Source organism: Homo sapiens, chromosome 12 (genome assembly GCF_000001405.40).
Source record: "Homo sapiens chromosome 12, GRCh38.p14 Primary Assembly".
NCBI classification, from domain to species: Eukaryota; Metazoa; Chordata; class Mammalia; order Primates; family Hominidae; genus Homo; species Homo sapiens.
The window spans coordinates 59,566,702-59,855,059 of NC_000012.12; the positions used below are offsets into that span (position 1 = coordinate 59,566,702).

At 36.1% G+C, this 288,358-nt stretch overlaps 2 protein-coding genes and 1 pseudogene across 15 annotated transcripts, besides 3 other annotated features; 2 read left to right on the plus strand and 1 right to left on the minus strand.

Annotated features, from left to right (window-relative positions):
* RNU4-20P (RNA, U4 small nuclear 20, pseudogene) lies at positions 20,092-20,242 on the minus strand (annotated as a pseudogene).
* Positions 29,257-29,326: a silencer, noted in NCBI's record as "silent region_4603". NCBI's record gives its function as "represses an Ori minimal core promoter by ATAC-STARR-seq in GM12878 lymphoblastoid cells {active_cell/tissue: GM12878}" and the evidence as "EXISTENCE:reporter gene assay evidence [ECO:0000049][PMID:35858748]".
* SLC16A7 (solute carrier family 16 member 7) lies at positions 29,328-223,140 on the plus strand. Of its 14 annotated transcripts, XM_017020226.3 has the most exons (9): positions 138,263-138,317; positions 167,044-167,486; positions 169,229-169,287; positions 194,424-194,501; positions 197,254-197,579; positions 201,418-201,622; positions 204,518-204,661; positions 207,956-208,774; positions 212,722-223,140. In XM_017020226.3, exons 7-9 carry the CDS (start codon positions 204,598-204,600, stop codon positions 212,976-212,978), a joined length of 1,140 nt encoding a protein of 379 aa, XP_016875715.1. In that variant the 5' UTR covers positions 138,263-138,317; positions 167,044-167,486; positions 169,229-169,287; positions 194,424-194,501; positions 197,254-197,579; positions 201,418-201,622; positions 204,518-204,597; the 3' UTR covers positions 212,979-223,140. The 14 variants fall into 14 exon arrangements, 12 of the variants coding, with proteins under 12 accessions (XP_011537291.1, NP_001257552.1, NP_001257551.1 ...); XM_011538995.3 differs by lacking the exon at positions 138,263-138,317 and having other exon boundaries at positions 167,039-167,486; XM_011538989.3 differs by lacking the exons at positions 167,044-167,486; positions 169,229-169,287; positions 197,254-197,579; positions 201,418-201,622 and adding exons at positions 29,328-29,535; positions 88,451-88,549 and having other exon boundaries at positions 138,071-138,317.
* Positions 29,797-29,936: an enhancer, noted in NCBI's record as "active region_6574". NCBI's record gives its function as "activates an Ori minimal core promoter by ATAC-STARR-seq in GM12878 lymphoblastoid cells {active_cell/tissue: GM12878}" and the evidence as "EXISTENCE:reporter gene assay evidence [ECO:0000049][PMID:35858748]".
* Positions 29,987-30,136: an enhancer, noted in NCBI's record as "active region_6575". NCBI's record gives its function as "activates an Ori minimal core promoter by ATAC-STARR-seq in GM12878 lymphoblastoid cells {active_cell/tissue: GM12878}" and the evidence as "EXISTENCE:reporter gene assay evidence [ECO:0000049][PMID:35858748]".
* A 22,252-nt stretch (positions 223,141-245,392) lies between the features above and the next one.
* Positions 245,393-245,917, plus strand: LOC100996696 (polyadenylate-binding protein 4-like). The gene has a single exon (XM_047429976.1). It carries the CDS (start codon positions 245,393-245,395, stop codon positions 245,873-245,875), a length of 483 nt encoding a protein of 160 aa, XP_047285932.1. The 3' UTR covers positions 245,876-245,917.
* Positions 245,918-288,358: the final 42,441 nt, after the last annotated feature.

Consider the following 288,358-nt stretch of genomic DNA (forward strand, 5'->3'; position numbering starts at 1 on the left):
ATATGGCTTTGCATAACAGTGCAACAATAAATGGTCTTGGGGCAATTGAGTATTCATTCATGTGGAAAACTAAAATTGGATGCTACTTCACACTACTAATATTTATAGAATTAAATGTGAAAGGGAAAATAGTAGACAGTAGAGCTTTTAGAAGATAATAAAAAATATTTTCATGATCTCAGGGCAAGGAAATGTTTAGTAAACAAGACATAAAAATAAATATTTATAATAGAAATGTGTATTAATTGAGTTACATTAAAATTAAGATCTTCCTTTTATCAAAAGCACCATTTGGGGTATAAAAATGCAAATAACATAATAGGAGACTATTATTACAGTATATGAAATTAACAAAGGGCTTATATCCAGGACATATAAAGAGTACCAGAAATCAATAGGAAAAGTCAATCCAATGGAAAAATAGAAAAAATGAGGAACTATAACTTCACAAAAGGGAATATGTAATTGGCCAATGTGCACATGAAAAGGAACAACCTCATTTATATCAGAAAAATTTAAATTAAATCTATAATGAAATAGCACTATGAAGGTAACAAAATATATTTTTTAAATGTCTGATAATATCAGATATTAGAAAAAATATGGAGCAACAGAAATTACTCCAATGCTCCTAGGAATGCAAACTTGTACAACTACATTGGAAAAAAATCCAGAAATTATCTAATAAAGCCATCAACGTGCAAAACTTCAAACAGCAAATTTATTCCTTGTGTTTAGCCATGGAAATTGTGGGCGTATAGTGTATATGTGCGCTAGGAAATAAGCTCACAAATCTAATAACAATATTGTGGAAGTAAATTTAAAGTCCATCAAGAATACAATAAGTTAACACATTTTGATTCATTCTAGAATGGTATAAAATAACTTGAGAAAACTAAATGGACCTGGACCATTATTGGAGAAATGGTTAAAGCAATGCTGGGCAAGAGAAATAGAACAGAGAAGAAATACAGACTGCATGATTTAATTTATACACAATTTTTAAATAGCAATAGTTAAATTATATTGCTTAGGTATACATTTTTGGGGTGTAGAAATATAAGGCAAAACAAGGGGAAAATTACATAAAAGTTGAAAAAGGTGGGTGAAGAACGGAAAGCGGCAAATAGGAAACTCCTGTGTAGTCACAATGTTCTCCTGACCTGGGTAGTTTAATTACTGTTCACTTTCTAATAATGTGATATTGTATACATTTATGTTGTATGTACTTTTCTGAATATGCAACTTTATCACATTTAAAGAAGTAAAAATTTTAATGTAAATGGCTAAGCTCTGGAAGTCATATGGTTAAACAAGCAGTTGAAGGCTGGTATAACAATTAAGAAAATAAGAAATCAAGATATTATATGCAAAATATTTCAAACAAGAGATTGATAGATTTGAAAAGATGAATTAATATTTTATCTAAATATAACATTTAAAATATTCTTAATATAACATAAGAAAATTTTAAAAGTCCCAACAAGGCTGGAAAATGGATTCATTGTTTTGTTTTTCAAATCTCAATCTGATTTATGCCAATATTAACCTCCCTGTAATAAGAAGCATGTGAGAAGACCCTGCAACACCTATTTCTGAATGTACCAAAGAAAATTAATTTGTCTTCCATTATGAAAAAGAATTACTGAGAAGCAGAATGAGAGGGGAAAATATAAACAATAACTAGAAAAAAAGTTTATGACACTAATTATTTTTAAAGATGAATGCAATTGAGGAGTAAGAAAGAATCATGATTTGGTGATTAAATAGCATCTGGAAGGGAAATCCTTAGATCATAACTGGAAAAGCTAGCCATCCAAACCGACCAGAGAAGGTAAAACACATTGGCAAAAAGATGGTGCTATAAAAGAACAATGAATATCTGCATGTCATATCTTCAAGAGACGGAAATATGGAATTAATACAGTGTGTGGAATCTTTGTCAGTTTCTTCAAAAATGAGAAATTAACTGTAAATGTACACAATATTAAATCTTATTTTACAATGAAAAATGTGAACACTGCATGAGAATGAAAGAGATGACATAGTGGAATGAACAGTAAAAGACTAAGTTAACATTTTTCTTATCTTCCAAGGCATCAATCTCTATTTCCTCCTACTTTCATGAGAGTTACTTATTTAAGGGGTCTCTGCTCCTCTGCTACCCTTAAATGTTAATCTATTCCATGGTTCCATCCTCGACTCTTCTATTTTCTCTGTTTCCCTTGGTAACTTCATCCTTTCTAGTGATTAAAACCACCTACATATCACAGGTTCCCATAAGCAGTTTTTACTTTCTTCTGTTGTTTCAGTTGCCTGCTGGACATTTCCATCTAATGTCTCAACTTTACGTTTACAAAAAACAAAAAAAAGAAAAAGTGCAACATTTTTATTAAACCAAAATTTCTTGCAAGCCTGATTTTGACAAACAGCATCATTATCCATGAAGTAATCCAAGTAGAAATCTTGAAAATATCCTTACTTCTTTATTTTTTAGCAACACCTTCAACCTCCCTCTTCTATATATGCATACATTATCATCATCATCATTACCATTATGATTATCAAGATACGTTTTCAAATAATTTTTTTCTTTATACAATGCTGCCAAAAATCCTGTTTTAAAAGCAATCCTGGATGTATAATATAGATGGTTATTTAACATTCTCTACTACTCCATAATTTTTCCACTTCTCATTTACAGAATTTTTTTATAATTATAGCATATAACAACCTAGTTTGAATATCTAGTTTATACTTTGTTTACATGTCATATTAGTCAGGGTTCTCTAGAAGGGCAGAACTAATGGAATACATTCATACATATATAGAGAGAGAGTTTATTAAGTGTTAACTCACATGATCACAAGGTCCCACAGTAGGCTGTCTAAAGACTGAGGAGCAAGGAGAGACAGTCCAAGTTCCAAAACGGAAGAACTTGAAGTTCCGTGTTCGAAGGCAGGAAGTATCCAGCATGGGAGAAAGATGTAGGCTGGGCGGCTAGGTCAGTCTCTCTTTTCACATTTTTCTGCCTGCTTATATTCTAGCTGAGCTAGAAGCTGATTAGATTGTGCCCAACCAGACTAAGGGTGGATCTGCCTTTCCCAGCCCATTGACTCAAATGTTAATCTCCTTTGGCAACACCCTCACAGACACACCCAGGATCAAAACTTTGTATCCCTCAATCCAATCAAGTTGAAGCTCAGTATTAACCACCACAAGTCCACGCCTTGTCAACTTGAGCCCATACACATCTGGGGAGATCATATACAATATTCAAATAAAGAAAATAATAAGGTAATAGTTACACCTAACAAAATACAATTATCCTTCATACAACCAGAAATTCACCAATTCCCAACCCAAATACTATTACATAAAGTTAACAATACTTAAATGCTGATGTGAAGTCAATAAATCTTATGTCACATGATAAAGGAGAAAGGAAATAAAATGAAGATATTTTCTTAGTACAAGCGTATACCTACACAAATATGTTTTTAACAAAAGAAGGAGGAAATACTCATAGCAATTATAGTCCTTGTTTCTGCAGCCAGTCACGTGGTCATAGCTGGTACTGATGACTACCTTCTTCTACTACTCATACTGTATTCCCTTTGCCTTCAGCAAGCACCTCAGCAGGTTGTGTTTTTTTTCCTCGTGGAGTGACGCAAACCTTCATTCCTGAATGGTCTGAGTCATTCGTAGTCCTGCCTGGATTGGGCTGCTGTACTTTCCCATTGACCTTAATCACAGGGCATGGTAATAGTAAGAGACACCCTCATGGATCTCCTGTATTCTATGCATACTCTTCCTTATCTCCATTGTGGAGCAGTAGACTGATTTCATCTTGATAGTCCAGGTCAATCACGCCAGCCAACACTGTAATTCCCTTATTAGCAGGTTGACTTAAAGGCAGGAGAAGCCCAAAGTATCCAGGTGGCAATCTTAACTCCAAGTTTAATGGAACCATTGTTGTCTCCCGGTGGCAGTGTTCCTCCCTCTGGAACTAAGACCTCTAGGCCAGCAGAACATAATGTCGCAGTAACAGGAAGTAAAAATTTTGCTAGTGGATCATTAGGGTTGATGGTGAGTGGTGCCACTTCCACTTCCACCCCTTGATTCCTGGACCCGTGAATCCTGGCTATGGAAGAAACAGTACCATATACTGGATGCTGAATCAGAGCACACACGGCCATCTGGAGAACTTTGCCCCAGCCCTAGCCAAGCATTGTCAGCTAGTTGGCATTGTAATTGTGACTTCAAAAGGCCATGCCACCATTCTATCAATCCAGCTGCTTCAGGATGATGGGAACGTGGTAAGACCCATGAATTCCATGAGCATGAGCCCACTGCCGCACTTCTTTAGACATAAAGTGAGTGTCTTGGTCAGAGGCAATGCTGTGTGGAATACCATGACGGTGCATAAGGCATTCCGTGAGCCCACAGATGGTAGTGTTGGCAGAAGCATTGCATGCAGGATAGGCAAACCCATATCCGGAGTAAGTGTTTATTCCAGTGAGGACAAACCTCTGCCCTTCCCATGATGGAAGAGGTTCAATATAATCAACCTGCCACCAGGTAGCTGGCTGATCACCCCGAGGAATGGTGCCATATCAAGGGTTCAGTGTTGGTCTCTGCGAAATTAGGCAGAGCAGCAGCTGTAGCCAGGTCGGCCTTGGTGAGTGGAAGTCCATGTTGCTGAGCCCATGCATAACTTCCACCCCCACCACCATGGCTGCTTTGTTCATGGGCCCACTGGGCAATGACAGGGGTGGCTGGGGAAAGAGGCTGAGTGGTGTCCACAGAACGGGTCATCCTGTCCACTTGATTATTAAACTACTTTTCTGCTGAGGTCACCCATTGGTGAGCACTCACATGGGATACAAATTCTTCAGTTTTTGACCACTCAGAGAGGTTCTTCCACATAGCTCTTCCTCAACTTTCTTTGTCACCAATTTTCCAATCATATTTCTTGCAAGTCCCTGACCATCCAGCCAAACCCTTGGCTACAGTCCATGAATCAGTATATAATCACACATCTGGACATTTCTCCTTCCATGCAAAGTGCACAACCAGGTGCACTGCTTGAAATTCTGCCCACTGGGAAGGATTCCCTTCACCACTGTCCTCCAGGGATGTCCTAGAAAGGGGCTGTAGTGCTGTAGCTGTCCACTTTCAGGTGGTGCCTACATGTCGTGTAGAGCCATCTATAAACCAGACCCTTGTCTTCTGTTCCTCTGGCAACTGGTCATAGGGGACTCCCCATGAGGCCATCAGTGCAGGCTAGGGGAGTGTAGGAAGGGTGGCAGGAGTGGGGAGCATGGGCATTTGAGTCACTTCCTCATGTAACTTATATGTGCCTTCAGGACCTGCTTGAGCCCGATCACGTATACAACACTTCCACTTGATGATGGAATGCTGCTGTGCATGACCCACTTTATGGCTAGATGGGTCAGAAAGCACCCAGTTCATGACAGGCAGTTCAGGTCACATGGTGACTTGATGACCTACAGTCAAACATTCAGTTTCCACCAAAGCCCAGTAACAGGCCAAGAGCTGTCTCTCAAAAGGAGGGTAGTTATCTGCAGAAGATGGCAGGGCCTTGCTCAAAATCCTAGAGGCCCCCACTATGATTCACCTATGGGGGCCTGCCAAAGGCTCCAAACAGCATCCCTATCTGCCACTGACTCCTCAAGCACCATTGGATCTTCTAGGTCACATGGCCCAAGTGGCAGAGCAGCTTGCACAGCAGCCTGGACCTGTTGCAGAGCTTCTCCTGTTCTGGATCCCACTCAAAACTGGCAGCCTTTCAGGTCACTTGATAAATGGGCCTAGACTCATCTGTGGCAATTTCCCGAGTGCCAGAATGCATGATTGGCATAGACATACCTAGCAGCTGGCATAACCCCCGCATTGCCTCCCTGACTGGTAGGGGGAGGGCTACCATATAGCGGAATCTATATTTATATATCTCATATATGTATGAGTATGGGAGTTTATATATATTATATATATATGAGTATATACTCATATATACTCATATATATTCATATATACTCATATATATTCATATATATACTCATATGTATTTGTATATATACTCATATATGTATTCGTATATATACTCATATATATTCGTATATATACTCATATATATTCATATATACTCATATTCATATATATACTCATATATATATTCATATATACTCATATATTCATATATATACTCATATATATATTCATATATATACTCATATATATATTCATATATATACTCATATATATATTCATATATATACTCATATATATATTCATATATATACTCATATATATATTCATATATATACTCATATATATATTCATATATATACTCATATATATTCATATATACTCATATATTCATATATATACTCATATATTCATATATATACTCATATATATATGAGTATGGGAGTTTAAGTATTAACTTTACACGATCACAGTGTCCCACAATAGACTGTCTGTAGGCTGGGGAGAAAGGAGAGCCAGTTTGAATTCCAAATCTGAAGAACTTGGAGTCCGAAGCCGAAGTTTGAGGGCAGGAAGCATCCAGCACGGGAGAAAGATGTAGGCTGGGAGGCTAGGCCAGTCTCTCTTTTCACATTTTTCTGCTTGCTTATATTCTAGCTACACTGGCGGCTGATTAGATTGTGCCCACCCAAATTAGGTTGGATCTGCTTTTCCCAGCCCACTGACTCAAATGTTAATCTCCTTTGGCAACACACTGACAGACACACCCAGGATCAATACTTTGTATCCTTCAATCCAATCAAGTTGACAGTCAGTATTAGCCTTCACACATGTCTATATCCACCAGAATATAAATTCCTCAAGGACAAATTGTAGGCTTCAATCCTTAGAACAGTATGAAGTACACTAAATTTTTATGGAATGAATGCATTCTTTGCATGGCTGTTTGCTGTAGATTGATCATGTTTAAAAGTAGGAACTATTAACCTGGGATCCGTGGATAGAATTCATAGGTCAGTAATAAAAAGAAATTATCTTACTTTTCACTAACCTCTGACTAAAGTTAGCATTGTTTTTAAGCCAATAAATGACAATAGTACCTATAACTTTGTCACTAAGAAAATCACAAATTTGCTCATATTAAGTTTGAGTTATTGTAGATATATGAAATATTTTTAAGCCCATAACTGTTTGGAATATGGTAATTATTAGATACACTGCTAGACCATTCTATGCAACATGTAATTAAAGACACATTTATGGCTGGGTGCAGTGGCTTATGCCTGTAATCCCAGCACTTTGGGAGGCTGAGTTGGGTGGATCGTTTGAGGTCAGGAATTTGAGATCAGCCTATCCAAAATAGTGAAACCTCATCTCTACTACAAATACAAAATTAGCCAGGTGTGGCGGCACATGCCTGTAATCCCAGCTACTTGGGAGGCTGAGGCAGGACAATCGCTTGAACCAGGGAGGCGGAGGTTGCAATGAGTCGAGATCATGCCACTGCACTCCAGCCTGGGAAACAGAGCAAGACTCTGTCTCGAAAAAAAAAAAAGTATATATACACACACACACACACACACACACACACATATATGTATACACATACATATATATATAATTGTTTTCCTTGATAATCCTATGCCTTTCATAGTATTCATTTAAATCTGAGAAGGAAGCTTCAACAGGTGGCTAAATGATCCATGACAAACACATTTTAGAAGCTCCTTTCCTATGAAATGAACACAACACACCATTAAGAGAATTACTGTGATTTTTGTGTTAGATAAGCAGATCTTCCTGCTTTGCAAGAAATCAGTGAAGATGAATCAGCTAAGAGAATATGAAAGCTGTCAGTACAATTAGAAAGGGATTTAGTGTCAGTGATTGAACAAGGAGATAAACAGAGGCATAAGTAGAAATAAAGGTCAAACATAGAAGTAAAGTTAAAATATGAGAATGTACAGCAAGGGCTGAAAACCCTTGTGTAGTAGAAATGAGATAACATTGAGCCATTTGATAAGAATCTCTTAGTCTCCTTGAAAATACACAGTGAAAGACAGAAGTATCACCAAAGATAATGACTTGCTCAGATGGATAAAGAAAATTTCTGGCACTTAAGAGTACAAGCAAAGACCAAAAAACAAACAAAATTAAAAAAATAAACACGTATATAACTTATAATTTAGTAAACTATTATAAATTCCTCATGGAAGATAAATTAGTTGCCAAAAACAAGTCGTAATTATACATAGTTTCCTGAAATAAAACTGTTTTAAAAAGCCCACATTTTGAAGATCTACTTGGCTTTTATTAGCAATTCATGAAATATGAAATCATTCTGTCTAAAAATAGAAGGAGCTCCATTGGGTATCACAAAACAGTTGGTTTTGACCAGGAACAAGGAAATAGAATAACACAAAAAGCAGATTGGTTAACATTAGGTTACCTCAGTTTATTTTTCTTGTAAAGTTTAAAATGAAGGTGACTTCCTTATTATGCCAGCTCAGGTTGACTGAGCCCTTTCTGATTGGTTGCTGTGAATCTCCTCTTTTTAGGAAAAACCTATCTGTTCCGCTTCCTTACAGTTTCAGTTGGATTATATGCTATTTGGGGTGAGTGACTCCATTTTGGTTTGGTGTATTGGGGCCTAGTGCAGGATCTCAGTTTAAAACAATGGACTACAAAACTGTTACTAGTTTTATACATTTAACCAATCTGCTTAGTAAACTCAACATCAATGTTATTGTATACATGCTATAGAGTTATATACAAATTTCCTGTTTTAATCTTTATCAGGTTCTACTTACATTTAAACGTTAGATCAATTTCACTAAGTATTTGGTATCTACCTTGTTAATCAGAGTCCAATGCTGAGATGTTTCTTGAATATTTTTACCTGCACCTGTTACTACAAAGTAGAACAGAGAATGGAGAATGGAGAAGAAAGGGAAACATGAGGCTGGGTGCAGTGGCTCACGTCTGTAATCCCAGCACTTTGGGAAGCCGAGGCGGGCAGATCACAAGGTCAAGAGTTCGAGACCAGCCTGACCAACATGGTGAAACCTCATCTCTACTAAAAATACAAAAAGTAGCCTGGCGTGGTGGCACGTGCCTGTAATCCCAGCTACTCAGGAAGCTGAGGCAGCAGAATCACTTGAACCCAGGAGGCAGAGGTTGCATTGAGCAGAGATTGCACCACTGCATTGCACTCCAGCCTGGGCGACAGATAGAGACTCAATCTCAAAAAAAAAAAAAAAAAAAAAAAAAAGGGAAACATGAACTTACATAATAAAACACAGGCTATTTTCAAAAACATTGAGAAAAATTTAAGAAACTGTGCAAAGTTATTATGCAAATAGAATGATGCCACATCCAATTCTTTAAATATCATTTATTCATGCATGCAAGATGTAAGTATTACTGTGTCAGGCCCTGTGTTAGTTACTGATGATTTTTTTAAAAAGCAGACACCATCAGTGCCTTCATGAATGTACCGTCTAGGTAGAAGGCAGATTTTAATCAAATCAACACAAAATTATAATTAAATATAGCAAGCGTCAAACATTAAAAAAGCAAAGATACTTAGCATATAACAGAGATAACTATCTTAGTCTGGATTCCTAAGGAAATGATAATTAAGCTGAGATCCAAATGATGACTTGTGTAGGGGATGAGGGAAGAAAACTAGAGGAAGGGGAAACACAGGGTCAAGAAGGGAGAGAACTTGATATGGTCTAGGAAATGAAAGGTAATCAATTATGTGTACTGAGCATGAGGGAGGAGGCAAGAGGTAAAGCAGATAGATTGCAAAGGGCTTTATAGGGAGGGTGACCACACATCCCAATTCCTTAGGGCAGTTAGGGTTTAAGATAAGTAATAATCAATAATAATTAATATTGCCATTTGCACTCTCAGAAGCTTCCCAGGTTGGTGACATATTATTATTCTAATTCTATAAATAAATAAGGGGAGATCATAGTATCAATTAGGAATTGCCCTTGGCTATTAATATCATATGTCAGAAGTAAGAAGAGCTTTAAAAAGATAGAAGATTAATTTTCTCTCAGGGAAAAAAAAAGTTACAGAGGTAGAAAGTCCTGGCCTGATCTGACAGCTCCATAGATATAGTCTAACTTGGTTTCTCAACATTCCCAGTGTAGGGGTAAAAAGGTAGTACACTTTCCTCACCCATCACAAGGGTAATGGCTGATGTGCCTATACAAAAAGACAGGTTAGGGAGAAAGCATTAAAAATATGTTTAACCAAAGTTTTACTTGGCACGGAAGCCTTCAGAAGTAATGACCTAAAGACCCAGGGAAAACTGTGTGTTTTTACATAAAGTCTGATAAGACACATGGATAGTTGTGGAGATATAAGATTAGACAAAAAGAGCGTCATCTAATGGTAATAAACTGAGGCGGGAACTCGGCAAAGTCTGTTTGTTCAGACTATTCTAGGCCTCTGTGTGTAGCATTCCTTCCCCCATATGTGGTAGGACACTCTGGAAGGGGGTCTTAATATTTACTTCCAGAGAAGGTAGGTCAGAGAATAAACTTTCTAGGTTTTATAGCTTGTTTTGACGGAGAGGAATTCTGGTTTCTATGACTCACTTTGGAGGAGAAAGAGGTATGAGAAAAAGGAGGGTGGGAGAATATCAGAGAGACCTTGTTTCTGAGGCTCTCCCAGTTGTCTCCGGTTCAAAGTACTCAGCCTGCCAAGGGCATACTTTGGTGTATAATTTTCTGAGGCCCAGCACTAGGTATGGCTTATCCTCATGGTTATCTCATGGCTCCAGATTTCTGAAGCTCCAGTCATCATGTCCACATTCTAGGCAAGAACAAGGAAGAGTGAGGAAAGAACAAAAAAGGCCTATACCTATTAAGTATCCTTCACCTAAGACTCAGTCTAAAAACCTTCCATTTACATTTCACTGGCAGAAATTTAGGCATATGGTATCACTTAGTTGCAAAAAAGTTAGATATTATAGTTTTTAGACAAGTATATTGATATTGCACCAAATAAAATAGGGGTTCTATTAACAAGAAAAACAGAATAGATATTAGGTGGGAAATTAGCAATCTGTGCAAAAGGCATTAATATGTTCTTTATTCTAAGTGAAATGGAAGCCATGAAGAGATTTATGCAGGGTAGTGCCTAATCTGATTACAGTTTGGGTGAGTGTGTTTTTTTAATTTTTTGACTGCCATATAAACAATAGATTACAGAGGGCAAGTGTAAAAGCAGAGAGATCAGTCAGGGGGCTCAAGTTGCAATAGTGCAGGAGAAATATGAAGCAGGGCAAATTCTACTGGACATTAAGAAATCGTGTAGACAAAAGAGATATTTAAGAACAAACATCCACTGGATATGATGATTTAATAAATATGGAGGTTGAAGGAGAGGCAAATGGCAGGGAAGGCTTAAATATTGTGACTTTTAGGACTAGATGAATAAATAGCATTGTTATTTGAAGAACTATGGAATATTGGAAGAAATCTAGATTAGAGGCTCAGAAGCTTAGGATCAGTTCAAGACATATTGAGTTGCAAATGCATTTAAGATATTTAATGGACGTATCAAGTAGGTTGTTAAATAGGTGGTCATAAAATAAATTGGGCAATCATCAGCATATAGAAGATAACTAAAGTTGCAGACATAAGTAAGATTACTGAAGAAAAGCATATAAAATAAGATGAAAAGATAGTCTAGAACCAAGCCACAAAAAACTTCAACATTTAGTTTCCTGTAGAAGAGGATGTGGTTGCAAGAAGATTGAAAATGCCTGAGTAAAAAAGTAGGAGGGAAAACAGAAGAATGCAGCATCATGGGAGCCAAGAAAAGAGAGAGTTTCAAGAAGAGAGAGTCTTTAAGTGTCACATACTTGTGAGATATCAAGTAAAACATAACTGAACAGTATCCATTGGATTTAGAAAATGAAGAGTTGCTTCAGTAAAGGGAAGATTGGATAAGTCGGTATGCAATAAACTGAGAGACAATGGGCAGTAAGGTGATGGAGGTAGTGGAGATGGATTGTACAAATCCTACCACTTCAAAAACTTATGCTGTAAGCTGGTATGGTGGTTCACACCTGTAATCCCAACACTTCAGGAGCCCAAGGCAGGAGGATTGCTTGAGCTCAGGAGTTTGAGACCAGCCTGGGCTATATAGGGAGACCCTACTTGTACAAAAAAATTTAAAAAGTATTCAGGCATGATGGCTTGTGCCTGTAATCCCAGGTGCTCAGGGGACTGAAGCTGGAGGGTGCTTGAGTCTAGGAGGTTGAGGCTGCAGTAAGCAATGATTGTGCTACTGCACTCTAGTCTGGGTGACAGAGGAAGACCTTGTCTCAACAATTTTTTTAAAAAAGGTATATTGCAAAGAGATAATGAAGATAGTGAAGTATGTAGAGAAAAGTGCAGGCTCTAAGGAAAATTTTCTTTTTAATTGGTTCTTTTACTTATGCTTTTTTTAAATGGTAGAGATTTAATGAAGTTTAGATACTGCTAAGAAGGATTCTGTATACAAATAGTTTCTTAAATGAGAAACTGTGATGAGATGAATAAGAAATTGTTATATATGTTTTTTATTTCTGCCTTCAAATATACCATTTCAGATCTACCTTCAAAATTAAGTACCTCTCAGGAAGATCCCACAACCTCAATATCAATCTTATGAATTAAGAAGTCTGGCTCTGTCTTCCATTAAACATCCATCTCATACAAGTTAAAGTTTCTTCTCTTTTTCCAATTTAAGCCTTCTTTTGTTCCTAGAAATCTGCTCTGGCAAATAAGTAATTGGTTTGATCTTCCTTCGCTTATTCCTCTCTCTGCTGTTTGCACTGCAAGAAACAGAGTAGGGACTGGAGGAAAGTAGGCAAGGGTCTTATTTTTAGTGCTATTTAATCCAGTCCTGAATTAACTTTCTTGAATTCCTGATATGAGCAAATGTACAGGCTGACTTCTTGCTACCTTTCTTCAGCTCTTGCCTCCTGGAGGTACATCATAGATTATCCTGAGTGGGTCTCTGCGAGACAGCTCAAGCCTAGGTACATTCCCTGGCATCTGATTGCCTTGTGGGGAAATTATGCAACTTTGCTTTGCCAAGCGGTAGATGTGTGGCTTCTGAAATTAACACTCTCTCTCTTCCCTTCTGTTGTAAGTATCTTAGCCAGCTCCCTCCATCAGACTCCTGAAGACAAGAAGGATGCATGTATTTCTATGTTTCCATGGTAATATATATTCCCAAATATTTGAGAACTCATGTCAAGTCCTCCCAAGGGTACTTTCAAAAATTCTTACAGTGTTTGATTGAAAAGTTAGAAAGGGGCAAACAAAGGTGTCCTTTATTTTTACAAATTCCCTTTAAGGACCTTCCTATATTAACTTTCTAGTCTTCTTTTATCTAGGTTGTGGTCACTCTGTTCTTTTGGCAATTTTGTAGTAGGTGCTGCATGAATGTATCCAGTCTTTTTGCCAGAATTCTGAGACTACTGGAAAGATCCATTACATCATATTATAAAAATAGTCAAGAGAAGAGGTTGATCAGACAACAAAGAGAAAGCACAACGAATAAATTCGGGAAGCCAAGAATGTGCAAAGTGGAAAGATCTGCTTCAGAGAGCCAGTGTCATTCTGTGAGAAATTAGAAACAGGTGTTTTTTTGTTTTTGTTTTGTTTTTTATGTAAAGGATATTCTGGTATTGTGAGGCTTTCAAATATATTATCTGTCAAGTGACAGACTCAAATCTGTCCTTTAAAGTAAAAACAAGAGGGGAAGGCAGAGAGCAAGTATGTTGGAAGGTTATGGGAATAATTTAAAGGGAGTAGAGAGTAGCATTCCTTAATAAGGAAGAAGCAGCTGAAGTGGGAGAAGATAGATTCAAGAAAGATTATGGAGGTACAAATGGCAGACTATAATGACTGGTCAGATATGAAAAAATAAATAGGCTCAATCAAAGATAATGCTAGGTATGGGAAACTTCAGAGTTAGTTATGTTGATCCTATGTTGTATTTTACAACTAATTTTGTTACATATGTGCTATACATTTTGGTGCAATTATTACTTCTCAGAGTCCTAGAATCTTTACTTTACAATTTATATCATAATAACAATTCCATAGTGACTTGGAGGATCTAATATATCCCCAAGAAATGCTAACCCCTCCCTCTTCTAATTTAGTTTTTCTCCATGGAAAAAGCAATTTTTACTCTTGTCTTGTAAGATCCTGTTTTATTTATTTATTTATTTATTTATTTTTATTATACTTTAAGTTCTAGGGTACATGTGCACAATGTGCAGATTTGTTACATATGTATACATGTGCCATGTTGGTGTGCTGCATGCATTAGCTCGTCATTTACTTTTTTTTTAATGGATAGATAGTCAGTAGTATGTGCCAGGCATGAGTCTACCTACTTTTTAAATATTGGATCTTTGAATTTTCACAATAGCCCTATTAAGCAATTACTATTATTATTATCATCATCCACATTTCACAGATAAAGAAATTGAGACTCTAAAAGAGGCCCAAGGTTATGTAGCTATTAAGTAGCAGAACAGGGGTTTAAATTCAAGTAGCCCAAGCTTTTAATCATTGCACTCTGCTAGCTTTCTGTCCTATAAAAAGCCGTTCATGATCCCTTCAACAACAAGAAATTGCTCCATTCACCCTAGCTTGATCTGAATTCATATGTTGGCTATTTCTTTCCATCTTGAGTTATCATTATTTTTATATATGTTTTAACTAGATTATCTGCTAGCTGGTAAAGTTCTTTCAGGCAAGGACCATTTCTCATTCATCTTTGTGCCTATAACTAAAAAGGCATAGCCCTAAAGTGTAGCTAAGATAGTAAAAACCCTGGAATCAGAGAGGCTTGAGTAGACTGGATGTTTCTGACTTGCTGTGTGACATGAGCATAGAGCTTAAGATTTATGTGCTTCAGACTCCTCACCTGCAAAATGTACTAATCTTTCTTGTGCTTGTGATGAAGTTAAAGGACATAATGCACATCAAAATTTGGACATAGATCCTAATACATCGTGAGTACTCACGAAATACCTATTGTTTCCATTTTTGCTGCACGGAATAAAAAGTCCTCAATAAACATTTGCTAATTCATTGATTCCATTTTTGAGATTACATGTAGTTGTGGCTGGTATCAAGCATGAAAGAGGCCATACATAAAGTTACAGGAGAAATGTCTTCTAATGTAATTGCAATCAAATATTTCTACTTCCATGTATATTGACTATCCATTTCAAGTTTTAACTTGTAAGAAACAGCTAATTATTAACTAGTATTTTATTCTTGTGCATATAAAATTAATATTCATTAGATAATTTTCAAATAATATCAGATATGGAAAACATGAGGACAACTTAAGTGGAAAATTCTTCCAGAATATTGCAATGTTTTCAACTGTAAAATGAATAATAAATCAGAAGTCCTGATTAAGGCTGGTTATATTTATAAGGAAATATAAGAAATATTAAGAATAATCATTTTAATTACAACAATTTGGAATGGGAACTAATGGGTTTGTTTGTTGTTCTAAATAGTAATAAAAATGCCCAGATTTTTTTTCTAAGAAACAGGTAGCAGATTCATTCATTCAATCTTGAATTATAGATTTTATATAGATTTACCCTTCTTGGATTCTCATAAGGAAATGTTTAATAAAGGATTTTATGACTCAATAAGGCAAATAGTATTGCAAACTTGAATCTCTTCTCAGACTACAAAAAGGTACAAGAACATAGGGCTCCCCTAATCTCCAAATTGCTTTCTCCTATTACAACATGAAATTCAGGCTTGGTCAAAAAATGTTATATGAATTACACAGTGTTGCTATAGCGGAAAAGCAAATATTATATATCTATATTTCTTTCTCGAAAGTGCTTTCTAGAAGAACAGTCATTGTATTACATTGGATAGGGAACAGAGGCATTATTTTAAATATATCTGCACATCACCTTAAATGTTACATCAGCTTCTCATGTGATTTCTTTTTAGTCTTCACTTTTTAATCTTTCACTTTCATTAGAAGGGTTAGTAGGGAGAAGGATAATACAGATGTCCTTACAAAGGATAAAATGCTGAAGGTGGAATAAAATTAGCGGTAGGGAAATCATTTAGAAGAACATTTTAATAATCTATTTGAACCTTAATGAGGGCTTGAATTAAGATTCGTTTCCATTACCTAAAATAAACTTTTTTATTCTTCATAATATTTTTCCTGCAACTTCTAGTAGTAAAGGTGTTTCTCATTAAATGGGCTTACAACTTAATGAAGCAGTAAGTCATTTAAACCTAAGACTTATAGGGACAAAGTAGGTGACAGAATTACTAGAGTTGAAGCATAAATTCATTTCATTTCATGAGTCTTGGAGGCTGTGTGTGATTACTCAGTTCAAGCAGAGAATCTTTGAGAACCTTAAAGCAATGAACTCTGAGATAGAAGGAGCTAGCTTGACTGATTAGAAAAGGCAGAAGGTAAAGCCCCAGAGCTAGGCAATGTGGAAAGTGGATTAACACATCATGTCATGCAGCAGTGGTAACTCTCCCCAGGTGGATATAAGATGTTCCAGAACATGCAGGAAAAAAAAAAAAGAAATTCCTGAGGGCTGTCCTGATATCACTAAATTGGAGTCATTCTAAAATACCAGGCATGATCGTGAAGGGTGATAAACTGTCAAAAAGAAACAATGTTGCAGAATTTTTTTAAAAAGAGAAAGAAAAGCATTTACAAAGTATTTACAAACCAAAACCAAAAACCTCAATCAGTGGTTTCCATGGGCTGGTGGTAGAGTTAGTGAATTGACCACTTAATTATAGTAGTGGTTACACTGATGTATACTTTTGTCAAAATTCATAAGACTATATACCTACAAAATGTAAATTTTCCTTGGAGTAAATTATACTTCATAAAGCCTGAGTAAAAAGTATTAAAAGTAAATATGATTCACTTAGAAAGGTGAGCTTGCTAATAAAATAAAAAATAAAAATACAGTTATGTGTATGATGTAATCTACATACTCAAAATTAAATTACTGCATGTGATTACCAGAGATAACCAGAGTTTAGAAAGAAGGGGCTTAAAATTGCATATTGAACTCTTTTTAAACTACTGGCTTAATGATGATATGTATTCTTTATGTGTAGAAATTTCACATAGTTCTGTGTCTTGAATGTGAATTTCAAGGGCAAAGATGAGAGAAATTGTGCCTGATCTGCAGTTCCTTACTCACTTCTAAACTGAGGAAATATTTATAACGTCACAGATAGGTTTCTCAAGAAGCATACAATGACACTGAATTTAGTGGGCAAGGTGTTCATTAGAGAAGAGAAGGGGTAGTAAGCAAGGTTGTGCCATCAATTTAATGCATACACTGAACTCTGGAGAATGGTACCCCATTTTTGCAGACTGGTGGCTCTGGGCTGACACTCCAGCTGTGCCCTCAGAGTCCACTGTAATGCTCTATCAGGCCAGATACCTCTGAATCCAGTTGGTGTAATGACCAGTAGATAACATGGATAAGGTCCTCTCCAGCATCTCCTTTGCTGAAAAGTGCATCCCCTGATCTGATCTGATGTTATGTGAGATAACAAGACAGTGGGTCAAATAAGCTCAGATAATAGTGCTGGCTGAGGTTCTATATGCAGAAAAGGCAAACTCATATGTGAAATACATCTATTCCTATGAGAATGAAATGCTGGCTCTTTCACGATTGAAGGACCCCAATGTAGACAACTTGCTACAAGGTGGTCTATTGGCCTCCTGGAGGAATGGTCCCATATCTGGCCTCGACATTGGTCTCCATTGCAGCAGATTGAATACTTGGCAGAAGGAGTGCCTAGATAAGCCTTGGTAAAAGTCAGGGTCCATGCTTTTGGGTCTATGCATAGCCTCCATTTTTTTTTCCCTCATAGCTGCTTTATATGTGTCCATCATAACTGCGCTGGCATGGCCAATGGAGAAGCTGGCTGACATCAACCTAGTGGTCACTTTGAGTGCTTGCTTGTTTAGCAACTATTCTGTGGTGAATGCTCTCTGGTGGGCACCAACATGTGATATAAACATCTTCACACTTTATGACCACTCACCTACGTTCATCCATATACCTATATTCCAGACATCTTTGTCCCCATTCTCCCTATCCTTTACACTCCAGGCCTCTGACCAGCAGCCAGATCATTTGTTACTGCCTATGAGTTTGTTCATATCCTAACCTGAGACCACATCTTTTTTCACGCAATGTGCATTACAAGGTACACCATCTGAAGCTCTTCCCCTTAGCAAGATCTTTCTTCACCTCTGTTTTTTAAGGCTACCCGTGGATAAGGCTGCAGTGCAGCTGTTTATGCTGAACTGATCCATACATAAAACAAATTTTGCCTTTTTATCTCCTCCTTGATGGCTGTATGGGATCCCTCATATAGCTGTATATGTGGCTAGGGGAGGTGTGCTGGTGCAGTAGTTGTGGGTGCCATGGGAGTCTGAGCTAAATGCTCATGTTACTTTCTTGTACCCGCTGGTGCTACTCATGCTTGATCCCACATGCACCATTGCCATTTTATAATGGATCATTGCTGGATCTGCCTGTGATTTGGTGGGGTTGACAGGATCCAGCTGATAACTGGCAATAACCTGGCCATGCTCATTTGATATCAGACACTCATTCTTTCCCAGGGCCCAGTAGCCAGTAGTTTTTCAAAAGGTATGAGACACTATGTTGCAAATGGCATGGTCTTGAAGCCCAGGGAGGTTTTAATGTGATTGTCTCACTAGTAATCACATTAATGCTCCCTCAGGTTCAGGAACATGCCATTTAAATAATTTCCATTATCTAAAAATAAACTTTTTTATTCTTCAGAGTATTTTTAGTTCAAGTTCTAGTAGTAAAGGTGTTTCTCGTTAAATGGGCCTCTGACCAGCAGCCTGGTCATTTACTACTGCCTATAAGTTAGTATATATCACTGAGTATTTCCACAAAGCCCACGTGATACAATTTATATATATATATACACACACACACACAATCCAACAGACCCTATGTTGTTGGTGGTAATCAGTGGTATATAAGTATAATTACCACTGCAAAATGTACTAATTATCTAATAATAAACTCTCTCTCTCTATATATAGTTACCACTGATTACCACCGACAACATAGGGCCTGTTGGATTGTGTTTCTCAGCAGGCAAGGGTGCTTACATTATAAGGACTTTTCTTCCTCTGAACAACACTGAAAGATGGCAGCTTTTCACCTAACTTAGTGTATGAGCTAGGGCAGTATTTGTAGGTTTGAAATATGCTACCAATAAATGCAAAGAGGTTAATAGACAATATACTTCCTTTTACAAGGTAGGAGGTGCAAAGTGTAATAATGTATCTTTACTTTGGAGGGGCTATTCTGACACACCCTGCACTATTGAATCCCTAAAAATTGTACAGAAGTGGAAGATTTCTAAGCTTCACTATTTTACCTCCCACCCACAGGAGTGATGTGTCTTTCTAAGAACTCCAGTGTGTTAGGCACCTCTCTCTCAATGGGTCTAGTAAATATCGTGCTACCAGTGTAATGGGTCACTGTGATGTTCTGTGAGAGGTCCATATAGTCAGATCTCTTCATACTATATCATGTGAGAGAAAAGGAAAATTAGGAAATCCTTGAAGAAAAACTCTAAATGTATTGTTATTATTTTTGGTTGATTCCATATGAAAGCAAACTGGCTCTCATCTTTCCTTTCTCATTGGTATAGAAAGGAATGCATTCACCCAATTAATGACTCCATGATACGTACTTGAGGGTATGTTTATATTTATCTGCTTAAACAAAGATACCATTTCTGGCATGGCAGTGGCAATCAGAGCTACTACTTGGTTGAGTTTGTGGTAGTTTACAATTGTCTTTCAGAAATTATTTATTTTCTATAGAAGCCAGTTTGTGAATTAAAATATCATCAGACTACCACTCCTGCTTCCTTTAAGGGTGGCACTAATCTCCTGAGAGTCCCCCTTTTCCCTAATATGTGACTTTGTTTTTTTGTTTTGTTTTGTTTTGTTTTTGTTCAGTCTCCTTAAAGACTGTCAATAATTACCAATACTTGAAATATATGACTATATTTCAAGTCATCATGGCAGGATATTGTGAAAAGACTTCAATTAGCAATAATTGTGCCTCGGATAAACCTCATTGACTATGATACTACTACTGTGCAGGGTGACTTAAGTTCAGAGGCTTGGCTTTTGTACTATAATATCTTTTACCACAGAGACCAAGAATTCTGTATGGGGGTTGCTCCAACTTTACAGTTGCCAACAACCGAATGTTTGTGTCCCCTCAAAATTCACATGTTGAAACTCTAACTTATGATGTGATGGTATTTTGAGATGGGGCCTTTGGATGGTAATTAGGTTTAGATGAGGTCATGAGGGTGGAATCCTCCTGATGGAATTCCTTTTATAAAAGTAAATAAGAGAGCTAGAAAGCTATCTCCCTGACATGTGAGGACACAGCAAGATGGTCACCTGTAAACCAGGCAGAGGCTGTTGCCAAGAACCTGCTCATGCTGGCTCCTTGATCTTTGACTTCCAGTTTCCAGAACTGTGAAAAATAAATGTTGTTTAAGCCACCCAGTGTATCGTATTCTGTTATGGCAGAAGAAGAGATGCAGCTGAAGAAAAAGTCAGAGAAGTTTGAAATATGAGAAGATGCCAGGCTCTGTTGCTTTTTGAAGATGAAGGGGCAATGTGACAAGGAACTCCGGTGACCTTAAGGAGCTGAAAGTTTCCCAGCTGACATCTGCCAAGGACATGGGGACCTCAGCCCTACAATTGCAAGGGCCTGAGTACTGCCGGCAACCTGAAAGAACTTGGAAGATTTTCCCCCAGATTGTGAGACCCAGAGCAAAGGAACCACCAAGTCATTCAGAATTTTGACTTACAAAACAGTGAATTCATACATTTGTGTTATTTTGAGCCTCAAGTAACTTCTGAGTCTAGGTTAACTTCTACCTCATTCTTACAAGGCTGTCTTTCAGTATGCTACATTTTGGAACACAGCCATCATGCTCTAAGAATCCCAAGCCACATAGAGAAGCCATGTTTAGGTGCCCCAATCAGGAGGCTCAAGTGAACCTGGCCTTACAGTCATTCCTGCCCAAGTATCAGACATATGATTGAAGAAGCCTCTAGGTGACATTAGAGGCTTGTGTTTTTGTGTTCCAGTCTTGCCAGCTGGGGCTTCAGACATTGTGGATCAGAGACAAGCAACACCCGTTCAGGAAACAAAATCTATGAGCATAACATTATTGCTGATTTATACTCCTTTTTAAAACAAACAAATAGTAAGCAGAGCAGAAAGGAAGGAAAAAAAATCTCTTTCAAATAAAAATAGGGATAATCTATTAATTTTTTTAGAGACAGTATTTCACTCTGTCATCCATGCTGGGGTGCAGTGGCATAATCATAGCTCACTGCAGCTTCTAACTCCTGGGTTCCAGTGATCATCCTCCCTCAGCCTTCCAAGTAGCTGGGACTACAGGTGCACACCACCACATGAAACTAATGTTTTTTATTTTTGTAGAGATGGGGTCTTGCTAGGTTGCCCAGGCTGATTCCAAACTGCTGGGTGCAAGGGATCCACCTGCTTTAGCCTCCCAAAATATGGGATTATAGGTGTGAGCCACCACACTCAGCCAAAAGAGGATAATTTTCAAAGATCCCATATCTAGATTGGAAATAAAGATAAAATTCTCTCTAGAATAGTTATGGGGAAGAATTTCAGTCTCAGAGTATAATTGGATTGAATTGCAGAGGAAAATAAATCTTTTTTTAGTGCACTATTTTATAACTGGGTCTGTAGCTGCTATGTGATAAATGCTGCTTCATATAGTTAACCAAAGATAAACATCTAATATTAACGGAATAAGGAATTTATTTAGAGTAATACACCAGTGAAGTGATTAATTTTTCTATAGAAAACTATTTCTGGATTTTGCAATTGTCCAATTTTTCTTTTAAAAAACTATTGAGATGAACTTTTACTATCTTATTTCTGAAGGACTATTTATTTTAGAAATATGTGTATATGTTATATATAATAATATCATCTTTATTTCCTATTAAGCTTTACAATTTACAACTCCATTTACATGGAAAATTTAAATGGAAATGTGCCCACTGTTGGGACCTACTTCTCAGAAAAAAAAGATGCCTTTCAAAATATTACTGCTTATTTACAATGCATCTGGTCACCTGAGAGCTCTGATAGAGATGTAAAGGAGATGAATGTTGTTTTCATAATTGCTAACACACTGTCCATTCTACAGACCATGGATCAAGGAGTCATTTCAACTTTCAAGTCCTATCAATTAAGACATATATTTCATAGGGCTATAGCTGTCACAGATAGTGGCTTCTCTGATGAATATGGGCTAACTAAATTGAAAACCTGGAAAAAATTCACCATTCTAGGTGCCATTAAGAACATAAATGATTCATAGGTAGAGGTCAAAATAGCAACATTAACAGTAGTTTTGAAGAAGTTGATTCTTACCCTCATGGATGACGTTGAGGGGTTCAAGACTTCAGTGGAGGAAGTAACTGCACATGTAGTGGAAACAGCAAGATAACTAGAATTAAAAGTGTAGACTGAAGTTGTGACTGAATTTGCTCATTTTATCATAAGAATCTCATGATAAAACTTGCCAACAGATGAAGAGTTGCTTCTTATGGATAAGTAAAGAAAGTGGTTTCTTGAAATAGAATCTACTCCTGGTGCAGATGCTGTCATCATTGGTGAAATGACAATAAAGGATTTAGAATATTACATAATCTTGGTTGACAAAGCTGCATTAGGGTTTGAGAGGGTTGACTCCAATTTTGAAAGAAGGTCTATTGATCAAATGCCATCAAACAACATCACATGCTATAGAGAAATCTTTCTTGAAAGGAAGACTCAATCAATGCGGCAAAATTCATTTTCAGAAATTGCCACAGCCACCCGAAACTTCAGCAACCACCACCCTGATCAGTCAGCAGCTATCAACCTCAAGCAAGACCTTCCACCAGCAAAAAGATGATGACTCTCTGAAGACTTATATGATGGTTAGCATTTTTTAGAAATACGATAGTTTTTTTTTTATTATACTTTAAGTTTTAGGGTACATGTGCACATTGTGCAGGTTAGTTACATATGTATACATGTGCCATGCTGGTGCGCTGCACCCACTAACTCGTCATCTAGCATTAGGTATATCTCCCAATGCTATCCCTCCCCCCTCCCCCCACCCCACCACAGTCCCCAGAGTGTGATATTCCCCTTCCTGCTGGAGAGGATGTGGAGAAATAGGAACACTTTTACACTGTTGGTGGGACTGTAAACTAGTTCAACCATTGTGGAAGTCAGTGTGGCGATTCCTCAGGGATCTAGAACTAGAAATACCATTTGACCCAGCCATCCCATTACCGGGTATATACCCAAATGACTATAAATCATGCTGCTATAAAGACACATGCACATGTATGTTTATTGCGGCATTATTCACAATAGCAAAGACTTGGAACCAACCCAAATGTCCAACAATGATAGACTGGATTAAGAAAATGTGGCACATATACACCATGGAATACTATGCAGCCATAAAAAATGATGAGTTCATGTCCTTTGTAGGGACATGGATGAAATTGGAAACCATCATTCTCAGTAAACTATTGCAAGAACAAAAAACCAAACACCGCATATTCTCACTCATAGGTGGGAATTGAACAATGAAATATGATAGTTTTAATTAAGGTACATATACTGTTTTCTCAGACATAGGCTATTCCACACTGAATAGACTATGATATAGTGTAAACATAACTATTATATACACTGGAAAACCAAACAATTCATGTGATTCACTTTATGGCTATATTTGCTTTATTCAGGTAGTTTGGAAATGAAAATGCATTATCTCTGAGGTATGCCTGTATAGCAAAACAGCACAAAAATTCCTGCCGGATGGAAAGCAGAAGAAAAGTTCCTGAATGGAAAACAGAATGGCAACATGGCCTTAACTTTGAGCAATGAAACAAAGCAACAGCAGCTGAAAACCCAGTTTACTGAGAAACCTTCCTGCAGTTGAGAATGTTTTGTATGAAACTCTCTTGTGACCTATGAGGTATTATGTTGATGCAAACGATGACTAACCCTTCAAGGACATTCCAGGCACATGGCAAGTAATACAAATATTAAAAATTAAGCGGGTAAATTTATGGTCACATTTTATAAAGCATCCTGATTAACACTGTTCTCCAAAATCTGAGAAGTAAACATTTATTTTTAGTTTAATAGAAAAACACTACATAAATATTTTCTTCATTAGTTATGATTATGCATAAATTCTGTGGATCTTTGCACCCTTGAAGTGCTCGCAAGTATCATTGAATTGTAGAAAGTGAAGCTATTAATAATTATTAAGATCTTAAAGTAAAAACATATGACTCAGAGAGGTTAAGGAACCCAGCAAAGATCAACTGTACAGAAAAAGGCACTAAAGCCTTAGCTTCTTGATAACACATTCAGTCATCATTGATTCATTTCATAAAATATATTAATACTCATTAGCCACCGTTTACAAGATTTCTGCCTGAAAAGTTTACAGTCTATGATGATAACTTTTAATTTAAGTTTCTAATCTTATATGCATTCAAAATAATCAGAATATTTACGTGGTAAAGCATCTATAAAACACCCAGAATCCATTAAGTTTAGTTTACAGATAATAATTGATAAAATGTAAATTTAGAAAAATACCCCAACAAACAAGTTTTTTAATACATAATCCGTTAAGAGATTTTTGGAGCCAAAAAACCCATTTTGTTTTAAACCAAAGATTCTTGTGTGCTATTATTTAAAGGCATACCATACAGCAATGCCAATGCAATTGATTCCCCTTTTATATGCTTTGTTGAATCGGACTAGATTGTCATTCCCCAAAATCCTATGGGAGTTTTTCATAGAAGATATTTCCAAAGTAGCCTATATAGATATACGCAAGATTTAAATCTAGAAGTAGTGGAGATATATTTCTATAGTTTGTATAATCTGTGAAACCAGGTCACAGCAATCATATTCACAGCTGCTAGCCAGCTACAATCTCAACCATAGTATGTTGCCACTTGAAGGCAGGTGTACATTTGTTTTCACCCAAGTTGAGGGGAGCATTGGGACATCTGGTCTTTTGTACTTAGCTATAACAAATCTATTGTGTGTAGTTTATAAACACACACACCCTTAATTTAATCTCACAGTCTTACTCTGAAAAGGCTATTATATGAATTTTGGGGTCATGAGACTATATTTTTAGTTTTGACTTAAGGACACATTAGTGCACTTTCAAAAGTTCAATGTTTCATTGGGGATTTTATGCCTTTATGATTTACAATTTCTTTTTTCGAGACGGAATTTTGCTCTTGCTGCCCAGGCTGGAGTGCAGTGTTGCGATCTTGGCTCACTGCAACCTCTGCCTCCCGGATTCAAGCGATTCTTCTGCCTCAGCCTCCCGAAGTACCTGGGATTACAGGTGCCCACCACCTCACCTGGCTAATTTTTTTTTTTTTTTTTTGTATTTTTAGTTGAGATGGGTTTTCACCATGTTGGCTAGGCTAGTCTTGAACTTCTGACCTCAGGTGATCTACCTGCCTTGGCCTCCCAAAGTGCTGGGATTACAAGCATGAGCCACCACGCCTGGCTGACTTATTGTCTTTTTCAGTAATATCTTATATTGGTCAGAATAGGCTAGGTTTTGTTCCCATGACAAATAGAGCCTGAAATTTCCAAGGCTTAAAACAATGGTCTCTTGCTCACACAAAGTACAGTGCAATTCAAGCAGTCTTTCTTTCTTTTTCAGAGATTCCATTTTGTAGCTAGTTCATCAGAAACATGGTACTATGGCAGGGAAAGGGAGTGATGAAGGAGGTACACTGGGTCTTAACTCCCTTTACCAGAAATTACACATGTCACTTCCATTCATACTGTTTTAGAACTACATAGTTGCATGGTCCCAATATAACTGTAAGGAAAGCCAGGAAGTGTGGAGCCAGGCAGATCATAGATATTGTGAGCACCAATAGCTTCTACCACATATCTGTTGCCTACAGCCACACTGTCATCTCTTTTCTTCATTTGGCAAACGTTACTATTTTCTATCTGCAACGATTTGTGCTGCATGATAGATGATTCTGTTACCCGAAAGGGGTACTGATTCAGACCCCAAGAGAGGGTTCTTGGATTTCATGCAAGAAATAATTTGGGATGAGTCTATAAATGAAAGCAGGAGTACTAGGAAAGTAAAGGAACAAAAAAATGGCTACACCATAGGCAGAGTAGCAGCATGGGCTGCTCCGCTGCTTATACTTATTATTACCTCTTGATTATATGTTAACAAGAGATGGATTATTCATGAGTTTTCTGGGAAAGGGGTGGGAAATTCTGGGAACTGAGGGTTTCTCCCCATTTTAGACCATATGGGGTAACTTCCTGACCTTACCATGGCATTTGTAAACTGTCATGGCACTGGTGGGAATGTCTTTTAGCATGCTAATGCATTGTAATTAGCACATAATGAGGAGTGAGGAGGACCAGAGGTCACTTTCGTCTCCATTTTGGTTTTGGTGGGTTTTAGCTGGCTTCTTTACTGCCGCCTGTTTTATCAGCATGGTCTTTATGACCTGTATCTTGTGCCAACCTCCTATCTTATTCTGTGACTAAGAATGCCTTAATCTCCTGGGAATGCAGCCCAATAAGTCTCAGCCTCATTTTACCCAGGCCTTACTCAAGATGGAGTCACTCTGGTTCAAATGCCTGTGACAATCCCAGAGATGAATAAAATGTCATCTCTACTTTCAAATAGCCTAATATATTGGGGCTACAGAAACAAAAATCATATTATAATATAGTCATATGTGAAGCTGAAACAAAATGCCCCAGATAGAGGCCTAAATCATTTTCTATGGGCAGGATCACAGAGAAAGATGAACTTAACCCTTATTTGTTAACAAAGAATCCTTAAAATGCTATAGAAGTGATGATATATTTGCTGGGCATTAAAGGAGGAAAAAAGGTTTAGACAAGTTTGATATGGAAAAGAGGGCAGTGAATGATAAAAGACAGAAAAATGTGAGAAGATTGTGTATGACTGAGGAATGAAGAAGGGAGAAAGAACCTAAACCACAAGGATGTGGGTATATAGTAAAAGACATGTGGACTTCATGAGTATATATGTGATGTACGTATTCACAGTTTGCTCATCTGTGGAATATGAGTTGCTAGAATGCTAAGTGTATTGCTATTTGTTTTTCCCACTGTTATTTCAGCTTATGAATATAAATCAAGGCAAACATTTTACCAGAGCATTCCAAGTTCTAATCATATGGCTTATTTTTTCCCTAAATTGTATTTTTTTCTCAATTTCTTAACAATATTAAACTGTAAGTCATAGGATAAACTGGCTGAATTTATTCTTAGCTGATTCTCCCTCCTTTCAGATACCTTTCTAGTCCAATCAAATTTTACATAACATACCTAGCTATCACAACAAAGCAATTTAGAAATGAGTTCCCAAATACTAACTCTGTGACAGTAGGTAAATTAGATCCAGAGTTTTAATTGTTGAAAAAACAAGACTTAAAAAGAAGGTTACGATATCATGCTATAAGTAGTGATGTTTGGCATTCAGCAATAGGTTAAACAGGTCAAGAACATGGGACTATAAGAAAAAAACAACAAAAAAGAAAAATCAAAGAGAAGGAAAAGGGAGAATAGGATCAAAATTCAGAAAGCATATGGTCTTTCTTCTTCCTCTTCTTTGACAGGAAATAAAAGTGATGAATGAGCAGGAAAAATATCAATAGCAAACACTCAAGACTATGACCTTGAAATGTGCCTTTATGTTGTTTCTTTTAAATGTTTAACTTTTTTTAATTAAATGAAGTGTTTATAGTCACTGCTAGACATTTCATCATTATCAAAGGCCTATTATGTCTTATACAAATGTCTATTTAAGCATTTTTAGCTTAAAAATATAAAATCCTTTCTGTAATTTTCTGCCTTTTTTTCATTTTCAAATATCATTCTTTCAATAAAATTATCTTCCAGTAATTTTGATGTTATTAATCACGATTATTTTTTCATCTTGTATTATGCCTACCAGCCACTTCATGTATATTATTTCACTTAAATCTTATGAAATCAACACGATTGATATTACTTTTATTTCATAGCTACAGAAATTGAAATTCAAATTTCGTCCATTACAACAGACTAGCTGTGGCAAAGACAATGTGAATTTACCCAAATGACTTAACTCTTTTTATAAATTCGTAAAATGTGAAGAATCATAGAACACACCTTAAAATGATTGTGAAATCAAGGAGGAGAAAGCTAGCTAAACTGGTAGACAAACTGCAATAGGACTTGTCAAGCCAAAACCTACAATTATTCTTTTGGATAGTTTCTTTTTCTCTAAAGTGGCAATTTAACTTAAAGATATTAAAGAAACCCAATCTATGGGGTTACTTAAATGTTCTCTTCCAGCCCTTCCTCTTTCCAGTTTTACCAAGAAGCACATTTTAGACAGGGGAAGAGACCAAACCAATGACAGCAGAATTACCATTATCTCTAGCACTATTCGTTGTCAAATAACTAAATGCTGGTTTGAAGAACTAAGTAATTTGAGAAATTAAAAATGAAAGGAATTATAAATGATTTGAAAAAAAATCCTTCTTATTTTTAATGTTTTTTGGTGCTGTTTTCTATGTCCTTCCTCCTATGGTGTCAATTATATTTTTTTCCGTGAAGTGATTTGGTTGGTGAGTCTAATCTCCAACAGTGCCCTACCTCTTTCTCCCAAAAAGGCCTCAGTTGAAAAATGGCTCAACACTTTCCCTGCAAGCTCACAATGAGGATCTCCTATTCTCCCTGCATTCGGCCAGACTCTTCTTTTTTTGCATGCTTTCCTCTCCCATGCTTGGGTTGCACAGAGCTACCGCACATCTGTCTTCTAGGTCAGGCTACAGAGTACTTCGGATACAGCAAGTTACGACCCATCTGGAAAGACAGATCTACCTGCCTTTTGGCTTTCTTCCTTGGTCAAAACTAAAATCCGAAGTGGAGTGCCCCGAGCGATAGAGAAAGTGCCTATAGCTTTGACAGCCGCTTGGAGCATGCTCAGTCGGTCTCCAGGCACCGGGAGGCGGCTCCCCCCCACCACCCCCCGGGCCGGCCTCCACCGCAGCCTGTCCGGCCCCCACCCCTGGCGCGCGCTCCTCCGCACCCACAAGGGCGTTCAGCAGCCGCGCCTCCCCTTCCCGCCACCGCCTCCTTCTCCGCTGGCTGTGGCGGGCGAGGACACGTCAGGGGCCATAAATAAATAAATAATTCCATTCACCCGTTGACAGCGAGGCGAATCGGCTGCGGTTTGCTGGGAACGGAGGGCTGCAGCGCCCACCCTGCGCCAGAGACCAGATAAAGTAAGTACAGCTGGGGAGGGAGGGGAGAGGAGGAGGAGGAGGAGGAGGTGCCGGCTAAGAGGAGGGCGAGCCTGCGTCTGCGACCCGAGCTGCCCGCGGAGCCGCACGCGTGTGTGCAAATAATGGCCAGCCTGTGACAAACGTGCCAACGCAGAGTTGGCCAGCGAGCCCTTATATAGACAAAAAAATCCCGAAGCGGCCGCGGGAGCAGAGCTCGCGTCAGCCAGTGCGCGCCGACAGCTGCCCGGGAACTGAGGGGGCGCGCGGGGTCCTGGGCAAGGAGCGCCTCGCGTGCTTTCGGCCAGGAGGTGCTCACGCTCTCGGCTTTTACACCGAGACTCAGCGTGGCGCGGTGCACCCCAGTCTCCCTGGCTCACGGGACTCCGAGGGCTGCTTCCAGTGCGGCGTGTCTCTAGTGCGCGCCCCGCCAGCATCCGGCCCCCGAGCCCCCTAGGGTGGCGTGGCTTCATTGCCGCAGAAGGTGGAGGCGGGGGTGGAGTGTGTGGAGAGAACGTCTTCTCTTTGAGCAGATGATCAGGACAGGAAGAGGCTGTGAGGGGAAGACGAAATACCGGGGGATGGGGGGGTTGTCTTTCTTCATTTTTGGTCCCCAGGAAGGATGGCAGGGGTGGAAGCAGATGGAAAACTATATGCGGGCGAGGCCTGAGCCCAGGCAGAAAGGGACCTCTGACTTGGCAAGGGTTCAGGAGGGCCTGAGCCTTCTGGTCTTGCTGGGCCACTGCACCACATTGGGGGCGCCAGGCCCGGTCAGGTGGCGCCACAGGCTGCGAGCCCGCTCACGTGCGAACTGCCTGTTTTCTCAGCGGATGCTGCATCGCGGCGCCCTTCTCCACCCCCTTTTCTCCTCTACTTCCGCGAAAAGGATTGCAGACTGCCTTGGAAAGGGCGGTCGTGCCCAGTGCCACTTTCCCGGTAGGGCTGAGGAGGGACTTCTGTAGTTCCAATTCCAGGGAAATTAAAATTTTACACACACACACACACACACACACACACACACACACACACACACACACGAGACATAGAAGAGGAAACGAGGAGTGGTTTCTCTACAATTGTTTTTTGATTTCCTTTCCTGTATTATTTCGTGTCCTCCTTCCCTCTTGGGTCCCAAAGGAGATGCGGCAGAGGAATAAAATAGCGGACAATGATGAAAGTGATGGGAAAAAGACTGGACCCAGAGGAAAGAGTGACTACTGGATGCCATTTCCTGTCACCCCATGCTTCATGGCTAACCCCAGTCTGAACTCAGAGGGTTGCAAACTTTCCACAGACAGGTTAGCTTGAATGTGTTGTGTTACTGGAACCACAAGCACTAAGTATGCATTTGGTGGAGTGTGGCTGAAAAATGAGAGTTGGGTGGGGACAGCAGAGGGCAAATGAGGGTTGAGCAAAGTGACTAATATTTAGCTCTGGTGAAGCAATCCTAACTCCAGGTTCTACTTCTGACTGAGCAGATTACATTTAAAGCAATCCAAGTGAGGGACTGAATGATCTCAGTGGAAAGGAAAGATTACAACCGTAAGAAACTCAGTGTATTGTGTAACAACTTACAAACTCAGAAACTATTTTTTGCAAATACAACAACAGTTTGCAGTTACATATTACTTTTTTCCCCCCAAGGCATGTTTGAATAATAAGTGATCTGAAATTTTAACATCTGTTTCCCGATGTTCAAATTAGTGTATCCTTCTATAAATGCTCAGTTTATTTCTAGACATTCATTTGCTCTTTGATAATGTCTGGCTTATATTTTTGGCTTTGAGCTCTTTTAAAGGGAAGGAGAGCAACATTACCTAAATAAACCTCCCTTGTCTGGAGTCATATTCCTGGATCACGGATCTGAAATAAAAGGCATCTCCAGAATTTGCTTTTAATTCTGTATTCATCCACCAAACATTTTTGAGACATTCACATGGAAAAAGGGAATTAACTTTAGAACAGATTGGTTCTGCACTTTTGTAAGGTTGAGTAATTGTTTAACAATCTGGGCTTTACCTTTTTCTTGTCTATAAAATGAGATTGGTGGTACCCACTCTGAAGTGATATTGGGAAGAATGAAGTGTGTGGTAAGTACCTAGAATACAGACGGGCTATATTTGAGCCCCTATAATCAGTCTAGACACCCTACCAGGGTTGCCAAGATGAATGAGGCTGTAATTCTGCTTTCAAGAAGTTCTCATATAGTCAGTCATTCAGGTTAATCTTTCTTGTATCCCATTTGCCTTTTAGTCCATTTTTTTTCTCCTCTTGATGGAAGAAACATATATCCAAGTAACTTGAAAGGAACTCCACAGTTGTAAGAAATGTTGGTAAGATCTGCTAAAAGGCAAATTTGAGAAGAATGTCTTTTCTCAGGAACCTGTATTCAGCCCATTTTTTGTCCATTAATAGTGATCCTTAATGAATAAAAACAGGTAATGAAGGATTTTTCTTCATGTTATGAGGGCAGGATGATCCTTCTCTGAAGATTATCTTTGTCAATGAATTGATTTCCATTATTTGAGAGAAGAGTTTGAGTTGCAGTTTCTACTACACCTTGGGCAAACCAATCCACTCACTCCTAAGAGTATAAAGTAACTGTAGTATATAATAACTATAATGACAACTCTGTAATGCTCACCATATTCCAGGCACTGTGCTACTACTGTCTGATAGCATGTAGCAACCATTTGAGGTGGATCTGTCCATATCCATATTTACAGAAAAAAGAATTTATGCCCAGAAAGTTTCATAGCTTATTCAGCTGGTACAGTTAGTAAGTGGTTGAGCTGGGGCAAGCACCGATGCGATCTGTTTGGCTTTAACCACTGTGTCATATAGCTTCTGCCTTGCATGAAGCTAAATAAGAGCAAAGACCTTACCTGTTGTTTTCTCCATAGCCCAGTACAGTGTCTGGCATGTCATGGTTCAGAACAACTGATTATAGAAAGAAGGAAAGAGGGAGGGAAGCAGAACTAGAGGGAAGGAGGAAGAGGAGGAAATAAAAATTAGCAAGTCCAAGTGTCTCCCGCCTTCAACACTGAATCTGGCAGGAAATCCAGCATGAACTCTGCCCTGAGAACACAATAGTTGAGGCTCTTTTGAGGATTCCTTTTCCTTGTCTTGCATCTAATCATCTAGTTTATGATGCTCATTTATGCAGAATAGGAAAATATTCTCTTTGGTTTGACAAATTAGCAAAAGGTGCCCATGAAGTGCAAACATCAAAGAGTGACCTACTCAAGGTGGACCAGGAAAAAAAAAGAAGGAAGAAATTAAAAGGGCAGACCATAATGCAGGGGCACTGGATTTAAATTTTAGTTAAGCCACTGGCTGGCTTTGTCTTATGCAATGTTGTGGTAGTACTTGTATTGTTGTTCTGAACACCAAAGACGATAACAAATATAAGCTGTTTTATACTGTGCCTGATAAATAGAATGGCATGCGGCAAAGAATAATTACATTCTGTTATTGCCCTTTGTTCCCCTCCTCCCTTCAACTCATCCCAAATAAAAAGTACCCTCCTGTTTTCCACATCTTGAAGTAATCTGTGTTCATCTGAACTACTTCGTAACTTGATCTGGGCTTCTCTTAGGCTGATTCTTATATTTTACCTTGAATTACAATTATTTGGGAAGGCATCCTATCTCTCTTCCTGGGCTACATGGTCTTTGAGAGTAGATGGTATATCTGATTCATCTTGGAACCTCTGTGGAGCTGCTGCTTGGGACAGGACAGGGCAGACGAGGGGCTCTGAAGTCCAGCCTGTCTGGGTTTTGATTTTAGCTTTGCCACTTATCAACAAAGACAAGTTGCTAGACCTCTTTAAGTCTCGGTTTCTTCATGTGTAAAAATAGAATAGTAACCAATTTTGTATATTGGTTGTAAACATTAAATGAGATAATATCTGTGAAATAGCACTGTGCTGAGCACATACATAGAAATAACTCAATAACTACTTTTAGGTATTAAATATTTGGCTTTATGTTTTTTAGTTTATCATAAGCATCACTGGCTTATTTTTAACAGATTTTTGGGAACTCTGAAATGCCAAACTTGCCATTAGATGGCACAACAAAGTTGAATTGCATAATAAACCATTAAGTGGACTCCCTTTGAGAAGTCATCCTGGTTTGTCACAGGCTTTCTCAAAACTGTTTGGATCAAAGTGATTAAGAAATATCTTGGGAAACATCTGCACACTAGCTCTCAGTGAATAATGGAACTTTTTTTTTTTTTTAACTTGTGAGAAAGCTTCATTTTCTCAGTTGCTGCTATAAATGGTGAATCCAGGGGCTGAGTCTACCTATGTGAGAGATCCAGCTGTTTAAAATCATAATATGAGAGACTAGCCTAAAATGGACCATTGTCGAGAGGAATAAATAACACTTATCACACGTATTTGGTAATTAGTAAATAAGTGGAGGGTCTTTATATATCAACTGTAATCATTAAAAATGTGGGAGAAAATTAAACAAATTGGAGCTGACTATAATAAAACTAGTCCAGCTGGAGCTGGACTAACTGGGACTTGGGTGCACCATAGACAATTTCAACATATTCACAAATATCAGTGTTGATAAATGAAGCAAGTATTTTTGGAAATAATTTTTCTGACCTAATACTAAAACTCCCGCAAATGTTTTCATTAATACTCATTGAAGTCTCAAAGGACCTCATGAAAATCCTATGGGACAACTGAACGACAGCTACAAGATACTGGCCTAAAGGTACTTTCGTTAAGTTCCACAAAAATGTCTGTATGGTTCAATTATAGAGCCTGGTGATTAGTTTTATGTAATAGTTGGCATTAAAATAGCAACTTTCAATAGAAAATATTTTGTGTAAGTGGTGAACACAAATGAAATATTTGTTTAGATAAATAAAGATCCATATACAGTGTTGGTATTTTGTAGAAAGCATTTTATTATAAGCATTTGCTGTTTCTCCACCTCATAATACAATATGTATCATTATTAATTAGTCAATACCTCTAATCAGATTTCTATTGAAGCTAATATGTAAAAGAATGGTACTTTTTACAAAGCAGCTGCCCTACTAAGTAATTAACTTGAATATCTATATCTTTTTTAACTAGATTAGATAAGAATAAAAAATAAAACTACAAAGCATGCATTTGATAAGTTTCTAAGGGATATTAACATTTATCTTATTTTAAAAATGATTTTCAAAATTTCTAGGATTTGAAGTTCCATCAGTTCTTCTCAAATATGTGAAAGGCAAATTCAGTGATAAATGGCAGTCGGTGACAGTATTTTTCAACAGGTGGGATTATTGGCATTTGGGGTGGGACACTTTTTCATTGTGTAGGACTGTCTCTTTCATTGCAGAGCATTGGGTGTCTGTGACCTTTCTGAGTAAATTTGGGCTGCGATAACAAACTATAGACAGATTAGGTAGCTTATGAACAACAGAAATTTATTTCTCACAGTTCTAGAGGCTGGAAATCTGAGATCAGGGTGCTGGCATGGTCCAGGTGTTGGTGAAGGCCTCTTCTGGGTTGTAGACTGCTGGTTTCTTATATCTTCACATGGTGGGATGAGAGTGAGAGCTCTCTTTTATAAGGGTGCTAATCCCATTCATGAGAGTTCCTTCCTTATGACCTACTTAACTCCCAAAGTCCCCATGTCTTAATACCACTCCTTTGGGGATTAGGACTTCAACATGAATTTTGGAGGCACACATTAAGTCCGTAACAATGATCTATCTCTGTTTTCTATAAGTCAGTGGCTTTCCCTTAGTCATTGTAACAATCAAAAATGCCTCTCTACATTTTAATATACCTGTGGTGGAATGGTGATCCATATGGTTGAAAACTGTCAGCCAATAAGATCAAATTGAGATTGTTTAAACAATTTATTTGGGATCAGAGTACTTTCAGAGTACTTTCAAAATTATTTTGCCTTTCATTAAAGGATGAAAATAATACTCTTGTATAAAAATATTTTGTTTTGAAACAATGAGTTCTTTATTAGTAAGGCATAACAACTGTTAACTTTAATAATCAGAGCATCATTGACCTCCTAGCCTCCAAATTATTTGCTTTGGACTGTTAATAACCTTTGGCAGTATTCATCCCTAATGCTTCTTGAACTCCTGTTTTGGCTTTCATGTGCTCTTTATTTTGTTACTTCTCTCACCGCTCATTTACTGCTTCTTCTCCAGCTCGCCTTTCACCTCGTATTCAATATAAGTATGTCTTCCCCAGTTTGTGTTTTGGGCTTTTTTTTTTTTTTTTTTTTTTGAGACAGGGTTTCACTGCAACACCCAGGCTTGGGTGCAATGACATGAACTTGGCTCACTGCAACCACCACCTCCTGAGTTCAAGTGATTCTCCTGCCCCAGCCTCCTGAGTAGCTGGGACTATAGGCGCCCACCATCACGTCTGGCTAATTTTTTGTATTTTTAGTAGAAATAGGGTTTCACCATATTGGCCAGGCTGGTCTCGAACTCCTGACCTCAAGTGATCTGCCCACCTTGGCCCCCAAAAGTGCTGGAATTACAGACATGAGCCACTGAGCCTGGCCAGACTTTTCTTTAGCCTGCATTCTGTTGATTGACAAAGCTCATCTGCTCTGGACCTCCGCTTTCACCTCAGTAGGAATAACTCCCAAGCCATTTGCTGTAGTCCTGACCTTCCCTCAACTTTTAGGCATTTCCAGACATTTCTAGATGTTTGCAGGACAGCTTCTCTTTACTGTGCTTTTGATACTTCCAGTATCCTGTGGTCTCTTCCTTCCTTTTTGTCTTCTTTCTTTCTGTCACCCCCATTCTTCATATTGATATCAGCAGTATTCTAGCCTAGAAGCTTTTGAGACCACCCTTTCTCTGGACTTGTGTACATCCAAAATAATTTTTTAATTATTTATTTCTATTCTGTTGTTGCCAGAAGTTTCAGGTGCTTTTGACATACTACCTACAGTCATGTAATAGTCTCTTAGTGGGTATTCCCACCTCTGGTCTCTCACCCTACCAGTTAATTCTGTACATGGTATCAGATACTCTCATGGAAGCACACCTTTGTTAAGTAACACTCCCATCACCTAGGTCCAAGGACTGACATTTCAGTCCCTGCATGATGTAAGTCCAAACAGCTGTTCCATGTTCATCTCCCACTACCATCATACTCAACTCAAATGGAACTGTCCTCATGCCTCGTTCATTCTCATTCTACTTCCTACCGCCAAATCTTTGGCCATGCTGTTCTTTTATCTTGAAATGAATCTAACGTCCTACGATTTCTAGCTCTAACCTCACCTTCTAAGAAGTTGAGCTTAAACACCACATACAAATTTTCCTCTGACACCTCTGGATAGGTAGAATAATTTTTCTAAAATTTCAGGAACATTATGTTTATAATGTCTTATTTGACATTGTATAATAGAATGTCTTGACATTCTATTATATTTGATTTTATATAATTATTCAGTTTCTTAATATACTATAAAGTTGTAGATGTCAGGAATAATAATGTATTCATATTTATGTCATCTTTAGCATTTTGGTGGATTATAGAGTTGCAAGAAACTTGGAGGACATCTGTTTCCACTTTTATGTGTTGTTTTCATTATGTTCAATAAACCACCATCTATTATTTAAGTGTACACACTGAGGCAGACTGTTCTTTTAAAGGCAGTTCTACTTGTGACTCAAATTTTCTTGTTTCTACCTAGGGTCTTTGTTCAGCTTCCTGGGGCCACATGAAATGAATCCCTTTCTCATTTGAATGACATACTCTACCAATGTGGTGACAGCTCACATGTCTTTTGTTTTCTCTATCAATTTAACATATTCAGTTTTTCTTCCTGTTTTTTGCATGTGACCTGGTTACATTCTTTATTTAAGGCTGCTGTATTGTGGAGTAATTCAACTTTAGGAAAGTCCACAAATGCATAGAATACTTCAAGGATAACAATGGTTTTGAATGTAAATATTGGAATTGTTTTTCATGATGTAACTTGTCAATATCTCTTCAGGTGTCAGGGTGGGAAATCAAGGTATATATAGCGATCTACCTCTGGGAGAATCCCATAGTTATCTCAGGGCTGAACTTTCCTTTCTGTGCCAACAGTTTAATAAATAAATAAATGAATAAACCACTGGAGGATGATAGGAAAGCTCACTTTAACTTTTGATTGTAATTGGAAATTAGCCACTCAGTAAAATTATACTCTTTTATAGATTAATGCCCTAAGTAGTAAAACAACAAACATGTCTTGTGTGTGTGTGTGTATAATAAGTGAATTTAAGGACATTGGACCAAATAAGTGGCTATTAAGTAAAGTTATAAAGATAAGCTTTAAGTAAGAATAGCTTACATTTGTTGAACACTTCTATATTTAATACCTTACATGTTTTAACTAATTTAATCCTCAAAACCTTATGAGGAAGCATTTTTGTTATCCTCATTTTACAGATGGGCAGAGTAGAGCACAGAGGTGAAGTATTTTGCCCAAGGTTACACATCTTGTCATTGGAAGGGTCTGGATTTTAATCTGTTGAACAAAATGTACCTTTTCAATAGTATTAATTTCAAGTATTTCATGCTGCAGTAAATTTTAAGACATTCTTGGGAAAAGTCCGATAATTTTATTTTTTTTCTTTTTTGAGACGGAGTCTCACTCTGTCACCCAGGCTGGAGTGCAGTGGCACAATCTTGGCTCACTGCCAGCTCTGCGTCCTAGGTTCATGCCATTCTCTCGCCTCAGCCTCCCAAGTAGCTGGGACTACAGGCGCCCGCCACCACGCCCGGCTAATTTTTGTTTTTGTATTCTTAGTAGAGATGGGGTTTCACCATGTTAGCCAGGATGGTATTGATCTCCTGACCTTTTGATCCTCCCACCTCAGCCTCCCAAAGTGCTGGGATTACAGGCAAAGTCTGATAAATATTTTTTCAAACAGAGACTAGTAGTCAGGTATAATGAGTTTGGGTCTGTTACAACATAAAGTCAACAGGAATGATAAGGCTTCCTTACTATTTGAAGGAGTTACCTGGAACCAAGCTAGAAAGCTTAGAGAAAGTAACAACCCCTTGTGGATTCAAGGAGGCTGGAGAACCAGTAGGGACCGAAGGAACAGTAAGTCCAGGATGTCATTCCTATAACTCAGTTTGCAAGGTGGTAGGGATAGAATACGTGGGAGGTGGCAAGACTCCCATGGAAGCCCTGTGCTGTGGGTATCAGTGAGTGCATGAACAGAGTAGGGTCTGGAGAATTCTCATAGATGGGTATATATCAAATTTACAGTGAAGAGGGATTTTGAATAAAGCCTCTGACATATTTTAAGGCATAGAATGCAGTACTTTAACAACTATTTATTCCCCTGCTGTGTTCCAGACACTGTTTTGGATGTTAGAGAGATGGCTGTAAATAGAACAGGTAAGTCCTTTTTAGTCTTGAGTTACACAGATATCAAATATATTCTCAAAGCAAGGTTAAGCAATTTATGTCCTTGAGCCAATTTTTTTTGTAGACCTCTCATGCCATCTTCTCTATGTAGCCAGTCTTATTCTGTAGTTATCTCTTTATTCTCTTTTCCTTTTTTCTCAATCTGTGTCACATGTCAGATCAGAGACTTTGAAGACAGATAGATATAGCCCAATGAAATTTCGACTAAGCTACTTCTAAGCTGTTTGACCACAGTCAAGGTATGTAACTTTTAGAGCCCCAGTTTTCTCATTTTGGAAATAATAAAATTTATTTTATGAGTTGTTGTTGGAGAAATAATGTAGGTAGTCAATAAATGATAATCATCATCATGTCATTTTTATCTCTACCTTTATTTTTGGCATATATTGAGGCAGAACTTCTTTACTCCTGAGGCATTCCATTCTGTACAAAAGTATTTATGAGTTATAATATTGGTACTCCCAGCATGACCCAAGTAGGAAGGTCAGAAAATAAACAAATATTAAAATAATGTGGATCTTTTCAAGATGGATAAAATTCTAGTTTCTGGCACATATATGAGGAGATTCAAGTGCTGATATTGATGCTGCAAAAATGTTTAAGTGGTGAAATTTTCACTTAGTTATAAAGTTAGTAATACCAGTTGGGAATACAACCTAAGGGAATTTTAAGAGGGAAATTCCCTTTAGATGTGATAGCGCACATAAACACACGTAAAAACTACCACAAAGAGCAAGACAATAATCATTCTGTTATAATGACTTAGAGATATTTGTTCCAATTAAAACACATGCCAACATAATTATTGATGTCATTTAAGTGTCTTCTGTGTGTTTGCTGTTTTATACATATTTTGAATCCTCATATTGTCATGTAAGATAGATTATATTCATTTACAGATAGGGAGAATAGGGACTCAGCAAGGTGAGGCTGGCCATTATAGCACCCCAAGAGTCAGTGCCTCAGCCGATGTTTCAGTGCAGGTAAGATGCTAATGACAACTAGATCTTGGCTCCCATACCTTAAATCAATTCAAATCAGTAAATAATTAAGCATTGCTATATGAAGTACTCTGCAAAAATACCTGGACAAATATGTATAAGACATCTTTTCTGTCTGTCATCCTCCAAAGGAGACTGAAATTTTAGAGATATTGTGTGTGTGTGTACGTGTGTGTATGTGTGAATATATATATATGTGTGTGTGTGATTATATATATACACACACCCACTAATTAAAGGCACAACCCAGAGTAGGATTAGTGTCAAAATTAATGATAGAGAACATGATTTTCTAGGATAGAGGTTGACAAAGTATAGCCCCTTGGGCCAAATCCAGACCACTGCCTGATTTTGTAAATAAAGTGTTTTTGGAATATATCCACACCTGTTTGTTTTCCTGTTTTCTGTGGCTGCCTTCCTGCTGCAGGGCAAAGTTGAGTAGTTGTGACTTAGCCTGCAAAACCTGACAGTTTTACTATCGCACTTTAGAGAAAAAAAAAATTATTAAATCCTGCTCTAGAATTTCAGAAGATACTTTGCTTTCTGATGGAGGAATCAAAGAAGACATTAATGAAACAAGTGAAATTTATTTTGGAGCTGAGAGATGGATAGTCTTTAGTTAAGAGAGGAGCTAGTCGTAGTAAGTGCCACAGAACTCAAAATCAAAAGTACACCAATAGATAAATTAAAAGTCTGCTGAAGAATAAGGATCATATTACTCTATATAATTTATATAATGCTATAACCATTTGTCTATGAATATTTTTTGTAAGCATCTGGGACGCTGATTCTTAAACTTGATGAAACATTTGAATCAACTAATTAACTACTTAAAAGTTATATTTTACTCAGTAATCTGTGAGGCTAAAATATAATCCATGTGGAAAATCACTGATCTAGGATATTTATTCACTGGATAAAACTGAGTATTTTGCATTGATGGCAGAGACTGTTTTCTCCCCCATGTCTCTATTTTCATAACATGAGGGAATGCTGGATATAACTCTAATATTTTTTTCTAATCACTGTTTATAATAAATACTAGATACTGAGCATACAACTAAGTACCAAGAGTGTCCCCAGAGCTTTTCATACCTTATCTCATTAAAAACTTGCAGTAGCCAAATGAAGTAGATGTTATTATTTCCATTTTTGTAACAGCATTAGGAAACAGATGTATCAAATAATTGACATAAGTCTACAAAACTAGTAAGTAGATCCTCTTTATCCAATAATATCCAGAAATGGACTCTTAAAATGAAAAACTTTTTGAGCTAGAACATAGATAGGAATATACTTTCAGAAGTTTATAAAAGTGAACATCCCAATTTGTTCTATCATGTGGCTTAATTCTTTTCTATTCAAAGCATTGTGCCATGTTTTTAAAAAGTTGAGTTAGCTCTTAGTACAAATGGTTCTGCAAATTTTTATTGAATATACTGATTTTTTATGGAACTATAACTTTCTGCATCCTCTCTCTGTTTCTTTGTCACTTTCTGCCCACAACTCTTTTTCTCTTTACCTTGCCTCTTAATATTCAGTCATTTGTAATTTTCTCTGTTTCCTGTAGTATCAGTTCTTAATATCCATATAGGTCCTCATTACCCATTACTTGTTGCAGTGTCTTTGATGTAACAATAAAGTGCTTGAAAGCATTTTCATAAAGCAGTGACAGCTTCCAGAAGAAAAAGAAAGAATCAATGCAACTTCATACCAGCTTCTTGTTCTGAAGTGAAAAAGGGGCAGAAACTGCAGAATTGTTTGAGTATCACTAAGGGATATGACAAACTAATAAGTAGATAGGAAAAGGTGAATGATTCAGAGGAAGCCACAGATAATCTAAGAAAATGTAAGTCTGTGTTCCCTGTAGGCCGCATTAGCATCTGTGTGAATGTAACCTGGCCTCTTGTGCCATGGGGAGAGCATTAATTAAACACAGTAATGTCCTGGTACAGGAGGATTTATAGACATCAGATCTAAGGCTTATAAAAAATTGTTTCCCTTTTACCATTAAATTTCTAAGTAATATATGCTGTTAATTTAAGAAAAAAATACTTGTATGAGGAAATGTGTATTTTTATTTGTTTTCATTTTATTTTTGTTAATAACACAAATTTGTTACTCTACCTCATTAAGATACCTGAATCCGTTATCTACATTTATTTTCAAATGTTCCAAATAAAGGTGGGGAAGAAACACTTCTAAAAAAAGTGTCACCAACAAATATTTTAAATGCCTAGAAACCTAATTATGACTGTTCATTGGGATACTTCAGTATTTATGATCAAAATTATTATGCATATTTGGTCAGTTACTTTAAGTGTGAATATTATGTAGGGGCCAAGGGAAGCTTCCCCTTTACCCTCTGAAGGTTTGCTGAAAAATCAATTCACAAAAGACAGATTAGTTGGAGAAAAGGCATACAATTTATTGTCATGCCCAGGGAAGAATCACCGAGTGAGTTCCCGGTATCCCTATGTGGTACAGATGCTTATATAACCTACTTCCTAGGGGAATGGAAGATGGCAAAGGATGGATGCTTTTAGGGAGATACTAAATGATTTTTAGGGAATTCAATAGGCTTGAAGAACATACAGTGTCCTGGGACAAAGTCCGTTTGTACCAAAGAACCGATAATGGTTGTTGACAAAAATCCGTCCTGGTTTGTTGACAGACTTCAGTCTTCCTTTCTGCAATATGAGTTCAGTTAATGAAAACTCAGGGAAGGGACCTGCAGTAGTTGTTTTATTCTTTGGCATATCTGGACTTTAGGCAGATAAGCGACTTAGAGAACAACTTCATTCTGTGCTTTGGGAGACATAGAAGATTGAGAGATGTGGGTCGGGGGGCATAGGTAGATAGGGGGTTGGAGGGTTGAGGATGGTGGAGGGTGGAGAAAGTGAGAGAGACCTTGTGGATCCTTCTGAATGTCAAAGTGCCATATTTAGGGTGTTGGTTTCTGAGCCAATTTTGTAACATTTCCATCCAACTTTTAAAAATCTATGAGCTATTTTAAATTGTTCTACATTTTATTAGGCCTCTTATTCTATTAGCTCTTGTCTTGAAGCAGTAATACTTAATGCTTGCTCAGTTATGCATTCAGATAACCGCTTGTGGTCTATAAAACCTAAATTTAAATATATGATTTTTTGGTACTCTCTTGGTGTCTGAAGGATTTGCAAAATCCAGTTTATACACTCAGATTTTTGGAATGAGAAAGGAGAGAAGGCAGGTAACAAACTTGGTGCTAAGTGTGTGCCAAACATACAGTTACAGAGTTTTTACAGCATCACCTCATGCAATCCTTAATCATTCCCTGACAACCTCAGCATCTCTATTACCTGGGCATTGCTATCTCCAATTTAGAATGGCTCTGGCTGGTTAGGAAACAAAGGTTTATTTCCAAAATCCATATTTTCCCTTATATTACATGTTTTCTTCCGAGGTAGAGTGGAATCCTCCCTCTTTGCACACACAATTTATAGAAGAGAGAAATTACAGGGCAGCAAGAGAAATATTTAGGATTCTGTTCTTTTAAAATGTGGTAGCTAAAAATAAAAATCATCATATTTTTAAATGTCAGAATTACACCTGGAAATCTTTTTCAAAAAACAAAAGGCAAACTTAAAAGAATGAGAAAAATGTTGGCAATACTTTACTTTGTGACTCTTCCACATGTACAATTCCTCTTTCAAAAGTGTTAACCTTATAAATTGTATGTTGGGATTGATGCTAGTATCAAGAAATCAAATAGACACAGATAATTATTGAATTAGGGTTACATTTAAATAATTGGGATTTGAATATTGTTTTCTTCTTTTTTGAGTGCTTGATTATACCTTATTAAAGAGGTGTATTCAGCTCCAATTATACTTTAATGAGAATGACTACTCAAAAAAAACCTTAATAATTTGTTCATTAGAATACCAGAACTTCATTATAACTTGAAATTCAATGTAAGGGTTCATCTTAAACCTATTCCAGAAGAGTTAGGAAGTCCCTCATTATAGACAGTTTAGCTCTTAACTCTAGCCCTCTGATAGGAAACATAAAGATAGTGCTGTAATGATGTTCCAGCATACATGTTTAAAAACGTGTTTCTTTAATAGTAATACACTGTTCTGAAATACATAATTGAGATAATATATGTTTCTAACTGTGAGGCAGTTGAGCTGAATGACAGTATGTCTTGTTTATGTTTTGTCCTAGCTTGGGCTGCTATAACAAAGTACCATAGACTGAGTGCTTATAAACAACACAATTTTTTTTTCACAGTTCTGGAGGCTGGCAAGTCCAAGATCAAGCTGGTGGCAGATTCAGTGTCTGGTGGCCTGCTTTCTGATTCACAGATAGCAGTGTTATACCTGTGTGCTTACATAGCAGAAGTGGTGAGAGAGCTCTCTTAGGTCTCATTTATAAGGTCACTAATTCCATTCATGAGGTATCTACCATTAGGACTCAATCATCTCCTGTATTAATCTGTTCTCATGCTGCTATAAGGACATATCTGAGACTGGGTAATTTATAAAGGAAAGATGTTTAATTGACTCACAGTTCTGCATGGCTGGAGAGGACTCAGCAAACTTAACAGTCATGGTAGAAGGGGGAAGCAAACATGTCCTTCTTCACATGGCAGCAGGAGAGAGAAATGAGTGCTCAGCGAAGGGGGAAGCCACTTATGCAATCATCAGACCTTGTGAGAACTCGATCACTATCATGAGAACAGCATGAGGGTAACTGCTTCATGATTTAATTATTTATCACTAGGTCCCTAACATGACATGTGGGGGATTCTAGGAACTACAGTTCAAGAGAAGATTTGGATGGGGACACAGACAAACCATATCATTCTGCCTCTGGCCCATCTCAAAACTTATATCCTCACATTTTATAACAAAATCATGCCCTTCTAACAGTCCCCCAAAGTGTTAAGTCATTTCAACCTTAACTCAAAAGTCCAAGTCCAAAGTTTCAACTGAGACAAGGCAATCCTTTCTGTCTATGAGCCTGTAAAATCAAAAGCAAGTTAGTTACTTTCTATTAATAGATACAATAGGGTAAACACACCCATTCCAAATGGGAGAAATTGGCTAAAACAGAGGGGCTCTGGGCCCCATGCAAGTCTGGAATCCAATAGTTCATTCATTTAACCTTAAAGTTCCAAAATGATTTCCTTTGACTCCATGTCTCACATAGAGGTCATGCTGATGCAAAACATGGTCACATATGGCCTTGGGCAGCTCCTCACCTGTGGCTTTGCAGGATACAGCTCCTGTCACAGGTGCTTTCACTGGCTGGCATTAAGTGTCTGCAGCTTTTCCAGGCACATGGTGCAAGCTGTCAGTGGATCTACAATTCTAGGGTCTGGAGGATGGTGGCCTTCTCCTCACAGTTCCACCAGGCGGTGCCCCGATGGAGACTCTGTGTGGAGGTTCCATCCCCACATTTCCCTTCCTCACTGTCCTCAGCAGAGTTTCTCCATGAGGGCCTTGCCCCTGCAGCAAACTTCTGCCTCGACATCTCGGCATTTCCATACATCCTTTGAAATCTAGGCAGAGGTTCCCAAACTTCAATTCTTGACTTCTGTGCAGTTACAGGTGCAAAACCACGTGTAAGACGCCAAGGCTTGGGGCTCGCCCTATCTAAAGCAGTGGCTTGAGCTGTAACTTGACCCCTTTTAGCGATGGCTGGAGCTGAAGCAACTGACACACAGGGTACCACATTCTGAGGCTGCATAGAGTGGGGGACCCTGGGCCCAGACCACAGAACCATTTTTCCCTCCTGGACCTGGCCTGTGATAGGAGGGGCAGCGATGAAAGTCTGTGGCATGCTGTGGAGACATTTTCCCCATTGTCTTGGTGATTAACATTTGGCTTCTTGTTACTTATGCAAATTTCTACAGCCTGCCTGAATTTCTCCCCAGAAAATGGAGTTTTCTTTTCTATCACATCATCAGGCTGCATATTTTCCAAACTTTTATGCTGTGCTTCCTCTTGAATGCTTTGCTGCTTAGACATTTCTTCCACCAGATACCCTAAATCATCTCTCTCAAGTTCAAAGTTCCACAGATCTTTAGGGCAGGGGCAAATGCTACCAGTCTGTTTGCATAGCAAGAGTGACCTTTACTCCAGTTCCCAAAAAGTTCCTCATCTCCATCTGAGACTACATCAGCCCAGACTTCATTGTACATATTACTATCAGTATTTTGGTCAAGGCCATTCAACAAGTCTTTATGAAGTTCCAAACTTTCCTACATCTCCCTGTCTTCTTCTGAGCCCTCCAAACTGTTCCAACCTCTGCCTATTACCCAGTTCCAAAGTCGCTTCCACATATTTGGGGATCTTTACAGCAGCACCCCACTCCTGGTACCAATTTACTGTATTAATATGTTCTCGTGCTGCTATAAGGACAGATTCTGGACTGGGTAATTTATAAAGGAAAGAGGTTTAATTGACTAACAGTTCCACATGGCTGCGAGGCCGCAGAAAACTTACAACTATGGTGGAAGGGGAAGCAAACACTTCCTTCTTCACATGATGGCAGGAAAGAGAAGTGCTGAGCAAAAGGGGAAATGCCCCTTATAAAACCATCAGATCTTGTGAGAACTCACTCACTATCATGAGAAAAGCATGAGGGAAACCACCCCATGGTTAAATTCCACCCACCAGGTCCCTTCCATGACATGTGAGGATTATGGTAACTGCAATTCAAGATGAGATTTGGGTGGGGACACAACCAAATTATATCACCTCCCAAGGGCTCCATCTCCAAATACCATCACTTTGGGAGTTAGGTTACAATATATTAGTTTTGGGGACATATATATTCAGTGTACAGCAAAGTTTTATAGTGTCTAATAGTATTACAGTATGAGTGGAACTTTTCTTTGCAGTTGACAAGAGAATCTGATCCATGCATTGGCAACAAAATATCTCTTTCTTGACTCTGAAAAGATACACAATCAAGGAAGTGTGGGAAGACTATCAGGTAGAAGATACATACTACCCACTCAATGGTATTTTATAGGAGAGAGATGATGAAGAAAAAATGAAATACTTCATTGTTAATTGAGAACTTTTATGGTCTGGTCAAGAGCATGGAACATCTGTGTTTTAGACAATCAATATTTAAGTTGTAATTTACCAAAGCTAAGAGTCTATGACCAACAATTCAAACAAAAAGTTATGTAAATGAGGTATTTCTGTATGAATATGGTCTCTTTCATAAAAGCAGAACTAGAGATACAAGATGATGAAGAACATGCTAAGATTATGAACAGTAACACTGTTAAAACCCTTACCGAATGAAACAAATTTGATATACAAATGACAGGTCCATTCTGATCCTGATGCAGCATGTGCTCCCAGATAGTCTATTGGAATGAGAGCCTTTTTTTTTTTTTTTTGACAGAGTCTCACTCTGTCACCCAAGCTGGAGTGCAGTGGTGCGATCTCGACTCACTGCAGCCTTCGCCTCCTGGGTTCAAGCTATTCGTGTGCCTCAGCCTCCTGAGTAACTGTGGCTACATGTGCTATTAATTTTTGTATTTTTAGTAGAGATGGAGTTTCGCCATGTTGGCCAGGCTGGTCTCTAACTCCTGACCTCAGATGATCCACCTGCCTCAGCCACCCAAAGTGCTGGGATTACAGGCATGAGCCACTGTGCCTGGCCAAGAAACATTTTTACATGCACTGTATTGGCTCCAGAAAATGACCATCTCTTGTAATCAAATCATTAATGATTCAAACGAAGTGTTTTGTATGTGTTCTTTATGCTATTAAAGGCATCAGAATAATATAATATGGTTGAAGTGCCATGATTCTTTATTTCATTACATAATCAAACTTTATTTTGAAAAATTATATATTCTTTGCCTGTATAGCTGCCGTAATTTGAATGTGTCTTTTTCAAAATCTACATGTTGATGATTAATGGCCATTGTGATAGCAATATGAGTCGGGACCAGTAAGAGGTGATTAGTTTGTGAGGGTTCCTGCCTTATGAATAGGAGTCAGGCCCTTATATAAATGAGGATCCAGCCGGGCATGGTGGCTCAAGGCTGTAATCCCACCCAGCACTTTGGGAGGCCGAAGCGGGTGGATCACGAGGTCAGGAGATCGAGACCATCCTGGCTAACATGGTCAAACCCCATTCCTACTAAAAAAAAAAAAAAAAAAAAAAAAAAAAATTAGCCAGGCGTGGTGGTGGGCACCTGTAGTCCCAGCTACTTGGGAGGCTGAGGCAGGAGAATCACTTGAGCCCGGGAGGTGGAGTTTGCAGTGAGCCGAGATCGCACCACTGCACTCCAGCCTGGTCGACAGAGCAAGGATCCATCTCAAAAAATAAATAAATAAAAATAAATAAATAAATAAATAAAAGAGGCTCCGTGCAGCATTTGGGCCTCTTGCTCTTCTGTCTTCAGCCATTTCAGGACGCAATGTTTCCTCTCAGTAGGACGCAGCAACAAAGTACTATCCTGGAAGGAGAGACAGGGCCTCTCACCAGATTCTGAACCTGCCTGCACCTTGATCTTGGACTTCCCAGCCTCTATAAATATAAGAAATAAATTTGCATTCTTTATAAATTACTCATTCTGTGGTATTGTTTTTATAGCAGCACAAACAGACTAAGAGAACAGGTCTCTCCTTTTCACATCCGTGAGAAGTCTCTCAAATTCCTAGAAATCTGAAAATGAAAAAAAAACCACACATCGTTCACCAATTTTTCAGTATAATTTTATTTCAGTTATGGCAGTGATTACTATTAAAAACTTGCTCTTCATTTGACATTGACTTTTACCTTTTGTTTTTTTTACAATCTCTTGTAAGAGGAATTTTCTGATAAGATTAAAAAGAGGCACATGGAGAGGCCTATGTGTCAAGACTGGCAAACACTCAGATGCTAAGTGTTTCCTGCATCTGTGAAACTATCACACTGTATAGCAACACACCTGCATCAATAATAATACCAGCAAAGTTACCAGGCATTCTTCCCTTTGGTGACTGTTCATACTCTTGGAGTATTTGGATATTGTTGCCATTGCCTCAGAAATCTGTTATTGGCCTGTTGCTGAAATAGTGTCCTAAACAGCATAAAGATGCTTGTGTAGCTGACAGTGTTTTCTGGACTTCACTTTATTCATGAGAGATGTGAATTTATCCTTACTAACTCCAAAGTGCCAGGAAATTGAAAAGAGAGTCTGCTGGAACCTGTTTGTTACCTATCTTGCACCCTGGCCTGGTTCCTGCTCCATCACTTGACTCTGTTGGATCTTGGCATCAACTCTGGCCAGGACCTGGTGACTGTTCCCTGTAATGCCCTTCAATTTCACTGGAAGGGGAAACTACAGATAATAGTCATGGGAACCTAACAGTTCCCAGAAGCCAGCCTGACAAAGAAAAGCATAAAGGACACACAAACAGCATGATGCCTGAGGTAACTGGCTTGTTGCTTTACCACCTTGGGCCTGTAACCTTTAGTTATAAATACATGGAGTAGGTGTTTTATTGTACAGCATTTTTCTTGGCATATAACAGAAAAATTGAAGGCATTTATTAAAGTATTTACTGAAGGTGGGAAGCACCCTGACAGTACCTAAATAACATCATTTTGTGGAAACATTTTCTTTTACTTCTTACCCAAGCATTTTGTCATTGACTTTGAGCAAAAGTAAAGAGAATTAAAGAATGATAACAATTAAAAAATCATTTGTCATGCAATATTCTGGGTAGGCCATTAAACATACCTAAATTTGCATTTATTTTCTGTAAGTTCTTATGTTTTTCTGCATTTATTTTAAATTTGATAAATATTTTAGCTTTTTTAATAAAAAAAGAATTAGTTTTTAAAATACAAAAAAGAAATATGTGCAGTTGATTTTTAAGTTATCTTATTTGCCTTCAGTTGTGCAAAAATAGGCCCATCGCCTTAGGATTTTGCTTGACTCAATTCCTTAGTTATTCAAGTGTCTCAAGTCAGCTGTTTGTGAGGGTAAAAATAGGGAATGTTCAACAGAATGACACAAGAGAACTGGGTAACTTTTATTCTGGAAAAAAGTATAGGTCATGGAAATTAAAGGAATTTTATTTCCAGAGTGAGCCTATTATATGAGGAGAACTATGATACATGTAATTTATTTTCACATTTTTCCCAACATTCATTATTTAAAAGGTTACTAGAACTTATTTCTATTATGGCAGTTAATAGCATATTTTTTAGCATCATTACCCCATTAAAAATCATATTCTGCCTGAGAATTTACTTAAGATAAGTGAGGTTTTATAGGTTTTGTTATATGTTATAGCGTAAATGCATTATTTGGATAGGTGGCTGGCTAACAGTATAACATAATCTAGATTTTTCCAGTGAATAATATTTTGAGTTAATATTGTGGTGTATGAATAAAATCACTTCTGTATTTTAGTATTATTTTTAGCCTCATTTCTTTGCAAAATAGGGAATAAAAAATTTAATCTGCTTGTATTCCTGCTCTATTCTGTGAGTCTTTAGTCATGGGAATATATCACCTAAATTAGAGTACATTTGTAAAAATTATAAAGGCAAAATGATTCCTTCTTATTAAATATATGCACCCTTCTCATCCGTTTTATTAATATACTCATAAAATCCTACTTGATATTGGACAGGCACTAGGCTCCAATCTATAGTCTATATTCAGACAATTGCTAGGTTTAGAAATTTTCAAGCTTATGTGATTATTGATGCCATTTTTGTAGAAGATTTTAGGACATTGGTATTTTATGGAAGACTATTTAGGAAACATTGCCTTAAGGAAAGATCTTTGTCTTTATAGACAAACTAGAATTTTGAAAATATTATTTATAATGCCCTGTACATACCTGAAGAGTACTTAAACTTGGATTTTATTCTCACAGTTCTAAACATGTGACCTGATCTCAGGTGATTTACAATGCATGTCGAAGTAGGCTCTGCGCTTGTTTTCATAATAAAAATCACAAATATCAGAATTATATGGTTTATTAAAATTTTAATATGGATATAATAATAGCAAAATAATAACTGAAATTATTGAGGTCTGAATTAATTGTTGAGACCTAAGGTCTGGCCTAATCGACTCAAATAATTTAAATTGAACATCATTAGGCAGTAAATGTGAAATCACTATTGTTGTTTTATTATTGATAGAATCACTCTTTCTTCCCAAACTTTGGAGTTTTAATAATTAGAAAAAGCATTTGTTTTACTGACATCTTGATTTTCCTTATTTCTGTGCATTGCCACATCATAGAGGCAATTTAAATTTTTGAACTCATTTCCTGGTAAAAGCTTTTAATTACTGAAATATAGCTATATTTTACTATTGTTAACTGTGACTCAATTTTTTTGTATCCTTGAGTTTTTTTTTCCTCATAAGGGGCAAAGACATTTAGATTATATTGCAGGAATAGTGAATATTGAAATCATTTCCTGATATCTTTATCCCAAATTATCTTTCTTTTTAGAGCCATAGTATTATAGCTTATATTGCTACACTGCTTATCAGTACCATTTATATGCTTATCAGCTACACAACTCAGCATCCCTAAATCATTTTTCTCACCTTGTTCTAAAGCTTTATCCCACATACCACGTACTTAAACATTTGTTAAACCACATGGCTAGCATAAATTGCTATACTATTATAAATGTAATACTTTTTCTATCTATGTTTCCATATAATCTCATTTCATTCTTTCTAGCATGAGAGACCTGTGAAATTACAAATAACGTTCTATTCAATAATGGGGCAAAAAAGATGAGTAAAAGTCACCTGTATTCAAGAAGCATAGGAGTAAGTTTCCTAAATTTTGGCTAATGTTTGCCAATCTGCTGAAATAGCTGGAATTTTCCTTCCACAGTTTTTGCACTCACCACTGTAATTAAAATAAATATTATGGGAAACTAATTCTTGTAAAGTAGAATGCTCCCTTCCAAGTCCAAAATACATCATAGTTTGTAGTCTTAATTGTTTGTTAATCACACTCTTAAGGTGTGTGATCTTCCGTTTCCAATAGTTGTTCTGGTAATAAAGTACACATAGATATTATGATCAAGAACTTTCAAAGAGAAATGGTATCACTAGCACTATCATCCTCTTCTCCCTGCCTGAAAATCACTTTTTTTCTGAATTTTGTGGAAATCACCTATTTTCCGTAAAATATTGGCATAATAAATGATATCTTTGATAATAGAAATTATGTTTTACTTGGCAATTGGCTGCGTTTTCTATATAAAGTTTAATGCTGATATAATTTTGTGATTTTTCTGCTCCTGTATTTTCCCATTTGCAACACCTGATTATAAAGAAAATTTCCATGACTCTATTTTATTTCTCAACTATTTTAATAGCCCTAAATGTTAAATGTATCTAATGTGAGCATTTAACCTTTTAGAGTGACTTCACACTTTAACATGAACATTTTACCAAATAGTTTTTATTCGAATGAACATTTAGCCTTTACCTAATCTGATTTACAAGATTCCTTTTTGGATTTGTAGGAGTCAAACAAAGGGAAATTTACATTCCTGATTTGCAATAAAGACTTCATTTCAATTTAATATCATGCATTGTATTACACAATCTCTGTGTAAAATTGAATCGTGCAATCAAAGAATCTTGGAGGTTATTTAGCCCATTATTTTACCCAGTGAATTAATCTTACTGAATCCATGAAAAGTGATTATCCGGTTTCAATTAAAAGGTTTGCAGGCATACAGTGACCTCATCACCTTAGAAGCAGAACATTTTTCCTCATCTGGCTTCATTTGTTCATAATGTTATTTTAATATTATCTTGAGAGGGAAAATACATGTAATGTGAATTCTTTGTGTCATTTACATGTTTATAAATCTATAAATTAGAAACATTCACACCAGAAAGGCAGGTCTTTGACTTCCTGCTGACAGATTTTAAGATAATCTGTTCCTACCCACAGACCAGGTGAAGGTGGTCATGTGTACCTCACATGACATGGACTGAGTATGCCAGAGGTTATGGGCACTACAGTTGTGAGATACTGTTAACTCTGAACTGGTGGCTCTGTTGGCATGTGCAAGTGGAATAAATTGCTAGGCAAGGAGAAGAATGGGACATATGTTCTAAATAAGCAATTATAATAATGATTTACATTGATTATCTACTGTCCCAGGCACTATCTTAAACACTTTACATGTGTCACCTTTTTTAATCCATACACCTGAGATAGGGACCATTATTACTTCAGTTTTTACAGAAAACAATCCAAGGCACTGAGGCTTTAAGTGACTCACTAAAATTCACAAAGTTAGTAAATAATAGAGATGGTGTTTGAGACTAGACATTCTAACCCCAGATTCCACACGTTAGCACTTAGATGATGCTAATAGCAACTGAATTGTTCCTTATAGAGACAGAGAGGGCAGCTGCCTAACAACACTCTGCAGCTGAGTTCTGTGTTGATACTGTGTGGTTTTTTTTTTCTCCTCTTTTTCTTAAAAACTGCACTGTGTGGATTTTGCTTTTTGCAACCATTGTTCCCTGCCTATGAAAAAGGTTTGGATATTCATGTTATTCTGTTTTGCCATAGTGAAGAACTCTGAGTATTGTAGATTCATTGTTGAGATTCTAGATGCAAAGCAAAACTGATTGACTTGGGAATTACCTACTGCTTCATATAAAAACCCTTTCCTCTGAAAAAAAAATTTACAGTGAGGTATGTTTACAAAAGAGGAAGACAGCAAAAAAATTAGAATTAATTTTAAGGAAGTAGGTATCAACCAATTGACCTTGCTTGTGTGTTCAGGGCATGCAGTGGTATTTGGAAGTCATAGTATTTATTTTTGCATTTCTGTCAGCCTGGAAAGTTGATGACTAAGGCCTTTCTAGTCACTCCTGTTCTTGGTTTCGTGAAAAGAATGGTGCCTGTATTTTCATCCTCGAGACAGCAGGATAGCGTAGACATTGTGTGTCTCCACTGGAAGGAACAGAAAATAGGAAATTGGCAAAAGAAATGATTGAGAGCCTGTGTAGCAGAGGAGGAAGTAGGAGGCAAGCATTTGTGAGGAAGAGAAATCAAATGTACGATAAGAACATGGCTCAAAAGGGAAGCATATGGGAGTATTAATCAGAAACCAATAAAATTAGGCACATGAGTTCACCCACTCCAAACTGGGAGAAATATTTATAGTTTTTATTAATCACAGTAGTACTTAAAAAAATTATCCTTCACACCAATGTCCGAGCTTATGGCCTTCTATTTTCCTTAGCTATGCAAAGTTGGCCCATCAATTGTATTTTCAAGCCCAAATACAATCTTTTTTTGAGGCAGAATATATAATTAAACAGCCCACTGGACAGTTGCATTTTTAGCAGTGTTTTTAAATAACAAGTCTAAGGCAAGACTTGGTGCACTATGGTTTATCCATGGGTCTCCACCACTGTTCTCTAGACTGCTATTTTTTTGGTAAGTTAAATGCCTGCATTCATGAGCTTGAATTTCATGTTCCTCTGTTATTAGGGTTAACTCATGACTGCTCCTCACACTGATTATTGATTGTAGAAATCTGTCTCCCAATCCCTGTGAGTATTGTAGCACTGCCATGTTGTTTATAGTCTTCTTTCCTGGATAGAGCAGTCCTTGAACCCCATCCGAAAGCTGAAGTCTGACTACTGTAAAGTGATCATGGCTGTGATGATTTCTGGATTCCCTGGACTATAGGCTACCACCCATCATTCACTCTCCATCCATTGAGCAAGGATCCTTGTTTATGGTGTGGATTCTTCCTAATTATTAGTAGTCATTGTCATATGTTTCCTAATATTTAATCTGATTTGAATGCCTTACTTCTCTGTGCACCATTTAATGCCCTTCAATTTGTACCAGAATTGCCAGGCTACTAATTGTTTTCCTGTCATTCTTAGATTACAAGGAACTTCAGAGGCAAAACACTTAGATTATGTGGTATGAACATAGTTTTGTTTTGAATTTTAAGGCATACAAACATTATTTTTTAACATTTAACAATTATTAAAATATAAAGTCTTTATAAACACTTCAAGGACTTCAAATTTTATATGCTAAGAAAGTATGATTTTAAAAAATCATGTCTACGGTTTTATTTAGGTAGGGGGGTTGGGGTGGGGATGTGGGATGGTGCTGAGTAATACTTATTCATGAATTCCAGTGATGGAAATCTATCTTTGTTTTGAGGAAATTATGCATTTTAGTTATATTTACAGTATTTCCTCATATGTTTATAATTCTGTCTACTTTTTCCATTCCACCCTCCAATCACGCACACTTTTGTGGTCTCTGATTCTTCTAATTGAAGTAAATATAAAATTAATGCCTTAGTTACTGTCAACTTCTACACTCAGAGTGAAACGTGGTGTGAATGCACTGTGGGCCTCCCAAGTATTCTGCTGTGTGCTCAAAATAAGGTAAAGGTAAATTATTAAGTGAGCTAGAAAAACTATCTTTTAATGAAGGATAAGCTAACATTAGAAGTATCTATTTAATAACATGTTCAAACATTATTCTCAACCTACTTATATGTTGCTGGGCTTCTGTGTAAGCCACTGTAGTCTTTCTTCCAGGCTGAAAAAACGTAGGTTGTTGTTCCCCGAGTACTCTTGGTAATTTAAAATAGAACACAGAACTTGGTCAAACATTTCAGTCCTACATATATTGATAAAATGTTTGACTTCAATTATCTTTTATTTCATCAACGAGAATGAAGCACCTCATGAATCTTTTGTCTATTTTTCTGTGATTGTTTTATCTTCTAATTGTTTTATATGTGTTATATATTCTGTATATTCTGCATGTATTTCAGAAACCTTTCAGATTAAAGCCTTCGTTTTCATTTTCTACACAGTCTTTTTTGATATGTGATTATGAATTAGCTAAACTTATTAGCTATATTTCCATTGTGATTTTTTGTTTGTTTACTTTGTGGTTTTTTGTTTAGTACATGCTTCCCAACATCAAGGTCATAAAGATTCTATCCTAAATATCTCCCAGCACTGTTCGAAACATTTTTCTGCACTGGTAGAAATATTTTATATTTGACAATATCCAAAACAATAACTGCTAGCTATATGTAGCCATTGAACACTGGAATTATGGATAGTGTGACTGAGTAGCCGAATTTTTAAATTTAATTTTAATTAACGTAGGTTTTAATTTGCATCATGTCGCTATGGACTACTGAATTGGATAATTCAGCTCCAGCTTTGTTTTTTCATCTATGGTGATCCATCTGGTGTTCTTTTTTGTTTTTGTTTTTTCTGCATGGTGGGAGGGGAAAAGGTAGTGTCATATTTTCCCCTGTGGATGACCAGTTAGCCTAGAGCAATAAATAGCATTTCCCTACTGAATGCTGTGTGTGTGTGTGTGTGTGTGTGTGTGTGTGTGTGTGTGTGTGTGTCTGTATGTGCATATGTATATATTTTGGGACTTTTTATTCTGTTCCTTGTTAAATTCATCTGTCATGGCATTAGCATCTCTCATGGTCGAAATCACCAAAGCTTTTTAATAAGCTTTCATCATTGTGCAAATCCCCCATATCCTCACCTTTATTCTACTTTAGAAATGACTTTGTCATTCTTGGCCATTTGATCTTTCATATAAATTATAGATTAGGGCTTTCAAATAGAAAATCATAATAATAGGAGTTTTCTCTGCATTTAAATCAATACATCAATTTCAAATTTGGGGAGAATTGGCATTTTTATGGTATTGAAGCTTTCAATTCATGAGAATGGCCTATCTCCCTATTCTGGTCTTTTATGTCTTATGTTTTTAAAAGTTATTTTATCTATATAAATTTGATATATTTTGTTATATTTTTAAGGAAAACCTATATATTGAGATACCATATATGTTGTCTTTTAAAAATTACATGTTCTGTATTTTGTGGCTAAATGCAATTTATTTTCATGTGATGATGTTTTATCTATCAAACTTGCTAGACTATCTAATTAATTCTGTTTTATTTGTAGATTTTCCACCCTATTCTGATAGTTTATCTGTAATGTATGCAAAGAGAATTTTGTTTCTAACCTCTTACATTCCATTTCTATTGTTTTGTCTTACTATTTTGCGAAGGATGTTTAAGAAAATAACAGAGTCTTGTTTTGATCTCTTAAAGGGATAGCACTAAGTATGATGTTACAGATTTTGGTTGTTTTTTGTTTTTATTTGTGATTTATTATAGATTTCATTCATCAGATTAAGGAATTTTTCTTCTATTTTTAGGTTGGTAGGGTTTTGAGATTATTTTATAGTTTTTTTCTGTATTATATAAATGTAGTAAATTACAGTAATAGAGTTTAAAATATTTATTTATTTATTGTTTTTTGACCCTCAAGTATTCAGAACTGGATTAGACTAATCATCATCTTTAGGTTGTGATATATTCCTGTCATAGATATCTCTGTCTTAATTAATTATTAATATAGTGAAAATCATTGAACCTACCAGCCAACTCAATAATTAAAATATTAACAAAACTCTAAACTTACCTACATGAATCTCCATAGTCTCATTTTTTTTACTCATATCTCTTTTTTTGAGATAATCACCATTGTTAATTTTGTATTTGTCATTCATTTGCTCTCGTTTTTTTCTTTTAATAATAACTTACATATGAGCAGTTTTTAAAATAGTTCTCATACAATTCTTCATGTTCTCTAATTTATGTCTTCTTTTTGATAATCTTGCTACTTAATGGTGTTATGAGCCTGATTCTGTATCTGTTTTCTCCTGGTTTTGTTCATAGTGCTATATAAATGAGCATGACTTTGATCTTTATCATGTGGGAATTATTTGAAACTTGGATTAAGCTGAATTCCTAGTTGAGAAAGTTTGCTTTTCTCTTTGCTGGGGTCTGGGGCATCACACAACATTGTAAACTCCCAAACATTGTCAACATGTTTTGAATCACCTTTGTAATATAAAATTGGTAATATGAAATTGGAATAACTATTGGTCATTAATCTGCAGGTGATATTTTTTGTTCCCCACTATTAGCACCAAATTTAGAGGCAGACTTGTTTCTTTGCATTGTTAGTTGTGTGTGTGTGTGTGTGTGTGTGTGTGTGTGTGTCTATCTATATGTGTGTGTACTACTGCAAGCATATTTCTGGTATAGTGACAATGCAGTTTTATTGAGTGACAGCAGGGCATATCACCTTTTACACTTTCTACCTCCGTCTGGCCCTGGGCTTTGTGGCTTGTTACATGTACCCTTTTGGGTTGTAAAACCCCAAGTTCAAGTCCACCAGTGCATCAAATGTCCCAAGAGGATATCTGGAGCAAGTACTAGTCTTAGCCATCTGGTTTCCCCTTTCAGTTAGTTTTATTCTCTGGATATATTGTACTTTCTTGCTATTTGTTTTTCCTACTGTATGTACACTTTTTAGATGCTTTCAATGGAAGGATTTTTATATTACAAAGGACAGAGACTTGCACAAATTAACTCCAATAATGAACTCAGAAATTTGAAATATGGAGGAGTTTTCTGAAGCCTGATTTTATGAGGCCTTACAGGAATGATAATGCAGTGCTGATTTTCTTCATGGACTACCAATTTTCCATTCTGTTGCAATGCAAAATGACCTCACACTTCTAGTGCCCAGCACAATTCAACTGATGCAGTCTCTCTGTGTATTAGTTCACATTCTTAACACAGAAAATAAAATTAAATTGGCTTAGCCTCAATTATAGATGGTAACAAGGGATACTATTTAAGAATAGTATATATTACAATGGTTAAAGCTCAAGCTCTATAGCCAGACTGGCTGGGTTTGAATCTCAGATTCAAATCTTCCTAGCTCTGTAATTTTGGGAAACTTCCTTAATGATTGTGTGACTCAATTTCTTCATCTGTGAATGAGAATGCTGGGTAATACTACCTACCACATAGTTGTAGTGAGGAATAAATGAGTTACTACATGGGAAAAGTTGAAAATAAGAGTAACAATTTGGATATGGTAGCAACTCAAGAAATATTAGTTATTTTTCCCTTTCACTTTATTTGACCTGTGGTCTACTTAGCTGTGGCCTTGGGTAAGGATCGTGTGGTATAAGCATGTCTACCTAGGTATGTGCATTCAGCACCATTGAGAAGCAAATTGAGGGAAAGGAAGACAATAGCAAATATGCCTAATACACATGGAGGAAATAAAAACAGAACAACTTGTCAGTTTGGGGAAAAAATTACCATATAATTCCCTTTATATAAAAATACTTAAATGATAGAATTGTTACTTAAAGGAGCAGATTTTTTCCAAAAAGTTACATTGACTGAGTTATATTGTGTGTAACATCTAAAATTTTTGCTTTTCCAATATGTTCTATAGTTATTGCAAATTCATTGTCTATGAAACGCCATATTATGTGGGCAGAGCATAAAGGCAAAAAAGAATATATCAGTAGGTACAATTACAGATTATAAAAGTAAAATCATCATATTATAGAAAATAATCTTAATTTTTTTATGTAAATAATTCTAAGAAAATGTTAAGCATTTTAAGGGATAATTTTTTATGTCCTCCTTTTAAGTCCCTGAGGTTTTTTTGTTTGCTTTTGTTTTTTAAAGAGAAGAACTTATGACTTAAAAGCAGTTATCTGGACCCACCTTAATTCTCCACAAATGAGTATATCTAGTTATGTTCTGGGTTATTTCTAGGCCTCTGATAACTCAAAAATGTATAAATAAAACGACTAATTATTTACAAATTTGTATGGTCCTTTACAATGAACCAGTGCTTTCATTGATTCATCTCATTAATCCAGTGAGGTGGACTAATGCTATAATTCTCTCCATTTGACAGATGAGTACAACTGAGCCTCAGGCACTTTAAGTGACTCACTTGAAGTCACATAGTAAATACAGTAGATCCTGACTCAAACACAGGAGTGCTGATCTAAGCTCAAAATTCTTCCCACATTTGCCAGCCACCCATCCTGGCACAGAAATGAACATATGACTATCATCATATTAAAATACAGGCCTGAGCTCAGAGTAACTCTAAGATGCAGATTTCTACTCATTTTTCCTTTGATTATTTAGCTTTTGGACTGTCAGGCTCACAGCAGATGACAAATTGGTCAGATTGTGTAAGAGGGAAAGCAAGTCTGGTAAAAACATATAGATTGTGACCAGGACAGTTTTAATTTTTTGCCACTGAGTAAAATAGATGTAAACTTTTCAACAGAATATATTGCATGTGGGAGTTCAAAATTTAGCAACAAGAGACATTTGTAAATATTTGTGAATATTATTTGACATAGTTTTTTTCCTAGTCTCCAGAACATGGAGAGAGGTTGTTAAAAGTACTCGACCTTTAAATGCAGTGTGTTTAAATTAATTCTTGTTATTACTTCAGTTTCACAGTTGAGTTGTCTTGTAAATAAAACTTTTCCCTCATTAGAAATGAAGCCAATCTTGCAGTTCCCCACAGGACTCATATCACTTACAATGTGCTACGCTTTATACATTGACCTGGAACCCAAGAGAGTTTATGCACAATTGGTGAATTAAGCCAGAAATAATTTCCTGTGGCATTATGTCACATCCTCAATGATGAAAAAAATCCATTAATTTTTTTGCACTTATTTAGAAAAAGTAAATGAATTATTTCATAAGTACATAAAGTTTGATAGACCAGTATTTGCATTTCTTGTGCTGTATAAAGTATACATCAATTTCTTATGTAAATAAGGTTATCATACGGTTATCTATATATGTGTGTGTATGTACTTGTCTTTTGATTTTTATTTATTAGTCTTTTCCTGTCTGCTATTTGTTATTAATTTTGCTAAAAACAGGCTTTAGCCTGCTGAGGAAAGATTTTTTACTGTTAAATAATGACATCCTTTTGCCCACAAAGCTTCAGAGGAAGACAAATGAAATGTGGAAATTTTCTCTGGATAAATCCATCATATTTACTCAGTTCCCATTCTTTTTTATACATTTGACTATCTATCTTTCTCCTTTGTCTCCTTCACAGATTCATGTTTTTCTTTCTATTACCCAACACTATTATTGAAACCCCTTCTTTTTCCCTTTCTTACTCATTTTTTTCAGTGACAAGTCTCTTCAGTTTCAGCTCAGGCCTTCTAAGCTGATGATTTCTAGGCCTACAACTTGTTGCCCTAACTCATCTCTTTACCAGCAGTCCTGTGTGACCATTGTCTATACTATACTATATATAGACTATATAAATATATATATATATTTTATTCAGTGTACCAGTTTTACAAACTTATTAATTAATATCCACCCAATCTTCCATGTTGGAAACACTAGGGTCATTCTTGACATTTCTTACTATCACATGTAAATTTTCACTAAACCCTTAAGACTCTGGGTATCTCCTTGAATCCAACATCTTTCCACTGTTGTTGCCACTACTTTAGGTGAGATCTTTAATATTGTCCACCTGAACTATTCCATAGCTCCTCTCTTTACTTTTTTATAATTCTTCACATTGACCTCAAAGCAGTTTTACTAAAAGACAAATTTAATCTTATTCCTCCCATGCTTAAAACCCCATATTGACCTCTATTTGTTGTTTTCATCCTTAGCTCTTTTAAAGTCTTAAATTATCTTGCATCTTACACTATCATATATTTTTAGTGTAAATTTTTGTCCCTTCTGAACACTCACTCAGTTCCTTAGGGCAATCATGTACTAGCCTCCATCAAGAATTATGTCTTTGAATACTCTGTTCTTTATATCTGAAATGATTTATCCAATCTTCTTCTCTAAGTTCTTGACTTTCATGACTCAATTCAATTGTCCCTTTCTGTAGGAAATTACGCCGGAGTCCCATAGGAATAATTCATTGCTTTCATAGAGCCGTAAACAAACCCTCTGGTAGCTTTTAGCACATTTGAATACAATTATATACTTATATGTCTGCCTCCCCTGCTATGTGGTGAGGGAAAAAACACATCATATTCTTTGTGTGTGTGTAAGTGTGCGTGTGTGTGTGCATGTGCGTGTGTGTGTGCGCGTATTTTGTCCAGTACCTAGTTCAGGGCCTGGCATATGAAAGGTTCTTAATTACTGACTAAATAAGTGAATCAATTAATTAATGGCCCATCTAGCCTTTGAATTGAATTTTCCAATCCTTAGGATATAGCTAGAAATAATCCCTTAAGACTACATTAGATTCTCAAAAGACTTTTTAAAATCTTCATTTACATTGCTTGGAGGTCAGTTTGTCTGTCCATTTATCTGGTCGGCGTGGGCTGCTATAATGAAATAATGTAAACTGGGGAGGTTACACAAGAGACAGTTACTGCTAACAATTCTGGGATTGGAAAGTTCAAGATCAAGGTGCTAGCCAATTCAGTTCCTGGTGAGGGCCCTTTTGTTCTGACGTAGAGATGGCCATCTTCTTGCTGTCCTCACATCATAGGCCTGGGAGAAGCCAGCAAGTTCTCTGATCTCTTCTTATAAGGACATTAATCTCATTATGAAGACCCCTCTCATCACAACCTCATCTAAACCTAATCCCCTTCCAAAGGCCCCACCTTCTAATACAATCACATTGGGAATTAGGCCTTAAAAATATGAATTTTGGGGGAACACACACATTCAGTCCATAAAATTATTCATCCAACTGTATCTATCTGTCTCAATTTCTGCCATATACAGTGGTAGAACAGTACTTGGAGAATCCAGGAATCATTCAATGTTTTCTCAAATAATTATAATAAAATCTTCTATTCAGAAGCTATGTGCCTATTAAAATGATACTGTCTTCTCATATTTGTTTAGCTATTATGTTATAACCAGTATCCATATATACATGTTGTACATTAAACTATTAAAATTATCTACTAATAAGTAATAAAATGAACGAAAATAAACTCTTTTACAAGCAGCATTTAAATGGAAGTGGTAGACTCTATTATAAGCCATTGCTATAAAAGCCTTCCACTATAAAGCACTTAAGAGGATGTGCCTAATAGGAATTCTTATCCTTCAGATTTTATTGTCATTGCCACATATGCTGTATGACTTTCTGTGTCTAAACATTTGATTTCCCAATTTAGTATACTTTTTTTTTCACTGTGGGTACCTATTGATATTTAGCCTGTCCTTGAAGAAGGACAACTCAGAGTCCACCCTTTCTAATGATGCTATCATGATGACTCCAGCTGGAAGAATCTGTTTTCTCTTTTGAATTTTTTCTCACTGATAGAAACATGCTTCTGGAACTCATTGTGTATTATCTTGCCCTTTAAATTTTGTATTCATTGCATGTAAACTTTTTGAAGAAAGACACCATTTTTAAATCTTTGTATTCTATGCAGTAGGTACAAATTGTCTTATACATAGTAGTCACAAGTCAACAATTATTGAAACGAAGAACAAAGGAGTGAGAACTGGATTGGCATTGTGGTAATTGCGATACACCCTGACTCTCCTTCTTTCTTTCTGAATACACCACTGAAAATTCGGCAGAATGATGGCTCTCTGTTGTGGTCACTTTCCTTGGTGTGGTATGTTTTCTCTTTGGGAAGTTTATAGTCTCATCTTGAGCATTATTACAGCTTAACATTAAGTTGCATATATTGGTTCACTTGTGGAATACTCTTAAAATATGAACAGATTTCCTGTCTTTCATGGGACAAAATGTAATCCAGTACATTTTGCAAATGGTAGTAGTTAGACACAGTTGGAAGATCATGCTTTAGAAGCACTGGCTATTTACCAGTGGTGTGAAAATTGACAGCTTAATAAACCTCTTTGAGGCTGTTTCCTCATCAGTAAAATGTGTCTGGTGAAATATCTTTCATCAGGGTTGTTACAAGTATTGAATGAAACACATACAGAAATTACTTGGCTCATCCTCAGAGTGCTCAAAACAAGTCAGCTTTCTTCTTCCAACTAATGGCTATGAACTAAACAAGATGATTTGTATTTAGCACAGAGTCAAATTGCACTATGAGAAAACCTATCGTAGTAGCTCTGAGACTTCAAATTTTGAAAATTATTATGTCAATGGAATATATATGCATCAAATTTCTAATAGAGTTTTTTTACACAATAACTATTTCATAATAAGTTTGTAGAGTTTAATCTTTCCAGGTGCTAAGGTGTAAGCTAATTCCTTGATAAGATTAAATGATTAAAATCAGTGGTTTCATGGTATTCACAAGGAGAAGGCCTTCAATTTGCTTTTTGTCAAATTGCATATTTAGAAACATAAAATACATTAGATTTGTTTCAAGGACAAGTAACTGAAAAATTTGCTGCATATGTATTGTATTCTTTTTCAAAGGGGATATTTATAGCTACATATTAACCTCTTAGGTAGTCTTAGCTTATTTTTGGCTAAAATTCAAAATTAGAAATGTTTTAGAATAGTTACGGTGGCAAGGGTGAGGTAGAGATTGATGGAAATGTGCTTTCAAGCTGCATCAATTTGGTATCCTGAAGAGTTTTACATATACTACAAGGTTCTTTCTCCAACTGTTACTAATAAATGGATTTATTTTCTTTCTGAATTGGAGCTCATAGCTCAGGCAAAGACATTGGGTCTTCTGCTGCTAGAATAGGCCTTTGGGAAGAAAATAGTTTCCCTTCTGTACTTTCGCTTGTAGCAGAATTCAAGTCAGTTATCTACAGAAGACAAACCTCAAACATTCTGGGACATCAAACTTGGAACAGATGGAGATATCTGCTAGGAAAAGAGCATTGGTACTGGACTCAACAAGGCCTAGTAATGCACTATTATGTTTATATAGCCTCCAGGAAATATTATGGTTCATGTTGTCTGTTAGCTATTATTATATATACTTGCCTCATCAGTCCATTTATAACGCATTGAGTATACAACTTGGTTTTGTAAATTTTTATTTCATTTTAAGTTCCAGGGTACATGTGCAGGATGTGCAAATTTGTTACATAGGTAAACATGTGCCATGGTGGTTTGCTGCACAGATGAACCCATTACCAATAGTCCAGCATGTATTGGATATTTTTCCTGATGTTCTTTCCCACCCTGGCCCCAGTGTGTATTGTTCCCCTCCTTATGTCCATGTGTTCTCATTGTTCAGCTCCCACTTGTAAGTGAGAACATGCAGTCTTTGGTTTTCTGTTCCTGCGTTAGTTTGAGAGCCCTACTTGTTTAAAGCACCGTTCCATGTAGAGATGGTTGGGAAAGTAAATATAAAAGCATGGTTCATGCCCATAAGTAGCTTAAATTAGTGTGTGTGTATTTGTGTGTATGTTTGTTTGTGTGTGGGAAGTGGGGTGGGAAGAAATAAATAAGCAAATAAATTACTATAAGACAGAGTATAAAAACCCTAAGACAGTAGAATCAAAGATGAGAATTTGTTTGTCCTGAGAAGTGAGAGGTCACATTTTTATGGGAAGATGTCAATTAGAAGACATCTTTACATCTATAGCTTAAAAGTAGACGGAATGAGTAAAAGACATGCTAGCAGAGGGAAGATGGAACAGAAAGGAAAGGGTAGAATTAATTTAACTTCATTGTATACAATGTAAATAGGAATAAAGAAGATTAAACTTAAATGCTAGAATTTCATCTGCTTTGACTTTTATGCACTTTTAACAAAGTATGATTTTAGATTTGTTACTTAAAGTGGTGGAAAAGAAAGGGAATTGAAAGTTTCTAACCTTGATTTTCTTTAGATTTTTAAAACTTGTCTGTGTTTCTCAACCTCAGCACTATTAATATTTCAGATGGGATAATTCCTTTTATGGGGGAGGTTTAGCCCCATCCCTGGCATCTACCCAGTTCTGGGACTAGGGTTGGGTAAGGGAGGCAGCTGGGGCACAATATTTAAGGAGGCATTCATTCTTTGGGGCTCATAAATTTTAATCCTGTACTTGCACAACCCTGAATTCCTCCTTAAATCTTGAGCCCTGGGCACCTTCTGTGCCTTGCCCTAGTCCTGACACTACCTCTGTCCTCTAGAAGCCAGTGGCACACTCCCAGTTGTGAAAGCCACATGTTTCCAAGCATTGCCAAATATCCTCTGAGGAACAGTATCACCCCCGGTTAAGGTGAAATGCAATCCAACTGGAATAACTTAGCATATTTTTTTATTTGTAAAATGCCAAAAGGAGCAGCCAGCAGTGTGGCCTTTTTTGTATTCAAAGTAGCAATTAAATACAGGTGTACTTTGGGCAGTGTATGAGTGGCTGAGACACACTTGGGGAAGAAGGGATTGAAGAGAGCTATGGAAAGAAACTGTTGTGAATTAATGGGCTGATGAGTGTTGCGTTAGGGAGAATTGAGGATTGTGTGAAAGTTACCAAAAGGTGAGGTATCTATTCTGCTCTTAATAATATACCCGACTTCCAGGCCTTGGTTGCATTGAAGAATAATAATTCTGATGTTCATCCGGGGGTGGATATGACAAGATTTTGAGTTACATTTTTCTGATCCTTGTAAAAATTCTTCAAAAATCTGCCATGTGCTTGTACTTTATTTTCTTTACATTATACAAAGTTAGGCAGTCTTTTTGGTTAAGGTTCCTTTGTACTATTTGTATTTGCTAATATCAGTTCTACCCAACCCTACTCTATTCTATTTTCTTGGGTTTTGAGGGAAGCTATGATACTTCAGAAACTGCAATTTGTGCATTATGGCTGCCAAAGTAACAGATACATCAGATACTAATGGACTACTAATCATATCAGTTCATATGAGATCACAAAGCCACATTGTATTGTATGTAGTCTACAGTTTAAATAAGAGAGATATTGTTACTTAACATTTAGCAGTAGAGTTCAATCCCTACAGTTCCAGGTGTTTCACATTCGGTGATGTGACACCTAGTGTGGTGCTTCATTTTTTTGCCACACTTACTACAAAAGTTGATAAATAATAATAATGACAAATTAAATCATTCAGCTTCATAGCTCACTGTATTAGTCCATTTTTACACTGCTATAAGTAACTACCAGAGACTGGGGTAATTTATGAAAAAAAAAAAAGAGATTTAATTGACTCACAGTTTTGCATGGATGGGGAGGCCCCAGGAAACTTACGGTCATGGTGGAAGGTGAAGGGGAAGCAAAGCACATATTCCATGTCAACAGGAGAGAGAGTCAGGGGAGGTGCTACACTTTAAAACCATCAGATCTCCTGAAAAGTCACTTACTATCACGAGAATGGCATGGGGCCAACCACCCCATGATCCATCAAATCACCTCCCACCAGCTCCCTCCTTCAACACAAGGATTACAACTGGAGATGAGATTTGGGTGGGGACACAGAGCCAAACCATATCACTCACTAACTTCTGCCAGGCAGGCATTGTGCTGTATATTGTATTTGCATTTAATGCTTAGTAACCCTTACTGATGATTACTAACATTATCCCTATTTTATGGATATGGAAACTGAAACAGCCGGGTTCATTATCTTGTCCGTAGTCACATGGTTAGGATCACTTGATTCCAAATCTGCCAACTCTGGAATCCGTTCTTACATACTACATCAGGTCTGCCTGTAGATGGCCTTGTAGATTGTGCAGAGTACCTCCAGGTGGTAGCAGCATGCACACTGTGTGCATTATGAGCACACTGAGATTATACTGGGAGGTACATGATAAGTGCCAGATGAATTCCAGTGCTTTTAAATGTTGTTTATTTTGTTAAAGAAAAAAAATTATTCAATATTACTTGTTAAAGCTTGGTAAGAAAGACTTTATTTAATATCATCACCATAGGTATGGGAAACCACTGCAACTGCATGTTATAGTTGGTGAGAGAGATTGAGCAAGTGAGAATTCATAGCCAAGGAGCAGGGTAGGGGTTAGTAGGTGGAAAATTACTAAGAGGAAACTTTGGGGATAAGGGGGATTCCAGCCAAACCAACCTTAACGAGATTCTTACTGAAGATAGGCCAGGGTGGTCAGATATCACCTGAGGGATGGTGGAGGATGAAGAGCCTGAGTAGATATCCAGGGCAATGCTATATCAAAGGTGTAAGGTTTTTGCTAAAGCAACATAGCAGGGCTCTTTGCTAAAACTGGATTTTATAAGAAAGTGCACAGATGGGCCTTGAAGAAGGCTTAAGAGTCTGAATAAAGTTTGACCAAGTAGAGAATTTTTGTAAATTAAAACAATTTTATCTTGAATGCTCTACAGTGGGTGATAGGAAAGAGGGAAATGATTTATTTCTTTTGTTTTCCCTGCAAGGATATTCCTAGATATAAATTATATTGAAAAAAGGATGGAAGGGTAGAATGCAAGGAAATGTTGTTTCTTGCCTGTTATGGTTTCCACATTCTAGTTCAGCTGATGCACTTGAGAATGCAACTACCCCTTTAGAACTATTCTTTCATCTAGTGTTAGTGAAAATTGTATAATGCCACCACAGTTCTTTTTCTGAGGCCTAAGGCTAGAATATTCTCTCCCCATTATTTATTATTGTCATGCAGCCATTAGCTTTTGCCATTAGAAACTATGCTTATACTAAAGGTGTTACAGCTGGATGTATGTGCTCTAAATTCTCATTACATGCTGCTGACCTCTCCCTATAAATCTCAGCTTGGAGTTATCAGCTTTCTACTTGTTGGCCCTAATTGGAAAGTTCTCTGCTATATACAGGTACAAAATGTACTATTGGAGCTTGAATTTCTGCCCCTTATTAACATTGATTGCCTGGTTGACTTATTTCCTCAATTCTCTTTCCATTGGAAATCTGGCTGAAACAAATTCCTCAGTTTTATATACAAAGTGAGCTTATGATAGAACACATTACAAATCATGCAATGCAATAAATGACACAATCCAATGCTTTTGCCATTAAAGAATATTAAAATATCCTTTACTTTACTAATTACTTGAACACCATTTCTTCCACTTAATAATCTAGAAACAAATTCATGAATTTTCCAGCAGTTTGAAACTTATTTTTATCTGTTTGAAAATCCATGTATCAGTTATACAATAGTATTTTCCATGAAGGTTTTGTAAGGAGTTATGTTATAATTTCCTAAAACCTATCTATACTTCAGATGGATTCTATTTTGACAAGACTCCTGTGTAGCCCAGAGGTGGCAGAGGGGATATTTCTGACTTGATTTATCTGTCCATCAGAAAAAAATATTCCTTCTTCTTCAGAGGAAGGTAGACTGTATACTGCACTTAAAACTCTTAAACACTCAAAAATCCCTGTTCTCGGTTCTTTATGTATGTTAATAATGACATGCTAGAAATCAGTAGTATTCAGAAAGATTCATCTTAAGTGCATACTTAGAAGTATCAATGTTTTAGTACATATTTAAATATTTAAACAGTTATTTCACCAATTTCTATTAAATGCACTTCTGTAAAAAAAAAAAAAAAAACTGTGTAGGGTATGCTGAATGTGAATTTTGTTTTCCTTACATTTTTATTTATTTTTTTCTATTAGAAACTGACTAACCAATCTTCAAATAAAGCAAACTTAGGCTTCATGAACTCGTGAGATAAAATGATCAAAACTGTGTAGGTTCTAAATTAATACCTGTTTACACTTACGATATTTGAAGAAATTAAATAAGAACACTTTCTGTTTCCCTCAGATGAACTTATTTTTCCCAGCATTAATGTCAAGAAACAATCAAAGAGGAAAACATTAATGTAGAAAATTTTCATCATTGAAAATTGAAGTTAAATTATTATTCTCTTTTTTTCTAATGTATGGAACAAAAGTATTTTAGGCCTTTTCTGATTAAGTTATTCTACAGAATGTTCAGGCAACATACTTTTTTTTACATCTGGTGACAAAAATAGATGCACAAAATAGGAATTTATTTATTTATTTATTTTGGGACAAATTCTCACTGTGTTGCCCAGGTTGTAGTGCAATGGCACAATCACAGCTCACTGCAACCTTGACTATTCAGGCTCAAGCAGTCCTCTGCCTCTGTCTCCCAAGTAGCTGGGACTACAGGTGTGCACCACCACACCTAGCTAATATGTTTTAAAGTAGGAATTTATTATCAGATATTGCAATTTGCAGAATTATAAGGGTGGTGGACAAATTCAGCTGGAGAGACAATAAGTAGTACATACATTTGGAGATATATGATGAATTTGATTACATGAATTTAAGATTAGAAATTCCAATGTTATACTAGTTTTATGTAGTGCTGGGCACACTGTGATAATCCAGATGCTAATCCTTAAGCACATCTACTTGATATGTTGTTACTTTTCATGTAGTATGTAGATTATGAGAAAATAATTCCTGATTTCCCATAACTTAGAAAATTTTGTTTTTATTTCCATTATGGGCCTGTAGAAGTCAAGTACCTCTGACCTTTCAGCTCATTTCTTTGAACAGAAAATAGTTAAGAATAATCAGCTTCTACCCTTTGAGTATTAAAAAAGAAACTGTCACCATGTCACATGATTCAAATGTAAATCTAGCTTTCTGCTCTGGCTTAGTAGAAAGATTATCTTTGCTTTAGCCTCTGACTGCTTTTAGTAAAAGAAGCAGTCCCTTCACTGCCCCTTTTGTGTGCACATTGAAAGGGAAAGAAACCAACATGTCACACATATTTAAATTTTTAAAAAGTACCTAAATTTAAGATACCACAAAGTGTTATTCTCAAATCTGTCGTGTGCTGCCTACATGCCCAGAGCTCAAAAGAAACTGGTAAAATGCATTTTGGGACAAAAGGATTTTTTCTGCTAAATATTTTAAATCTAATAATCTGATATTTTAGAGTGACTAGTTATTTTCACCTCGGTCTCGTTGAGGCTTTCCTGCTCATTTATCATTCTCTTTCTGTTTTTTTTTTTCTCTTCTTTCTGTTTTAGCATTCACCTTTGTAGGGTTAGAAAGGTGTGAGACCTTTTCTCATACATCAGTCAGAGGCATTAGACTTACATAATAGGTTGACACTCCTATAGCAAAAGACAGGTTAATGAAAAAAGCATGGCAAATTTATTTAATCAAAGTTTTATGTGATATGGGAGCCTTCAGAAATGAAGACCAAAGACCCAGGGAAAACCGTCTGTTTTATGTTTACGTTCTCTTGTGATTTGACTGTGTTCTCCAAAGTTCATGTGTTGGAAAGTTAGTTCCCAATGCAACACTGTTAAGAGGTGGGGCCTAATGAGGTGATTAGGTCATAAGGGCTCTGCCTTCATAAGTGGATTAATGCCTTTATCATGTGAGTTGATAAGTTCCTGTGAAAGTTGGCTTGCTATAAAAGCAAGTTTGGTTCCCTCTTGCTCTTTCATGCTCTTTTGCTTTTCTGCCTTCTGCCATGAAATGATGCAGCAGGAAGGCCTTGTCCAGATGCCAGCACCATGCTCTTGGGCTCCCCATTTCCAGAACTGTGAGCCAGATAAACTTCTATTGCTTAGAAATTACCCACCCTGTGGTTTTCTGTTATAGCAGTACAAAATGAGCTAAGATTCATTTTGTAAGCTGTCTATTCGATAAAGAATAGACAGCTGTGTTGAAATGTAACTGGATAAAAGTATGGGTAAAATGAAATGGTAATAGGCTGAAGGAGGAAAACCCAGCAAAACCTGTCTGTTCAGATGCTTTTTGGACTCTTTGTGTAGCATTCTTTTCTCCCAGGAAGGGGCAAGATCTTTCTGGAATGAGAATCTTCAAGAAAGAAGGGACAGGGGAGGGAGTGACTTTCTAGATTTTATGGCTTGCTTTAGAGAAGAGGGGTTCTAGATTCTGTGATTCACTTTGGGAAAGTAGTATATCATTTTCATTCTTTCACTGACCTAGGAGATAATCCTATTTTAGAAATGAAGAAAATTTGATTTTTAGAGCTTAACTAAATTTTCCCAATTCACTCAGTTCATTAGTGGTTGACCCAAGAAGACAGACCTGACTTTTAACATCTTAAATATTCTACAAGTAATTCTTATATCTCTGAAAATTTAAACATTTTCAAAATACTTTCTCCAGTCTATTTGGTGTAATTTTTAAAATGTCTTTCATGATAATTTTCTAGGAAAAGGTTTGTGTAAGTTTCTATCAGAGGAGACTAGAATCTCTGTTAGCTGTTTTGGCCTACAATTAACACAGGAAACATGATACTAAGTACTTATATGAATATCAAATTACGAGAAGAGTTTATGTATTTTTATGTATCCTGATGGGTTATTACATCTTTACTATTAACATGTGAGTTGCATTGTATGTTGGTAGTTGAAACTGATTTGAGCCAGAATAGTTAATTCTTAAACATTAAGTTTTAATTTAATAGCTTACAATCCTATTCAGTTTTAATCTTTCATTGGGAAATATAAACTGAGTAATACATACATGAGCAAACTGTATAATACTTTTGGGTGATGGGCTTTAGACTTGAATAATTCTTTAAAAGTGCATTGGTTATATTTTTTCAAAGTTTTTTCAGCAATTTTCAACACCTGTTTCAGGAGTTGAGAGCTAATTTTTCATAACACTCTTGTAATTGTTACCATCATTCTTTGGCTTTATCCTTCTGTATTCTGAAAATCATTTTTTAGTTTACTCCATCAATTTTGTTTGAGACAAAACAGCGCATTGTTTGGCTCCTTTCTTATTTCTCTCCTTACAATGTTTTTACAGATATTACTGTTTATAAGCAATAAAACAAACACAAAAGCAACCTAAAACTACGATATCAAACTCTTTGTAACAATGAGGGGGTTGAAGTCATGCTGTATAACCAAAGTGATTAAAAGGAAAAAAGAAAACTACTGCTTCTTTTTTGTCATTCTGGTTTTTGAGACCAGATCTCACTCGGTTGCCCAGGTTAGAGTAGAGTGGTACAATCAAAGCTCACTGCAGCCCCTGACTCCGGGCTCAAGCTATCCTCCTGCCTCAGCTTCCCAAGTAGCTGGGACGAGAGATGCAAGCCACCATGCCTGGCTAATTTTTTTGTATCTTTTGTAGGGACAGGGGTCTCCCGATATTGCCCAAGTTAGTCTCAACTCCTGGGCTCAAGAGATTCTCCCATCTTGGCCTCCCAAAGTGCCAGGATTATAGGCATGAGCCAGCATACCTGGCCAACTACTGTTTATCTACACATGCACACAACCCTTCCGACACCAAATATATGATAATTTTTCCCTTGCCAACCATTCTCCAATTTTGTCTCATACTAAATGAGTGTCTTACAATTTAACTCAATTCTTATGCTAATGGCCCAGAGTTAGTGCAGACTCCACAGGTTAAGGGCTCAATCTCACAATACGTTTCCATACTTCAGATGCCAATCACATGTAGTATGTCCCCAGATCTCCCACAACTTCTGTCCAACATGGCCACAAATTGGGGATTCCAGCTCCTTACTCAGGTTCAATAATTTGTTAGAACAGCTCGCAGAACTCAAGGGAACATTTTCTTATAGTTACCAGTTTATTATAAAGGATATAACTCAGAAATAGTCACACGGAATTGGTGCACAGGACATGGTGTGGGTGGGGGTACACAGCTTTCATGTTCCCTCTAGGCATGCCACCTTCCCAGTACTTGGAGCAGCATTAACAGTTGTAACTATTTCTCAGCCACATGCCAAATTTAAATGGTTGTAAGGAAACTCAGGAATGTTGCTAGAAACAAAGAAGACATTAGGCTCAACACAATTAGTAAGCAGAACGAAAGGGAATTTGCAATTTACTCTAATGTTTTTAATATTTGACTTTTGGGGGACATTTCATGATTAGAACTTTTGTGTCCTATTTAAATTTTGGTGAATGTCCCTGTTTTATAATTTGAAATTAAATCTTGGGTTAACTTGAACTTTATGCCCCCCCAGAGAAAAAATAATTTAGAATTTCACTTTTCCAAGCATTAGGATTGTTATTTTTGCTTGTTATGAGAAATTAAATACGTGACATTCTGAAAAAGAAAGTAGTGCTTTTCCTAAAATAGTCTCGAATTCTGTCTATCCAGATAACAAGAGGATCCATGCCACCGTTTACTACTAAAACTGTTTATCATCCCATGTGTTTGCAATTGTGTAGGATTTTTTTTCAATGATTTTTTCCTTTTTTACCATTTGATTGACAGATACAATGAAAGTTTTTCACAGCCCCTATCCAAAACAAGTTCTGCCATGTATTAAAAACTGAAAATACCCATCCTTCATCTTGGAAGCCTCATAAAGAGTCTGATATTCTAAATGTATTTTCTAAAACATTAAAAAAAGAAAATATTTTGGTGTTTTGCCAAAGTTCCCTTAAGAATTTTAAAACTAATATTGTGTAGGTTTTTTAAAGAGGAACTGCATGTATGAAAAAATGACTTATGTGGTCAAATTGCATGCTTAGAAAGGTTTCTAGTTGAACAAAACACTGAAGGCAACATTTGTATAGAAAATTAAAAATATATATATTTATATGTCTATACATACATATTGTTTGAAAAATCTTATTTAACTGTTTAAGCTTTATCTATAAATTGGAGATGTGATAGCTGCCAGGAAATGATGTAGGGAGAAATGGATGAAATAGCACATACAAAGTAGTTACCTGGGTAAATCTCTATCTTATCACTAACTCTTCCATCCCAGAGGCCTCCTTTATCACACAAGCTAAAGAACCAATTTCCACCATGTCTTATTCTTATAATCCTTTTTAAATTTAATTGATACAAAGCAGTCTTTTTAATGTATTTGTATTCCCTACTAGGGCAGAGACATTGTGTGTTCATTTGCTGCCAAATTCTCCAGAGTCTATTCTTATACATGGTATGCATTCATTTATTCATTCATTCAAAAACAATTCTTACAGCCTACTTTGCTTTTGATGGGGTTACCATGCTGAATGAAAAATGAAGTTTCTGCTTTGATAGGATATAAAAATAGTTTATTTATAAGCCAATACTTTTTTGATGAGTCCAAATATATATGATAATTGTGCAATAGTTTCTAGGGCTATTTTTTTTTAGCAGGTATCAGCATAGGAAACAAAATTAGTCCGTTGTACAAAATATTGCCTTTGTAACTTTTCTAATATTTACATTGAAGGGAGCCATTTTACATGGATATTTCTAATTTGAGGAGAGTTGCTTAACATTATTGGATGTCACTGTTTCTTACATTTTCCGTTAGTGAAAGAAGGGAGCCAATTCTGATGCTCTTCTACAATCCAGGGCTTAAAGAACCATTATTCATTGTACTTTTCAATGTATGTCACTTTCTTTTTATAGAATGTCTTTGTGGCCCTTTCCTAGATGTCATTAATAAGGCAGTGTAGAGTTTGTCCTTGGTGGGAAGATGTATAATAGTGGTAATACTTCACCATTTTGGATTATCAAAACTGTATCTATGTGCCCTAAAACACTGAGTAGCATCTAGCAAACCATATGTTTTCTAATATTGCTTTATATAGTGTTACAAAAAAAGTATCAATTTAAAAAATTATAATGCTAATTCATTTCAATTTAAACACAATCTAAATTAAGTCCTTTCTTATACATTTACATTCTGGAGACAAAGTTTTTGAACTGCATAGATGATCTAACAAGTATTTCAAAATGAATTTGCTCTGTTAGCATTTCCTGTACAGATTCATTATCCTTTGTTTCCGTGCTTCATTTTGACCCTCAGGCTTGGAATTCCTTACCTATAGTCCTGTTAGCCCATTGATTCCTCCTTATCCTTTAAGAATTATTCTAACCATTCTTTTTTTCTGGAACCTATTTCTGCCCTTCATTCACCCCAGGGTGGTTAGATATCCGTTCTTAGTGTTCCCATAAAATCATGCACATATTTATTTCGCTTACCATATTTTTCATAATTATGTTTCTTCATTTGCATCTCCTACTAGATTGTGACCTTTTTGATACTCAGGATTTTATGTGTTAATCTTTGTAACTCTAAAGCTTAATGCAGTACCTGTCTTATAGATGGTGCACAGTAAATGTACATTGCATTAGTGGATGAATAAAAGTTAAGAATGAAGATGGATCTGATTCTTCATGCAGAAGATAGAGCCTCAAGGAAGGTATAGTCCAGAAGACAAAGCACAATTCAGTGATGATGACTTTTCCCACTGTGATAGTAGTCAAAGTTATAGAATGAATGGGCAATAATGAAATAAAAATTGATTGAGGAAGAACATGCAATCTAGACTAGAGAATTGACTAACCATCAATTAAGATTGTCTTTATAGAGTTCAGTTGAGATAGATTCCATAATTGTTGTGAAGAATTTGGAAATTGTACACAGAGTAAAGAATTCTGAAACTTAGTTGAAAGTAACTTGTTGAAAAACCTTATAATAATTGGGAATACAGGCACAAAGGATGTTGGAAAGTTTATTGTAGAGCCATAGATTATTGATGAGTTATCACTGCCAGCATATCCTCAGAATACATTTATGTTGTCAATTTTTAAAAGCACTTGGATAATTAATTTAGATTAATATAATTCACTTAGATTCTGTATAAAATATTGGTAAATGATATTACTTCCTTGATTTAGACTTTACTTTCTGCCACAGACTATGCTGCATACTTTCATATGCATTAACTTTAATATTTACTCCAATGTAATTATTCACATTTTACAGATGAGGAAACAGAGGGTAAGAAAGCTCAATCCAATTGTCTTGGATCATAGAACTAATAACATTTCTGACATTAAATCCATTCCATTTGAATTGAAAGTCTGTACTTACACTACTCTGCACTATGACCCCAAGAGTCTCTAATATACATATAAGTTTTCGGCACAAGTTGAAAGTGGTAAGCATATATGTCTATAAATCTAGTTGTCTCTTACATAGTTATTCATTTGTTCATTTAGTCATCAAACATTTATTGGCCCTCTAGGCACTGCTAGGTACTGCATATGTAACATATCCATATATCATCATGGAAGTTACAGTGGAAGAGACTGGCATTAGAAATATAAACAACTGTATAATGACAATTTTTGATAAATGCTATGAAGAAAACTGGAGTGCCTTTTATTAAGCAGATTACAGAGCAGGCTTCTTATGTACTTACTTCCCTGTGGGCAAATATAATTAGATTTACAATATAGCTTACTGTAATTCAAGAAGATGCTTAAAATAGCTGTAGATAAATGGGACCACACCAGTGTAATCAAGCTGAACAGTCTGAAAACGTTGGTCTTCTAGCAGTCTTTTCACAGCACAGAGGGAATTTTGGCAAACTATGTGGTATTCTTGAAGAAAATCGTGGTGTTACACTTCAATAGGTTCTGAAAATTTACCAAATGTCACATCGGTATTTCAGTTTTGGAGAGTGACTTTGAAACTATTTCATCAATGACCTACATCAGTTCACAAAAGAACATAATTATCCATGGAGATAACTCTTAGGTTACCCTTTAAAAAAGCATTATCTGTCCTGCTGCAACTCTGAGCATATGGCAGATTTTGAATCGGAAATATGGATACAGCATTTGATAAGTTTGAATATTTGGCTTAAAATATTGATAACATTTGGCATAAAATCAAAATAGTAATATAACAGGAGAATTTATTTCATTTAGAACTTAGTAAAGGTGGGTGGTCAAAATAAATAAAAAAACAAAAAAATACAAACAAAGCAAAGCAAAACTATGTGAAACTTTGCCGGATGTTAACGACAACCTAGACCCTGGCTTTAGTGCGCATCAAAAGTTATAAAGTCTTGTCCGGGCACGGTAGCTCATGACTGTAATCCCAGCAGTTTGGGAGGCTGAGGTGGGTGGATTACTTGATGTCAGGAGTTCGAGACCAGCCTTGTCAACATGATGAAATCCCATCTCTACTAAAAATACAAAAATGAGCCGAACATGTTGGCGCATGCCTGTAATCCCAGCTACTTGGGAGGCTGAGGCACGAGAATTGCTTGAGCCTTGGAGGTGGAAACTGCAGTAAGCCAAGAAAATGCACTCCAGCCTGGGCAACAGAGTGAGACTCTTTCTCAAAAACAAAAAACAAAAATGAAAACAGTTATAAAGTCTTACGTTTTAGTTTTAGAAGTTACCTTGGACCTGTAATATAATATCATAAATAACTGGTACTTAACTAATTTCTGATTGCAAAAAAATTTCTAAGTTAATGATCTGTTTATTTGATTTTTATTTTCTCACCAACAAATGTGTGTTGTAACTTTACTTCTCGTTCCTCCCTCCCCTTTCAAAATTTCTTTATAACGGATAGAAAACATAATTTCCTGACAGTTGGAGACATTTTTGTAATTATCTGCAAACCTGCGAGGTTTAAGACTCTTATTTGTTAATGCCATTAGAAAGTGGTTGAAATGATTTTCATGAAGTAAGTAAAAATGTATGTGAAAGATAGAAGTTAAGCATGAAATCCAATATCATAATTGAAACCCATTATCATTTATCAACTTTAAACATTATGAGCCTTCCCTATTATTGTTTTTCCTGGAGTTTCCTTATCCTGTTAGTACTCTTCATTATCTCTTATGTCTTTCTTGTGTACCACTCTCACAGGGGAGAAACCTTTAAATTGGGTCTTGAGGAATAAATAGGAGCTTGCTCAACAGAAAGGTGACTAAGAGGATTTCTTAATAGGCACTGACATCTATTCAGGCTAGAAAGTTAAATTAGTTCAGTTTTATTATTGGATGTAGTGCAAGAGAAGACATGATGCTAAAAGAGAATAAAGCAGTGGTATAGGGTCAGATCAGATAGCAAAACCATTTGATATGGTTGGGCTGTGTCCCCACCCAAATCTCATCTTGAATTGTAGTTCCCATAGTCACCACATGCTGTGGGAGAGACCCACATGCTGCTCTTATGATAGTAAATGAGTTCTCACAAGATTTGATGGTTTTATAAGGGGCTTTCCCCTTTGCTTGTGTCACATTCTTCTTCTTCCTGCTGCCAAGTGAAGAAGGATGTGTTTGCTTCCCCTTCTACCATGATTGTAAGCTTCTTGAGGCCCTCCCAGCCCTGTGCAATGGTGAGTCAATTAAGCCTCTTTCCTTTATATATTACCGAGTCTTGGGTGTGTTCTCATACCAGCATGAGAACAGATTAATACAGTAAATTAGAACCACAGAGAGTGGGGTGCTGCTATAAGGATACCCAAAAATGTGGAAGCAACTTTGGAACTGGGTAACAGGCTGAGGTTGGAACAGTTTGGTGGGCTCAGAAAAAGACAGGAAAATGTGGGGAAGTTTGGAACTTCATAGAGACTTGTTGAATGGCTTTGACCAAAATGCTGATAGTAATAGGGACAATGAAGTCCAGGCTTAGGTGGTCTCAGATGGAGATGAGGAACTTGTTGGGAACTGCAGTAAAAGTCACTCTTGCTATGCAAAGAGACCAGCAGCATTTTGCCCCTGCTGTAGAGATTTGTGGAATTTGACCTTGAGGGAGAGGATTTAGGGTATCTGGTGGTAGTAATTTCTAAGCAGCAAAATGTTCAAAAGTAAGTAGAGCATAAAAGTTTGGAAAATTTTCAGCCTAACAATACGATAGAAAAGAAAAACCCATTTTCTGGGGAGAAATTCAAGCTTGCTACAGAAATTTGCATAGGTAATGAGGAACCAAATGTTAATCACCAAGACTGTGGGGAAAATGTCTCCAGGGCATGTCAGAGACCGTCACAGCAGCCCCTTCCGTCACAGGCTTGGAGGCCTAGGAGGGAAAAATCATTTCCTGGGCTGGGCCCAGGGCCCCCCTGCTGTGTGCAGCCTCAAGACTGGATGCTTTGTGTCTCAGCCACTCTAGCCATGGCTAAAACGGGCCAAGGTACAGCTCAAGCCATTGCTTCAGAGGGTGCAAGCCCTTAGGCTTGGAAGCTTCCACATGGTGTTGGTCCTGCAGGTGCATAGAAGGTAAGATTTCAGGTTTGGAGACCTCCACCTAGATTTCAGAGGATGTATGGAAATGCCTTGATGTCCAGGCACAAGTCTGCTGCAGGGTGGAGCTCTTATGGAGAATCTCTGCTAGGGCTAGGGCAGTGCAGAAGGTGAATGTGTGGTTGGAAGCTCCCCACAGAGACCCCACAGGGGCATTGCCTAGTGAAGTTGTAAGAAGAGGGCCACCATCCCCTGGAACCCAGAATGGTAGATCCACCAACAGCTTGCATTGTGCACCTGGAAAAGCTGCAGGCACTCAATTCCAGCCCATGAAAGCAGCCAGGAGGGGGGCTGTACCATGCAAAGTCACAGGGGCAGAGCTGTTTAAGGCCATGGGAGCTCACTTCTTGCATCATTGTGACCCAAATGTGAGACATGGAGTGAGTCAGCTTTTGGAACTTTAAAGTTTAATGACTGTCCTACTGGATTTCAGACTTGCATGGGCCTGTAGCCCCTTTGTTTTGGCCAATTTCTTCCATTTGGAATGGGTGTATATACCCAATTCCTGTACCCCCATTGTATCTAGGAAGTAATTAACATGCTTTTGATTTTACAGGTTCACAGACAGAAGGGACTTCCCTTGTCTCAGATAAGACTATGGACTTGGACTTTTAGGTTAATGCTGAAATGAGTTAAGACTTTGGAGAATCGTTGGGAAGGGCATGATTGTATTTTGAAATGTGAGGACATAAGATTTGGGAGGGGCTGGGGGTGGAATGATATGGTTGGCTGTGTCCCTACCCAAATCTCACCTTGAATTGTAGTTCCCATAATCCCCATGTATCATGGGAGGGGACCTGATGGGAGGTAATGTAATCATGGAGGCTCTTACCCCTGTGCTGTTCCTGTGATAGTAAGTTCTTATGAGATCTGATGGTTTTATAAGGGGCTTCCCTCTTCGTTCAGCTCTCATTCTTCTCCTTTCTGCTGCCATGTGAAGAAGGATGTGTTTGCTTCCCCTTCCACCATGATTGTAAGTTTCCCAAGGCCTCCCTAGCCCTGTGGAACTGTGAGTCAATTAAACCTCTTTCCTTTATAAATTATCCTGTCTCAGGTATGTCCTTATAGCAACTTGAGAATGTACTAATACACTGTAAGTTTCATGAAGAAATGATCACATCAGGTAAAGTTGTGTTTGGTGACCAGAAGGGGCCCACCTTCACTGCAGAAGCAGAAGAAAATGAATGAAGGACTAATAGAGATACATAAATGTGCACAGGTAATCAAGATGTTGTGGGAGTTCATGCCTGATCTGATGGCATTAATTTTTAATTTAAATAAGCCAGGTTAGTTGGGAGTGTGGCTCATTCCTGTAAGCCCAGCACTTTGGGAGGTCTAGTTGGGAGGATCGCTTGATGCCGGGAGTTTGAGATCAGCCTGGGCAACATGGTGACCACAAAACATGGTCACTACAAAAAAAAAATACAAAAATTAGCCAGATGTGGTGGAACATGCCTGTAGTCCCTGCTATTTGGGAGGCTGAGGTGGGAGGATCACCTGAACTTGGCGAGGTAAAAGCTGCAGTGAGCCATTATTGTGCCACTGCACTCCAACCTGGGTGACAGAGTGAGACCTTGTCTCAACAACAACAAGAACAACAACAATAAGAAGCCAGGTCAACTGCAGGGGGTGATTGAGGATATTTAGGGAACTTAAGGTTAAGGGATGATGTTAGAACTGTAATGGAGGAGAGGAAGATACCAAGATATGTGTGAAGAGCTTACTGGACAGGCCTTGGGGTCCTGCTGAAATTGAAACATATAAATATGTAGTGGTATCAATCTGTACAATTAATCCATGTCCCTTAGCTCTATTTAATGCAATAATTGCATAGTCCATTCCAAGTTTGGAATTTTCAGACTTCTTGTTGCAAGAAGACATAGGCATGAGGGACTTGAGATTGTTAGTGATTGATTATAGATGATATTAATATTTATTGAGTACATATGATATGTTAGTAATTGTACTTAGTACGTTATATACGTTGCCACATTTAAACCTTTTTTTTCTATGAGGAATAAATATTGTTGCCACTTTCTAAAAACCAACTGAAGATTCAGGTATGTAATTTTCTCAAAATAGATTTACCATGATGTAGTGTAACTGGGATTTGAGTGAAGAAACATTGCAGCTGAACAGAGAAAAAAAGTGAGGCTAAAAAGGGCTCATAGTTTAGGAGAAGATGTATCAAGAGACTAACCAGTCTCAAGAGGATTCCAGGACAGGATTGATTGAAATAAAATATTTTAGATTGCGTGAAATACAGGGAACTAATTGGTAAGTAGAACATCAATGTTTAAGCCTCTAGTGATAGAGGCATTCAGAGTGGCCATGAGATCCAAGTTGGAAATGGTTTTCTGAAATGAGAGTTGAAGTAGAGATCATGAATTCTATGGATAGATTATTGATTGTGGTGCATAGGTATTGATTATCAATATTGATTTTGGTGGGATTTTGGAATCAGGAGAAATGGATTTTGAAGGAATAACCTAAAAGTTGATGAGTCCTAGTATTCAGAGTGATACAGATTAGTGAAGTGAATGTAAGTGAAAAAGAAGAATTTTTTGCATGAAAGTGGAAAAGTAATGACACAAAAGCCACAAAATGGAAGTAGGATTATTCTGAGCCTCTATCTTGATCTGAATGCATGAAGACGATGACTTATATAAATCAGGCTTTTAAGGAGAAAACAATTTGGAGACAAACTAATGTCTCAGGAATAAGGAAGTTTGCTTATTAAAAAATGGGAGTCATAGAGTGTACAATGGACAAGGTTGAGAAGGACATCAAAAGGAGTGTGGTAGGGTGGAGAGCATGAACCAAAAGGGAAAAAGTGCATAGCTGTGTAAGCGAGGGATTGCGAAAGAGGATTAGTGATTAGAGGAAACAGTTTATTTGGGGCTTGAGAGTGAGAGACAAGAGGCATCAGTGGAATTTAGTGGCTTTAAATTTGTAAACAGAGCTTTGGTTTAAAGGTGTTTTGCTATTTCATTTCCAAATACTGCCATGACCTGACTTTCAACCACATTATTATTTGAGCTAAGTGAGGATGACAATGTTCAAAGTTCAGTGGTGCTTGGGGCTGATACAGGAGTCTTGTTGGTCAGATCAGTGGAAGATTTGGATGATATTAACTGGATCTATACCTCTGGTTTTGTGGCCTTACTTAATAGTATTTTACTTTAAAAGTTCTAGGCCAGACAAGGTGGCTCACACCTGTAATACCAGCACTTGGGGATGCTGAGACAGGTGGATCACCTGAGGTGAGGAGTTCAAGACCAGCCTGGCCAACATGGCGAAACCCCGTCTCTACTAAAAATACAAAAATTAGCCAGGTGTGGTGGCGGGCACCTGTAATCCCAGCAACTTGGGAAGCTGAGACTGGAGAATCACTTGAACCTTGGAGGTGGAGGTTGCAGTGAGCTGAGATCATGCCATTGCACTCCAGTCTGGCCTATAAGAGTGGAACTCCATCCCCCCTCCCCACCAAAAAAAAAGTTCTAAAAATATTAGTAAAAATTTTATAGATATTTGTCTAATATTTCACTTTTTCAAGGCATTGCATTGTATTAATTTAATATTTAGTGTTTAGGATTTATATATATCATCTTTTTTTTTGCTTATTAGAACAGATACCCCCTTGATGATATTAATTTCCATTGTTAAATTTTAAAAGGGTATAGTCTTACCTGAGCACTTAAATAACTGTAACGAAAATTTAAATTGGGTCTGTAGATTTACTTGTTTCACAAGACATGAAAAAGAGTGTGTGTCTTATTCAAAATAAAGGAGATATGGTATTATGAAGTGAATTCTAAGCATACAATTCATCAAAGTTTAGCACTAGAAGTGTTTTTATACACCACATAGTCCAGACACCTATTTATGGCTGATGCATATCCATTTGGTGTCTTTTCATGAAAGATATTTCTTCTAACTGGTATTGTGGAAACAGTGAGCAAGATCAAAGTTGGAATATTGTCTCTACCCTTAAAGCTGTATACCCCTGAGAACTTGACTTCTCCAAGCAGAGTATTTCCTCTTTTGTAAAATGGAGATGTTACCATTATCAAAGAGTGATTGAGAGGACTAGAGTGCCCATTTTACTTTTAGATATCTTTGACTATGAGGTCATACTTATACTGAACAAAAATCTATCTCTCTGTAGTTCAGTGAATATATCTATTCACATATAGTTATGTCCCAGGAATGGATCTGCTTTGGTATCCCTGCTGTGCTCAGGCGTGGGTTGGGAGGTGCCTGTGGGAAGGGTGGACTCCATGCAAATTCAGCAATGGATTTCAGAGCTCAGAAGCTTGAGCCCTTGGTCAGTTATACTCCCTCTAGTTGTAGGTCTTTGAGGCACATGCTTAAAAGCACCACATCATATTTGTCTATCTTAATTGTATGTAAAAATAAAATTGCTAAAAGCTCTAGTGTACTATTTGCTTTATAGAGTGAAAGATAAATGTAAATTTTGCTATGGGGAGATGGTAGCTAAAAGAAGCTACTATTTTTGCTTCTCTCTTACTCCCATGCAGAGCCCTTCTCAAAACCACCCATGCTTCCCTCAGAGTAAGGTGATAAACTGAGCATGGCAACATTCCAAGACAAGCTCGGTACAATTTGCCTTTGCAGTGTGTCTTGGCTTTGCTCCTCTTCGTGGTTAATTTTCAATACACCACTAAACAAATTATATTTTTTCAATGTTTATTGATTTTTCTTTCATCTTTGACTTCCTCAATTAGGAAAAGGGTAGGCTATGAATGTCTCTATAACAAAGAAGTGAGAACAAGATTAGTGAACTCAATAATTTTGTTAAAGTTTTGAGATCAAAGCTTATTGTCCTAGTGTTTTTCTTACTCATTTTCAGTATATGATGATGTAGGCCATTTCCTTAGATTCCATTCATGTAACTGTATTACCCTTGCTTAGAGATTTTAAGTTATGCTACTTATTAAGGAGTACCATAGAATTTCTTATGTCAGCCATGAAAACAGCTGTATACTGTAGCTGTAAATAGTGTTTACAGTTATATACATGTAGCTGTTTGTAACATGGCTTTTTAGAATCTGTCTCCAGTGACTTTCAAACATCACCTTTGCTGGTTATGTAAACTTAAAACAATGGATTTGCTTTTGGACATCTAAGAGTATGATGTGGTGTCTCATGCCTGTCATTTACCAGCAAAAGAAATGTTACTCTTCAGCTTTGCCACAATGCCCTCACATTCTTCAACCTTGAGTTAGTCAGCCACTTATCAGCTGATGTGATTTTACATTTTTGCCTTGATCATTAATCATTCACTCTAAGTTCTCCATTTATAGCGTTTGCTAGTTGTTTCCAAACAAACATGCTTTCTGGGCTTGAGGAAGGGAAAAGCAAAAAAGATTTAAAAGAAGATAGTAGATGGTTTCACAGTTATTTTGGCTTTATTACTAATGCTAACTACTGTCATAAGGTATAGAACTAAGCTTGAGGTATTAATAAATATTTTATTCAAGGAACTTTTTTTTCAGCCCTAATGAGAATTTATAAACATGATTGGATGGTGCTGTTGAGTTAAAGGGAGAAACTCTCCTTATAGAGTAGATTGTTTGCTGATTTTCTGAAAATTTGACCTTGGATTTACATAGTTTTAAATATTCCTTTTAGATTTACTGTGGTTTCTAAAACAGTCTCTTATTTTTGGAGGACATTTATTTATTTTGTGAAATAAGTTAATAAAATTACATATGTCAGCTGACATAATTTTTCACTTTTATTATTCTGTAGATAATAATCAACCAGGTGTAAACATGAGTAACATATTTCCCCTATTATATCATACATTCCTAGCCCTTTGAATGAGCACCTTTGCAAAAATATATTTCATTTCTGTTTTGATTAAAATTTGTTTCATGAGTTGGAAGAGATCATGAACCCTGGGTAATGCATTTCGTTGTAACTAAAATTCTTAAGTCAATTAATTATGAGTTACACCAGACATGGAACTTTATGACACCCAGAGTATTCTATTAAAATAGCAGTATTGAAATAGCTGCTGGCCCTTTCTAAAAAGTATGACCATTTAAATCACCTAAATAATGATCTCTGAAATTATAGAATTAAAAATACCATACTATTTCCTACCTGATAATTGGATGAGAAATTAGACATTAACCTAGCCTTCCAAAGGCCTAGAGATTCCTTTTTTTTTCTTTCCTGTTCCTTCTTATATGTGTTAATTTTATATTCAGTAAAACAGATCAAGGAATTTCTCTTAGTTTATGAACCTTTCTAGAAAAGTAAGTATAGCATATACTTTTGCTGTTGGTTTTATATTAAAGAAATTATGAAAAAGTTGCCTTTTAATATAAATAAAAGTCTTTGTAGAACTTATCTGTGATTTACACATGCATGCTTCAGAAGGTCAGGTATTCTAACTTTTGTACAAGGTGAAGGTTACTTGGAAGATGAAAAGGCATGCCGAAACAAATAGAAAACATTTTACTTCATTTTAGCTACCTTTCTTTTTAAAAAATCTTTATTTGGTAGACATGATTATGGAACTGTCAAATTACTGTTTATTGTTTTACATATTAGCCCACAAACATATAACTTTTAAGGTTTGCTCCTGTTTAAAAGAAATAAAATCACTCTTTAAGACAAATGAAACTTTTACTGCACTATTTTTGCAGAACAAAATACTGTAAACTAAAATTAACTGTAATATTCTAATGTTGTAGAGAAAAACCAGGGAATTTCTAAAGTCACGTTGTTAAAAGAAATTTTTAGTTGATGAATAAAAAAGAAAAGAGAAAGAAAACTTCCTTAACTAATGATTCTCAAATATTAGTAATATTATTTTATTTCACATGAGAATCAAAATGTGGGAGATCTTGCTTTTTAGGTATGAGGTAAGAAATATAATTATGCAGACAAAAATGGATTACAGCAAAAATACCAATTTGTCACCATACCTATACATGAAATAAATTCAAAGTTATATAATTTTAGTGGTAGCTACTGAATCAGAAAGTTAGAGTAAGATGTTATATTTTAAAAATATTTAGTATATAAATTTTAGTTATTGTGGTATAATAATACCAGTAATTTTGTGAAGTATATCTTAATGCTAATTCTAAATTCAAGTGAATTTAATTATTGTTTTAAGGAGGTATTTGCATGTAAAATTCACAAGTTTTTGTGCAATTTTTACTAAATTACCATGTATATACATGGTCTACTTATTATAGTTTTGGAATTTACAAAGTAAACAATTGATTATCAGCCTAAAATTCCTTCCATTTTAGATTACAATGTCAAGGTTCTCTGGTTAAATCGCGTAACATTACAAGTGCTATCGAAATGACCTCAGACTATTTCTGTTCTGTTTTCTTTGGCCTTACTCATGTGATTTTTTTATATTTTAAAAACCTTTGCACTGCACTGTACTACTGTAGAACAATCTAATTTTTCTTGATTACATCTCAAAGTTGATTATATTGGTTTAATAATAAGATAAATATCAGAATTTGTATACTTAAACTTATTTTTTAAATAAAGAATCAGCAGGGATCTGTTCATCTATATATTCCAATTTTTTTAACTGTCTTAAGTAGCAATATTAATGTTAATTAATGTTATTATTAATAATTATATTTTAATCAACTATTATGTGGTGCCATAGTTATAACATAGGGTTAGTGGTGATGTGAACAAATTTAACTAAATAATCTGTATCTAAAGGAGTCTTTAAATAGAACCTTGGAGCTTTAAGAGAAGAGTTAATAGTTAATAGTTATTAATACTTAATAATATTAACTATTAATAACAATTATTATAATCAATAACAATTATTCAGTCAACAATTTATTATTCATGTTGTTGTCATTTCATTGCCAAACACTATATGTATTGATATTTTACAAATGTTAACTAGCTTAATTCAATAGTCACAATTTTGGGGTAAATACTAGTATACCTTTGTTTTCAAGTAAAGAAGTTGGACAGAGAAATGAAAAACTTGTTTCAAGGTTCATATCATCAAAGAACATACAAGAACTGATGATTAAACATTGGTTATATTTTTGTAATATTTCTGATGTATTGTTAAACCTTATTTGTCTCACTGAAATGTTGCTTCAATTTTTAATTAAGACATTAATGTAAATAGTTTTAATGTATTTATGTAAAAAATTTCAAGATATTACTTTATAAACACACACATAGGCATGCACACACACACACACACACTCACACTCACATATATTTTTGTACCAAAAATGGAGAGAAACATCACTCAAAAGTTAAAAACAAGCTATTGGTTTGAAATCCCAAAGATGGTGGACTGAAATGAGTCTCTCTGATGTTTTGGCACGAAATCCTCTGCACCTTGAGAAATTGTACTTGGGACAGAAAATATAAAGGCAGGCACAAATAAAGGCAGGCAGGTGCCATAATTATAACATGGGGCTAGTGGTGATGTGAACACATTTAACTAAATAATCTGTTTATATCTAAATGGTCCTTTAAATAAAAGCTTGGAGCTTTAAGAGACAGTAAATAGCATTTTCAGCCAGCAATAGAAAGCTACATGTTATTAAGTCTTTCAGATATGGAGTTGGATATATTTTTCATTTTTCTAAACATGCATTGAAATATTTAGATGGTTACTATATTCTTTGATTCTTCTAGGAGTCAATCTTAAGATGTGATACTTTCCTGTGAAACCTGAAACAAGGTGATCTGGGGAACCAAAGACTCTGGGACTCTTGGTGCCAACAGAGTTACTCTGTGAGTATCCTTGGTGTGTAATGATGTTTTCTTCCATCTAGCTCTTGTAAGTCATGCTGTTTATGCAATTGGTAAATCTTAATGTGAATGGTAGTATTGGCATGACTACTGTTTTAATCCATTTTCTAAAATAGGACATATCTTAAAGTTGGTACTTTTAGCTTCTAGTGTTTCCATGATCCAATATACTGTGTGATCTTGGTCAAGAGACTAAGTCTCAGTTTCTCTGTATATAAAAAGAAGCTAAATATAAACTTCCTTCATTTAAATGATTATAAAGTAGTAAATGATAAAGTTTCAATAATAATAATAGAATTATATTCTATTTTTATTACTAGCATGAATTCTGGTTTTAAAATAAACGAGAAAGCTAGAGGTATATACTTTTAGTTATTTACCTTTATCATTGGCACTTTTTAAAAAAACTACATTTTGAACAAAAATGATCATATTGGGGTTTTTTTACGTTCATATTTTGTTTGCAAAGGGCTTTATCACTGTGTTTCCACACTCATGATTCAATCTGATTTAATCCTTCATACAATCTTGGTCTAAAGCAGGTCAGGGATTTCAATCCTCGCTGTGCAGATGAGAAAACTGATGCTCAGCATTGTGTCTTGCTGAAGACTGCATAACTTATAAGGGAGATAATTTAAAATCCAATGTTCTTATAAACAGTCTATACTCTTTTCTGTAGACTGTTCTTATAACTAGTCTATACTCTTTCAAATGAATGTAACCAACTGTATTCAATTTGTCAAATTTGTATTTTTGCATTAGATTGCTACGTATTTTAACTAGCTTATAAGAGTAGTATGGTAAATTTACAAAGTTATATTACCTGTTTGTTGTGAACAATTCCTAGACCAACTGTATGGTTGTATTCTGTCTTCTACCTCTGTTGTATCATGTACTCTGTCTTCTACCTCAAGTTCATGAACAAATCTTGGTATATCTATGTAGTAAACAGAATAATGGACCCCCACATTTTAATCTCTGCCACTTCTGAATATGTTATGTTACATGGTAAAGGGAGAATTAAGGTTGCAGATGGAATTAAGGTTGCTAATCAGGTGACTTTGAAATTATCCTTGATTATGTGCATGGGCCCAGCGTCATCACTAGGATCCTTATAAATGAAAGAGAGAAGGCAGCAGGAAAGATGCTCAGTCCAACCTTGACAGTTTGTTGATGTAGGAATGCAGCCAGAAGCCAAAGAATGCCAGTGGTGGCTTTCAGAGTATGGAAAAGCAAGGAAACAGATTCTCTCCTAAACCTTCCACTCACACCTTGATTTTAGTTCAGTGAGACCCATTTCAGACTTCTGACCTTTGAAATTGTAAGATAACAAATTTGTGCTGCTTTAAGCCATTGTATTTGTGGTTGTTTGTTACAGCAGCAACAGAAAACAAATACAGCTCAACACTGTGAAATTACAGACAGCCTCAGAGTAGAAACAGCGGTTTATGCCAAGAGGTTATTAGGTCAGTCATAGGGGTATTTGCTGCTTTGATTGAATTTTTTGTTCCATGTTAAGTATGCTCATAGGGCTAGGTTGTAATATGTCATATGGTTCCTTTTAGATACATAGTTTACTAAGGGAACCAGCTTAACCCTGCCTGTTCTTATTAAGAGTACAGAATATGGATCTTGGAGTGTTAGGTTCAAATGCTGCCTCTGATGCTTACTAATTATAATCTGAGCATCAGTTTTTTCATCTGTAAAATGAGGACAATACAAGTTCTTTATAGGGCTGTTGTGAGAATTAACTATTAATTTGTGTTAAGTACTTAGAATATTATTAATACTTGGCATATTGTAGGGACTAATTAAGTGGTAGCTATTATTATTACTAAATTATTCCTCAAATACTGTATTTTCTAGATTCATTTTCTTTATTCAGATATAGATAGGAAAGTATCCAAAACTTTGGGATGAGCGCCTTTGTGGTAGAGGCATTTTAATATAATTATGTGAATTTTGTAATTTGTAATTTTACTTAATTTTTAAAAACCTTTCATGCTTTGAAATACCTCTTCTTTGTCCGTTTTCATCATCATATGTAGATGAAGCAATTTTGTATATTCTATAATAATTCATTTCATTGACTTTACTTATTGTTCTGTCTTAGCTGTTTTATATTGTGAGTCTTCAGGTTTGTTGTGATGTCACTACTTAAGCATGTGAATATCTTGGTAGTAGGGAAAGTATGCAGCACCCTGTAATAAGAGATCCTAGATTAAAAATACTTCACAAGTGAGAAAAACCTAGTCTGAATGGCGTTTTCAAAGACATTGTTGAGAGAGGAGTCTCTTAAATGGATACATAGAAATGACTACTTTGGTCAGTGCCCCATTCTCTGTGTTTGACAGTGGTGGTGGGTCTGCTTTAGACCTGGTGGTAGCATATATTTGATCAGTCTTTTAGGCCTTCACCACAGTGGCTATATCCCAAGGGACAATATATTAATTAATTCGACCAACATGTGTTACATACCTCCTAATGCCAATAAACAAATGATGTCTGTTCAAAATGTTCACAGCATAGAGGGGAAGAACCAATGATCCCTGAAGTAGCATAGATTCTAGCATTATAGTTAGGCAGGGAGGTAAGACATATTTACTCTTTCTAGCTACCCACACACAAAGGCCAGTTGCAGCATGCCATGATTTCTTATGCAGTTTTAAAATGTGCATAAGAGCAAACTGTTTTGCTCTTACAAAACAGTTTGTCTGTGCCTGTCTTTTGACACCCTAGGTTTTCTCTAGTATGAGGAAAAACAAAACAAAATACATTCCTTACACAGACACCTGAAATACAAGGGATACCATCCCTTTAAATTGGATACTTAAAAACTATAATCACAGGCCTATTGAGTCTGTGGTTAAGAAACAGATATCAATAATCACATGGTGTGTTTTAGTAAAATGAGATTTCTCTTTTTCCTCAAATACGTGTGGTATCTTTGTGGTGCTTTTCAGTCAATTCCTTTGATTTTCATTTTACAGTCTTACTTCTCCCACACTTCACTAATTGGCATCTCATTTACCTGGACAAAGCTAAAAATCACAGAAAATGAGAAGGGGCTTCCCCAAGGCACTTAACTATGTGGAAATAGATGGATCTTTGGGTAGCCTTGGAGAACTGTTTGAACATGGAACCTACAAAGGATATCACTGTTTCTTGCCTATGTTTTCACTTGAATCCAGCAGTTAACAGAAGAGTAGCAGAGAAAAATAGGAACTATTTGACCAAAAAAATCACTGCTGTGAGTTAGTGGAAGGTTTCAAGTGAATTATGTACCAAATACCTTGCTGTGCCTTCTTTGCCTTTCCATGCCTTTCTACCTTGAAACTGCATCAAGAAATCAGTATAGAGGGAAGCTGAGCATGCCCAGCTGTTAATATATTCTCCCTAATATTCCACTAAGCCACTCACTGTGTCCTCATTTCTTTTACATAGACTATGGATTGTGTGGGTTGATATAAATGCTAACAATCAAATAATTAGGCTTTTTCTTTCATGTTGATAACTCCAGATTTACGTATTTTGGCAGTATATTAAAGCTAGGAAAGTTTTTAAATGTTAAGTCTTGTCCATTTATAACATGGTTCAGAAATAATGAATTGAGAGTTTCTGATATGAAATAATCAGTCAAATTTGCTAATGTGTCTATAAAAATATGGTTAAAATGAGTATAATGATTTTAGATACAGGGGAACATTTCTGTGATACTGTCCTGATAATTAAAATCCTAACATTACTTAACAGCTTTATGATGTGACAGCAGATGCCTAGAGTAGGTAGTTTTATTATTTTGCCTCGTACCTTTAGCCTATGTGAATGTATGTGGTGATCAATTAAATTATGCAAGGTTCTATAATATATGACATTGCTAATACTACTTTATAACACTATTTTAGCTTTGACAATTCTGGTTTTAAAATGCATGTGCACGCACACACACACACACACATATAGCCTCCCACCATGGGAAAGTGAATATTTAAAAATTTTTCTTAATCTATTTAGCAGGTATGAGTACATATTTCTTACATGCATATATTGTGCAGTGGTAAAATCTGGGCTTTTAGTGTGCCCATAACCGAAGTGGTGAACATTGTATCCAAAAGGTAATTTCTCAACCCTCATCCTCCTCCTAGCTTCCCACCTTTGGTACCCTCCAATGTCTATTATTCCAGCGAGTGACTATTTGAGGAAAGAGAAGCTGCCTTATTTATCCTGGCATCCCTCCTGTACATAATATAATGGGTTTTGTAGCTAGCTACTCACTATATGTTGCTTAAATTAGTTAATTAATTAAAAACAAGGAAAAATATATTCAGCTAGCCCCTTTGATTCATCTATTTAATTCTTAAAATTGATGCTGAACTGGAGAATATTGCTTGGGTATATGGTCAAATGGGGTTTCTCATTTGAACTTATCATCAAAACTTAGGCTTTCCCTTGTATGGGAAGAACCTGCTCTAGTAAAATTATCATACTGTGTAGACCAGATCAGAATCTGTCTCCTCTGTAGGAAGGCATATCTGGAAAAGGGAGAGCCCAGAATATTTCTGCATCAAGCTTGCTTAATTTTTTCTTGAAAATTCAGCAATCAGATGTGGAATGGATCGAAGTGTTATTTTAACAGCAGTGTCTGCATTAGGAAATACTAGGCCAGCATATAGTTGAGAAGCCTGGGGGTAAGAGAGGTTAGATAATTTGTTCAAGATGAAAAGTAAAATATAGGTCTTACCCAACTCTTCTAATACTAAATCAAGGTGTTTTGTTGTCATTGTTGTTTTATTTTGTGGTTTTTGTTTTTGCTTTTGCTTCTTCTTCTTCTTTTAAAGAGCCCTTTAAATAATCCTTTTTTAAAAAGAATCCTTTAGATTTTTTTTTAAAAAACTCTTTTTTTAAAAGAATTTTATGCTACATCATAATAGTAATAACTGGTGCTCCCAGGGGAATGAAGCCTAGTGAACAGGCTGAGGCCTTTCACAATGCCAGTCCAGGGCAAAAGAGGTCCACGTCTTCCATCTGCTGCTGAGGAGAACACCAAGAAAGTCTAGTCCCCATGGGGAACCCAGAGGGTAATAAAAGCATTGAAGCCATGGGACTTTAACTTCTAGGGCGTGGTTATGGCTTCTATAAACTGTCTTTGCCATATAATTTTACATTGCTTTTTAAATTGTTATATTCTGACATCATCATATGGAGGTTTTATACTTTTATTTAAAATAACTTAAAATCCCAGCCTGGACAACATAGGCAGACCTTGTCTCTACAAAAAAAAAAAAAAAATTAAAAATTATCCAGGGATAGTGGCATGTATCTGTATTCCCACCTACTGAGGAGGCTGAAGCAGGATAGTTTGAGCCCAGGAGTTCAAGGCTGCAGTGAGCTTTGATTGCCACTGCACTCCACCCTGGGTGAAAGAGTGAGACCCTGTCACAAAATTGAAAAATACAATAAAATAAACTATGATAAAAATCCTAAAATAACAACAAAAGTTTACCTTAAGTTTTATTTAAGATGTAAATTTGTTTTGAGGTGTGGAAGGATCTCATACCCTGTGAGATGTGACTGAGACAGTAGATTTAATGTTGCCTCAAACTTCATTTATTTATATCTGGTTAATGACTAATGCCTTTGTAGTGTTTTTAAAACCAGGAGAAATAATGACTTCTTATTTTACAAATGGCAGTAAAAAGCCAAAACACATTAAAATACCTATTCTACTATAATTGGCAATAGCAATAGATGGAAACTACATACCCGATCATATTACATTTTATAACATATTCTCTGTTATTCCTATGTGGAGGAGAAGTGGTTGTGTGGTTGGGTGGGTGGAAGATGCTTGTGGTATGTGAATGTTGGGAAGGGGAGGGGATAATGACCAGTTTTGAGTAGGAGCATGCCATTGTCTGCATTTGTATTAGATGTACAATTTAGGCTAAGATTTGGGATTTTGAGTAGAGAGATTGGAGGCTGGGATAACAATTGGAGGCTACTAAATTTATTGGTGCCTGTGGGAATTAGGGAAAGAAGATAGATTTAACTTCTTCTGCAAGTGGAATTTACAAGGATTGGCAACTTGGGTTTCATTTTAGAGAAGAGGAGACATTTTTGCTGACTCTGAGACTTTGAGCTGACTGGCAGAATGTTAGTGCATTTAATAGAAAGCTGTGGGACCACAGTGCAAGCTGAGAGTGATGGCGGGGAGCTAAGTGGAACCCAAGGTCCTGAGCTAGAAGGATATTTTTAAAGCACTCTCTCTCTGAACATGTTTCCTCTATTGGCTAAATACAGTAGTATCTTCTATTGAATGGATAATAGCTAAGAAAGTAAGGGTCTTAAATGTACCATGTACTCAAATCACCTTTCCAATAATTCTTTTCCATTAGTGAGCCACTGTTGTCAGCAAGAAGGGGGAATCCATTAAGATGGTAGAATACTTGCATATTTGTGGTTAGGACCACCCTCCCCCAATTAGGTTTTTCTAGGATGTATTAAAACTTTAAAGGAATTATTCTATGAAAGCAAATTTGACTGATGCCATCTTTCTCTTATGCTTATCAAGGTTAAAAGTGTTGCCTTTTTACATTATAACTCTAAGAGATAATTAATGTGGATTGTTTCCTTCTGCTATAAGCTAAATTTTAGCTCCATTGTAATTCTAGATTTAGAAAATAGAATCACTGTTAGTACTACTCAGTGAATGTTAGGATTATGGTACTCTTTCCAGGAAAAGAATAGAAAAAAAATTGTACCCAGATGAGAAAAGAAATGTGTTATATTATTTCCATTATGTTGTGAGACCTTTGTTTTTTTGTGTTTTCTGATTAATTTACTGCCGTTTTCCATTCAAAATATATATCTGAGCCTTCTGTTCTTTAGAATTTCTTGCACTTTTTATTCAGATGAAAAGCTTGGATTTTGCACATTAATTCAGTTTTACTCCTCAGTTACAATGCGAAAAACATCATAATCTCACAAGGGAAATGTGTAAAATGCTTAGTGAAACTTGAAAATAATATTATAAATAAATCTGTTGCCAAGAACTTATTGTCATGTTTTAAACACAGAATTAATAACCTATTCCAAGGGCACACAGGCTATTTATCAAGGTTTTCTCCTAAGACTATCTGCATTTCCTCTCTCCTGTCCTCATATTATTGAAGAATTTTGGAAACCAGAAATTTAAAAAAAATCTCGCATGATCCTATTTTTGGAGTTACTTTTGAGAATTTATAACCTTGGCAAAACTTAGTCACCTTTAGCCATTCTCTCCCCAGGGCTCCTGGTGAACAGGTCTGTTTTGCATTTGGCTTTTCTTTTTCTCAAAAGTGCATGTAGAAACCTCACTGTCTGTGTTTATCTCACATCTCACAGAACTTAGTTGCTCAACTTTAGTAACGTGATTTCTCTGTGCTTTAAGTTATATTCTTATAAAAAAAGATGAGTCAAATTGTTAAAGGTGTTACTGTGATTACAAAGGTGACTAAAGTTAATGTTAAAGTCAGTTCATTCTATTTGCTATGTGTTTTACACCAGCAAACATTAATCCATAATTTGCTGCTTTAGGTGAATTTTAATTTTTTGTATATTTGCTTAAAATGTTTAAGATGTTAAGGTAATGTAGTAGAAGAAATATCTTATGTGAAGAAAGATGAATTCTACATTTAGAAAGAAAATATGTGATTTATAATTTGAACTCTTTAAACTTTTCGAACATGCACACTAGACGTAACAGACCATGGTTTCTGTCAGTGGATAGTATTTTTTGAGGATTTTATATGGTAATGACAGTAAGCAAAATAATACAAAATAAGTACAAAATACATTATTCAAATTCCTGTCAATTTTGTTCTTTATAGATCTTATCAAGCTATTTTCTTGATAATATAATTTTTACATATCAAATGTATGTCTTTGTATTTCTCTTCTTATTTAACTTTAGAATATTTTGTAATAATACTAACTAAATTAACTATACATATGGGAGCCTTTTAAAATTATTATTCTTGATGTAATAAATAACATTAACTGAATAAAGTTAATAATTTCTTTACATAAAATTGAGTCTTATTTTCATATTATCAATATAAAAAAAGTAGTTGATAAAGCAAACAATATTGAAATTTTATTCTTTTACCCTTTTTAAAAAAGAAACTACTTTGAGGTATATGTACAGGGTACAAAATGAAGTTATTCATTGGTTAATCACTTATATCACATTTTAGTAATTTTACCCCAAATAAATGTATTGAACACTTACTAGCCACGAAGCACCTTGTTTCGTTGGGACAAAGAAGCATTTGAAGAGTTCTCAGTAAATATATAGACTGCTTTTGGTTGTCAGATGTACTATATAATTGTGAAATCCATAGTATAATTTTTTCACTGTATTAAAACCTCAGTTTATGTCTGATTTTGTACTAGGTAAAATTTCTTTATGCTTTTATTTCATTTTAGTTTTTAAGCTTAAGTTTTCAGTAGAAATGAAAGAAACATACCACATATTTTGTAAAAGCATTTGGTTTATTTGGTTAAGTAAATTAGATAAAATTTCTAGAGGTTATTTATGTTATTACCTGGTTATTATTATTTCATTATTATACACATTTAGAAATGCAGCCTTCCCAAATCTTTGGGAAGCATATTTTACAAGTGGCTACTGCTTAGTGCTTAGATCTAAATAATTGTATCTTTCACATAGGAAATCAGATATTTCTCATCCACTGATAGAGGAGTCTGGCATGCTGTTTGATAGAGAGGAACATGAGCCTCGAATCTAGACAATCTAGAGTTGGAATCCAGGACCCCATATTTTACAGCTATATGGCCTTACATAAGTAATCAAAACGCTGAGCTTCAGTGTCCCCATAGGAAAATATTTATCATAATGTCTATCATGTATCATTTAGAGAATGGGGTAGTGGGTATAAATTGTTTGGCAAAATGCTTACCTAGAATATGAGAAGCATTTAATAAATTACACCACTGCATTTTTCCAAAGGTTATAGTAATTTCTTCTAAAACGAAGATGGTACTAATGATCTATCACCAGATTCACCCTCACACAGGGTTGGGGACTCTTTGGGACAGAGAGCATGCATTTACAGAGTGGCTGACCATGTAGGGAGTGTTATGTGTGATCAAGAAATAGATTAAACTGGCCCACAAGAGATTCAACACTTTGACCCTGGCCTCTTTGTTATTGTTCATAACTTACAAATTACCTAGTCTCAGACTCAGTGAAGAGTCACTAAACTATTAATGTATATAGTACAGTATTTTTGCAATATGTTTTATGCATATTAAATCACGCAATGGAAAATGTGCTTGAAAATGTGGCTACATCAACACAACACATGAGAAGGTTAAATTTAGCAGTTCAAATTGCCAGACTTGGCCACCTTCTTTGACCCATGATATAATTTAAGCCAAGCTTACTTTAGACTCTGAAAAGTATGAACTAATAGTGCACGTCAAAGCAGGTTCTTGAAAAAGAGAAATAACTAACTTTGCCCTATTTGAGAGAAGAGAGAGGGGAGGGCAAAGCAGAGTCTCTGGAGATATGTATGTAAGTTTGCTTGTGGCTAAAAGTTAATGATCAGTTGCCTCTCTTCTTAGCCCTGAGCCTGGAGAAAAGTGTCAAACGCAGGTTCTCTCTCTATTCAGGTAACTTTAAAAATTATACAAATCGTATTCGTGTTCATTGTAGTTTAGATTATAGAGATGTGATTTTTTTTCCTTTAGTGTCATGTGATTTCATACTCTAAGCATATTGGAATAACAATGAGAAACTTTATATATGCTGGCTAATGTAAAAATATTTTACTTTTGAAGTACACCAAGTTAAGGCTAAGGAGAGATTCTGTATTGTATTAGATGGGAAGAGAATTTTTACAAGTTTTTATGAAACTATCAATTGTGGTTCTTAATCTACCAGCTGAAAGATGTATTAATCATAATTATTTAAAATAATGTACATTATATAGTGTGCCAAGTCTTGGCTAGTAAGGAAAATTAAAAACTTTTTTAACATTGACATTCTGAAAATAAGACTAAATGTTTAATCACTAAAATTATTTGTATTTCATATTATAATGCCAAAAGTAACCTATTTTTCCTATTCTAAATCATTATATTTGTAACTATGTATGTGTACTTTGTTGAAAAAAAATAGTAAAAATTAATAGATTTTTATTATAGGACTTAGGTAATTTCATCCAAAACATTTAGGATAGTATAATATTATGGTATGATATGAAGTTATTGTACAGTTATATTTCAGGGATGCTATATGTATAATTATCTGTAATTAAAGACATTGCTCACTAAGTTTTAAAGTCTTCACAGCTGGTGTCTAAAAATAAAAATATTGTATACATTTACAGAGTAATCATTTTTCATTGAGCTCTCAACATAGAGAGATGCATTGCTTAAGTTACTGGCATCATGAATTACAGGAATTTATATATATATACACACACACACACATATATGTAACTTTTATATACATATAACTTTTATATATATAACACGTGTGTGTGTGTGTGTGTGTGTGTGTGTGTGTGTCTATGTGTGTGTGTCTTGGTTCTTTCTAAAGTGTCTGACCTTTGTTATCTTTATTCGGCAAGTATCCAAAGCCAAAAAGCTTGCTTTGGCTGGATTTAGATTCAAGTAAACATCAAAAGCTAAATGTTCTTATGGTACTACATATGCAGTTTTCCATTTGTATTCTTTTCAAACTGAAATTAAATGTCAGGCAATGATTGATGATTTTACAATTGGAGTTTGGAGTTGATAGGAATTTGGAAGAACATAACATTTCATATATGAGGAACTAGGTCTAGAGAGGGAAACAACAACAGTTATTGGGAGTGCTAAAACTAAAATCAAACTCTCTGTTTACTTGCTGAAAAGTCGAGTTGATGGTTATTAGTCAATATTCATGTTGTTTTTTAGAGAAATCATATTTTATTCCTTAATTCATTTCGATTTTGAAGTATATCTAGATAAGGGCTGGCAGTTAAGGTATAGTTGTTTAGTGATATTTTCCCAATTTATGCTCGGCATTGCTAAATTTATATATCAGTTCAGTTTACATAATCCCATTAGGATTTCCTTAGGTATTTAAGTTCTGTTTACAAAAGGAGATTCTCAAGGTTAGAGAAGAGAGTAATATGGTTTAGTTGTGTTCCCACTCAAATCTCACTTGAATTGTCGTTTCCATAATCCCCACCTGTTGTGGGAGGGACCTGGTGGGAGGTAATTGAATCATGAGGGTGAGTTTTTCCCATGCCATTCTTGTGATAGTGAGTAAGTCCTGAGATCTGATGGTCTTATGAAGGGCAGTTCCCCTGCACATACTCTCTTGCCTGCCACCATGTATGACGTGCCTTTACTTCTCCTTTGCCTTCCACCATGATTGTGAGGTCTCTCCAGCCATGTGGAACAGTGAGTCCATTAAACCTTTTTCCTTTATAAGTTACCCAGTCTTGGATATGTCTTCATTAGCAGCATAAGAACAGACTAATATAGCAAATTGGTGCTGAAAGAGTGGGGTGCTGCTGTAAAGATAACTGAAAATATGGAAGTGACATTAGAACTGGGTAACAGGCAGAGGTTGAAAGAGTTTGGAGGTGTATTAGTCTGTTTCCCACTGCTGATAAAGACATTCCAGAGACTGGGAAGAAAAAGAGGTTTAATTGGACTTATAGTTCCACGTGGCTGGGGAGGCCTTAGAATCATGGTGGAAGGTGAAAGGCACTTCTTACATGGTGGAGGCAAGAGAAGATGAGAAAGAAGCAAAAGTGGAATCCCCTGATAAACCCATCACATCTTGTGGAAGTTATTAACTATCATGAGAATATCATGGGAAAGAACAGCCTCCATGATTCCATTACCTTCCCCTTAGTCCCTCCCACAACACGTGGGAATTCTGGGAGATGAAATTCAAGTTGAGATTTGGGTGGGGACACAGCCAAACCATATCAGGAGGGCTTGGAGGAAGATAGGAAAATGCAGGAAAATTTGGAACTTCCTAGAGACTTGGAGGGCTCAGAAGACAGTAAGATGTGGAAAAGTTTGGAACTTCCTAGAGACTTGTTGAATGGCTTTGTCCAAAATGCTGACAGTGATATAGATGATAAAGTCCAGGCTGAAGTGGTCTCAGATGGAGATGAGGAACTTGTTGGGAATTGGAGTAAAGATTACTCTTGTTATGCAAAAAGTTTGGCAGCATTTTTCCTCTGCCTTAGAGACCTGTGGAACTTTGATCTTGAGAGAGATTAGGATATCTGGTGGGAGAAAGTTCTAAGTGCCAAAGTGTTCAAGAGGAAGCAGAGCATAAAAGTTTGAAAAATCTGCAGCCTGATGATGCAGTAGAGAAGAAAAACCCATTTTCTGGGGAGAAGTTCAAGCTAGCAGCAGACATTTGCCTAAGTAACAAGGAGCCAAATGCTAATCACCAAGACAATGAAGAAAACGTCTCCAGGGTATATCAGAGGCCTTCGTGGCAGCCCCTCCCATCACAGGCCTGGAGGCCTAGGAGGGAAAAATGGTTTCCCGGACGGGGTCCGTGCCCCCTCCTGCTGTGTACAGCCTAGGGACTTGGTACCCTGCATCCCAGCCATGGCTAAAACGGGCCAAGGTATAGCTATATAGCTAGGGTCATGGCTTCAGAGAGGACAAGCCCCAAGCCTTGGCAGCTTCCACGTGGTGTTGAGCCTGTGGATACACAGAAGTCAAGAATTGAGGTTTGAAAACCTCCACCTAGATTTCAGAGGATGTATGGAAATGCCTAGATGCACAGGCACAAGTTTGCTGCAGGGGAGGGGCCCTCATGGAGAATCTCTGCTAGGGCAGTGCAGCAGGGAAATGTGGGGTCAGAGCTCCACACAGAGTCCCCACTGGGGCACCATCTAGTGGAGCTATGAGAAGAGGGCCACCATCCTTCAGACTGCAGAATGGTAGATCCACCAACAGCTTGCACTGTGAACCTGGAAAAGCCACAGGCACTCAACTCCAGCCTGTGAAAGCAGCTGGGAGGAGGTTTGTACCCTGTAAAGCCACAGGGATAGAGCTGCCCAAGGCCACGGGAACCCCCCTCTTGCATCAGCATGTCCTGGATTTGGGACATGTAATCAAAGGAGATCATTTTGGAACTTTAAGATTTAATGACTGCCGTATTGGATTTAGGATGTGTGTGGAGCCTGTAGTCCCTTTATTTTTTGCCAATTTCTACATTTAGAATGGGCATATTTACCCAATTTCTGCACCCCAGTTGTATCTAGGAAGGAACTAACTTGCTTTTGATTTTACAGGCTTATAGCTGGAAGAGATTTGCCTTGTCTCAGATGAGACTTTGGATGTAGACTTTTGGGTTAATGCTGGAATGAATTAAGACTTTGAGGGATTTTTGGGAAGGCATGATGGGTTTTAAAATGTGAAAACGACATGAAATTTGGAAGGGGCTAGGAGTGAAATGATATAGTTAGCCTTTGGTCCCCATTCAAATCTCAAATTTTAGTTCCCATAATATGTGTTGTGGGAGGGAACTGGTGGGAGGTAATTGAATCATAGCGGGTATTCTTGTGATAGTGAATAAGTCTCACAAGGTCTGATGGTTTTATAAAGGGGAGTTCCCCTTCATATGCTCTCTTGCCTGTTGCCATGTTAGACATGGCTTTGGTCCTCCTTTGCCTTCTGCCATGATTTTGAGGCCTCTCCAGCCATGTGGAACTGTGATTCCATTAAATCTCTTTCTTTTATAAATGACCCAGTCTTGAATGTGTCTTTATGTGAAGTGTGAGAACGGACTAATACAGAGAGTATTACCAGTTCTCATTTAGATACACACCAAAGCCATGCTGACAGGTTCATAATTTATAAGTTAAACATTAAGATGGCTGAAGTTTTACTATTCAAGAAAATTTAAAGTATGAATAATATCAAAATATATAAATACATGTGAATCATATTCATTTCAAGGTTGAAACAATCCACATACAATTTGAAGATAAAACAATTATTTTCCATGATGTTAAAAAGTACAAGTTTGTTATTGGGTCTCTAACAATTAAGATTGTGGTTTTTTAAAGTGGGGTATATATAGATTTCTTTTGTTTTTAGTAGACTCTTCAATTTATCTTTTAGTATTAGATATTTATATTCAGAGCCTGGCTTTCGCATATTAATAACTAAGTGCTGGTCTAATTCACTGTGGCCATTGAATATTCACATGCTTCTCAGTTTCCATTTCAGATTACACAAATACATTTAACCATCAGAAAGTTTGTCTCTGTTCCTTTAGCCCAGTATTAGGTATGCCTCATGAATTCCTGAAGTTTACTGAGGCTCTTTAGCAGTTACCCATAGATAGTCACACACACACACACACACACACACACACACACGATTTATCTAAACGGGAGAGAAACAAAGGCTATCAATACTTTCAATGCTGTAAAGGGTGAAGGCGTCAGAAAACCAAGCTTAAAGTCTCAGCAGCACAGTTAACTTGCTTTGCAAATCATGGATAAGTCACATAACCTGTAAGAACTTCTGTTAAGTGAACTATAATTGGGGGTTATAAGAATAATAATAATGCTTACCTTCCTTGTCTAGTGTGAGAATAATGTGAATTTATATAAAACTGTACCTGGTAGATTACAAGTTCTTATTAAGCACTTTCTAGGGCTGCCATAACAAAGTACCATAAACTGGGTAATTGAAAACAACAGAAATTTATTCTCTCTCCTTTGGAAACAAAATATCTGAAATCAAGGTGTCAGCTGGGCTGTGCTTTCTTGAAAGCTTCTAGGGGAATATCCTCCCTTGCCTCTTCCAGCTTCTGGTAAACCCAGGCTTTTCTTGATTGTGGCAGTAAAATTTCAATTTATGCCTGTATCTTCAAATGACATTTTCCCTGTGTTTGTGTCTTCACATGGCTGTCTTCTTATAAGATCATCTGTCATACAGGATAAAAGCTCACCCTACTCCATTGTGACCTCATCTTAACTAACTGCATCTGCGTTGGCCTTATTTACAAATAAGGTCACATTCTGAGATACTGGAGGTTACAGCTTCAAGGGATCTTTTTTGAGGGACACAATTGAAGTAATCACAGCCTGCCTTCCAATCCACCCCCCCCACCAAATTTAAGTCCTTCCCACGTGTAAAATACATACATATGATTCCAACATTCCCAAATGTCTTAACCATTCCAACATCAATTCTTAAGTGCAAATTCTCTCTAAATCAATTATGGGTGAGATTTGGGGTACAGCCCATCCCAGAGCAAAATTCCTCTCCATCTGTGAATCTGTGAAACATAGAAAATAGGTCATCTATTCCCAAGATACAATGGTGGGATGGATAGGGAATAGACATACTCATTCCAAAAAGGAGAAATTGGAAGGAAAAACAAATGGTGTCACTGGTCTAAATTCACTGGTCTAAAACAAGTTCAACCTAGTGGGACAAATTCCATTAGGTTGCAAGGCTTGGCAATCATGATCTGTGGCTCAGTACCTTGTCTTCTGGGCTCATCGTGGTGGTCCAGACAGTAACTCTGCCCCCTCCACCCTGGTTGGTAGCCCTGACTGCTGGAGCCCAGGAGGTGGGCCTGCCCTCTAGACATAAGAAATTCCCTTAACCAAGACCTCTGCATCCATGAGTCTCCTCTCTCTTCATGTCATCCTGTCTCTGTTTCTTTCTATGCATTTCTGCTGATAAAATAATTTCAAAAACACTTGTCAGCCTCTTGTGCAATTCATGAAGGTCCAAGCCATCAGACAAGAGGGTCCTCTACGGTCATTTCTGTAAATCTGCATCTCTATTCCTGAATTCGAGGTTCTTTATTCTTCTCTTATGGTTTATTACATATGTATGCTTCCCTATACAATATTTTATTGATATCATTTTACAAGTTACCAAATCTCACATATGGCATCTGAATTAGTCCTTTTAGAAAACCACATGCTTTATTTGTTTAATAATATGTTTGAAATGATATGGTTCAAACATAGAGCTTTAGCTCATTTATTTTAATTTCTGTGAATTCCATTCTATGAATATGTATACTTTAGTTACCAATTCCCCTATTGATATACATTCCTCTATTGATCTAATTTTTGACTCTTATGTATCATGCTGCTATAAACATTCCTTTGTATTTCTTCTCATGCACAACTGTGCACACCTAGGATTAAAATAGATGATTATAAGATATGCACAATTTTCCCAAGCAGTTTTTGAAGCATAAATGCATTCTCACTTCCTGTACTTGTTTGGAAGCTATTAGAATTTAGGCTTTAAGCCCATGGAGTAGCTTCAATCAGTTTTTGTTGTAAAGTTCTGCCTGTGTCCCTTTGACTACAGTGCTCTTTCTCTCTCTCTCTCTCTCTCTATATATATATATGTGTGTGTGTGTATATATATATGTGTATATATATGTGTATATATGTATATATGTATATATAATGTGTATATGTATATATGTGTATATATATGTGTATATGTATATATGTATATATGTGTATATATATGTGTATATGTATATATGTATATATGTGTATATATATGTGTATATGTATATATGTGTATATATGTATATATGTACATATGTATATATACATATATGTATATATGTATATATCCATATATGTATATATGTGTATATATGTATATATGTGTATATATCCATATATCCGTATATATATGTGTATATATCCATATATCCGTATATATGTGTATATATCGCATATATCCGTATATATGTGTATATATCGCATATATCCGTATATATATGTGTATATATCGCATATATCCGTATATATATGTGTATATATGCATATATACGTATATATATGTGTATATATGCATATATACGTATATATATGTGTATATATGCATATATACGTATATATACATATATACGTATATATATGTGTATATATGCATATATACGTATATATATGTGTATATATGCATATATACGTATATATATGTGTATATATATGTGTATATATATATTCTCAGGTGTTGATGAGCAACAGTTTTATTTTTGAGTAAGTTTTATATTTTGAATACAGTTTGAAGGTATGGAAAGCAGGCCGGACCAGCGCTAGGCCTGTATCAGTGAGACAGACTTTCTTATCTCCCATCTTGTGTGGAGTACTTAGAGCCCCCTCTACCATGTAGAGCATGAACTTCTGCTTCATTGACTACTTCCAGTCCCACATTCCAGCAGGCTCATTGTTTCACCATGCTGTGTTTTCCTTCTGTTTCTGGGCAATGGAGATGCTTCTTCTTCTTGTTGATATTATTATTATTATCATCATTTAGGTTAGATATTTAATTTGTTTTTTGCTTTTCAGATGTTTCTATCACCATGTGCTTGCAGAAGAGAGTTTACATTCACATGTAAATTTACAGCAACATGTTGATTCTTTGGCTGACTTTGGACTAAGGGTGGATAGCAAATAATCAAATCTAAAGTGCATCACAGTTCTGTATTACCTATTGCAGTTAGATATGCATTGGATTCTAATTGTGTGGGTTGCAAGAATGACATTCTTATATAATAATCAAAGAGCTTTATTTGTATTCTTACCTGGATGGAAGGCTGTGCCATCTCTCTTTCAAGATAGTTCTGCAAGTGTACTTTATAGTAGTCCAAGGACTTTAATTCAAATGCAGTTTTGGATCTAGTCAGCTATTTGACCTGAGCTTTAACAAAGCCATAGAATTCTGCACTCTAAAGCATAAAAGAGTTGACTTTGACTCAGGATATTTTATAGGTTAATGTCTCATTTCCATCGCCTCTATAATAAAGTAACTTACAAGGTTCTTATGAAATTTATAATTTTGAGCAGTATATTAAGCATGTCAGAACGATTTTGCTACATAATATTTCCACGTATAATGAAGCTAACCTCTTGAACAAAACTTTTAGCATTTTATATCTGAGTGTAGAACATTTGCTGAAATTGATGAATTGGTTTTGGCATAATAAATATTGAGCTGTTATTTTTGACAATAATTGGCAAATAGATTCAGTTATTTCTTGAAGTTGATTCTAAAATATACTAGTCAGAATGTGCCATAACATAGAATAAGTGACTCCCATGATGTTGAACAAAATTAAGCCCTAACTCAGTAGGTAGGACCCTGTGTTACTTATAGACTAGGCAAGTTGTCAGCAAACATGTTTTTTTTTTTTTTGGCCACAAGTAATCTCTAGTAATTTTTGTTAGCAATAAAATATTTCACATGAGCACTTAATTAGTATATTTTCTTCTCTTTTGTGCAGCCTAACATCATAGGAGTGAAAAAACTGTCTCATATAACCCAAAAGGACGTTAACAAAGATGAATAAAATATTGCAATATTCATTTCTTACCCATACACTGAACTTAATATTGGAACAGGTTTATAAAGATGACACTGCATGTTCAATTCTGTGTATCAGTTCTTCAAATGACTTAAGTCTCTATTGGTCTTTGCTGTGATACTTGTTGGGACATCATTGGTTATCTAACTGGAAGAGGGCATTTATTTATCTGTTAGTTCTCCAAGGATATCATCATCTCTCTTGAGAGGAATTTTTGCAAATATTCTTGTTGGATTTTTTTACTCTTTCCTTGTCACTTGATGAAATCATGCTCATCATTCAAGCCTCAACCAAAATATTTTTATGATCTCAGTCTGATTTAGTTATACTGCCTTATACAATAGTTATTACTATAGAGCAGCTTTTCCCAACTAGATTTTGATGAGAAAATTATTCCCTAATAACCTAAACCTTACATCTGATTTATCCATTTTATGTTGAATTAACATTTCTCTTTTGCATTATGTTGCATAATATTTATGTAATATTAGAAGAACTAAGAAAATAGCTACTAAAACAATTTTCCATTTTTAAGGATTCAGATAATTCTAGCAGGGAAAAGCTGCCATAGAGTGTTACGTTCTTTTTTCCTTGTTATTATCTCTAAAAGGATTATATACTCCATGAAGGCATAGACTATATCTTGTTTCATCTTTGTACCCCTAGTGCTAGCACACTGGACTTCTGCCACATAGGAGCTGTTTGATAAATATTTGTGAATTAAATGATAGAAAGAGGCTTTCTTCTTCTCACAAAACTTTGTTGATAGAACTATTTAAGGTGACAGGTAATCCATATCACTAGGTTCAAGGAGCTTAGATTACACATGAACTAGTGTTGATATTTGAAAGGGCCAGTCAGGTGGGGAAAGCAGAGGAAATCTGAACTGCGCTAATATTTTTTGTCAGCGCACCAATGTTATATGTATAGGTAGTAGGTCTGTTTAGGTTAAGTCAAAATTCTCTACAGCGTTATCAGCTCTCTAAAGTAAGAGGTGCTGGGATGAAGGTGCAAAAAAGAGGAGCAGCATGGCAGAAATAAGGCAGGAGATCTATGTTCCAATAAAAAGGGCTAAAATTTAGGCAAGGATTTCAGTCCTTTGGGAACTGGAGTGAAAACCAACAGTCAAGATAGAAGTCATGCTACAAAGATAGGAGTACATTTGGGAAGGCTGTTACTCACATGATATTCTCGTATCCCAGATTACAGTGGATACAATGGGACAGAAGATAGATCAAATTCAAACATGCTAGAGGGTTTAGGACTTCTAAAATACTAAGACTCAGTTACAGGTGTCTCATAAAGTGGTAGGTCTGATCCTCAGCTCTCAGGTCATCTTACCCATAACTAAGCGAGTCTGGGTCAACAAGGGCAATGATAGAACAAGGCCGTATGCCTGTCATTATCCAGCAGGCTAGTTTGTTTCTTCATAGCATGGTGATGACAAGGGTCCCAAGACATCCTTAAGACCTGATGAGAGAGGACAGGCTCAAATGCACAAATGGTTTCAAATATCTACTTATTTCATATTTTCATATTTCTTATTGTCTTATTCACTGATCGTAGTGTTATGGGCTGAATCTTTGTGTACCCCCAAAATACCCAGTGTGATGGAATTTGGAGATGGTGCCTTTGGGAGGTAATTAAGTCGTGATGGTAGCATCTTGTTCTGATGAAATCAGTGCCCTTATGAGACAACAGAGAACTTGATCTCTCTCACTCTTTTCTTGGACAGAGGAAGGCTAAGTGAGCACACAGCAAAAGAGTCCTCAACCTCACCTGACCATGTGGCACTCAGATATCAGACTTGCAGCCTCCGGAACTGTGAAAAAAACAAATTTCCATTGTTGAAGCCACCACTGTATTTTGTTATGGCAGCCAGTGCAGACTAGCATACACAGCAGATCACATGTTCAAGCCTCAAAGTAAAGGTAAAAGGAAAATGTTAAAAGAGGAAGATACAGAGAGGGGAACCATTTGTGGCCTATTTTGTAATCAACCATAATTGTGCCACAGTCTGAATAAATATAATTCATGATGTAATAAAATCTGTGTAGGGATTATACATTAATGAACTATGCTTCTGATATAAAAAAATTTTTAAATGAACACTTTTAGAAAAAAAATGACCTGGATCAGATGTCCTGATGTTATTTAGCACTTCCACTTTCCACATCATGCACTTACATATTAAGTATACTTCAGGACTATTATGTGTTTACTAGTTTTGCAGCTATTGCAAATTCCCCAGATATATATATATATATAGCCAAATGACTAAATATTTCTTTAAATCTTCCTTCACATAATCTGTTCAAAAATTAAATTTTTTATTATTTCATTGCCAATTGACCTTCAGGCAAATTGTCAAGAAATTTATGAGGGTAACAGCTTGAATATGTGTTCCCAAGTGTCTCTTGGGTAAAATATGACTTATGGCTTTCTTGCTCCTGAAATGATTAAGTCTCAAAACCTAAAGTTGACAGCAGAGTCATTGTACAGATTGATGTTCTCAATGACTAACATTTGACAGAATTTGCTTCTGATTTATTATGGTTCTAGGTAAAAACAATTTACTTCAATTTTTAGTATTTTTACTATGTTCTTTCACTAATTGGATAAAAAATAAAATTTTGTATTGAATATATGTGCATTTTGAGTAAACTAATATTTTAAATTGAACTTTTATTTTTTAAAGTACAATTATTTTTAGGATGCTGACATGGTTTCTGCTCTTTTCTCTTTTGATGTTAAGTAGCTCCTGATTTTTTTTTAATTGTAGCTAACAGCAAACTATTACTCACATAAAATCTATTCAGTAATAATGGATTTTTTTAACCATTTTTTCATTCAAGCATACCAAATGGATGTGAAGAACAATTATAAACAATTAGGTACAGCCCCCACTAACAAAGTTTAATTTCTGGAAAATAGAGAACAATAAATCGCTTTTCTTTACTCCTCAATTACTCTAAGTTATTATAATGTTTAATTTTTTAAGAATTAAAGTATGTGACATTAAAGAAGGAAACAAAATGCAAAAAATGGAGGGAGTACAGATAATACATAATTCCTTCCTAGAGTATTTGTATCTACTAAGTAGGTAAAGGGACATATTTTTATTTTAAGTTTCCTATATAATTTATACTTTCTACTTATGCAAACGTTACTTAAAAATCTTTCATTAAATGCAAAAGATTTTAAGTAACATTTGCATAAGGTAGAAAGCATATTAACATAATTAATATCCAGAGGACTACCATTCAACTGAAGAACTTACTAGAATGTCACTTGAAATGAGTTTATTCCTTTCCTGTTTCATCTGCACCCTGTTCCATACAGAGACAGCTTATTTTAAACTTTATTATATGTTTTAGCCCATTGCTCGTGTGTGTGTATGTGTTTTTTCTTATAATAGAAATATTTAATGAATCATGAATTTTTGATACTTTGAATTTATAATGGAATCTAGGATGAGATCTTGGGAGTGCAGTCTTTTTGTGAACTGCATTTTCCTTTCTAGTAAAAAGACAAAATCAGGGTTTGTGTGTGAAGAGGTTGGTCCAATGCATCATTATTGGGTAGGCCAGAGGCATATTGGAAGGGGTAACACTTAAACTGGAAAAATTTGAAAATTGAACATTAAAATATTAAAGAGATTTTTTTAAGGAGCTCTGAAACCTTGCATGCAAATGTTTATTAACAAAGCTAGTGGTATTTATAGCTTACTCCAAATTGGAACTTATTCCAAACTAAACATGTTATCTTCTTTTACCTAAAACTTGTCTCAAGAAATAAATGGTTTCAGTGAGTCTTTCAGGTCAAATATCTGTCTCATTCTCAATCCCTCTCTTTTCTTCCACTAGTTTTAGCATCCACCTTCAAAGTACAGCAAGGTTCTAGTTCCTTAATTGCTCTCAAATCTTCCCTCTTGTCTTTCCACAAGGCTACTGTTTTGTCATGGCTTTTCTAGATTACTTGCAGTAGAATCTAATAGTTTGTTGCTATAACTTCTGTCTTCAACTGTCTTCTTTACCCTATCTCTTAAATGCAAACTAGCCAAATCATTCCCTTACTCAAAAACCAGTAAGTAATTTTGAAAGGTTTAAGAAAAATGTGCTGTGTGCTTTTCTACCCTCATTTATGTCCAACTACATAGGTCATGGTGCCATGGTGTCTCTTACTTCCAGGACATACAAATATTACAGGATCCTTGGGTGTCACTTCACAAGCCAGAAACCTCTGTGGCTGGTGGCACCTTTGCCCAAGTTTTTACTTGAGCCTGGTGGACTCGTTCCACCCGCTTGCCCTGGCAGGCTGCACTTGGCTTGCTCTGCTGGCCTGAATATCACACCTGCCAAGGGTGAGCCAGGTGTGGAGCAGTGAGGGACATGTGAGTGAGCAAGTGTGGGGCTCAGCCACTGTGCAGAGCCAGGCATGCTGGCTGAGGTCACAGCCCTGGCTCAGGGAACTCCTAGGTCTGGGCTCCCTGAAGGGCCACAGCTCTTCTCTGCCTCTCTCTTCTCTCCTTCTTATTGCCTGCAACATGGCGAGGAAGGGGTGTGTTTTAGCCCTGTTTGTGTTACAGTTCTTTTAGCCCCACCATTCAGTGGGTCTGAGTTTTTGTCCTGTGTCCAGGAAGAATGAGGTATGTGGACAAATGGAGGGTGAGCAAGGTGAAGAGGAGTTTTATTGAGTGATAGAACAGCTCAGAGGAGACCTGCAGTAGGTAGCTCCTCTCTGCAGCCAGCTTGTCCCGATGAGTGTTCAGCTCTTAGCAGAGAGGATACCCTGAAATGGGTAACTCTTCTCTGCGGCTGGTAGTTCCGATGTCTGCTCAGCTCTTTTCAGAGAGGAGACTCTGGAGTGAGTAACTCTTCTACGCAGGCAGGTTGTCCCATCGTCTCTTTGAGTCTAGCTGAGTCCAGGGTTTTTATGGGCTTCAGATGGGAGGAAGTGCCTCCTGATTGGCTCATGGGCAGCCACGGGTAGGCATGGGAAAAGCACCATAATTTCCCATTCTGGTCCTTGGGGCTGGCAGCCTGGCCCCCAAGCTTTAGGCCTTCCCCAGCTTGAAGGTGGGGTTTCACCTGGAACCCATCCCTTTCTGCCCAGGAGTCTGTCTTCTGAAGCTGTTCATGATGCACAGGCTGCTTGTGCCAAGGGGTGACTGCAAGCCAGTGCTGAGCTGCCCTCAGCCCCCACTTTGCCTCCCTCCTGTGCTTGTTGATGCCCAAAGCCCAGAGGGGCTGAGGTGACAGGTGGCTGGCATGTCAGTGCTGCCCTGAGCGAACACACACCCAGCTGGGTTGCAACAGTGCCCAGGCTTGGCCTCAACTTTGCTCCAAGATCAGAACAGGCAGCAGGAGCAGAGAGAAGCCAGGCTGTGGGAGCAGGCATTTCTGAGCCTGAAGGGGCAGAGGGGCCTTCCTAGGCCCCCAAGAGTGCAGAGATGCCAGCATCCACAGTGTGGCTTGGGTGGTTGCAGCTGCACCCAGGAAGGCAGGGCTCCTGCCTGCCTCCAGCACCCAAGAGCACAGGGATGGCCGGGTCCCCAGCCATGGCTCAGTGGCCACAGCTGCTCCCAGGGAGTGCAAGACTTCTGCCTTGCCAAGTCAGAAGGGAGTGGGACTTCCGCCTATTCCCGGCTATTTGGAGCCCCAGCCGTACCCCTCCCACTGCAGCTGGCATCATGTCAGTGGCCACTATAGAAGGGCCACCACTGCCATCATCAACTGGCATTTTTTGTTACCTATTACTACTCCCAATTTCACCCTACCTGAACTTATCCCAAGAGTTAATCTCATTCTTCAAGGCAGTTCAAACAGTTGAGTGCAACCTTAACTCTTCTTGTTATAATTTCTTGACTGTCATTATCTAGGTTAGGTTATTCTCCTCTTAGCCCCTTAGAAATCTGAACTTACCTGTCTCATGATGTTTATCATATGATGTAATTATCTACTTTATAATTACCTCCTACATTTTGTCCTTTTATAGATCAGAAACTATATCTTATGTCTTAGTCATCTTTGTATTTCCAAAGTCTGGCACAGTCTTTGGCATAAAATGAAATACCAAATAAATATTTGATGAATGAATTAATGAATGCTGGAGACAACAAGACATTAAATGCAATGTTTTACCTTGATTTAATCATAAGGGCAAAATTAGAATTAAGAAAGAAGCATAGTAAGAGTTACTTCTAAGTGTAAAAACCCAAGGTAGAAAGTTATTGCCACTGAAACGATCATTTCAGAGACAGGCAGGATCTGTAATTGAAGACCAGCACAGTTAATATTCCATAACTCCAAGCTGTGGAACTTATTCATGTTAATCATTTTTGCAATGCTCATGTGTTTTTCCACAGTAATGATTAGTAATAACCTGAAAAATAAAGGCGTTTTCTGCCTAACTTTACTGGCATCAAGGAAAAGCAAGTTAGGGAGGCTATCCCACTTTGCAATCAAAATGTCCAAGAATAGAACTTTTACAGAGAATAGAGAGGCAAAGGACAGGAAAAGTGGAAACCAGTCCAAGTCTGTGGGATTCATAGCCAAGAAAGAATGAAACAGGGCATCAGTGAGGTGGTCCTGAGAGCTTCCAAGAGTCCTGGGGCCGAACATCACAGAAGATAGAGGACTTTTTCCAATGTAGTGTTTTCAAGATATTATTTAACCAGATTTGAAAAATAACCTTGGAATTTATAGGAATTATGTCTAGTCTTATTTCTTTTAGACTGAAAATGTGTTATCTTGATTGCTATTGTGTTCTGGATTGAGAAGGAGGCAGATAGGAGAGAAGGAGGTTCTTTAGCCTCTACTCTTCAGAATAACTAAAATGAAAATTTCTCCACCTCTTACATTCTTGGCCACTCTCTACTTGCAAACTTTTTTCTTTTTACCTCTATCCCTGAATGATTAATGTCTATTATAATACCGTATTTATTTTCTTTATATAGAATGCAATCTATAATTATCTTATTTACACTTTTAACTTTCTCATTGCCTCTCTCCTCTACTAAAATATGTATTCATGTTTTTTTTTTAGCCCTGTAGCCACTGTGCTTGACAAATAGTAGGATTTCAATTGATATTTGTTGAACAAATGAATAGATGAACTGATGACTAAAAATGGAGTTAGGTTGATAGTAATAATTGTAGTTCTTCTGGCTGTTCACCCTTCATTTGCCTTTTCTATGACCCTGAATTCTCTGTAAATTCCTCCACCAAATATTTCTGGGAAGCACATGAGCTGAAAGAGAGGTCAAATGAGTTTTTGCACTACTGCTTTCTCACCATTGATAATGCCCTCAATGGAAAAAACTACAGCAGCAACAAAAAACACTGCCTATGTAAAGTTCTTGTCCTCTAGTGCTTCCAAAGTAACTGATTCCCAAAGACCCAAAGCTGAGGTGCAGGCACCAATGGAAAAAATGACCCCTGTTCAAATCCATGCCACACCTGACCATCCGAATCTTAAAACATCATTGTGTTTAGAGTCTCAAAGTATTTTGTGAAAACAGCTTCTGTAGCATCAGTTCTTAATCACCTATCCCCTGGAACCTCAAATTTTCCTGCAGGCGAGACAAGTGTATGTACCATGTCATCCATCTTGTTTATTGTTTTACTCCCTCCTGGGCATCCATGCACTGTCCTGTCTGTCTTTAGCCACATTGCAAAGCAAACAAAATTGTCATTTCATGCAAATAAACTCCTAGGATGTTTGTCAGTACACTAGCTCTGTAAGCATACAGTTGGGAGTCCCAGCTTTACCTGTGCCAGCAATTTTTTTTTTTATCTAGATACTTCTGTGGCTCATTGCAAATATGTTTTTATAGAACTGCTTCAAAAAATTGTGGAACAATTGTTAGTATTTTTTCCTAACCAAATTATTTCCTGTAATAATATTCCTGTTCATCAGGAGATCCCTACAAGTTAGAGAGATTTAAGCATGGGGAAGAGGATGGAAGGAAACGGAATGAAGAGTAGTTCTCACCTTGCAGCTCCTTTCAAGTTTAAATGTTACTGAACATAGTATTTCAAACAGTGATTCAATGTATACTCTTTATTAATTTCTTATATTTGGATAGGGATCTCTCTGTCACTGGTTTCTTTGAGAGGGTCAGCTGTGGGCATATAGGGAATCAACAGCATTCAGGTCATTTTTTCTTAGGCCCCTGAGGAACATGGCTCAGTTCAGTCTGAACTCCTCTCAGAATAGGTCTATTTCTATCACCTGTAGGGACCAGCTTAGAGCCAATTAGAGTCCTGAGACCCCGAGAATCTCATAACACAGCTTCATTCCCCAAGGTCTTTGAAAATGAATTTTACATGCTGATCCCAAAGGAACTGGGTTAAACTCACCCTAGAAATTCCAAGTAGAATTCTACTGGTCATTAGAAAAACTTTTGATAAGACTAAAATTTCTTTACCTAGCTGTACTTAGTACTTTGTGAATCCTGTACCTCATTTATGGAAACACATTCAGCTTTTAAACTAAATCCATTGAGTAGATCTAAACTTAATCATTATCTGCAGATAATGATTCTAGCAGCAATGTCTGTTTTAGGATTGCATGAATAACAAACTACATGTTAGGGTTGTCATTTTATTTTTAAGTGCTAGTTTATATAATTAAACATACATAAATTTTAACATCTTAGGGGACAGAAGACTATTATAAAAAATAATTTTATGAATAGTTATAAAAAAGTAAAGTTCAGCATATCCTGACATGAGGTTATTTCCTTGGGCTGAGGTCACTGTATTAGACGCTATAGTGAATATAAATGATTTATTCACTGTTCATGGTCTCAAGATGCTTATAGTTTAGATTTGGAAAGAGACATGAATAATTTCAAAAATGAAATGTAGTATGGTATAATCAAATATTAATTGAGAATTTAGAGAAGGGAGATTTTCCTTTCTTAGAAATGATTATAAATAATTCAGTTTTATTTTAAATGGTGCCACCTATTTGTGTGGAAGGATAGGTGTGATTTCATCATGTGACAATGCAAGTAGGTCAGGTAAATGGAGGGAAAATGGATTTTCTTGAGAAAAAAAAACTTTGTACATGAAAGCAAGTCTAGGAGTTCTATATTGTCTAAGTAAAACAAATTGCGGCCAGTCACAGTAGCTCACGCCTGTAATCCCACACTTTGGGAGGCCAAGGTGGGATCACCTGAGGTCGAGAGTTCGAGACCAGCCTAACCAACATGGGGAAACCCTGTCTCTACTAAAAATACAAAATTAGCCAGGCGTGGTGGTGGGTGCCTGTAATCCCAGCTACTCAGGAGGCTGAGGCAGGAGAATCACTTGAACCTGGGAGGCGGAGGATGCGGTGAGCTGAGATCATGACATTGCACTCTAGCCTGGGCAACAAGAGTGAAACTCTGTCTTGAAAAAAAAAATTGCATATTGACATAATGAAGATGTTGAGAAATTGTGAAATAAATATAACATTTAACAGAAAATTTCTCAAATCTACCAATCATTTCCATGTAATACCTGTCAACATCCTGTGAGACTGGTGTCTTCTGATAGAGTGTTATGCAATTTGAATAAAATGTATGAAATTATGAAAAATAGGCAAGAAAGATTTAAGGTAGTCAAATTTTGGTATGCCTTCTATTGAAGATGGAGGAGTGACCCAATCTGAGAAGTACTGTTGCGAGATTAATCCTGCTAGGATGTGTTGGAGAGAGGCCAGAAGATGGGAGGCAAGGTTGGGAAACTGAAAGTGAGACAGTCCTTTAAGGGACTATTAAAGTTGTCCATGTGTGAGGTGAAAAGCACATGAACCATGATGATCAAGAGAGAAATGAAAAAAAGAAGATGCATTCAAGAGCTATTAAAGGGAATTACTTATTAAAGAAAGGACTTGGGGTTTTTCAGATTAGGAACTGTTCCTACAATGTACAAACTCAAAAATGTAACATTTCAGTGGGGTGCCCATTTGAAAATATCTAGGAAGTAGCAATAAATGAAGAATTTAAATTTAGGAAAAAGATTACTGCAAGAGGTAGAGAATTGGAACACACCTTGAATAAAAGTGGTAACTGAATCTATAGAGATAGATAATATAATGGGGGGTATGTAAAGAGAAAAGAGCCAACAATTTAACCTTTATGAGAACCCACATATGTTGGACCTAATGAGGAAAAGTAGCCATTGAAGAAAGAATAGTGATATAGTAAGTGAGAAACCAAGGACTGCAAAATCTCAAGTACAAGGTACAACTGAATATTATTACATACCATTAAAAATTGTAATTAGATGAGGTTCAGTGGCTTTGGAGATTAGAAAGCTATAGCTCATCTTTAGGAAAGAATTTATTCAGTCAGAATTTATTAAGAGAAAGGCCCAGTGCAAGAAATTCACAATGCCAATGTGGTGAGATAGTAGAGTTTACAAGGAAACGTGACTCTTGCATGAAACTTTGAAGTAAAGAAAATGAAGGAAATTTAGTGGTGGCTCAAGATAAAGGCAACTCTAAAAGAGGACATTTTTCCTACTTTTTCTAGGCTCAGAGAAATATACACATTTTGTAGGCTAAGAAAATAACTAGAAAAGACTGATAAAAATAAAGTGTGAAAATTACTGACACCAAATCCTTTAGAAAGACAAAAGACTTCATTAAAAATCATAAGTAAATGGATTAGCATGAGAGGGACTCCTTTTCCTCTAGGACAGAAAAGAAAGGAAAGGTTTTCTGATAGAAGGTAGAAATCTCCTTCCTGCTGTTCCCAGGTTTGAAATGTTGTCCTTCTAGTGAGCAGGGTAGGAAGGACAGCAACCTGGTGCTCCCCACTCAGCTGCTGGTGGGCTGTCTCTCAGGCTGGAGTGAATGGGGTTGGTAAACCAAAGGTCAGAAAAACATAGTGTCTCTGGTGGAGAGTGAAGATGTATCGAAGAAGTGTTAGGACAAGGAACACAGAGCTACTTTTCCACGCTGCAGCAAAATCAGAGCAAACATGAGTGTGTAGACTGGGGCAGAGTGGAACCCAGTCAGGCAGGGAAATCTCTAGTCTAGGATGATGGGCAGATACCCAGATATAGGAGGAAAGGTCAAGGTGGAAACAAAATTAAACAATAAAATAATTTAAAATTTGAGAAATTAAATTAGTATCAAGTTGATGCCTGGCATTATTGATATATTTTATTCCCTATTGTCACCAAACCTGGAAGAGGCCAGCCTACAGGTCTTTAGGGGGAGGCAAAGGGGGAAGAAAAATGGACACAATGAGTAAAGACAAAATGTTCCTAATAATTTTGTTACTTCTAATTTGGTGTGGTACAGGTATGCCATCAATCCCCAGAGGACTGTGTGTGCTTGTTGATGTGTTTTAGGGGAGACTCACAATCTTGACTAGTACAGGAAGGTATGGGGAAAAGAAAAAGAGAAGTTTTTCTTTTCTCTGTGTTTAGGATGATGGTTCTTTCCGGTCATCTTCCATAAGTGACAAGCAGGATCCAACAAACTGATTTTAGCAGCTCCTATAGCTTTCATTTAGGTTATATTTAACTATGGGATCATTTTTATTCCATTCAGCACCAACTTCATTATCAGTGTTTAGTGTTTATTATGTAACAATAACAAATTCTAAATATAAGGACTTGAAGTTGTAAATTCTGTGATTTAATGTGACATTTCCTTGGAGAGGATTTTCATAGTGAATCTTGATGTTTAAAGAATGCGATGGAAATGATCTATTTCAGCTTTGCCTCTTACATTAATGGGTTTTTTTGATCCTTTATAGGAAATGCTGGTGGTGAATAGACCTCACTGTTATAAAATGTGTATAGAAGCTTGAAAAAGGAAATACATTTTGGACTGTCTGTAAATAGTCAACTATTATGCATTATTTATGACATATTTTGTGGCTATATAAATGCTATTGATCATGATATTTTTATCCAACAACATGTGGTTGATATGATTCCCACCTGCTAGTCGTATAGTATAAATGTTTGCTTTAAGAGTATATGAACTGGGCAAATACAGGGAACTAAATAACATACATAGTTTATGAATTGAAATATTAGTTCTTTTATATTTGAATATACAATATACAAGGTTCTGTTTTCATTCTGTCTTTGAAAAAAATCTTCATGTGATTTATTTGCAATATTGAGCTAAATTGTACCAGTTTTATAGGAACATATTTTGTTAAATAGCATAAAAAATTTTAATAATTTAATCTTCATGAATGAAAAATTATCTAAACATATACCAGATTCTCTGAGGATCTCATATCATAACTTTTATGGAAACTAAATTGTGATTTGAGAATATAATAAAATTCTAAGCAGTCTTAAGGAACTAAGAATTGGCCTTTGGGAGCCTCTAGTATTTAATTGTTAAGCACAGGCCCTGTCTGCTTATATAATGTAATTTCTTCAAGTGATTCTTTCAAAAAGAACTTTTCTTTTTTTTTTTTTTTTTTTTTGCAGGGGAGGGTCCCTGTTCTGTCGCCATAGTTTTTAGGAGCTTGGAAAAGTTGTTGAAACACTGTCCATATGTTTATTACTTATTTTGAATGGCAGTAGCATTTTCTTAGAGCAGGGAAGAAATTTGTGTTTTACATGCTAAGACAGCCGATAAGAGAACTATTTTAGTGTCATAGAATCAAAGTATGGGAGCTCAGAGGGACTCAGAATACTAAGTTCTGCACTGTGTTTTTTACAAATAAAGAAACTAAGATCCAGTATTATTATCGCTTGGCCAAAACGTTACAACACTTTAGTGACATTTACTGTGATATATGTTTTTAAATACCACATAGGGTTATATTTTTGCACATCACATAAAGCAAGTTACTGGATATTGAGTCATCTTAATCACTTGGTCATTTTACATTTCCAACAGTCGCTTTTCCTTTCCATATCCAGGTTAGTAGCATGTTTTGCAGTATAATACTCTTAAAAACATTAAAAAGATCATTTAGTTCCAGTTAATACAAATAATAGTACCATCGGTTCTTTATAAAAGACATGCCTCTCGCTATATACTTCATTATAGAAAATTCAAGTTTATCAGACCTGCATGAGACCACACCATTGATCTCTTTTCCCTGCTACATTCCCGACTATTTTTTTAAACTGAAAAGACTTACTGGTGTCTGACTTAATCCTTCAAAAAGATTTTAAGAGATGCTAAGCAAAATTTCTGTTAGGAGGAATAAGTTCAAGAAATTTATTATACATCATGGTGACTGCAGTTAATAACAATATATTATATATTTGAAAATTGCTGAGAGTAGATTTTAAGTGTTCTCATCACAGAAAATAAGCATGTGAGGTGCTATGTACGTTAAATACCTTGATGTAGTCATTTCAGAATGTATACATATAGCAAAACATTTTACATCATAAATATATATAATTTTTACTTGTTAATTTAAGAAATATATTAATAAAATCATATAAACTAAAAAAAAATGCTAAAGTCATACTCTTGGTTTGATCTTTTCCTTGGCTTAGTGACCTTGTTTTTACTTGTCCTGAGTGTCTTAACTTGAGAATCTTTTACCAGGCTAAAGCTAAGTGGGGGGTGGGGGCAGAAAATATCTTTCAATCCTGCAAGTCCTGTAACACCTACCCCTTTTCCTATTTTTGTCCCTGCTATCCTGCTATTATGGCCTTATTGCTTCCATAGTAACCTTCTAAATGTAGCTAATTACCACCAACTCATGCAAGCAGCAACATCTCCAAACCTCTTTTCCCAGAGCCCCAAATACATTGTGTACATTTTCTGCATTTGAAGATATCAGGGAAAAGTTTTACCAAATATTTTGTTACTGTTTAACATAACTTGCCATTTTTCTAACTTCTTCTAACAGATTCCTCACTATTGCCTGCCCATCCTTGAAGCCAATGTGTTTCTCAGGATTTTGTTTTATGCACCCTAGCTCAGATTTTGCTATTCTGTCAAACAACTGCAATCTCTTAGGGCTTACAATAACAGATATTTATTTCTTGCCCATGCTGCTTAGGCACTATGGGTCAGCTGTGGCTCTGGTTGGTTCTGAGGGGCTCAGCTAACCGTCAAACATTTTCTTATTTTCTGGGATCCAGGCTAAAGGGACATGTTCTTATTTTGGAAAGCAAGGACTGCTATAAAGGCAAAACATGCAAACACATTTTAAACATACTCTTGGACATGGCCTACACTGCATTGACTTACATTCCATTGGCAAAAGGCAGTCACATGTCCAAACCTAAAGTCAATGGATGGGGGCTATACTTTGCCTACAGAGAAATATGACAAGTATGAGTAGGGGACAAATAAGTATTAACAAAAATAAAATCTACCAATTCAATTCACTCGTAAGTGTATGGTAGAAGAAAGACCTGGTAACTTTATTAAGTTCCTATGAATTCTACATTCCTTCCCTTCAACATGGCTCTTTCATAATCCTGATTATTGGTATTATTTTCTGACTCCAGTGGATAGTTAACATTCTGTGGGTTCCAGCTTTCATTTCCTCCTCTTCTTTTGATAATTACCAACTAATTGAGTGTCTCCTGAAGTCATTGGGGAAGCACATAGCTGGAATGGTGGAGGCAGAAAACCCAGGCAAGTGACCACGAGGAAAGCCATTATTAGAACAAGCAAAATACAAGAGGGTGGAGAAGGAGTGGCAATATGACCACTTTAAGGAGTTCATGAATGAAAGATAGTAAGTTGGTAGGAAGTGTATGGCTTTTAATTCATTAAAAACATAGTTCTAGAGTGAGACGAATACTGCGGTAGACTTTAAGACTTTGAACAAGATATTTGACATCTTTGAACTTTATTTTCATTGCCTGCCAAATGAAGACAATAGCTAAAAGATAGTATTATGTGAAAATGCATATTAAATTGTTAAGTGTCTTGCTTATTGATACTTACCTGTACCATAACAGGTGGCAGCAATGTTTTATATATATGCAATTGGTAATCAGCAAATGTTATTTATATCTAAATTTTTATGTGGTGACTGTCTGTGAGTATCCTCTTTACAATTATGCAGGAGTCTCATAATTTCATTTAGGTATGACTAAAGACAAATCAATATAAAACAAAAAAGGAGAAACTTAAAACAACGTAGGTAAGATCTGTAAATAAAATACAGCTTCCAGTTTCATTGTGTTTCCTTACAAAAACTATATTTGAATCAGTTGTGGACTAGTTAAAAGCAACCTATTTTTCAAAGCAGACATAAAAATCAAAATTAGGGCAAATAAGTAAATGTGTAATATTAATTTAAGTACTGTATATATTATGCCATTATAGTGGTATTATATCAACTTAATATAATTAAGGAATTATAATTTTTTCTGCAATCCTTATCCTAATTCTATAGCCTATGTTTATGTTTTTTTGACATGTGTCTTTTATCACATATTTGGAATTATGCTATCATACAGGTTTATATCACTATTTTTAAACTAAAAATTATATAATAAATACTTCCCTTTGTATTATGGAGCTTTCCTAATCATTATTTAATGTATATATAATAGTTTATCAAGTGAATGACAGTAATATATGCAACCGCTTCTCAGAGTTGGCATTTAGATTAGTTTTCCCATATTATGATTACTCAAGTGAGCTAGGGGAAGGGGTCATAGAATCCTGAGACTAGCTGACAAAGTGTTGAGTGACAAAGAGATAGATGGAACTAAGTATGTTCAGGATTCTAAAAAGAGCAATGGTTCACAAGGAAACTTCTGCCTCAGGTGGGGAGAGGAGTCCATAGATCAGGGAAACTTATGTCTTGGTGAAATGGAAGACCATGTTTCTAAACACCTGTCGCCAGGTTGGTTCACCTTGCTGTGGTACTGTTCTTAATCCTGCCTCAGTGATACTGTATTTTTTAGAAACTTAAGGGATTCTAACATCTTTCTGAATCTCATCATTGATATCAGGAGATCCTGTGGGGTTTTTTTTATTTGATTTTTTAAAATGGGCATTTTAATATAAAAGTCAGAAAGGTATTCTTTGGCCATGTAATCTTCCTAGAAGTATCCAGGAATTTTTCTTTAACTCCTCTTCCGTAGTGCCAGTTAATGATCTAATGCTTTCAAATTGAGAAAAGAACCAAAACACCAGAGAATCTTTGGAAACTAATGCAAAATGGAGGATCCAAAATCTCTTAAATATAATTCTGTTTTTTTCCTAAGTTGAAAGGTGAGAAAAGTATTATTAAGTGGCTTCCCAGCTATGCTCTAAGGAATTCTAAACTTTCTAGGAAGAACCAGGGACAATTTCAGGAGTCAGGGGATGCTGATAAGTGGAATTCCAGGCTCTCTATGATGCTTCCAACCCCATAAACCAGAGTAGCTGGTTTGCATAGCAGGATTCTGAGTAAGATTTCATTCCTAGAAAGGATTCTGTGGCTTTAAAAGCTTTAGAAGGAGAAAAACAAAAACAAAACGGGATATACACACAATGATTGTTATCATCCTCTTTTACTGTAGAGCCATATACGTAATTTCCCTAAGCCATGACTCTGGGAGAGAAGAAAAGACTGCACACATGGTAACATGTAAAACTCTCAGATAAATTTTTCCCTAAAGGACATGAAAATCATATTTAAAAGTTTGGGCTGACTCTCCTTTTCAGGAGGGGAGCACTGTTCAGCACTGTTCAGGCTTCCTATGTAAGGGAAGAAAAAAATAATTTTCTTTCTATATTTTCTGAGTTCTTAGCTGTGACCCCAGTAACTAAGTGCAGATTAACAAGAGAAAAACAAAAAGAAGTTTATTAAAGTATGTACATCATTATACTTGTGAGATACCCAGAAAAATGAGTAAATCTCAAGGAGGTGGATTTGAATTCAGGCTTTAATACCATTGTCCACTGATAAAAAGAAAGAAGAGTGTAGGAAGGGCCAGTTATGTGGAGATGCCTAGAAAAAGCATATAAACAATGATAAGGTTTGTTACACAGATTAAGTCCATGCCTTCTCTTTTGGTAAGTCTCTAGTTATTTAGTTGTTCTTCTCTTCCTGGTGCAGAGAGGGAGACACCACTAAAAATAGAAATTTCCTTTATAGATATAAATTTCCCTTACAAAAAGGGTGACTTAACTTTCAGAGCTTCTCCTGTGTCTGCTGGTTCTCAAAATAATCAGCTCAAAGTAATCCTTATGCTAAAGAGGCATATTTTGGGGTGGCATATTCCGGTCTTCTGTAAACACTAGATAATATCTATAAGCACGGATCGATTTCTCTTTCCTCAAGTATGATAGAAATTTAGCTACAAGGAGAAAATCATTAGAAAAAAAGATAAGAAAATTTTATATTTAATATGAACAGAAGTACAACTCACAACCAAGTAAACATGTAAGGAAATATATTTATATTTGCATACTAAAGTTTTGTATTTCAACATTTTTGTATTTGCAAGTTTTTAATAGAAACATAAGATTTACTCATTATATAATATTTAAAGATTTCAAAATATATAAATCATACATGGTCACTTTCCAAAGGCATAATTTGTATAGATATGTAAATATATGTACATTATCTCACTAAAGGAAGAAGCTGAGGAAAAATTAATATACATAGAAAGTTTATTTGGACCAAGCTTGCGGATTGCAGCTCTGGAGCATCGATTCAGTTGCCCCGAATATACACTCCAATTAGTGGCAGTCTACAAGTGGATTTTTAAAAGAAGAGGGGGTTCTTGAGTTGTTTACAAAAAAAATTACATTAAAATAACATCAGCTATTGATTGGCTATATGTTGTTTTTGTTTGTTTGTTTTGTGTGACAAACTCCAGAACATGAAGATAATGGATGAAGCAGCTAGTCAAGAACAAAATTACTTTGAACAATTGCCTCCACCATGGGTGGGGAAGAGGGGCTGGGCTGACTGAAGTCTCATACTCATGTCTCTCTGGGCCTGATAAATTTTGGATACCTCATGTTGCTCAGATTGCTCTGAGCTAGTTTTCTTTTCTCAACCTAAGTAGTCTTTCTGTGTATACAATTTAAAATAATTATATTCTGTTCTACATCTTACTTTTTTCATTTATTACACTTTTAACAACATTTTAGCTGTATAAGTGCATGTAAATCTGCCTATTCATTTTATAGTTATATGATATTAACACTTTTTATGAATGTACAATTTATACATTTTCTAATGACTTTCAGTTTGCCACAGTGATAAATGATGTTGCCCTGGACATCATGTGTCTTTGCATACCTGTGCAATTGTGCCTACAAGAAAAACATCTTTGTAGTGCAGTTGCTTGGTTAATGGCTTTTATAAATGAGTCACCACTACTACTATACTAGTTTCCTGGGGCAGTCGTAGCAAACTACTACAAACTTGGTGGCTTAAAACAATAGAACTATATTCTTACATTTCTAGACATCAAGGTGAAGAACCACATTCCTTAAAAAGGTTCTATGGGAGACTCTGTTCCATGCCTCTTCTAGCTTCTGGTGGCAGTTGGCATTCCTTGGCTTGTGGTCACATCACTTTCTGCTGGGCCTCCATCCTCACATCACATCTCTCTCTGCGTCTTCCTTTCTGTGTGTGTGTCTCTGAACTCCCTCTGGCTCTTTTTGTTATAAGGATACATGTGATTGCATTTAGGGCCCACCTGGGTAATCCAGGGTAAGATTCTCTCTCAACAGCCTTAATTTATACACTCTTTTGCCATATAAGGTAATATTACAAGTTCTGGGGATCCAGACATGGACATAGCTGGCATTCACCCTATTATAACTTTTTACACACAATTCTGCCGTTTGAGTATATCTTGTCCGAAATGCTTGAAACCAGGTCAGCTGTGGAATTTGTCACTTGTGATGTCAAATAGGCACTCAAAAAGTTTTGGATTTTGAAGCATAATTTTTCTGATTTTTGGATTTGGGGATGTTCAACCTGTATTAGAAATCAGGGGAATTGTTTTGTATGGGAGGTGTACTTCCAATTCTTCATAGATAATTATATACTGGTTTATATTATTTTTTTCTAACTTGCCCATTATAAAGCATTTTTAGTTAGTTTGACCCTTATTGCCAGTTAGCATTCTCAAAGTCATTTAACCACCGCAATAGTGTAGTCTAAAAACAGGTTTTGTGTTACTGACATTTTGTGGTCTATGAGCTATTGATATCTCTCTTGTCTAGATGTCAAAGTAAATTAGTCAATAGGATTTAAGAGATGGTTCACTCTGAAGAATAAAATAGCCTCTCGGGATTAGAGTCCAATTTTAATTTAATTACATGTTGGGAAAGAAAAGATTTGGTTCAATTTAATTTCTGTTGTAAAATTGGGTGAGTTGTCACCTAAACTTAAACACTGTACATTAATTTGATGTTGCTATATCCTTTTGTATAAAAAAAGAAAATAGCCAAAAAACCAGACAATTATTCTTTGAGAACAAATTAATTCATTTAGGTGAAAACATAATATAATATAACTTATAAACACTTTATAAGTAGGATGTAGAGAAAAACTCATGCTTTAACTGTAGGGCTTCTAGAGGAATTTATAGTGAAACCAATAGTCTAAGAACTATTGATTATTTTGGGACTTAGTTTGCTGAGTACATTATTTCTAAACTGTATTTTGAAATATAAACTTCTGGATAGCATGGAATATTGGTAAGACTTCATAGAATGGAGGCATGCTGGTTTAGGTTTCAAAAGTTGAAGAAAGATTATTCACAAAATAAATAAAGGAACATTCTAATATTTTATGTGACTGAAAGAGTCTTGAATAAAATATTATAGTCTAGCCATGGATCATCACTAATAGTTTCATTACTCCTATGTGTTACATATTTTTCTCCATAGTTTAATCAACCCGTATTGATTCTAAAAGAAAAGGCAAAGTTATTGGGCTTCAGTCCATCCCACCACATAAATTGTTGAAAAACACCTGAAGGTCACTCTTGTAAACAGTGATATTATATTGGAGCCTATACACTCAAAAACATTATGGACAGCACAGGTGTAAATAAGCTGGAAAGATGATGAATTTCAAAAGACTTTGAAGGATAGTTGTAGTTTTTGAATTCCAAAGATAAGAATATAAATTCTGATGAACAAGACCATCAGAATGGACATGCGCAAGAACTGAAATCTGGAAATTCCCAGAGGAATAAAATCGAAGAAGTATAATTTTATGCAGAAAAAGTTAGCTTTCATGTTGTGTTATAGTGGAATCAGCAACAAAAGCCCTAATGAAAAAAAATACTAGTTGTGGTAGCAATTTGGTCACCTACTAGACATTATACTTAAAAAAGTCACTTTGCAATTCTGATCCTTTATGCCCTCATCTATGAAACGTGATTCAAAATACCAGTTCCTTGGAGTTCATGGGATTATGAAAATAAATTATTTGTATTTTTAGAAAAATAAAAAGCTCTAAAACATTGTTTATTTTTATGCACCCTATTACAAGTAAAGCCAATCATAAATCATATGGCATGTGTGTGATTACTAAGGATCAAAATTAGCAGATGACAAAGCCCAACTTCTGGCTATAATAATTAAAGCTACTTTTGTAGGGGGAATAAGCTTTATGCCTACTTGGACTTCAGGAAGCAGTCCTCTAAATAATGGTTTTTCCAAATTGAAGGAAAGCCTTCTCACTGGCTTAAGGATTGTTGGTTTTCTACAGGCTTTGTAGTCAGACACACAAACTCTAAAACACTACCTTTTTAAAAAAACTTTTAAACCACTTTAATGGGGTATGATTTACATACAAAAAGCTGTCTATAATGTATACAACCTGGTTAGTTTGGAGATAAGTGTACACCCATGAAACCGTCACTGCAATATATGCCTTAAATATATCCACATCCAAAAGTTTGCTCCTGCCTTCTTTATTATTGTTACATTTTGAAAAGAACACAACATAAGATCTACCCTCATTCCACATGGTTTAAGTGTACAATACAGTATTGTTAACTACAGATAATATGCTGTACAGTAGATCTCTAAGATCTATTCATCTTGCATAATTTTATCTTTGTTTCTTTGACTAATTCCTCTCCATTTTCCTCTTCTAGTCACCTGGAAACAACTATACTATTCTCTGCTTCTATGTTTCCTCATCTTTAATGTTTCCACTAAAACACTACCTTTCATTTTTAAAACTAAAGATTAGTAAATGCATTGTATAAATATATCTGCATAAGTGTATATGAAATATATGATAGTTAATATATGTAAAGAAAAGGATGTAACATAGATTAATATAGATATAACTGTCAAGCAGAGTCTTCCTGGATTATTTACCCATTTGTTGAAAGGAACTCTGGATGTGAGTTAGTCTTTCTGGAAGAAAATGGGTCAATTATGTTAAGGTGCTGTGAAATTTCACAGAAATGTTGGTGAGCATATATAATTTGGACTTGTCAAGATCTCTTTTATCTGGTCCCTAAGCTGGCCTGTATAAATTATATTAATTTTTTTTTCTATTTTCTTGGAGGGCTGCCACATGGAGCCTGTATAAATTATGAGTGTAATTAAGCACATAGACTGAAAGATCAAAACCTAATTTTTAGATATGCCTTAGGCTGTCTTCTGAGGCTTTGCCTTGAAGCCAGGGAAGTTCTCCCTGCCAGAGGAAATAGATAGAAAATACATTTCCTCAAAATATAAAGGTTTTCTACCTTTGGATGAGCTGGTTACTTGTGGTGGGATGGAGCTGCTGTTCTCGAATTACCCAGCTTTAAAAAGCCACCGATGGGTCCGAAGCCTCCTGGTAGGACCAGAGCTGATGTATGAGCCTCTTCTCACTGCTCTAATCCCAGGCCCAGGAGACCCATTTAGTGTGAACTCTTCATTCCTACCACAAGTTAGACCTTTAGTTCCATCCTTATGAATTTCTCATATCCCTGACTTTTAAGCCTCTTTACTCATAGTCTTCCTAGTCCCCACCCTCCATTTCTCATGGACTTGGCATGCAGATCACACTTGCTTCATCCTCTCATAGAAACGTCATTTGACCTGGTGGCTGTGTTGCCTTTGTTCAGCACTTTAGAATAGGTGGCCCTGGATATAAGGCAGACACTGGTTATTTAATTCAAAGTATTGACATTTTCTTAGTTTTGATCTAGGCAAAGAAAGCCTTGGTCCAAACAAAACAAACTCTTAGGTACTAAATTTTATATATTCAGCACCATATTTAAATTGAAACAAAGATATTGGATGGATTAGAGATTTAGCATATTTTTCTGTCGCCCCGATTTGATTAGGAAGTGTGAATTCTAAATCAGAAGATCTCTAAAATAATTTTTGTTTCCTTCCTAAAACCCAGTCTGTCTTATTATAAGCCATGTATATTACTGACAGTATTTCTAATACTTATATTTTAATTTTTTATTTTCATTGTCAGTGGATATTTAATTTATTTAATTGAATTTTAGAGAAAATTATTTAAATGAGTATAGGTAATTATTTAAGTGACAGATAGTGAATGCCAATAAGAATTTTCTTTCTTATAATAATAGGCTTGTAATCTACTGTTTTTTTCAACAAAACCTAATTTTTTTAATCTTATACTTTTTATTTTAATTTTTTCTCATGCGCATGTTTGGTCATTTTAGTCATATCTTAGTTCTATTATTATATTGACGAAGATATATTCAATTTTGCTAATTATTAAAAGATGTTCAAAATTTATTGAGGTGATTTAAAGGCAGTGGCTCTAATTAGGCTTATTGAATTCAAATATGCATGTAACAATTTGTTTTCTATTTCTTTAGATAATCCAAAATCTACTCTACATCTTTTCCTTTGTATTGCCTTCAAATATCACTCTTCAAAGTTTAGTGACTAGGCTTAAAGATTCCACATATAATCCAAAGAAATCTGTTCAAGTGGACATCTATCAACACGTAAAACTATACTTTTAACTCTGTTTTTCTTGGCTGTGCTTACAAGCTGTGCTTGTTAAAAGAAATAAGACACAACAGATATAAATTGTATGAAAATGTTACAGAATTGGGCATAGGAAAAAAAGGCATGAAGCCAGAGTGTGTATGACTTGAATCTTGACAATTGGTCAACTCAAGAGTCACTAATGAGGAAGAGGTGACAGTGTTGGAATTGGAATTTTTGGAATTGATTGGTTCTGGGTCTCTTTTCTAATGGATCAGTTAAGAGATCATAAGATGTCATTTTATATGAAGAAAAACAAAATAAGTAGTAGATAAGAAAATGAAGAAGTATGTGAGTGGCGCCTTGCACCCTGGAACCCATAGTTATCATTCAAATCAAGGAAATATGCTGAAAACAGAAAGTAAAATTTCATATAAATGAGAAATAAATTGATGAACTATGGAAAAACAAGTAATACAAAACAGAAAAGATTAAGGAGAAAAAACGCTTAATCATATGTTTTTTATTTAAAGGCAAGGAAACTTTTGAAAGGAATGATTTGTGTAGCATCTGAGAAAATAGCTTCACTTTTATAACAAAGCAGGAACAATTTAAGTAGTTGACAATTCAGAGAACTAACATACAGTACATTAGAAAAACATGAATTTAATAGGGAATATAAATCAGAATTCCTAGGTGATATTCCTTCAGGCCAGAATGTAGAGAAATGTGAAACAGTTGATTATCTATGGAAGGCTGATGTGCAGGTCACTTATTGTCATTCAGAACCATTAACGAAAGAACACTTGTGCATTAAAATATGTCTGGGGATATGATTGATACTTAGAGGAGGATATGTAGTTGTGTGTATGCATGTGCACACGCACGTGGGTGCACATGTGTATGTGAGTTTGAGATAGAAAAATGGGAAGAGTTGAAGGAAAAGGCTGGTAGTATATGCTATTACTATCCATTTTTACTTCTTTCCGTTTTTCTGATGCTTCCATTTTTAGTCCTTTTCTGAATTTGGATGGTGGCCTCATCATTTACTTGTATATACTGTAGTCAAGATATATTTAGCAAATATTCCTTTCCTTTACTTTTCATTTAGGATGTTATCTAAAGCCAACCTCGTCTCAGGCACTTATACTATAATTGCTACCAGCATTTGCCTTGATATTGCTGCCCCTGTCTAGAAAAGACTGTTAAAAAAAAAAAAAGTCTGCCTCAAACAAACATATATGGGCCTAACATTTTATTTTGGTTTATTTCTGTTTATCTTTGTTACAAAACAAAACCTGAAACTTCATACTTACAGAGATAAAATGACAGCAGATGGCATAATGGGTGAAATGTTTTCTTTTTCCAATTTCAAATATTTATAGCTATTTATTGATCAATTTATCTTTTATTTACCCTATTATATGCTAATAACTATACTGAGAACTTGGGGTACAATAATTGACTTGTTATCTTAGACTCTGATGGGAAAGATGGGTAGTAAATAAATCAGTAGAAATGTTATTTGAAGGCAACAATATTGTAGATGTTTCCAAATTATTCATTGGGAGAATCAGGAATTTGGAGCAAAAATCTATGTTTTCCTACGATTCAAATTGAAATCAGAACTATAAGAAAAGTACTTATTACAATAGCTTATAATATTGAGATAAGAATCTAAACAGTCCTGAATTTTTATGAAATAATTTATAGAATATTAACTAGGGAAATATTGTTAAAACTGATTATGCAACTATTTATGATTTTAAAGAAATCCAAATAAATGAGATATTCAAATCTTAGAACTGTACTTCTATATAGCACATTTTTATTAAATTTATATACATAAATATATACACACATTGAATATACATATATACAGGTAAATATTTACTGCATTTGTTGTTTCTTCAATTCTAAGAAGCACATATTTCACATTTTAACATCTTTGAAATGAAGATGTCTTACACTGGATGGCATCTTATGATCATTGTTGCTAAGGTGGCAGGAATGGCAGAGTCATGGCCTATGCCTATTAATTGTTTCTGATCATGATTGTACAGTTTCAGTCTTTTGATATTTCAGTCAATAAACCGTTTGTGGACCATTAGAGGAAGGAATATAAGTTCCGTTGTTCACTGAATATCTTCTGTTGATATTTTCTGGTAAGATGAAGAACATCAGTGTCAAAATTTAAAATGGCATAAGCAGCTTGAAAGAAATTCCTAGAGACAGTAATGGAGTACTCTGTAGAAATGCCAAACCATGGATGCTCTTTATAGGCCAGAGGAGGATATTGTGTAAGAAAACACAGCTATTGCAAACTGTGATTCAAAAAGTGATTCAGAAGAATCATAATCCGATTGTGAAAATATTTAGCAATACCTAATGAGTTAGAAGTTGTTTTCTTTTAGTACATATTTATACACGTAATTTTGATATAACTTAAAATTGTTGTCATTTTCAATTGGATAAAATGTATTATGTAAACATGTATAACTGAAGCTATAGCAGAGTATTCACCAGTATGTTTACATAGTTTACTCTAGTGTTAGGATTGTGGGTGATTTGCATGTTTTTCTTTACGTATTTTTTTATTTTTAAAATTTTAAATTACTAATTAGTATTTATATCTTTGGCAAATGATAAATAGTTATTGATTTTAATCTTTAAGTGAAAATTTATTTTAAATGTGTAGGGTAATTACTGAAGTATAAATATGATGCCTAAACTTCCAAATTTTAGAAGGACAAGTTGGAAGCTTTTTTCCTTTGGTGTAAGCATAACTAGTAAAATAAAAGAACTGATATTTAAAGAACAGAATGGCTCTAACTACATGAAAAGATACTCAAAATTATTAGTAATCACAGAATGCAAATTAAAACTACAATGAATTTTTTCATGTCTACTGCATTAGAAAAAATTTTAAAATTATGCATTGGTCAGGATATGTGACAAGGAGAACTCTTATGCACTGCTGGTTTCAGTGTAAATTTCTACAATAAATCTTCTATAATTCCTGTCCAGTATCTCTGAAGAATTATTTGCACAAATGCCCCAAGAGAGGAAAGTACAGGAATGTTCATAGGAGTATAATGACATCTAACTGGAGACAGTCCAAATCTCTATACATAGTTATGGGTTACATATAGATATAGATACATACACATGTATATTCAGAAATGACATATGGTCAATCCTTATTATGAGTGGTTCCATATTTGTAAATTTGCATATCCACAGAAATTTGTGATTCACAGCACTTTTGCAATCATTTGCTGACATGCACAGAACAGCAAAAAAATTTGTTATGCAACACTTACATTCCCAGCTGAAGTCAAACAAGGCAAGACCCTGCCTTCTGGTTTTAGTTTTCTCTCATACTGTAAACCAGTATTCTTTTTATAGTCTAATACCATGTTTTTCACATTTTGTGCTTTTTGCTGGTGATCTTGCTGTTTAAAATGGTCCCTAAGAGTAATGCTGAAGTGCTTTCTAGCATTCCTCAGTACAAGAAAACTGTGAAGTGTTTTATAGAAAAAATACTTGTGTTAGATAAGCTTCATCCAGACATGAGTTACAGCGCTATTCGCTGTAAGTTCAATGTCAGTGAATCAGCAATATGTATTAAGTAAGGTGTCTTTAAACAGAAACACACATAAAACAAGGTTTTGTATTGATTGGTTGATGAAAATGTGATCAGAGTCTCACAGAAACCTATCCTTGTTTTTCTACTATGTGCAGCGGTTCAGCATTTGGTAATTCAGTGTTCATGGTGACTTTACAGAACACAGCTTCCATGAATAATGAGAATCAACTGTACTCTGTGACATCAGATTTATAAGTCTATGTGCATCATGTCTGAATCTAAAATTATAATATTAAATTTAAAAACTGTTTCCAAGATTATATATGTCATATGCATATTATTACATGCATATAATATAGAAAATTTAATATATATTTGAAATATTAATAATTGTATTAAATAATTATTTAATTATTAATTATTAAGAATTTAATTTTGACTCTTTGATCTATATATATTTTAGGTAATGCAAATTTTATATAAAATGTAATATATTTAGTTTATGTATTACATATAAATTTAGGAACACATACACATATACATATACACACGTACATATATGGTAAAAGTATAAATAAAATTAAGTTAAAAGCCATCATACAATTCGGGATAGTTGTTGCCTTTTGGTAGAGAAAGAGTGATGTGGTCAGAGAGGAACACACAGAGGTGTTTAGATTAAAAATGGCTATTGCTATTTTCTGAAGATCCTAAAATTATTTCATATTTTTAGAGAAACTCTGGAGGATTTCACATTCAGCCCCAACTATGACTTATTGAACACTTAACTATGTACAGATGACTAATCTGAGGCAAGCATACATTATTTCATTTAATTCTTATATTACTCTTGTGAGGTAGGTACTCCATGCAATTTTTTTCGACGCTCAAGATGAGATCGTCATGCAAAGTTCACTTTAAGATTTGGCTTTTAAAAGTTATAGCTTCTACATTAAATGTAATAAAAGACATGTAATTTGGAAAGCCACATATATATTTTTTCTCTTCAAAAATGTAATTTTAAGATCTTCACTCATCTTCATTTTATGTATAATTTTAAGAAAAATTAGGATGATAGGTAAATTTGTCTAGTACGTATTAGTCATGCCATTTACATGTAGTCTTCTGTCAATGCTCTTAATTACCTTGTAAACTAAATATAGTTATTAACCTGTTTTTACAGATGAAACCACAGACTCAGTTTTATTACTTTACTAAGTGTTACAGAGTAAATGATGGAGCCAGTATTCGTAGCATTTGAAGCTCTTATGCTTAATTTTCATGCCACAAGATGAAACCATGTAAAGGAAAATAGGCTTAAATTTACAATTTCATAATAAACTAGAATTTTAGAAAATAGAATTGTGTATATGTGTGTGTGTGTGTACATTCTGTCTTCTATTTTATTCTTTGTATAGGAGCAAACCAAGTAGAATGCTTTTAAAGGGTCTATAAGTTCAAATTATTTTAATATAAGAGTGATACATTTCTTAAGGGGGGCATATTTAAATGCTGGGAAAATTCTAATTCATAGAATTTATACTAGTGTTGACACCTATTTATTGTGTGAGTCTGCACACACCTCTTTACTTTCCTATGGGCATAGTTTCCTGTCTGTAAAATGGAAATCCCATATTTATAACATGATTTGAATATTAACAAATTATAATATTTGTATTGATGTTATTATTTTAAAATATGGGTTTAAGATTACTTAGAAATGTTATTTATGATCTTTGAAGTGAGTGAAAAATAAATAATCCAGTTGTATTTCTGAATGTTTACTATAGCAGATATGATAAAAACTACAATAGTTTAAACTCAAGAATTAGTAATAAAAGATGGTTTAGTTTTCTTTATGCAAGCAGGAAAACTGCAGAGTGAGGACTTTAAGCCCCATAACTGTTTTTACACGCTGATTATACAACAAAGAGTAGTTTACCACATAAATGTCCTTCGGTATTTCCTCAGTATTCTTCTAGGGTTTCTTTTTTTAATTTTCAAGCAATAAAATAGGTACTTTAAAATATAGTAATAAAATTTAGTAATATATAGATTCAGATTCTTTAGACAACTTTCAAAGATCATTTGCTATTTTCAACTGGTTTCACTAATACCTACAATATTTATTTCCTTTTCTTTTTTCCTTAAATATTATACATCTTCAAAGATACTATTTCCAATGCACATGTGCTGTAAACTCATCATGTTAGGTTAACTGATGACCAAGGAGAAATAAACCTATCTTCCAATTAATAGATGAATAGATAGATAGAAGACAGAAAACGTTTATGTTTCTAAGAAAGCAAAAATGATTACAAAAGCAAGCTGTACACATGCTGAAAACATACAAACCATCTCAAAATAATTGTTGAGAGGTGTGGTATTTGGGGTTGATTTTAGCAATTTTAGCATCTGCACGACATTAACTTATAGAAGTGGCTTTGCCCCAATTACTGTGATTGACTAGGATCTACATTATGTGCATTAATTGTTTGTGGTTAAAGCCTTTCATTTGACCTTGTCACTATAGTTTCCATGACATTTTTTGGTAGGCTTCTAACATACAAATGTGTACCTATAAAAAATCTTTCAAGTTATTTTATTCATTTTTTGAAAAGCAGATGCCTATGACCATTTTGATCAATAAAAAGAATACTATGGATATGCAGAGAGGATGTAATAAAAATGCCGAGGATTTTTTTGCTTGCTTTTTTTTCTCCCTAAATTACATCACTCGGCAGTCTTATTTCTAATTCTATTTATATTATCTGTAGAGTCAGCAGTGATTAGTGAAATCCAGTCACTGCTATTACTATTTTACTTAGGTCAGGCTTCTTAATATCTCTGAAATTTGTCACATTTAAAAAATAGAAAAAATACCTTAAAAGGCTTTTATTGAAACTAAACTGAATAAATACTTACTGAAAATAAAAAGCATTTATTTAGCATAATAAGTACACAGTATTTATTGAGTGAGATCCCCTTATCCATTTTTGTATACCTATAAGATTACATTATAGGTTACTTTGAGTATCATGCATTAATTCAATAAGATAAGTAATTTGAACTCTTGAAACTATTCCATCAAATTAATGCCACTGTATCCAAAGCCATATTTTATATGTGTGTATTTAGTCAGGAATAACTTTAAATTTTACTTTATTGTAATTTCTTGGAAAAATCAAAAGGGTTTGCCTTTTTCATACCATTTAACAATTTTTAAAATTTGTTTTACCTACGTTGTCTAATAGAATGGTAGGTGCATTTATCATTTATACCTCTACTTCCTATAAAAGAGTAATTTGAGACTGCTTTTTAAAAAATAAACATAAAACATCACATTGTACCCCATAAATATATAATAGATACAAGCAAATATATAAAAAAGCTAATTTTTTGATGTATGAGTATGTGAAGAAGACATGTAAAATATATTTATAAAAAATGTTTAAAAAGGAGATATTTTCTGTACAAATCATTGTGGCAATTAAAAGTCTTATTTAGCTATTTTACTTTAATTAAAAAACATTTTAGGGATAGGGCCTGTCTCTGTCACCCAGGATGGAGTGCAGTGGCTCCATCAGAGCTCACTGCAGCCTTGAACTACTGGGTGAGTATAGTTAGTAATACTGTATAGTATACTGGTAATTTGCCAACAGAATAGATTTCAGGTGTTCTGAGCACAAAAAAGAAAAGTGGTAACTCTATGAGGCAAGGGTTATGTTAATTAGGTTGACCGTAGTAATCATTTTGCTATGAATATGTATAACAAAACATGTTTTACACCTTAAATATATAATTTTTATTTTTTAAAAATAGTGGGGGCTGGATGCGGTGGCTCACACCCGTAATCCCAACACATTGGGAGGCTGAGGTGGGTGGATCATCTGAGGTCAGGAGTTCGAGACCAGCTTGGCCAACATGACGAAACCCCATCTCTACTAAAAACACAAAAATTAGCCGGGCATGGTGGCGCCTGCCTGTAATCCCAGTTACTAGGGTCTGAGGCAGGAGGATCGCTTGAACCTGGGAGGCACAGGTTCCAGTGAGCCAATATCATGCCACTGCACTCCAACCTGGGCCACAGAGTGAGACTCTGTCTCAAAAAAAAAAAAAAAAAAAGAAAAAGAAAAAAAAAAGAAAAAGAAAAAAGTGAGTTAGAATTATCTCTACAATCATCAAAAAGCGTAGACAACAGAAAGCAATAAAAAAAGCCAATAGATCATGTCAAAAGGCTTTGCATCCATCATTTCGTTCCTTGGCTTAGCCTTAAACAGGAAGGAAAAATGAGACCAAAAGTATCAATTAATGAGGTTAAAACAACTGGTGATTGAAGTAGAATATGTATCAGATCTATCTTAGAGCTATGACTGATGTATAATGTAAAATGGTACTTCAGTTCAGATCTAAATTCTTAACTTCACTTTGAGTAATTTTTGTTTCAATAATCAAATTAAATTATTTAAATATTTAGCCCACAATAATCAAAGGTATATAACTTGCATCAATTGTTTTTGTACATTTTCTGGTAATTTTCTGAGTATAAGAGTGTGAAAAATATTCATGAAAAATCATATTGTAGTTTTAACTGGAAAGTACTATTTTAGTGACTATGAAGAGTGGTAAACAAAAGGGGAAATAAAATTTAAACTGTTATTTCATTATTTTAATATAGGTTACTTGAATTTCCACTAGAGGAGCAGAAATGCCACCAATGCCAAGTGCCCCACCTGTGCATCCACCTCCAGATGGAGGATGGGGTTGGATTGTGGTTGGAGCAGCTTTTATCTCCATTGGATTTTCCTATGCATTCCCCAAAGCTGTCACCGTATTCTTCAAAGAAATTCAGCAAATATTCCACACTACCTACAGTGAAATAGCATGGATTTCATCCATTATGCTGGCTGTTATGTACGCAGGAGGTAAGCTTCTTGCAATAAATAGAATCCTGAATTAAGAAAATAATTCCTCCATGTCACAATGTTTTACATGGAGTGTCTTGGTATATTAAAACCCTGTTTTTATGTTATAGTCACTTAAAACCAATCAAAAGTATAATTAGAACTGAAATTTCAATGATTTTAGTGATTCAGCATCTTAAGCTATTTGCTTCGAATTGAGTCTTAATGGAGGATTTGTTTGAATAAGAATTTGTAAGCACAAAGCAAGATTTACTAAATTATGGAATTTCTAAGTGAGGCTACTTCATTTAGTTTGAAATAAAGTCCACAACATATTGCTGATGTCATTTTTCACAATCGCTACCTCTGGTAGAAATGCTTTCTTCTGAATGAGAAGAAAATTTAAGTTGCTGACAGTTTATAAGCCCAGAAAGTACATCACTTTAAGCTGCAAAAATGAAGGGTTAACATGTACATTCTAGACCCATTCAAATTTGTGTGACTGAAATAATTATTTATCTCTATAAGGCTCATTAAATAGGACATCTTTTTAACTTAAATTGTTGCTTGGAAATTATCTTATTACATTCTATGTTCAAATGAGGGTATTAGTCATGAAGGATAATGAAGAAATCAAAGTACCATCCCACTTCTAAATGTTGCAAATTTGGAATTATTGGTGCCTTATTATGTCATCTATTTTCTGTAAATCAATCTCAATAGCAGACCAGACTCTCTTGTAGAATTTTTTGAAAGTCATTACTTAAAATATGTCTTTTAGCGTTTTTATTTTTCAAGTGGATATTTGACTTTAAGGGATAGATATAGACTCAGACTATAGTCATTTAAAGAAATTATATCAATTATCTTCTGTGATTTCTTATTTTTCAAGTAAGGATAATATGGCTCTTAGTCATGAAAATATAACATTAGTATAATATCCAGTATTTAGTAATATTTACTTTCACCCAAGGCCTAAGTACTTAATATGTGTGATATGACTTAATCCTCTTAATGATCCGTGAAATAAGTATTATCTTCTCTTTATTCCATAGCTAAGGAAATATATACAATAGCTCTCCCAAGTCAAACAACTTGTTAGTAGTAAACAGAGACTGTAACTCCTAGCATTTAACACCTGTGGTCTCTGACTTTCTCATAACTTTCTCTTTACATCTAGAGAGTGACAAAGCCAGATCTGGCCCAGGCCTTCTATAAACCTGATTCAATTCTTTCTACTTCAGCTCAGTGGCTTGTGTACCACCTCCACCAATGTCATTTGTTCAGTGACATAATAATTATTCTTTAGGACATTATCTTTTTGTTGTACTACGAAGGTAAACAGTTGATCCTGAAATAATTCCCTGTGTGTGTGTGTGTGTGTGTGTTTATGTGTGTTGGTGTTGGAATGTGTTTTATACTTTTTATATATAGTGACTTTATATTAATACAGCATATGTTTCCCTTATTCATTTGGTTAGGTTAAACATGCATTTTTCTTCCAGTATCAAAAGGTATCCTTTAAATACTATTTGGGCGTGTCAATGGAAAATTCTACTTCTAACACACATTCTATGAATCTCCTTTGGACAGTTGCTTTATAGATTGTAAGAATGTTATTTCTTGTGACCATAGAAACAGTAGGTATTGTAGAGTAGATATTCCTGTATCCTGTGGGACAGGTGTTGTTTAATAATGTTTTGCTAGAGCAGCACACAGTCATCTTGATTTCAGCTCCAAAACGTGCTAATATTAAGATATGTAGAGGGTTTTCTTGCCTCTTAAATACAATTGAAACAGTCTCTTCTAGTGAATTAATATAAGTCCATTGAATTTGAACTTCAGGTCTTACATAGTCATAATTCCTTATTGAGCAGATAGTTGACTAACTCATCAGTAGGACAAAATTTTATATACTGTTTTAATTAAGCCAAATCTTAATTTACATTCTCTGTTAGTTTTCAGACCTCAGAGTCTTGATGACTTAAAACAATACAGGTTATTTCTTTCTGAAGCAATGTTTCAAAAAGTGGCTATTCCATCACCCAAGGCTTTGTATGTTGTTCCCTAAATCTGCTCCATCTGTTGGACAAATAGTAAAGGCAGACAGCATGGAAGATCATATGGACTATTTTAGGGGGTATGCCTGGGAGGAATAAACATTATTTCTGTACATATTCTATTGATCAGAACTCTTATACTGCCCTACCCAGAGTTAGGGGCCATGGATGCTGGGAAATACAGCCTTCCCAAAGGAAGAAACAGAACTACATAACATCTAGCCAGTCCTAGTCAGAGCCTGGTATCTCAATATTCTCCATTGAACAAAAGAAGCATGTGTTTATAGACTTGCCTATGACAGCCCTCCACCCTCTGGCTGGATCTAAAAGGAACATTAGAATGAACAATGGCATAATTAACTTTCTCAAACCACTAAATCTCAATATGAAATTATAAAAAGTAAATATACTATATTTACTACAAATAAATGTTTTTATTTTATTCATACTTATTTTTCTATTTTAATATATATGGTATAATTTTTTAAAAGCACAAAAGAACTCTTCTGAAATTCATGAAGAAAATGGTAGTTTGTTAAAATAGTTATAAATTTGGAAAAAGCTGCCTTAAAATTTTTAGGGTGATAGATGAATAAAATATGTCTAAGTTAAATATTAACAGGGATTTTATATATGCTTGTTTTGTGAAAGCAGTGCTAGATACATACAAATTCTTGGTATTTAGTAATTGATGAAGGCAATATCTAGGTGAGATCCAAGTAAGTACCTGGAATATTGCCTAAAGTCCTCCATTATCGGGGCTAAAACATGCAAATGTTTCATCTCTGGCCATAGAGAAAAGTCAGGAATTGCAGAAATTCTGCTCACCTTTGGTCCTTCTTTTAAAACTGGAAACACAATTCTAGGCCCATTGTCTAGTGGATGAAAATGCTTTTACCTGCCATGTCCACTGTTGAATATAGATCTTACACGTTTACATAGTTTGTTGGAAATAACATCTATGTCTTATCCTGATAATTAGTTTCTAATCTTTTAACCAAAAATAATTGGCACATTTAAAATTATAATCTAATGTGGAAATAATTTTCTTAATGTGGATGCAGATAATTTTTTTTCAGAAACATAGTAACTATTTAGAACAAAAAGTCTGATATAGTCAGTTAATCTAAGACACAGGTATTAGTCCTGTTACTCACATTGCAGTCTTTCTTCAACTGTGGTCTACAGAATGCTTAGCTTCTGAGTCATGAGTCTTGTTAAAAATGAAGTCCTAGGCCTTATCCCAAATCCCCTTTTATCAGGATTTCTGTTGTTAGAGTTCAGAAACTTGCATTTTAACAAGCATCTCTGAAAACAACTTCACTTTATATACAACACAGGGGTTCACTGTTGTAGAAGAAAATCACTATTTGATTTTAAAATACTTAAATTTTCTTACACTATGTGAAATATATTTATAGGAGCCTTTTAGGTTGATGATTATAAAAAAAATTTGGAGAGCAAAGGTGAAAAGACATAGTTTACTGTGAAGTATAATGAGTCTCTCTAGCAAGTAGCTGAAATATTCTGTTCAACACAATGCTAATTGCATTAGCCTAGAGAACACCTAAGATCTGACACATTCATTAGGGCTTAGCAGTCAACCTATTAATCACTACTGTGGGGTCACTGAGTAAGATGGAGCATGTTCAGAGGCCTGGCCTGTGATGTCAGGACTGGAGTCTCTTGTAGTAATTAGTTGGTATCTGGGCTTTGGTAGCAAGGTATTATCTTCCCTTCTGATGTCTGAATTAAAAATGAAACTAATGAAAGGTTCGCAGGAAGGATGGAAAAGAATGCAAATTATGTTTATACCTTACTTCATCCTTAGAATAATGGCATCACATTACAGCAATCCATCTGGATGTCCATATGTTCTCCTGGAGATCTAGCAAATTTTAGCAAATAGGTCAAACAGTGTGGTCACCCCATTAATAAAGCACTAAGTAGAGGTAGAAAACATAATTTAAACTTTCTACACTGTTTAGAAGGACATAGGGTTTTATTTTGTAAATAGTGATTACATAGGATTATCTTTTAGTGCAATATTTGTTTTTGTATTCTATTGAATGATAATCTATATATGGTTACCTCTACAGTTACTGGCGACAGATTTGGACTGCCAGTTTCTGTGAGTACTTTATATGACTTTTCTGGTAAAAATCTATTCTGACTTGGAAGAATCAGCCATTCTGGAGAGAAGAATTGGCTTTGTCTCCATGGTAACTTATTTTTCTGTTTTATGTGAATAGTGACGGCCAATTGTGCTAAAGTAAGGGTGATAGTTTTGTGATGAACTACTTTACATGGGGATTGAACATTAGAACACTGAGCTTATTTTACTGGAGGCCGAGAAGCAAAAGGCTTTAACATAGCAGGTTGGTGGTCATAATGTACAATATGTATTTTTCTATTCTCTTAAAATTTTAAATAAGCTCAATATATTATTCTACATTGTGCCCTAATATTTTGCAGAATGAGGGAGGCTATTAAAATAATTCATGCTGTGCAATATCTTAGCAGCAATAAAAAAAGAAAGTCATTCCATTCCTGTGTTTGAGATAGGTAGAGCTTTCATCTTAGATTTATAAAAAGCAAAAAGTACCAGGTACACTTTGACAGCCCTGTGCAAGTAGGCTGTGGACTTTTTATATCTATGCCATGTTAGACTCTTTTTTTCATCTGTAGGCATAAATATTACTAAAGCTTTCTATGAAATATGGTACAGTGTGGCAGAAACTATTATGCTCACCGTGCATCCATGCACTCCTCTATATTTCCCAGCTTTCCTCCCCTTAGGCTGAGGCCAAGTGACTAGTTCTGACCAATTAAATATAAGCGGAAGGACATCTGTCCCTCTGGACACCTCCTGGACAAGGTGGTTTGATCTGGCATGCATCTTCCCTTTCTCTACAGTTATATAGACTATACTGATCATTACAAACATGAGGGCTTGGTTTATTGTGTAACAACAATATAAGTTATATAAATTATTACATGGGATGAGAACACACTATGAGATAGCCTTAGTCAATTTAGCTTATATTATATCATGAAATGTACAAGTGCTACTCTATCAGATCTCTGTTAGAGAAGAGGTATCCTTTGGTAGCCTAGAGAACACCTAAGATCTGACACATTCATTAGGGCTTAGCAGTCAACCTATTAATCACTACTGTGGGGTCACTGAGTAAGACAGAGCGTGTTCAGAGCATGTTCATTTTTCTCAAATGAAAAAGAAGTTGTGAGTGGATATTATCATTGCCAGTCTTCATGGAATAAAAGTGAGAGGCAAGGACTTCAAAACACAAAGTAGGAATGGAATCATGGCCCTGGAGCTTTCTATGATGAAATCTGTGTGTCTCTTCCAAAACAGGGATGAAAGGGGACAGAGGTCAACAACAGATTGGAAGTGTGCTTAGAGCCTTTGAAATTATTCCAGGACACACTTTCCCTACAGAGGGCTGATAATCTAGTACAAATAATATCAGATAGTTACTAAATGTTATTTTCAACAGAAATTCTAAGAACCTTTATTGAAATCTTTTCTGACTGATATATGTGCCTCAGACAGTGAACCTTTCACTTACTGATGTATAAAAAGAACCTATTTATTAATTTATGACCTGACAAGAATAAGACTATCTTTCCTGATTTTTGGCTTAAAAATTTTCAAAAATATGTTATTATATCATTACTCACTTTATGCAGATGTGTTTTTGTTGTAAATGACAGAAACCTGATACAGATACCCTAAAGCCTAAAGAGAAATGTTCATGTATACAAATCAGAGGAGAAGCAGAGACACCAATGTCTTCCAGCTCAACTAGCACCAGTAATTCTGTTTGTCCAGCATGTTACACTCTCTCTTCTCTCTTCTGTTTCTTCCAGAGGGCAGCTTTGTTTATTTATGTTGATATTCTTCCCCTGGCACAAGGAAGATGTCTACCAACACTTCAGCCTCATATTTCAGCTCAAATTTGACACTAGGAAGACTGCCACTATTCCCTAAGTTATACTTTGACAAATTCTAAGGAAGATTGCTAGGACATGGCCTACTTTGCATTTGCCCTGCAGGCAGTGGGTGAATGAGGGACTAACATTGGCAGCCTGAGTGGAACTATGTATCTGAGATAGGAAACGAGCAGTTCCGTAATGGAAGGGCACTACTGTTCCCAGAAGAAGGAAGGATTCTGAAGAGACAAAGTATTAACAATAAGCACTTACTACTTTAGTCTTTTTAAAGAGATTAATATGTTATGTTTCAAGAATAAAAATGTGTTGGGTTTTACTAGTCACTCATGGGGAATTTTGCATGTAGATACTTTATAGCTAGCTAGCAAGCTGCATAGATAGGTTACATGTCAAAATGCATATATCATATTTGGAAACTATTGCCTAATGAAATATAATGCTTAGTAGCCATGAAATATAATGCTTAGTAGCCACCCAGAGGACTCAATTGCATTTTGTTAAAATTTGAAACAGGGTCACTCTGTTGCCCAAGCTGAGTGTAGTGGTGTGATCATGGCTCACTACAGCCTTGACTTCCTGGGCTCAAGCAATTCTCCTGCCTCAGCCTCCTGAATATTCTGGGACTACAGAGGTGCACCACCATGCCCAGCTAATTTCTGGTTTTTTGTACAGACGAGGTTTTACTAGTCTCAAACATCTGGACTCAAGCCATACTCCCACCTTGGCTTCCAAAAGGGCTGGACTTACAGATGTGAGCCACCACACCCACCCAGCCCTAATTGCATCTTATGTGAGTTGGTGCCTAGAGTGGAACATAGATATGGAAGGTACTGGGATCTCAAAATGGATTATTAATTATGTAATTGTGCAATGAGAAGCAGAAGAGCATTATAGTTGGAGAGTGAGCTCCAAAATATTAATAGCAGATATGAAATTGAGACTTTGCTACTTGGTCATTCAGCCTATTTGCCATTTTACCTTGGACACAGTTTCCTTATCTGTAAAAATCACACAAGAATATATACATTTATGAGTGCATATGTGAGTGTGTGTGTATGTATAATGTACACTCTCCTGCTCAGAGTCATTATTAGTAATAAACACCAAATACGATACTTAGGAAATTGTAGTTTTTGATTCACTGCAGTTGTTGCTGCTGTTGTTCTTGATATTCTCCATTATGCAGTGAAACTGCAGATAAGGAACAAAGAAGATAGTAAGTCTGACTCAAGCAATCTGTGCCAATAACATTTAAAAACGACTGGAAATGCAAGAAATAAATAGGGTCAATAATCATTTCTAAAAGAAATCTATGCCCTTTACCCATATTTTCCGTGGCATTTCTCTTGTGCCTCCTATGATTTGAATAGTGGACAAGACATTGGTCATTCTTTTTGGGCCATCCTATATTGAAAAATCCTTCTATGTTTAGGGAATTCCCAACATCACCATTTTCTGACTCCCCAAGGGAAAAGACAGAAATATACTTTCTCAGAGTTTATTACACTTAAGGGCACAGGCATGTGACCCAGTCTCCGTCAACCCGGTGTAGAAAGGCCCGTTTTCATTCAGAAACTACTGATGTGTAGAAGCAGATTCCTCAAGAAAAACATTCAGATGAGGTGGTTATAGGTAATTAATAATCCATTCACGCAAAACTAGTGTCAGTGTTTAGGGTCAATGGGACTTGCAGTGTAAACTATGTGGTCATTGGTGGCAGCTGTGATGTCCCCACTGGAGCAATCAGTTTTGTCATGTGATTTGGTCAGCATCATAGCTTGGTTTTTTTAATCCCCCCTCATATTCTCTGACATTCTTTCATGTCCTTATTGAATGCCTTCTTCTTTAACTAGGATATATGATAGATACATGTGGTTAAGTTCCCCAAAGGTCCTAGTGAGGTCTAGCATGAAATGCTCTCGTGAACTAACTGGTTATTCTGAAAACTTTCTATGGATGTTTTCTTTTCTTTTCTTTTCTTTTTTTTTCTTTTCTTTTCTTTTTTGAGATGTAGTCTCGCTCTGTTGCCCAGGTTGGAGTGCACTGGCACAGTATCGGCTCACTTCAACCTCTGCCTCCAGAGTTCAAGTAATTCTCCCTCCTCAGCCTCTTGAGTAGCTGGGATTACAGGCACCCACGACCACACCCAGCTAATTTTTGTATTTTTGATAGAGACAGGGTTTCACCATGTTGGCCAGTCTGGTCTCAAGCTCCCAACCTCAGGTGTTCCACCCATCTAGGCCTCCCAAAGTGCTGAGATTACAGGCATGAGCCACCGCACCCAGCTGAATGTTTCCTTTAAAAGAAGGACCTTTCCTACTCTTTCCCAGCTCTTCCTCAACAACATATTAGGATTGAAGAATTTACCGCAGTTCTTTTTAATTAACTATTTTAAAGGGCTCTGTAAAAATTGAAATTAATTTTTATATTTTCATATGCTGTGGGTGACTTAAGTTTGATGGATTATGTCACAAAATGCAAAGTAAATACACATTGAATATTTTTTCATTATAATAGTAGTGACTTTGGCAGAGTAAATGCATTGTTCCAAAGGGATTTTTAAATGGTTAATCTAGATGGCTCTCCTTGAGTTAGAATTTGCTCAGCTGGCTGGAAGTATATGCTTCAGGAGTGTGGTTCATAGATTTGACCCTAAGGGGACGCCCTGGCAATGGCAGACACTAGCCTTGCACAATCATTGCCTGAGGATTCATTTGTAGTCACCAGAGGTAGGGATGTCCAGGTAATCCAGCATCACAATTAAGAAGAAAACTATACATAATTTCACTCATTCATTTATTCCATAGATACACACTGAGCATCTTAAATGTGCAAAACACTGGTGTGGCATTGGAAAAACCACAGCGAGCCAACAGACACAGGCTATGCTTTCAGAATATTAAATAGCCATTTACACTTTTCCTTATTTCATTACAGTTATGATAAATGTTAGTAAAGAGGCACAGTGGGTGCCATGCAACAGCAGAAAATGGAAATCGATCTCATAATTGAGTGATCAGGCAATATTTCTTGGAGCTGAATTTGAAGGATAAGGAGGCAGCGTTAGTCAAGGGAGAGGAAGTGTTTGAGGCAGAGGAAACAGTATTTGTGAAAGCCGTGGAAGAGTCATGGAGAGTTCTAGTAGCCCAGAGGAGGTGAATGTGATTGATCTATGGTGAAAAGATGGAGAAAGTTGTGTTTGACAGTCTAAAACCTACTGGAAATGATCCTGGGCCACATATTGTATCCATATAAACAAAAGAGAAGAGGATCAGAGGATAGGCATCTATGCTACCATGTTAGTCTGCTCTAGCTGCCATAAAATAATATCACAGACTGAGTGGATTAAACAATGGAAATTTATTTCTCACAGCTGTGGAGGCAGGAAGTTCAAAATCAAGGTGCCAGTAGGGCTGGTTTCTGGTGGGGCCTCTCTCTTCGGCTTGTTAGATGGCTGCCTCCTAGTTGTGTCCTCACATGGTCTTTTCTTTGCATGTGCACCCACCCCTGGTGTCTTTCTCTCTCTCTCTCTCTTTTTTTTTTTCCTTTTGAGATGGAGTCTTGCTCTGCCGCCCAGGCTGGAGTGCAGTGGCACGATCTAGGCTCACTGCAACCTCCGCCTCCCAGGTCCAAGTGATTCTCCTGTCTCAGCCTCTCGAGTAGCTAGGATTACAGGTGCCCACCACCATGCCCAGCAAATTTTTGTATTTTTAGTAGATATGGGGTTTCGCCACATTGGCAAGACTGGTCTTGAACTCCTGACCTCAGGTGATCCACCCGCCTCGGCCTCCCAAAGTGCTGGGATTACAGGCATGAGCCAACATGCCCGGCCTCTCTCTCTTCTTATAAGGAAACTAGTCATAGTGGATTATGGCCCAACTTAATATTTCTTATGACCTTATTTAACCTTAATTACCTCCTCAATGGTCTTAACTCCACAGACAGATACATTAAGTGTTAGGGCTTCAACATGAATTTTGGAGGGATATAATTTAGTTCGTAACAGGTACTAGGATCATAACTCTGAGTACTCTCCTCCCTTTTAATCAATTTTAAGAGCAAATGCATAATCCAGAATGTGTTAAAATACAGGTGGTTGTCATTATTTGTGGTAGTTATGCTCTATAAAGTTGCCACAAACACTGAATGAAAAAATACCAAATTGCTGCTTCTAGGGGAGATTTAGGGTTACAGGCCCCTGAACCTCTGATCATAAAATTTTAATTCACCAAGCAATCCATGACTTTGTTTTCTATGTGTTTCCATTTAAAGACATTGTATTCAATATATTTCACTGACTGACATTGAATTTTGGCCAAAGGTGCTATAATTTATTCCTGAATTAAGCTTATTAAACACATACCTTTCCTCCATAAGTCATATCACAGCCGTCTTGTGCCTAGGAACACCAAACAGCACTTCAGCATTATGCTTTGAGGCCATTTTAAACAGAAGAATTACCAACTAAAAGCACAAAAATGCAGAAAATGTGGTATTATATAGACCCTGAAAAGGACAGTTGTTTACACTCTGGGAGCTGGACCAAGAAAGCAGTTCATCATCTTGTTTGACCTCCGCTGGGAAGGTGAGGGCACACAATGCATGTCAGGTGATCCAAATTTTTCACCACTCTGCACATAGCCACCAGTGACTGCAAAAGAACTGAGAGTATTGATTTTAAGGTTACAAATCAATTTTAGTAAGTAGATAAATATGTAAATATAGAATCTGCAAATAATGAAGGTTGAATATACCTATTCCCTTTCTCTGGTGAAATTACCGCATTTCTTATACTTTATAAAGGTGTTTGTAATTACCCAATGTTTTTATTACAGTTTGTTTATCTGTTGTTTATAAGAATTGGATAAGCCTGCACAACCACAAAGCTAATTTACATTAGCGTTTTTGTAGGTAGGCATTGGTTATCATCCTGGAGTTTACTGAAGTTCTTTTTAAAGGAACACAACTTTCTTAAGCTATAAAAGCAATAATAATTACACTTAGAATAGTACTAATCACTAGAAGGGTGTTAAGTGTAAAGCTTTGGAAAGCTTCTGTGGAAGCTTTGATGGATTTTTGAAAACTGATGAACAACTGAAGATCCACAGCCTTGAATTATTCTGATTAGAATGTGCTGTGCATGACTGTAGCATTCTGTTGGGTGGTGGTTTCCTGCTTTGGCCTTGCATCTCATGCAGTCAATGATTGGATTAGCGGCAGCCTGTGGAAGCAACCTGTATATATTCTCAGCACCCCAGGAAATGAGTGTGCATTCTTGGAAGGCTGAAATGGAATAAAACCGTTAAATAGAACTCCGATCTACGTCAGATTCATCTCTTCTTCTTATATGATGAGTAAAGAGCATCTGTAAATAGGACTATGAGAGAAATCTGGGTAGTGAACAAAGGGGAGCAAAAGGAGAAATATGATGTGTGTGCAGGCGATTTGGAATTTCTTTTAAATTTTCCAATCTTCTCCCAGATAATCCTGAGTTCATGTATATGACTTACACTGATACAGAAATACAAGAATCAGCTGGGTGCAGTGGCTCATGCCTGTAATCCCAGAACTTTGAGAGGCCAAGGCAGGGGGATCACTTGAGTACAGAAGTTCAAGACCAGCCTGGACAACATGGTGAAACCCTGCCTCTACCCAAAATACAAACAATTACTGGGGTATGGTGGTGTGTGCTGTGTCCCAGCTACTCAGGAGGCTGAAGTGGGAGGATAACTTGAGCCCAGGAGGGGAAGTTGCTGTGAGCTGAGATGGCACCACTTCACTCCAGCCTGGACAACAGAGCAAGACTCTGTCTCACAATAAATAAAAATAAATAAATAAAAGAATTATCTATAAATCAAAAGCATTTAAAGTATCTTTTTGGTTCTATTAGGAAAAAATCGTATAGTAAGTTCAAAACATTTAGGCTTTTATCTCAGCTGGTGTAAGCGGCTGTGATATTGGTGCAAAGATGAAATGATAGGTGTTTTGGCAACGGCAGCTGTAAAATCTACGTAGCAAACAACAGATGGTTGCTTATTTGACTTTTGGGCAAGAACTGGGATATAGAAATTGCTGTTGAAATAGGTCTTTCTCAATGTTTCAGATTTCTATCATCTTCCAAAGAGTGAGCATGGATCTAGAGACTGAGAAAATTTTTAAAGCTTCCCTTTGTATTCTTAGTCTCTTGTTATGTGGGACAAATTTTCCCCACTTCCATCAGAAATATGCAAAGGGTTGAATTTTAATAACCTTAGTTACAGTGTTCTTGAATACACAGAGGTTGTCATTAACTTTCCAAATGCCTCTTGGGCGCCAGGAGTATTTCATGATTAGTTTAAAATGTATGTAAAATATCTACACAGAGTTAGTTTGGCACTTGCAGATAAAGAAAAACAAGTTTAATCAGATGACCCTGATAAAATGAACTGTAAGTCCTTCTCATGAACACTGCTTCTCACGAGAAATATTAAGTACCTCTGTTGTGGCAAAAATATTACTTAATGGTATTCCTTAAATCGAACATGATATGTTTTAGAAGCTAGATACAACTTTTCAAAGGCAACATAACCTCTGCCCCTTAGAGTTGGCTCCCAAATTAGATCAAACACAACTGAACTAGAAACCTGAGGCAATTCATGCATGCTTCTGAAACTGTTTCCCTAACAAAATAGTCTCACCTCTGTGCCCTATAAACACTCCAAAATACAAATGTGGGAGAAAAAAAGGAAAGGTTTTTATTCACTTCATATTTTAAGTTTATATTTGTAATCTCTTGTTTATTTGAGTGATTTTATTCTCTTTGGCTTATTAAATGAAACAGCAGTGAATGTTGAACAATTATATTTAGATTTTTTTTCTACCTATTTGTGAAGAAACAAAATTGGACACAGAAATGCCTTTTGAAAGATATATTTTCTGCAGACATTCATGCTCCCTTAGGAGGGGCAGTAATAGTGTCAGAAAAATACATCTCACAAAGTATCTAAATTTCTGTTTGGTTCCAGACAGTTCTCTTTTTATTGCTTTAGCTAAGTCATAAATATTTATTAACCATAGAATAAATTTAATAAGGTCAAAATTAAATTAGCTATATATACAAGTACTAGTTATAGCTTCAATGGTACTTATGTAATATTCCAAATATAACTCTTTATTTGTTGTGGTGATTTTTTTCTAAGAGGTCTTCCTTTTTCCACTGGCAATCTTGTTTATTTATTCCTTTGGAGTGCTTAATCATTGATTTTAAGTAAAGAGCCTGCATACAATCTTGTTTCAAAGCATACCAAAAGCTTTCAGAGATGAATAACTCATCGTTTTTACTAAATATCTAAACAATTTTTTGCCTTTTTTGTTTCTAAGAGGCATTGACATAGTGGAATAGTGGTAGGGCATGGAGGATTTGGCTGTGTTCAGATTCCAGTGCTGCTTCCTACTAATTGGAATTTTGGGAAGATACTCGATACCTCTCTGCTTCAATTCCTTATGTATAAAATGCCCATGGTTTATTTGTATGAACTAATATTTCTGAACTCTACTGATTAGCTCATATCTCATAATTAAATACAATAAGAAAGAATAACGTGGCTATCTGGGTGAAGATGTCTTACCTTCTCAACATGTTTATGTTAAGGTTATGTTATAACATTGAGCTTATTTAAGCTGTTTTGAAAATTCAAAATTATCCAAAGATGTGGACAGCTTCTGCAGCATGGGAACTAGGGAAAATGGATAAGAAGGAAATAAGTATCACATGATAATGCCTGCTTTGCCTTATATTTCAACCTAAAAGAATTGTAGACATAAGGAGAAAAAGTGATTCATCTTTCTGTTACTCTGGCCATCTTTAGCCTATGGTACTTCTAGACACTATCTAGATTAGATGTTTTAACATTTAGTCCAGGCTTTATGTTCTATCATCTAGGACCCGATTCCCCCACTTCTTTTGTCTTTTTCAATGCACTAGAGTAAGAAAACTTGTCACATGTGAGAATGTATAAATTGTAAAATCCATTTTAATTACAGAGGTCATTGTGCTTTCCCTTTGCTGTGAATAGCTGTGTATTGTGTTCAAACAGACTATAACACAATAGGTGCACAAAATGAGCACCATTCTTCATAACATGGCATCCAGAGAAAATTAAAAACAGAGAAGCTAAAATCATCAAAAGCACATATTTGTGAATTCATGTTTGTTTTTGAAACAGACAATACCTGTTCTAGTAAGAAAGACAAATCAGATTTTATCTTTACAAGGTAAAAATATCAAGTCTAAGAAGAGATATAATAAAACAATATGAAATCCTGAAGAGTATGCATTATATGAAGAGATGTGTTAATTAAATTCCACAATATTGGAATTGCAGTGGGAAATAAGACAGAAAAATGGGGCCCAAGAGAAGCTTGAAAAAGATCTATTTTATAACATAAGGGAAAAATATACAAAATGTGTGATCCCAAAAAAATGAGTTAAACCAAATTTTATAACAGTTTGTAATAAATAAACTTTAGATAAATTCATTAGTGATAGCTGTAGGTTTAAAGGGAAACAAAAGTATTAAATATATATTTTATATCAATCTGCACTTATTGAGGATTGCTGTATTTTGAATTTACTAAGAATAAACATGTTAATCTTCTTTTTTTCTTGGCAGCATCATAAGCCTTTTATTTTTGTGATCTGATTTCAAATATTCATTGAGAGATTTTTTACCCCATCCCCACCTCCACCCTCCAAAAACAGAGAACTGGTTGCAAATTGGAGCAAATGCTGCCCTAGATTTGCACTTTCCAGGATTCTTCACAGCATGAATAAAAGCTCCATGGCCTCCCACGGAGTGGCCCAAAATAGACAATTTTCCGTGGTCCACTGGAAAGTTGGCATTTATCAGTGGTGGAACCTTAGCTATTATAAACATGCTAATCTTCTAAGTAAATATTGGAAACAGGATGCATACCTGGGTCTACCTGACTTTGAATCTCATGTTTTTGTAAACTTTTCTGGAATAGGAATGCCTCATGACTATACCTTTCTTTTCTAATTCTTCAGGTTGGTATCATATGCAATAGCTGTATATTCCATCAGTTGATTGACGTGTTATTATGGGATCGCTGTCTAAAGAACACAATTGGAAAGATAATAAATTTGTTCCAGTTTGGAATCTTCCTAAGTTATTGTTAATTGTTACTTATGTATTTATAGTTGACTAAAATTTATTAGGTCTTTTTCTTTTTTTAAGCACCCTTTCATAAATTTGGTCTATGTTTTCTTGAAATAGGTTTTTAGTCTTGTGAGACCATAATTAGTACCCATAACAACAGAAATGTATATCTTTTTGTCATTGAAAAGGACCAGTCATAGTAGGGTAAACTTCTTGTATCACTAAAATGAAATAGTGAACAAAAGCATATATTTGATGTCAGACCAAGGAATGTCCTGTTTCCGGTATCTCCTTAAGTGTGTTATCCATCCCTTCTAAATTTTAGTGATTTTTCTACAATATAGGGGAAAATTATATATCCAATCCAGACACTTTGTCATAATTGAGAAAAGGGAATGAATTAAGCAATAGCTATCATCACCATTATCATCATCCAATCTCCTCCCCACTCCTTGTCTTCCAGAAGCTCCCCAACTCCCATGTTCACACCCTTAAACTTGTCATTATCAATAGCTTTCAAATAATCTCAATTTTTAAATAACTTACTCCTCAATCACCATGTCGTATCTTCCACCGCATTGTTTTCTAGTACTGCAACTATAATAATCCTTTAACTCCATCAGTACTGTTAAGCTATTGATATACTACCTCATCCATCACTGCTTTCCATACCATTTTCACCTTCCTTACCATCTAAACTTCAGATTCAATTAATTTAAGTTTCTTGCATACATTCTTAACTTATCTACCTACCATTAATTTTTTTGTATCTCTTGATGAAACCAGAACTCTGGCTAAAGCCATCAGCTTAGTTCCTTTGAGTCTCCATGGCAGAATGTAAACCACACTCTAGGATTTACTAATCTCTTTAATTGATGATCGATAATCTTAGGTGGGCCCGAAATGCTGCTTGGTAACCATATTTTATATTATATTACTCTAGTCCAGTCTCTCTCTCTCGCTATATGAGATGATTATTTGTCATTTAATCCATATTCCCCAAAGCCACTGTCTTCCCTCCTTTCTTCATCCCAGAAGGTAACTTCAATTCCTACTTCATTCAGAAAGTTTACGTTATCAGTAGAACTTCCACATACTTCTACTACCACATTCTCCTGCCTGTTTACATCCAGATCTGACATACTTTACCTTCTTTCCTGTATCAGTATCTATCCTAACTAAGGCCAACTATACACTTCCTTTCTCACCCCCTCAACTATTAATGGGTATTACTGTGGACAAAATTGTATCTTCTCTCTCCATTAGCAATATTCCCTCTCACAACTGGGTCATTCCTGTAGCTTATAACCATGATATTCTAACCTCCAACTTGGGAAAAAAACAAAACAAATGGAAAATGTTATTTAGACCAATGTTACCTGTCAGCCACAACCATAGTTATGTCCTTCCCTTTAAGCAAAACTTCTTGAAAGTGTTGCTCCAGTTTCTCTCTTCCCCTTCTTTTTGCCCCCACTCCAATCAGAATTTTTCTTGTACCCCTCATCTGAAATTGCTCTTTCCAAGTTTCTCAGGACTTCAATGCTACCAATGTAGTGGTCATTTCTTAGTCCCCATTGTAATTGACCTTTCTGGAGCATTTGATACAGTACTTAATCACCCTCGGTCTTCCATACAACACATTCTTGATTTTACTTATAAAATATTACACTTAAATATTTTCTTTTGATGCCATTAGCCACATCTTTTCAGTATCTATTTTTGGTTCTTCCTTTCCCCTTAAATTCTCAATGTTCAAAAGTTTGGCTCTTGGATCTCCTTTCCATATATACTTGCTCCATAAATGACCTTGCACCTTCTCATGACTGTAGCTCATATTTATAGGCTGATGCCTCCTAAATTTATATCTTCAGTTTCAACTTCTCCTGAACTCTAGACCTATATATAAACCCTCTTTTCAGTATTTCCACTCAAATGCTTAACAGGCATCTCTGACTTCGCATACCTAAAATTCATCTTCTGAAATTCTCCTCCAAACCTGTTGATCAGGTCAAAAACATTGGAGCCATGCTTTGACTTTTCCTCTCTCTTCTTTCAGCTGCATAACTTTCTATTAGCAAATTTATTGGTTCTGCCTTCTAAATAAATCCAACACTTAATCACTTCTCATCACCTCTGCTGCTGTTACCTGGCCCAAGGTATTATTATTTATAGTCTAGATTATCTTTGTAGTCTATGATTTGGTGTTCCTGTTTCTGAATATACCTACCAATGAAATCCTGTCATAACCTAAGTTCAATCATGTCCGAGCCTACCTAAGACTTCCCAACTCACTCTAATTATCTACTCTCCCTGCTATCTCCCTGAACCTGTCTTCTGTTATCCTCCCTTTTGCTCACTCTGCTTTAGCTATACTATCTACCTACTCTTCCTAGAATATACCAGCCATGCTCTCACCTCAGGGAATTGCACCCATTCTTTCCTTTACCTGGAATGATTTTCCCTTGGATTTAAAAATGCCCTCATTTCTTTCAGGCCTTTACTCAAAAATCACCTCTCATAGAGGTCTTCTAGGTGTACTCTGTCTAAAATTTCAACAACACGTCACACGGTTCTATCCATCTTCATTGGTTATGTTTTTTTCTCCATAACACTTATCAGTATTATTTGCTTTTCATTTGAATAGTAGTGTCCTATAGAACTTTCTGTGGTGATAGAAATGTTCTATAAATCTGATTGTCTAATATATGTTATCCACTAGTCACATGTAGCTATTAAACACTTGAAGCTAGTCTGAGAAAGGAACTGAATTTTTATTGTATTTTACTTTAATTTAAATTTTAAAAACCTCCCTTGGCAAATGGTTACCATACTGGACAATGTGTGTTTAGAATGTAAACTTTCAGTCCCCCACTGGAATATAAATATCATGAGAGCAGAGATTTTTTTTCCTTCTGCTTTGTTCATTGCTGTATTCCTAGACATACCCTGGCATATAGTAGACAATATTTTTGAAGGAATGAACAAACTGATCATTATAAAAATTATTATAATAATGATCAAATAAGACATTGAAAGACAATCCTAGTTCTTGCCCTGCCACTCAATAATGTGGTGATTTTTCAGAAGTTACTTACTTTCTTGGAACCCAAGTTCCTTCATTCATATTTTTCTCTTTCATTTAATAAACATGTATTGAGATCCTCCTGTGTGCCAGGAATTATGGTAGATATTGATGTACAAAGGTGACAAAGATGTAGTGCTAACAAAGATTTAATTAGGAATAAAGAGAAGTAAAATTTATTAAAGCTTCATGATACTTTTAAAGACGGAGATGTGAATTGCTATGGGAGAAGACAGAAGAAATAAAAGACAGCCTTAATGGTCAAGGGAATAATTGATGAAAGGGAAAATGCAAGACTTTCTTGAAGATAAAAAAGGTTTGAAATGTTTAGAAAGAAACAGCATTTTAGTATAAAGGCAACATACAGTATATTCAAAATTCACTCCTTCCTATAACATGAAATGTGGAAATGTGGGATATTTAGGCATAAGGCATTGCACAATGACTCTGTGTGCTATTATTAGGTCACAGTGTAAATATGCACAAATACTCTTATAAGATCTGAAAATCCTTCAGCTATTTTCTATTACAAAATTCTAAAACAATACGTATTTGTTTTCTACTGTTGTTCCCGTTTATATTGCTTTTTTTGTTTCCATTGCCTTTTTTTCTTCCATGTGAGAAGTATATTCCCACTTATAGTTAGTGAATATTTTACCAATTTTCATCTTTTCATTCTTAAACAGGCATGCAAGTTATAAAAACTCAAAATGAAAAATGTAATTGTGGCTTAAAAAATATGTATAATGTCGTTGGCCTACCGATTGATATATGTATAGTATATGATTTTAATATTTTAGATACCTCACCAGCTCCATAATCAGTCAGATACACTTTCCAAGAAACTTTAAAGCAGAGAAGCCTGAAGGCTGTGCAAGTGCAGAGCAGCTTCTGTTAGATCTTCAGCAGAATACAGGTTTTGTGTGTGTGTCTCATTCTACTGCTGAGGATTAAGTGACAGTGGAATAAAAATTACTGGTAATGTGATAAAGCAGGGCAACTTTTCACCTTTCACACCAGCCAAAGGACATATTGGGTATCTCCCCTGAAAGCTAAGCTTGTTGTCATAGTTTAATACAACTTTTCAGGTGTATACTAAAGAAAGAAGAAAATAAATTAGTCTGTAGGTTTTTATGTCAATATAGATAATAAAAAAGAATGATAATTGAACTTGCTAATCTGCTGTATTACTTCAAAGTAAAAACATGTTGCAACATATATTTCTAAGTAAATACATGTTGCAAAGTGCAAAGTGCAACATGTATTTACTTGGAAGTAATACCACAGATTAGCAAATTCAATTATAATTCTAAGTAACTATTACTACAGGACTTGCTGGAACCAGTTGGGTGCTTATGTATGAGATATTTGCCAAGCTGCATAAAAGAAAAGGGCTAGAGTTTAAAACATAAATGTGACTTTGTATTTAATTTTACAGAGCATGATTAACTAGTTTATGATGTCACTCGGAATATTATCATTAAAATTAGATTTAAAGAAATGGAGGGTTTTTATGTATTTTAAGAATAACTTTTTAAAAATTAGGATGTATATGGAATTTCTGCATTTAAGAGGATGACATTAAAAGCAAGTCTCTATAAATTCTTTATCCTTGAAATGAAGGTAATAATAGAAAATTTTTGGTTTGTGAAAATACCAATAAATTAGATGAATTATGCAAAGTGTAGTGTATTTCCTGCCACGTAATGCATGCTCAAAAATGATACCTATTGATATTCTTTACCAAGGAATAATAGTATAATTCCAAAAATATTGTTGCATGAATGCTTTCCCTCAAGAACACATCCAAATTTAATCACAGAGATACTGGAAATCATTCATTGCTATGTTCATAACTAAAAGTATAGAATACTATTTTTGATGCGTTCTTAATGCCATTCTACAGGTATGGTTTGTCGTTAAACAGCTAGATTCCACTTTCAACTCCATAGAACTTAATATTATCTAAAGAAATATTTACCACTTTGAATCACTATTGTATGAATTCATAGATCTTTACAAAGTGAGGGAAACTTTTCTCTACTGCTTTACTTTACAGATTAAGAAAGTTAGGAGTTTTCTGAATGCCATTCAGGGAGTGTCAGTGCGAGGTAGGATGAGGGTGTCTGCTTCCAACTTCCAGGATTTTGTGGCACCTTCTATCATTCTTTTAGAATTATTTATCCTTGTTAGGTCAGTCTCCATTTCCCTATTAAAAATGGTTCATCAGTTTCTTTCATTAGAAATAACTTTTCTCTGCCAAATTATTTCATCACAAAAATAGTATTTTATAGATTTTAAATGACTTCTTTACTGCTTAATAACACTCTAAGATAGATGAGATGTATTTTGAAAACTATGCTAAAGAAAATGTTGTATAGTGTTATCATTATTATCCTACCTGGTGAATAATAAATGCTTTTACTTTTCAATATGTTTGAGCCTTTCAAAAAATATGAAGTTATTCCATCACTGTCCTTAGTATTCTTTGGCCATGCTACTCATTTTTGTTCTCTTAATCACCGCTCATAAATTAGTTCCTTAGGCTTCAGACATTTCACTTGTCTTTTCTTGAACAGCCTCCTACATGTTCTTATTATTGTAATTTAGTTTTTGAGTGTTGACAGTTTACTTGGCACTGTTTACAGCATAACATCTTTTTTTCAGAGGTGACTAAAATTGCCACATTGTGTTTAGTGTGTTCTCAGGAAGTCACAGACTGAACTTTAAGTGGACTAAGCCATTCTAATCTTGTATGGAATATGAAGAAGCAATCAAAATTCAGTCAGTGGTTAGATTTCAGAAGCATTTTTTAGTCTCAATCTCGTTTCTCCTCCAACCACGTTTAAAGCTATTTTAGTTAAAGTGATCAGTGAGTACACATCTAATTTAATTTGTCTTAGACCTGTAAATTATCAGAATGCTACTCTGAATTCCAGTGGCGTTCACACTGAAATTAAAAGTGACGTGAGACTCTTTTGAGAAGGGTCTTGGGAATATAAAGAATGGCTATTTTTAGGTAGCCAAAATGTATGTTTTTAAAGAATCAATATTTTTAAATCTATTGAAAGCACAGAATAAAGTTTTTAGTTGTAGATTAGTGGAAATATTAAGTGTATGGCTTTCAAGTAGATCTTCCACTTTAAAAATAGAAAAAAAATGAAGGATAGGGTAAAAGAGAAAGAAGGGGAAGATTGGATTGATTTCAGGTACTATGACAGACAGCTTTGTTTGTTTCATACAATCTTCGTTTTCTTACTGCTCTTGGATATTGAATTATGTGGTCTAAAATCTTATTAACCAGTTTCTGATCCACTAGATTATAATGATTGTGTTAGTTGTGAGCAAGTTAGTAAATAACATTAAAAATTAAAAGGGTACAGAACCAAGGACCAGGAGATCTGATTTCTAGTCTTGGATTCTCCGTCTTGGGCTGTCAGAGATGCTGGCTGTGGTGTTTCAGGTCACGTTTTTCCTTACCTTCCTGTCCTGAGACGTTGCAACCTCAACTAAGCCCCTCCAGAAACTCACCACCCAGTAATCATTATATACATAATCTGAAAAAAATTAGGAATTGTATGGGAAACAATACTTGAAAATCAGATTGTCTAGAGATTTATGCTTTATGATCAATACATAATAGATCAGAATAGAGATATGCAAAGTCACCTCAGAAAATTTTAAAAGCATCTAGATTACAATAGTAATTATACTAAATTCATTTACTTATCTAAAGAAGGATGACAATCAAAAGGAGTGATCATGAGGCAAAACTTGTCAGTATCTATCCAAACACTGACTGGTGTTGGAGGAACTTTAGCCAACTGATATTGAGTATTACAATTCTGTCAGCAAGATCATTAAAAATATGAGATGGACATATATATATATATATATAATATATATATGTTGTATTTAGAAGGAGTAAAACTACATATTCAGATAGAGTGAGGTATTTAGTCATGAAAAGATGAGTTAGTCCCTGGTGATGACGTTAACAGTTTCATCATAGGCTGACAATGGAGCAGTGGCTACTTATGAACAGAGGATAGAGGAAAAGGTGTACAAAATCTCAGATACTGTGGAAAGCCAAATTACTAGAAAATTATTTTGCAGCATTGGGACACTGTTGAGATTACATTTGAAGTTTGATATCATGAAATTTAAAGGCACCAGTTAGTATGGTTTTGTGATCTAATCCAGCAATTTTCAGGTCTTTAGTAGAGATGCACTTGAGATCATCCTGGGTTAGGTATTTTCCAGATAAACATCATGAAGAGAGGAGTAAATAATTCAGAAATGCTTTCAAAGGAGTTGTTGTAAGAATTAGCCATCTAATTTAAGTTCTATAACAAAGGAACAAAAAGTAGGGTAACTTGATAAATACCGGAGGTTTCAGTGAAGTAATAGCATTTGCATATTGGGAATCTTGGAGAGGCTAAAAAACTGTTAATAGTGAGAGTATTTGAGCAAGTGAAATGAACTGACAGTAGTTTAAGTTGGTGAGGGCGATGTTTACATTTTAATTGTGTTGGGGGGGAGGTAGTGTCATATTGGTTAATGACAAATTTTAGTTTATGACCATGCAGTATATAATAAGGTGGAATATGACAAAAAAGAGAGAGACAAAAGGTCAGGGGAAATTTAAAAATGTTGAGAAACTTAAGAAGCCACATGTATACTGATGTCACTATGAAAGATGATTGGAAATGGAACAGAGATAGAGTCTTAGCCATAAGCCAGTATGAAGAGGTGAGTAGAGACCCAGGTTCCAATAGATAATAACAACAAGGAGGTTGGAGAGGGTGCTATGAGTTGATGGAAATAGCTTCAAAACATACAGTAAAAAGGCAGAAATTATAAAGCAGAGTATTACATGGTGGGTTTAATACAGCAACCTGAATGTTTAAAAAAATCACTTCTGGGGGTGATTAGGATGACCATGGATTTGGGACATAATGGGTCTGGGCCAGGTGGAAGAGCATGGGCACTCACTCACTGCTAATTCTCTGAGTTCAAACACTTCCTTTAGTGACATCCTGGCATCCAGTGCATATTCTCTTAGCTACACACTGGAGTGAGGCCCTATTGGCTGTGAGCAGCTCTTTAAGCAAGTAACAATTTGCAGATAAATGATAATGTCTTGAACTAAGATGGCAAATGATCAATATGAGTTTGCCCCTGGGAGATGGATATGCTTTCAGATTACTAACAAAAATAGTATTGGAGCTTTCAAGTACAAGAACCTATCGTCATCCAGGTGTGGTGGCTCATGCTTGTAATCCCAGCACTTTGGAAGCCAATTAGCTGAGCGTGGTGGAGCATGGCTATAGTCCTAGCTACTCAGGAGGCTGAAGTGGGAGGATCACTTGAGCCCAGGAGTTTGAGTCTGCAGTAAGCTAAGATTGTGCCACTGCACTCCAGCCTGGATGACAGAACAAGATCTTTTCTCTTAAAAAATAAATAAGAAACTATCATCAAGCAATGTTTAGATAATGAATGCCATTATGTGACACCTATGGGATGACAATCAGCTGTTATTTCCCCATGAAAAGACATACACTTTTATACTTTGTAGCGTACTTTTTTTCCTAGTAGAGGAAAATAGGAACCTAGAAATTCTGAAAGTTTATTAACTTCTTAAGTGGGAAATATCAAATAATTAGGTGTCCTACCTAGATACTTGTCTGAGATGATTTTTCCAATTTGTCTCAACTTTCATGTTGTAATTCATTTTTGTCAATGAAAAATTGCAAAATACCTTTTCACTTCAGGTTATTAGTGGTGCCATTAAGTTGGGTGAAAGTTGTGTCATCTATATGATGTCACTGGATACTCAACACATTCTTATTAATCATATTTATGTGTGGTTTGCATAATTGAGTTAATAAGTATGCACTTTTCCTTTTAGTCATTTATTCTTCGTATTAAGGTTACTGTTAAGGCCTATACAATTTACACAATTTCACAGAATCCATAAACATCGAAGGAATCTATTGGTATTATAACTCATCATGCGGATTACCATGCTGCCCAGGTGGGCATTGTCTTTGCCTTTCCTATCATCTCCTTTTGACTTCATGCTTCATGTAAATCTTCCGGGACAAAAGTAGAAAGTAGCATGTCTCTCTGTTTCGGTTTCCCTGCCTCTCTCTCTTTATTCTGTCTTTATTAAATGCCTCATTCTAATTCCCAAATCATTATTTTTTGACATTTTCATTCCTATCATTTGGTTATAATTTTATAGCTTTTAATCCTTTCATTGCACCTGTGTAAACTAAAGCCTTTTATGGTTCATCTTTCTCTACAAGAAGCCCAACCCTTTCCCTCCCCACCCCTTAATTCTAGTATAAGTTGCATAGATAGGTGATTTTGTGGTTCTTAAAAAGATTACATAGCAAAGGGATGGATCCTCATCATGTAAACATAATAGTTTCATTAATTTTTGGCTTAAAATAGGTCTTCATTTGTCACTTAAAATTGACCTATCAAAAGTAAGCATCTGAATGTGGAATGACGAGTTCAGGAAAAGCTAAACACACTGTTCAATAGCACAATGTGGCTTGCTGACAATTTAGCTGACCCTACACCTGGAAAGTGCTATCCAGTCATGTGCCTTTGTGGAAAAGCTAAAAGTAAGTTTAGGAAGGGATTCATTCTTTCAAATAATTAAAACTTAATGAGCATCTCTTATTCTTCTACTGAGTAGTCTGCAAGCTTTCACATTTGCAAGATAGTTCTGTGTCTACAAAGAGGTCAGTTATGGCCATACCACTTGTGGAAATCTAGATTTGAAATTTCAGGACTCAGGTTCTTCCCAAAAATTAGTTCAGGATCTACCAGGAATTATTGGAGCCTTAGCTTGCAGGTGTCCACATCAGTTATTGCTAACATATTTCCTCACTGTTTGCAGGGTTCTTTAGGATTCCCAATACAAAAGAAAAAAAAAAAACACTTCTGACTCATATTTAGGCACCTCTCCGTTAGCACTGTCTACCAAAAATAACTTAATTTTCTACTCCCGTCCACATGGATAGTCTTATGTCCACTCTAAAAGGGTATGCTTCCTAAAATTAAAAAAAAAAAAAAACAGACAACACACCTCCTAAAATGATGACCTACTGGAATTTCCAAAATGGCACCTATTTCCTATGTTAGTATATTAATATAACTGTGGGATATATGTTAGCATATGAGTATTAAGTTATTGTTACATAGTATAGTTGCAGCTGAGTACAAATATTGGTAAAGCAAATAATAATAATAATAATAACGCTATGTAATGAACAAAGGAAATCACCGAAAGACATTGGGATTGACTTAGCTAAGGAGGACAAGGTAGGTGACCATATGACAGAGGACATTTTATCTGAGTATCTATGCAAAGTTCATATATTTTTCTTTTTATTTTCCTAGTTTATTTTGAGAGTCATTCAGATGCCAAATGGCATTTGTATGCTCAAAAACTCTTTCTTGAAATACTTGCATTTCAGAATGGAATGGCCCAGTACTATTTTCCTCCACTAAAGTATTACTTTGTTATTAGATTTAAGAAAGTTTCATGGTCTCTGAGAGACTTGCTCTCAAGTCTCTTCACCACTTGTGATTATGTATAGCAGTGTTTATCCCGAGACCCATCAAGATCTTTGCACTACCGAGTCAATTGGAAACAAAATGGGGGAGGTTGTCACTCTATAAAATAAATTATCATGAAAATCTAAAGCATACATGTTTGTTTATTAAATTTCTGCCAAGACAGGTCCTCAATGTGTTTATGCCAAGTATCTTTTTTTTGGTCTGGTATAATTCCTTTTACCTAATAAATGGTAAATATTGTATACTGCTAATAAAATTAAATGTAAAATATTCAAGCTTAAATATGTATATACTTTTTAACTTTATTCAAATGTTTGTTCAAAATTTATGAATCAAATAAGAAACTGCTCTTAAGACCTTTTAAGAAAATCATGAGTTAAGTGGTAGAAAACAGTGACATTTTACATTTGTATGGCATTGTAAAGTTTATAGCATCCTTTTACATGTGTTACCTCATTTGAATTTCAAACAATTTATCAGTTAGAGAAGGATATGATCATCATTTTCCAAATTATAGAAATGAAGTACAAAAAGGTTAAATGGTGAAAGATCACAGGACTAGTTCCTAGGAAAGCAAGCCTGGTAGCCCCAAGCTCAGTGCTTTGAAGTGCTTGATAGTAGGATAAGAATCCCAGATAGCCCTCCCATTAACTTTTCTCTGTATAGCTTCAATTAATTGAGTTTGCTGGCTAAGAACTTTGAATTTAAAATAAAAAGACCAAATTCCAGTCTTCGTTATTTTCTAGCCATGTGATTCTTATTCAAATGATGTAAACTCTCTGAGCCTGACTTCTGTATCTGCAACATGGTTATAGTGCAGCTCCTGGATCTTCCACATAGAGCTCATTTGGCCCACACCAACAAGGAAAAATGCTCTGAAAATGACTGAATGCCTTTTAAAAACATAAACAAATATTGTTTCATACCATCATGGCATTTTGTAATGAGGATTTAACCCAGAGGCAAAAGATATAGGGTCAAACCTCAACTCTACCACTAGAAGCTGTGTGACTCCAGACAAGTCCTTGAACCTGTGTGAGAATTTGTTTTGTTCACTGTAAAATAAGGATTTTTGAGTGATATTTAAGTCATTTAAATAGTGATATTTATCAATGACAAATTGCTGTGAGTGGTTGAATGGGATAAACAAAAGTGTGAAGGTCTTTATACAATGAAAAGGAGCTATGCATATATATTATATATATATTTCCATATATATAGAGAAAAGCATTATTTGCATATAGTATACTTAAAAATGCTAATTTTTGGCTGGGCACAGTGGCGCATGCCTGTAATCCCAGCACTTTGGGAGGCCGAGGTGGGCAGATCACCTGAGGTCAGAGTTCGAGACCAGCCTGACCAATATGAAGAAACCCTATCTCTACTAAAAAAAAACACAAAATTAGCCTGGCATGGTGGCACATGCCTGAAATCCCAGCTACTTGGGAGGCTGAGGCAGAAGAATTGCTTGAACCTGGGAGGTGGAGGTTGAAGTGAGCCGAGATCGCGCCACTGCACTCCAGCCTGGGCGACAAGAGCAAAACTCCGTCTCAAGGGGAAAAAAATGCTATAGTTTTAGTACTATGTCAGAAAACATAATGGCTCCTGAATCTTTTTGGCTTCTAAAGGAAATATGCCAAAGTAGGTATATGAGAGGGTGCTGTGCACAGAAGATCATATGTGACTGAAGCCTAATTTGTGACTTGTAACTCACTCATCTTCACACTTTTGCCTTTCTCAGGGAGTTTCAAACTCCTTTCTTCCTGTATTACTTAAATTTCTCAAATACCCAATGTTCTTAATTTTTGTACCACATTCTGAGGGACTTCATAAGAGTTGAACTGACATTCCATATAGACTCTTCCTTTCATGCGTAGTTATTCACCCCACTCATTTATTAAATTGACAGCTTTCTTGAGCTAGGTATAGCTAGAGGCCTCCTTATCCTCTCACTGCCAACACTAATTTTGCAAAAGAGAAGGTGTTATATGAAGCGCTGACTGCTATGAATTGACAGACAAGATCACTTTTAAATGTCTTTATGGGAAGAGTATGTAATTCATTCTCATTGATATGTGGGGGTAAAAAAAATCCCTGAAGTTGCAAACACACCCAAAAGGGCTCTTGGGAGGTGAGCAAACACATTTAAGTGGTAACTTTACACTCTCAATGTGCAACTCAACAAATATGAGTTGTCTTAATACACACTGGATCTTCTGCCCTATAGAGGAAATCAACAGGAAGATTTGGGTTAGGGTCATGGCATCCTTAGGGGTATCGCTTCACCAGCCCAAAACCTCTGTGACCAGCGGCGCCTTTGTCCAAGTTTTGTTCAAGCCTGCTGGGCTCATTCAGCCTACTTGGCCCAGTAGGTTGTGCTCGGCTTGTGGGATCTGCCCAGATCCCATACCTGCCAAGGGTGAGCAAGGTGCAAAGCGGCGAGGGGTGTGTGAGTGAGCACTGGGGTCTGGCCACTGCACACAGCCAGGCATGCCGGCTGCAGCAGGGTGGGCAGCTCCAGGCGCTGGCAAAGGCACTGGCTTTTTGTGGGGTGGGCAGCTCCAGGCGCTGGCAAAGGCACAGGCTTTGTGTGAGGCTGCTGGCTGGACCGGGCATACCACAAACGGCTTCTACTGTGGGCACTGGGGAATGCAGTGGTGCCTGGAAGCTTGGCAATGCCAGGAGACACAGAGCCCCAAAGGGTGTCACAGCCCTGGCTCAGGGATCCTAGACCTAAGGGCTTCCCAAAGGGCCACAGCTCCTCTCTCCTTCTCATCACCTGAACATGGCAATCCCGGAGTGTTTCAGCCCTGGTTATGTTACAACTGTTTCAGTCCCGCCATTCAGCAGGTCCCAAGCTCCCATCTCACCTCCAGGAAGAATGAAGCACATGGACAACCGGAGAGCGAGCAAGGCAGAGAGGAGCTTCACTGAGCAACAAAACAACTCTTAGGAGAGCCACGGTGGGCACCTTCTTTCTGCAGGCAGGTCGTCCTGACTAGCTGAGGAGACCCAAAGTGGGTATCTCCTTCCCACAGCTGGTAATCCTGACGTCTGTGTGAGTCTGGCAGAGTCTGGGGTTTTTAAGGGGTCAGAAGGGAGGAAGTGCATGCTGATTGGTCTGTGGGCAGCCATGGGTGGGCCTGGAAAAAGCTCCATAAGTTCTCACTTTGGTCTACAGACTACCCAGAACTGACAGTCTGACCCCCAGGCCTCAGGCTGTCTCTGGATTAAAGGTGGGGTTTCACCAAGGATCCACCCCTTTCTGCCCAGGAATCTGTCTGCCTCCCACCATCAACATGCCCTCCATGGCACCCAGGTAGGGGCACCTGCAGACTCACACTGAGCTGCCCTCAGCTCCCCTGCCCCAGCCTCCCTCCCAGAGCTCATTGATGCACAGAGTTTCAGAGGGGTTCCAGGCAGGATTGGCATGTCAACACTGCCCCAAGCAGGTGCATATGGCCAGATCACAACAGCACCCAGGCTCGGCTTCAACTTTAACCTTAAATCTGGGCAGGCACCAGGAGTGGGGAAAGGCCAGGGAGCAGGAGCAGGCACTTCTGAGCCTGCAGGGGCAGGGGGGCTTCCTGGGCCCCAGAGAGTGCAGGGATGTCCAGGTCTGGAGCCATGGCTAGGCAGCAGCAGCAGCAGCTGCACCTGCACTGGGAAGTGTGGGTCTCCAACCCCTTTAACTTGGTAGGGGGCAGGGCTGCCACCTGTTCCTGGCCCCTGCCGGCTTTGCACAGTGTGGGGCCCTGGCCACACCTGCCCCACTGCAGCATCTGCCTTTGCAGAGGCCACTTCAGGCAGCCTCTGCTGCCATTAGGACCAAAAATAGTAAAATTCCTCTGAGATTATAGTTGAGTGGATTTGGGGACTTTGATGATATACATCATTGTCATTCTCTATTTCATTTGTAACTAGATATTATTCAGATGTTAAATTCAAAAAAATATAAATAACACATTAAAAGAGTAGTTTCATTAGGTATATAGCTATATTCTTTAAAATCTCATCCATTGCTATAAATTCATGCATTTATGCATTACTCTCTAGTTTCTTAACATTCAGCTTGACATTTCCTTTTCTATTGACACCAATAAAGCCCAATGCATTTTCTGTATAACTAAATCATCTTGAAAAGAGTTTAAAACATGATACAAAAATGAAATTGAAATTGTCTTTTATAGCTTATGAATAAATTTTGAATATTCCCTTTGTGCTTTGTGATTTAGGTGCTGAACGGCTAAGGTATAAATAGTACACCACTACTAGGTTCCTAAAAAGCCGCTTTGATTTGAGATATATTTAACTTCTACCTCGAAGACATAGTTTTTATATTGGAAGAAAATGTTTTTTGCTCCTAGGAAACTTCAGTATTATTCTCATCACAAGCTTAACATGCTATATCTTTCCCAAAGTTGGTGTATTTCATTGAATCATTTTCATGTGCTCTGACTGAAGAATATCAATATCACTCTTCAGATGAAAGGTGGTTCCAGTAATGCCTGATGTCTCAGCATCATTTGTAATACAAATGATGGGGAGCCTGTGGCTTAATGGCCACTAATTTATTTTGAATTTATGATGCATTGCAGCCATTAGTAGTAAGCTGCTTTACATCAGTTCATGGCGAATAAGAGTTCTGTTTGTGGTAGGTTTTATTTCTTGATGTCAGATGAGAAAATATGACTATTTCAAAAGGAAAATAAACCCAGTCCTAAAGTGGAATCAGGTCAGAAGTCTACCAGTTCTGTGTAACAATATATCATGCACTTCACTGTGCCTTATCATAGGTAACTGTGGGGTATTTTTAAATGAAAAACTGTAGCCCTGCTGCTTTTGCATTATATTAAAACATAAATTTAATATGCAATTTCCACTGGGGTTTTTTGAACACTTTATTAATATATATTTATCATGAAATTTTGCAGAATAAGTAATATATTATAAATTTTATGTTATGAAGATTGCCATATATTTAAAAACATACCAACATTAGAATAAAACTAACCTTTCAAATGGCCCCTAACAGATATAAATTCTCTATGACTTTGATAGGAAAAAAGGAGAAGCGGAATGCATCATTCACCCTTTAAAGAGATCACCATCTACTTGAGGTAACAAGATTTTGGTAGAAACATTATTTTAATGTATGGTTTTAATAAGAACTCAGGGATATAGTTGGTGAGACACCATACAACTGTGAGAGATTTATTCCCATATCTGAGAATAAAAGGTATCAGAGGTTGGAAATATGAGAGCAAGGCTCCAGGGACAGAAGCATCATGGACATGGCTGAGTTTGAGCTGGATCTTAAAGAAAGAGCAAAATATTAGCAGAAACAACATGCACACAAAGCACAATGGAGGCAAAATAATAAAAATTGCTAGAGAGTGGGTGTTAAATCAAATGGTTTATCTGAGAGAAGAGATTTCATAAATATGAAATAATAGAAAATAGGGAGGGCTTGAGTGAAATGCTTTAAATGAACACAAAAAACAAACAAAAACAAAGTTTTTCTAAAACTAATTTTAAGCACCATATCCAAATTACTAACTCCAGCAGCCACTAAGGTCCATTGTAGGGTGAGTTCTTGTCTTGAGCTAATTTTCACTTTGGTCAGGCATCACTCCAAGGCTGGATTGGTTCAGGAGGCTACACTTGGTGACTTTCCCCACTATCAGCTGCTGCAGATGCTGTATTTCCCACCACTGCAGTTAAATCATTCCTTCTAAACAACAGACTGGGCAGATGCCACTTTAGGACCCTATCAAAATAACTTGACCACAGATGACCAGCCTCGTTGGAACTCACTGCCTAATTCTGCCTAGAAATTAAGACCTCATCTTAATTATTTAGTTCTTCATCTCTTTCTAGCCTTTGTTACTAAACAAGTCCTGATCATCTGTCCTCCTTATGCATAACTTCCTCCACATGCTGACCAATGATTCTCCAATGATTTCTAGTCTTGCATTAGCATGCCTTCCAATCCCTCCCACTGAGCCCTCTGAAACTGCTTTTCCAAGATATTTCCTGTCATCTGTTCTCTACACCCTCAGCCTCCATTTCACTGAACAATTCCTCTGTTTGCTTATCCTAAGCAAGCCCTGAGGTCTTCTCTGACTGACTTCCAATATGCATATTGGAGATTGCATGTTGTTCCACAGCTTTTCAATGGTGAGTCACAGACACCGGCTCTCAAGACTCAGATAACATCTGTGCTTGTGCTGTGAGGCACAGTTGCAGATGGGGAAGGGATCTGCAAATGAGGTACAAAGGACATTTAGGGTCAGCATCAAACAGGACATACAACTCACCTAATCCTCTCCATGAGGTTATCTTCTTTGAGAGAATTTTGGCACACACCTAAAAGCCTAGATAATAATAATAAAGAGGCTACTCATTATCTTATGAAATCATTGATGAATTAAAATTGAAGATTTATAATAAGTTAAAAATGCCAGTGTTTGGGTTGATTGCATTGTTGAGAAAGAGGAATTTCAGACCAGTTTATTAGAATTCTAAGGAGTGATTTTTGCTTAGTAATGGACCTTTTAAAATAGTCAGTCCAATCTCTAAAACCTCTTTCCTCTTGAAACATCATTAAATAATTTTACTTTAAACTATGTCCTCTTAGGCATTTGATTACTAACAAAATGTTTATGCTCCTTAACTGCTTTGACTGCAATAAAAAGGGAGCTGACTTCCTGAGTAACTGGGTAAATTGATAGGACTTTTTCTAGATTTTCTAATGTTTAATACCATTGCTTTTATTTGAAAAGACTGGACTTTTGGGGGGATGACTTGGACTCCCTGTCTTTAGATTGTCCTGACTCTAGCCTGTCCCTGTTACACAATTTTCCCTAGCTCTGAACCAGTGTTCCTGGCCCTAGAAGCACAGTTAAATTAACTGATACTTGGGGTATGGTCCTGTTTTTATCCTGTCAACTCTTATACCAACCCAACAAATGGAATAGTTCCTTTCTTCTCCAATGGTTTAGCATATCAGCTTGCGCCTGTAGGTCACTGGTCTAAACTAGAGTACACCACACAAAGAGCTTGTGGATTGCAGAGACTGATACTGCTTTGCCTATACAGTATGAGATAATGATCCATTCTCCTGTTTTATTTCATTATTTGGTTGTTTATAAGATTTATATTAAATTATATCCTTAAAGATCTCTAGGCTATGCATTCTCATGGTGCTTTATCACAGAGATATTGTACTTATAAAAAATGTATTCACATCAACTCCACAGCAGATGTCTGGTCTAAACTATTTTGCCCAGCACGTATACCACATTGGATTTGGGTGGTTTCAGTTTTGATTTGGAGAATTGCTTTAGCAGTCTATGTCACACCATCACAAGAATGAAATCTTTCTGCCAAGGAATTATTTTATCCATAAAATATGCAACTATACTATAAGATTTCCAAGATAGAATACCTCCTAACAAAAACATAATTCTTCAAAGCGTATGTGTGAATGATTGTGAAATACAAGTACAAATCTAAACTTGTTTCCATATCAAACTGAGGGCTGGGCTGCTATTTCTCATGGACCAATAACAAGATGCAGATGAACTGGGGAGGAAGAGAGTTTTTATTTTCTGCAACTGGTTATGGGAGAAGGCCTGTCTATTCTGACATAGACCAAGTCTCTGTCCTTGTTTCCAAAATATAAAGTATTTTTCATTCATCCTACCCTTTGCTGGCATTTCAACATTTTGCTTGTCACTAATTTTGACTCTTTATCTTAACAAGGGTTTATGGCAGGGAATAGTATTGACCCACAGATGAGCTTTGCCTCAGAGAAAGAAAATGCTAATGACTGCTCATAGGTGAAAGACTATGAGCACACAGATTAGCTCTCAGGAAATTTAACACTTAGGTACAAAAGAATCTCTTGAGGATACTGATCCTTATTAAGAGCAGATTTTTGTTTTCTATCCTCAAAGATTTTTTTTTTTTTAGTTTACATTTTTATTAAGGTCTTCATGTTTATAAACTATTGCTATTTTTAAATTTATATCACTTACCCATTTATCTATGGAGAACTTACAGTTCTCCAAATCAATTTGTGCATGGAATATTATATATTAGGATGCAAACTATTTCACTATGGAGCTGGGTGTAAATTTTTTTTTCATTTATTTATTTATTTATTTATTTATTTTATTATTATTATACTTTAAGTTTTAGGGTACATGTGCACAATGTGCAGGTTTAGTTACATGTGTATACCTGTGCCATGCTGGTGTGCTACACCCATTAACTCGTCATTTAGCATTAGGTATATCTCCTAAAGCTATCCCTCCCCCCTCCCCCCACCCCACAACAGTCCCCAGAGTGTGATGTTCCCCTTCCTGTGTCCATATGTTCTCATTGTTCAATTCCCACCTATGAGTGAGAATATGCGGTGTTTGGTTTTTTGTTCTTGAGATAGTTTACTGAGAATGATGATTTCCAATTTCATCCATGTCCCTACAAAGGACATGAACTCATCATTTTTTATGGCTGCATAGTATTCTATGGTGTATATGTGCCACATTTTCTGAATCCAGTCTATCATTGTTGGACATTTCGGTTGGTTCCAAGTCTTTGCTATTGTGAATAGTGCCGCAATAAATATACGTGTGCATGTGTCTTTATAGCAGCATGATTTATAGTCCTTTGGGTATATACCCAGTAATGGGATGGCTGGGTCAAATGGTATTTCTAGTTCTAGATCCCTGAGGAATCGCCACACTGTCTTCCACAATGGTTGAACTAGTTTACAGTCCCACCAACAGTGTAGAAGTGTTTCTATTTCTCCACATCCTCTCCAGCACCTGTTGTTTCCTGACTTTTTAATGATTGCCATTCTAACTGGTGTGAGATGGTATCTCATTGTGGTTTAGATTTGCATTTCTCTGATGACCAGTGATGGTGAGCATTTTTTCATGTGTTTTTTGGCTGCATAAATGTCTTCTTTTGAGAATTGTCTGTTCATGTCCTTCACCCACTTTTTGATGGGGTTGTTTGTTTTTCTCTTGTATATTTGTTTGAGTTCATTGTAGATTCTGGATATTAGCCCTTTGTCAGATGAGTAGGTTGGGAAAATTTTCTCCCATTTTGTAGGTTGCCTGTTCACTCTGATGGTAGTTTCTTTTGCTGTGCAGAAGCTCTTTAGTTTAATTAGATCCCATTTGTCAATTTTGGCTTTTGTTGCCATTGCTTTTGGTGTTTTAGACATGAAGTCCTTGCCCATGCCTATGTCCTGAATGGTAATGCCTAGGTTTTCTTCTAGGCTTTTTATGGTTTTAGGTCTAACGTTTAAGTCTTTAATCCATCTTGAATTAATTTTTGTATAAGGTGTAAGGAAGGGATCCAGTTTCAGCTTTCTACATATGGCTAGCCAGTTTTCCCAGCACCATTTATTAAATAGGGAATCCTTTCCCCATTGCTTGTTTTTGTCAGGTTTGTCCAAGATCAGATAGTTGTAGATATGCGGCGTTATTTCTGAGGGCTCTGTTCTGTTCCATTGATCTATATCTCTGTTTTGGTACCAGTACCATGCTGTTTTGGTGACTGTAGCCTTGTAGTATAGTTTGAAGTCAGGTAGCAGATGCAGAAAAGGCCTTTGACAAAATTCAACAATGCTTCATGCTAAAAACTCTCAATAAATTAGGTATTGATGGGACGTATCTCAAAATAATAAGAGCTATCTATGACAAACCCACAGCCAATATCATACTGAATGGGCAAAAACTGGAAGCATTCTCTTTGAAAACTGGCACAAGACAGGGATGCCCTCTCTCACCACTCCTATTCAACATAGTGTTGGAAGTTCTGGCCAGGGCAATCAGGCAGGAGAAGGAAATAAAGGGTATTCAGTTAGGAAAAGAGGAAATCAAATTGTCCCTGTTTGCAGATGACATGACTGTATATCTAGAAAACCCCAATGTCTCAGCCCAAAATCTCCTTAAGCTGATAAGCAACTTCAGCAAAGTCTCAGGATACAAAATCAATGTACAAAAATCACAAGCATTCTTATACACCAATAACAGACAAACAGAGAGCCAAATCATGTGTGAACTCCCTTTCACAATTGCTTCAAAGAAAATAAAATACCTAGGAATCCAATTTACAAGGGACGTGAAGGACCTCTTCAAGGAGAACTACAAACCACTGCTCAATGAAATAAAAGAGGATACAAAGAAATGGAAGAACATTCCATGCTCATGGTTAGGAAGAATCAATATCATGAAAATGGCCATACTGCCCAAGGTAATTTATAGATTCAATGCCATCCCCATCAAGCTACCGATGACTTTCTTCACAGAATTGGAAAAAACTACTTTAAAGTTCATATGGAACCCAAAAAGAGCCCGCATCGCCAAGTCAATCCTAAGCCTATCCTCAAAGATTCTTATGCAGTTGGTATCAAAGTGCCCTTTATACCTTGGAGCACTTTGAGAAACCTTACCCAGTGTGTTTGTAAATGTGGTGTCAGGAGGAACAAACTTTTCACAGCTGTCCTGGACAGATGCCAGAAATTTCCCCTTCTTTGCTCTTAGTGCTGGTTAGTCTTAGGAATAACAGGCTTCCTAGGGTTTCTTGTAGATGCTCATTAAAAATAGGGCAAAAAATCCAGAGATACAGTGACGGGTTCTGCTCCTTTCTTTCAGAAGGAAATGAAAAGCAAGTTATCGTAGGGATAGCATGCTAATACAGTCACCGTTTTCAGTTACCACCATTCTTTTCACTGAATTTTAGAGTTCTTTCAAGAAGCAAGGAAACATCAATTTGAATCTGAAGAAAATTCACGGGAATCTCTGAAGCCAGCCAGTAGTTAAAAGCAAGAACTTTGTGCTATTGGTTAGTTGATTTACAGCTTATTTTAGGACAGAGAGGAAAGGAGTGTGTGTTCAATGTTCACTTTGTTGCCTGCCAGTCCTCCTGTTATGGTAGAAGTTATCTGAGTTACTGGTGGTGAATCCATCTGGGTCTGCAGCAACCTCAATTCCTGCCTCCCTAGAAGAAATAATTTGACTGAGGGGCATAAGGCAGAAAGAGACTGAGGCAAGTTTCAGAGCAGGAGTGGACGTTTATTAAAAAGTTTTACAGCAGGAAAGAACACTTAAAAGAGATCCTAGCGGGTGATTTGGGGTGTTTAACTGTGATCCTAGGACTTTATAGGCTGGCATCTTGCAGCCCTTTCCCATGATTCTTCCCTTAGGGTGGGCTGCTCACATGCACAGTGCCCTCCTTGCTCTTGGGAAGTGAGCATGAGCAGTCTGTTTAGGAAGTTGCACACATGTGCATCTGAGGCTTTCTTCCCTTTTCTGGTAGAGTGCCCCTGGAAAGTCATATTCCAACATTTTGTCTCTTAATGCTCATGTCCAGGAACTTGCTTCTCCCTGGCACTTGCATTCTATTAACACTTTAATGTTAACAGCTCTGGATCATCAGGAAATTGTCTCTCCCTGGTGGCCTAGGTGGGGCTGCTGAATTATCATTTTTAAAGAGGCAGTGTGATAATTGTCAAACCACCACCTAATATTCCTAGTGGATGTGGGAGAAAAGCCCACTCTTGCCCTGTTCATGCCTAACAACCTGTAACACTCCACAGTGTCCCTAAATGTCAACCTAGGAGGAAAGTGAGAAATCACAGTGGAGATGGGAAAATCAAGTGTTCTGCAGTTTAAAGAGAAATTAAAGGCAAGGAAAAATATCCTAATGAAAGCTGTTGAAAATGTATAGAGAGGTTTGAAACAATCAGGCATCTGTAGATAATGGTCCTGATCTAAAAGATAAACCCAAAGAAGAGAAACACTTATCAAAATGAATTTCTCTAGAGATATTTTAGGCTCTGCTGAAAGTAAGGATGGGGAATTAATGATATTCTTGGGCTACATCTTTATCAATATCTTTATCAGTCAATATATTTTGAAGATTCTCTTTCCTTCAGCATGTTTTTCCTCTCTGTATAAATCCATGCACAGTTAATTTTCTTCATAATTTCATGTTTTAGTTTGGTTTTATTACTAGAGCTACATTATTGGAAGTTTAAGAAAGGATCTTCCCACCCACAAGAAATTGCATGCATCTGTAAATTGTCAAAAAAAGTAGATGACTCAGTGCACAGAAATTATTCTGACAAAGAAGAAACCACTCTTTCAGAACTTAATTATGTATAATGCTAGGCTGCAGAAGAAGCAATGCTTGAGGTACCAGAGGGAAAATGCATATGAATATCAGTTACTCAAGGGACTCATCATGCTGTTTCACTGATAATTAGTCATACTGTTTAAAAAGAGAAATTTAGGATGCCGGCACTAAAGAAAGAGGCTAGAGTAATTACTGAGGAGTCAGAACAAAAGGCAAACTTTGTAAATTATTTACCTATAAATCAAAACATCGTTTTTCTACATTAATATTTTTGGACTTAAGAAAATACTTGTAAAAGTTATATTGACAAAAGATCATTTAAATGCCTTTGCATTTAAAATTCATTCTGATAATTTGCCATCTCTAAATTAGAGAAAAGGATACAACATCATAATCTTACATGACATGCTTTGCATTTTTAGCATTTATATAAATCCTTTAAAATATAAACTCCTTAAAGGCAGGCATCATAACTATCTTGTTCATCATAATCCCTGCACATAGCCTGAAAGATGCTCAGTAAATATGTGGTGAGTAAAGGAATGAACAAATTTTTTCACTTGTATTGTTGTAAAAATTGTCTAAATCAATTTTCAAGTAAATTAAGACTTTAACAAATTTTTATTAAACAAATTAAATATATTTAGAAGCTACTACATCCAAATATTACATTTAAATGTGTACAATTGATACATAAATTTTCCAATTACATATCAATTTCTAATTTTGAAAATGAGGAATTTTTATACTGAACTTACAATAATCTTAAGCACATAGGATTTGCAATGAAAAAGACTTAGATTCAAAGCCTGGCTCTGTAATTTGTTCAGTCACAAGAACTTAACTTTTCCAAGCTTCCATTTCCAAATCTGTAGAATATGAGTTCAACTATTTAACTTACAGTCTTACTGAGAGAAAATGAAATACTGAATGAAAGTCACTTAGTGGAGTACTTGTAATTCACTAAAACTCACTGTTGAAAGTTATTATTAGGATGTTTTCTATATGAGAAACAAAAAAAGATTCAGTTTAAACAAAATGCACATATATTATCTTGCGTAAGATTATTGATAGGGACTGGAGGCAGGGAAATTCTGAGCAGAAGAGGGCGAGTCCCCTGGCAAGTGCCCCACCCTCAAGCCTGGAACAGCAGCCCAAAATGAGAACATACATTTCTTTTTTCCCACTGGAATGTTGCCTTTTCCAAAACCACCCATAACCCCCCACCCAGCACCCCCATCCCATACCCATAAAAACCCTAGGCTCTGCTGGCAGAGAAGAGGAGAAGCAGCTGGACATTAGAGATTATGGTTGGACGTCAGAGAGAAGCAGCTTGACTTCAGAGTGACGGCTTGACAATGTTGCTTCAAAGAGGAGTCCAGCGGGGAAGGCTGGACTCTGGGGGAAGCTTATCTTCCAGTTCCATTCCCTTTGCAGCTCCCCTTCCTGCTGAAAGCCACTTTCATTGGCAACAAAATCCTCCATATTCACCAACCCTCAATTCATTCGTGCAACCTGATTTTTCCTGGATGCTAAACAAGAGCTCGGGTGCCACAGGTGCAGATGCTAAAGGCTATCACACTGACCCTCTGCCCTCACTGGCAGAGAGCACCCACCTCATGCAAAAAGGCAGAGGGCCCACTGAGCTATAAATACTTAAGCCGTCTGTGGACGGCAAAAGCTAAAAGAGTGCTGACTGTAACACATGCCCTCTGAGGCTTCGGCGATAGCAGGCACCTCCTAGACACTGCTGCAGGGCCCTGGATGGAGATTGGTCTGGCCAGCACCCAAAAGCGCTTGCCCCAACTCCTGTACCCACTCATCTGTGCACTCCCTCTTGCGAGGGGTGAAATGTAATGGGTCCCAGTGAGTGGAGTTTGCCCCTGCCAGTGCTGAAGTGGCCGGCTACATCCAGTGCCCATGTACTCTAGATCCCCCCATCAAAGGTGTCAGGGAAACTTTTCTGCTTCATTATGAGAGCCTCATCTCATTGAATTGAGAGGTAGGGTAGACCCTAAGGTTAGTTGATTCTGGAGTTCAAGGATGTCATCAGAAACCAGGTATTTACACCCCTCCCCTCATCTCCCTCATCACCTTCATCCTTAGACTGCTTCTCTTTATGATTATAAAATGGGTGCCAGGAGCAATCAGACAATATGCTGTCTTTTTCATATCTGAAGAAAACAGAAACAAAATTTGTCTTCCTTACCCTCAAAGCCCTAACCAAGTCTATTCTCGCATTTTATTCACTCAAATGAGTTTAGGTCTAACCATTCCCATAAAGTATTAGCAAAAGAATGAGGTCATTGTCACTGGCATAGAGTCCTATTGGGTTGGGAATGGATGTTGGAGAATCAAGCATAGTATCCACTACAATGATGATAATGACAATGGGGATGATGGATAATTGCCCTATGAATTGATACAAAAGTAGTAAAATTTCAAGTTAAGATTTAAATCAACAAATAATAGAAGAAACTCTGTACATAGGCACTGAAGTAGAAATTCAATGGGTTGGTCACCAAACACACAATGAATGACAAAAAATAATTCACATTCTACCTCAGGAGACAGAAGTATCAGAATCAAAGTAACATGCCATAATATAGAACTGTGGCAATTATGATACACGCACACATAAAAAAGCAGATATTCTTCCTGGAAGGTTTAGAAGGTGTACATAGAGGTTATATTTAAGATTAATTTTGAAATTCTTATAGACATTTCTTATGTCTGCAAAAAAGGCATATTCGTCAGAATTACACTGAAAGCACTGGAAGACTAGGAAGTTTAATTATCTTTTGTTCATTCTGTATCATCAGTGCCTAGAGCTATGTTTAAAACATAGTGGGTACTCAATATTTATAAGAATATGAACAACATTCACAAAGGTAATCATGAAAGAATGGAAAACATAAAGTGAAAAATTGTGAAGTTGAAGACAGGTCACATGATGAATGGGACATGTCTTATTTTAAAGTATTTAGCCTTTATTCTGGAGCTAATAGTCAATTACGGGTTTTAAAAAGGAGAACCATAATCAATAATATGCTTTTTGAAAGATCACTCTTGGTTACTTCTTTGTGTCCAGTAAAAGGTCGGATGAACTTCAAGTAAGGAAACAGCAACAAGGAGAAAAGAAATAACTGTCTTCGAAGTATATTTAGAAAACAGACTTGTCAGTACTTTGTAATTAATTTGATGTCAAATGTGAAGCACAAGGAGTAATCTAAGATGATGTCTGGCTTTCAGGCTTGATTGAATGGATAGTGATGTCTACCAATGAAATCAGCAATACAAGAGCCAAAGCAGATTTTATTTCAGGGCATGAATTAAACAATATATATGACTCAGTTTATTTTGAGGCATCAGTGACATGAGCACCTGAAAATGCTAGAAAGGTCTTGTTTGTCTTGTCCTACAATCAGAAAAGAGTTTTAATCTACAATTTTTAATTTGGTACCCACCAGGTAGTCAAAGTCTAAAGAAAACTTAGAAAGTGAGATGAGAAGATGGCTTCACATTTAACGTTGAGCTGAGCAAAAGTAGACTCTGAGTTAATGTTAACTCCCTCAAGAACATCTTTAATAGTACCCCAGTTTGGTTCAAGCTATGTTAGCATTCCAAATAGGCTGTCCTCTCATGCATCTGAACCCAGCAGAAAATTATTTTATCTTTTCCTTCAAAGAATATTGACAAAGTAACAGCAACATAATTAAGAAATTTATGGATGAGGATGTCCTTGCAATATGATCCCTACCCCCTCAAAGTCAGAAAGGCAATAGTGTGTTTTTTTACTGTTGTTTGTATGTATGTGTTTTTGCTTTTGTGACAGGATCTCACTCTGTCATGCAGGCTGGAGTGTAGTGACGATCATAGCTTGCTGCAGTCTCAAACTCTTGAGCTCAGGCAATCCTCCTGCCTCAGCCTAACGGGTAGCTGGGACTACAGGTGTGCACCCCCATGCCTGTCTAATTATTTTATTTTAGTAGTGACAGTGTCTCACCGTATTGCCTAGGCTAGTCTCTAAATCCTGTGCTCAAGAGATCCTCCTGCCTCAGACTCCCAAAGAGCTGGAATTACAAGTGTGAGCCAGTGCACCTGGCCTATTGTGTTCTAAAACAAATGACATTTTACTACCAAGAACTGGACATGCATACATATATGTGTATACATCTAATGATATAGTTATATGAAAGAAAGGCATTAAAAATTAAGTTACTATTTAAGCAGAAAGTTTTACAATTATTAGACTATTATAATAAAGTTATTATGTTGTACATTTCAATAAAATCAATAAATAACTCTAAACAACAACGAAATTGTTATTTAATGCAAAATTCAAAATATATTGTACAGAAAATAGTATAATGTATTAAGGGTTTCAAATTAAAAAATTATAAAATATTTTTCTAATTAATTGTTTTTAACTCTTTTCTAATAAATAAACATTTGATTGTATCATTCTTTTCCTGATCCCCACCACATATCTAGAACTTGTGATCTTAACTTCTTCTTTCAGGCCAAATGGAGGGAAACAATCCAGGAAGAGGAGCACATAGGAGGCACCATAAGTGAAAGGGTGCAATTGTCTAGCTCACACTTTTTAAAGCAAACAATACTGTCAAACAGGTTGAATCCATTTGCAGACTCTAACCAATTATTTGAGCAGTTCTTTCTCTCTAGCCCTAGACTAGGTAATGGGTAGGGTATGGTTGTATAACCGGAAGCTGTGTAAGCAGAGGCAACCTTAGTGTAAGAAGAAAAAGTGGATCTTATTTGTTTAATAATTGCAAAACTCTTTCCCATATATTACTTCACTTGATCCTCCAACACGGATCCTACAACAATCTGTGAAGTAGTCTAGATACCATTAATCATAAAAACAGAATCATAGGCCACGCGCTGTGGCACACACCTGTAATTCCAATACTTTGGGAGGCCGAGGAGGGCAGATCACCTGAGGTCAGGAGTTTGAGACCAGCCTGGCCAATATGGTGAAACCCCATCTCTACTAAAAATACAAAAATTAGCTGGGCATGGTGGTGGGTGCCTGTAATCCCAGCTACTCGGAAGGCTGAGGCAGGAGAATCGCAAGGGTTAATCGAGGGATTGGTAGAAGTGGAGAGGCGTGGGTCAAAGGATACAAAATTTTAGCTAGATAGGATAGGATTTTAGCTACAAATCTATTATAAAAAGTTAAATTTTATCAGAACTTATGCACAGGAACCCTTACAGACGCTACAGGCCACCATCCACAGTGCAGAAAAATGTAAACAAACATAAGGACACGGTATAAAATCAAGCTGCCTGAAATTAACTGTAATACATACTGTACTACTGTAATAATTTTGTAGCCATCTCCTGTTGCTACTGTGCTGGGCTAAAGTGTTGTGTCATGCCTAAAACATGTGTGACACTTATCTCTATGTGAGCGGTTCTTTCCTCTAGTAAATTATCACAATAAAAAATGGGCTCTCAGAGTTCTTGCATATTTTGTATCATGTTTCGTGCAATACCATAAACCTTGAATAACACCACGGGACCCATACAAAGTTGAATTGCTTGATATGTACCATAGACTGAAGTCGGCTACTGTAGCTGCCTACCATTTCAAGATAATTGAATACAGCAAAAATACTACTGTAAGAAAATAAAAGGAAATTTATGAAATTTTTGTTGCAGACTCTGCCAACAGGTGTGAAAACCTTACACTTTTTGCAAACTACCTTTTTATCTTGTATTGAAAATGCAGCTTTTATGTAGGTTCGGGATTGCTATAAGACTTACCTATAGATATGCACTTTAATATGATTTGAGAACAAGCAAATGACAACTTAAAGTAAAAGCTAAATGAAATATCTAAATCCAGAGTATTTAATACCAGCAAACTGTGGTTTGATAATTTTAAGTAGAGATTTGGCTTTAAAAAATGTCACGATAACAGGAGAAGCAGCTTCTACTGACCAAAAAGCAGCAGATGACTTCCAAGACATCACTGAAAAAATCATTGAGAAGAAATGACATCTGCCTGAACAGGTTTTTAATGCAGACAAAAGTACACTAGTTTGGGGAAAAAAATGCCACAAAGGAAATTTATTAGTAAGGAAGAGAAATTAGCATTGAGAATTTAAGGTAGGAAGGGACAGGCTAACTGTACTGTTTTGAGCAAATGCAATTTATGATTAGGACTGCCCTTATCTACAAAGGCGATAACTCCTGAGTTTTGAAGGGACAAGATCAACACCAGCTGCCAGTCTTTTTGCTGTACAACAAGAAGGCCTGGACAATGAGAACCCTTTTTCTGTATTGGTTTCATTGATGCTTTGTGCCTCAATTCAGGAAGTACCTTGCCAGTAAGGGCTGCCATACTGGCAGTTTTTTTGATATTGGATAATGACCTTGACCACCCAAAACCCCACGAATTCAGTGCCAAAGGTGTCGAAGTGGTCTACTTGCCCCCATACACAAAATATCTCATTCAGCCTCTAGATCAGGAGGTGAGGTCATAGCACCTTTAAGGCTCATTACACATGGTACTCTATGGAAAAAATGGTCAACGCTGTGGAAGAGAACCTCTATATAGAGAGTATCATGGATGTTTGGAAGAATTACACCCTTGAAGATGTCGTTATTGTTATAGAAAAAGCCATGAAAGTCGCCAAGCTTGAAGCAATAAATTTCTGCTAGAGAGAAGATGTTTTGCAAGACTTCACAAGATTTATGATAGAGCCAATCAAAGAAATCATGAAAGAGATTGTGGATGTGGCAGAAAAGGTTGGAATGTAAAGGACTTCAAGATATGGATCTTGGAGAAATTCAAGAGATAATAAAAATCACACCAGAGTAATTAGTAGAAGCTGACTTGATGGAGATGAAAGTTTCCAAACCAGCGCCAGACATTGAGGAAGAACACATAGAAGAAGCAGGGCAATGGGGAAAGCATTCCCTATTTAACAAATGGTGTGGGGAAAACTGGCAAGCCATATACAGAAAACTGAAACTGGACCTCTTCTTTACACCTTATACAAAAATTAACTCAAGGTGCATTAAAGACTTAAATATAAGACTTTAAACCATAAAAACCCTAGGAGAAAACCTGGACAGTACCATTCAAGACATAGGCATAGGCAAAGACTTCATGACTAAAACACCAAAAGCAATGGAAACAAAAGTCAAAATTGACAAATGAGATCTAATTAAACTAAAGAGCTTCTGCACAGCAAAAGAAACTATCATCAGAGTGAACAGGCCACCTACAGAATGGGAGAAAGATTTTGCAATCTATCCATCCGACAAAGGGCTAGTATCCAGAATCTACAAAGAATGTAAACAAATTTACAAGAAAAAAACAACCCCATCAAAAAGTGAGCAAAGGATATGAACAGACACTTCTCAAAAGAAGACATTTATGCAGCCAAGAAACATGAAAAAAAGCTCATTATCACTGGTCATTAGAGAAATGCAAATCAAAACCACAATGAGATACCATCTCATGCCAGTTAGAATGACGATCATTAAAAAGTCAGGAAACAACAGATGCTGGAGAGGATGTGGAGAAATAGGAACACTTTTACACTGTTGGTGGAAGTGTAAATTAGTTCAACTGTTGTGGAAGATGGTATGGCGATTCCTCAAGGATCTAGAACTAGAAATACAATTTGACCCAGCAATCCCATTACTGGGTATATACCCAAAGGATTATAAATCATTCTACTCTAAAGACACATGCACTTGTATGTTTACTGTAGCACTGTTCACAATAGCAAAGACTTGCAACCAACCCAAATGCCCATCAATGATAGACTGGATAAAGAAAATGTGGCGCATATACACCATGGAATACTATGTAGCCATAAAAAAAGGATGAGTTCATGTCCTTTGCAGGGACATGGATGAAGCTGGAAACCATCAATCTCAGCAAACTAACACAGGAACAGAAAACCAAACACCACATGTTCTCACTCACAAGTGGGAGTTGAACAATAAGAAAACATGGACACAGGGAGGGGAACATCACACACTGAGGCCTGTCGGGGGGCGGGGGGCTAGGGGAGGGACAGCATTAGAAGAAATACCTGGATCGCTGGAGCCAAGATTTGCTGGAGCCAAATAGGAACAGCTCCGGTCTACAGCTCCCATCGTGAGCGACGCAGAAGACGGGTGATTTCTGCATTTCCATCTGAGGTACTGGGTTCATCTCACTAGGGAGTGCCAGACAGTGGGCTCAGGACAGTGGGTGCAGCGCACCGTGTGCGAGCCGAAGCAGGGCGAGGCATTGCCTCACTCGGGAAGCGCAAGGGGTCAGGGAGTTCCCTTTCCTAGTCAAAGAAAGGTGTGACAGAGGCACCTGGAAAATCGGGTCACTCCCACCCCAATACTGCGCTTTTCCGATGAGCTTAAAAAACGGTGCACCAGGAGATTATATCCTGCACCTGGCTCGTAGGGTCTTACGACCATGGAGCCTTGCTGATTGCTAGCACGGCAGTCTGAGATCAAACTGCAAGGCGGCAGCGAGGCTGGGGGAGGTGCGCCCGCCATTGCCCAGGCTTGCTTAGGTAAACAAAGCAGCCAGGAAGCTCCAACTGGGTGGAGCCCACCACAGCTCAAGGAAGCCTGCCTGCCTCTGTAGGCTCCACCTCTGGGAGCAGGGCACAGACAAACAAAAAAGACAGCAGTAACCTCTGCAGACTTAAATGTCCCTGTCTGACAGCTTTGAAGAGAGCAGTGGTTCTCCCAGCATGCAGCTGGAGATCTGAGATTGGGCAGACTGCCTCCTCAAGTGGGTCCCTGACCCCTGACCCCCGAGCAGCCTAACTGGGAGGCACCCCGCAGTTGGGGCAGACTGACACCTCACACGGCCGGGTACTCCTCTTAGACAAAACTTCCAGAGGAACGATCAGACAGCAGCATTAGCGGTTCACGAAAATCCGCTGATCTGCAGCCACCAGTGCTGGTACCCAGGCAAACAGGGTCTGGAGTGGACCTCTAGCAAACTCCAACAGACCTGCAGCTGAGGGTCCTGTCTGTTAGAAGGAAAACTAACAAACAGAAAGGACATCCACACCAAAAACCCATCTGTACATCACCATCATCAAAGACCAAAAGTAGATAAAACCATAAAGATGGGGAAAAAACAGCAGAAAAACTGGAAACTCTAAAAAGCAGAGCACCTCTCCTCCTCCAAAGGAACGCAGCTCCTCACCAGCAATGGAACAAAGCTGGACGGAGAATGACTTTGACGAGTTGAGAGAAGAAGGATTCAGACGATCAAACCACTCTGAGCTACAGGAGGAAATTCAAACCAAAGGCAAAGAAGTTGAAAACTTTGAAAAAAATTTAGACGAATGTATAACTAGAATAACCAATACAGAGAAGTGCTTAAAGGAGCTGATGGAGCTGAAAGCCAAGGCTCGAGAACTACGTGAAAAATGCAGAAACCTCAGGAGCGGATGTGATCAACTGGAAGAAAGGGTATCCGTGATGGAAGATGAAATGAATGAAATGAAGCAAGAAGGGAAGTTTAGAGAAAAAAGAATAAAAAGAAAGGAGCAAAGCCTCCAAGAAATATGGGACTATGTGAAAAGACCAAATCTATGTCTCATTGGTGTACCTGAAAGTGACAGAGAGAATGGAACCAAGTTGGAAAACACTCTGCAGGATATTATCCAGGAGAACTTCCCCAATCTAGCAAGGCAGGCCAACATTCAGGTTCAGGAAATACAGAGAACGCCACAAAGATATTCCTCGAGAAGAGCAACTCCAAGACACATAATTGTCAGATTCACCAAAGTTGAAATGAAGGAAAAAATGTTAAGGGCAGCCAGAGAGAAAGATCGGGTTACCCACAAAGGGAAGCCCATCAGACTAACAGCGGATCTCTCGGCAGAAACTCTACAAGCCAGAAGAGAGTGGAGGCCAATATTCAACATTCTTAAAGAAAAGAATTTTCAACCCAGAATTTCATATCCAGCCAAACTGAGCTTCATAAGTGAAAGAGAAATAAAATACTCTACAGACAAGCAAATGCTGAGAGATTTTGTCACCACAAGGCCTGCCCTAAAAGACCTCCTGAAGGAAGCACTAAACCTGGAAAGGAACAACCAGTACCAGCCACTGCAAAATCATGCCAAATTGTAAAGTCCATCGAGGCTAGGAAGAAACTGCATCAACTAACGAGCAAAATAACCAGCTAACATCATAATGACAGGATCAAATTCACACATAACAGTATTAACTTTAAATGTAAATGGACTAAATGCTCCAATTAAAAGACACAGACTGGCAAATTGGATAAAGAGTCAAGACCCATCAGTGTGCTGTATTCAGGAAACCCATTTCATGTGCAGAGACACACATAGGCTCAAAATAAAAGGATGGAAGAAGATCTACCAAGCCAATGGAAAACAAAAAAAGGCAGGGGTTGCATTCCTAGACTCTGATAAAACAGACTTTAAACCAACAAAGATCAAAAGAGACAAAGAAGACCATTACATAATGGTAAAGGGATCAATTCAACAAGAAGAGCTAACTATCCTAAATATATATGCACCCAATACAGGAGCACCCAGATTCATAAAGCAAGTCCTGAGTGACATACAAAGAGACTTAGACTCCCACACATTAATAATGGGAGACTTTAACACCCCACTGTCAACATTAGACAGATCAACGAGACAGAAAGTTAACAAGGATACCCAGGAATTGAACTCAGCTCTGCAACAAGCAGACCTGATAGACATCTGCAGAACTCTCCACCCCAAATCAACAGAATATACATTTTTTTCAGCACCACACCACACCTATTCCAAAATTGACCACATACTTGGAAGTAAAGCTCTCCTCAGCAAATGTAAAAGATCAGAAATTATAACAACCTGTCTCTCAGAACACAGTGCAATCAAACTAGAACTCAGGATTAAGAAACTCACTCAAAACCACTCAACTACATGGAAACTGAACAACCTGCTCCTGAATGACTACTGGGCACATAACGAAATGAAGGCAGAAATAAAGATGTCCTTTGAAACCAATGAGAACAAAGACGCAACATACCAGAATCTCTGGGACACATTCAAAGCAGTGTGTAGAGGGAAATTTATAGCACTAAATGCCCACAAGAGAAAGCAGGAAAGATCAAAAATTGACACCCTAACATATCAATTAAAAGAACTAGAAAAGCAAGAGCAAATACATTCAAAAGCTAGGAGAAGGCAAGAAATAACTAAAATCAGAGCAGAACTGAAGGAAATAGAGACCAAAAAAACCCTTCAAAAAATTAATGAATCCAGGAGCCGGTTTTTTGAAAGGATCAACAAAATTGATAGACTGCTAGCAAGACTAATAAAGAAGAAAAGAGAGAAGAATCAAATAGACGCAATAAAAAATGATAAAGGGGATATCACCACCAATCCCACAGAAATACAAACTACCATCAGAGAATACTACAAACACCTCTACGCAAATAAACTAGAAAATCTAGAAGAAATGGATAAATTCCTCGACACGTACACCCTCCCAAGACTAAACCAGGAAGAAGTTGAGTCTCTGAATAGACCAATAACAGGCTCTGAAATTGTGGCAATAATCAATAGCTTACCAACCAAAAAGAGTCCAGGACCAGATGGATTCACAGCCGAATTCTACCAGAGGTACAAGGAGGAACTGGTACCATTCCTTCTGAAAGTATTCCAATCAATACAAAAAGAGGGAATCCTCCCTAACTCATTTTATGAGGCCAGCATCATCCTGATACCAAAGCTGGGCAGAGACACAACCAAAAAAGAGAATTTTAGACCAATATCCTTGATGAACATTGATGCAAAAATCCTCAATAAAATACTGGCAAAACGAATCCACCAGCACATCAAAAAGTTTATCCACCATGATCAAGTGGGCTTCATCCCTGGGATGCAAGGCTGGTTCAATATACGCAAACCAATAAATGTAATCCAGCATATAAACAGAACCAAAGACAAAAAACACATGATTATCTCAATAGATGTAGAAAAGGCCTTTGACAAAATTCAACAACACTTCATGCTAAAAACTCTCAATAAATTAGGTATTGATGGGACATATCTCAAAATAAGAGCTATCTATGACAAACCCACAGCCAATATCATACTGAATGGGCAAAAACTGGAAGCATTCCCTTTGAAAACTGGCACAAGACAGGGATGCCCTCTCTCACCACTCCTATTCAACATAGTGTTGGAAGTTCTGGCCAGGGCAATTAGGCAGGGGAAGGAAATAAAGGGTATTCAATTAGGAAAAGAGGAAGTTAAATTGTCCCTGTTTGCAAATGACATGATTGTATACCTAGAAAACCCCATTGTCTCAGCCCAAAATCTCCTTAAGCTGATAAGCAACTTCAGCAAAGTCTCAGGATAGAAAATTAATGTACAAAAATCACAAGCATTCTTATATACCAATAACAGACAAACAGAGAGCCAAATCATGAGTGAACTCCCTTTCACAATTGCTTCAAAGAGGAATAAAATACCTAGGAATCCACCTTACAAGGGATGAGAAGGACCTCTTCAAGGAGAACTACAAACCACTGCTCAATGAAATAAAAGAGGATACAAAGAAATGGAAGAACATTCCATGCTCATGGGTAGGAAGAATCAGTATCATGAAAATGGCCATACTGCCCAAGGTAATTTCTAGTTTCAATGCCATCCCCATCAAGCTACCAATTACTTTCTTCACAGAATTGGAAAAAGCTACTTTCAAGTTCATATGGAACCAAAAAGGAGCCCTCATCGCCAAGTCAATCCTAAGCCAAAAGAACAAAGCTGGAGGCATCACGCTACCTGACTTCAAACTATACTACAAGGCTACAGTCACCAAAACAGCATGGTACTGGTACCAAAACAGAGATATAGATCAATGGAGCAGAACAGAGCCCTCAGAAATAACGCTGCATATCTACAACTATCTGATCTTGGACAAACCTGACAAAAACAAGCAATGGGGAAAGGATTCCCTATTTAATAAACGGTGCTGGGAAAACTGGCTAGCCATATGGAGAAAGCTGAAACTGGATCCCTTCCTTACACCTTATACAAAAATTAATTCAAGATGGATTAAAGTCTTAAACGTTAGACCTAAAACCATAAAAAGCCTAGAAGAAAATCTAGGCATTACCATTCAGGACATAGTCATGGGCAAGGACTTCATGTCTAAAACACCAAAGCAATGGCAACAAAAGCCAAAATTGACAAATGAGATCTAATTAAACTAAAGAGCTTCTGCAGAGCAAAACAAACTACCATCAGAGTGAACAGGCAACCTACAAAATGGGAGAAAATTTTCCCAACCTACTCATCTGACAAAGGGCTAATATCCAGAATCTACAATGAACTCAAACAAATATACAAGAGAAAAACAAACAACCCCATCAAAAAGTGGACGAAGGACATGAACAGACACTTCTCAAAAGAAGACATTTATGCAGCCAAAAAACACATGTAAAAATGCTCACCATCACTGGTCATCAGAGAAATGCAAATCAAAACCACAATGAGATACCATCTCACACCAGTTAGAATGGCTATCATTAAAAGTCAGGAAACAACAGGTGCTGGAGAGGATGTGGAGAAATAGAAACACTTCTACACTGTTGGTGGGACTGTAAACTAGTTCAACCATTGTGGAAGACAGTGTGGCGATTCCTCAGGGATCTAGAACTAGAAATACCATTTGACCCAGCCATCCCATTACTGGGTATATACCCAAAGGACTATAAATCATGCTGCTATAAAGACACATGCACACGTATATTTATTGCGGCACTATTCACAATAGCAAAGACTTGGAACCAACCGAAATGTCCAACAATGATAGACTGGATTCAGAAAATGTGGCACATATACACCATAGAATACTATGCAGCCATAAAAAATGATGAGTTCATGTCCTTTGTAGGGACATGGATGAAATTGGAAATCATCATTCTCAGTAAACTATCTCAAGAACAAAAAACCAAACACCGCATATTCTCACTCATAGGTGGGAATTGAACAATGAGAACACATGGACACAGGAAGGGGAACATCACACTCTGGGGACTGTTGTGGGGTGGGGGGAGGGGGGAGGGATAGCTTTAGGAGATATACCTAATTCTAAATGACGAGTTAATGGGTGCAGCACACCAGCATGGCACATGTATACATATGTAACTAACCTGCACATTGTGCACATGTACCCCAAAACTTAAAGTATAATAATAATAAAATAAAATAAAATAAAAAAAGAAGAAATACCTAATGTAGGTGACGGGTTGATGGGTGCAGCAAACCACCATGGCACGTGTATACCTATGTAACAAACCTGCACATTCTGCACATGTATCCCAGAACTTTAATAATAATAAAAAAAGAAGACAAAGTAGTTCCAGAAAACAAATTGACATTAGATAATCTGACAGAGGGTTCTAATTATTCAAGACTGCTTTTGATTTTTTTCATGACTTGCACTCTTCTATGATACAGGCACTGGAACTAAAGCAAAATGGTGGAAGAAGATTAGTCCTCTATAGAAACATTTTTAGAGAAATGAAAGTGCAAAAATGTCAGACAGAAATTTCTGTGTATTTTCACAAAGTTACACCGTGTGCCTGCCTCTCCTGCCTCTCCTGCCTCCCCTTCCACCTCCTCCACCTCTTCCATCTCTGGCACCCCTGAGTCAGCCAGACCAACTTCTCCTCTTCCTCCTCCTCCTCAGCCTACTTAACGTGAAGATAATGAGGATTAAGACCTTTTTGATAGCCCACTTCCACTCCATTAATAGTAAATATACTTTCTCTTCCTTATGATTTTCTTAATTGCATTTTCTTTTTGCTAGCTTCAGTTATAAGAAGACAGTATATAATACATATACAAAATGTGCGTTAATCTATTATTTATGTTATCAGTAAAGCTTCCAGAGTCAGCAGAAGGCTATTAGTTTTTTAGCCATTTTAGCTATTAGTTATTTTTTGTTAATTGACAAATAAGTATTACATACAATTCACCCTTGAACAACACAGGGTCCAACACAAGGGTTAGGGGGACCAATCCTCCATGCATTCAAAACTGCATACACAGAGTGTGTTGTTCAAGGGTCAATTGTATGTAATTTTTATTTGTCAATTAACAAAAAAAAATTAGAAAAAAACTATACCATGCTTTACTGTACACTTAAAAATTTGTTGAGACTAGATCTCATGTTAAGTGTTCTTACCACAGTAAAATAAATTTTTCAGAAAGATTTTAGAAAACTTAGGAATAATTATTAGATTTTAATTTATTAAAGGATATTCTATATTTTCCAGCAGATACTGTATTTTCTCATATGCTACTTCCTCTACAAAGGAAGATGGGAACAATTTACATTTAAATGTTAAAACTTTGTTTTTAATGAAACTAGCATGAGGTATCCTCAAAAAGGGGAGTAGAATCTCTACAACAGATAGCATAATTATTATAGGGTATTTATTCAATCATAATAATTCATAACACAAATAGAATAAAATGATAATATTGATGTAAAAAAATAAAGCAGGGAGAAACAAAAAAAGAGATAGACCCAGCAGAATGTGAATGGAATCATAATGATTACCAGTTTATATGTACATAATATGTATTTGAGAAGAATGTGTAAACCACTGTCTCATATGATTGGCATTTCTATAAATTTAACAAATTTCTTAACTATGATAATTATTTATTGTTGCTACAGTACCACATGCACATCTCTGTGCCACTTTGTTTTAAGATAAGTCTGTAATTCACAGTGAACTGGTTCTTGGGCATCAATTTATGACAAATTCATTTTCATTTGTCAGATAGCTTTAGGATAACATTATTTTAATGCGTGTATGTATTGTTTCATCTCCAAGTCTTGTTGCCATTTTTAAGGGCTGTCAGCTGTATTACATAATTTGATATGGAAAATATTTTGGGTCAATCATTAGTCTTTTTTATGAGTCTTCTGTATGGACTTTTTTTTCTATTTAAGGAAAGACATGTACATTCTGAAACTGGACATATATTATTAATCTACTACTACATATACTAATCTAATCTGATGACTACTGAGTATTTTAATAATAACCATGTAACTTGGAACTTTTATCCTTCAGAATTATGAAAGTAAGCATATATTTTATAGTATTTAGGGTAGAGTGTGAAGAAGTATCTAGCATAGTAGTTGAGTTAAAATCAATCCATCTTTCTATGTGCCTATCTACATAGCTGCACTTTTATCTGTCTGTTAAAGTCTGTTCTTTATATACCATTGGAAACATTCGAGGGTCATTAAAATAGGACCCCATTTTCTTGTTCACTGAATAAGATTTACTTCATATTTATGGGCATTTTTCTTAAAACCTCTTGACAATAGTTAGGGATGCAAAGAAACATGGTAAATTATATCCTTGAAGTTCTTATTTTGTCGGTTATTTGCCAGATACTTTTAATTTTATCATTTGCCTTTAGAATACAGTTTTTTATTTACGTCCCAATGTTTCTTTACAGATTACTGAACTATGAAAAACAATATTTATATTTCAAGAAAAGTAACAGTCTTATTAATGAATGTAAATAGACATCTTTCTTGTGATTTATGTTATTAAGGCACAATAGTAAATATTTTATAAAATATTTGTAGGCTGTATTTGAGATAAATTCAGGGGAAAATATTTTATTTCAGAATGCTCTGATGCTCTGCCTCTGAGATATAGAACAATGCAGTGGTGTGTTTAGGATAACTTATGCAATATTAAAGGCTATCTTTTCTGTGGAATTATTTTTGGTCAGTTCCTATAAACAATCTTTTTTCTTCCTTAAATTGCACAATTAACTAATATTAGCATGACATTTTAAACCTAGCAATTATGTTTTTCTAATGAGATTTATGTGTAGATCAAAAATAGATGGCCTCTGATCTTCATGGCCATAGAGAAAATAAATATGTTTCTTGTGAACACCCTGGAATTTTCCCAGTTTTATGGATCACATTAATTTAAAAATCTATCATAGATCTTAGTGTCTGAGAAATACACAGAAACTATACCCGTTATTACAAGAACAAAACAATTCAAACTCGGCCTTGTGAAACTAAAATAAATCTAAACTTGAGACTTTTATGTAGAGTGCAGACAAAAAGCATTGGCATTTCCAGGAATAAATCTAGATTTTATTCCCTCTAAAAATTATACCATTTGGGAAAAACTGTTTGAGAAAGAAAAATATGAATGTTGTCTTACCTTTCAAATTTTATTAAGCTTATGACCATGTGAACACATCTCTAGGTCCTCCCAGGTCCTTGGAAGTGACCTATAAAAGTGCAGGGCTCTGGAGATTAAGCTGCATTTCATAGTAAACTCACAATCGCATATTCAGTAATCTCTCCTTATCTGTGGGAGATATGTTCTAAGACCCTCAGTGATGACCTGAAATCACAGATAATACTCAACACTATATGCCCTTAAAATAGGCACAAGAAGAGATTAACAACAATTCATAAAAAAGAACAATAATATACTTTAGTAAAAGTTACGTGAATGTGGTTTCTTATTCTCAAAAGATCTTACTGTACTATACTTGCCTTTTTTCTTCTTGCAATCTGTTAACCTGATAACTAAGAGGGCTGCTAAGTAACTAATGGGCAGGTAATCTATACAGCGTGAATACACAGGGCAAAGGAAGGATTCACATCCCAAGCAGGTTGAAGCAGGACAACACGAGATTTTATCATGCTACTCAGAACAGTGCACAATTTAAAACTTATGAATTATTTATTTCTGGAATTTTCCATTTAATATTTTTGGACCTTTGTTGACCACAGGTAACTGAAACGCTGAAAGTGAAACCTTGGGTAAGGGGGACTACTGAAATAAAAAGACATGAAGCAAGGAGCAGATTGGTTAATCGTTTCATTGTTGTTAGTGAAATATATCGTAACATTGTGCATGGATTCTTCTGTTAAATATTAAACCACGTGTATTTTTTAAACAACTAGTCTTCAAATACTTTAAATATTTAAAAAATCACGTCTTGACAATATGATATTTAATTGAAGAAGTTACTGCAAAATGTACTTGTGTTTACAGGTAGAATATTTGAAAGCTTTTTGATCTTCACATCCTTGAGGATTCAGTGCAGCTTTACTCAATCAGGATCATGCCTAGGTACATGAAACTGTATTGTTAAATACTTGGTTGATAAGATTTAGATTTCTTTTTTCATCTTCTGTTTTAGAAGCATTTATATTCTCTTAAAGTCTGATGGTTAGGTTTCTAACTTTTCCAGTATTTGGATTGGTAAATGTACTACTTAAGTTACATAAATGCTTTATTATTGGTAATGGCACATATAAAATCTCAATGCATTTATATGACTCTCTAGTAATTTGTTATACAAAGAGTACAGAAAACAGTGATTTACCATAGACTATTGTTTACATCTGAATCTATTTGTTCAACTCTTTTATTACCATTGCCTTGTTTGGCTCATATAAATTTTATTTAATTTTTCTTTCTAACTAATCACAATGATACCAAATTGTAGTATATAGTTTTATTTGTAGCATAGATTGCTCTCTAAAAATATGTACCATGAGTACATGTGTAAATCAATGAACATCAACTTAAACAGTAGCTATTTCATGTGAACTACACACATTCTTGTCAAGAAACAGGAGTAAATGGCTGAGGCCCAGGCATAATTCCTTGGAAGTGACAATGCCAAAATGCCCAAGGAAGCTCTTGGCAGGGCTACTCATTTGTTTTCACATATTTATCTATTTGTTCCCTTGGTTTCAAGGCTTTAAACAGAAATTCAGAGCATTTTCATGGTATCTGGGCATCATTACAATATTTACTAAAAGAGAAGTCCTAAACATGGTCATTTTATGGGAGAAATCAGTAGCACATGGTGTTTATGCAATGTTATATATGATTTTACTCATTATGCCAACTGTATTAAGGGGATTCCATCTTTCTTTGGGCCCTCATCAGGCTACCACGATATACAATGAGTGGTATACTTAAGCTCTGGCTGAATTGTTCTGTAATGTAATCTGACTCAAGGAGAACAAATGGAGAGGGTCTTTGTCATTCTACTGTGTCATGTGAATTTTCTCTGTTTCTGGAGTCTAAGTTGTTCTGTTTTTCACCTGCTATTTGAGAAATTTTTTACAATTTTCGTGTCATAAGCCAGAATGCAATGGGATGAATATGGAGCCTTTCTTTTTATACACTCTCTTGAAACTCTTCATGAAAAGCTTTCTTATTGAATTGTTTCATTCTAGCTTGAATATCGAAATGGAATGTGTTACGATAAATTCATAAGTACGTTTCTATTATTATACTATTTATATAGTTATGACACATTGTGAATTGAATGAAAGGTCTTATAAAATTCTGAAAAGCTGTGCTGTTGCTTGTGTATTATTTATTTATATCTCTAAAATTATCCACTGACTGCAAATTGTCCGTAAGGGACATATTCAATGTAAAACAATCATTCCCAGAACTAAAAAAGGTCTAAAAATTTCTTTTGAATTTTCTTTCTACTACAAATTTTTGCATAAGAACAGAAACAGTAACTTCTTTCTAAAACAACAATGGAATCTCAATATCAAAATTAGTCTGGTTAAGTACAGCATGACTGTAGGCCTAGCTGCTTGGGAGGCTGAGGTGGGAGGATCACTTGAGGCTCAGAGTTTGAGGCTGCAGTGTACTATAATAGTGCCTAGGAACAGCCACTGTACTTGAAGCTGGTCAGCATAATGAGACCACATCTTTCTCAAAAAAAAAAAAATCTGATGCTCAGTATCAATCATTTAAAAATAAATGAATGAATGATCATGGGACAGAAAAATGATAAATTCTGTATTCAATCTACATTTGAACTTATATTTTTGTTACATCTCTGCAAATTATTTTCATGGGTTTAAGTATTTTTAATTCATTTTATTTTTATTTGCAAAAACATTGCACATACATCTAATTTTTAAAAATTTTCTGGGATCATAAGACTACATGGTTAAAATATTCTATTATACTTTTATAGCAGATTCAATCAAAATAAGATAATTACTGAATAAAATGTAAACATTGACTAGAAATGTCCCTTTTAATGAAATCAATAGGCATCCTGTATATCTATAGATGAATAATTTTTAGTGCTAGTTAAGCAGATACAGGTTTTTGTCTCAATTATATTTCTTTCTTGGTTTTTCTTGGTTTTTAATTGAGGTACGTGCTGAGTAACTTGTTCACATAATAAAGTAGATGACAGTGGAAAGTATTTTATTTTCAGTATTAGTCAATTATTTGAACTTGCCAAAAATCACATAATGATTTATTATCAAAAATTATTTGTAATGATCTGTGGACTGACAATTCACTTGAATCTTCCCTCAATATTGTGAAGAGCAGAAAATTGGAAACCATCTGATTAACAAAAAGATTATTTCTAGTCAATAAACTTAGCATTTCTGAGAAGTGTCTCAAAAACATTTACCAAAACTTAAAAAATGAAAATAACTATACTGCCTTTTTATCATTTAGAGGCAAAAAATCAAAAAATTAAAATACAGGTATACTTCTACTTATTGCATTTCACTTTATTGCACTTTGCAAATACTGCATTAATTACAAATTGAAGGTTTGTGGCAACCCTGCCTTCAGAAACTCTGTTGGCACCATTTTTCATGACAGCATGTGCTGACTTTGTGTCTTGTGTCACATTTTGGTAATTCTCACAGTATTTCAAACTCTTATTGTTATTATATCTGTTATGGTTATCTTTGATGTTGCTATTATAATTGTTTTTGGGTGCCATGAACTGTGCCCATATAAGAGGGTAAGTTTAATGTTGTGTGCATTATCACTACTCCATAGACCAGCTGTTCTGCTATCTCTCCCCCTCTCCTAGGGCCTCTCTACTGTCTGAGATACAACAGTATTGAAATTAGGCCACTTAATAAACCTACAGTGGCTTCTAAGTGTTCAAGTGAAAGGAAGAGTTGCAAGTCTCTCATTTGAAATCAAAAGCTAGAAATGATTCACCTTAATGAGAAAGGTGCTGAAAGCACAGGCTGAAAGCTAGGTGTCTAGCACTAAGGTTAGCCAAGTTGTGAATGCAAAGGAAAAGTGAAGAAAGTTTTAGAAGTTTGGATACAAGATCAAACCACCCACAACATTCCCTAAGCCAGAGCCTAATCCAGAGCAGGGCCCTAACTGTCTTCAATTCTACTGAAGGTAAGGAATCTGCAGAAGAGAAGTTTGAAGCTAGTACATTTTTTTGTTTTTGTTTTTTATTATTATTATACTTTAAGTTTTAGAGTACATGTGCACAACGTGCAGGTTTGTTACATATGTATACATGTGCCATGTTGGTGTGCTGCGCCCATTAACTCGTCATTTAGCATTAGGTATATCTCCTAATGCTATCCCTCCCCCCTCCCCCTCCACCACAACAGTCCCCGGTGTGTGATGTTCCCCTTCCTGTGTCCATGTGTTCTCATTGTTCAATTCCCACCTGTGAGTGAGAACACGTGGTGTTTGGTTTTTTGTCCTTGCGATAGTTTGCTGAGAACGATGGTTTCCAGCTTCATCCATGTCCCTACAAAAGACATGAACTCATCATTTTCTGTGGCTGTATAATATTCCATGGTGTATATGTGCCATATTTTCTTAATCCAGTCTATCATTGTTGGACATTTGGGTTGGTTCCAAGTCTTTGCTATTGTGAATAGTGCCGCAATAAACATACGTGTGCATGTGTCTTTATAGCAGCATGATTTATAATCCTTTGGGTATATACCCAGTAATGGGATTGCTGGGTCAAATGGTATTTCTAGTTCTAGATCCCTGAGGAATCGCCACACTGTCTTCCACAATGGTTGAACTAGTTTACAGTCCCACCAACAGTGTGAAAGTGTTTCTGTTTCTCCACATCCTCTCCAGCACCTGTTGTTTCCTGACTTTTAATGATAGCCATTCTAACTGGTGTGAGATGGTATCTCATTGTGGTTTTGATTTGCATTTCTCTGATGGCCAGTGATGAAGAGCATTTTTTCATGTGTTTTTTGGCTGCATAAATGTCTTCTTTTGAGAAGTGTCTATTCATATCCTTCGCCCACTTTTTGATGGGGTTGTTTGTTTTTTTCTTGTAAATTTGTTTGAGTTCATTGTAGATTCTGGATATTAGCCCTTTGTCAGATGAGTAGGTTGCAAAAATTTTCTCCCATTCTGTAGGTTGCCTGTTCACTCTGATGGTAGTTTGTTTTGCTGTGCAGAAGCTCTTTAGTTTAATTAGATCTCATTTGTCAATTTTGGCTTTTGTTGCCGTTGCTTTTGGTGTTTTACACATGAAGTCCTTGCCCATGCCTATGTCCTGAATGGTAATGCCTAGGTTTTCTTCTAGGGTTTTTATGGTTTTAGGTCTAACATGTAAGTCTTTAATATATCTTGAATTAATTTTTGTATAAGATGTAAGGAAGGGATCCAGTTTCAGCTTTCTACATATGGCTAGCCAGTTTTCCCAGCACCATTTATTAAATAGGGAATCCTTTCCCCATTTCTTGATTTTGTCAGTTTTGTCAAAGATCAGATAGTTGTAGATATGTGGCATTATTTCTGAGGGCTCTGTTCTGTTCCGTTGGTCTATATCTCTGTTTTGGTACCAGTATCATGCCGTTTTGGTGACTGTAGCCTTGTAGTATAGTTTGAAGTCAGGTAGCGTGATGCCTCCAGCTGTGTTCTTTTGACTTAAGATTGACTTGGCAATGCGGGCTCTTTTTTCGTTCCATATGAACTTTAAAGTAGTTTTTTCCAATTCTGTGAAGAAAGTAATTGGTAGCTTGATGGGGATGGCATTGAATCTATAAATTACCTTGGGCAGTATGGCCATTTTCATGATATTGATTCTTCCTACCCGTGAGCATGGAATGTTCTTCCATTTGTTTGTATCCTCTTTTATTTCCTTGAGCAGTGGTTTGTAGTTCTCCTTGAAGAGGTCCTTCTCATCCCTTGTAAGTTGGATTCCTAGGTATTTTAATTCTCTTTGAAGCAATTGTGAATGGAAGTTCACTCATGATTTAGCTCTCTGTTTGTTATTGGTGTATAGGAATGCTTGTGATTTTTGCACATTGATTTTGTATCCTGAGACTTTGCTGAAGTTGCTTATCAGCTTAAGGAGATTTTGGGCTGAGACATTGGGGTTTTCTAGATATACAATCATGTCATCTGCAAACAGGGACAATTTGACTTCCTCTTTTCCTAATTGAATGCCGTTTATTTCCTTCTCCTGCCTGATTGCCCTGGCCAGAACTTCCAACACTATGTTGAATAGGAGTGGTGAGAGAGGGCATCCCTGTCTTGTGCCAGTTTTTAAAGGGAATGCTTCCAGTTTTTGCCCATTCAGTATGATATTGGCTGTGGGTTTGTCATAGATAGCTCTTATTATTTTGAGATATGTCCCATCAATACCTAATTTATTGAGAGATTTTAGCATGAAGGATTGTTGAATTTTGTCAAAGGCCTTTTCTGCATCTATTGAGATAATCATGTGGTTTTTGTCTTTGGTTCTGTTTATATGCTGGATTACGTTTATTGGTTTTTGTATGTTGAACCAGCCTTGCATCCCAGGCATGAAGCCCACTTGATCATGGTGGATAAGCTTTTTGATGTGCTGCTGGATTCGTTTTGCCAGTATTTTATTGAGGATTTTTGCATCGATGTTCATCAAGGATATTGGTCTAAAATTCTCTTTTTTGGTTGTGTCTCTGCCAGGCTTTGGTATCAGGATGATGCTGGCCTCATAAAATGAGTTAGGGAGGATTCCCTCTTTTTCTATTGATTGGAATAGCTTCAGAAGGAATGGTACCAGTTCCTCCTTGTACCTCTGGTAGAATTCAGCTGTGAATCCATCTGGTCCTGGGCTTTTTTTGGTTGGTAAGCTATTAATTATTGCCTCAAATTCAGAGCCTGTTATTGATCTATTCAGAGATTCAACTTCTTCCTGGTTTAGTCTTGCGAGGGTGTATGTGTTGCGGAATTTATCCATTTCTTCTAGATTTTCTAGTTTATTAGCGAGATTGCTTCTTTCCTTAAACGTCATGAATCAACATTTACTAGCTTCTAGTATGCAAATAAACTAGAAGCTAGTAAATGTTGATTCATGAGGTTTAAGGAAAGAAGCCATCTTGCTAACATAAAAGTGAAAGGTGAAGCAAGAAATGCTGATTAGAAACTGCAGCAAGTTATCCTGAAGATCTAGCTAAGATCATTGATAAAGGTGACTACACTGAACAACAGATTGTCAGTGTTGATGAAATAGCCTTCTATTGGAAGTAGATGCTATCTAGGACTTTCATTGGTAGATAGCAGAAGCCAATGCTTGTCTTCAAAGCTTCAAAGGACAAGCTGACTCTCTTGTTAGGGCCCAATGAAGCTGGTGACTTTAAGTTGAAGCAAAGCTCATTTACTATTCTGCAAAATCTGTGGCCCTTAATAATTATGCCAAATCTGTTCTGCCTGTGTTTTATAAATGGAATAGCAAAGTCTGTATAATAGTACATTTGTTTACAGCGTAGTTTGCTGAATATTTTAAGCCCACTGTTGAGACCTGCTGCTAAGAAAAAAAGTTCCTTTCAAAATATTACTGCTTATTGACAATGCACCTGGGTCACCCAGGAGCTCTGATAGAGATGTACAAGGAGGTTAATATTGTTTTCATGCCTGCTAATACAACATTCATTCTGCAGCTCATGGATCAAGGAGTCATTTCAAGTTTCAATTTCAGCAAACTATCGCAAGGACAAAAAACCAATCACCGCATGTTCTCACTCATAGGTGGGAATTGAACAATGAGAACACTTGGACACAGGAAGGGGAACATCACACACTGGGGCCTGTCGTGGGGTGGGGGGAAGGGGGAGGGATAGCATTAGGAGATATACCTAATGTAAATGAGGAGTTAATGGATGCAGCACACCAACATGGCCCATGTATACATATGTAACAAACCTGCACGTTGTGCACATGTACCCTAGAACTTAAAGCATAATAAAAAAATTTAAATACATTTTGTAAGCTTACAGCTGCCGTACATAATGACTCCTCTGATGAATCTGGGAAAAGGAGATGGAAAATCTTCTGGAAAGGATTTGCTATTCTAGATAACATCACGATCATTCACTGTTATGGGAGGAGGTCAAAATACCAACATTAACAGAAGTTTGGAAGAAGTTTATTTCAATCCTCATGGGTGACTTTAAGAGGCTCAGGACTTCAGTGAAGTAAGTAACTGCAGATGTGGTAGAAATAGCAAGAGAACTAGAATTAGAAGTGGAGCCTGAAGGTGTGACTAGATTGCTGCAATCTTATAAAACTTGAATCAAGGAGAGTTGCTTCTTATGGATGAGCCAAGAAAGTGGTTTCTTGAAATATAATTTACTTCTGATGAAAATGCTGTATATATTGTTGATATAACTACAAAAGTTTAGAATAGTACATAAACTTAGTTGATAAAGCAGTGGAAAGGTTTGAGAGAATTGACTCCAGTTTAGAAAGAAGTTCTACTGTGGGTAAAATGCTGTCAAATGACATCGCATGCTACAAAGAAATCTAGCATGAAAGGAAGAATCAACTGATGCAACAAACTTGTTTGTCTTATTTTAAGCAATTGCCAGCCAGGTGCAATGGCTCACACTTATAATCCCAGCATTTAGGGAGGCTGAGGTGGTAGTATCACTTGAGCCCAGGAATTCAAGACCAGCCTGGGCAACATAGCAAGGCCCCGTCTCTATGAAAAAAATTAAAAAGAATAGCCAGGCATGGTGGCACACACCTGTGGTCCCAGCTACTAGGGAGACTTAGTTGGGAGGATCTCGAGTCTAGGGGGTCAAGGCTTCAGTGAGCTATGATCGATCCACTGCACTCCAGCCTGGGTGACAGAGCAAGACTCTGTCTCAACAACAACAACAAAAGATTGCCATAGCTACCCCAGCCTTTAGCAACTGCCAACCCTGATCAGTCAGCAGCCATCAACATCAAAACAGGACCCTCCACCAGCAAAAAGACTGAAAATCACTGAAGGCTGAGATGATCATTAACATTTTTTAGCAATAAAATATTTTTAATTGTTATGCACACTTTTTAGATATAATTCAATGCACACTTAATATAGTGTGTAAAGTGTAAACGTAACTTTTATATGCACTGAGAAACCAAAAAATTTGTGACTCACTTTATTGCAATATTCACTTTATCAAGGTTCTCTGGAACCTCACCTGCAGTGTCTCTGAGGTATGTCTTATATAATATGTGTTATATATATTCTCTACGTGTATAATTTATTTTCTTCAGCTCTTCAGGTGAACTTTACCATGTTAGGGACAGAATTATATTCTTTTTATACAACTTGTACAATTTTCTTTTAGTTCTTCCCTCCAAACCCTGTTGTTTTTATAGAGCATTCTTTCATGTGGCCTTTTTAAAGTTTTATGTTGCTTGCTATTATAAATGCAAACTTTTGTATTCTGTGTTTGAGTTATCTCTTTCTGAAATTGTGTTATTACCAATATTCTTTCAAAAGATATTGTGGAGTTAATAGTATTAGGCACTGAAGTTTAATTTTAAATTTTTTTGCAGAATAAAAATAATAATTATATTTGTATAAAAGGATATGAGTGCATTGATAAGTGAATCTCAATGTGTTTTATATATGATCCATGTAAAAATTCTCAAATACAATACACTTGGAAATTCTTAATACCATAGTATTAGCTGAAAAATTATGTTTTTTAGGCCAAATATTGGATTGAAAATTCTGACCTAACCTAGTATTTATTTCCTCCAAATAGTGTCCCTAGTTTCAGATGAAATACAATTTTAATTTAAGAATGAAATATGAAAGCAAGCCATTTATACATTGACAAGTCCCATAAAGTACTATGGAATTTAATCAAGTCTAAGATAGTCTCAATTGTTAAGTTACACTGTTATTTTATAGTACACCAAGAAAGAAAATAATGCTGTCACTGAAGTAAAACACAGTTTCTTAACATTTAGAATTTTTATAACTACTAAAAGAACTTTTTTAGACTTAAATGCAGATTATTTTAATAATTTTAATCACTTGTGAATATTTTATGTATATACACACACAGACATACATTGGAAAATATACATTAAAAAATTGGTAAGGCATTCCTAAACCTTCTTCCCTTTCACTACCGGACTCTTCTAAATTACTTTGGAGTCTGAGTTTTCAACATTCACATCTCACACCTAAGCTTATTCTGTCAGTGTGCAATATATTTTAACAGAGAGATCCACCATTTTTCCAGTGATTTCATCTAAAGAGCTACACCCAATCTTTAAGTTTTGATGTTGCTATTTACTCCACCTTACTAGAACGTGTCAACAGAAGATTTTCCTGTCAAAAATCAGGATTTATATTTATATTCATTTTTCAAATGCTCCTTAAAAGGTTCTACTGAAATGTGATTAAGCATTGTCCAATCAAGCCACAGGAAATAATAACCAAATTCAGACATGCATAGTCCATGATAACAACATTACTACCTATGACTGCCTCTTGATGAACCTATATTGGAAAAAGTCATTAGGTGTAAGACATCCTTTATGCTAATATGATAGGATGTGAAAACAATAGGTGTCTTAGAATCAATAAATTATAGTATTAAAGAAAAATCACTGTTGAAGATAATTTTAAAAAACAATTTCAGCTCTAATTAATGGCATATGTATGTGAATACAGACACATTATTCTAGAAAATAAAATTTTAACAGACAAGTCATTTATGTAATTCCTAGATTTTTTTGTTACATAAATTTACTTGCATCTTTTAAGATGTTTTGGATATTTTAGGTATGTTCTATTGAAAAACTTTTCCATCAAGATTTGAATGATTATGGTTACAACGAAATATATGTTCAACACTTCTAATTTATTATTTCATGTGCTTTTATACATATGACTGAAAATAACCTGTCAAACTGATCATTTGTGAAGTATTGAAAAGTTCTCATTATGTTTCATGTGAACTAGTATTTCTCCTCTGACCATTAAAATGTGCTTTCTTGCCTTTCCAAATGATTGGATGTTAAAGATAAACAAATAAATGACAAGAGCAACTGAGTATTTCTTTATCTCCTCTCTGCTGTAGGTCCTGTAAGTAGTGTTTTGGTGAATAAATACGGCAGCCGGCCGGTGGTGATAGCAGGAGGCTTATTATGCTGTCTTGGAATGGTGTTGGCCTCCTTTAGTAGCAGCGTGGTACAGCTGTACCTCACTATGGGATTCATTACAGGTAAGCCATTTAGTCTTCAGCTTATTCTTAACTCTTCTGTTATTTTCAAAGCTCTATGAGAAGAATGAACAACAGAAAATTCTTATTTTCTTTGAATTTATTTTTTTATAAACAATGCAGTTTTAAAATATTTTCATCTAGTACATTGAAATTCAAGCTATATAATGGGCAAACATTTCATTTTTAAAAAAATAAAAAATTATCAGACAAGTTACATGTTATCATATAAATTTAAAAAGAAAACAGCTTTAGTTTGCTTTTTTTCCTTTTTTGCTTTTTTCTCTTCAGCCAATGGAGATGGTGTTGTTGGACACAGACTTTCTGATGTAAATAAATACCTTCGTTATTATAAAACTTATTTTCATGACTTATCTGCATTTGCAGTATCTGACTTTCCACTCATAATATGTTAAAACGATGCCAGAGAGATATTTTCTGGATGCACTGATTTAGCTTTAACAATAAAATTATTGTTACTTGTTCTGATTAGTGGTAGAGCTCATTAACCGTGTTCCTTCTTTTTCTTACTGAAATGATCCTGTTTAAAAGCTCAGTGAGCCACACTTTCTTCTAACACAAATATTAAAAATGACCTACTGTCACTTGATGATAGTTGTTTCTCATGCACATATCTATTGACTCAAAATGACCACAATATGTACACCCGGAAAGCACTATTTTTATTAGTCTAAATAAAAAATTGCATTACAAATTTATATTCAACGTATTAGGAAAAATTGGACTTCAATATATAAAGAGACTGAATCTTTTCTTTCTGCCCAGAGATAAAAAGGCAAACATATTTACACTCATGTAATCTTACACTCATGCATCATTTGATGAAAAACATGTATTGAAGCTTACAGTAATAGTGATGTTAAAATCTTTCTCTTTACAATCTATCCACATCTCTCTCCTTTTTTGATATAACAAAATGCATTTAATATTGTAAATGAAAACCGTCTTATATGTAAGCATTATCATAGTGAAGAGAGTGCCTTTTCTTTTGTGTAGAGAAATTGACTACTGCATTTGACTGTAGAAGTCGGGATGCGCCTACAAGTAGGGAAAAGATGATTTTGTTATTTCCTTCACTACAGATATCAATGGCATTATTGGTGTTTCAACTTAGAATTGTATTCCTTTGGCTCTTAAATACTTTGATGCCCCCAAATTCAATTATTAAGTCCATCTATGAGGGATTTACTTTAAATCATTATCAGCAAATACTTTGACTTTGGTTTCCAAAAGTAGACAGATCTAGCATTTAAACTTGATACATATGATCTGTGTGATCATGGGTACGTTAACCTCCTTATACTTTCGTTGTCTATAAAATTAGATAAATAATAGCTCTTTTTAAAGGAGTTATTAGAAAAATGTAAAAAATGAATACGTAGTACTTTAGAGTACCCAGAATTTTGATGATCATAAATAAATATTTGCAAATAATCATAATACCATTTATATAATATCTTACAGTTCTAAAACTTACTTTATTTTGGCAAAATCTTTTTGTGTTGTTAGGTGAAGTCAAGCTCAGGAAGTCTAAGTGTTTTGCCCAGTAATATAAAATAGGTACCTATTTGGAGTAGATCAGTTCTATTGATTTCAAGCCTATGTTTGTTTAACCATGCCAGAATGAGAAAGAGATGGCAACTATTTCCAAATGAAAATATGGATTAAGATTTGAAGGCAAAAGTTCCAGGCGACAGAATGGGGAAAATGATTGATATAAGATTAAAAAAAAAAAAACCTTAAGCTCTGAAACATAATACCTGGATTTTAATTTGGGTTCTTCTACTTACAAGCTACTTGACCATAGGCTGGTCAGTTTTGTTATTTATAAATCGGATTTAATTACACTCATTCTGCATATCTCACAGGTATGGCTGAGGTATAGCGTTAGAGAACATGCTGTCCTGTTACTCTCCAAAGCATGTTCTTGTTCCTTCTTGTCAGCTTTTAGGGGTCCTCTTACTTATAGAAAATGTCTGTATTAAAGGGTTGGAGTATTTGTACACAGACCTGTGTATTTCACAACTGGAATACTTAACCACCTTACAGAACTGTTTCAATCTAGGTAAATTAGTTAATATAGAAGAACTCTTACCTCTCTAGCCCCTAAAATAAATATAGAGTAATTCCTAGTTTAAGGGAAAACAAGAGATAGTTTATATAAGCCCAATTTTATATAAACCAATGTACTTTTTTTTTTTTTGAGACAGAATCTTGCTCTGTCGCCAGGCTGGAGTGCAGTGGCATGATCTCGGCTCACTGCAATCTCCGCCTCCTCAGTCCAAGCGATTCTCTTGCCTCAGCCTACCAAGTAGCTGGGATTACAGGCATGTGCCACCACACCCGGCTAATTTTTGTATTTTTAGTAGAGACGGGGTTTCACCATGTTGGCCAGGATGGTCTCGATCTCCTGACCTCATGATCCATCTGCCCTGGCCTCCCAAAGTGCTGGGATTACAGGCATGAACCACCACTCCCGGCCTAAATCAATGTACTTTTTAAAGGATCTTATTTATTACAATTGCTCAGTAGTGCCTTAGTGAGCTACAAGAGGTAATTTATTTTCCAAAGGTGATACTCAACACTGCCAAGGAACTCCCTAGACAGTGGGACTTTGGCTCATATAAACAATCAGTGTTAATCCCTGAATTAAAACTATGTTTCAAGCAAAAACCTCCTTTTTACTTAGCACACAAGTGCATCTATATACATTAAATGTGGACTGTGAGGGATGTACAGCATGAAATTTTTGTTATTTGCATAGTATTGAAACAAATGTTTGTGGGGAGACATAAGATTGTTACAAATTACGACCTTTTTAGTCTGTTTATAATTCTTCAATGCCGAAAGGAAAGTATTCATTTTTATATTGCCCTCTTGCTCACAAGGAAGAAATCTATTCTATATATGTGTATATAAGTATATGTCAAGAGGAAAGGATCTGAGGAATTAAATGATTTTAATTGAGAACTAATAATTTTGTCCTAGTTTCAACCTATTGTACGACTGTTGATATATCAGTAGAAATTCTCAATTTCATTTTTGTGCTTTAAAATTAAAGGAATTAAACTTGAAATGAAACTGTCGTTTCAAGTGTTCAGTTATGAAAACCTTATTGTTTTGTGCAATTACATTTATAATAATCAAAATGTACTATATGATATTGCGTTTTTAATTCTGCCTTTCCCACTTGAATGTACATTTTGAGGAGTAATTTCTTTTGTGAGTGCCATAATGTGTTTGTGTTTTCCCCCACTTTTGTTTTGTTCTTTTTAGGTTTAGGTTTAGCCTTCAACCTGCAACCCGCCTTAACCATAATTGGCAAATACTTCTATAGGAAGCGACCCATGGCAAATGGATTGGCCATGGCAGGAAGTCCTGTTTTCTTAAGTTCATTGGCTCCTTTCAATCAGTACCTTTTTAATACTTTTGGCTGGAAAGGAAGCTTCCTGATTTTGGGAAGTCTACTTTTGAATGCCTGTGTGGCTGGTTCCCTCATGAGACCCCTTGGACCCAATCAAACCACTTCTAAGTCTAAAAATAAGACTGGCAAAACAGAAGATGATTCAAGCCCAAAGAAAATCAAAACGAAGAAATCAACTTGGGAAAAAGTTAATAAGTATTTAGATTTCTCCCTTTTTAAGCATAGAGGATTTCTGATATATCTGTCTGGAAATGTCATTATGTTCCTAGGTTTTTTTGCCCCCATTATATTCTTGGCTCCATATGCTAAAGACCAAGGAATTGATGAGTACTCGGCAGCTTTTCTGCTATCTGTTATGGCTTTCGTTGATATGTTTGCTAGGCCTTCTGTAGGATTAATTGCAAACTCCAAATATATTCGACCTCGAATTCAGTACTTCTTCAGTTTTGCAATCATGTTCAATGGAGTGTGTCACCTCTTGTGCCCACTGGCACAGGACTACACAAGCCTGGTATTATATGCTGTATTTTTTGGCCTTGGATTTGGGAGTGTTAGCAGTGTTCTCTTTGAAACTCTCATGGACCTCGTGGGTGCACCAAGATTTTCCAGTGCCGTCGGACTTGTCACAATTGTGGAGTGTGGCCCAGTTCTTCTTGGCCCTCCTCTTGCAGGTAAGAACGTTTTTCATCAAGGAAAATGTAAAGCATAAAATTAATATCCATTAACGGAGACTTTATATACAGATGTTTAAATGTGTTTTATAATAATACTAATAGCCTGAAGGAATATGGGCAGGTTAATTTTAGGTTTTATTATAAACTTTAAAATTTCATAATTAGTCAATTTTAGAACTAAATTTGTTTCAGAACCTGGACCTGTGAACTTAAGAACTTATGTTAGACTGATAATTAGTAACATAATCTTCAGGATTTTTATCTACTTCAGTTGTTTTGGTCTCTTAAAAATATATCAGAAAAAAATGCTATTTTATCTTTATCATTGGTGAACAGATCTCTCGTCTGTTTATATTGAAATGAGCCAAAATTGTAAAATATTCTCTCAAAAGGTCAGAATCTATTTTTTAGTTGAGTACATTGGATATATTAATTTGAAATTTGTTACATGCTGAGAAAATACATTTATAATATCACTGATAAGAATATATTCATGTATCTATTCCATATAGAGAAAGACAGGGATGACCGAAAATTTATTCACAGTTTTTTTGAGGGCCACTCATGTTCCATGTTTATAAATTGGAAAGATTACCTTCAGATTTTAAGATCTGAAATATTTTCAAAGATGCCAATAAAAGTGTCTGTGCTAAATTATTCAGTAAAAAGATGCAGTACATGTTTAGAGCATGACCAAAGAATACCCTCACAAATTGAGAAGCTGGTCTAATACTTGAGAGAGAGAGAGAGAAATAGATAAAATGTACATTACAGAAGCATTAGATTTTTGTTGGAATTGCTTGTGGTTATTTTATAGTTTCCTTCTGAATTACAGTGGTGAATGCTTTTAGAAGTAAATTATGCCTTCTGAACTTATGGTTTAAAGACATGTATCAGAGCATTTTGAAGTTAAAACTTTGTTTAGTCTTAGACTTTAAATGTTATAAATATTACATTCTGTTTGTGCACCAGCCTTTGCCAGCAACCAATGTATATTGTTTTGGTTAATACCGGACTTAAGTATTCACTTAGACTCTTGGCCTGCTCTCTCATGGTCAGAGTCATTGCCAGGCTAAATGTAAATTTTTCCATTATTTAGTCAGTTTTTAAACTGTTTTCTACATGACATCAAGGAACCATTCTGAAAGTGTGAAAAGTTATGTTTAATTTGTTAATTTTAATGACATCATTGACCTTTTGTCTCTTCATTTTTTTTTCACTTGGTTAGGAATGTATCAGTCGGCTCTAAGACCTAGGTGGTGTGGTTGTTGTCTTTCTCTGTCCACCAGGGCTATCCTATGGTATCTAGCACAGGTGTTTTAGGTGGTATATCTCTCAATATAAATATACCATGACATCAAAACAATTGTCAAAAGAGAGTGAAAGCCAGTAGGTCTTGTTATTTATCAGGCAGTTGATTTTGTTACATAAGATAAGCACAATTGGTCCTTCTTTTCATACGGAATTAGTTTGATCAACTGAGTTTTAGAGCCTATTCTTATCCACACAATTCTTAGTGTAAACAGAGAAGTTACCATGCATGAGGGGATGAAAAAAGAATCAAGTCCAAATACATAGTGGGGATAGACTCTAAGAATTAAAATAAAGGAATCTTATTTGGCCACTCCCACCTGAGCAGATAATGTGCATTAATATTTTTAAAAAACAGTTTCAATATTTTTGAATGCTTATTGTGTTAACATTGCCAAACCATGTGCCACTGGCAGCAAATGGCAATAATTGATTTTAGACCTATTGTTGAAACTCTCAGACTGTAGCCATTATATATCCATTTTTTCATTCCATGTCTGCCATCTGCTACCCGTAATATTTCTTGACTTTTAGATTGGCTTCTTCTCTATAGTATTTGATTATCGCTAGAACTGCTGGCCCATAGTAGGCACTGAGTTAATATTTTTGAATGATTGAATATTATTGCTGTTACGTCTTACATAGTTGCAGCACAGCAGTGAAAAGTAGGGAGTGTGTGGTTTCTATTTCATATTTGTTTTTTTCAGACTGAACTTTCACTGCTCCTCTCAGAAAGAATTGAAGCTTTAGTTCTGGAAAGCATATCTGGTTTCTTGATGATGCTAAAAAATTCTTTTTTTTTTCTTATTAGAGGTATTAGGCTAATTATTATTTAATCCTTAAAATATTTCTTTTATTATTTTTTATTTTATTATTATTAGACTTTAAGTTTTAGGGTATATGTGCACAATGTGCAGGTTAGTTACATATGTATGCATGTGCCATGCTGGTGTGCTGTACCCATTAACTCGTCATTTAGCATTAGGTATATCTCCTAAAGCTATCCCTCCCCCTCCCCCCACCCCACAACAGTCCCCAGAGTGTGATGTTCCCCTTCCTGTGTCCATGTGTTCTCATTGTTCAATTCCCACCTATGAGTGAGAATATGCAGTGTTTGGTTTTTTGTTCTTGCGATAGTTTACTGAGAATGATGATTTCCAGTTTCATCCATGTCCCTACAGAGGACATGAACTCATCATTTTTTATGGCTGCATAGTATTCCATGGTGTATATGTGCCCCATTTTCTTAATCCAATCTATCATTGTTGGACATTTGGGTTGGTTCCAAGTCTTTGCTATTGTGAATAGTGCCGCAATAAAAAATTCTTAAAACATTTAGAAAGTATGCTGATGTGGCAGCCCAAAGTGGTATTAACTCTGATGGGCCATGGACCTAATGCTTTTATATTTAGAAGTATAATAATCATTGTAGAAATAGAAATATTTGACTCAAGTTAAGAAGGCAAATTAAAATTATGCCATTTTTGTTATGTTTATGACTATGTCATGCTTACTTAAATAAACCCATTATACCATCTACCTGATTAAAACAGAAAATTTTGTTTAAATAGGTAATATATTACAAGTAGCCAAATTTAATGTTGAGCCACTGACTAGATTCTAGGGAGAATGCTATGGATTCTGACTAAACAGACTGGTTTGAAAGTTGTATATCAGAATCACTTGGAATGCATATGCTAATTTATATAGATTTGTATACACTAAATTTTGCTGCTGTTAATAATTACGAAGAATTAGATGCCTGCATAAGCAAGAGACAAAACTAAATATAAGCTGACAAAATTTTAAAAGTCAATTAACCTTCATATTAAATGGCACCAGGCTAGATTTTAAATGGTCTCAATAATCAAGTGGAATAGTTTTTTTACTGATTAGTTTCACCTTAATAATTTAGACTCAGATAAAGTGAAAAACTAGGATTAGCTCAAATAGTGACATGGCACTTAAACAACAGGTTAGGTGAAGCCATTCTGCAGAGTAGTTAAGAATGAGTACAGACAGACCTCAGTTAAGAGTCTAGATTCTACCACTAACTAGCTACATAACCATGCCCAGATTACTTCACAGTACTCCTTGTAAGGATCAAGTGAGCTATTACAGATAAAATTCTTAGGCTAGTATGGGGCATAGAGAAAGCACTTAGTAAATATTAGACACTGTTAGGAACCATGTAAAAGCCTTTGGGTTTCTCCTAAAGAAAGTAATTTTTCTCTATTGAAGAGAAAAGGAAGCATGGAAAGGGTGAAGCAATCCTAACGTGTGCTGTAAATAGAGATATCTATATTCACATGTATAGATATAAAAATATACCTCACTCATGTATGTATTAATATATACACACAAAAAATGCCTAGTTTGTCTTGTTTGTATATTTTACTGAGAGAAATAATTTTTAGTAAATTTAATGTACTAGTAATATAATACTGTAAGTGTCTCTGCATACCTTTACTAAGCATATGTAGAAGTCATAATCTAGATTTTTTTATTTTTAAAGTCTTATTTGACATTAATTTAAATAAGAGGAATATACTTTGAAGAATAATTTATTTGAATTTTTATCATTATATGACTGTTTTATTATGCCAACTTAAAAGATGTTCTTTGTCTTCTAGGTAAATTGGTGGATTTAACTGGAGAATATAAATACATGTACATGTCCTGTGGGGCTATTGTGGTAGCAGCAAGCGTGTGGCTGCTCATTGGCAATGCTATCAACTATAGATTGCTTGCAAAGGAAAGGAAGGAGGAAAATGCAAGGCAGAAGACCAGAGAATCTGAACCCTTGAGCAAATCTAAACATTCGGAAGATGTTAACGTCAAAGTTTCAAATGCACAGAGTGTAACCTCAGAAAGAGAAACTAACATTTAACAAGAATCACATCTCTGATTTCAGTGTTTATGACTTTATCTAGGAGTTTGTTTTTCATTTTGTTTTTTTAAAGTATTAGAAAAGGTTTTAGCTGAAATGAGGAGTCACAATTAAGGATGGAGGTGATATTTTCCTCAATGGCAAATTTTAAATTAGTTTTTAAAAACTTACTTATTTGGGTAGTTAAATTTTGAGATTATGCATAGAAAGAATCCATGCTATAGGTTTATTTCCATACCTGACTCTGGGTGTGGTGGTTAAAATACTAATTTTAAAGTCTTCCAGTGACTTTCGGTCTTGGTTATATGGAGAATTCTGAATCCCAAACCCCTGGTTTAAGTAGGTAGAAGGAGGATGCCTAATCCTACAAAGTGACCCTTTATACATTTCATTTTTTATTTGATATTAAAGTATGAGATAGAGTTGAGAGACAATTAATTATCCCCTCTTACACACAAACACACATACTCCCACATACTTACCCACATGTACACAGAGTATCTGGAGAATAAAACCCAAATTCAAAAAAAAAAATGATAATTTATTTTTAAGGTAAAAATAATCCATGAAGATAAAAGAAACATATGTCTGCGTGCTACTTTACAATGTTGGTTTTAAAGATAAGCACATGGGTAAAAATGAGGGTGATCCTTATTCAAAAATAACATCTGACTACTATAAAAATATTTGCATATATAAGTTTGACAAAGAAAAGAAAATCAATGTTAAACCATTAAATCTGAGCACTGTTAGACTTGATTAATCCATGCACATGATTTTTTTTGAGTAGGGAGCATTAGTACCTGGTGCTAGAGAATAGAACCCTCAAATAATTTTTAGAATTCTTACCTAATATGTAAAAGTCTGCATGACTCTTAACAATGAGTCACATCCATTGATTTTACAGGGATTTTAGTTCGTAATCCAGAAAGTAATAATCAGGGATTTTATTTTAATCAGGCATCAATCCAGATTCACTGTTATACTGAAATATCAAAGTAAAATCCTAGTTGGCAGGATTGTAAGTAGACCGAATTCTAATTTTTCCCAACACATAGTGGTAATTGGAGGTTACTGTTATGAATACTCCATCTGACTACGACTAAGAGAGTGAGGGGTGGTTTTAATGAACCCTCTAAGCTCTCTCAGTTCCTTCCCTTCCACAAAATGCAAGAGCAAAAGCAAACTACAAACAGGCCTTGTGCTCAACCACTGGAAATGCCTCCTGGGATAAGAATGGCAGCACTTGAAAATTCTGCCCTCTACTGATGAGACTTCCTGCTGCCTTTGGACATAACTAAGCCAGGAAACTTTAAAAGCCTTCTAGAAATAGAGGCACTGTATGACTTGCAATCGTAGGTATAGTTTATAACCTGATAGCAAAAAACTTGAAATATTGCAGCCCAGTTTAATTCAGCACTTTCCCATTTTCATAACTATGTGAAAACATCTGGGAATTTGAATCACTCCTGAATACAGAGGCATATTCTTTTTAAACTATAAATACCATTTTGAGTGAGAAAGTACTTTTAAACAAGAAAGAAATTGTACATTATGACTAAAGTTATAAATACAATATTTATATCTATAAATCTGAAGTTTAACATGATTAATTTAAAAAGTATTTAGTGCTTGACAAAGTAGTGTCACTCTTAAGATGTCAAAGGGAATTAGCCATTTTTTTTATTGTAATAAAGGCAGGTGCTATTTTTTTCTGGTGAGATTGCACCTGGATACCAGGCTTTTGTAATAGTTAACATTAAACATTTGATTCATAAAGTTAATTCACTGCTTAAGCATGTGGCTCATATTTAGGAAGCTATATAAAATTCAGTTTTTCATTTAACATTTGCTCTTTTGCATATGAAGAGATATTTGTATTTTTCAAATGTTAAGTAAAACAAGATGTGCCAATATCATAGGTAAATAAATTAGGGAAAATGTGGGACTTTATGGCTGTTTTTAATTTAGTTTCACCCGATCTTGATTCTTGAATTAGCTATGTTTATATTTTTAGTTCTTTTTTATTCAACTCAGATTTGTCAAGAAATGTAACCTCTAAATTGTGTAGTACCTCTCCAATCATAAATTTTCAAAAAAAAATTCTACTTTCCAAAAAGTGTCTTGAATTCTCTGAAAAGGCACATTAAACTAATATGAACATCAGATACCAGGGGGAAATAAATGGCAAAGTAATAATCATGAGGTTTTAGGTCAAAGACTACATTATATATATTTTTTATTACCTTCTAGTAGAGACATCCTCCTGGGTGCATTTCAGTGGCCTTCTCCAGGGAGGAGGTTTATTTACTTACTGATGAGTTTCTCGTCACGTCAAAACCAGTTCACATTTGTCTGGCTGCTCTTTGGTTGTCTTCATTCGTTATTTATTTCTAACACTGTATTAAATTGTTAGAAAAGAAAGTAAAACTTGCACATTCAAAGCACATGATTTGTACAGTCACACCTGGCAGTAGCACTGCACAGTTACAAATATGCACACACGTTAACTGCTATGCATAAATATTGACAGTTAAACCAGAACACAATTGAAACAGTGACATAAATACCTACAGGATTCAGAATTGTTCCAGGGTAATATAAATTATTCTACTTGTTCACTCTCCCCACCCTCTTGAACTTGTTAGAAGATTTGCTGCTTTAGCAGAATCTTTCCAAGATTGAGAAAAGTGTATCAACCTAGGATTTTCATTACTATATAGTCACATAAATGGAGGAGGAGATATATTTGGCTTCTGCCTCTGCAACAATTAGTATGAACATATTTCTTTCTCTAGGGAATAATAGGTTTTAAACATTTGAGATATCATGAAGCAAAGTCAGGGTATACCACTACAATCCCCACTAATCTCTATTCCCACATTATGAAATTGTACAGAAGAAAGGGTGTCATTAAATCAAGGTATCCAGATAATTCATGGCTACTTTAACTATTTTTTCATTCGTGTTAACTGAGCCCCCCATATTTTTTACTACTTAACCTTAAATATGCCATCACTAATTTATGAATAGAACATTGTGTTTGCACTTTTCCTGACCTATCCTCACCCCCTTTCCTGATCCTTTTTGCATTCACCTAGCACACCTTAAGAGACAAAAAATCAGGTTTTAGTGTATTTCACATTGGAAGACATGATGTTTTCTCAGTATAAATCTACAGGACTCATAAACAATCACTTTTTTGGTGCCAAGTTTCAACCCTTTAGCTCATGGACTCATTGGCCTCAGCCTAATACTAAGAAACAAGTAAAATAATTAGATTTTCTATGTTTGAATGTGCACTTTAAAAAATCTAGATAATTTATACTCATTCTTTTCTGGCTGTACAACATGACAATCAAGAATATAGAAAAGAAGACTAAAAGATATATGATATAAATGTAAGTTTTTATGTAGATGACATAAATATGAAGAGATATTCTTGGTCAGTTGGTTGAAACATTTTTTATCTAAAACACCTTTAAAAAATCCCTTTCATATGTAGAATGTGGAAGGCTTTTAATAAAACAAAAATTATTATTTTTAGGCTTAATTTAATAGGGAGATTGGATGCATAGTGGAAAGGGAACTAATATTTATATGTTATGCATTTTGCTTATGTAATGCCTTTCAATATGAAAACCAAAACCATGGCAGAATTATTACTAGCTTGATATGACAGATGAGTGAAAACAAAAAACAAGCTCAGCAGACTACCCAAAGTTAAAAGGTAGTATGAACCAAAATTAAAACTCAGGTTTACGTAACCAGAAAGATCCCCGAGGTGTTCACTACCGTGCTGCCTCCCAATAGAGGCCAGAGAAGCAAAGGAAGATAAAATATAGGTACAAAAAAGATACATCCTATATAGTAAAACAATTAGGTTTAACTGTAACTTGTATTATGATTTATTTAGTGTTTATTAGAGAACTGCATTTGCTAGAACCTGAATATGTAATTTCTTTCTTTCTTTCTTTTTTTTTTTTTTTGAGACTGAGTCTCGTTCTTGTCGCCCAGGCTGGCGTGCAGTGGCACAATCTCGGCTTACTACAACCTCTGCCTCCCAGGTTCAAGCAATTCTCCTGCCTCAGCCTCCCGAGTAACTGGAATTACAGGCATGTGCCACCATGCCCGGCTAATTTTGTGGCTTTTTTTGTTTTGTTTTGTTTTGTTTTGTTTTAGTAGAGATGGGGTTTCTCCTTGTTGGTCAGGCTGGTCTTGAACTCTGACCTCAGGTGATTCACTCGCCTCTGCCTCCCAAAGTGCTGGGATTACAGGCGTGAGCCACTGCGCCCAGCCTTGAATATGTAATTTCTGATTGCCTGCTTTTCTCCCCAATGCAAATTATCTCAAATAATGATAATTATTACATATAGACATAATTACTTCAATATGACTCTTTTTCTCATAAAAATAATGACATATTTGAGTCAGGCATAATACATTTTTTCTGAGGTTGGAGTTAGCAGGAAAATGTTATCTTTTATGAATAAATAATTCCCAGATTGGTTGCTACATATCATGATTCAAAAAGTAAAATAATTACCTGGATGTGGTGATGTGCACCTGTAGTCCCAGCTACTCGGGAGGCTGAGACGAGAGGGTCATTTGAGCCCAGGAAGTTGAGGCTTCAGTGAGCTATAATGGCCCCACTTGCAGTCCAGCCTAGGCAATAGAGTGAGAATCTGTCTCTATTAAAAAAAAAATAAAATGTTCTTACTAGAAAACATTATATTTAGAATTTTAGTGATTATTCCATTTATAATATTATCCGTAGCTACCAAAAAAAAGATTATAAGATACAAATGATTTGGTTTACCCATACAGTTACATATTAATTTTCATCATTTAATACAACTTACCCTACACCGTAGCTTATTTTTCAAGTTTCTCTGAACATCTTTGTTGTCATTCACCTCTTTGTCTATTTGTTCTGTAGAGAAAACAAGTGTCATTGCTTTTGTCTTCTCCATCTAGACTTTTGCAGTCCTTAGACTATAGTTCTCCTTAGCTCTATTCAAATAGTGCACTTGCAAGGCGCTGCATTCTTCTCAAAGTCAGCCATGATGCACATATTTATAATTACATACACATATAATTGAATATGATTTTAGAGTCTTGAAAAACTGATCTTCTTTGGCACTATCCTGAATGTTTCTGATTTTCTTAAAGTGCCTGACAATATTGAGTAACAAAGCTTACCATCACCACATTGCACCATTATGTATTATTCTGTCTCCATCAATGCAGTGACATCACTGATACATCATACCAACAAGATTTCTAACCACAACCATTCAGAGCACTAATTAGCATCTATATTGAGAATATAAGATTAATATTACAAACTTGACTTTACTCATCTCTCTTTAAGATTTTGATTTCTGCACAACCATATGCAGAACTCATGTTTGAGAAGGCACTTAAAAGCTGAAAGGCCCAATTATCAGTAATTATAATGCTTGCATGATCAAAATTACAAATTATCTTTGTTGATACAATTAAAAATGAGTAATTTTCTGAGCTTATGTCACTTTTTTATAGTTCTGATTTTCTCTTCTTTCCTATCAGTTGTTTGTACACTGGAGATTTTAGCTCTTTACAGGGTGCTACAATCTGGTTTATTTTAGTCTTCTCTCCTCTACTGCTTTTTCTTCACTTTAATTCATTTATGTGCAAATCAGGGAAGAATTGCTGTAGTATTGAGAATGGTCATTTTAAAAGTCTCTACCTTAAGAGCAAAATTAATATTGCAAAATGAATTTTTGATTTTACAGAAGCATATGGGAATTTAGATCAAATTACATCTCCCATCCCAATCTCCTGCTTCTTCATCATCTCCTAAATGTTTTCCTTTCTATGTTTTTATAATATCTAGGTAAAACTTGTTTAGCATTTTTTATTTAATTATGGACATATTTAGTATGGACTTTTGTTTCTTTGGTATAGTTAGTTACACTTGTTTGCATGATCTACATGTTTTTCAGTCTCCATATATACTTGTTAATAAGGTGAGCAATATTCAGGAATATTTCAGTAGGCAATTAATGATCATAAATTTATTCACATTTCAGTAAATATTTTTCACATGATCAAACAGGATTTTTTGTTTCTTTTTAATTTAAATATGGCAAAATAAGCTAGAGAATCTCAGTGTGAAAACACTGATACTGAACATTCTATTAAAATAGAATAAGTTCGTGTAGGGACATGGATGAAATTAGAAATCATCATTCTCAGTAAACTATCGCAAGAACAAAAAACCAAACACCGCATATTCTCACTCATAGGTGGGAACTGAACAATGAGAACACATGGACACAGGAAGGGGAACATCACACTCTGGGGACTGTGGTGGGGTCGGGGGAGGGGGGAGGGATAGCATTGGGAGATATACCTAATGCTAGGTGACGAGTTAGTGGGTGCAGCGCACCAGCATGGCACATGTATACATATGTAACTAACCTGCACATTGTGCACATGTACCCTAAAACTTAAAGTATAATAATAATAAATAAAATAAAATAAAATAATAAAAATAAAAATAAAATAGAATAAGTTGATAAAAGCTCCTCTGTTCAGAAAAACAAAAGAATGGCATTTTATCTCACATAAATTTAGGATGAAATTTTAAAACATTCTTTTGACTAAGACTTTAATTCTTATATGCATCTAAAATAAATGTTTTGAGTTAGACTCAGTTTATATAGCTTCCTCGTTAGAGTACACATTTTTTTTCTCATCCTCCGAATCTCAAGAGTACATATTTCTGACAAGCTTTTCAATGGTACGATGGATTTTATTTTTCTATCATCAACTTTCTATATTTAACTAAAGCATTAGTATTTCTAGATTTAGTGAAATAGCAAATATGAATTAAAATATTTATTTCTAAACATTAGATCTAATTGTATTTTGATTTGTTTTGATATATTTATGTCTCAGAAGATATGTTTAATGAATTCATTTCATCCTCTCAACCCTCAGTTTTGATAGGTATCCACATTTTTACCATATAAAACTAGACTGGATTAAGGATTTTGCCTAAACCTATACCAATACTCTGAATAAATGCAGGGTTGGAGATAGAATTCAGGTCTTTTAACTTCTAACACACTTTTTTCTCCATTGCACTACAGAAGCCGTAAGGTCATAATGATGATCTTTGTAGAGTAAATAAAATATTTTCCTAGAAATATATATAACAACCCTACTTGATAGTTTATAGCCCAAATGAATATATTTTTCCAATCATGGTTTGCAAAATCATGTTTGCAAACTTACTTTGAAGACTATTTCCTGATTGCCACGGCAGATAATTCGTGGCAAATCAGAAATAATATTTAGTGAGATTAATTATTTTGCACAATATATGTTGTTATAGCAATATCAAAATCATTTAAAACATCAATATTGTATTAATAGAAAACATGTCAATATCTCATTAATTCCTTTTTTATTTTATGTTCCTTTTTATTTTAGAAGCAGTGTTCATTTTTTTCTGAAGTAGAACGCCAGAGCACAGAACACACAGTTCAAGTTTAAATTATTAAATTGTATGCAAGAAATTATTGCCATAGCATAGTCTTGAGGAGAACACCTCTACAGTATTTCTTGATCTAAGAACCTGAACATATGTTAATGAAATTATTAGAGTAAGTTCTATCTCAAAAATTTCTTATTTTATGAATGTTTTCTTCACCTAATAAACAATACTAAAATCCATAACAGCTGTCTGGCAACAGTGTAATTAGAGCTTCTTTTATGTTAGAGATTCCATCTACCTCTGCATCTTATCTAGCTAGATACAGTCTTTCTAAACTTTCTCCTTTATTCCCATGTAGAGAACAAACAAAAATCACACCTAAATTAAAGATCTGTGGTGAAGGGGAAGAGGGGTTGCTATTAGGAGTTTTCCCGGTAAAACTGTAAAAACAGTAATCTGCATTCAGTATTTGTTTGCCTAGTTCATCAAGATATTTACCCTAAAAACACATTTTAATAAAAATTTGGGTAAACTCATGTATCGCAGTAAAATCTTTTATGAATTGGGTGGGCCCTAAAAACATCTGTAGTACGTGATGTGTTTGGTTAGATTCAGCCAAACCGACACCCGTATGCTAAGACTGCATTGTCATTCTGACAGGAGGCAGGCCTCAGTAGTTGCAGTGAGTGCATTTACTAATATAAGGATCCTTCTTTGTAGTGACAACAAAAATGAGATTGTAACTTAATCAAATATGAGTCAGATATAGTAATTCCTGATATTGCAGATGAAAGAGCAGGGTCTTTTCAAGTGCTTGCTACAACTGACTAAATTTGAAGCTTTTTATGTAAAAGTTCTTCTCCCAGATATTTTAAACCAGTATGTTAATTATTTCCTAGAATGAATAATTCTCCTTTTTTGATAGATTTTTGAAATTGTTTTACTTACTACTTACATACTTTGAACAAATATGTTTTTCTAATCCCAGCATTAAATTGAAACAAATATTTAAAATAAGATTGTTGGAATAAAAGTTATAGATAGTCACTTGTTGCTAATAAAAGACATTCCTTGGCAACAGCCACATCCAGCTAACTTTTGCAAGAATTTTTTAAGGGATTAGATTTAGGGGTTAATGTTTAGAATTATTTTTAAAATATAAATTATATTTTAGGCTGTATTTTTGTGATTTTTAAGTGAAAAAAATAAAATGTAGTTGTCTTGTTTATTCTATAGATATCTTAATGACCACTGAACAAATGATCATATTGCCACATGGTCTATCAACTATGGTTACTATGATAGTGAAATAAAGAGGATAGTTTTGCTTGACACCTAAATGATCCAAACAGTTGTTTTTACATGACTTAAATCATGGCTGTATTATTTCATTTTTAAAGAAAATAAAGTATAAAATAATACATTTAAAATACCTGTCAAAGTTTTAAAATATAAGATAGAACCTTCTTTTTTTGCCTTCTTACACATGAATGTACTTAAAGTATTGTTATGTGATCTTGGGATACTTATTTATTTTTGAAATTTTTGTATATATAGCATTTCTGAACTTAGCAAATAATATGTGTAAAGGAATTAACCAAAAATGAAAGAACTGGCATTTTCATATGGATACATATTTTGCTTAAACTAAATAAAATAACTTAGATTTATTTAAATCAGGAATATTTTACGTTGTTGATCATTTTTAAAGTATATTTTGTTCAAATATTCCTAATTTGTTTTTCAGCACACTTGTTTAAGTTCTTGCCTTTCAGGTATACTACAGCGTTATATGAACATAATGTTTTAAAAAAATCTTGGTTGTAGTTTCTAATTTTCACTGCATAACAAATTTGAAACCAAATGTTGAATTTCTCTGTGAGGGTACTTATTTTGCCTACAGTTTCAAATATATTTTCAAATTCATCTCTTTCTTACTAGACTGTGAGCTCCTTGTGGACAAGGATGTTATTTTAGTTATAATGACAACTTTAATATCTAGCAAAGTGCCAGGCATAGAGTATTCCTTTATTGAAATGAATTGATAGATATTGATTATTAAAATGCTACTACAGTATTCTACGATGCAGGCTGAATGTATATTACAGTAATTCTCTGGCTAATTTTAAAAGTAAGACATAGAAAACAAAACACCTGTAGCATTTTCTTTATTTAAAATTGAAACTCTGTTTTGAATCCTTTTTATTTTGTCAAACATTCTATGCAAATATTGAAATATGCAACAGCTAAACTTTATGGTACATATTAATTAGTTTTATTTTCTTTTCAAAATCAGAAATGCTGTATTTAAGCTTCCTGGAAATGTCGACAATCATTTTAATGACCAAAGGTGCTACTTATTTTTCAACATTGACCTTGATCATAAGTGCTTCTATCTGCTGAGCTTTATTTATTGTTTTTGGACAGAAAGTTTGGTGGGAAGGTTGCAATAAAATCAGAATCTCTCTTGTCTGAATTATGCAGTTTAACCCTGTCCATGTTCCTCTGTACTCTATTCTTACTGTATTTTAGTTATTGTTTCTTACTTATCACTAATTTTTACTGCAGGTCTGTGCTGTTTCTTAGAAAGTACATGCATATATATTTCTATAATATGTAAGAAAAAACCTGTATTGCTTATTAAATTAAAATTAAAATAAAAAAATTCATGTTAAATTTTTGAAATGAAATCTATACTACATATTCTTAAGGGCCATTAAATGCTGTTACTCTATGCTAATCAAAACATAATTTTCCACACCAGACCAAATTAAGGGCATTTCTTTTGTCTGAATGGACATAATTGACAATGTCAATAGAAGTCAGACACGGCCAAAAATACAATGAATTCCTAAGGGCTCAAATGAATTTTTACTGTTGTTTTTCGTGAGTATACATTTTAATAGATTTATACAGAGTAAACAAACGGAGTTCAAAAAGAGAACATTACTGGCATCACAGAAGATCCCCTCAAACCCCTTCCCAGCCTATTCTTGTTCTCTGGACTTTTTGTAAAAATAGACCATTTTTTTTAGAGCAGGTTTATGTTTACAGCAAAATTGAAAGTCCAAGGATTTTCCATACACCCCTTGCCCCAACACATGCATAGCCTCCCTAATTATCAACATGACTCCCCACCCCGGCCCCTCGAGTGGTAAATTTGTCACAATTGATGAACCTGTATTGACACATTGTTACTCAAAGTTCATAGTTTTTACATTAGGGTTCACTTTTGGCATGGTGCAGTAGTTTCAGTGCACTGGAACTCTGTACGCAAAATAGTCATCCCAATCCCTTAAACCCTGGTAACCACTGATTACTATCTCCATAGTTTCGACTCTTTTCAACGTTATTTAGTTAGAATCATACTGAATGTAGTCCTTTCACCTGGCTTCTTTCACTTAGGAATATGCATTTAAGTCTCCTCCATGTATTTTCATGGCTTCAAAGCTTACTCTTTTCTAAAGTTGAGTAATATTCCATTGTCTAGATGTTCCAATCTAGATGTCCTACTTCAGTAGGACATCTCAGTTGTTTCCAGCTTTTGGCAATTACTAATAAAGCTGCTTATAAACATCCTTGTGCAGGTTTTGTTTGGACATAAGTTTTTAACTCCTTTGCATAAATACCAAGGAGTATGATTGCTGGATTGTATGGTGAGAGTATGTTTGGTTTTATAAAAAGCCATCAAGCTGTCTTTTGAAGTGGCTGTACCATTTTGCATTCCCACCAGCTTTGAATGAGACTTTCTGTTACACCCTCTCCAGCATTTGGTATCATCAGTGTTCTGGGTTTTGGCCATTCTAATACGTGTGTAGTATCTTATTGCTGTTTACTTCCCTACTGATATATGACGTAAAACATCTTTTCATATGTGAATTTGCCATCTGTATATATTCTGGGTTGAGGTGTTAGTCTAGAGTTTTGGTCAATTTATAAATTGGGTTGTTAGTTTTCTTACTGTTTTAAGAGTTCTTTGTATATTTTGGATAACAGTCTTTTATCAGATATGTCCTTTGCGAATATTTTCTTCCAGTGTGTGGCTTTTCTTCTTATTCTCTTGACAGTGTTTTTGGGGAGGCAGAATATTTTAATTCTAATGAAGTCCAGCTTGTCAATTCTTTCTTTCTTGGATTGTGCCCTTGGGTTGGCATCTAAAAAGCCATTGCCAAACCCTTAATCATCTCGATTTTCTCTTCTGTTATCTTCCAGGAGTTTTATATGTTTTTGTTTTTTACATTTAGATCTGTGATCCACTTTCAGTTAATTTTTGTGAAAGATTTAAGGTCTGTGTCTACTTTCATTTTTCTTTTTTGTTTTTACATGTGAGTGTTCAGTTGTTTCAGCACCATTTGTTGAAAAAATTTTCCTCCATAGCATTCTGTTGCCTCTATTGCTCCCATTGTCAAAGATCAGTTGACTATATTTATGTAGGTCTATTTCTGTACTCTCTATTCTGTTTCCTTGATCTGTTTGTTCATCCTTTTGCCAATACCACACTGTTTGCTTTACAGTGGCTTTATAGTGATTCTTGATGTCAGGTAGTGTTAGTCCTTCAACTTTATTCTTCTTCAATATTGTGTTGGCTATTCTGGGCTTTGCCTCTTCATTTAAACTTTAGAAATAGTTTATTTATATCCACAAAATAACTGGCTAGGATTTTGCATTGAGTTACAACATTCTCCTTTAGCTCAGCAAGTTCCTTAGTATCCACCTTCTGAAGCCTACTTCTGTCAGTTCAGCCATCTCAGCTCTAGCGCAGTTTTGTGCCTTTGCTGGAGAGGTGTTACAGTCATTTGAGGGAGAGAAGGCATTCTAGCTTTTTGAGTTTTCAATGTTTTTACATTGATTCTTTCTCATCTTTGTGGGCTTATCTACCTTGTATCTTTGTGATTGCTGACCTTTGAATGGAGTTTTGGTGGGATCTTTTTTGTTGATGTTGCTGTTGTTTTCTGTTTGTTCATTTGTTTTTTTAACAGGCAGGCCACTCTGCCTTAGAGCTGCTGCAATTTGCTGGGGGTTCGCTCCAGACCTCAGTCGACTTGCTTTCTCCCATACCTGGAGGTTTCTCCAGTGAAGGATGTGAGACAGCAAAGATGGCAGCCAGCTTCTTCCTCTGGAAGCTTTGTCCCAGGTGGGTAGTGACCCATTGCCAGCCTGCCCTACCTGTAGGAAGTGGGTTGGAGACCCACATTGGGTGGTCTCACACAATCAGGAGGAATGGGATCAGGGACCCAACTAAAGAAGCAGTCTGGCTGTGTTTTGGTAGAGCAGTTGTGTTACATTAGCGGTGGGAGGGTCCCTTCCTCATCTGGGCCACCTTTATTCTCCAAACCTGGCAGGCTGGAGTGGCTGAGTCAACTGAACCACAGAGATGGCAGCCACCCCTCTCCCCAGGAGCTCCATCTCAGGGAGAGATTGCTTTGTCCGTGGAACCCTTGCTGGAGTAGCCAAAGCCTCGCAGGCAGGTCCCACCCAGTGAGGAGGGATGAATCAGGGTCCCACTTAAAGAAGCAGTCTGGTCACAATCTGGCAAGGCAGCTGTGCTGCATTGTGGGGGATCCTTTCTCATCTGAGCCATCTGTATTCACAATCGGCAAGCTGGAGTGGCCAAGTCTACCAAACCACAGAGATGGCAGCCACCCCTCCCCCAGGGAACTTGGACCTGTCTCAGGCAGACTTCAACCCACTGCCATTGGCTGGCTGGGATCCAAGCCAGTGAGTCTTAACTTGTGAGGTACCATGGAAGTGGGGCCCACAGAACCAAGTTACCTGGCTCCTTGGATTCAGCCCCCTTCCTGGGGATATGTACAGATGGATTTCCCACTTTGCCAAGGATCCCAGGGCTGGACTATGTAAAACTCCTGGGTCTCTGAGAGTGCGTGAGCAGCTGCTCTGCCGAGACTCCACACACCTCTGTGTATCAGACCCAAGACCCTGGCGGTGTGGGCTCACTAGGGGATCTCCTGTTCCGTGGTTTGCAAAGATCTGTGGGAGAAGCATGGTTTCCCAGCAGGCTCACACAATCACTCACCACTTCCCTTGGCTGGGGTGGGGATTCCTTTGGCCCTGCCCACTGTTCTTAGTTATCTGTGGGTTGAGATGTTCTTCCAGTCAGTCCTAATGCAAGAACCTGGATATCTCATTTGAAGGTGCTGAATTCATTTGCCCCTTTTCATTCCTCTCCATGCATGCCACAGACGATCGTTGTTTCTAATCAGCCATCATGGATCCACCCCCCTGGCTGGGATTTTGATTGGGATTAAATTGAATCTGTAGATCAACTTGGAAAAAACTGATATCTTGATAATATTGTCTTCATATCAATGAGCATGGACTATATCTCCATTTAGTTATTCTTTGGTTGCTTTTATCAGATGTTTGTAGTTTTCCTTACGTAGATCTTGTATGTGGTTTGTTAGATTTATGCTTGAGTATTTAATTTGGGGGATTCTAATGTAAATGGTATTGTGTGTTTAATATCAAATGTCATTTGTTCATTGCTGGTATATAGGAAAGTGATGAACTTTGTATTTTGCTCTTATATTCTACAACCTTGCTATAATTGATTATTAGTTCCAGGAGTTTTTTGTCAATTAGTTCAGATTTTCTACATAAATGATTATGTCATGTGTGAACAAAGACAGTACTGGGCCTTATACTTTCTGTTTGGGGATATTATTAATTACTGATTTTATTAATTTAATCGGTACAGGCCTATTCATATTGTCTATTTGTTCTCATGTGAGTTTTGGCAGATTATATCTTTCAGAGAATTGGCCCATCTAGGTTATTAAATTTGTGAGCATAGAGATGTTCATCGTGTTGCTTTATTATCCTTTTAATGTCCATAGGAACTATACTGATGTCTTCTCTTTCATTCTAACATTGGTAATGTGTGTTTTCTCTCTCTATTTTTCTTACATGGCCTGACTAGAGACCTAACAATTTTACTGATCTTTTTAATGAGCCAGTTTCTGGTTTTATTAATTTTCTTCATTAATTTCCTGTTTTGAAATCCATTGATTTCTGCTCTTTTATTATTTTTTCTTTCACTTACTTGGATTTAATTTTCTCTTTTTTTTTTCTATTTTCTAAGGTTGGAATATTAGATGGATGATTTCACATGTTTTTTCTTTTCTTTTTTTTCTTTTCTAATATATAAATTTGTGTATGAATTTCCCTCTAAGCACTGCTTTAGCTATATTCCACAAATTTTGATTTTTTTTATGTTAGTATAGTTCAAAATATTTTAAAATTTGTCTTAAGGTTTCTTCTTCCATCTAGTTTTATTTAGAAGTGTGTGGTTTAATATCCAAATATTTAGGGATTTTCCAGCTATCTTTCTGTTATCAATTTCTAGTTTAATTCCATTGTGGCCTGAGAGCAGGCATTATATGATTTCTATTCCTTGACATTTGTTAAGATGTGTTTTATAACACGGAATGTGGTCTGTCTTGGTAAAGGTTCCATGTGACTTCGAGAAGAATGTATATTCTGTTATTGTTGGTTGAAGTAGTCTATAGATGCAGGTTATGTCCAGTTGATTGATAGTGTTGTTCAACTATGTCCTTATTGATTTTCTGCCTGCTGGATCTGTTCATTTTTAATAGAAGTGGGTTGATGTCTCCAACTATAAAAGTGGATTCATCTATTTCTCCAAATCGTTCTATCAGCTTGTGCCTTATGTATTTTGACAACCTGTTGTTAGGTGCATACATTAAAGATTGTTAGGTCTTATTAGAAAATTGATTCTTTAATCATTATGCAATGCCCCTCTTTTCACTTGACAACTTTCCTTCCTGTGAATTTTGCTCTGTCTGAAATTAATATAGCTCCCTCTGTTCCCTTGATTAGTGTTAGTATGGTATATCTTTCTCCATCTATTTACTTTTAATCTATATGCATCTTTATATTTAAAGTGGGTTTTTTTTTTTTTTTTTGTAGACGATATATAGTTGGGTCTTGTTTTTTGATCCAGTGTAACAGTCTCTTTTAATTGGTCCTTTTAAACCATTGACTTACTACTGATATATGTGGATTAATATCTACTCAATTTCTTACTATTTTCTATTTGCTGCCCTTGTTCTTTGTTCCTATGTTTGTCTTTCACTCTTTTTCTGCTTTTTGTGGTTTTAATTTAGCATTTTATTCTATTTTCTCCTCTTTCTAAGTATACCAGTTATTTACTTTTTTGAGTGGTTACCCTAGAATTTACAATACTCACTTACAACTAATTCAAGTGTACCTTCAAAAACACTGTGTCACTTCATGGGTAGTGTGAGTACCTTATAATGACAAAATCATCCTAATTATTCCATCCCTTGTATCATTACTGTTGTTCATTTCACTTATACATAAGCATGCATAAGAATATATACGTGCGGGAGGGCAGGGCCAAGATAGCCAACTAGAAGCAACTGCAGTCGAAGGCTCCCACGGAAAAGAATGAAAACAGCATGCAAATCCTGCACTGGTAACCAAGGTATCCAGGTTCTATCATCAGGACTGACTAGGTGGTTGATGTGACCCACAGAGGGAAAGGAAAAGCAGGGTGGTATGTCAGCCCACCTGAGAGCCACACAGGGCAAGGGGAGCCCCCACTCTTAGCCAAGGGAGGTGGTGAGTGATTGTGCTACCCAGACTGGGAAACCATGCTTTTTCCACAGATCTGTGCAACCCATGGATTAGGAGATCCCACTCGTGAGCCCATGCGACCAGGGCCTTGGGTCCCAACCACAGAGCTGTTTCATTCTCAGCAGCCATTCAGCTGGAGTCTGCCTAAGACTACCAAGTTCCCTGGGGGAGGGGCAGCCATCATCACTGTGGTTGCCTGCTGCCTAAGTCATCTGAGCTCCCTGAGAGAGGGGTGGTAGCCATCACTGCAGCTACCTGCTGCCTAAGAAAACTGAGCTCCCCAGGGGAGAGATGGCAGCCATCACTGTCACTGCCAGCTGCCTAAAATGCTGAACTCCCAGTGGGGAAGGGCAGCAGCCATTACTACAGCTCCAGGCCATCATTATTCCCCGCTGGTGCTGGGAAACTGGACGGCTTGGACCCAAGAGGTATTCCCCACAGCACAGCACACCTGCTGTGGCAGCTGGTGTCCAGACTGCCTCTTTAGGCCAGACCCTGACCCATCCCTCCTCAGTGGGCAGGGCCTCCCTGCAGGAACTTCAGCAACACCAGCCAGGGGCTTAGGAAGAGAACTCTGATCTCTCAGGACCTGAGCCCCTAGGGGAAAAGGTGGTTTGGTCTCCCAGACTTAGTCTTTCTCATTGCTAGCTCTGAGGAATCCGAGCAGCCCAAACAGTGGGTTTCTCCTCAGCACAGCACACCCCTTCCACCAAGGGACAGCCAGAGTGCTTCGTTAAGCAGGTCCCAGACCCCTGCTCCCTGACTGGTTGAGACCCCCCCTGCCAAACAGGGGTCACCAGACAACTTATACAGGAGCATTCCAACTGGCATCAGGTCAGTGCCCCTCGAGGACAGGGATCACAGAGGAAGGAGCAAGCACCCAACTTTGCTGTTCTCCAGCCTCCTTGGGTGACATCTCTAGGTGCAGGAGGAACCCAGGTGAATACGGCCTGAAGTGAACCCCCAGCAAACTGCAACAGCCCTACAGAAGAGGGGCCTGACTGGAAAAACAAACAAACAACAACAAAAAACTGAAAGCAACAATACAGCATCAACAAAAAAGTCCCAACAAAAACTCCTTCCAAAGGTCAGCAGCCTCAAAGATCAAAACTAAACAAATCATGAAGATGAGAAGCAACAAAAAAATGTTGAAAACTCAAAAGGCCAGAGTGTCTCTTCTCTAAATGATTGCAACACCTCTCCAGCAAGGGCAAAGAACTGGGCAGAGGCTGAGATGGATGAATTAACAGAAATAGACTTCAAAAGGTGGGTAATAACAAACTTCACTGAGCTAAAGGAGCATGTTCTAACCCAATGAAAAGAAACTAAAAACCATGATAAAAGGTTACAGGAGCTGCTAACTGGAACAACCAGTTTAGAGAGGAACATAAATGACCTGACTGAGCTGAAAAACACAGCACAAGAGCTTTGTGATGCAAACACAAGTATCAATAGCCAAAAATCAAGCTGAAGACAGAATATCAGAGCTTGAAGACTATCTTGCTGAAATGAGGCAAGCAGACAAGATTAGAGAAAAAAGAAATAAAAAGCGATGAACAAAACCTCCAAGAACTATGGGACTATGTGAAAAGACCAAAGCTATGACTAATTGGAGTACCTGAAAGAGATGGGAGAATGAAACCAAGTTGGAAAACAACTTCAGGATATCATCCTGGAGAACTTCCCCAACCTGTCAAGATAGGCCAACATTCAAATTCAGGAAACCCAGAGAACCCCAGTAAGATACTCCACAAGAAGATTAACCCTAAGACATATAATCATCAGATTCTTCAAGTTCAAAATGAAGGAAAAGATGTTAAGGGCAGCCAGAGAGAAAGGCCAGGCTGCCTACAAAGGGAAGCCCATTGGACTAACATTGGATCTCTCAGCAGAAACCCTACAAACCAAAAGAGAGTGGGGGCCAATATTCAACATTTTTAAAGAGAAGAATTTCCAACCCAAAATTTCCTATCTGCCCAAACTAAGCTTCGTAAGTGAAGGAGAAATAAAATCTTTTTCAGACAAGCAAATGCTGAGGGATTTCATCACCACCAGGCCTGCCTTGCAAGAGCTCCTGAAGGAAGCATTAAATGTAGAGAAAAAAGAAAAATGGTACCAGCCACTGCAAAAACACACTGAAATACAGAGACCAATGACTATGAAGAAAGTGCATCAACTAGTCTGCAAAATAACTCACTAGCATTATGATGACAGAATCAAATTCACACATAACAATATTAACCTTAAATGTGAATAGGCTAAATGCCCCAATTAAAAGACACAGACTGGCAAATTGGATAAAGAGTCAAGACCCATTGGTGTGCTGTATTTAAGAGACCCATCTCCTGTCAAAGATACACATAGGTTCAAAATAAAGGGATGGAGGAAAACTTACCAAGCAAATGGAAAGCAGAAAAAAGCAGGGGTTGCAATTCTAATTTCTGACAAAACAGACTTTAAAGCAACAAACATCAAAAAAGACGAAGAAAGGCAATACATAATGGTAAAGTGATCAATTCAATAAGAACAGCTAACAATCTTAAATACATATGCACCCAATACAAGAGCACCCACATTCATAAAGCAAGTTCTTAGGGGCCTACGAAGAGACTTAGATGCCCACACAATAATAGTGGAAGAATTTAACACCCCACTGTGAATATTAGACAGATCATTGAGACAGAAAATTAACAAGAATATTCAGGACTTGAACTCAGCTCTGGATCAAGTGGACCTGATAGATATCTAGAGAACTCTGCACATCAAAACTACAGCATATACATTCTTCTCAGTGCAACATGGCACTTACTGTAAAATTGATCACATGGGTGGAGTCAAAACACTCCTCAGCAAATGCAAAAGCACTGAAATCATAATAGTCTCTCAGATCATAGTGCAATAAAACTAGAACTCAAGATTAAGAAACTCACTCAAAACCACAAAACTACATGGCAATTGAACAATCTGCTCCTGAATGACTCCTGGGTAAATAATGAAATTAAGGCAGAAATCAAGAAGTTCTTTGAAATCAATGAGAACAAAAAGACAACATATCAGAATCTCTGGGTCCCAGCTAAAAGAGTGTTAACAGAGACATTTATAGCACTAAATTCCCACATCAGAAAGCTAGAAGATCTCAAACCAACACCCTAACATTACACCTAAAAGAACTAGAGAAACAAGAGCAAAGAAATCCAAAAGCTAGCAGGAGACAGTAATTACAATCAGAGCTGAACTGAAGGAGATAGAGACACATACAAAAATCCCTTCGAAAAATCAGTGAATCTAGGAGCTATTTTTTTCAAATATTAATAAAATAGATAGACTGCTAGCAAGGTTAATAAAGAAGAAAACAAAGAAGACTCAAATAGACACAATAAAAATGATAAAGGGAATACCACAACTGACCCCACAGAAATACAAACAACCATCAGAAAATACTATAAACACCTCTATGCAGGTAAACTAGAAAATCTAGAAGATATGGATAAATTCCTTGACACATACACCCTCCCAAGATTAAACCAAGAAGAAGCCGAATCCCTGAATAGACCAATAACAAATTCTGAAATTGAGGCAGTAATAAATAGCCTACCAACCAAAAAAAGCCCAGGACCAGATAGATTCTACCAGAGGTACAAAAAGGAGCTGGTACCATTTTTTCTGAAACCATCGCAAACAATTGAAAAGGAAAGACTCGTCTCTAACTAAATTTTGTGAGGCCAGCATCATCATGATAGCAAAACCTGGCAGAGATACTACAACAACAAGAAACTTCAGGCCAATATCCCTGATGAACATCGATGCAAAAATCCTTAATAAAATACTGGCAGCACATCAAAAATCCTTAATAATCTTAAATACTGGCAGCACATCAAAAATCCTTAATAAATCTAGCAGCACATCAAAACACTTATCCACCACAGTAAAGTTGGCTTCATCCTTGAGATGCAAGGCTGGCTCAACATACACAAATTAATAAACATATTTCATCATATAGACCTAAAGACAAAAACCACACTATTATCTCAATAGATGTGGAAAAGGCCTTTAATTAAATTTAACATCCCTTCATGTTAAAAACTCTCAATAAACTAGGTATTTTTGGAACATATTTCAAAATAATAAGAGATATTTATGACAGACCCATACCCAACATCATACTGAATGGGCCAAAGCTGGAATCATTCCCTTTGAAATCCAGCATAAGACAAGGATGCCCTCTCTCCCCACTCCTATTCAATGTAGTATTGAAATTCTGGCCAGGGCAATCAGGCAAGAGAAATAAATAAAGCATATTAAAATAGAGAGAGAGAAAGTCAAATTGTCTCTATATGCAGACGACATGAACCTATACCTAGAAAACCTCATCATCTTAGCCCCAAAACTCCTTAAGCTGATGAGCAACTTCAGCAAGGTCTCAGGATACAAAATCAATGTGCAAAAATCACAAGCATTCCTATACACCAACAACAGATAAGCAGAGAGCCAAGTCATGAATGAACTCTCATTCACAATTTCTACAAAGACAATAAAATACCTAGGAATACAGCTAACAAGCAATGTGAAGGACCTCTTGAAGGATAACTACAAACCACTGCTCAAGGAAATAATGGAGATCACAAACAAGCGGAAAAACATTCCATGTTTCTGGTTAGGAAGAATCAATAGCATGAAAATGGCCATATTGCCCAAAGTAATTTACAGATTCAATGCAATTCCTATTAAACTACCCTTGACATTCTTCACAGAATTAGAAAAAACTACTTTAAAATGTATACAGAGTCAAAAAAAGAGCCTGTATATCCAAGACAATCCTAAGCCGAAAAAACAAACAAACAAACAAACAAAAAAAAAAACAAAGCTGGAGGCATCACACTATCTGACTTCAAACTATACTACAAGACTGCAGTAACCAAACCAGAATGGTGCTGGTACCAAAACAGACACATAGACAAGTGGAACAGAATAGAGGTCTCAGAAAAAAGACTACACATCTACAACTATCTGATCTTCAACAAACTTGACAAAAAACCAGCAATGGAAAAATGATTCCCTATTTAATAAATGGTGCTGGGAAAACTAGCCATATACAGAAAATGGAAACTGGACCCCTTCTTCATAACTTATACAAAAATTAACTCAAGAATGATTAAAGACTTAAATGTAAAACCCAAATCTATAAAAACCCTTGAAGAAAATCTAGGCGATACCATTCAGGACATAGGTACAGGAAAAAATTTAATGACAAAAATATCAAAAGCAATGGCAACAAAAAGAAAAAATTGATAAATGGGATCTAATTAAACTAAAGAGCTTCTGTATAGCAAAATAAACTATCATCAGAGTGAACGGACAACCTGCGGAATGGGAGAAAAACTTTGCAATCTATCCATCTGACAAAGGTCTAAAATCCAGAATCCACAAGGAACTTAAACAAATTTGCAAGAAAAAAAACAACCGCATTAAAACGTGGGCAAAGGACATGAACAGACACTTCTCAAAAGAAGAGATTTATGTGGCCAACAAACATATGTAAAACCTCAACATCACTGATCATTGGAGAAATGCAAATCCAAGCCTCAATGAGATACCATCTCATACCAGTCAAAATTATGATTATTAAAGGGCCAAGAAATAACAGATGCTGACAAGGCTGTGGAGAAATAGAAATGCTTTTACACTGGTGGTGGGAAAGTAAATTAGTTCGACCATTGTGGAAGACATTTTGACGACTCCTCAAGGATCTAGAACAAGAAATACCATTTTACCCAGTAATCCCATTACTGGATATATACTCAAATGAATAGAAATTATTCTATTTTAAAGATACATGCACATATATGTTTATTTCAGCACTATTCATAACAGCAAAGACATGGAATCAACCCAAATGCCCATCAGTGATAGACTGGATAAAGAAAACTTGGTACACCATGGAATACTTTGTAGACATAAAAGGGAACAAGATTATGTTCTTTATAGGGACATGTCTGTAGCTAGGAGCCATTATCTTCAATAAGCTAACACAGGAACAGAAAACCAAACACTGCATGTTCTCATTCCTATGCAGGATCTGAACAGTGAGAACACATGAACACAGGCAGGGGAGCAACACACACTGGAGGCTGTTGGGTGGGTAGTGGGAAGGTGAGCGGAAGGTAAGTAGCTAATGCATGTGGGGCTTAATACCTAGGTGATGGATTGATGGGTGTAGCAAACCACCATGGCACACGTTTACCTGTGTAACAAACCTGCACATCCTGCATATGTATTCCAGAACTTAAAATAAAATTAAAAGAAAAAATATACATCTATCTATATATATACATGCATACATAATCAAATACATTGTTGCCATTATTATTTTGAACAAACTGTTATCTTTTAGGCAAATTAAGAATAAGAAAACTAGGCCGGGCGCGGTGGCTCACGCCTGTAATCCCAGCACTTTGGGAGGCCGAGGCGGGCGGATCACGAGGTCAGGAGATCCAGACCATCCTGGCTAACACGGTGAAACCCCGTCTCTACTAAAAATAGAAAAAATTAGCCGGGCGTGGTGGCGGGCGCCTGTAGTCCCAGCTACTCGGAGGTTGAGGCAGGAGAATGGCATGAACCCGGGAGGCGGAGCTTGCAGTGAGCCGAGATAGCGCCACTGCACGCCAGCCTGGGCGGAAGAGCGAGACTCCGTCTCAAAAAAAAAAGAATAAGAAAACTAAAAGTTTTTACATTTACCTTCACCTATTTCTTCTCAGATGTTCTTCCTTTCTTTCTGTAGATCCAAATTTCTGATCTATATAATTTTTCTTATCTTTAAAGAACTTCTTTTAACATTTCTTACAAGGGAGTTCTACTGGTAACAACTCCCCTCAATTTTTGTTTTTCTGAGAAACTCTATATTTCTCCTTAACATTTGAAAGTTAATTTCATAGGATACAGAATCAAAAATTAGTCAGTTTTTTTTCTCTCAACACATTAAATATTTCACTGTGTTGTCTTCTTGGTTACATGGTTTCTGAGACATTAGATTCAATTCTTATCTTTGCTTTTCTAATAAGTAAGGTGTTTTCCCCCTCTGGCCTCTTTCGGGATTTTTTTTTAATCTTTAATTTTCTGTTCTTTGAAAATTATATGCCTAGATGTAGCTTTTCTGATGTTTATCCTGCTTGGTGTCCTTTGAAATTCCTCCATCTGTGGTTTGGTGTCTGACATCAAATAGGAGAAATTTTTAGTGATTATTTTCAAATATTAGTTTCAAATATTGTTTCTGTTCCTTTCTCTCTTCTCCTCCTGGTATTCCCATTACACATATGTTATACCTTTTATAGTTGTCCCACAGTTCATTGATATTCTGGGGTATTCTCAGTCTCTGTCTCTGTCTCTCTCTCTGTCTCTCTCTTTTGGGGGGCTTTGCTTTTTAGTTTTTAAAGTTTCTATTGAGATATCCTCAAGCTCAGAGAATCTATTCTCAGTCATTTCTAACCTACTAAGAAGCCTGCCAAAGGCATTCTTCATTTCTGTTAAAGTGTTCTTGAGCTCTTACATTTCTTTTTGATTCTTTCTTAGAATTTTCATCACCCTGCTTACATTGCCCCCTCGATTCTTGCAGATTGTTACTTTATCCATTAAAGCCCATTACATATTAATAATAGTTGCTTTAAATTTGTAGTCCTATAATTCCAACATCCTTGCCTTATCTGAGTCTGGCTCTGATGCTTGCTGTTTCTTTGAAATGTGCTTTTTGTTTTGTTTCTTATCTTTTATTATGTCTTATAATTTTTTCCTGATATCCAGACATAAATAACTGGGTAAAATAAATGGATGTAAATAGGCCTTTAGTAATGTGGTGGTAAGGTGTGGGGGAGGGGAGCATTCTATAGTCCTCTACTTATGTTTCAGTCTTTAGTGAGCCTGTGTGTCTGCATTGTGAACTTCATCTGCTTCTCAATCTCCTTTCATCCCCTTCTGTGGAATAGGATGGCTAGAGCTGGATGGAGCTGGTTATTTCCCTTCTCTAGGGTCACTTAGACTTGGATACAACTCCAGAAGGTTAGGCTTTGGTTAACTAGTTTCTTCTTGTTAAGAATGGAATGCTCTGAGGTATTTCTAAATGGTTCATTTCCCCCTCACCCTGCCAGAAGCATGAGGTGTTTCTCTGATATTTACTGTGAAGACCTGGCAGAGCTCCGTGAGGCAAGTCTTATAAAAGTGTGTGGTAGCCTCTGATGGCTGGGTCCCCCTAGAGTACTTATCTCTCAGATTTGTCCTCATTGAGCCTCTAGCAATTCAAATACAATTCAGCTTTGCTACCTGGGCAGTGGTGTTACAGGACAGGGGTTCTGATCCAGACCTTAAGAAAGGGTTTTTGGATCTTACACGAGAAAGAATTTAGGATGAGTTCGCAGTGCAAAGTGAAAGTAAGTTTATTAAGAAAGTAAAGGAATAAATGAATGGCTATTTCATAGACAGAGTGGCCCCGAGGGCTGCTGGTTGCCCATGTTTATGGTTATTTCTTGATGATATGCTAAATAAGGGATGGATTACTTATGCCTCCCATTTTTAGACCATATAGGGTAACTTCCTGACATGGCCATGGCATTTGTAAACTGTCATGCAGCTGGTGGGAGTGCAGCAGTGAGGACGACCAGAGGTCACTCTTAAGGCCATTTTGCTTTTGGTGGGTTTTGGCCGGCTTCTCCACTGCAGACTGTTTTATTAGCAAGGTCATTATGACCTGTATTTTGTGCTGACCTTCTATCTTATTCTGTGACTTAGAATGCCTTAACTGTCTGGGAATTCAGCCCAGTAGGTTTCAACCTTATTTTACCCAGCTCCTATTTAAGATGGAGTTGCTCTGGTTTACACGCCTTTGACAGTGGTTCCTGCAGAGGTTATTACTCATGGTTTCTGCTTCCATAAATCGGATTATCTGTATTTACCTGTTGGTGTTTCCATTTGAGCAGGAGGGTAGCAACTTGCTCCCTGATCTTCACTCTTATGGAGCTAAGAAGAGTTGCTGCTTTTTGGTTTGTTCAGTTTTTTACTTGTGGTTAGAACAGAGAAGTGACTTCCAAGTTTTTAGATGCTGGGCTAGAAAGTAGATTCACCCCATCCTTTTTTAAAAATTGCTTCTAAATTGGATCTCACCTTCTAATCATTATTTTTAATGCAAGTATATTATTCAATGTTTTCATTTTTGTCCTGGACTTTTATCACACAGTTTATTTCAAGATAGTAATTAAAACTACACTTTTTGAATAATAAGAAAAGGTAACAGTTCTGAAATTTATCAACCTGAAAATTGTTGGTCATCATAAGGGGAAGACTTATGGGCTTGCATTTAAAGTACATATTAATGGAGCATTGATAATCAATCTGTGCCAGTCTCACCTATTAACCAAACTATCTTGATGCAGTTCTATTTTGGGTGATATTAATTATGTAACATTCTGTTAATAGATACAGAACATTTTACAATGTGGAAATTAGAGAAACTTTTGTGGGAAAATGATATATATGCAACAAAGAGAGCTTGAGAAATATTAAGTAACAGATTTACATTTGATTTGATACAAATTAATAGAATTATCTTAAAAATTGGATGGAAAATTAAATGTGAAACACTTAAAACTCTATTTCACTTATAATAAGCAATATATATTAGCCATTATTATCTATTATAAGATCCTACCTCTCAAATATAATTTTACCTCATGAAGCCATTAACCCATGTCAGTAAGTTAAAATTACATATGAAGTTCCCTAATATTCCATTTTTACTTCAATATAACTCATTGCTATCAAATAAAGGATTTCACAAGGAATGTAGTATTGCAAATAAGTAAGTTATGTATTATAATACTCTTAATTAAAACAAACTATCTAATCAACATATTTGAACCACTAACTTACTACTGCAGTCATTAGGAATGCATTTAGAAATACAAAACCAAATTGCAGTGGCCTATGCAAATTAGTTTTATCCCCCTCATGTAATGAGAAATGCAGAAATGGCTGCCTAAGAGCTGTTTCAAGTCTGAGTGATGCCATCAGAGACCAAGAGTCTTTCTGACTTTCTGCTTTGTCAGTTTTAGTACTGACAAATGGTTTTCACTGTGTTTATCACCTCATGACTGCTGCACCTTTCACCATCACTTCCACCAATCATTCCAGGTAGGATGTTTGGGAAAGTGCAAACGATGCAGTGCAGAGGGGCAAAGTGCTGTGCCAATTGAACGTGACCCTTCACTCATTAAATAAGGGGCCTTTTCTGAAGTCCATTTTGAGGAGCCCCCCACTGCCATCTCACTAGCCAGAACTGACTGGGTGACCATGTGACCACTCCTTAACCGTCCAGTGGTGATTCTTCCCTGAAGCTTCAGTAGACTCTGTCTTGCCTGAGCTCAAGGGCCTTTCATCTATTTCTAACAAGTTAGTAACAATAAGAGAAGGTCAGATAGGCTGGGCGTGATGGCTCATGCCTGTAATCCCAGCACTTTGGGAGGCCAAGGCGGGCAAATCACTTGAGGTCCAGAGTTCGAGACCAGCATGACCAACATGGTGAAACCCTGTCCCTACTAAAAATATAAAAATTAGCCAGATGTGGTTGTGGGTGCCTGTAATCCCAGCCACTTGGGAGGCTGAGGCAGGAGAATCACTTGAACTCAGGAGGCGGAGATTGCAGTGAGCTGAGATTGTGCCATTGCCCTCCAGCCTGGATGACAAGAGTGAAACTCTGTCTCAAAAAAACAAACAACAACAACAAAAAACTGAAAAACAAAAAACAAAAAGAAAAATAGAGAGAAGGTCAGATAAATATTAGGTGCCTGTCATGGTGTGGAACTTGACATAATAAGCTACAAATATTAGCTTAATATACACAAATGAATTTCACCTAATAGATAAAATTAGGTAAAAAAACATTATGTAATATAGCTTTCATCCACAAGGCTATTAAGTCAAAATAGAAAATATTTTTCTCATATATTTTCTCCTAGACAGAAAGGGAGAAAGAAAGTGTGTTTGTATGTTTGTGCAGGTGTTTTTAGGGACAGGGCCTGCTGGGCATGGGGGAGTTGCATCTTGTGTTCAGAGGTTTTCTGCACACCAATTTGGCCAAATTCACAAGTGGTAGTAGTAGGGTGGTATATATGACAAATGAATAAAAATATTAAAAGCACATAAACAGCTACATAAACCGTAAAACATATTACTTTATGCATTTGACAAATATATTTGAGTACTTATAATTGTAGAGATGTTCTAAATGCTAAGTTTACAGCAGTAAACAAAATAGTAAAACGTTTAGAACACATAATTTTCTAGTGGAGAAAACAATAAACAAAAAAATAAATCATTAAATATGTTAGATAATAAGTGCTAAGAAAGTAACAGTGCAGGGAAGGGGGATAAAGAGGTTACAATTTTAGATAGAATGGAAAATGCAAATTAGGTGATATTTGCATATAAAGATAAAGGAGGTGAAGAAACAAGCCATGAAGATTTCTGAAGAAGGAACATCCTGAGCAAAGAAAACACTAAGTGCAAAAGCTCTAAGTTAGGAGTATATCTGGCATGTTCAAGAAAGGGCAAAGTGTTCAGCAGTGTTCAGAGATAGAAAGGGAGAAAGCAGCAGATGAGATCTTAGAGGGAAATAGGGACCAATTTTAGAAACTTACTGATCAGATAAAGGACTTTGACTTGTACACTAAGAGAAAGTAGCATTGGTTACAATTATTTTTCATAAAGCTAGAAAACAAAAACAATACAAATGTCACAAATCAATCAACAGGGCTCTACCATCTCCATGTACATTGCCACACCCCACCTGTAGTCCCTGTTCTAATTCACATAGGTCTACAGTCTATTTTTTTATATCTAATCCCCTAGTTCTTTATATCCCATAAATATGCCATATCTAATCTTTCACTCAAATTTTCCTCATGACTATTTAACCTTCATGTTCTACCTAGATTCTTATCAAATTACCACCACTGTTCCAAATATTCAATGAATTTTTTGTTTTGTAAAGTAAAAAGATCAATATCAAGAGCATGGTATGAAAATTCCTCATTAGGTATCACTACTTAGCTTTCCAGACCTATTTCTTAATAAATCCTTTTATAATTTCTAAAATATAGACATATGTGTCTCCTTATTTTCATAAGTCTGCCCTTTTTTTGCCTCATGCTGTTTCATAAGCCTATAATGCTCTTTCCCATTTCTTGACCTGATGAACTCCTACTTACTAAGATTTGGTCCATGATTTTGAGTTATTGTTTTTTGCAATAAGATTTAAGATGGAAGCTTGACACTTAATTCTTCTAATAAATCTAATTGCACACATTCTAAATTTTGAATAAAATCATCATAGGCTCAGAAAGATAATCTACATTTGTATTTGAAATAGGGAAAATTACGTAAACACATCAGAAAACAAAATTTCTTCTTTATAAAGTGTAGAATGGCTATGTGCAAAATGCCTAGGGACTATTTGCTGTTTGCTCCTCATGAAATGTCCCCTGCTCCTCCTGCAAATTCCTATCTTATCATCCATTAACATAGAAATCAAGCTCAAGTATTTTCATCCTCTGTTAGCAAATAATCTTCCTCTTCTTGCTAATAATCTCCCTAGATTTTGTCCTTTGTCTAATCACTAAATTCTAAATTTACTATGCTACTCTGACCAAAGAGTTGCTTGTATTCGGCCCTCTAGTGGATGAGACGTGTAATTTTTATGGTAAGGTGCAGAGACCCAGTGGGGAAGTGCGTAATCAGAGCACTTAATTATAAGACACAGGGAGCAGCTCTTGCTTAATGTATCTTTATTTCCTTCAAAAATATACTATAACTTTCTTAACAGCAAGCATCATGCTTTCATCCTTAAAAAAATTATCAATAAAGTGCTGAGCATGCACTAGATGACTGTGCATCCATACTGATTATCTTTGAGAATTTACTGAAGTCTCAACTTAGGTTACAGTGTGGAATATTGACAGTAAAATTATATAGGATTATGCTTCATTTAACTAGTAATATGAATTAGATAAACATCTATAAAACATTAAAAAATCAACTCCAGGTGTAGTTTATAAGTACACACTCTTCCATTTCTGACAAAAAATGCACCCAAGTTAGATAAGTAAAAGAAATTTCTTCCTCAGAAGTGACTTGACGTGCCACTTGATTCAAGGATCTCAACTTAAGTCTTTAGGACTGAGTCTATTTCCATTGCTCAGTATCAATTTCCTCTATACAGGTTACATTCTAAGACTTCTTATAGTTTCAAAATGTTTGTCAATTGTTCCAGGCTTACATATATGATCATAGCTTCAAGTCTAGCAAAACAGAGAGCATTTTGTCCTAGTGGCTCCTCACAAGCCCCAGAATTCTGCTTCAATATAGTTGGCCAAATACTCATCATTCAACCAATCCCTGTGTCTAAGGAAGTTCCGGGCTTTCCTTGGCCAGGTTAAATCTCAAATGCAGAGATTTAGCCTGTGACAAAGACCCTCCTGAACCTTGTGATCTGAGTGTGGATGGAGGATATTTTCCTGAAGGAAATTTGAGATTTTATGCCAGAGAGGAAGAGCTGCTAGGTTGAGAGGCAAAATGGCTGCTATATATTGAAAAAAAAAATGACATTAAGTTACTACGTTTCTATTGATTATATTTCTTCATTTCCAATTTGCTTTAATTGAGATAACTTATGTCTCATAGATTCAAATTAAAAATATAATTGTCATTATCATCATATCAAGCTTCTTGACTTCTATGTGAAAGGCACTATATTAAAATTATGTTTGCTCATTACCCTAAGTTGAGATGAATATAATCATTTCCTATTTTAAAGAATAAATATAAAGAACAACTAAATAAATATAAAGCATAATTATATTCACTATCACCAAGTTAAACTTTTGTTATTATATTTTACTTTTCAAGTTAATTATAAGAAAATCTATTTAAAGCAGTTTTTCCCATTTTCCACTTCACAGAATTTTCCTTATAAATTTTGTTTACATAACTTTTATGTTAAAATTAAAAAGCCAATCTTAAGCTTGGTGTTGTTAATTTGATATAATATTAGCTTGAAGTTCTAGCAAATGAAAATTAAATTGAAAACTTGATTATATGATACTAATCATTTGAATACTATTTTAAGAAAAATATATGTCAAGTTGTATATTTATATTAGGAAAACAGTGTAATCACACATATTTCTCCAAAGTTCTATTATCTCACAGGTTTTTTATATAACATATTAGCTAAAGAATACTTTTTAAAAAACTAATATGAGAAAAAAGAAGTCCAAATATATCACTAATAAAAGCATAATAGATGCAGTCATCCTCACACTGACACACACACAGTCATGCACCACATGATGACATTTTGGTTAACAACGGATTGCATATATGATGGTGGTCCTATAAGATTATAATGGAACTGGTCTATATAGGAATACCACTTTTTAAAATCTTTCATGCCATATTTTTACTGTACCTTTTCTATGTTTAGATATGTTTAGATACACAAAAGCCATTGTGCTATAATTGCCTACAGTGTTCAATACAGTAACATTCTGTACAATTTTGTAGCCTAGGAGCAATAGGCTATCCGTATAGCCTAGATGTGTAGTAGGTTATACTATCAAGGTATGTGTAAGTACACTCTATGATGTTCATACAGTGACGAAGTTGCCTAATGACACATTTCTCAGAACATATTTCCATTGCTAAGTGACACATAACTGTATTATAATAAGCTGGGATTCTTAGCAATTGTATTGACCATTACAATTGTAAATGGTTGGGACTCAGTTCAATCCATCTTAAGCAAATACACAAACACATACACACACACACACACACACACACACACACGTATATATACAAGATATTAGCGTACTTCACAGAATTGAAGGAAGAATTTTAAGCCTCAGGGCATCTCTGGAATATTGAAACTTGGCACTCTCAGGATAGTCTGCTGTCTGTTATCTCTGCTTTTCTCTGTATGCAGGCTTATTCTTTCTGTCTGTGTGACAGGTAAATATATTCTGGGCCTATATTCCTGCAACTCTATATCCATAGAAGAAAGAGATATTCACCATCCTCTAAACATGCACGTGTACATAATAACTCCAACTCTAACACATACACATGTTCTAGTTAAAAAGCCAGGGAAGTGATTATTATTGTCCCTTCTTGTATTATTATGCCTACCCCTGGACCAATGCCTTGAAGCCAGTTTATAGATTTTGAATCTCTCAACTTGGGTCACATGTCACCCCTGGGGTCAGGGGCCAGGTTAGGTTATCAGAAATGAGGAGGAGATCTACTGGGTGAAGATGTTAAGTACCACAATAACCAAAGAAAAAGTTTGGTTAGAATAATTTGAACAATTACTCTAATTCTTTATTTATTTTTGCTTCCCTCTGGGTCAGAGATATAAAAACATTAGGTAAGTACATGCAAGCTCTGGAGTTAACAAGGGCAATATATGAGGGGAATGAGCATGGAGAGAGGTATATTGGAATCCTCAGAAGCCAATTAATTGGAAAAAGTTTTCAAAATTGTCAATCTATTCAAATATTTAGTTGCAATTCCAAATGACATTAAATGAGATTTTAATATTTTTATGCTTAGCAAAAGTGACCATGGGTTTATAAAGATTTAGAAAATTAGTGTAACACAACTTACTTTGTTCTATTGACAAAACCCAAACCCTGAAATTGATCCCAAAGTAATGCTTAGAAACGAAATGCTAAATGTCAGCAAATAAATAATAATTAACTTTCTACATATGTGCCATGCCATATCTAGGGAATATTTAGTAAGTCTTTAGAATATTTCTTGATGAACTCTAATTTCTAATTGAACTTGAGATAACATATTCAATCTCTTCTCTATTATCTTTATCACATTGTCACCTAGAGAGATAGAAAGCACAATATTAGCATTCCTGACATAGATGATTTTTGAATACTATCTTTTATTCAACAGAAGAGCATTCCTCACCCTTCCTTGTAAAATTTCTAATTTTACCAATTTGATTTAATTTTTACCTATTGAAGACAAAAACTAATGGAAGAATGTTAATGAGCCAATCTATCTCCAGAAACATTTAACAAAATTGTATGCATATGATTGTGTTTATTTACGCAGGAACATATATGGAAAGGAGACTCATGTCTTTTATCAGAATTTCCAAGGCATCTGTAAACTAAAATATGCTTAAAAACCATTTAAAATTGGGGAAACACAAAGTTATTGCTTATTTGAATAGAAATATGTCAGCAGCTGCCAGTCTGGAGGCGTTCCCACAGCTGTGCAGAACTCAGCGCAGCGCGCTGCTGTTCGCGGCTGTTGCCGCTGCTGCTCCCCGGGCTGGGGCTGTTGCCCGCTACAAATACGCCTCCAGTGTTCGCAGCTCTCATCTTGCAGTACAGCGCCTGCATGCACCCCAGCCTGAGGTCCAAGTGCAGGGACAGGAGCCACTGACTACCTCCATGCTGGCCGCAGCACACCCCCAGGAACAGAAGCAGATGCTGGGAGAACGCTTGTTCCCACTCATCCAAACAATGCATTCAAACCTGGCTGGGAAGATCACGGGAATGCTGCTGGAGATCCACAACTCTGAGCTGCTGCACATGTTAGAGTTCCCCGAGTCTCTCCATTCCAAGGTGGATGAAGCTGTAGCAGTTCTACAGGCTCATCATGCCAAGAAAGAAGCTGCCCAGAAAGTGGGCGCTGTTGCTGCTGCTACCTCTTAGACAAGGAAAAACCGATTCAAAAGCCAAATAACCCCTCATGGAGTTCAGCTCAAGGTTTGTAGACTTCCTAGCTTGTCCTGTGGACCTCAAAACCAAGAACTACAAATTGCAAATTTAATAGGTCATTTTGTATCAAAAGGTCGAATATGAAGCGCCTAGAATTTTTCAATTATACGAATATGTTCTTGGGGTTCTGCTGTGGCCCAGTGTGAACTTTTTTTTTTCTATTGTGGGTTTTGATTTGTCCCCCAAGAAATTGGTTTTATTTCATGTACCCAAGTATTACGTTTCTCAATAAAGAAAAAAAATCTCCATTAAAAAAAAAGAAATATGTCAGCAATTTTTACCCTTTGGTCCTAGTTCATTCCACTAGGGATCTGCTAAATACGTTGACTACTAATACAAAACGAACAATACTTAGAAATACATAGCTGGATCTTGTTACGAGCTGGACTCTGTTACATTCCATACATTACCTAATTTAATACTTGGCACCACCCTTTGAAATAGGTATTATCATGCCCATATTACAGTTGAGAATACTGCAGCTCAGAAACATGAAATACAAAAAAGTAAAATACTTTCTCAGGGTCATATAACAGCAAATGAAGAGAGCCAAAACTGGGATCAGTTTCTAGTTCTCAATCCCATCATGTTGCCAGGAATAGGGTAGACACTCAATAAACATGAATTGAACTTAATTAACATGTCGGCATGAGGAGTGCTTGATAGCAAGATAAGAATAACTTCTCATTAAATTGTCCTTCAAGTAAATAAACTATAATATTCTTTGTATCCCATCCCATCTCATAAATATTATTTTTCATATTTTAAATTTTTAAAAAATATTTATTATTTTATTTAAAGTCCTCTTAATGGGAACAAGAGACACTGGAGACTGCTTGAGTGGGGGAAGGTGAGATGGGTGTGTGGGCTGGAATGCCACCTACTGGGTATGCTCACCTACCTATGCTCACCTACCTTGGTGACGGAATCATTAATACACCAAACCTCAATAACACGCAATTTACCCATGTAACAAACCAGCACATATACCTTCTGAACCTAAAATAAAAGTAGAAAAAAAAAGTAATCTCAACATTATAATCAGTTGGAAAGAACATGTCTCCAGAATGGGGCAGAATTCCTTAAAAGTGCAAAGCTGTTGAACTATCACATCATTTCTTCTGGGCACTCTACTGCCATTAATGGTAGCATAAGGTCACATTAGCCTCTTAGATGTACATATCACATTGTTCATTAGAGGAAACCTAATTCATCTTCATGTTGGATTCTATTAAACCACATCTTCTTCATTTATACAGATGCTGCAGGTTTTGGGACACAATTATAGTATTTTACTTTTATTTCTATGACAAATATGAAATATTAAGTTCAATTTATTCCAATTGTAACCAATTAAAAACTTTAGGAAGCTGATTGCTACCTGATATTAGCATTCCTTCCTTTTTTAAAACAAAATGATTGAATTTACAGATTAATCCAAAGGAAATATAAATGTAACTTGAAAAGGGGGAAATTATTATCATTATCTTATCTTTCATCTTCTTATCTCTAATGATGAAATTGATAAGTGGTTATTTAAATAACACCTTTTCGTTTGCCCTCAGAGGAGAGAGAGTGATTGTATCTTTTTTACCTAGTAGAATTAGCCATAAAACACTTCTTCCTGCTAAGGACCTCCTCCCCTTCCAAAAAAAAAAAAAAATGTAGAAGAAGAAGAAGGGAACACACTGTGGGAGAAAATCCTTATTACTTTAAATCAACAGGATATAGGCAGGAGGTGGCTGAGGTGAGAGAGAGCAGTAGAGGAGGACATCACCTGTGACTATTTCCCTTTAATCCCTGCTGCACTCCCTGAGGCAGCACAGACAATTGGGAGTGATTAGACTTTGTCACATTTTAAAGCTATGTGAGAAATTAATTAAACTGTAGAGTTGCTGGAAAGCAACTAAAACAAAATGGAAGATTATTTTCTGTGTGTCCTGAGAAAGAAATGAAGTCACATCATTTAGAAAGCTAAAGGAGTTTCTCTGAAATCTGTCCTGTGCCTTGCAGTCATACGGTTGGGCACTGAAGCATGTCTTATGAAAATCATCAGTCTGGCTTGTTATAAGTAAAAATTTATAAAAGTCTGACTGGCAATATTCTAACCTAACTTAAATCACCAAAGTCTACTGCAGGCCATGATAGAAATAGAGATAACATCTGAATCTCTCATAGACCCAAGGGCTGTCCCAGCCTAAGACACAAGAAACACAGGTGGAAAAATAATCCATGGAATTAATTTGATAATTATACTTTAACCTGATGAATATGTGACAGCTGTCAAGAGGAAAGAGCCAAGAAGGAATAAAGTAGGGTAGGGGGACGTTGCTTATCAACTTTCGAGGTGCCTGGTTTTAAGCTTGGCTAGGGAAAATTATTATGGTTTTTGAAATGCACCCTGAAAAGATAAGATAGGATGTTGGAGAGACACAATCTCAGGGCATAGATAGTGAGGTATTGTCAGTATTTAAAATGAGAGATTTAAAATTCCCAAAGTTAGGGATAAATTTTATTAAACATCTCTTTAATCTTCTTAATATTGTGTCTTCTTAAGATTATCTGAAGAACTGTTTTAGAACTGATAAACGAAGAGGCATATGTTTAAGCCTTATTTTAGTTTGAAGATGAAGGTAGATCATCTTATTTAAAATTAAAATGAGAACAACTAACCACTGAGGTAGCCCTATAATATGATGTTTGTATTTGATATTAATATTTTATTTATTGTATGTATATATGTATTTTTTTTTTGAGACAAAGTGTTGCTCTGTTGCCCAGACTAGAATGTAACCTCCGCCTCCTGGGCTCAAGCCATTCTCCTGCCTCAGCCACCTGAGTAGCTGGGATTACACGTGTGCACCACTACATCCAGCTAATTTTTGTATTTTTAGTAGAGACAGTGTTTCACCATGTTGTCCAGGCTGGTCTTGAACTCCTGACCTCAGGTGATCCGCCTGCCTCATGCTCCAAAAGTGCTGGGATTACAGGTGTGAGCCACCACACTCAGCCTACAATTAGTATTTTTAATTTGTGTTTTATTAAAGCTGAATATTAGAGAGGAAAATTAAATATAGAATTACACATGTACAAAATAGGTAGCAAGTCCACATCCGTGACCTGTTGTGATCAGTTACAAATGGTCAGTGGTCTATTTAATAAAATTGCAGCTTTTACTCCTGTGTCTTTGGTAAGTGTTAAAAAGATGTAATGGCATATATCTCCTTATTTTTAGGTGAGATATATAAAAATATTTTCTTCTGAATGAAATAAATGCAACAGAGGGAAGTTACATGGCATGCCCAAATTTGCAAATCATGGAAGAGGGAGACTTTGAATACCTAGCTTCCTTCCAGTACATAAAATATCCTCGATTTCTCCACTTTTTTGCATATTAGAAAAGAATAACAGAGAAACAACATACTATCTAAGCCTAATTAATAATCCATAGTTGGTAGAAATTCACTATTTGATTTGCTGCCTAAAATAAAATATTTATGTTCTTTAATGACAAAGAAAATTAGTAGACAGAAATCAGGATGATCAAGAAGAAAAATATTGGGAAACTATGAGAAAGAATCCACAACAGGAAAATTTTTACATCAATTAAGTGTTTCGATCCAACAAGAGATATTTGTACAGACAGACCAGAAGAAATTTACCTGTAAGTTTTAGCTTTTAACATATTTTTAAGGACTCAAGCATTAATAAGTTAATATTGAATATTAATTTCCTGTGATAGTATCCAGGTAATCATTTTCAGAATAATCATCTACTTCTTTAAATAGTAAAACATCATTAAAGTGACAATTTTTAGAGCTTCCTCTGCTGTATAAAACTGGCAATTAAAAATTTGTTTTATCCTCCAAGTTTCTCCCCATATGCTACAGATTAAATATACATGATTTGGATTAAATATAGTAGTTGTGAAAAAAAACTCTATCTAATAAGTATATAAGAATTGTCTGAGGCCAGGCACGGTGGCTCATGCCTGTAATCCCAGCACTTTGGGAGGCTGAGGCAGGTGGATCACGAGGTCAGGAGATCGAGACCATCCTGGCTAACACAGTGAAACCCCATCTCTACCAAAAATACAAAAAAATTAGCCAGGTGCAGTGGCGGGCGCCTGTAGTCCCAGCTACTCGGGAGGCTGAGGCAGGAGAATGGTGTAAATCCTGGAGGCGGAGCTTGCAGCAAGCCGAGATCACACCACTGTACTTCAGCCTGGGTGACAGAGCAAGACTCCATCTCAAAAAAAAAAAAAAAAAAAGAATTGTCTGAGACATAATCATTAATAATAATGTTCTATTATTACATTTGTGCATGTATGGAAAGGACAAAAGAATTTTTTTGCTCTATCCTCCTATATTCAACAGATGGGGCCTGCAAATTAGACTGACAAAAGACAGATTAGCAGAAGGAAGAAGACAGAGTTTATTTATGCACACAACATGCATATGCATGAGAGAACTCAGTGATGAGTAACTTGAAGAAGTGGTTTGATTTGGGAGCTTATATACCATCTTAACAAAGAGTGACAAATTTCTGGAGAAGTGGCAAGACAAAAGAAAAGGAGTTTGGGCTTCTAGGGGCAGCAAATTGTGGGAAGAGAAATATGTGAGAGAAAATAATGGAAGATGCCACAATCTAAATGTCTGTGTGTCCCCAAATGTTATAAGTTGAAATCCTAACTCCCAAGACAGTGGTATCAGCAAGTATGGCTGTTGTGGAGGCGATTAGGTCTTAAGGGTACAGCCCTTATGAATGGGGGATTAGTGACCTTAGAAAGGAGGCACAGGGGAGCTCATTTGCACCCACTGCTATATGAATACACAGTGAAAAGACAGTGATCCTCCCACCCAGCCTCTAGAGTAGCTGGAAACACAGACACATGCTACCATACCTGACTAATTATATCTTCTGAGAGTAGTGCATGTGGAGAGGTAATAAACATGTTATCTAAAGTATGTGATACTGAAAGTAGCATACCATCAATGAATTCTTCTAAGTGGTTTATGTTTCTATAGAATTCAATTTATTTTCCTGCTAGCCCAAATCAGAAAATGTTGAAATGTTTTGTCTTCAGTGCCAATGTTGCCAAGTGAAGAAACAACCATGGGAATTACAATGAGTTAGATAGTCAGATACTGATACATTGGAAACTGAAAGAATTTGGAAGAGGGTAGATCTATTAACCTTCCAAATTTTTCTTGGACCCATGCATTAACTAACAGAAACAGAAAAACAAGTTGTAGACACAATTTAAAGTGACAAAATGCTTAAAATGTATTGAGTTTTGAATAGTTGCACATCATTTTAGTCACTAATTATGTCGCAGTAACCAACAAATCTCAAATCTTGGTGACTTATTTCCCATTCACATGACATATCAGTTGTAGGTCAGCTGTGGCTCTGCTCCACAAGTCTTTATTTCAGGATCCAGAAAAGAAGAGAGCCCCTTTTGAGGATATATTTTTCTTCTGGCAGAGCAATGGTTCGAACTATAAAATGGCTCTTTAAGTTCTGCTCAGAAGCAGCATATATCACTTCCCTTCACATTTCAATATTCAAAGCAAGTGATATGATCAATACTGATGTTAATGGAGTGAGGACTTTAAATCCTCTAAAGGATATCATTTTGAACAATAATACAATCTCTTGCATAAACACAAAATAATTTCCTATAACAAGTCAAAATTTCTTTGTTCCTAATTCCTACACGGTATAGTCTATTGTTTCTCCTTACAAATAGGTTCTAGAGTTCTTCTACTTCTGCTTCCACTGCCACCACCCTTATCCAGGGCACTTTTATTTCTTTTTCAACCATGATAACAGATTCCTAGCTGGTTTCTTCTCTTTATTCCTGGCCTCTACCTTCAATACACTCTCTAAAACAAGGGCCATCTCCTTTATATGTAAATAGATTCATGCTAGTGTTTAAAACCTTATCATCATTTTTCTTTCACTCATAACAAAACCTAAACTCTCCCCCATGGTGAACAAGGCCCTGCCTCACTGCTTTTGTTTTCCTCTCTTAGCTCCTCCTTTGCTTTTCCACTTTCTTCAGACACTCAACATAAAATGTTTTCCTTAAACTCTTCAAATGTCTCATCCCTTTCTTATATTTTGGTTTTAGTTTAAATGTCACCTTATCAGACAAGTCTTCCTCAACTACCCTATCTAAAGTGAAACCCCTCCCCAATGTCACCCCACTTCCTGTCATTTTCTATTTCAGCTAGTATTTACAGCATGAAGCACAATTTATAATTATTTCATGTGCTTGTCTTCTTGTTTTGTTTTCTCTCCCCTATGTAAGCTTCATATTGGAAAAGACCATAGCTATATTATTATTGTATCTAAGCCCTAAGTACTGTGTCTAGAATATACCATAGTAGTTATTTTAGAAACATGTGCTAGTTTAATTCATAAACAAAGTAAGTCTAGGATTTAGCACTGTCTTACAATAAATAAAAGTATTATACTTTCTCTGAATAGCATGGGACACGAGTGTATTAATAAATGATATACAGTACCAAATTTAGCATGTACTAAAAAAAATCTTTCTAGCTGAAGCCAATTTTGCACAATTACACTAGGAGAGAAGGTCTGCTAATGTTCTAAAGGACCACCCCGCAGCCTCTAGAATAGAATTCAACCAAAAGGAAGAAATAGATGGTTACACACATTATATTCTGCCCCTCTACATGTGACCCAGCAACCCTGAAGATGTGAAGTGATAAACCATGACCCTGAGGCTAAACAGATAATGAATAATCCGACAATGCAACTCAACCTGGAATAAATGTAGAAGGACCCCAGATACACAGCAACTATGTGAATCCTTTAATAGCTCAGAAGATCCAGAAGTCAGTTTGTCTGAGTCTGTTGAATTTTAGAGATGACTTACTGAAATCTCATCTATTTGCCTTTGTTATTGGATGATAGAAGCAAGCAGAATAGAGCAGAAAGTCTAGAAAGAGTACAAAAAGGTTAATAATAAATATCTATATTTATATACACCTTTATGAAAGAGAGACATATGCTTGCATGCTTTGTGTAGCCACTGCCTCATGGCCACCCAGCACACACATGGCCTCTTTACCACTGTGGTCTTACGTTGATGTCTGCTTCCTCTTGTCCTCTGTAACCATGGGGGTTTTAAAAAATATTTTCTTAAATTTTTCAGAAGACAGATGTGCATAAAGGGGGATGTTCTTTCTAACTCCAGGTCTCAGTAATCTTGCTCACATTGTTTACTATACATACCCCTCTTCTTCAATAAAATAAGCCAGATGGTCATGGTAAATAATAATAATAGTAATAAGGATAATACTTTATAGTACATATTTTTAAATTCTTTACTCTTTTATTCTCTCAACACCACTGTGAGATAAATATTGCATACTCAGTTATTTATTGAGTCCCTAATATGTGTCAGTCACTATTCTGAGGGGAATAGTGTTATCAGACATAGTTCCTGCCCTCAAGGAGTTAAGCTCCTATTAGGGAAGATAGAAACAGGACATTATGATAACATTTAAGCAGTTGGCATTTGTTCCTCCAGAAACTACGTTCCCCTGTTAAGAGATATTTGCTGTTCTTTGGGTGTTTGCTGTACAAAACCAGGGGGAAAGGGGAGGCATAAGAGGGATGCTTTTTTAAGCACAACAATGCTCAAAGACTGAACCCCAGGGCCACAGTTTTAACTTGGACACATAAATAACAGTAATAGCAGTAATAGGAGGTGGTATGGCAGAGATATAGATGAGAGATTATGGATTTTTCTGAGAAGGAGAAAAATATTGCAACTTTGTGGTGGTGCAGAAAGTTTTGTAGTGGAACAAAGAGAGATGGTGTGGAAAAGGGGGAATAGCAAAAGCTTGGTAATTGAGTCTGCATTGCACCAGTCCTTGAAAGATGTATTTTATCATGTGGAGTTGAAGGCAAAGTCATTCCAAATAGAAGAAACAGCATGAGCAAAGAACCCCAGAATCTTTAAATAATTGGATGTATATCTCCAAAAGAATGTTTTGTGGTTTGGCTGGAAAAAATAAATCAGTGGGTAAACCAGAGTAGAAGGAATTCGGTTTGGAAAGTTAAGTTGGAATTGATCATAAAAATTGTTTATGTGGTGTCCAGAGATTTTTGAATGACTTACTAATGGGATTGTGGACATGTGCTGCTTCAATTTTCCTTCTAGGAAGGATTTGGTGCCCAGCTCCTGGGAGTGCTATCAGTAATCTTCCCATTTTGTGGCAAAGGATGTACAACGAGTGCATCACCAAGGGCTCCATTTGTAGTACAATGCATTGCATCACCTGGCAGTAGCCATAATGTTGTAATGATCCTTACACAGCTCACCCAAGGTTCCAGCTTAGGGATGAAAGCTGGTGGAGCTGGAGTGCTATTCTCTAAAATGTTGTAAAGCACTGACTCAATACTATTGTGTCTCAAGTACTCATAATATGTAGGCCTTGCAATCAAGGGATATATGTAGAATTAGACCCTCTTACTATTATGCCCAGAGATCTACCTACAGGCTATATCTTTCTTATCCCTACAACTTTAGACTCTGTTTACTTAAAAGTCCTTGTTTTCTAGGAGAGGAATGCTTTCACCAATGAACAGAGTGACACTTTCACTGAAACTAAAGCTATGATAGCTGCATGGTCATATGGAGCATCATATGTGAGAAGACCAGCAAAGAAAATGCTTACTATGCTGGTGGGGGAAAATGAATTCTGATTATGATGAGGAGCTAGGTTCACAGCTACAAAACCAAAATAGGGAGTACATCTGGAACTTGGAGATTGACTGAAGCATTTCTTGGAGCTCCCATGCCTGATAAGACTGAATGGAAAATTGCATTTTCCATAGCTTGACAAAAGCAAAACAACCAAATGCTCAGACTCCTCAGGAATATAGTCTTGAATCATACCACCTAGCATATGGAAGTTTAATAGTGTATTTCTCAGTAATCAGTCATTGAAAAGAAAAAGGCATCCAAAGTCTCAGACTTCTCAGGGAATAACTCCATCATCTGACTGGACAAACACTTAATCAGCTACCATGCTGGTTGGACAAAGGTAAATGGGTGGTAGAGATTGGAGACAAGGAATATTGTTTATCACCTCAGGAAAAGCTGCAGGAGTGGGCACTGTGTTTTTCTCATTAACCTTAATTATTGACTCTTATTAAGAAAATGTGGCTAACTCATGAAGAGTTAATTGACATACTATAATTGATGTGGGTTACAAATAGATCTGGGTGATATATGGGTGGGTCGGATAAGATGCTTTTACTGGCCTGCAGCACATCCTCTCATTTCACTCCTAATTTTAGTTGCAGTGATGGTAGATAGTTCTCTGCATGCTGACAGTACCCCTTCTTGAATGTGAGTCAAGAATCTTGCTGCATTTCTGTCTCACAATTTTCACTGAAGAGGCAGAAGTCCAGTCAGCTCACAAGGGCAGGCATTGCCTGGCAGCGCAGGGCTGTTAATGCTTTAGGGGTTGCGATCTGATAAAAACCTCAGCCATCTTCCACGTGGATGCTGTTTGGAGGCCTTCTACATAGTTGTCAGAAGACATGGCTGAGTTGAAACCCTGTTGCCTACAAATGTGACCTCAATAATTCACCTTTCATTAGCTTTCCTGCTTTCTGTCACATTTTCTCTGTTTCTTCTCTTCAGCTTTCTGGAATGAACTCCCAAGTAAAATACCTGTACCTAAATTTGTGTCTCAGGTTCTGTTTATGGGATAATTCAAACTAAACAATTATGATGGTACTTTGGAAAACAAGGATACATATATATGAGAATTGCATATAACAACTAACTCATGTGTCTAGGAAGCCAAATAGGGCAAAGAATAACCAAGTACAGTAATTCAGAAGCAATAAAAAGAGTTTTACATTATATAAGTCGGACAGCCAGGAATAATGCTAGTGTTGGGGAAAAGTCCATCTGTCATTTGTGTTAAGATGCTTATTATTAGACATCTTGCATTGCTGTGCTCCATGTACCAAATTAAAATGAATTGAGCAAAACAATTATACGAGTCGCTCATCTCCTCAGTGTTTTCTTTAATACAGCATTTATTGCTTGTTTTTCTATATATAAAGTAATATATATTCCTAATAGAACATTTAGATATTACAAAAGTCTATAGAAATATTGCTTATAGGCCTGCCATCCAAGAGTTTTCATCAGTTAGTGTGATACAAGTTTAAAGCTGTAAAATAAATAAATGAACATGTGTATGTACAATTGAAATATATATATATTTCAATTCTGTTAATATAAATGTATGACTATATTTATGCTGTATGGATATAATGTGAAAAGTCTAAATTTCAGTCTCTGTGAATGTAAAGCTCAAATAAACTGGTCCTCTGCCTCTTCACTTACTCATTGTCCAAGGATAGCCCCAACCCCCTTCAACTGTCATAAGCATGATAATACTTCAGTCTGCAAAAATACTATAGTTTATTGACCTACTCTTAGACAATCGGGTTGTTTTAAATTTTGTTAATTATTATTATTTGAGCAAATCTATGATGGGACAAATAGGTTAAAAGTTGGAAAGACCTTTTCTTTTTTAACAATATTGCCAAGTCGCTTTTCTGAAAGACTGAACAAATCACTCTTCCACCAGTCGGCAGTGAATAAACCCTCAAACCCTCTCACCCTCTCCCATACTAGGTTTTGTTTTTATTTTGTTTTTTTTTAACAGTGATAGGCCTGGATCATCAGGGGAGCCAGGTCAAGAGGACCCTGCAGACAAGTAATTTGAATAGTGCATTGTAGCCTGAACAGGTACTGCATGGTAGAGAGTGAATATGAACAACAGTGAGAACTTCACAGGGTACCATCTACACTTGAACAAAATAATGGGGTCTACCTCTAATTAACAACTACTTGTCCATTTTTGCATGCATATTTTTGGTTTTACAACACAGAGATCTATTTTCAAATGTGACCCTTAGAGGCATGATATTTTAATAAGAACTGAAACTTTTAGCTTGAAAAAATATATAATCAGATCATCCTCAGTGCTGTTTAGCCCTCTGAGTCAAACTCAAGCCCTCCCTCATGAGTAATGCTGTCCTCATTATTTTTTTTTCTGCCAGATGGCTTGCTAATTTAAAGTCCCTGAAGTGATAGGTGTTTTATTATAGACAATCCACTTGGCTGGGAAAAGTAAGACTGCAGCCTTTCACACCTTCACTGATGAAGTTAATGAGTTCATATCAACTTTATGAAACTCATTTCACTTATTCAGACTTGCAGAATTGGATACAGGAGAATAAACATAGATTTCAAGTTCCAGGAATATTTTGATGAAGTTCATCCAGAAAAAGTTATGAAAATGCAAGAAAAAATATGATGTTATTTTCCATGAACACTACCAATGCCTCTAGTCAAGGCCTTTACTAATTTATGACAGTTTATTGTTAGAGATTATTAATTGGTTTTCTGCTTTTAATCTCTCACTTCTCTAAATCACACTTCATATGATGATCAGGATAAAATCCCTCCAAATGCCTCGAATATCATCCAACTAATGATTATTTGAGGTCTTTCTTGGCCCGTCATTCAAATTCATTCAAACCATCCATTCCTTGCTTACCTTGCTCATATTCTTCAGCACAATCCCTGCACTTCTCCCAAGACAAGTCCACTCAAAGTCCAGTTATGTTATTTCTGGTCAGTTCACCCTTTTGCTTCTATTTCTGGTCTTGGTTTATCTACTTCTGTTTTTATTATTTTTTTTAACTATCCAAAGCCTGGCTCAAGGGCCGCCTTTCCTATGAAATCTTCTTTGACTTCTTTTCTAAAGTTATTTATGCCTCTCATGAATTCTTGAAAAAATTGTTTTCTGTACCACTCATGGGCAACAATTTACATACTGTCTTTTATTGCAGTTAAATTTACATATCATCTCTGCAGATTACAAATTATGGAGATGTAGGAAACATGGCTTGGGCACTGTTAACATTCCTTAATTCATTTAGCAGAGAACTTTGCAAAAAGCAGATGAAAAATTAATATTTATTAATTTTAATTCTGTATACATTTTCTAGGTAATATTGATGAATATTAAATGACTCATAATAATAAGTACAATGAATCACTTACCAAAAAAATCCCAATAATTATTAAATAATGTACTTTCTTGTTGACACTGCTAAGATGCCTAAAATAGAGTTGTCTAATATAAACCTAACTCAGGCACATGGATAATTTTTAAATAAGAGCTGAAATATATACTTAGAATAATTGAGAACAAGATATAACACATAAATGTGAATAAGATACTATGAAATTAAAGTATCATACGTGATTGTGTAACTGCAGTTGTGGATAGAAAAGGTCATGATTAAGGAAATTACATAATTTTATTTTAGTAAAATAGTGTTTTTCCTTCTTTAGCTGACTACTTTGGAGAGATTCAGAGGTTTTTTTTTTGGAACTATTTGGAGTGTTTATATCTCTTCAAACGCACTTTGGGATAAATTCTAAATTCTAGTACTTTAAGTACTACTAATAAGTTTAAATACAAAAGTTTCTGCCTCTGTTTTCTACTTTTTTTTTTTTTTTTTGAGACGGAGTCTCGCTCTGTCGCCCAGGTTGGAGTGCAGTGGCGTGATCTGGGCTCACTGCAAGCGCCGCCTCCTGGGTTCACACCATTCTCCTGCCTCAGCCTCCCATGTAGGTGGGACTACAGGTGCCCACCACCACTGTTTTCTACATTATTTAAATCTTTATGCAAAAATTGTGAAAAATGTTAACTATGCATTTTTGCTGAAATATTAGGGTTCCTATAATTGAACCATTACTCTAAAAAACTTTGAAATATACTCCTTGATTATCAAAAATTAGAAAATTATGATGGTCAAATATTTATTTATCAACAAATACTTATTGGGTAACTGCTATGTACCAGAAAGTATTCAAGTGGCAAAGTATTTTAGATGTAAAAAGATAGCATTTCTGACCAGAGAAAGTATATATACTAATTAGGTAACACAGACCAAAAAATAGAAAAACATGACAAATAATTATATTTATGTATGTTACAATATGACAAGGACTTAAATAGAAATAAGGTGATTAGCAGTCTTGGAGTACAACTTACACAATTTCTATTTTAAGTCTTATTTCATGGATCTGAAGTACTAACCTAGATCAATTGTAGACTGGATAAAGAAGATGTGGCACATATATACCATGGAATACTACGCAGCCATAAAAAAGAACGAGATTATGTCCTTTGCAACAACATGTATGGAGCTGGAGGCCCTTATCCTATGTGAACCAACACAAGAACAGAAAACCAAATACCTCATGTTCTCACTTGTAAGTGGGAGCTAAACATTGAGAGTTTGGTGTACTCAGAGTTAAGTTCCCACTTATAAGTGAGAACATGCAGTATTTGGTTTTCTGTTCAAAGAAGAGAACAACAAAGAAGGTAACAAAGAAGGGAACAGACACCAGGGTCTACCTGAAGGTTGATGCAGGGAGAATTGTGAGGATTGAAAAAATGCCCATTAGGTACTATGTGTGTTACCTGGGTGGCAAAATAATGTGTAAATCAAATCCCCATGAGATGCAATTTACCTATATAACAAATCTGCAATTATACCTCCAAGCCTAAAATAAAAGTTAAAAAAAAAAACAAACTAAAAATGAATTTTAGTCTAATTTTCTTTGGGGAAATAAACCGAAACTTAGCTTACTATTCATGAAATTATCTTATTTTTTCTTTTCATAAAGAACATATATCATAATGAATTTCTATTAAACTACTGGCTTAAATCAGAAGTTTTTTATTTCTAAAGGTTGATTCAAATTTTAGGTTGTAAATTGATTTTAACTTGTGTTATTTACTACATGAAATTTTTTTGGCAATGTTTTAAGTGACTCTACTAAAACCTTTTTTTCCAAAGCAATATGAAGACCAAACTTGTAATAACACTTGGAAAAAAAAAATTTTTTTTCAATGAGTGACATGATTAGACTCAAATATAGGTCTAGCAGTTCCAAAATTACTATACATGTGTTTTAAAAAAATCTAGGAACACACAAACACACACACACATATACATGCACACAGATATATAGTTATTTTTGAAAGCAAATAAAATGAATTTACCTGTTTACTAAAAACCATCTGCTTGTTTTATGCTTTAGAGTCAAACTTGAAATGAGTGCACATGGATCTCATTTTCAACTGAAATGAGACATTTTCTATCCTTACTCTTGATGCTTGTCTTGTTAAGAATAAACTTGCTCACACATGGAAGAGTTGCAAACTGCAGAAAATTCTTCAGTATTTTCCTATGAATGGCAAGTTACTACCTTTCACAGAAATAGATAACTTGTCTTGGGACAGATTGGAAAATCTTATCTCGTACATAGGATTAGACAGTTCACAGCATTCTTCTTCTTTTCTCCAAGTCAAGTTCTCAGGCTGAGAAGATTCAAAGAAAGGATTGTTACTCTATTATACACTTATTGTGAAATGGGGTCATTGGGAAGATGCTGTTCAACTTTGTACTGTTTCGTTTAGGTAGTTTCAATTACAACTTACGATTTAGAAATATATTTCCTCATTATCAAGACCAAGAGGCAGTAAGAACACTTCAAGATTTCCTTTTGGAGTCATGATTTTTCAGAATATTTTGTTTGCTTTTAAATCTAATACTCTTATCATTTGAAGTCAAGGCATTTTCTGAAGAGCCTCATGGAGACTTGTTCATCTGGTTCATGAAGTCAAAAATATGTATTAAGCAGACTGGTTTTCTGCAGCCATTCTTCATCTTCAAACACTCAGCAAAATCTGTAATTTAGCTTTCAACTCACTCTACTAAGAATTCTTTCCCTGTTAAACCCTCAGATATCTGTATGCAGAAGGAGAGTTATGAGCTCTTTTCCAGGTTTTTACAAAGTTTCAAAGCATTCTCAAGTGAACAATCATTGTTTAATAAAGTTAAATAAAATGGTCATCCAGGATTCTCTTAAAAATTTCATTTCCGATAAGTTTTTGACACAGTATCTCTCTGAAAAAAGCAGTGTATGGTGACATTATTTTACAAGTGAAGTGAAACCTCTCATAAAGCCAACTGTTGAAGGTGCACCATCTATGCAGATACCAACCCAGTTCTCCAAGACAAATCTTTCGTTTACAAAATTCTTAAATATATCATGGCCTTTGCTTGTTTCCTGTAGTTCCTTATAGCAGAAAAAGTTTTCTTAAATCTCAATGTTATTTACAAACCTTACATATGCTACAGCATGACATTTTTTGGTGAAATCTGTTGACTCAGCAACCTGGACAGAGAAGTTGTTTTCAGTTCATTACATACAACCTTCTCAGCATGATGTGAAGCACCATCAATACGTCACCTTATTTACTACTGGAAAGTGGGATCATTTCATTTTATTATACTGCATCTTGTGGCATTTTCCTCGCTCCAATTTTACATGTTGGCATCATTAGTTTTCTTTTTCTGGGCAAGAAGTTTGCTGCTCAGTAAATTGCTTCTCAGGCTGTTCAAAACTGACTGTTTTGAATTTCCAATTGTTGTTTTAAAAAATCAAAGCTTTTACTTATAAAATGGCTGTGAGTTTGGTGGAGCCATTGGTGCATTTGAAAGTTGTTTTCCATAGGCCATGCACAACAGAATAGAAGATGTGAATTATCAACCCATATAAAACACATTGATAAGTAACCTTCCTTGCAAAAACAGGTGATCTTGTGTCCCTTGCTCCACTACTGCAGTGAAGTAACATATATAAGATTTTAGTTTCGCATCAATAACCACATTAAACTTTCCCAGAGGCACAGGCCTAGAATTTTCCTATCTCACCTCTCATCTTCAAAAATTGCCCTATTGGACTTCAAATATGTTTGTAAAACACAAATGCTAATTAAACATAAAATAAAAGGGTGTAACAAGTAACTAAACAAAAAAATTGCAAAAAATACAAAATCTTCACAACACAATTTACTTCTTTCACCATTGACATTTTATAACACTTGCCACAACCACAAAGCAATGGAAGAAGGATAGATAGGGGGTGAGTCAATCAACCAGCTGAATCATGGCAGCTTTTTAGTATAGAATTCCTTTTTTAGAATAGAAATGTCTATCAAGCCTCTACACTTGCAAACACTCTCTCCTGTTTGTGTACACTTTGGCTACAATCAAATATATTGATGTCATTTAGGTCTTGCAGTGTTGATAAACATGAGGAATGAAAGAAGACAAATTCTGTAAAAAAAAATTAAAATAAAAGTAAAACCCAAGTATTTCACACATTGCTTAGGAAAAAATGACAAAAGTGCTGGAGGGAAAATTCTCTATTATGCTAGCAAATATTTTTTGGTTCCCATATTTCCAATGTGATGGAATTGCGATGTGCAAACACCACTCTTGGAACTATATAGAAAAGCTAAACTGGAAGGCAAGGAAAGTAGATTCTGCTATTGGCTCTTCCACCATCTATATTTTGGTTCTTTCATTCATAAGTCAAGTCACCTACTTGACTTATGATATGGGAATTTTAAGTTCCAAGATTCCATAATTGTTATCCTTGGTCTCAAGAGGATGCATCAATGTATTAAAGAGGACAAATTTCTCCCTTAATCATACATTCAGACTTTTGAAAACATCCTACCTAATGCTACATTGGAAAATTCTACTTCATCTGCTTTGCTCCTTGTAAATGAGGAGGTATGATTTTCTGAACTGGGTATAGAGTATGAAGAAGTTAACCCTTTGAAGTTGCAGAGGGAAAAGGTTACAGGAAAAGTATCATGGAAAATTTGGAATAACTATGGTGATAAAATACTTGACATCACATCTTCGCACTATTGTTTTGCCTTAGGTTCCAGATTCTGCATTTTTACATCCTGGAAAAGATGTGGGAAAAATATTATTTGAAATATGCCTTGCACATGGCACTCAGCGTGTTTATCTAGGGCAGCGTGTGGCAGCTCAGTCCTCCTGCAATACCTCAAACTGCACAACTAAATAGTCAGCATCTGTTATACTCCCGCACACTTTATTGTTGATTGGAAGCCAAAAAAAAAAAAAAAAAAAGCTGTGGCTTCTTCTTCACACAACAGAAGGTAAACTATTGGCACTCAGATGCTAAATAATGCCATTATAAAGAATGTTATGTATGAAAGGTAGTTAAAAAATAAACTCATGTACCACTTAAAGAAGTTTGTTTTATAAGGTTAAGCTATGGTAAAAACAAATAACTGCTCGTTACTTTCAAGTCTCTCTCAAGTATATTAATCAAAAAAGTAGGGACCTCAGAATTAAAATTCATGTTGTACATTTACTTTTTGAGTACCAATTCACACAGATTTGCCCCTTAACAACACTGGATTATTTATATTCGTTGACATAAATGAAAGCTAGAATGTCACCTCATATAATCTCTCCAGCCCTAAAATTGTATCTAACATTAAAATTAAAATTTTAATGGTTGAACTTGGATGATACTTTGACAAGTTCATTAACAGTGACTACACAGAGGTCAAGTGATAATAAATGTAATGTCTTGTATGCTTTTATGTTAATATGCCTAATTGGTAGATGAAACCTCCACTCAAAGCCATAGTCTTACAATAAAATTAACCTCAATAATTGTCATAATATAAACCCAAGTATAAAAGAGTTAATAAAAGGATAAGTTTTGACCTTAGAAGAGACTAATAAAGTAGAAAAACTTCACTGTCAATCATGCTGGGTTTGAATCACAGCTCCATCTCTTGCATGCTGGACAAGTTATAGTTCTCTCATCCTCAATTTCCTCTATGTAGAAGGAATAATTAAATACCCCCCCCCCCATTGAGTATTTTGTAGAGTAAATCACATATGTGTCTAAAGCAGCTAGCATAGTCTCGTACAGACAGAGTGCTATGAAAGTCACCTTCATCTACTGCTCCAGATTGCTAAGCTCTCTAGAGTAGGTCAGTATCCCATTAACCATCATATTCTCATTGTGTAATGTTACATCTGGCATATAGTGGATTTTCTCTGGTTAAGTTGTTCAACTCACCTTTTGTTTTCTATCCTTCAGGTCCCATCAACATACTCTAAATATAAAAGCCCTATGTGCTTCTACGTCTTCTTCAATTATTTCCTCAAAGAAAGAAGTGAACAAACAAAATAACATATATTTAGAAAGAGGTTAACACTTAGTTCTCTAATCAGTGACATTCTAGAGAGAGTAACCTAGCAGTTGTCTCTAGTGACTTCTAGGTTCACTGTCATGAAAACCTAAATATAAGTACTAATATTCTGTTAATGCTTTACTGAGTATGCACAAGAGGAAAACACATTTCTCCTGCCTATGCAGCTTCAATAATTATTTCCTCTTAATGTCTCTTGATTACGTGGCATAGATATAAAATACAACATTTGGTTATAACTCTGCAAGGTGTATACTAAGAGTTGGTACCACGTCTGCCACCAGAAGCTGGATGTCAGTGAAAATGGCATCTAATTACAAAAGTTAAATGGTAGCCAGAATCCCCTTTCCTCTCTTTTCTGTATATGCCAGTTAGCTTACATTGTTTATGTGTAAGATTATTTTTTTTTTTTAAGTTTCTGGAGAGTTTTTTAACTTTCACACCTAGTGCTCCGGTTCAGCGCTACTGTGGTGGCTCCGAGGAATTTCACCTAATTATTACTGAGAGCAAAGCAGGAGGAGCATTCTCTCTTCACCCAATTTTTGGTCTTGTAATATTCAGGTCCTGTATTCAAGGGTGTTCAGCCTAGTGGACACATGTGATGAAATCCATTCCACACTCCATGAACCAACATGTGCCTGTCAAGGCTATGCCTGCCTAGCAGAAATACCTTGTCACAATTTCATGAAACAGCCTCCCGGGCTAGGATATCCCTGGTTTCTCTGTTCTTGACCCAGCACTTGAGTAAGGGCAGCTTTCAATGTACTTTAAATGGATTGCCTTTTAAATGATTGCAAACAATTCTTGTTGTCAAGTCGTTATTGTTATTCATACTAAAATCTTTTTTCTTCCCCATATCCTAATTTGTAGCAGTGCCATCTTAGGGATGCAGAATTTTTCTACTTTGGGATAAATTATCTGATTACGTACTTCTGACAAAAATTCCTCATGCAAACCCGCTTTAAAGTAAAATGGTTTCATAATTTTTGTTGGTACTGACATTAAAGGTATTAAATATATTTTAATGGTTCTCTGCAGTTTACCACCTTCTCTTCTTCCCAGTAAATTACATACAAAACTGGGAATATATTGCAAAAATAACAGAGGTGAGATATACATCTATGTATTAATAATCCTTCCTTCCTTCCTTTCCTTCCTTCCCTTCCCTTCTCTTCCCCTTCCTTCCTTCCCCTTCCGTTCCTTTCCCCTTCCTTCCTTCCTTCCTTTCCTTCCTTCTTTCCTTCCTTCCTTCTTTCCTTCCCTCCTTCCTTTCTTCTTTCTTTTGTTCCTTTTCAGCCATCCATCCATCCACCCATCCATCCACCCATTTATTCATCCATGTATATTCTTTGGCTTTCCAGTCTGGTTTCTTAACCACTATAATTCTGGACTACCTGAGTAAACTGTTCTTCATTATAAAAGAATTGTACAGGGGAAGCAATTGGGCAAACCAAGAATTCTCACGCAGATTGTGATTGAAACTCAGTGGGATAGAAAGACAGCACTTTGATTAGGAGCCCTTCATTGTATTTACCATTTCTACTGTCCTTTAAACTTTATCCTGGCCGGGCACGGTGGCTCACACCAGCACGATGGGAGGCCAAGGCAGGCGGATCACAAGGTCAAGAGATTGAGACCATCCTGGCCAACATAGTGAAACCCCATCTCTACTAAAAACACAAAAAATAGCTGGGCATGGTGGTGAGTGCCTGTAGTCCTAGTTACTCAGGAGGCTGAGGCAGGAGAATCACTTGAACCCGGGAGGCAGAGGTTGCAGTGAGCCGAGATCACACTACTGCACTCCAGCCTGGTGACAGAGTAAGACTCCGTCAAAACAAACAAACAAACAAACAAACAAAAACACCTTATCCTCCAACATAGATAATGAGAGTATTTTGTAAGATGCGAAGACCATATATGCTTGGGAAGCTTACGCCGAAATACAATTATATAACCTGGGTCATTAGTTTGTGATAAAAATAACATTGTACTTATTTTAAATTTGAAGCTATTTTACCAAATTCTCCTCTCTCCTCTAGTGAGAATACCTTTCTTTCCTTCAAAGGATGCCTTTCCTCAAGATAATTGAAAGCATCCTAAGGGCAACCTCATTCCACAAGTCTAGTTTTGGTCCCTAGCCTTTCCACTGGAGAGGGAAGTTTGATTTATCCCCGTGGCAATGGAGGACTCTAAAACAGCTACTGGAGGCTGAGTGCCAGTGGGATACTCTGTGGTTGCTAAGCCTAAGGTGGGCATCACTGCTGACTCCTAGAGATTCTACAGAGAAACCTCTTCTTCATTCGCTAGAAGACATTGTTACTATCAGTAAGGTTAAAGGGATTGCCTGCCTCCCCACTGAAGTTAGATGACTCACATTAGTTACTTGAATTTAATTTGTCTATATTTCATGTGGATAAAGATCACAGTGCCATAGCTCTTTAGAGACACATATCTCTCAATATGAACATAGTCTTTCTCTCTTTCTCACCCTCTCTTACATGATTTTTTCATGATGTTTCCTAAATATCCCCCTTGTTAAAATAAAATAAGTCAGGCATAGTGGCTCATGCCTGAAATCCCAGCACTTTGGGAGGCCAAGGCATAAAGAAAACTTGAGCCCAGAAGTTTAAGACCAACGTAGGCAATATAGGGAGACACTATCTCTATAAAAAATTTTTTAAAAGCAGGCATGTGACACACACTTATAGTCCCAGCAACTCAGAAGGCTGAAGTGGGAGGATCACTTGAGCGTGGGAGTTCCAGGCTGCAGTGAGTCAAGATTGTACCACTGCACTCCAGCCTGGGTGACAGAGCAAGACTTTGTCTCAAAAAATAAATAAAATGAGCCAAATCAAAGGGTCCTATTTTTTTTTTTCAGAGTAAAAATAAGAGGTCTTCCAAGATCTGTGCATCCACAATCAATCGTTTTGAGTGACCTCATGTCCTGCTACCTTGTTCCCTCTATAACCTTCTCACTTCTCTCTGAGGATGCCAAACACCACCCATTTCTAGGCATTCCCACCCATATTTCTCTCTCCTAGAAACATACTTCCACCAGATATCTACTGTGTCTCCTGTCTTCACCTCCTTACCTCCTTTAAGCCACAATTCAAATGTCAGCTTTTCAAAGAGGCCTGCTCAGATTACACCATTTGGATTACAACTCCCAATGCCCACCTGTAGTCTCAGGTGTCTTTCCCTTGCTTTATTTTTTAAATTTATGCATTGTTTTTAGTCTGTTCTCACACTGCTATAAATAACTACCTGAGACTGAGTAATTTATGAAGAAAAGAGGTTTAATTGACTCACACTTCTGCAGGCTGTACAGCAGCATGGTTGGGAGGCCTCAGGAAACTTAAACCATGGTGGAAGGCAAAGGTGAAGCAAGCACATCTTATCATGGCAGAGCAAGGAAGGAACTGCCACACACTGTTAAACTATCAGACCTTGTGAGGGCTCACTCACTGTCATGAGAACAGCATGGAGGATACTGCCCCTGTGATCCAATCACCTCCCACCAGGTCCCCCCACCCCCACCATCTGGGGATTGCAATTCCGGATGAGACTTGGGTGGGGACACAGAGCCAAACCAATATTATGCATGCTATTTCATTCCATAATTAACATGTCCTTATACAAATAAGATTTCACACTATGTTTTTAAAAATTTTAATAAACTTTACTTTTAAAAATAGTTTTAGATTTACAGAAACATTGAGAAGATAGTTCAGGGAGTTCCCATATACCTATACTCCATACAACCCCACACAGTTTTCCCTATCAATATCTTACATTAGTTTGGTGTGTTTGTTACAATTTATGAGGCAATATTAATATATTAGGATTAACTGAAGCATACATTTTATTTAGATTCCCTTAGTTTTTACTAATGTCATTTTCCTTATCCAGCATCCCATGAAAGATACCACATTATATTGAGTTATCCTGTTTCCTTTGGCTTCTCTTGGCTATGACGATTTCTCATACTTGCCTTGTTTTTGATGACCTTAACAATTTTGAGGAATATTGGTTAGGTATCTTGTAGAATGCCCTTCTATTGGAATTGCTCTGAAGTTTTTCTTATGATTAAACCAGGGTTATGGGTTTTGGGGAGGAGGCTGACAGAGTGCCATCTTCACCATATCATATCAAGGGTATATACTACCAACATGATGAATCACTGTTATTAATCTTGATCTCCTGACTGAGGTAGCATTTGTTGGTTTTCTCCACTGTAAAATTTCTCTTTTCCTTTTCCCTCTTTTTATACTGTACCCTTTGAAGGAAGTTACTAGGCACAGCTCCCCCTTGTGGAATAAAAAGCTATGATTCATCCTTGAGGGTGTTACATCTACATAAATTGTTTAAAATTCTTTTGTATCAGAAATATCTTTATTCTCTCATTTATTTATTTCTCCTCACATTTATTTATGTCAGTGACAACTCAAGGATGTTTATTTTATACTTTGGGTTGTAATCCAATAATACTTCATTGCTCAAAATGTTCTCATTTTGGCCACTAGAGCTCTTTCAGTTGGTTCCTATGTCCTTTTGGAAAATCCCCAACATTGTGGGGTTTTGTTTCATTTTGCTTTGTTCTGTTCGAGCTTATTGTCTGCACAAGATGATCCAAGCTCCTTGTTCCTTTTATTGGAGAATGGAATTAGACACCAAAACCTAGGCAGTTGTTGCTACTAGGGTATTGATGCTTCTAGGCCCTCTTAGCTAACAGAGTATGAAATATATTTATGTATACTGTATTAGTCAGGGTTCTTCAGAACCAACAGGATACATACACATACATACATATACACATGTATATACAAGGAGATTTATTATAGAAATTGGTTCACATAGTTATAGAGGCTAAGATGTGCCACAGTCTGCCATCTCTAAACTGGAGAACAAGGAAAGTGGGTAGTGTGATTCAGCCCAAAGACCTGAGAACTGGGGCCCACAGGTGTAAAATCTGATCAAAATCTGAAAGCTCAAGAACCAGCAACAACAATGTCAGAGTGCAGAAGAAGATGAAAGTCTCAGCTCAAAAAACCCTTCCCCTGGCTTTTTTGTCTATTCAGGTCCTCACCCAACTGGATGATGTTCACCTACAATAGTGAGGGTGACGTTCTGTACTCAGTCTATGATTCAAATGGTAATCTCTTCTAGAAACACTCACAGACACACTCAGAAATAACATTTTACCTGCTCTCTGGACATTCCTTAGTCCAGTCAAGCTGACACATAAAATTAACCAGCACATGTAACCCATGTACATCTTATCTATACATATTTCTATATGTAACCATTTGTATCTATATTGCTAAGAATGAGATCATAGTGATATTTCAAACTTTAATCCATTACCACATGAACCATACTAGTCTCCTCTCCTTGCATGTCTGAAAATTCCCATTCCAGCAATGAGAACTTGGTTTCAATCACGTGTTATCTGTTTACTTACTTTTCAGTATACATGCAGAGTGATTTCAAAATTGTTCATCTGTGCCATTATGGGAAAAAAAATTATTAACTCAAGTGTAGCACTGAAGTATAGCTCCTTTTGCCTTGAGTCTTACAGTCCACTCATTTCCAAAACCTTTCTTCCATTCAATTGAGTTAATATCTTTGTAGCACAATTAGATTATTTTGTCACATTCTGCATTCTATCCTGAGATCCTCTTACCTGCTAAATGATTTTTTAAATTTGCATATATTAACATTCATTCTTTGTCCTGGAAATCTCTATGAGTTTTGACAAATGCATAGTTATATATTTACAATTACAATATAATACAAAATAATTTTTCCACTATAGGAGATCACCTGTCCTTTCTTTAGCCCTACCCTTTTCTCCTCCAGCCCCAGGAAATCACTGATATTATGACAGTCTCTATAGTTTTGCCTTTACCAGAGTGTCATATAAATGGAATCATGCAGTATGTAGTCCTTTCAGATGGGCTTTTTTTTCCAGTTAACAATACATATTTAAGGTTCATTTATGTATTTTTGTGGCTTCATAGCTAATTTATTTTTATTGTCAAATAATATTCCAATACATGGCTGTACCATAGTTTATCCGTTCTCCTATTGCAGGCCATTTTGAGTGCTTCTAGATTTTGGTGATTATGAAAAAAAAACTTAAAATCATTCATGTCCATGTTTTTCTGTAGACTTAGGTTTTAAATCAGTTGCATAAATGTCTAGGAAAAAATTACTGGATATATAGTAAGATTTGTTTAACTTTGAAAGAGATTGTCAAAATGTCTTCCAAAGTAGCAGTATGATTTTTCTTTCCCACCAGCAATAAATGACAATTTCTGTCACTCGATATCTTGGCCAGTATGTTGTATCGTCAGTTTTTTGGAATTTAGCCATTCTAATAGGCGTGTACTGGCATGTCATTATTATTTTAATTTGCAATTCCCTAATGGAAAATGATGTTGAGTATTCTTTTATATCCTTATTTTCCATCTGTTTATCTTTTTTAATGCAGTGCCTCTGGATTTCTTCCCCATTTTTAAATTGGGTTGCTTGCTTTTTTATTTTTGAGTTTTAAGTGTTTGTATATTTCAGATACACATTCTTCATCAGATCTGTATTTTCCAAATATTTTTTTCTAGTCTTATCTTTTTGTTCTCTTAACAATGTCTTTCATAAAGCAAAATTTACTTTAATTAAATCTGTTTTTAGTTCTTTCACAAATTGTGCCTTTTGTGTTATTCTTAAAAATTGCCAAAACCAATGTCACTGAGATATTTTCTTGTTTTCTTCTAGAAGCTTTATAGTTTAACATTTAGGTCTGCAAGGTATTTTGAGCTAAATTTTGTGGAAAGTGTATAGTCTGTGTCTGGATGTCCCTCTCCCCTTTTTCATACAGACATTCAATTGTCTGAACATGCTATCTTTTCTTGGTTGAATTGCTTTTGCTCTTTCTTCAAATATCAGTTGAGCACATTCATTTTGGTATATTTCTGGGGTTTTATTCTCATTGATTTATCTATGGGCATTTATTTATTTATTTATTTATGACGGACTCTCCCTCTGTCACCCAGGCTGGAGTGCAGTGGCTTGAATTTGGCTCACTGCAACCTGCAACCTTTGCCTCCTGGGTTGAAGCAATTCTCCTGCCTCAGCCTCCCGAGTAGCTGGGACTACAGGCGTGTGCCACCACGCCCAGCTATGTGCCTATTTTTGGTTGTTGTTATTGATATCAATCTCTTTTGATTATTGTAGCTTTAGAGTAGGTCCTGAAATCAGCTAGTGTTAAGTCCCTCAGTATTAGGTTGGTTGTTCTAGGTCTTTTGATTTTCCATGTAAACTTTAGAATCAGTTCGTGAATATTTATAAATAGCCTGCTGGAATTTTTGTTGGGATTGCATTGACTCTATAGAAAACATTGGGAAGAACTGACATCCAACATTATTGAATCTGGTGGAATATTTATATAAAATATCCCTCCATTTATTAGATCTGCACTGATCTCTTTCATCGAAGTTTGGTAGTTTTCCACATGTAGCTTCTCTGTGTATTTGGTGCTGTTGTAAATGGTATTTTTAAATATTGAACTGATTTTTCTTGTCCTTTAACATGTTTTACTTTTGTTGAAATGTTTTATTGTTGAAAGACTTACATGATGTATTAGATAACAAGAACGGAGGTATATGGCCATTTGTGTGAGGTTTTATGTTATTTTGGCTAGGAGTTGTACTGTGTTCAATATTTGCTTTAGCCATATGTTCCAGAGACTTCACATTCTATGAGATTCTGTTTTTTTATTCTCTACTGTCTTTGGGCTTCCCTAAAAACTCATATGTAAATAAAGTCTGTGCCTTGCAGGTTTTTTAACTGTTCTCCACTATTACTCACTATTACTATATACACTAGTACCCTGTTGATGTGGTGGTAGCAAGTATGTTAAAGGAATCCTTCTATAATCTTATGATGGGATCTTAGTCCTTTACTAGACCTGTGTTCCTGGGCTGTGATCTACACCAGTATTTCCTAGTTTTGTTCTCCCCTTTCAGGTGAGACAGAATTGCTAGATGGGAATGAAGTTGGGTAAACACCGCTCCTGTTGGGTGTAATAAAGCTCTGAGAAGTCTTTTTCCCAGGATAGTAGGTCTTTGTTATAGAGAATGTCCCGGGCATTTTTTTTTTTTCATTTGATGAGTTTAATGCTCAATGGTAGCAACTTATTGTACAAGATGACTCCATTGCCACAAGAGAGATATGTCTGCCGATAGGGTCACATATTCAGATTGGCTGGATATGGCACTATCATCCCTGGGCAGAAGGCAAAAGCAGTTAAGCCATGAAGTCTTAATACACAAGCATCATGATGCTGCCCTAATGAGAAAAGTGCTCTTTCTATGAAAGATGATCTCTCTCCTCTTCCTTTATTAGTACAATAACAGAGAGTGCAAAGGGAAAACAACATCCTAAATATGGTAGAATCATGATCACGTGCAAGAGAGGCAAATGGACAAATAACATAGAACTCATATCAGAAAGACATTATCAGAAATGTGGGGAGCCACCTGGAAAGAAAAGGCAGTCCCCAGAAAAAAAAGCCATGAGAAGCAGCCATTTTGCAAAGCCTCAATAAAATATATCTATAAATATGTACATTGAAAGTGAGCTAAACAACTACATAAGCAGAAACCAAGTTTGGTCCAACCCTTCTAATGAAAGAAAAAAACCAGTTTCAGCAAAGACAATCATGAGACAAGAATTAATTATCTACCATGCATAGAAGGAGATTAGCAGACCAAGGGCAACACGCCCTTGTAACCACCACTCTGGGCATATTTCTGAGTGAATATTTTTTCCTCTCTGTGCCAGAATTCATTCTTGCTTCAAGATCTTTGCATCTGTAATTTCCTTCTGAGAATCTGTTTCCCCCAGATATCTGAGTCATTTGATCCCTCACTTCCTGTAATTCTCTGCTTGAAAGTCATATTCTTATAGAGGCTTTTGCTTATTAACTTTTATATAATATGTTGTTAATACCCCCAACACCAGCAGGCTGGCATTTCCTCCTTACCCTTTTAACTCCTTGTTATTGTGCGTATTTCTATGTTATGTTTATAAATATTTTCTGGTGGTTTTGGATTATTATCTGCTTCCTCCATTTGTATTAGAAACATGATGGTAGACTTTGCTTTGTTAGCTAATGTAACCCTGGTGCCTAGAATAATCCTTTGCACATAGTAGCATCACAATAAACATTTGTTGAATTAATTTCAAGAATATTATGGGTTATTAAGTTTTTCTTTAGCTATACTTCATCTTCTGTTTAACATTTAAATTGCTTTTTCTCTGTTTAAATTTCAATGGTTATATTACTCATTTTTAGCAGTTCTATTTTATTACTCTCCAAATATGCTGTGTCTTCTCTGAGTGTCTTGCTTCCTAACTTACCTTGGTTAATTAATTATCTTCTGTGATCTGACAACCTCCTGTGCAGATCTCTACTAAAGCACTAATCACACTGATTTATAGGTGCCTATAAGCCCTTAAGCTGCACCTTTGCAAAGACATCTGTATTTTGTCTTTCCATCATTAATGTCTTTATTCAACAGTCATCGAATGCCAGTCAGCTATGTCTTGTATGCAATATTAGGTGCTAAAGGAAAAAAAATGGAAAAAAAAGTTAATCATAGTCATTGCTCTCAATAATTGGTTGTCTAGAACAAGAATTTGGCAATAAGTAAAACTAAGAATAGTAGTAATAATAATTTTAATATTAGTGTAATACTAATAAGGAAGAAGGAAAGAATGCCTGTTACCCTTTAATGAGAACGACTATTTGCCATGTACTGTGCAAATCCTTTCCGTGCATTATTTTTGCTGACTGAATGGGAGAATGAATGAATGCTTCATCTACTTGAATTAACAATTATTATTGCATACTTCCATGGGGAAAGCTTTTACGGTCCTCATTAATGATGGTGTTTAGTTGATTTTGTAATCCCTCTGTACTACCAGAAAAACCTATTTGAAGAAGAGCATGGAACTGGGTAGTCTGTCTTTGGAGAAGAGACTTCAGAATCACCTCAATCATGGAATCCTTTGAGGCTCTCCTTTCATACATCTGTCCACTTCTTACTTCCTTCTAACATTTCTCTAGCCCAAGACCCTCCACTTTGGGCCACTATGCCTTATTTCTGGAATTTGTCTTTGTCTTTGTATGTAGTGGAGTATCATATCTATTCTCTTTTCATTTTACCATTTGCACTTTAAAACTTCTCAATATTCATGACTATTTCTCTAGCTCTGATATGCTGCTGCTGCAAATCCTTTCTTTCACCCTAGACATAAAGTCCAATCAGCTTACTACCCTTTTTTGGTTCCTCTTGCTAAACCTACACAGTAATGCAGGTTTTTCCAGGTTTTCAAATGCCATTCCTTACCAAGAAGTCTCAATATCAGACAAAGCACATTTTACTTGTGTCTAAAATGCCTCAAATAATAGACTATTGGAATTATCTTTCTAATGAGAATTGTGTAAGCCTGATTTGTGATTAACAACTGGTACAATTTACTCTGCTTCTCTCCTAGTATTCTAGAATCCTTTACCCATTTACAACTTCCAATATAATTATTTGTTCTCATTTTGACAAAAAATCAATTTTAAGAAATTTTCAGGCAAGTATCTGGAAATATATACACTGTTTTATCTTATTCTTGGGATAATATAGTAAGTATAGCATTTCAAATTTTATATTTAAGTGTATACAGTATCTTGATGTGTCCCTTTTTTCTACTTTGGAAAAAAAATGAAAAATCGACATTCTTCAAATTTAAATGTTATTCTTATTTTCTGTTTATCTCCCAAGTATCCTTAGTCAAGAGTTGTGGAAGCTTTATTCTGTCCTGTAACTCTCTTCTATATTCTTTCAAACTAGGAAACAAATCTACATCATGTTCAATGGGACTGCTTTCTACAACAAATCACTCTACTAGTTCAGTGAGTTTTCTCTTTAAGCATTTCCCACTAAGCTCTAGATTTTTAAATTAAAGATCCTAATTTGGTTTTCTAGTTCACTGTCTTACTGACTAAATATATTTGCGCAGCAAGTGCTTTTATCATAGCCTCTTGCTTAAGTCCGAAGCTTTTTTTCCTTTTTCCATAAAGGCCCGAATTTGCTGACTGCATTCCCCATGATTTGTTTTCATAAACAGGCTAACATATAAAGGTCAACAGTGAGAGTCTAACAACCTGAAATTGAGCACATGATTATCATTTAATGTGCCTCTTTTCCACTGATTCAGGGATGAAATAAACCAACCTTGGAGACAGGATAAAAATTATTTGATTTTACCATATGGAAAAAGTGAGTTTGCTAAGAAGTTTGAGGCCTGAATCCTTTTGCCCTTAGAATGAATTATAGATGGCCAGAGAATCTCCATTCCACCCCCAACCCCCACCATAGAGAAACGCAATAGTTACTTCCTATAAAAACAGGTATTTTAAAAGAAAAAAATTGCCCTGGTGCAGTGGCTCATGCCTGTAATCCCAGCACTCTGGGAGGCCGAGGTGGGCGGATCACTTGAGGCCAGGAGTTCGAGACCAGACTGGCCAACATAACAAAACTCCATCTTTACAAAAACTACAAAAAATAGCCGGGCTTTGTGGCGTGCGCCTATAATCCCAGCTACTCGAGAGGCTGAGGCAAGAGAATCACTTGAACCTGGGAGGCAGAGCTTGTAGTGAGCTGAGATTGCACCACTGCAGGACAGAGAAAGACTCCGTCTCAAAAATAAAAAACAAAAAACAAAACAAAAAAAGTACTTGAAAGAAAAAATTAAGGGTTGAGAAGAGATGCAAAATGCATCATCATTTGGTCTGCCTGTCTTTAGACTAGGAACATAGCATTGAAGTTAGTAAAGCAGACTGCCCTGTGCTGTTGTGTCATTTTGCTTGAATCGTGGTCCAGAAGGACCATTGCTCAGAATTAAGGGGCCATCCATTTTCAATGACTGTTGATTACTTTTGTTGGTCTGTTGAGAAATTCCAATTACAATGTCAGCTAACAGGTAAGCTTCAATTCACTGGGATCTCTCTTAAGGCCTGTCTGATGCTCTCAACAAGTCATTAAACAGATATCCCCTAGTATGATTTTAGGCCACTACTGCTCTCACACAGATTTAATTCAAACACATGGAACCTGAGAGTACAGGATCTGTGTCAATTGTCAATTGTCAAGGAACATTTATATTACTCAGTCTTGATAAAAACAGATATTCTAATGATCAATGGAAATGTAAACATTTATTACAGGGCATACAATGTTCAAAGCAGAGCTGATTTGGATTCTTCTCTAGTTAGGGTATTAAATATGGTTAATTATGGTTAAATTAAATGTAACTAATAGCAACAATAGCTAACATTGCAAAAGTACTATTCTAATAAACATTTTGGTATATTCACTTATTTAATCCTCATATTAATGTTTTGAGTAGTTACTGTTATCCCCGTTTTACTGATGAGGGCAGTGAAGTATAGAGAGAGTAGGTGTCCCCAAGTCTACATGATTAGAGGGTGGCAGAGGTAGGATTTGAAACCAGCTAGTCTAGTACTAGAATTATTGTTTGTAACAACACCACTAAGCTATTGACTGAGGAGTGATAGTGTCTATCCCAAAGAAGGCCAGTCAATAAATTTGTTCTCTTCCCATTTTCTTTTATCTTTCTGAACCCTCTAAAATGATGCCTTTGTTTCCTTTGTTTAATGAATTGACTCAATAAATATTTGCCGAGTGCCTCCAGTTTACCAAACACTTTTCTCCTGCCAGGGATGACGTGGTGACTAAAACAAATATATGAATATCACAGGAATAGACATCACTCCACAAGTGCCCATATTTTTATTTTCATGAGTGGCACTGGCACTCATGGAGTGATGTCTATTTCTGTCCTAATCATTTTACCCCCAGCCCAGACACTGCAGTCAGAGTAAAAGCTGAAAACCCAGCACATTATTTCAGTTCTGCAGCTCCATTTTCACATAAGTAAGATGAAGATAATGATAATGCTTGCCTCCTAGGGTTGTGAATCATTAATGAGTTAACTTATGCAAAGTACTTAGAACCATGCTTGACATGTAAAAGGGGCTCCCTTGCTCTATTGTTTATCCTCCCTGTCCCCCTCCTCTGTCCCATACCCTGAGTGCTATTCACATATGATTTCCTCAGTAATTATTTGTTGACTAGTTGGATCACAAAAAAGAGGAGCTACTCTTAGGACTGCTAAAGATAATACTATTCTTTGAAAGATCTTTCTCCTAGTCTAATTTGCTTTGATTTTTACTTCCTTTAACACATAATGCTGAGCCCAGTCCTTACATTTGCAAAGGTCTGCCTTTGGCCTTTATACAGTATTAGTAAAAAGTAAGCTTTCATCATTAGTCAACTAATGAATAAGAGTTCAGCCATTGCTGGACAGACTTGAACTCAGAAGGGAAAAAGGTTATTCTTTTTTTCATTGTAATGAAACTATTTATATGAAAATAGACCATTATGTCTTTGGTATGAAATCTGGGACTTTTGAATAGCTTCTTGAATTTTATTTCTTTTCTTTCTTTTAAATAAACCATTATCAGCCTTTTATTCATTACTCATTCTGTTTGAAAAAATAATATGTTTTTTTTCCTAATATCCAAGACAACCCAGTTTCAGGCTTGGTTTTTTGCTGTTAGCAAGACCACATTGCCCTTGCCAGAGAATTTGGTGGGACAGATTTAAAGTTGACTTAAATTAGTTAATTGTAAAAGTCCCCCAGAGTTGATGGAACTCAATATAAAAATTCTATTCAAATCTCCTCTAGGAATGTTCATTGCAAGGCAAGCTCTCAAGGGGTCCATCTGCATTTATATCCAGCAACAAGAAACAGAGCTTTGCTAACTGGTAAGTCTTCTATGACTGTGATGCTTTCACATTGGACTTGAAGCAAAATATGAATCAGCTGATAAATGTGAAAAATTTCAGTAAGGCATTTAAAATTGAGCAGAAAACAAATTTTCTGGCATATTATGCCACAAGCATATTCATTTAATCAAATATTTATTATACATCTTCTAGGCAACATTCCAGGCATTGTGCTAGGTGCTGACATAAAAGATGATGATCATATATCCTCTGCTTTAAAGGAGCTCTCAGAAAAGTAGGGGAAAGTAAATAGGCAAGTTGATTGTTTTACATTTTATTGAGGAAATGATAGCAACAGAGATATACACAAAATGCTGTGGAAGCACCTAATCAGCCTGGTGGTGAGAGACAGATGAGGAAAACTTATTGGAGGAAATAATGCCAAAGCTAAATATTATAGGATGATGAGGGTTAGCTAGACCAAAGGTGGAATAAAAGCATTCTAAGAATGAAAATAACATGAGCAAAGACATGGGAGTAAGAACTAGCATAGCATGTCTATGAATTTGCAAGTAGTTCTGTGTCACTTGAGTATAAACATAAGATGAAGTGGCATGAGGGGTTAAATTATGGTAACTTTTTGCTTTTCTGTCCTGTTAAGGAGACTTAGTTTTAGCCTCAGGCTATGTGGAGCTGTTGAGGTTTTAAACCTGAGAATGACCTGATCAAATTTGCATCTACGTAGATCATTCCATGAATTGTGTGGAGACTGCATTTGAGAGGCCCAAGATTGAATATAGGTGGGGCCAATACAAGGCTGTAGTTGCAGGAGATGGTAAGAGCTTGACATCAGGCTGTGTGGTAAAGCTGGAAGGGGAGAAATGTGAAAGTATTTAGGACCTAAAACAACAGGTCTGTTTGCATGTGCTTGTTTGGATTTGGGAGATGATAAATCAAGGCTGAATCCAAAATTTATCATTTTCATGGTTAAATAAATAAGAAAATTAATATTTTAAATGAATTTATTCTCAGATAAGTATGCTGAGCATATTCCTAAACAGTACCCTAGCAAAACAAAACAAAAAGAAAACAATGCAACACATATGTCATAATAAACAGAATACAATTGCAGAATAGTCTTTACTTTGGGCTCTAAAATAAGTGAAACCAGACAAACCAAATACTCACTTTATGAAAGAGTTTAAATGGCAGAAAAATCAATTTTGTACAAATATACATGAATGTATCCTTGGATAATTGAAATCAATACATGAATTAGATGAGTTCTCCCTGCCAATTGTCTTAATGAATGATGTCATGAAGCCAGACTATCTAGTCTTGGTTCTCTATTTCTGCTGCATTGACAAACCATAGAAAATTAAAGCAACATACATAATTTTGATCCGATTTCCTGATCATTGCAGAGACCTAGCTTAATGGCTTTTTACAATTACTACTGGAATTGTAAACCAAAAGTATCTGAGACAGATCTCAATCAATTTAGAAGTTTATTTTGCCAAGATTAAGGACATGCCATGACAGCCTTGGGAGGCCTTGAGAACATGTGCCCAAGGTGGTCGGGTTACAGCTAGGTTTTATATGTTTTAGGGAGACATAGGACATCAATCAATACATGTAAGATGTACATTGGTTCAGTCTGGAAAGGCAGGACAACTCGAAGCCAGATGGAGGGCTTCTAGGTCATAGGTAGATTCCAAGATTTTCTGACAGGCAATTGCCCAAAAGAGTTTATCAAGACTTAGAATCAACAGAAGGGAGTTCCTTGGTTAAGATAAGAGGTGGTGGAGACCAAGGTTTACATTTTGTAAATGAAGCCTCCAGGTAGCAGGCTTCAAAAATAATATATTGTCCTCAAGTCTCTTTTAATGTTAATGCTGGTCAGTTGTGCCTGAATTCCAAAGGGAGGAGGGCATAATGAGTTATGTCTGACCACCCATTTCCATTATGACCGAAACTTGTGTTTCACGTTCACTTTGGAATGCCCTTGGCTTAGAAGAGGGGTCCATACAGTTGGCTGACAGTGCTTAGAGTTTTATTTTTGGCTTACAGTGTTCACAGTTTTTGCTGATGCCCCAAGTCTAGCTAAATTAGATGTTGTTTTAGTTGGGTTGAGGATTCCAATTGTGTATTATTTTCTCCTAATGAAAGGAAACTTAATATCTTTTATTTTCAGTCCAGGTACAGTTGATATTTATTGCATCCATTCCTTATAAAAACACCAATAATACCTCTATTATACAGAAAAGTAAATGGAAGCCAGAGACACTATTAGAGTGAGAAGTGAAGAAAAGGAGATTTCACTCAGTCTCTTGTGAGTATACATGACCTTCTGACACTGCATCTAATAACCTTGCATGTTCTAATCCTTGGGCAGAGAGAACAAGAGACCAATGATCTCCAGTCAGTTTTCTTTTATTATAATTTATCACTCATCTTCCCCCCACCATCTTTTTTTCAAGTAAATATATTTGTTTAAATTAAGAGGAAAACAGTATAGGAACTAAAGTGTATTCAGTGCTTACCATGCACCTCATGCATGAGTTACAAAGACTTTTGAGTCATATGGATTTGAGTTTAATTACAGGTTGTCCTCTTTACTAGCTGTGTAGCTCCAGGCAATTACTTAAATTCTCTGACTCAAGCCTTCTCACCATAAAATCAAGTTTTGTAAAGACTTAATACAATATTCTAAAAAATACTGCATAAAATAGGTAGCTTCTAATATTACTTCTTTAAACCTTTTGCCTAGGTTATTTCACATATGTAAGTCTGTGAATCAATACAATAAGGTATTTAAACAAGATGAGACCAAGACATTAAATAAAATTGTCAACATTATCAGAATGAAGCAGAAGCAAAATTTAAATGTCAAATAAATTCTAAAAAAGTGTATTCTTTCTATTGTAACATTAGAATGCATTTATTATAAATAGCAGATCATATTTATAAAATGTTTACTTCAGCCAAATATTTTGTGTATATGTTTTTAATTTAATTCTAAAAACAGGCTTTTGAGGTAAGCAGGATTTTGTCCCTACTTTTCCCAAGGTCACACATTAAGAAAGTGTTGGATAACTCAATATTCTACACACACTATTAAATAGATATATGCTTTAAAACATATTTTTCTGCGATCAATCTATTTTGTCAAAATCACAGCTAAAAATTGTTGCACAAGTGTCTATGCCTATACAAACTTGGCCCAATTCAGAACATTAACTGCAAGCACCATAGCCTGGTTCCAATCTATTAAAGCAGAAAAATAAATTTATGGAAAGAATATTGAGTAATTCAGTTTCACTGAGAAGCCTAAAGCAATGGAAAGCCTTCGATATCCACAGTCAAACATGATGAAACCAGTTCAGTGAGGACCCTGCTGCCATACTGCCAAGCCCTGGACTGCACATCTGAGGCCCAGCCACCTCATGCACTGCACACCACCTCCAATGGCAGCACCCTTCTCTTATGTCCTGGAAAAAGTTTGCATTGCCTCTGAGGCTGCCAGTTGGCCTCCAGGTTGATTCTCCATGAGCTTCTGGCCAGCTTTGGAGGAAGCTGGCAAGGCAATTATCAGGCAATTTCAGATTCTATTGTTTGAGGTGGGCTCTGTCTACCTCCATCCTCAAACAAAGGAAAAGAATTGAGATTTTGAGAAGCAGTTCTTTCTCACAAAAGAGGCAAATATCTACCCCACTGCATAAGCAGCAATGATCAGGCAACCCAACTCTCACCTTAAATTTGTGCTCACCAGGCCATTTTGTAATATATTTGGCAGTACTTGGAGTTAAAAAAAGAAAAAAAAAAAAAGCTGAGTTAATAATGAATGAATGAAATCATTCTACAGTATGCATTTTAAAAATAATCGATCTTGTATACATTATGCTTTGTTTCTTTTTTACATACCCTGAGAATTTTGAAAAAATTTGTTACTCAATATCAACTAATCTTAAAATATTGATGAGTAATATGCATAAGGTAAATGTATTGTTAGTTAGCCAAATGACTCATGAGATTTTAAGAGTTTAATAACAAAAAGAGTTATTAAAAGTTGATCATCCTATTTCAACACCATCGTTTTTCAAATAAGCAGAAAAAGGCCAAGAAACATAAAGTGAATTTTCTTAAATGTGACAGAGACAAAACAAGGAGTTTATTTCTCTTTGTACGTAGATGCTTCTTTTAAAATTTTTAAAGTTTTAGATTCAGGAGGTACATGTATATATTGAGTAATGCTAATGTTTGGGCTTCTATCAAACCTGTCACCCAAATAGTGAACATAGGACCCAATAGGTAGTTTTTCAGCCCTTCCCCACTCTCTCTCTCTCTTTATTTTGGAGTAGCCAGTGAGTATAACAAAGTTTTTTGAATTCTAATTTTAAATAATGATCGTTGATTTTATTAGCTTGATAATAGCTTGATACGTATATATGTATATAAGATATTAAGATTGGTGAACCTTGCCTTAAATATTGCATTGAATCTACTAAGGGCATTGATAGTCATCCCTCATCCTCACTCAACTACTTCCATAACTGCAATAGTTTAGTTTACAGAGACACTGAAAATGGCTATTATGATTATTCCACAAATCTATGTCTTCAGTAGATTCTCAAGAAGCTTTATCCTTCCATTCAAAAGTCTTCAATTTTAGTGTATATCATTGGGTAGCTATGACAATTCTTCCTTTTTGTTTGCAGTCAGAATATTGAGAACATATTATTTGCACTCCAGCCTTAAGGTCTCTTCCTGCATTACCAAAATATATTGATTCAGCCATCTTCATATTCCAACAGTAATCTTGTCCACAGGCATGAAGAAGCTTAATGCCCTTGGGCCAACATTAGCTCAGTTTTGCTTTTGGTCCTATGTAATGTTACTACTCTTCTTTCTTAATTTCTGCATATTTTTCATTAAATTATTCACCAAAAACTGTGGGAATGTATAATGTGCTAGACTACAGAGAGCAAATATATGATGTGCATGTTGCCATTCCTACAACTAGGGCTCAAGATGGACATCGTTAATCAATCCTGTCATTTTGGGTAGTATGATTTTGATTCTTCTCAACAGTCTGTCCTGGGTAGATAGTACTTCAGAGTTAGATTGCAAGTTGAAAGGTATTTAAAACCTACTTAAGACCTACTTAAGACTTCTGTGCTAGGTATGGCAAATGACAAATGAAAAAATACCCTGACCACACAGAATAGTGAGAAAGACTGATCAATAAACCACTAGATACAGTATAGTACTTAACATGTTATTATAGATTTGATCATAAAAATGACAACACTTAAGAAAAGTAGGACTTGGGGAGGCAGATGTGAGGCTAACAAAGGCTCTTTTCAGATAGGGTAAAGCCTGAGTTTAGTTCAGAGGAATAAGTAGAAATTGACCAGGTAAATATGGAGGTGGGTGAAGGGCACTTTATGGAGGCAGATGTGAGGCTAACAAAGGCTCTTTTCAGATAGGGTAAAGCCTGAGTTTAGTTTAGAGGAATAAGTAGAAATTGACCAGGTGGGTGAAGGGCACTTTATGGAGGCAGAGGCAGTGAAGTGTGTAAAGCTAATTAGCCCTGAGAGACCCTGGCTTCTCTGGAGAATACCAGCACACTTCAGTGCAGCTGGGATCAGGTAGTTGTAAGGGATTTGTCAGAGTCAAGGCAATCCATCCTAAAGGAAATGGGAAGCCATTGATGGCTTTAAGATAAGAATTCCTAGTATGGAAAGGTCACTTTCCCAGATGTTTGGAGGACAGAGGAAGTTAAAGCAGGACACAGGGAAACCTACAGGAAGGCTTTTGTATTAATTGAGAGAAATGACGAGTGCAATGATCATACACAGGAGTTTTTAAAAACTTCGAATTGATAGAACTTCATGACTCATTAGCTATACTGAGAAATGGAAAATTAGAACTCTAAATGAGTTCTAAATATGTAACCTGTGGCCTTATTTATTTCCCTGAATTTCAGGATTTCTTGCACTGATTTCTTAGGCTCTAACTCCCATTACCATCATATCAATTGCTCTAAGCTCCTGGAGTTTCTGCAACCATTAAAACCTTAAGATTTAACATTCTCCTACTACTTTAAGAGTCTCCCCTGATCATGAAATTAATTTGGACCCAAGACTAATGAAACACATGACCTGGTTGTCTTTTTCCTAGGTAGCCTGGTTTTGCCACTAGTCTTGAATTTTCCTACAGTCACATTTTTTAAAAATTCAAGACTCAAATCTCTGTTCTTATTTTGGTATTGCAACTCCTAGTCTCTGACTTACACAGTATTTTTGTGAAGACCCCTTATTCTGTCCTCTCTTGAATTTTTATCTCATTTGGCTACCACCTCATCCTGTAGTCTTAGAAAAGAACACTTTTATTGAGAGGAACAACTTCTATTAAAAAAATGAAAAGTAACTGGTCTTTACAATGCTTTTTTAATAAGGCATAAGAATGAGACAAGAGATGCAAACAACTACCTAGAAAATTTGCAGGTACTATATTTTACTTTTATAAGTATAGTCTACAGATTCATAACGCTATTATAGGGAATAACGGAGAAGAGTTACCATTATCTCCTGGAGACAAGCACCTTGAGGGAAAAAGCTAAAACCTGTGGTTTCCATAGAGGTGAATTTATCTTCTTGTGTCAATTAGACGTTTCCTGAATTATTGACTGTAGGTGAAGATAGTTTATTTAAAACATGGTGGTGCATTTACTAGCTATTAGAAAGCAAATAACTCACTATAGGCCTTTCCAGCCAAGTCCCTCCTAATTCCTTCATTTTCAAGTCACTAGCACACTCTAGGCAGAAGCCAAGATGTCCTAGTGCTCTGAATGCAATAATTGGGTCAATTTTTGGAAACACTGAAGCAGTTTAAGAAGACTCCTTTTTGTTTGAGACCAGACTGGCCAACATGGTGAAACCCCGTCTCTACTAAAAAATACAAAAATTACCTGGGCATGGTGGTGGGCGCCTGTAATCCCACCTCCTCGGGACGCTGAGGCAGGAGAATTGCTTGAACCCAGGAGGCGGAGGTTGCAGTGAGCTGAAATCATGCCATTGCACTCCAACTTGGGCGACAAGAGCAAGACTCTATCTTAAAAAAAAAAAAAAGACTCCTTTTTTGAAAATAAAATCTAACATAAAGCTTAAGAGAAGCAAAAGCTTTGTTTCTACAGGAGTCTCTCACATGTCTGAAATGTGCTTGTCAGATTCACTCAATGTTAAGGAATTGGTTTGTTCTCATTACTGAGAATGAAAGGCACAGCAGACATCTGAATGAGCGGGATGAGGCAGATACGCCTAGAAGATAAAGATAAAGTAGAGGTTGGCTGGAAGGAGCTTGAGGAAGTAGGAAAGTATCAACACCGTCTCAGAGGAACAAACTGTTGCTTTGTAGTGTATCCAAATGATCCTCTAAATTATTTTTTGAGATGCATTGTTCTGTATCAAACAGATCACTGAGTCAACAGGGAAAAGCTGATTTTTCCCTTCGGAGTTCATTCATTAGCTGAGTGATCCTAAGTAGTAAGTTGAAAAATGTACATTTATTTTCAGATGGCAGTATTAAATATTTAGTAACTAAAAATTGGCTAGTCGATCTTTCAACTGCAAGTCAAGAGATACTAATGAATTTATTTTTCTTGGAAGTCATTACAAATATGACAAATTATTTTTATACCAGGATAATTGAAATATAAATTGCAATAGGAAAAAAATTACATAACTTTGTATTACACAATTGTTTTGACTTTTATGAATTACAATGATTATTTGTATGGCATAACCATTGAAATTGTTGATCTATGTGTACATTTGCATGCTGAAATATGTGAAGTAATATCTCTCTTCCTATCTGCTGCTTTTGATTTAATATGATGTTCAGGAATGCTATATGCTTATTTTTAAATGTAGGATGATTTGGCTTTTTTTTGGGGGGGGGGTGGGTAATATTACCATTAGCAAACAGCATAAGAATACTATATTTTGATATGGAGAATGTTTGTAAGTAGCAACGAAAATGCAATTAATACACTTGAACTAAGTAGAAAGCTTTCAAAGTCTTTACCTCTTGATTAGAATTAATCATGAGTTTTGGTTTCAAAAAATTTAAATATTTGTGACAAAAAATAAGGTTGTAAAAAAAATCTGTCAAGTCCTGCTATTTATAGTAAGATAAACAGAGGATATACTGAGGCAGAATCTTCTTTTTGAGATTAGTTGAGATTAACTGGAGGACATCCATCATGATTAATATCAATTGGCATTTAAAATAGTTACATTAATTGTACTCTTCTAAATCATCTACGTGTGTGTTATGTGACATATTAAAGATAAGCGGAAATTTGGAAATAATTCCTTGAACAGAAGTGTGAAATTTTTTTCCCAACTCAACCTGACGAACTCACCTGAGTGGAAAGTTATGTCTGCTGATCAATGAAAGTGATCTATTTTGTGGGTCACAAAGTTGAATAAAAAAGATGTCCCTTGAACTATAAGTCAGACTCAACAATATTTGTCACTTCATTCTTCCCTGAAAAATAGATATTGGAGAATAAACTTATTCAACTCTAGCTATTTTACAGAATAAAATCAGGTCTTAATGGTAAGTACATTTTACCTATAAAATATGTCTTAAAGTTAATTGCCCAAATTGGGTGATACTGCTAAAATATCCTTAATCACAGCCATAATTCATTATATATTTAATATAATAAATATTAAAAGACTGCTAGAAATTAATACAAAGGATAATTTATATTGTATTGGGTAGATAAACTTTGTTTTGTTTTCATACATGTAGAGCTAATATATGAATATAAAGTATCAATATTTTATTGTCTTATTGTTTGAAAGAGAGATACATGGTTTGCAAATATTCTGAATCCTGTATAATCTTTTTGAGTTTGGATAATAATAATTTGTTTTCCCTTTTGCCTTTCTGCTTTATCTTCCCTAACTATTCTCTCTCTTTTTTTTTTTTTTCCCAATTATACTTCAAGTTCTGGGATACATGTGCAGAATGTGCAGGTTTGTGACATAGGTATACACATGCCATGGTGGTTTCCTGCACCCATCAACTCATCATCTACATTAGGTATTTCTCCTAATGCTATCACTCCCCTAGCCCTCCACCACCCTGACAGGCCCCAGTGTGTGATGTTCCCCTCCCTGTGTTCATGTGTTCTCGTTTTTCAACTCCCACTTAGGAGTGAGAACATGCAATGTTTGGATTTCTGTTCCTGTGTTAGTTTGCTGAGAATGATGGTTTCCAGCTTCATCCATGTCCCTGCAAAAGACATGAACTCATCCTTTTTTATGGCTACATAGTATTCCACAGTGTATATGTGCCACAGTTTATCCAGTCTATCATTGATGGGCATTTGGGTTGGTTCCAAGTCTTTGCTATTGTTAGTAGTGCTGCAATAAACATACATGCGCATGTGTCTTTACAGTAAAATGATTTATAATCACTTGGATATATATCAAGTAATGGGATTGCTGAGTCAAATGGTATTTCTTGTTCTAGATCCTTGATGAATCGCCACACTGTCTTCCACCATGGTTGAATTAATTTACACTCCCACCAACAGTGTAAAAGCATTCCTATTTCTCCACATCCTCTCCAGCATCTGTTGTTTCCAGACTTTTTAATGATCGCCATTCTAACTGGCATGAGATGGTATCTCATTGTGGTTTTGATTTGCATTTCTCTAATCACCAGTGATGATGAGCTTTTTATCATATGTTTGTTGGCTGCATAAATGTCTTCTTTTGAGAAGTGCCTGTTGATATCCTTTGCCCACTTTTTGATGGGGCTGATTTTTTCATGTAAATTTGTTTAAGTTCCTCATAGATTCTGGATATTAGCCCTTTGTCAGATGGATAGATTGCAAAAATTTTCTCCCATTCTGTAGGTGGCCTGTTCACTCTGATGATAGTTTCTTTTGCTGTACTGAAGCTCTTTAGTTTAATTACATCTCATTTGTCAATTTTGGCTTTTGTTTCCATTGCTTTTGGTGTTTTGGTCATGAAGTCTTTGCCTATGCCTATGTCCTGAATGGTATTGCCTAGGTTTTCTTCTCGGGTTTTTATGGTTTTAAGTCTTACGTTTAAGTCTTTAGTCCACCTTGAGTTAATTTTTGTATAAGGTGTAAGGAAGAAGTCCAGTGTCAGTTTTCTGCATATGGCAAGCCAGTTTTTCCAACACCATTTATTAAGAAGGGAATCCTTTCCCCATTGCCTGTTTTTGTCAGGTTTTTCAAAGATCAGATGGTTGTAGATGTGTGGCATTATTTCTGAGGCCTCTGTTCTGTT

What these genes read in the sequence shown, in the direction of transcription:
- LOC100996696 (XM_047429976.1), top strand. Translation starts at nt 245,393, where the DNA reads ATGTCAGCAGCTGCCAGTCTGGAGGCGTTCCCACAGCTGTGCAGAACT.
- SLC16A7 (XM_011538989.3), top strand. Translation starts at nt 138,101, where the DNA reads ATGCCACCAATGCCAAGTGCCCCACCTGTGCATCCACCTCCAGATGGA. An exon ending in TCAATCAGGATCATGCCTAG is followed by an intron (nt 194,502 to 204,517) that starts GTACATGAAACT and finishes TCTCTGCTGTAG; the next exon opens with GTCCTGTAAGTAGTGTTTTG. An exon ending in TCTTGGCCCTCCTCTTGCAG is followed by an intron (nt 208,775 to 212,721) that starts GTAAGAACGTTT and finishes TTTGTCTTCTAG; the next exon opens with GTAAATTGGTGGATTTAACT.